This window comes from Odocoileus virginianus, chromosome 22 (genome assembly GCF_023699985.2).
Source record: "Odocoileus virginianus isolate 20LAN1187 ecotype Illinois chromosome 22, Ovbor_1.2, whole genome shotgun sequence".
NCBI classification, from domain to species: Eukaryota; Metazoa; Chordata; class Mammalia; order Artiodactyla; family Cervidae; genus Odocoileus; species Odocoileus virginianus.
This window is the reverse complement of record NC_069695.1, coordinates 2,267,659-2,552,603: the sequence shown is the minus strand read 5'-3', so window position 1 is coordinate 2,552,603 and position 284,945 is coordinate 2,267,659. Positions and strand designations below refer to the sequence as shown.

Genomic DNA, 284,945 nt, shown 5'->3' with positions numbered 1-284,945 from the left:
TTTCAAAAAGTGACAAGGAATTGGAGAAGCAGGTCCTTCGTCACAGTCAGGGTGACGTATCTTTTCTGATAGGGATGGCCAGCCACCCCATCTCTTCTTCTTTCTCACCATTAAAGAGTTCTGTTCTCAGAAAGGAAACAATATGTGCTCTTTGATGTGGCTCAGAAAAAAAGAGAGCAACACCACATTTTAAAATGCTTTGTAGAACAGCCTCCAGAAGCATTTCTTTAGAAGAAAGAGCCCGCAGACTGAGCTACGGCTCAAAGGAGAGAAGTCTTTCGAACACTTGGAGAATTTCTGACTCTGGAGGAATTCTCTCCCTTAAGAAAAGCACAAAAGCAAATAATGGAAAATGCAGACACGAGGGGAATAACTTTCCAGTGGAAGGGAGTCTTTACTTTGAGGATATGCCAGAAGCTGGAGATAGTAAATCAAGCGCTGAATCGAAACACCCTCTTGCTGTATGAAGGTTTGCATTCCCAGGAGCAAGGAGCAGACACCATTCTGGAAGTTTCCTCATTTTTTACACAGAGGGAGTTTCTGCTTCATAACTCTCATCCCTTCTGCTTCCTCTGTCCTGTTACGTTTTCCGCCTCCTCCTCTGAGAAAGACAGACAGACAGACGCAGAAAGAGATAGACATGGAGTTACAGAGGGAAACACAGACAGATTTTCTTTCTGTTATGACAGGTTTAGAAAATAGCTCTCAAGACCTGCTGAGAGAAATGGACCATAATGAGAAGAGGTCATTTTCCTCTTGAATGAGTTTTATGGTATTCGTATATTTCTCGAAGAAATACAAGCATCAGTCTTTGAATAGCTTATCACTTGAGAGAAAGCAATAGAAATTGACTCGAGATCTCATAAGGCAAAAAGGACTGGGTTATTTGAATGATAGGGCTTCCCCCATGGTTCAGTGGGTGAAGAATCTGCCTGCAATGCAGGAGACACCAGAGATGTGGGTTCTACCCCTGGATCAGGGAGATCCCCCTGGAGAAGGAACTGGCAACCCACTCCAGTATTCTGTCCTGGAGAATCCCATGGACAGAGGAAACAGGCGGGCTACAGTCCAAAGGGTTGCAAAGAGTTGGACATGGATGACTGAGCAAGTAAGCATGAATGATGCTGGGCAGTTCACAGAAGAAGAAACTGGAACCAGGGCTGGTCTGGAAGTGCAGCGGCGGGGACTCCTAATAGCTTCTGCTGGAGATCTTGTTGTCAGGTGACTTTTTCAAACTCGGAGGAAGAATAACCTGACTGGTTTGCTTCACCACCCGCCCCCCTTCCTGTGGTCTCTACAGCTGGCTCCGACAAGAGAAAGGGGTGTGGGAAGTTGGGAAATCTGCTGGGAACACTGTAAGAGCTCCCCCCAAAACCCAGTGATTGAGGCCCATGAATATTTGATCTAGGGTAAACAGAAATGCTACATTGAGATGCCATCACAGCTTATGACTTTGCTCTTCATGAAAATAGATAGAAGTCTGATTAGGATTAGGAAGGGACAAAAGGTTTTCAAAAAAGTCCCTTGTTAGACTGAGGGGATATTGGACTTGTTTCAGTCTCCTGGACGATGCCTAGCATTTTCTTTTAAAGTAGGCATTTAAAAGCTGTGTGCCATATGTGTGCACCCATATTCACAGCTGCAGTATTCACAATAGCTAAAAATCCAGAAACAACCCAAGCATCCATCGATGGATAAATGGATAAACACAATGTGCTCTATGCATACAATGGACAAGCCTTTAAAAGAGAGAAAATTCTGACACATGGATGAACCGTGAGGGTATTACACTAGGTGAAATACGCCAGTCACAAAAGGACAAATATTGTACAATTCCACTTATATGAAGTACCTTAAGTAGTCAGATTCACAGAGACAGGAAGCGGAGAGACGGTTGCCAGGCACCAGGAGGAGGGGGAGCGAAGACTTGTTTAATGGGTACCGAGCTTCAGTTCTGCAAGACGGAAGGAGTTCTAGAGGTGCAGGTGGTGATGGTTCTACAACAGCGTGAATGCGCTTACTGCCACTGACTGTGTGCTTCAGAATTAAGATAGTCAGTGTTACGCTATGTATGTTGTTAGCTGCACCGGCATGTCTGACTCTGCGACCCCATGGGCTATAGCCTGCCAGGCTCCTCTGTCCTTGGGGTTTCCCAGCCAAGAAAACTGAAGTGGGTTGCCATCTCCTCAGGGGATCTTCCCAACCCAGGGATCTAACCCAGGTCTCCTACATTGCAGGCAGATTCTTTACAGTCTGACTCACCAGGGAAGCCCTATGTTATGCATAAGTGAAGACGCTCGGTCGTGTCCGACTCTTTGCGACCCCAATGACTATAGCCCACCGGGCTCCTCCATCCACGGAACTTTCCAGACACGAGTACTGGAGTAGGTTGCCATTTCCTTCTCCAGGGGATCTTCCCGACCCAGGGATTGAACCCGGGTCTCCCACACTGCAGGCAAACACTTTACCGTCTGAGCCACCAGGAAGTACCATGTTATTTATAGCTTACTACAATTGGAAGACAGAAAAAAGCAGTGTCTGAGAGTAGGGACGACAAAGCAGAGGTGAAAAGGGTTAAAAAAAGAAGGTGATATTACAGACCATGTCTAAACAGGCTCTCTTTTCCATGGCTTTCTGCAATGGGTCGGCTTGGCTGGTTCCAAGTGTTGTGCTTAATCTTTCTTTTAATTTAAAGAATAAAAAAATTCCTGAGCTCTAAAGACAAATTTCAAAACCAGTGAATAACTTCTCTTTTATATACGCTGCAAGTCTCGCTGCTAATCCGAACCTCCTGGGTGGACACAGGCTTTCTTTACTGGATTGTTCTGTAGAGCTCTGGGGAAAAAATTAGAACTTTATGACCAAGAGCACTATTTCATTTCCTTTCTAAACTCATCCCATGAAAGGCCACCCAGGCAGACTTGTGCAGACAGAGCAAGACAACTGCAAACTGAAGCAATCATATTTCTACCTCCTCATAGCTGAAAAAGCAAAACAAAACAAAACAAAAAAACGCCAAGCAAAAATGAATACACTTTAAATGCATAACAACGGCTGGTTTCCATCTTCATAATTTACAATGGGTGAACTGCTGAGATTATCAATAGCCTTTCATGTGGTCAGCTTCAAAATGTTATTTATTACCCTCTTCAGATCGTGGCTTTCTGGTTTCAGTTGACTTCCCCACTTACTTGGCCCTTCTGCACAGACCGCTCCCTGCCTCCATTTTGTAACCATCCACATCCATCAAGATCTTTTCTTGAAAGTCTTTCTTATAAAAAGCATTTTCAAAAATTCTTCCTGAACCTCTTCAGATCTCTTTCTCTAGTGAATTACTATGACACTATTACTTTTTTTTTTCATGGTGCATAGAACTTTGGGCTATCAAAGAACAATTTTCAAAAACTAAAAGCACCTGACTCGGACAATTATAAAATGAACACATGTCAATTACTTATGTAACTTATGAGAGTTCCAGGAGGGTGATAATACTGGTTCACAAGAGAAGTAAATGAATGGACAGTTATTTAGACAGACAGGAAAGGTAACCTAAGATCAATTTTCTAAGTTACAGACAAAACTAGTTAATATCCTATAAGGCAGTAAAACTATTACCTTTGGAGTTATCGTCACCAGTCTTGGAAATCTAAGAGGTAACACGTAAGTTCAGGGAATGTGGGTCTTAGTCACGAGTAAATAGAAAGAAAAATGAAAATACATCTCCTGGGGAATTAAAGATCCCTAGGAAGATCTTTGGGGGCTTCCCTGATAGCTCAGTTGGTAAAGAATCTGCCTGCAATGCAGGAAACCTCAGTTTGATTCCTGGGTCAGGAAGACCAGCTGGAGAAGGGATAGGCTACCCACTCCAGTATTCCTGGGTTTCCCTTGTGGTTCAACTAGTAAAGAATCCACCTGCAATGCAGGAGACCTGGGTTTGATCCCTGGGTTGGGAAGATCCCCTGGAGAAGGGAAAGGCTACCCACTCCAGTATTCTGGCCTAGAGAATTCCATGGACTGTATAGTCCACGGGGTCACAAAGAGTTGGACAAGACTGAGCAACTTTCAATCACTCACTCACTCAGGAGGATCTTTCGGTAGGCCTTGGGCTAGTAAATATGACTTTTCAAAATATTTATTTACTTGGCTGTGCTGAGTCTTAGCTGTGGCAGAAAGGATCTTGGATCTTTGCGGTGGCATGTGGAATCTTTAGTTGCAGCATGCAAACTCTTACTTGCACCATTCAAACTCTTTAGCTGCAGCATATGAGATCTAGTTCCCCAACCAGTGATCGAATCCTGGGGCCTCTTGCATTGGGAGTATGGAGTCTTAGTTGCTGGACCCCCAGGGAAGTTCCACTCCCATATTATTTTGAAAGGACATGCAGTCATCCTTTTGCTTTATATCAAAGTTTTTCAATAATTTTTCTTAACTAGGTCAACCACTTCTGCATTCCAGTCCCCTATAATGAAAAGGACATCTTTTATGGGTGTTAGTTCTAGAAGGTCTTTAGGTCTTCATAGAACCATTCAGCTTCTTCAGCATTACTTGTCAGGGCATAGACTTGGATTACAGAATGAATTTGGCCTTGGAATACAGAATGAAGCAGGGCAAAGGCTAATGGAGTTTTACCAAGAGAACGCACTGGTCATAGCAAACACCCTCTTCCAACAACACAAGACTCTACACATGGACATCACAGATGGTCAATACTGAAATCAGATTGATTATATTCTTTGCAGCCAAAGATGGAGAGGCTCTATACAGTCAGCAAAAACAAGACCGGGAGCTGACTGTGGCTCAGATCATGAACTCTTTATTGCCAAATTCAGACTTAAATTAAAGAAAGTAGGGAAACCACTAGATCATTAAGGTATGACCTAAATCAAATCCCTTACGATTATACAGTGGAAGTGAGAAATAGATTCAAGGAATTAGATCTGATAGACAGAGTGCCTGAAGAACCATGGATGAACGTTCGAGACATTGTACAGGAGGTGGTGATCAAGACCGTCCCCAAGAAAAAGAAATGTGCAAAAAAGCAAAATGATTGACTGAGGAGGCCTTACAAATAGCTGTGAAAAGAAGAGAAGTGAAAAGCAAAGGAGAAAAGGGAAGATATACCCATCTGAATGCAGAGTTTCAAAGAATAGCAAGGAGAGATAAGAAAGCCTTCCTCAGTGATCAGTACAAAGAAATCAAGGAAAACAATAGAATGGGAAAGACTAGAGATATCTTCAAGAAAATTAGAGATACCAAGGGAACTTCTCAAGCAAAGATGGGCTCAATAAAGGACAGAAATGGTATGGACCTAACAGAAGCCAAAGATATTAGGAAGAAGTGGCAAGAATACAAAGAAGAACTATACAAAAAAGATCTTCACGACCCAGATAATCACAATGGTGAGATCACTCACCTAGAGCCAGACATCCTGGAATACGAAGTCAAGTGGGCCTTAGGAAGCATCACTATGAGCAAAGTTAATGGAGGTGATATAATTCCACTTGAGCTATTTCAAATCCTAAAAGATGATACTGTGAAAGTGCTGCACTCTATATACCAGCAAATTTGGAAAACTCAGCAGTGGCCACAGGACTGGAAAAGGTCAGTTTTCTTTCCAATCCCAAAGAAAGGCAGGGCCAAAGAATGCTCAAGCTACTGCACAATTGCACTCATCTCACACACTAGCAAAGTAATGCTGAAAATTCTCCAAGCCAGACTTCAATGGTATGTGAACCATGAACCTCCAGATGTTCAAGCTGGTTTTAGAAAAGGCAGAGGAACCAGAGATCAAATTGCCAACATTCCCTGGATCATCAAAAAAGCAAGACAGTTCCAGAAAAACATCTACTTCTGCTTTATTGACTATGCCAAAGCCTTTGACTCTGTGGATCAAACAAACTGGAAAATTCTTAAAGAAATAGGAATACCAGACCACATTACCTGCCTCCTGAGAAATCTGTATGCAGATCAAGAAGCAATAGTTAGAACTGGACATGGAACAACAGACTGGTTCCAAATCGGGAAAGGAGTACATCAAGGCTATATATTGTCACCTTGCTTATTTAACTTATATGCAGAGTACATCATGAGAAACGCTGGGCTGGAGGAAGCACAAGCTGGAATCAAGATTGCTGGGAGAAATATCAATAAACTCAGATATGCAGATGATACCAGCCTTATGACAGACATCAAAGAACTAAAGAGCCTCTTGATTAAAGTGAAAGACGAGAATGAAAAAATTGGCTTAAGACTCAGCATTCAGAAAACTAAGATCATGACATCTGGTCCCATCACTTCATGGCAAATAGATGGGGAAACAGTGAGAGACTTTATTTTGGAGGGCTCCAAAATCACTGCAGATGATGACTGCAGCCATAAAATTAAAAGACGCTTGCTCCTTGGAAGAAAAACTATGACCAACCTAGACAGCATATTAAAAAGCAGAGACATTACTTTGCCAACAAAGGTCCATCTAATCAAAGCAGTGGTTTTTCCAGTCGTCATGTATGGATGTGAGAGTTGGACTTTAAAGAAAGCTGAGAGCCAAAGAATTGATGCTTTTGACCTGTGGTGTTGCAGAAGACTCTTGAGAGTCCCTTGGACTGCAAGGAGATCCAACCAGTCCATCCTAAAGGAGATCAGTCCTGGGTGTTCATTGGAAGGACTGATGCTGAAGCTGATGCTCCAATACTCTGGCCACCTGATGTGAAGAACTGACTCATTTGAAAAGACCGTGATGCTGGGAAAGATTGAAGGCAGGGGAAGGGGACGACAGAGGATGAGATGGTTAGATGGCATCACTGACTCGATGGACATGAGTTTGAGTATACTCTGGGAGCTGGTGATGGACAGGGAGGCCTGGTGTGCTGCAGTCCACGGGGTTGCAAAGCGTCAGACATGACTGAGTAACTGAATTTTACTGAGGTCAACCAGTCCATTTTATGATGAAAGATGAGTTTGGAAAAATTAACTAAATTGTCGATCACATAACTAGTAAGAAATCAAGCTGGAACTTGAAACTAAATCTACTTGGCTCAAGTAGAATATTCAGAGAATACAAATGCTTATTATGTATCAAAAAAGTCCATGATCCATCTAGACTACAGTTGGATACCACTGATGATATACAAACAACAGCTGAGAAGCATATAATAGTTAATCATAGATCTGATTTAGCAAAAGTGTTCTATGATTCTATTTTATTTCATCAGATTTTAACTTCTTTGAGAGCAAGTATTTACTCAATAAGTATTTGTTGAGTTCTATCTGTGACAGATTATATTTTCCAAAGACCTACATATTTATTTCATGTCACATTCTCTTTCTTTTTAAAAAAATGAGGCTGACTTTATTATTTTTTAACTTATTATTTTTGGTTGCCCTGGGTCTTTGTTGCTGCACGGGGACTTTGCTCGAGCTTTGGCGAGCAGGAGCTAGCTCCTTGTTGCAGGGCATGGGCCCTGGGCACACAGGCATCAGTGGTTGTCCTTTTTTTGGCAGGTGGATGCTTAATGCGTGGACTACCAGGGAAGTCGCACATGCTCTTTCTACAATGGGGCGGTCACTCCTTCCACCTGGAGGAAACAGGTTCCCCTGACATCTGGGTGGTAGCTGCCTTATAAATGGAGCAGAGCAGAAGTGATGTTATGTGACTTTAGAATCAAGGTTATTACCTCGAAAGTTACAGTATTCACCAAGGCACCTTCTCCCTCTCTCAAATTTGCCCTTGGAACCCAGCAATTTTGTGAGGAAGCCCAGGCTACACGGAGAAACCATGTGTAGATGTTCTGATCAACATCCCTTGGCCTCTAGCCAATGGCCAGCATCCTGGGAGTGAACTCCCAGACATGGGGGCAGACGAGCCAAAAAATGATTTCAACCCATAGACTTCCAAGCCTTCCAGCTGAGGCCTCGACACTGTGGCGCAGAGATCAGTTATCTCTGCCGTGCCCTGTGTGAATTCCTACCCACAGAAACCCAGGGAGCTCATAACTGACTTTGGTTTTGTTTTAAGCCACTACGTCTTGAGTCATTTCTTACACAGCAAAAGATGAGTGACATATCATGTCCTCAGCACTGTGCATGATTAACAGTGCCAGCTTTCCCACTGGTGGCTTCAATGTAAACGTCACGTGAGTGCTTAGTCACTAAGACACGTCTGACTCTCTGTGACCCCACGGACCGTAACCCACCAGGCTCTTCTCTCCAAGGGCTTCTCCCGGCAAGAACACCGGAGTGGATTGCCACGTTCTCCTCCAGGGGAGCTTCCTGGCCCAGGGCGAACAGGTGTCTCCTGCACTGGCTGGCCGGTTCTTTCCTGAGCCACCAGAGGATGGTTCTCCCCAACCTCACTGAGCCACAGATTTGAACCGTGCAGCCTGAGGTGGGTATGTGCATCCGTGGCTGGTAAAGGAGCCTCCCAGCACCTGCTCCTCAGTCAGTCTCAGCCGTTCCCACTTGTACAGATGCCACCACTCACGTGTGGAGATAAAACACTCATGACCCTAGGCAGAAAAAACAAACAAACAACAACAAAAAAAAACCAGCCAAGAGCTTGTCCTGCAAGTAAGGAGGAATTGGGGATGTTTAAGAAAGTAAGGATTCTGGGACTTCTCTGGTGGTCCAGTGATTAAGAACCAGTCTTGCCATGCAAGAGTTGTGGGTTCAATCCCTTATGCTACTGAGCAACTAAGCCTGCATGCCGCTACTAGAGGGTCCATGAGCCTCAATGAAGGAGCCTGCACCACACAAGGAAGAGCCTATGCATTGCAACTGAGATCCAACACAGCTAAATAAATAAATACTTTAAAAAGGAAAGAAAGAAAAGAAAGTAATGATTATTAGAGAAAAAAGGAGGGAGGGTTCAGTTCAGTTCAGTCGCTCAGTGGTGTCTGACGCTTTGTGACCCCATGGACTGCAGCACGCCAGGCCTCCCTGTCCATCACCAATTCCCAGAGTTTACTCATGTCCATCGAGTCAGTGATGCCATCCAACCATCTCATCCTCTGTCATCCCCTTCTCCTCCTGCCCTCAATCTTTCCCAGCATCAGGTCTTTTCTTTTCTGTTCTTTTTTTCATCAGGTCTTTTCAAATGAGTCAGTTCTTCCCATCAGGTGGCCAAAGTATTGGAGTTTCAGCTTCAACATCAGTCCTTCCAATGAACACCCAGGACTGATCTCCTTTAGGATGGACTGGTTGGATCTCCTTACAGTCCAAGGGATTCTCAAGAGTCTTCTCCAACACCACAGTTCAAAAGCATCAATTCTTCGGTGCTCAGCTTTCGTTATAGTCCAACTCTCACATCCATACTTGACTACTGGAAAAATCGTCACTTTGACTAGACAGACCTTTGTTGGCAAAGTAATCTCTCTGCTTTTTAATATGCTGTCTAGGTTGGTCATAACTTTTCTTCCAAGGAGTAAGTGTCTTTTAATTTCATGGCTGCAGTCACCATCTGCAGTGATTTTGGAGCCCCAAAAAATAAAGTCTGTCACTGTTTCCACTGTTTCCCCATCTATTTGCCATGAAGTGATGGGACCAGATGTCATGATCTGAGTTTTTTGAATGTTGAGTTTTAAGCCAACATTTTTACTCTCCTCTTTCACTTTCATCAAGAGGCTCTTTAGTTCTTCTTCACTTTCTGCCTTAAGTGTGGTGTCATCTGCATGTCTGAGGTTATTGATATTTCTCCTGGCAATCTTGATTCCAGCCTGTGCTTCCTCCAGCCCAGCGTTTCTCATGATGTACTCTGTATATAAGTTAAATAAGCAGGGTGACAATATACAGCCTTGACGTACTCTTTTCCATAAAGTAAAATTCAGGGGAAGAATCAGGGGATCTGGCCCTGTCAGCCATGTTGTTAAATGATGCACCATCCAATTCATAACTACCTTTCATGGGGAAATGTTCTGCTGGAGTGGGAGTGTGCATATCTGTAGCATTATGAAAGTCTCTGGACGGATTCTCCTTAGCTCTCAACGGTTAATTATGCTCCCTTATATTTGCCAGCTCCTAGCTTAGAAGTTCCCATCCCGTGAGGTATGAGATTTCCCAAGTCCTCTGCCAAAGAACCTCAGCTCAGGAGAAATATAAACTGAACAGACCTCTGATTAAACCAGTCATTAGCGTAGGCTGACTCGGGGCTTTTCACTTTAGGGACACAGAAGCTGATGAAGTAGCTTTCCCAGGAAGAGGCTCAGTGTAGATAAAGTATACTTTCAGGAATATTCTTTAAGAGAGAGAGCACACTAAATTACCGCAAAGACCTGCGCTTTAAAGATCCCTTGATTTATATGATTTTACTACCCTATCCAGCTAGAGGCTGTATTGTAAAATGATGGCAAAAAAAGACAACACACGCACGCACACACAGAGCAATAAAAGGCAGGCAGCACATCGCCACGAAGCCGTTAGCGTCTTGGTTCTGCCTTCCCTGGCATCATAATTTCTCTGCTTCCTCGTTTGCAAAATGGGGATGTGAAAACATGCCTCATGGGGTTGTTCTGAGAGTTAAACAGGATGATGCATGGAAGCACAGCGCCTGTCAGCCAGCAGGGAAATAAGAGCTCTGCCCATGACCACGCTCCTGTCTCCTGCCTGCATTTTACTCATCCCCCACTAGAACGTGAGCTCCAGGCCAGCAGGAACCTGTTTGGTCACTTAGCTGTTTCCGGGGTCTAGGACAGTGGCTCCCACAGAGCGGGCGCTGAGTAAATAAAGGACTTCTTTCTCATGGATGTCTAAATTATTGTGTAAACAAACTGTTGCTAATAACAGTATCAATAATAACAGCTGCTTAGTTAAATCAAAAGCCCATGTGGCTTTAAGGCCATGGCAGCCTGAGCCTGTCAGCGCTGCAAGGTTATGAAATTGGAACATAAGGCCGACCAGTCGCAAACAGCACACGTGGCTTTAAGCTGTAGCCAACCAATCGTTTCTTTGCTTTGCTTCCACATTTTCTCTATGGGGCTCCCCTGGTGGCTCAGACCCTAAAGAATCTGCCTGCTGTGCGGGAAAGCTGGGTTCAACCCTGGCTCAGGAAGATCCTCTGGAGAAGGGAATGGCCACCCACTCCAGTATTCTTGCTTGAAGAATTCCATGGACAGAGGAGCCTGGCGGGCTCCAGTCCATGGGGTCACAAAGAGTTGGACAGGACTGAGCAATTAACGTAATGCTTTCTCCATAAAGTCTCCCCAAGCACGTTGGTGGCGTCCTAATCACTTCCAATTCAGCACTGCCCCTATTTGAATAGATTCTTTTGCTCAAAAAAAAAAAAAAAAACTCTTAAAAATTGTAATATGCCTCAATGTCTCTTTTAACCCAGCTAATGAACATTGGCCACTTCTTATCAACCAGGTTCTGAGCTAAGACTTCACGCACATCACCTCCCTTAATCCTCACTGTGACTCTGTGTGGATATGACCCTTCGCAGTCAGTCCATAAGGAAGTTGAGCTTTAGAGACGGTAACTGCAAATTCTCTCAGTCACATGGGTACAAGCAGAACCAAACCCAGGCCTGATTCCAACACTAGCTCCTTCAGGTCAGACGATGCTGTCTCCCAACTAGCAGAGAGCTTGAGAATCACCGTGGTGGACAGTGCAGCCCCTGGGCGAAGCATTGTTCCCGGTGATGGAAATTCCATTTGTCCTAGCTCTGTGTTAACCCTGTTTTAATTTTCTGTGTCTTATGATGTTTTGGCATCTTGGAAAGGCCTTAGAGATTCAGGGAGAGACTGTCCTTGCCAGGGCAAGCTAAGTCCTAAAGATAACAGCAACCTGTCTGTGCATGTGTGTGCGTGGTCAGCTGCTCAGTCGTGTCCGACTCTTTCCACCCCCATGGACTATAGCCTGCCAGGTTCCCCTGTCTATGAGATTTTCCCAGCAAGAATACTGGAGCAGGTTGTCATTTCCTTTTCCAGGGGATCTCCCCAGTCCAGGGAATGAACCCCAGTTTCTGGCGTCTCCTGTACTGGCAGGTGGATTCTTTATCACTGCACCACCTGGGAAGCCCCGTCGACCTACCTGGGAGAGCACTTCTCAAGTGCAAACCAAACAATCCCAAGTTGATAGCCCCCATGACCTATTTATCTAACTCTCACGCATCAAGTCAATATTTCCCCTGCCCTAAATCATCCCAGGGCCAGGTACCAGCCCATTAGAAACCTCTTTACAGCCGAAAGCCCGTTGGAATTCTTCAGACTAGCCATTCCTCGGCTGTTTACTCTGCCCTGCTATGTCTTTTCCATAGAAAACACAATAAAGACACTGGCTTCAGCTTTCCTCTTATTCTGACCAAAGTCTGGTGCTTTCCCTGTGGCCCTTCATGGCAGGGCATGCCCTCATCCCTTGGGAAAGGTAAGCAATAAAGTTCTTCTTTCAATGGCATTGGCCTGTCTCTGTCTTCACTCAATTACCTCCATAAATTAAAGTTCTGCCGGCATGGATTTTATTTTATTTTATTTTTTCTGGCACGGATTTTAAAATACTGGCACCCTTTCCTGATTCAGGGAGGAATTGATTTAGGAGGTTCCCTGCAGAACTGAATTGATGTCTTCCAAAACTCCTTTTTGCATTATGTCATAGTACTATTTTCCTAGTTATATGCACAAGTCTACCTATTTCAGCTCACCTCTAAACTGTGGACCCTGACGCAAGATATTAAAATCAGTTTTTTAGTATGAAGCCACACCCATCAGAATGTTTCCTGCTTTATTTCCTGGTTCATTTAACAGCTTCTTTTTGATTGACTTATGTAACTGCTGAAATACAGAGGATTGGAGGAGCCCATTATAAGGCAGAGAGTTCTAGTTTTCTGCAATATCCGTTTTTCTCATCTCTCCTAGTAATAAAAAATGTATTAAAGGACATGACCACCACCACCCACATACACACACAGAAAAGTAAAGATTCCATTTGCTGACCTCCCTTGCAGCCAGGTGTGGCCATGTGATGAAGTTCTGGCCACTGAGGATGGACGGATGCTGGCTGCGTGGCTCACATCTTTTTCTCCTTTCTTCTTCGTCATCCCTTCTTGCATCCTGGCATTTGGGATGCTAGTGCCACCATGCTGGACCATAAGGGCTGGTCCCTGAAGACGTCCTGAAGCAGATTGCTTACTTCTTCAATTGGTCTCGCTTGTTAAGCAACTGTTATTGGGGATTTTCTGTCACAGATAGACAGCTAGGCCTAATCATTACTAATTCAGCGGCAAATGCAGTGAGGGAAGCACTGAGGGAGGTGGCGTTTAGTGATGAAACAGAACTGCGTAGCCGAGCTGAGTTTGCATCCTGTGGACCAGAAACGGAGGAATAATAATGGCTTGCTTTTTTTAGTGCTTTATAATTTCAAAGCTCTTTCAAATGTATTTTCTCTTTTGATCCTCATAATAAACTCCTGGGCCAGTGAAATAAAAGGACTTTGGTGGTAACCTCTGAGCAGAAAGTGGACCCCTCCTGGCCCCAAGCGCGCGGCTTTTTCTGTCACATCTCACCATCTGATCTGACTCCCTGATCCAACTAATGGCATGGCAGAGGAGATTTTACTTTTTAGTTTCCTATAGACTGTTCAAGTTGATTTCAATTCTCTTTACCACAATGATAAGGACAAAGTTCAGAGGGTCTGAATTGTTTCCCCCATAAATTCGTGTGTGGAAGCCTTAACTCTCAATATGATGTATTTAGAGACAGGAACTTCAAATAGGTAATTAAGGCTAAATAAGGTCATATGGGTGGGGCCCTTACCCGCTGTGACTGGTGTCCTTACTAGAAGAGTGGAGACACCAGAAATGCAAGCGCACAGAGGACAGGCCGCGTGCAGGCTCAGCGGGAAGGTGGACACTGCAGATTAAGGAGGAGGCCTCGGGCGTGCGGGCTAAGTCACTCAGTCGTGTCTGACGCTGCCTCCCCGGGGACTCCAGCCCACCAGGCCCCTCTGTCCATGGGGTTCTCCAGGCAAGAATACTGGAGTGGGTTGCCATGCCCTCCTCCAGGGAATCTTCCCTTCCCAGGGATCGAAACTGGGTCTCCTGCTTTGCAGGCTGTTTTTGTTTTTTACCATCTGAGCCGCTAGGCCTCAGGGGAAACCAGATGTACCAACGCCTTGATCTCAGACTTCCAACCTCCAGAACTGAGAAAAAATTCGTTTCTGTTGTTTAAGCCACCCCATCAGTGGTATTTTGGCAACCTTAGCAAGCAGGGGGTAAATAATTCTCTCAGTTGAGACAGAAGATTGATGCTCAAGCAAGTCAGCTTCTGGCGCAGAATATTTCCAGTTCAGCCAGTCCATGTCCTCAAAGTGTGTGCAATTCCCAGCTCCTAGTTTACCCCGAGAAGACAGACCTTCCACCTCCCCAAATTCATATCCTACCGTTGAGATGTTTGGTGGCTGATAGCACTGCTCTGACTAGACATGGGCCCAAGTAAATGCTCTGTTATTGACTCTTATTCATCCAGAAAAAAGAAAAAAAAAAAGGTTTTTACATAAATGATTGTGTTCAACATGTTATTAAAAGTCAGAAAAATGGCACCCTGAATGGAAAGTAAAAAAAGAAAAAAATGAGGGACACCTAGTGTGACATCACTTTATTTTATTTTTATTTTTCGTATTTATTTATTTGGCCATGCCAGGTGTTAGCTGCAGCACAGGAGGTCGTTAGTCTTCATTGCAGGTGCAGGATGTTTCGATCCCTAACCAGGGATGGGACCGGGGGCCCCTGTGTTGGGAGCACAGAGTCTTAACCACTGGACATCGGGGGAAGTCCCAAGACATCACTTTCTACCACTACGATAGCTGTAATTTTTTAATGGAAAATAAAAGTGTTGGTGATGAGGATATGAAGACACTGTGCCCTCACATTTTTCTGGGGGGGAATGTAAAACAATGCAGCCGTTGTGGGAAACACCGTGGCTGTTCCTTAAAAAGCTGAACATAGAATTTCCATACGACTCAGCAATTCCACTCCTCAAAAATACTCAAAACAATCGAAGAAAGAGACTCAATCAAATACTGGCATACGAAGGTTCATAGAGGCATTATTCACAGTAGCCTAAATGTCCAAATGACCTAAGGTCCCTCCACTGTTGATTGGATAAACAAATTCTGGTATACCCATACAATGGAATATAATTTGCCCATAAAAGGGAATGAAGTACTGACACATGTTACAGCGTGGATGAAACTTCAAGGTATACCCAGTGAAAGAAGCTGGACGTGAAACTTGTGTGTGACATGATTCCATTTATGTGTAGCGTCCAGGGTAGGTTAATCCGCAGAGAAAGAAAGCAGAGTGGTGGTTTTCAGGGGCCGGGGGGCATGGGGGATGGGGAGTAAATGCTTAATGGGTACAAGGTTTTCCTCTGTTGTGATAAACATGTCCTGAAACTCGAAAAATCTTGATAAATGTGGTGGTTGCACAATATCACAAATGCAATGAATGCCACTGAATTGTATGCTTTAAAATTTAATATTTTGGAGAAGGAAATGGCAACCCACTCCAGTATTCTTGCCTGGAGAATCCCAGGGACAGGGGAACCTGGCAAGCTGCAGTCCATGGGGTCCTAAATAGTCAGACACAACTGAGCTTCTAACATTTTCACTTTCACATGAATAAAGAAGAAAAAATTTAAGAAGTAAAATGTAATATTAATTTTATGTAAATGTGACCTCAGTTTTTTAAAATGCTAAGCAAAAACAAAAAAAGCATGGGAAAGAAGAGAGAAGATTTACTAAGAAGCTGTTGAAGCTTAAGCTTCAGCGCGTTTAATTGTCTGGACTCTTCCACAACCTGCACAGGACCCTAGTAACGCGTTCCCAAGGCTCTCTGTTCTTTTCTTAGAGAAGGTCTGCAAACAGCTTGAGCTCCGGGCCCCATGAAGCCTGACCCTGCCCCCAGGAGGGTCCCAATGGGCCTGAGCCGGAGCTGGAGACCAGTCGGCTTCAGCTGCTCCCCTCCGGGATCTCTCGGGAAGCTCAGGGAGGAGGGGAACTCAATTCTGAGCAAAGACTGACTGACCCTTGTGGCCAGAAGGCTCTAAAAATAAATTCCAGTACCAAGGAAACATCTTTCCTTGGGAAGAATGAACTGAGCTCGGCAGGAAGCCTCATAATTCCATTTGTCCCTGGATCTCTGAATCGAGCTGTCTTTGGCAGAAGCAACTCTCTGGAGTGCAGTGCCCAGGACGTGGACTTTTCAGCACTAAATGAGGGAACCCCTCAGGCAAACGAGGTGGGATGTTCGTTCACCTTCATTAAGGTGACAGAAACCTGAACACCATGAGAGTGGAGAGGGTTGTAGCTTCCGTCCAGTCACTCCAGTGGAGAGTTATTCAGGTTTTTTTTCTTAAGATTTTTTTTTTTTAATGTGGACCATTTTTACAGTCTTTATTGAATTTGTTACAACATTGCTTCTGTTTTATGTTTTGGTTTTTTGGCCCCAAGGCATGTGAGATCTGAGATCCCCTAAACAAGGATTGAACCTGCACCCCCTTGCATTGGAAGGCGAAGTCTTAACCACTGAACAGCCAGCAAAATCCCTACTGAGGGTTTTGTAAGTGCTCAGATGCTCTACTAAACACTGGTGCTTCAAAACTAGCTGAAAATCTGGTATGATCCCACTTAGACGAGGTTTCTAGAGTCAAATTCATAGAAACAGAAAGGGGAATGGTAGCTACGAGGGGCTGGGGAGAGAAGAGAGGAAGGGTAATTGCTATTTAATGAGAACAGGTTTCAGTTTTGCAAAAGAAAAAGCCTGAAGACCTACTTCACAGCAATGTGAATATACGTAACACAACTCAAGTGTACTCTTAAAAATGGTTATGATGGTAAAGTTTCTGTTATAGTTTTTTTTTTTTTTACCACAATTAAAAAAAAAGAATGCCCTTTAGATGGCCTCAATTTCTTGGGGGTGGATAAATGGCAAGTAACACAATGCTATTTACAAAGTACTTGCATATACACGATCACACTGGCTGCTCAGGATAACCTGTAAGATGGAGATGATCAAGCACATTTCGGAAACAAAGGAAGAAACAGGTTGAGATTCAGTCAGGTCCTCACCGCGCCACAACCCGCATTACGTCTCTGACGCTCTGTATAATCCACCAGGACTGTGACTTCCAGATACAGGCTCTTTATAGCTGTCTGCTCTGACGGCCTCTGATTCTGAAGAGGTAACCTGACTTCTGTGAGACTCTCAGTCTTGGGAGGACCCCCAGATTTGGCAGCAAGCTGGTACCCCAGGGTACAGCTCCCCTGTAGCTGGTGGTGTCCTTGATTTGGTTAACAGCTTCTAACAGCTTCTTCTCTCTCCGGTGGTCTCCGTGGCCCAGGGCCTGGCTTTGCTGTCTCCGTAGCGCCCTCCTCTCTGGCCCGGTGTGGGTGAGGACCCTGCAGACAGCTCTTCCTGGCATGAAGCAGTCAGCGGTGCTGGATGGCTTCCTAGGACTCAGATGTCCCCAGCAGCGATTCCTGCCAGCAAGAGCCAGCGAGAGAAGGGGCTCCCGGAGGCTGCGTTAAATAAAGATGCTAACTCTGCACTGAACGCTGCCTACGAAGCCTGCGGGCTGGACTCCAGTTTCTTCAATGTACAGCAGCGGTCTCCAGCCTCCAGGATCCAATGCCTGATGATCGAGGTGAAGTTGATGTGACAATAACAGAAATAAAGTGCACAGTAAGAGTCACGCGCTTGAATCATCCCCAAACCATCTCCCCTCTCAGCCCCTGTCCGTGGAAAACTCGTCTTTCATGAAATCGGTCCCTGGTGCGGAAAAGGTTGGAAACCGCTGATTTAGAGGGCCCTGGTTCTGAGTCCTTAACTGGGGGTGTCTGGGGGCTGCTCATGTAAACTGGCTCAGAGCTGAATGTCTACGTGCTGGGAGAAGCAGAGGCCTCAGCCGTGGACTACATGTCCTGGGTCTCCCGTTTCCCAGCTAGCCACCCCCCCCACACGCCCCCCACCCTCCCCCAAGCTGACAAAGGGACTCTCCCCTCAGCACTTACTGGAGGAATCCAGGCAGACCAGGCATTCAGGATACCTTGAGACGCAGTCCCCATCAGAACCACGAGGAGGAGGGGAGAGAGACCTTCCTCCAGGCTCATTCTCCACCCATCTGATCCTAAGAGAGACCCTACACTCCAGCCTCAGTAACCATAGTAAGGTTTCTTTTATCCAAGAGTCTAAACACAGAAGCATCCAAACAATAGACTTGTTCTTCAAAGTCAACTAAAATGATCATTGGGACTTCCCTGGTGGTCCAGTGGTTCAGTTCAGTTCATTTCAGTTCAATTGCTCTGTCGTGTCCGACTCTTTGTGACCCCATGGACTGCAGCACGCCAGGCCTCCCTGTCCATCACCAACTCCCAGAGTTTACTCAAACTCATGTCCATCGAGTCAGTGATGCCACCCAACCATCTCATCCTCTGTCGTCCCCTTCTCCTCCCGCTCTCAATCTTTCCCAACATCAGGGTCTTTTCAAATGAGTCAGCTCTTCGCATCAGGTACCCAAAGTATTGGAGTTTCAGCTTCAGCATCAGTCCTTCCAATGAACACCCAGGACTGAGCTCCTTTAGGATGGACTGGTTGGATCTCCTTGCAGTCCAAGGGACTCTCCAGAGTCTTCTCCAACACCACCGTTCAAAAGCACCAATTCTTCAGCGCTCAGCTTCCTTCATAGTCCAACTCTCACATCCATACCTGACTACTGGAAAAACCATAGCCTTGACTAGACAGACCTTTGTTGGCAAAGTAATCTCTCTGCTTTTTAATATGCTGTCTAGGTTGGTCATTACTTTTCTTCCAAGGAGTAAGCGTCTTTTAATTTCATGGCTGCAGTCACCATCTGCAGTGACTTTGGTTAGGACATTGCATTTCCACTGCAGGGGGCACAAATTCCATCCCTGGTCTAGGAACTGCAGGCTGCATGGTGCGACCAAAAATGAATTAATAAATAAAAAAGAATATAATGTTCTATTGAGAAAAAGGAAAAATCATTGTCTTAGTCAGCCTGAGATGCTGTAACAGACACCATAGACCAGGTGGCCTAACCAACAAACATCTACTCCTCACGGATCTGGAGTCTAGAAGCCCAAGATCAAGGTACCAGCAGACTGAGTGTCTGCTGAGTGCCCCGCCCCCCCACCCCCGGCTGGCAGACAGCCGCCTTCTCCGTGTCCTCACAAGGCAGACGGAATGATCATCTCTCCCGAGTCTCTTCTAAGGCACTAATCCCATCCAGGAGGGCTCCACTCTTCTGACCTAACCACCTTCCAAAGGCCCCACCTCCCGAGACCATCACACTAGGGGTTAGGCTTCAACAGATGAAGCTTTGAGGAACACAAACGTTCAGTCTACAGTCATCAGCATTGAAGAAAACCAGCAAACAAGACATTTGGAACATTTGCTACCTTGTATCCATCATGGGTCTTTCTGGAATGACCATCTGGACTGAAAATAGCTGGGCAGTGATATCAGGATAGCCCCACCTGAGCCACGGTGACGTCCCACGGCTGGTCACCTGTGGAGTGTGAGGCCTGTCCGTCATTTTAGGCCTGGGTGGGTGGCTCAGTGGTAAAGAACACGCCTGCCAATGCAGGAGACGCAGGAGACTCAAGTTAGATCCCTGGGTCAGGGAGATCCCCTGGAGGAGGACATGGCAACCCAGTCCAGTCTTCTTGCCCGGGAAACTCCCGTGGACAGAGGAGCCTGGTGAGATGCAGCACGTAGGGTCACAAAGAGCCGGACACAACTGATCACAGTGGTGTTTGAGAATGTCCATGTCATTGTGTAGACATGCAGACCACACATAGCCGCAAGACCCCTGCAGGCCACCCTGTGAGCGCTGCAGCCTGGGAATTCCCTGGCGGGCCGGTGGCTCGGACTCGGCGCCTCACTACCACGGGCCCAGGTTCAGCCCCTGGTTGGGGAACTAAATTCCTGCAAGCCCTGCGGTGCCGCCAAAACCAAAGAGACAGAGAGAGCCCAGGCGCCCTCTCAGGCGTCCAGGCCCTGCTGACCCGACGGCTGCAGCAGGGAGCCAGGCACAGCCAGCTGGACTCCACAGCTGACCCTCAGACCCAGAAGATGCACTAAATAGCTACTTAAAGCCATGAAATTTGGGGGTTGTTTCACAGAAGAGGTAACTGATATAAAATGTCTCTTCAAAAAATTTATCTAGATCACACTCACGTGTGAGCTGAAATCATAGAACAGAGTGGGTTGTGGTTCTGGGGGCGCGTGGGATGAGGGTACCCTCTGGGAGAGGCTGGTCGGAAGGGACCAACCTCAAACGATCAGATGGCGAGTGAAGACCTAGGAAGAGCTGGGTGACTGCAGCTAACCGTGCTGTGCCACACACTTGAAGGTAGCTCAGAAGTGAAGCTTAAATCTCACCGCCACCACAGCAAAATGGTAACTGTGTGAGGTGAAGGAAGTGTTGACCAACCATTTTGTGGTAATCACTGCAAAATATACGTGTATCAGATCATCACATTGTGCAACCTTAAGCTTACACAGTAGTGTGTATTAATTATGGGGCTTCCCCGGTGGCACTAGGTAAAGAATTCAGCTGCAATGCAGGATCTGCAGGTAATGTGGGTTCGATCCCTGCATCGGGAAGATCCCCTGAAGAAGGGCATGGCGACCCACTCCAGTGTTCTTGTCTGGAGGATCCCATGGACAGAGGAGCCTGGTGGGCTACAGTCCGTGGGGTTGCAAAGAGTCGGACACGACTGACCGACTAAGCGCAGCACACACATGTTAATTATATTCCAAACGAGAGGGAGGAAAAACTCATTCTGCTCTTTTTTGAGACTGTGTTTATAAACGTACAAATTCCAAACTGGGATACATAAATTCCAAAAATACTTTTGATTTGGAATAAGGCTGAACCAGATATGGTATGTAAATAATCTCCAAATTCCAGCTTCTGTAACAGCATTTTTCACATGGTATTGTCACTTCTTGTTTTTTCTTTAAAATTTGTTTTAATTAGGGAAAATATACCACACATACCAAACTACAAAGGATATTATATTGAACCCCATGTAGCCATCATCAGTCTCAAAAATTAACTCACAGCAGTTGTGTTTTCACTATACCTTCCACCAACGTCCCCCTTCTGCAGGATTACTTTAGAGCAAAGCCCAGATATCACATCATTCCATCTGCAAATATTTGAGCATGTACCTCTTAAAGATAAGGATAACTTTTATAACCGCCCGGTTACATCTCTCTGACCCCTCAGCTTATGAGCCTTATGAAAGCCAGCATTTACCCTCTTCCTTGTTGTCTGCCCAAAGCCCTAGCTCCACGAGCGTGTGAGCTGTGCTTGGGGTCCCAGCGCCCAGAGGGTCCCATGATTGGTTTAAGGCTCTGCAGTTGGCATCTTGGCATTCTTAATCCCCTTTGAACAAGGTTCTGCATTTTCATCTTGCTCTGTGCCCCCCAGATTACATAGCCACTCCTGGCTATTAGCTTAACCAAGCAGTAAACATTCAGTGACAGAAGAAGGGCAGAGTGTTGGGTTCTGCAAGCACTATAGCGCGTTCACAGTCTTTACCCTGGGCAGAAACTTCTTCAGCATTACCCCCTCAGTGGATGGCACCATTGTCCTTCCAACCTGGAAATCTAAAACTTAGAGATCATCTTTGCCTCCTCTTCCTCCCCCAATTTCCCATCCCTTCACTGTGCAAGCTTTTGCCAGATCTTAACATTGGCAACTCAAGAAATTCTATGTAGGATGAGAAGGTAAGGGAAAGCTAGTTTTGAGTTTTCTTTGCATGGGAAGCATTAAAGGAGTTCAGGTTCATATTTATTTGGGTGCCTTACAGAGACCAAACCAGGTTTGGCCCTGATCTACCCTCCAGCTCTATCAAGCACAAGGAAAACAACTTCCGATCCTCAGCTGTGTTGCTTTCTGCTCCATTAATATGCCGTGTTTCTTCCTGCCACCGTGCCTTTGCACTAACTGTTCCTTCTTCTGGAAATTTTCCTAAACCCCCAGCTTTCTCACCTATTGAACTCACGGAATGTCTCAGCTCAGTCATAATTTGTCAGGGAAGTTTTCCCTCAACTCTCTGGCTCAGGCAACCCTGTTAACACTTATCACAGTCATAACATCATAGTTATTTTGCATTTAATTGTTTCCCCCACGATGGTTCAATGTCCTTTTCTATCTCGTTTCCTGCCTTGGTTCCCTGACACTGGCCTCAGAGCCTACGTGGGGTACAGCAGTGCTCAGCCATGCTTGTGGCAAGAATCTGAAGATACACCCAGTCTAAAGGATATTTAAAAGGAATATACTGGGAGGCAAAATTTAACAAAATATTTATGATAAGCACAGATATATATCAGCACAAGTAAAGAGACATATCTTTAAGGATATGTATGATTTGAAAAGCTAGAGATAACCTAAAATTCTACAAACCTGTGAATGGCTAAAGAAACTCTTCTATGTTTCTGCTATGGATACACCACACTCTTTTTTTTTTTAACACCACACTCTTGACAGAGCAGAGAGAGAGGTCACTGACAGAATTAAAACAGAAAAGCAAATTGTAGAACACTGTGTAATGTGGTTAAAGAGTGCAGAATATTCCACTGTATATATGTTCCACTTCTTTAACCATTCGCATGTAGAGGACGAAGAGTGGACACTTCGGGGGAAGGAGAAGAAAGGATGAATGGAGAAAGTAGCATCGACATAGACGCTGCCGCGTGTCAAGCAGACAGCCAGTGGGAGGCCAGTGGGAAGCTGGGAGCTCGGCTGGTGCCCTGTGATGGCCCAGAGGGTGGGGTGGGAGGAGAGGGGAGGCGTGAGAGGGAGGGGAGGTACTTATAATTACGACTGATTTGCACTGTTGTACAGCAGAAACCAACAAAACATTGTAAAGCAATTATCCTCCAGTGAAAAAATGAAAAATTAAATAAAAAATAAGATGATAAAAAAAAGGATGCATGATGGGTAGGTGTGTGCCCACTGCTGTACTTACACTTGATTTGCATAGAAGCCACCTGGGAGATGATTCAAGAAACGGTGGTTATCTCTGGGTGTCATAGGAAGGATATCTGTACGCTTCTTTAATATGTGTGCACTTGACTTTCATTATAATTTGCTTAATGTTTGTGAGGTGGAACTTTAGGCATCCACATATGGAGATTCTTTTCGAATAGAGATTATTTCTCTGCCTAGGAAAAAGGCCTGCCTGTTGCGTTTACCACAAGGAAAACACCCTCATTTGTCAAAAACGTCCACAGGATCCAGTTATGAGGCCAGTACATGTGTACCCAATAATACGAAGGAAACACTGATGTTTCTAAATCCTTTGTCTTGTTGAAGACTTCAGGGATGTTCCAAGATTTCATTTCCTTTCATTAAAAAGCAAACTGGCAGTAAGTTTTCCAAGTTTTATTCATTCGCAAAGTAAGCACGGCCTTTGGCTCAAATACCCTACATTTAGAAGGGGCAAGAATGACACAGTGAACCTGCTTCAGGTTATAAAATATTCTAATGAAAAGTGAAGGGAAAGTCAAAGTCACTCATGGACTACAGCCTGCCAGCCTCCTCTGTCCATGGAATTCTCCAGACTAGAATACTAAAGTTGGGTAGCCATTCCCTTCTCCAGGGTATCTTCCCAACTCAAGGATCTAACCTAGGTCTCCAGCACTGCAGGCAGATTCTTTACTGTCTGAGCCACCAGGGAAGCCCAAGAATACTGGAGTGGGTAGCCTATCTCTTCTCCAACGGATCTTTCCGATCCAGGAATCAAATTGGGGTCTCCTGCACTGCAGGTAGATTCTTTACCAGCTGAGCTACCAGAGAAGCCCAAAATATTCCAATAGACTGTGTTAAAGCATTACTTTTCTGAACCCCAGTCACATTGCTAGATTCAATATCATTTAATTCATGTTTATTGAAAGTCAAAGTACCTATTACCTTACAAAGCACATGGAAAATCAGCATAGTAGCATTGGAGTTAAACCAACACAATGTGAATTTACAGTATGATCCCTGTAAATTGATAATTCTTTACCTTCAAAATGGGAATAGCATCTCATAGGCTTATTTTGAGTAATATATATATTTGTACAATAGGGAAATGCAAATCAAAACCATAATGAGATACCACTTCATACCTAATAGAATGACTATTATTAAAGAAAAACAAAATAGAAAATAACAAGTGTTGATAAGGATGTGGAGAAGCGGCATCCTTGTGCACTGCTGGTGGAAATAGAAAAAGGAAACTGGAGAACAGTACGGCAGTTCCTCAAAGAGTTAAACATAAAACTGCCTTGTGACCCAGCAATCCCACAGTTAGGTATATACCCAAAGTAATTGAAATCAGGAACTCAAACTGATACTGTATACCCATACTCATAACAGCATTATTTACAGTAGCCAAAAGGTGGTGGAAACAACTCATCTGTCCATCAACAGCTGAATGGATGAATAAAATGTGATATATAAATATATACACACACACACACACACACACACATATATATATATATACATATCATTCTGCCTTTAAAAGAAATGACATTCAGGGACTTCGCCGGCTATCCAGTGGTTAAGACTCCAAGCTTCCAAGCAAGGGGTGTGGGGTGTGATCCCTGGTAGAGAAATGAAGATCCCATATGCCATGCAGTGTAGCCAAAAAATAAAATAAAATAAATGACATTCTGATCAAAGCTGCAATATGGAGGAACCTAGAAAACATTATGCTAAGTGAGATTGTCACCGAGTCCAAGCTCGCTCTGCTCGCTACACGACAGACCAATGAATCCCAGAGACGAAGAGTTGAGGCAAGGAAGAGGCTTTAATCAGGGAGCCAGCAGCCCAAGAAGATGGCAGGCTAGCACCTCAAAATAACCACCTTACTGGGGGCTGAATGCCAGGTTCTTTTATAGAGCGGAGAGAAAGAGGCAATGAGGAACTAAAATCAAAAGGGAATAGAGAGGGAGGAGCAGTGAGGAAGTCGAGGGCAAGGTCTTCAGTCTGGCGAGACATGTCCACGGGAAAGGCCAGCCTTCAGAAGGGGGTGTTCATCGCTCCCATTCACAGGTAGGCAGGGACAAGCTGCCTCTCGTCCAGCTGAACAAAGGCACTTTAGTTTACAGGCAGACAGACGGGCAGGGTCCGAGAATGATTATAATAATAAAAGCAAGTCAAAGAAACAGTTTCCAACATGGAGTCAGAATTGGTTTCTTCCCTCCAACAAAATAAGCCACAAACCAGAGGACAATACAATGGATATCGTATGATTCCATGTATATAAGGCGCCTAGAATAGGCAAATTCATAGAGACAGAAAATAGAAGTTACCAGGGGCTGGGGGTGGGGGCAGTGGGGATGGGCAGTTATGATATAACAGGTACAGACTTTTGGTCTGGGTTGGTGATTGACTGCCCATTTTGAGAGCTAAAACAGCTCATCCGTGAGTGTACCCTTCCATTATAACCAACCATCCCAGAGCCTATACCCCAACTACCTCTTTGATTGGGTTCTCTGGCTCTGGCTCACTATGGACTTGCCCTAAGCAGCTCAGGGCAGGTAGCAGACAACCAAGGACACCCCCAACACCCCCGAACCTGTTGACTTATTCAACCCAGCCCGTCTCACGCCTGTGGGCCCTGCCTTGCTTATTCTTTCCCAGAGAAACCACCGTGACGGCTCCAGCCCCCACCCCCCACCGCTGTGTTCTGGCCCTCCACGGTCTTCCTTGCCTGTTCCCACAGCTTGGTGTGGAGTCGCCCCACCTCGTGGGTAAACAGTAAAAAAAAAAAACGATCTTTTCAAAGACAGTTGTTTCCTGATCTATTGGCCTTTACTAATACGAATACTTATTAATGCTATATTTTAAAACAATGGAAACACTGATTTTAAAAAAAGATTTGAATGGAAAGAACAATGATGTCTGTTGTAATATCTGTGAATCAGGACTGAACCATGCTGCTCCTTTCATTGGCTTTTTACATTCATCCTATATGAATGTCAGGCTTCCTCGGCGGCTCAGTGGTAAAGAGTCCACCTACAATACAGGAGACTCAGTGCAGGACACTGAGTTCGATCTCTGGATTGGGATGATCCCCTGGAGAAGGAAATGGCAACCCACTCCAGTATTCTTGCCTGGAGAATTCCACGGACAGATAAGCCTGGCGGGCTACAGTCCGTGGGGTTGCAGAGAGTCATACACGTCTGAATGCACTGACTAGGATAGGAATGTCATCGGTTTCTTTCTTCTATGATAAGGAACCTGAGGTCCAGAGAAGGCAGTTGCCCAAAGTTACCAGTCAGTGGCTTAGATGGAAAGTGAATTTGAGTTTTTAACTCGGAGAAGATAAGATTAGGGGAACAGGAGAAATAGAAACTCCTACAACAGAGAAGATTGAGACTCTGTGATGTCACAGAGGCTAAGAAGAGAGATTCAGTGATATCAGTAATCAAGTAGTATCAATAATTTTCCTTGCTCAGGAAGTAAAGAACAAGTTTTTGTTAGTGCCTACTGGTGATGGTTAAAAACTGAATAACAATTTTTGTCTTGCATTAGGTATGTGTTTTACTCGGGATCTGAAAAGAGAAGGATTTTGTCCAGTCACAAACCTGGGTAGAGGAGAAGGGTTGAGCCTCACAGTGGATACCACCGCAAGCTAATAAAACACCTGCTGGGACTGGGTTAACAGACCTGTAAGTAGCTGCAGCCTCTCACGACCAAGGTCATTCCCATCAGTTTGTACCAGTGACACACACACTGAGTGGTACCTTTGAAGTTTTCAGATCAATTGTTTCCACGGGCAACAGTGCAGACTTAGAGCTGATTGTTAATGGGGCTTCCTAAAGGTCAGCTCAAAATAGAAGAAACCCAAGGCATTTCGTTTCTGGGATATTACTGAATTCCTTGACTGATTAAATTCTGTTTTCAGCAATATGACTCATGATACCACTAGTACCTTCAAGCCCTGTTCCAGTTCCACTGGGTGGGACAGCTGTGGCAAGTCTGCAGCCATACACTTTTGGAATCACGTGTTTCGGGGTGTCTTTTTACTGACCAGCTAATACAGAAGTTCAGAGGAAGCAACTCACGTGAGTCACAAAAATGGACATATACCTGACAATACTAGTAGCATCTGACACCAGGTAACGTAGCCAATGATAGGTGTGACACGCCCTTAATGTACCTCTCAGCATCCAACCTTCCCTCTTTGCTAATGAGCCAAATGATGGGTGGAGGAAGCCTGACAGTGTACCCGCATAATTAATCGCTTTCCCAACTTTTTTGTGGGTACGGTAGGACTTGTTAACGCAGTCAGGGCAGTGACAGGTAAGGAGAAATCTGCTGGGAGGTTTCTGGGAAAGCTTTTCCTTTTCTGATGAAAGAAAGGCAGCAAATCCAGAGCTTCTCGCTCTGATGGTGACCCCATATCCATTCTCTTGGGGATATACATTTGTGCTGTGTCTAGGTTTTGACTGTTAATAAACAAAGCTGTTATGAACATTATTGGGAAAATCTTTGTAAATAGATGTTTCCCTTTCCCTTGGGGAGATAATTAGGAGCAGAATTGTTGGGTCACAGATTAGGTTTATGATCCATTTCCTCAATAATGTATGAGCATTCCAGTTGCTCCAGATCCTCACCGGTATTTAAGCTTGTAAACCTTTTAAGATTTAGCCATCTGGAAGGCAATGGTGTCTTATTGTGATTTAAATTTGCATTTCCCTGATGAGTCATGGTGATGAGCACTTTTTCATGAGTTTATTGGCCATTTGGTATCTTTTTTGTTGTTGTTGTGAAGATGGCAAAAACCACAAGATGGGAACAGCCAGAATTCTGTCGTCAGTGCTCAGAGAACCATCTGACCAGCACAGGCTGCAATGAGAGTGAGAAATAAACTTCAGTTTTGCTAATCTACTGCAATTCTGTTTCATATGTTTTGAAAGTTGAATTGTATATTAACATAAATTATACCTCAATAAACCTAATTAAAAAAAATAAAAAGAATGGTGGAGTAGAGGTGCATCCCAAGAAGACAGGAATGCTCAGCCAACCTGGAACTCCAAGCGTGGCTCCCACGTGGACAGGGCTTCTGGGTCCTGACCTGTGGGGATTTACTCCTACGCCCCACTTTTATTAACTAAATGGTGATTCTTGCTAGAATGTTCGACGTGCTAGAATGAATTTAGGTTTGTGAGGAGAAACTGAACTACAGACATGCAGATGGGCCGGAATGACATAACACCGTCAAAAACCCCAGCTCTCCTCTGTTAAACCAAGAGACTTGGTCTCAGACCTCAGAACCCTGCAGGGCACATTGCCCAGAAGGGCTGATTCTAGACTTGACCTGGCTGCCAGCAGAACTCAGTTGAGATCTTCGGGAAGTGGGCTAAGCAGAAGTATCTCAACCCTTCTGAACTGTCCTCAGCTGAACTTTCCTCCACTCCCCAAGGTCTGCTAAGCTCTATTTGAAGAGCTTTCAATTTAAAGAAGTGAAGAGTGTGGGAGGGGTAAGTTAGGAGTGTGGGATTAACAAATATACACTAAACAGATACACACAAAATAATCAACGACGATTTACCGTATAGCACAGGGAAGTATATTCAATATCCTTTAATAACCTATAATGGAAAAGAATGAAAAAAAGAGAAAAAATGTATACATGGAACAGAGTCACTGTGTTGTACACCTGAAACTCACACAATATCATAAATCAACTGAAATCCAATAAAAAATACTGCTTAAGGACGTAGAGAGGCAGCAAACACATGCAGCTGAAAAGGAAAAAACATCTTCTCCAGGGCTAAGCCAAGTCCTGGGGTTAGAACTTGTTAGTGGAGCCCACCTGCTAGCCTTTTAAATAGATAAAAGACTTTTCAGTCAGCCACCATGACAAACTACTCCATCCCCCTCCACCATTCTCCCTCACCCCGCTCCCCGCCTCACCCCCAAAACCCTCCCATTAAATAGGCCCCTTTCAATTCAAGCACAGTCATTAGGAAAACCCTGCCCTGTCTCTGTGGTTACTGACAACTCCCTTTGTGTAAATCTCATTAAATCAAACCAGGGACTCCCAGTTTTTTATGGCAAATCCTAGGAAGAGAAAGGGATGTTGATTTTAGAAATAATGTTGCAAATCTCAGGTGTGAGACCTTTTCGGATTGGAAAGTAATATTATTTATCTCCCTGAAACCACTAATAAATCATCCATGAAAAACTGATAATGGTTTTTGTCACCAAGCGTCCTTTTTCTACTGTGGTAGAGTTCTTTGTGTTTCTCCTTTCCACAACAGAAGGCGTTCTTTGACAAGCTATCTTATTTTCATGTCTTTATGAAGACAAATGAAATTACTAAAAGTATTGAAGACTATTTTCAATTCATTTTCATCCCATACATTTTTGGTACTTAGGAGCAATTTGCTTCTCATTTGAAAAGAAAAATGTTTCTTATTCAAAGCATAAGCAACAGTGGGTGTCCCTTATACTCTAAAAGGCTTGAAATGTAAAATGGTTCTCATATAAAACTGGAGACAACAGAAAGACTGCCCTATGACAGAGCAGTATACAATATAGAATACTTACACATTTAACAACTTCTGCGCCAAGAGGTTGTGTTACCTGCCATTATCCCCCCCCCCTTTAATTTTGTTATTTCTATTTTAGAATTTCCAAAGTCCTTAACTTTAAAAACAGTCTTCTTCTCACATGTCTTTTTCTGTCAAAGGATATGTCTAGCTTGAAGTGAAGTCACTCAGTCTTTGGGACCCCGTGGACTGTAGCCCACCAGGCTTCTCCGTCCATGGGATTCTCCAGGCAAGAATACTGGAGTGGATTGCCATTTGCTTCTCCAGGGGATCTTCCCGACCCAGGGATCGAACCCAGGTCTCCCTCATTGCAAGCAGAGGCTTTAACCTCTGAGCCGCCAGGGAAGCCCATATATGGCTTAGACATTTCCTTACCATCAAATGCACAAATAGTCCATACTGGGCCCTATCCTGGGTACCACCCGGAAAACGCTGTGATGAGACCCGCCCTGTGGGCTTTGGTTTGGATGTGCCTTTCTCTGCTGAAGGGAGGCTCTTCCCTGCCACTGCGCCAAGTTCTAGTGACAAGCTCCTTGGGGGCTTCACTGAAAGGATTAGCTTCCACCCACTCCTCAGTCTTAAAGACATCTTGCTCATGCTCCGCCTTGCTTGAATTCAGGGCAGATCTCCTGACTTTGACCCTGGTTGCTGCAATCAATGGCAGATGGTCAAGATAGGAGAGACTAACTGGGATGCGGATGAAAGTTCATGAGGCGCACTCTCCAGGCACAGAGCTGGGACACAGGCTCCGAAGGCCACACTCAGCCCCCAGCCGCCTCCTTTCATCTCCAGGCACCCCGGGTGCTGGCTGCCCGCCTCCCGCCCCAAGGTGGTGCTAGTTTTCCCCCTTGTACTTCTGTGCGCCTGTGTCATCCGGTCGGTTACTGTATAGCGTTGCTTCCTTTGTCTTTATCCTGCACCGACTGTAGCTCTTCTTCTTCTTAGTGGTCCTCCAGCCCCGACCCACCGCACTGCCCAGGATGTGCTTTCATAAACGTGACCAGAATCTCTTCTTTTTCATGACAGGTAGTATCAACGGAACATCCACACCTGAGAACTAGAGCTGTTGGAACTCAAGTCAGACATCCTCTATAACAAGAGGATAACCTGGTAGAATAATCTTCCAGACAGAGATAAATAAAGAGAGATCTCAATCAGAACTAAAAATATCTTTACCTAGAAGGAGAGAGTAAAGACCTAGGAAGGCCTTCTGGGGTTTAAGAGTGGAGGAAGGAATGTTAGACAAAAGGAGGGGGAGGGGAGGGCGGCGGGAAGAGGATTAGGGAGGCACACCCTCTGGTGAGATTACACCGTGATTAGCGCTGCCAGATGAATATTTATGAGGGCGGCGCTGATTGTATTACGAGGGCATCATTTGAATAATCATGAATATGTTTCCATGCATTTGGACCTAATGGGACGGTTTTCGGTCTTTAATAAGGCATTGGCGCGTGTTTGCAGAGGGGGCGGGGGTGGGCAGGGGAGGGGGGCCAGAGAGGGGGATGAACAATACAGGTCACGAGGCTTCTGCACGTGTATTTTTCCACTGTCCCGCTCTCTTCTCCCTATAGTCGTGTCCTTGTAGACCTGGGGGAACAACTAAAGTCTGTACCGGGTGCCTGTCGGAGCAGAGGTTAAAATGGTTTTGCTGGTTTTTTTCTAAACCTACTTTGAGCCTGAACCGGGCGGAGTGGAGGGGAGGAGCGTAGCTGTAGCTCACGCAGATTTGTGAAACTGAGTTTGTGGACGGTTGAGTGACTTTTCCCAGGCCACAAAGGTAGAGAAGGGCTGAGCCAAGACTTCTCATCACCTCCTGGGTCACTCCCAAGTGCATGTGAGGGTGACTCTGCCGCCCCTTCGCTGGGTAGGTGCTGGGTGTTTACTGGTATTGTCCTGCCATAATGGTTAATAGATTGGCCCCTTTCATAAGCAAAACATAACCGTCGGAATGTTAAACGGTTTGTTTTGTTAACCGGGTTCAGGAAAGCACCCATTTCTTTTACCTTTCCGACCCCAGCAGGATGCCCATAAATGACAGCGACTGTTTGGAAAGAAGAGCTCGCAGGAGGGCAGATGGCTGGAGGCAGGAAAGGCTTAGCGGGATGGAAGCGTGCGTTTGCTCCCGAGTGGTCGGATGGGCAGGGAGGAGCTGGGGCCGAGGAGGAGGGCTGCGACCACGTGGAGAAGGTTCCACCCAACCGAGATGGGCTCGCCTCTCGGAAAGACACAGGGAACCGGCCCCGTATAAAGCAGGGGCATCAACCAGAATGCCTACTCGGTTATTTTCTTCCGAGAGAAACCGAGCCCTCCCTCGGCCGGGCGTGCTCCTGCGGGCGGTAAGTGCGAGCGAGACGCAAGGGCTCTGGAGCTGAGCCCTGAGCTGAGCGAGGCTGTGTCCAAATCTCAGCTCTTCGGCCTGGCTGCATTCTGACCCGGGGCAGGCCCCTCGGCTCGGCTTTCTCGGCTGGTAGGCAGGCTGTGTGCAAGGCCCGAACGCGACGCAGACCCACACTTGGGAGCTATTATTAGCCTCTCCCTGCAGGCGGAAGCAGAACTGCACGCGGAGAGCCGGCTCGGCGGGAACCGGGGTGGGGGAGATAAGCGCGTGGTTCAGGGGTGCAGCCTCGCCTCCGCGGGCCCCTCCCGCCCGGGAAGGCCCTGGGCCGCGCGGCGTCAAAGCAACATTCCGACCCCGGCGGAGCACTCCCGGGTTCTGAGCGAACCAACCCCCTTCCTATGATGGACACATTCTTTCTTTAGATATGCTAATAGCTTGTCTGGCTTGGGTCAGCTTTGCCTCTTAAGGGGACTTCGCCTATCTCAGGTCTTTTCTATTGGACGTTTAACTAGTTTATCTCAGAGGAGTAGTTTTAACCTTATTTCCGAGTTCTTTCAGGGGGTACCCCGGCCTGGTGACCTCCTACCCTGGTCTGACCCCATTCACCCCAATACCTACCGGGACCTTGGGATTTTTTTTTTTTTTAACAGTAGAAAATAAATCTCACTTTCCTAATCTATAAACTGGGTTGTTCAATGAGTTGTTGAGAAGAAGAAGTGAAGTTGTCCTTGAAGAAGGATTAAATGAGAAAATTCTGAATACCATAGCCTACTGTGTATGGTGGTGCTGTGCTAAGTCGCTCAGTCGTGTCTGACTCTCTGCGACCCCATGGATTGTAGCCCGCCAGGCTCCTCTGTCCATGGAATTCTCCAGGCAAGAATCCTGGAGTGGGTTGCTATGCCCTTCTCCAGAATATCTTCCCAACCCAGGGATGGAACCCAGGTCTCGTGCATTGCAGGGAGATTCTTTTAACCATCTGAGCCACCAAGGAAGCCCATGGTGGATAGTAGGCAGTCAATAAATGTGTTGAATGAGTGAATGAATAGCTATTACCTTTGATTATTGGGACTTCCCTATGGTTCAAATGGTAAAAAGTCTTCCTGCAATGCAAGAGACCAGGCTTTGATCCCTGGGTCGGGAAGATCCCCTGGAGAAGAAAATGGCAACCCACTCCAGGATTCTTGCCTGGCGAATCCCATGGACAGAGGAGCCTGGCGGGCTACAGTCCGTGGGGTCACAGAGAGTCGGACATGACTGAGCATAGCACAGTAGACCATGTAAGGGAGTTGGATTTTATCATAGGTGCCATAACTGTTTAGGAGACACGGGTTAACAGTCTTGGTAAAGGTTACTCAGGGTTTTCAAGCTTGCCCTCCCTGGGGAGTAGGGGTCAATATGAGACAGGAAGGAAGAGGGCAGGGCAAAACCCTTGAGGAAAGACACAGCCCTTGAGAAAAAACTGATTAGAGCTAATTAGGCCTGTTGCAGGAAGGGGGACCCCTTCCAGAGCCCGAAACTGGGATCTTGTCTAACATTCAGAAATGAATTGTCCGAGGAGACACATGTGCTGACAAAGCAAGAGATTTTATTGGGAAAGGGCACCCGGGTGGAGAGCAGGAGGGTGAGGGGACCCAGGAGAACTGCTCTGTCACGTGGCTTGCAATCTCGGTATGCTTCCCGGATTAGCTTCCCGGTTGTCTTTAGCCGATCATTCTGACTCAGAGTCCTTCCTGGCGGTGCACGCCTTGTTCAGCCAAGATGGATGCCAGAGAGAAGGATTCTGGGAGGTCGTCAGACAGGTGGTGTCTCCTTTTGACCTTTCCCGAACGCTTCTGGTTGGTGGAGGGTTATTAGTTCCCTGTTCCTTACCAGGACCTCCTGTCGTAAAACAACTCATGCAAATAGTTACTATGGTGCCTGGCCCGGGTGGGCGTTTCAATCAGTGTGCTTCCCCTAACAGGTGATGGCAGAAAATTTGACTTCCAATAGATGTTGTTGTTCAGTTGATAAGTCATGTCTGATTCTTTGTGACCCCATGCACTGCTGGACACCAGACTTTCCTGTCCTTCACTGTCTCCTGGAGTTTGCTCAAACTCATGTCCATTGAGTTGGTAATGCGATCCAACCACCTCATCCTCTGTCACCCCCTTTTCCTTTTGTCTTCAATTTTCCTAGCATCAGGGTCTTTTCCAGTGAGTCTGCTCTTCTCATCAAGTGGCCAAAGTATTGGAGCTTCAGCACCAATCCTTCCAAAGAATGTTCGGGGTTGATTTCCTTGAGGATTGACTGGTTTGATCTCCTTAAATATATTAGCATATGCTAAATGACACAATCACAGGTACCATGATGGTTCTGAGGCTGACCATGAAAGGCAGGAACTAGGAAATCCCCACCTCTTCTTCCATAAATAGTTGGAATAATCCTCCCACTCTGTAGGCTATGAAATTACCCAGCCCATAAAAACTGACAATACCATATTTCAGGCTGAGCTCGCCTCTTGAGACAGGCCACGTTCTGTGGTGTTGGAGAAGACTCTTGAGAGTCCCTTGGACTGCAAGGAGATCCAACCAGTCCATCCTAAAGGAAGTCAGTCCTGAATATTCATTGGAAGGACTGATGCTGAAGCTGAAACTCCAATACTTTGGCCACCTGATGCGAACTGACTCACTGGAAAAGACCCTGATGCTGGGAAAGATTGAAGGCAGGAGAAGGGGATGACAGAGAATGAGATAGTTGGATGGCATCACCAACTCGATGGACATGAGTTTGAGAGTTGGTGATGGACAGGGAAGACTGGGGTGCTGCAGTCCATGGGGTCACACAGAGTCGGATGTGACTGAACAACTGAACTGAACCTGAACTGAACGTTCTATCTGTTCTATCTCTCTCAATAGACCTGCTTTCACGTCACCACGCTCTATCTTGAATTCTTTCCTGTGCGAAGCCAAGGACCCTCACTTGGTGGCCCATCCCAGGGACTCACCAAGACCAGACGGTCTTCGTGCCCTCCTGACTTTTCCTTTGATTATTAAAATTTAACTCACAGTTCTCCAGGCAGAACCCTCTTGCCCGCTGGCCTGTATTGTTCATAAGGGTCTTATATTAATAAATTTGCTTCTTACCTATCACTTTGCCTCTTGCTGACTTCCTTCTGTGCCAGGACATAAAGATGAGCTTCCCAGTTGGTTCAGTGGTAAAGCATCTGCCTGCCCATGCAGGAGACGTGGGTTCAATCCCTGGGTCAGGAAGATCCCCTGGAGGAGGAAATGGCAACCCACTCCAGTCTTCTTGCCTAGGAAATCCCAGACAGAGGAGCCTGGTAGACTACAGTCCATGCAGTCTTAGGAGTCGGACACGACTGAGCACGCCTGCACCAAACATAAAGTATGAGTTTCATTAAGTTGTGAAATGAGTTGTGTGGTTTTGGTTGGAAATTACTTCAGAGTTCAAGTCCCTTCTGAGGTGTGGCTTCAAATAGAACATGGAGCCTGACTACCTGGGATTGAACGCTGACTGCGTCACTCCAGGCTGCGAGCTGGAGAAAGTTCCCCAGACTCGTGTGAACTGAGATAATCACAGGTGTGTGTGAGAATGTGGGTTAAATGAGATAATACCGCACAGAGCAAGATACTTAGAACAATGCCTGGCCTGGAGTCAAGGCTGGGTAAGTGTTGGCTATTTTCCTTGCTTACTATGACTCACAGCGGAGAAGCCAGGGGTCTGAGGAATGTAGCAGGAGGGGGAAGTTTACAAACCGCCTGATGATGAAACCTCCAGGAGCTTGCAGCTCCTCCTCTTCGTTTAGTCACGGTTCTTACAGACTTGGTTACTTGGTTTCAGTAGCTGATTAGAAACCGAGGAGATGCTGGGAGTAGGTTCCCTAGGAAAGGCAGAAATAACTCCCGGTGGCTCAAGGAAAATCAAAGTACCATGAGGAACAGATGCAAGAACCACAAGAATTACAGCCGACTGGCAAACTGTGGGCCTTGAGGGTAGAGGGGAAAAGTCCTATACAACCGAAGCACACAAAACCTCCGCTGTATTCTAGTACAGTTATCGACAACATAAAGACCGTGTTCAGAATATGGCTCACCCATGAAGGTGGGAGTACGTTTTACGAACTTTAGAAGTAATGTTATGTTGGACAGAACACAGGAGATTCACAAGAGATCCAAGGCTAAACAACTCAGTGTACCGCATCTCATTCTATAAACCTTAGCTCCAAGCTGCCTGGCCGTTGAGATCTTGCACCTGTTTCGACCTTTTCTTTAATGGGGTTGTTTCTTGGATCTTTGAAATTTTCCTGGTGGGCTTTGAGTAGCAATCTATCCCAGTTAACCTCACTTTCTTCCTGAATGGTACCACTGTACTGGTGGTATTTGATCATTTACTTCAAGACATCCTGAGATATGCATGACTCATAATTACACTCTAGGGTGAAGATACAGTAAAGCTTAAAGGAACTAACAAGAAAAAAAATACATGGCAATTTATTTGTATAAAGGCAGATGTTTTCGTTTTTTTTTTTCCTCCATATGGTTGGGATGTGGGACAGGCATAAAAAAAGGAAAACTTGGTTTCCTTTTTGAGTGAAAACTCTTAAAATTCAAACCATGGCAAGAAATACTAATTTTCTTCTGCTGGATGGAAAAGGTGTGCTTTCTGAGTTTCTACCACCCTTTCTGGCTTTCTGCCTCTGGAAAAGACCCATAAGTGGAATGCCACGGGTCACAAGAGTTACTTAGCTGAGTAAATACACATGAGTGATTGGGGGAGAATTACAAAGTCTTCTCTAAGTAACCGAGTCAAAACTAACAATACTCAGTTGTCAGAACATCAAATGAAGCTGCCCAAGCTATCACCCTAGACACGGCCAAGTATTTTAAAGACTCACTGCTGAGGACAATATTGGATGGATGTAGTGTTGTTTTCTAGCTTATGGGAACAAGAGTGCCATGGCGGAGTAACAGAGGGAATGCACTTGGGGAAGGAAATCTGGTGATTGTAGAAGGGGAATACTTGGCAAGACAAGGAATGGACTGGGGTTTCAGTTTTGTTTTGTTTTTTAAAGGATTTGGTTTTTACTGCCAACTTTATAGCTCAATTCTGATTCGAATCAGTAGGCTTTGTAAGCTGTCCTTTGACTGGGGTTTGTCAGTTTGGTATGTACTGGTGGTCTTAATTCAGTGTCTGGACCAGAAAGCAAACGTTTTCATCTTGGGAATCCCCGTTACAATTGAAAATTTTCCAAGGAGACAGTGGGAGCCAGATGGGAATGCAGCACGCACCGCCCTGTTAGCCCCGAGTCTCTGGCTGGTGCGCTATTGCTTTGTGCTTTCTTCTTTCATTCTGGACACAGATGAGCGCCTACTGTGTGCCCTGCCTGATGAGACCCCAGAGCACTGGATACCGGGGATTTAAAGCAGGGGTTCCCACAAGCCACAGCTTTGCTTCAAGGAGCTCGCTTTCAAACGGGAGGGAAAGGCATGTAATAGAATTACGGCTGCCAAATTTAGCAAATAAAAACACCCAGTTAACCTTGAATTTCAGATGAACAATGAATTTTCAAGTATAAGTAGGTTCCACAGATGGCCTGTATTTTGTCTGGCAGCTTTCAGTGTAATGCCGGGGACAGATAAGTGCTGTGGGGCAAATAATTAGGAGAGCAAAGGGCTAGCTAGAGATGGAGGGGACACTTTTAGTTAGGGTGGGAAGGGAAGTTCCCTCTGACAAGGGGACGTGGAGCAGAGAGACACGGATGAAGTGAGGGAGGGGGCCAGGCTGGTAAACCATCCGTGGAAAGCCATCCAGGCGTACACAGCGCCGCAGAGGCCCCGAGGTTCATCGCCAGGATCGCCGCACACTGCGCCCTGCATCAGTGAGCACTTAAAGACTGAGTTCGCTGGTTCTATCAGCCACTCATGTTGTTGTTTAGTCGCTAAGTCGTGTCCGGCTCTTTCGCGACCCCGTGGCCTGTAGCCCGCCAGGCTTCTCTGTCCATGGGATTCTCCAGGCAAGATGACGAGTGGGTTGCCATTTCCTCCTCCAGGGGATCTTCCCATCCCAGGGATTGAACCCAAGTCTCCTGCATTGGCAGGCGGGTTCTTTACCACTGAGCCGCCAGAGAAGACCTCATATCACACCCTCATTCTACAATATGTGTATTACTGAAGTCCAAGGTGTTGGGGGGAGGGGGCGGAGGGAGGAAAGGGACAAAGAATGGGAAGGAAGTGGGGTAGTATGTGGAACGCTTGCACTTGGCACCGAGAATGGAATTCAGCCTCAGAGTCCCACACCCGGGCCGGGACAGGTCCTGGGGAATCTTACGCTACTACATTGCTCTATGCTAGAGAGCTCTGCTGGGCTCTCCAACAGCAGGCGCCGTTAGATGGAAGGGCTGCTTTAAATCCCATTCTGCAGGCAGAATAGTTTGGTATGAGGTGAACACCCCTATTATTTCTCCACTTGCAGGCCTGCTTCACGACTGTAGCATCGACTATCAGAAAGTGGCCAGGATAACAGATCAAGAGTGGTTTACCGAATGCTACCTAAAGAGCCAAAGCTCTAAAGCAAAGGGAAGCCCTCCTTGGCTTTATATTTGTTCAAGGCCTTTGGCTATTATATTCTGAGTGCTTATTCATATCTTGGGGCTTCCCCAGTGGTGCCCACGGTAAGGAATCCATCTGCCAATGCAGGAGACATAAGACACTTGAGTTTGCTCCCTGGGTCAGGAAGATCCCATGGAGGAATAAATGGCAACCCACTCTAGTGTTCTTGCCCGGAGAATCCCATGGACAGAGGAGCCTGGTGGGCTGCAGTCCATGGGGTCACACAGAGTTAACACTACTGAAATGACTTAGCACACACACATTCATCCCTTAGCTAGGATAGTAATCAAGAAGGGAAGTTGTTTCTTCTGTGACAAGCTTCCTAGCAGAAACAATATAAATACTTTAACACAAAATAAACAGCTTGAGAGAAGGAAAAGGGAAACACAGATCTTTTCTCAGATCCACCCTGTGTCCTGTGTGCCCGTCTGATCATGGAGGCGTCCTCGATGGTCCTGATTTGACAGATGGCAATGCTTTCCCCTGCTTTTGTCAAGATTCTTTGGATTTCATGACCCTATGGACTGACTGAAGCCCTCCAGGCTCCTCTGTCTATGGGATTCTCCAGGCAAGAATACTGGAGTGGGTTGCTGTTCCCTTCTCCAGGGGATCTTCCTGACCCAGGGATTGAACCCAGGTCTCCTGAACTGCAGGCGAATTATTATCCATCTGAGCTATCAGGGAAGCTCAAGGATAAAGGGATCAGACCTTTTTTTTTTTTTTTTAAATGGAGATTGTTTTTACTTACTCAAATACTTTATTATTTAGTAGGTGCCAGAGAGGAAGCTTTGGTCATATTTTTGTGTCTTTTTTTCTCTTTCCTCTCTAGTCCCCTGGTACTCCAGTCTCAGACAGGAGGGCTGAGATGGAAGATGAGGCTGGATTAGGGAAACCCTGGAGGGGCAAAATCAATGAGAACCAAAACGGACTGCTGCCCGCCCCAGCCTGGACTTTGAGAACCTACTCTGTACCTTAGCATCCACGGTTATGTGACTTTGCTGGTCTGTTAAGTAGCACTTCTTTATTCTTCCAGAGCTCTTCTGCCCCAGGAAATGGGTTGGTTGTTTCTTAGAGGAACTTCTCTAAAGACCCCTGGACTCTTGTTTTTGGCTGCACTGGGTCTTCGTTGCTGTTCGAGGGCTTTTCTCTCGTTGCGGCCCCAGGGGGCTGCTCTCTCGTTGCGGCCTCGGGGCTTCTCGTTGCGGTGGCCCCGTGTGTTGTGGGCTACAGACTCTATGTGCGTGGACTTCAGTGGTTGTGGGGCACGGGCCCAGCTGCTTCTTGGCATAGGGGAGCCCTCTGGAACCAGGGACGGAACTGGCATCCCCTGCATTGCCAGGCAGATTCGAAACTCCTGGACCACTAGGGAAGCCCAGTTTTTTCTGTTTAACAGTTTCGAAAATTTGCTTTATGATATAAATTAGATATCCGATAGTTGTTAAAGGTAATACTCATACATAATTTTCAGCACCAAATCACAAGTGATTGCCAAACATCTGTTTCTAAAATGCTCTCTCTGTATCAAGAGGTTCTTTCTAAAAGCAGTCACTTCTTGGTTAAAATATTATCCATTGTTTTCTTATTAGTAGTATTTTCATTTAAAGTGCAGCAAATGTATTTTCTTTTTTAAATTAATAATTGTTATTGGAATATAGTTAATTTACAATGTTCTGTTAGTTTAAGGTATACAGCAAACTGAATCAGATATATATATATATATATATATATATATATATACACACACTCTCTTTTTTTGATTCTATTCCCATACAGATCATTACAGAATATGGAGCAGAGTTCCCTGTGCTATACATTATATATCAATCACAAGCTCCCAATTTCTCTCTCTCCCTCCTGCTTAATAGTATTTTTAAAGGACTAGATTAAGCTTTTTTATTTTTATTTTTTCCAGCTGAGTCATGCAACTTGTAGGATCTTAGTTTCCTGACCAGGGGTTGAATCCAAACTCTGGCAGTGAAGATGCTGAGTCCTAACTACTGGACCACCAGGGAATTTCCATGCGTTTATTTTTATTCTATCTGCCAGATAGTGTGTTATGGACAGCATTTAATCACAAAAAACACAGCAGATTTAAACCCATTCTTTCAAAGAGGACAATGAGTAACCTATCTGTATGAAATTCTTTGCTGTAGCATATCCAGCAAAACACGGAGCGGGAGAAAGATTTCAGTTGTCATGCCTCACCTTTTAAAGCCTAGTATTGAGTCCCTTTGCAGGAAACTCCTCATACAACCCCCAGCCTTTAAAAATAAAATTAACCTCATGGTGATATCCTGTAACAATCTCTGAACTTTTGGCTTCGGTTTCTTGGCTGCAGTTGCTTATCTGTGAGTGATTCAGTGATGGATTTTGTGTGAAGGAATTTTTGTAATCTAATCCTAGAATTAAACATCCCTGGAGACTTAGCTGCTTCTTTAGTTGTTATTATTTAATAGGTTTTTTTTTTTTTAATCATATACTGGGACTTCTCTGATGATCCAGTGGTTAAGACTCCACGCTTCCAGTGCAGGGAGCATGGCTTTGATCACTGCTGGCTCAGATAGTAAAGAATCCACCTGCAACGAGGGAGACCCAGGTTTGATCCCTGGGCCGGGAAGATCCCCTGGAGGAGGAAATGGTGACCCACTCTAGTATTCTTGCCTGGAGACTCCCACAGACAGAGGAGCCTGGCAGGCTGGAAGGCATGGGGTCGCAAAGAGCTGGACATGACTGAGCACACGTACAGAACACACACGGGAACTAAGATTCCGTGCATGCCACACGGTAGGGCCTCCCCCCCAAAAATCATAGTGTTTCTTTCCTTTTTTTTTTTTTTTTCATTTTATTTTTTCATTTATTTTTATTAGTTGGAGGCTAATTATTTTACATCATTGCAGTGGTTTTTGTCATACATTGAAATGAATTAGCCATGGATTTACATGTACTCCCCATCCCGGTCCCCCCTCCCACCTCCCTCTCCACCCGATCCCTCTGGGTCTTCCCAGTGTACCAGGCCCGAGCACTTGTCTCATGCACCCAACCTGGGCTGGTGATCTGTTTCACCCTAGATAATATACATGTTTCGATGCTGTTCTCTTGAAACATCCCACCCTCGCCTTCTCCCAGAGTCCACAAGTCTGTTCTATACATCTGAGTCTCTTTTTCTGTTTTGCATATAGGGTTATCGTTACCATCTTTCTAAAGTCCATATATATGTGTTAGTATACTGTAATGGTCTTTATCTTTCTGGCTTACTTCGCTCTGTATAATGGGCTCCAGTTTCATCCATCTCATTAGAACTGATTCGAATGAATTCTTTTTAATGGCTGAGTAATATTCCATGGTGTATATGTACCACAGCTTCCTCATCCATTCGTCTGCTGATGGTTCATCTAGGTTGCTTCCATGTCCTGGCTATTATAAACAGTGCTGCGATGAACATTGGGGTGCACGTGTCTCTTTCAGATCTGAAATCATAGTGTTTCAGTTAAAGAACTCATTTATTATTGAGAATCTATCTTCTCCCCTAAACTTCTTGTTTAGTGGTTCATGGAAAAAAATCAGTTTTTATAGGTGTGACATCACTGGAACAGGATCAGGCATATAACCTCAGCTGTGGCATGTTAGAAATAGCTGCTCTTCTCTTTCAATGGTAGAGCAGGCTTCCCACACCGTGCAATTTATTCTAACACGTGTTCGCTGACATCTTCAGCAATATTTTCTTAAGCATTTTCCAACTGTTTGCTGACAAATGAATGTATTGTATCTTGCAGTTATATTTTCTAGTTATTATTTTCCTATTTTAACATTTGTTGGTTTACATTTGCATTTTCTACCTTTCTAGAAATAACCAATGTTTCCCCAGTGATGTGTGGCTTTGGGTCTTTTAACGTTAAATACACTTATCATCAAGTTTAGGAAAAATGATAAAGTATTTGATTGTCTTTTCTCTCTAAAAGTCATTGAGAAAGAAAAGCCCTTACAGGTGTTTAATCAATCTGGATGTTCTAAACACCTAATTTTTCGGTGTCTTTCTGTGTGTGATGTTGGCACTGGGGAGACGTCAGTAAGCCAAAGTGTCACTGTCCCTGACCTCACAGGTTTCTTTCTCATGGAGTGAGAGCCAGACAGAACCTCCAGCGTCAGGCATTCCCTGGCCATCCAGTGGTTAGGGCTTGGCGCTTTCCCTGCCAGGGACCGAACCTGGGCAAACCTGGGGAACTGAGATCTCACAAGTCATGTGGTGTGGCCAAAAAGAAAACAAAATAAAGCAACTCAAGTGTCGTGTGAAAAGGATAACTTAGGGACATGCCCGGGCCACCCATGCTGAGTTTGTATGTGTTGAGAGAGGTCGAGGAAGGCTTCTCCAGGTGAGTGACATAAATTTAGATCTAAAGATGCATGGAAGCTAGGTATACAAACGGGATTGGGAGTGGTGGTGAGCAGTGGTCCTCAACCTTTTCTGGCACCAGGGACTGGTTTCGTGGAAGATAATTTTTCCATGGACCGGGGTAGCAGGGATGGTTTGGGGATGATTCAAGTGCATGACATCTGTTGTTTAATCTTCTGCTGCCGCGGATCTGACAGGAGGTACTGGTCTGCGGCCAGGAGGTTAGGGACCCTTCGTGGAGACAGTCTTCCAGAAAGACGGGAACAACATGTGACAAGCTGATGGGGAGAGCCGTCAGGTTTCATTCCGAGAACAAAAGGTTCTGCCAGATTGGATCTTAGAATGTGGGGAGAGAGGGGCAAGGGATGTGGGCCGGCACGTGGGTTGAATCAGGGAGAACCTTCTGAGTCTGGATCTTGCTCTAAGGATGATGGAGAGATGCGGAAATGTTTGAGTAGATGGGTGACAAGATGGCATCGTTAGACACGTTCCTAGAGTTCTCAGTGTGGAGAATATTGGAAGTTGGTCAGGTTGGAGGCAAGAGGGTCAATTAGGGAGCAGTTCTGAACTGAGGGGCAGAGCGGGAGGGTGAGTCCAGGTGAATGGATGTGGATAGAAGGGACTGGAATCAACAGATCCTTGCAGGTGGAACACTCAGCAATAGGGATGGAGTAGATGAGGGAGTAAGTGCCATTAGATGATGGAATCAAGGGGGAGATGGATCTGGTTTGGTTGGTGTCTGGGGCTGAGTTTCTTAGAAACAGACTCTGGATAATCTCTGGAGATCCACTTGTGAGGGAGTGAGGAAGGCTGGATTAGGCAGAAGGAGCTGATCCATAAAGCTCTGGACACTGAGGCCTGAGCCATTTTACAGGGCGTTCTGGGGCTAGGATGGCCCTTTAGAAATGGCCCAAATTAAGGCAAGCCTTTGTTATCACTACATCAGCCAGATGGCTGCTCCGGGGGGAGGAGTGTGATCTTGGGTGAGACAGTTCACAGGACCTGGCACAAGATGGTAGCCAAGGCCTGGGACTCCATTGGGAGTGGTCAGATGTCAACGATCTCAGTAGCTAGGGGATGGAGGTTTATACTCTGAAGATGGTTTTAGGCAAAGCACTACAGTATCCACTACAGTGGCAAAAGATCTTATGTGTAGCTTGGGACATGCTTATTTCTAGGTACTTGTGGGTTTATTATCCATCCTTAGTTCACAAGTAACTAGTTAATTTCAAGTATGGGATGTACAAGGCATTGGGCTAGCTGGTGGGGGTGCTGGATGCAAAGATGAGGATTTGTATAGGGACCAATGGGATCCCTTCTCGGGTGGAAATGACCCCCACGTTAGCTTCTCCTCCCAAAAGGATTAAGTCTGATTGCCTTTCCTTGCCTCAGATGCTTTCTAGTTCTCCTCCTTCTCCCCCCTCCTCTTGGACTTCGTAGAAAACAAGCCCAAACACCAGTTCCTTTCAGAAGCCCAGACATAGTGTAAAAGTTGCAAAGGGTTAGGAAACCTTATGGGGTTCTCAACAGGTCTTGTCCATTGGCCCATAGTTTCTGAAGATGACTCTTGGCTGGTATCTCAAACCCACAATCTCTTGCGCTTTTTTGATTGTCTAGAGTTCATACAACAACCCTTTCCTCGACCTTATTATCCCTCTCTTTCCTTGGGCAAGGCTGATTTTTTTAGGCCTAAAGAGACAGCAGGAGATAAAGATTTGTGAATCCATCCAGGGGCCAGGAATTATGAGGTCATGGGCCTCTAAAATAATGCCCAACTTTGCATCATTAAATTCATTAAGTGACGAGTCCATTAAACTGAGGTGGCACCAATGCCCTGGCCACTTAGGTAAATAAATCAAAATCTAAGCCCAGAAATACTTCAAGGTTACGAAACCAAAACCGATAAGGATGACCAATCACAAACAGCCAACTATACGTTAAGCCGGAGCCAATCAAGTAATTTCCTCGCTGCACAGCCTCACCTCCTCTCTCCCCAGCATTGTGGATGGAGCCCTAGCACTTCTGGTTTGGCACTGCCCTCTTGGAATAGATTTTTGTTAAGATCAACTTAAAATTTTTCTAATGCATCTCACTTTATTTTTTCATACGAGACAGTCCCATCCCTTTCAGGTCTCCTAGTGAAGGCTTTGCAGGTATTTCCAAACGAGGTTCAGGGAAAGGGGATCTGTTTATGGAATCACTAACAGATAATAAGAGGAATCCTCTCTTAGACCTCCGTTCAGTCTATTTCTGGCAGGTTGATAATAATTTAAATCTGGTTATGATTTCTTTCAAGGGTATGTTTTTGGAAATTAAAAAAAAAATTCTGGTTCTATCTATTTTGTTCAACCCTTGAGGTGGATCAGCTACAGATCTTAGAATTATAATGCTCATGTTAAATAGTGTAATAATTCCTTTGAAAACAAGCCAACAGATTTAACATATGAAACTCTATAAACACTGAGGCCTAGCTTAGATTTGAGCTAAAAAATGTGTAGCTCTAGTTAGGGGACTGTCAGTTTAAGGTGTGGCTTGTCAGGCCTTTTGATGGTGAGATAAAGAAAAGGCTTTTCTTTTTGTTTTCCTTCTTCTCTCCCACAGGGAACACACCTTTTGTGTGCCCTGCCCAACAAAGGGTATAGAATTCATAGAATTCAGAGGGAAAGTACGATGTATGTAGATTGACTATCTATACGTGCCTGCAATGCCTCTTCAAACCACAAAAGGCTTTAAAAAAAGAAAAAGCTGTGATTTTGCAATTCACTGATTGGAGGAAAAACGAAGACATTACGAGTTAGCAATAAAAACAGCACCAACAAAATCCCAAAGGATTTGGAATTCCTTTAGTTTCTATTTGGCAGAAGAATAGTATGATTTCTTTGTTTTGCCCTTTCTTATCTACAGCAGTCAAATAATAGATTATTTTATTCTTTACTACTATTGTTGCCCAAAGCAGAGTGGTGTCCAAGATAGCACAATAATAGAATGAACCTTTGTATTGGTTTTTTGGAAGAGAGGTAGTGTTTTTATTTTATTTTTTAAAACTTACCCTAAAATTTGTTTTTTCTGTTGTGAAATTCAGTGATTTCATAGAATTAAGATGAATAGGTGCTTTGCTTTTCACTAATGGTCTACCTGGAGAAGGGATTTCTCTGAAATTCTCTTTGTAAAAATAGAACAAAGATAATTTACAAGAAATTATCTTTTACTTTTGGTTGGTTTAGGATTTTTTAAAAGATGCAGTGTTAACTGTTGCCGCTAGTGCAAATGATGAATTGTGCTTTCAAACAAATTTCCTCCAGCCGAGGCTTGACCAAAATGCTGGGCTTTGTAATAAAGCTCTGTTCAAAAAGTATTTGACATTATGAAGCCATGTGAGGCTGTTGTGCAAAAGAAGGCTCTTTACCATCCATAAGCAATCCAGATTTGAGTTTGGGGAGTACAGTTCTTGAAACCATTCAAACACTTTATACCGTGCTTTCAACTCTTAGACAGAGGGAATTGGGGGAGGGGCAAGAAAGTATTTTAAGTACAAAGATTCTAAATTTAAGAAAGCTAGGATTTACTACAGCAGGTAGGGACGTTATGAAATTCCATACATTGTAATTTGTGCAGTGTATAAAGATTTTATAAGCAAGGCCTTGTATCCATTTCAATGCATGTCATGTTTTCACATGCATATTAATAAAGGCCCACCTTTGAGAGTAGAAAAAAAGGCCTCCATTCAAATGAAATCAAGCCCAAGTAAAGTTGAAACTCAACCCACAGGGTACTGGCACTGTTTTCAGGCTAAAAGAAGATGAGTTTCAATTTCGTCGTCTTGTAACATTGATAAATGTGATCCAGTGGTTTGCAGAATTCGCAGATTACACAGGTCTTTCTAAACATGTGTAAATATGTATCCCAGTCTGTGTGCAACTCCAGATGACTTGCAGTTGGCAGTTAAAGACCAACAACTCGTCAGTGAGACAATCATTTGGTTCATTTACATGAAAAGTCTTAAATAGCAAAAATGCCCCTTCCAGTTTACATCAGACAGTGCCTGCATAACAGAGAACAATGGCTTCCTCGATGGCAGTTAATGCAGAGAGACACAGCGAGGTTTAGGAAACAAAGAAAACTTGTAGCACACTCTGCAAATACTAACCGATATTTAAAATAAAGCGCAGAAAAGCTTCCTGTGCTGCGAGTCTGCACGGCTCCTGGAGCACTACTAGTCTCTTCAGAATGCGATTAAACAGGAGTGAGTCTGTTTAAGAGGTTATGGTGCCATTGTTTTCAGATCCTTCCATTTTGTCCTATTTCCAGGGTAAGCACAGTGCACTTGATTTGGTGCTTCCTCGCCTTAAAAAAAAAACGACCAAAAAACCTTTCAACTCAGTGCGTGTCTGTGAACCATGTAAGAACCAGAACCCAGGGCTGGATAAACAGCATACCTGATCTGGTGGTAATATATTGTCTCCATCTCGGACGTGTTAAGGATTATACACCTCTGTGGTCTTTACGTGGGGTTTATGTATGTATCTTTTTGCGTTCTGGAGGCTGTGACCACCTGCTGTAGGTACACTATGTGCTTGTTACATTTGTACAGATCTCCCTTCTTGAATTTAAAGACCCAGCTATTACATCTTGTTTACTCAATATCATTCCCCCATTAAAAAAAAAAAAAAGACTACATGAACCGAACATGCCATGTTTCAATCTGGCCCCAGTGGCTTTTTCTCTGAAAAGCAAAACGTGTGTCTTTTACACCAGGGCTTTCTCCCCACCCCAGGGGGTGTCTTCCATCCTTTTGTGGCTCAGTTTAAGGCGAAAAGGGCTCCAAACCACTAACTACCTAGGAGAGAGCCCCCTTCTTCCACCTCCAGGGAGAATTTCAGATGTAATGCATCTGAAGATAGCGTGCTCTCTTCTGACTTCTTTGCCACCATTGCGAGGATCACAAAACACCAGCGCCTTGGCTTCAAGATCTTTTTGCAACCATCTTTGGCGAGGCCTTGCTTCCTTCCACTCGAGTAAGTTGCGGCTTGGGGCCGTGGAGAGGACCGGGCGAGAGGCTGCGATGTCGTTGCTGGCAGCCGCGGCCCTGCCTGCAGCCCCGCACCTCCAGCACCACGACCACCGGCCCTGCCTGCCCTCGGCCCCGGGCGAAGGAGCGGCGGCCGCAGACGGGCGGGTCGGCGGGGCTCGGCTTCCCTGCGCCGAGCCGGCACCGGCCGGGCGCCCGCGGGCTGCGGGGCTTCGCGTGTCGCCTCCTTCTCCCCGAGCCTCCCTGCCCCCCCCCACCGGCCGCCCCCTCCCCCTCGCCCGCGCTCCCTTTTGTTCGCTCTCCGCTCGGGCCGAGCCTCCGCCGCCGCCCCGCCGCCCGGGGCCCGCACCCCCGTCGTAGGCCCCGGCGTGGCCGCCCCGCCGCCGCCACCGCCGCCGCCGCCGCCGCCGCCGCGCGGCCTAGAGCGCGGCGCCCGGGGAGGCGCGCGGGGCCCGGGCCGGGCGCACGGCGAGGCCGCGGCGGCGGCGGCGGCGGCGGCGGCGGGGCGGCGGCACCGGCAGCATCGGCGGCGGCACCGGCGGGCGAGGCCGCCCCGCCGCTCACGCACAGCCCGGCCGCGGCGGCGGGGATGCGACGACACGCCCGTGGTATGGAAGCAGCAGCAGCAGCAACAGCCGGCGGCGGCGCCGCGCGGAACAAAGGTCATCCGAGCTGCGGCCCAGACGCCCGGGCTTGACCGCTGCGAGGGCCGACCCCGGGCCGGGGGTGGGTGTGCGCCGCGGGGCGCGCAGGGCCGCGGAGGAAGCGGGGCGCGCGCGGGCGGGCGGGCGGCTTCCCCCAGGGGGCGAGGCTGGGGCGCCGGCCCCTCGTGCCCGGGGCCTTGGCGATCGCCGGCCGGCGCGTGTGGCTCTGGTCCCTGGGCCTGATCGCCGCGGCCTGTCCCACGGCCGGCCTCGGGGACAGCCGGCCTTCGCGCCCTGCCGGCCTCCTTGGGGGGGTGGGGGGTAGGGGGGCACCCGAGGCCCCGCGGGTTTGGCTAGGCCCCGCCGGTTCCGAGAGGGGGGCCACGTGAGCGCCGCCTCCTCCCCGCTCCAGCGCCCGTGGTGCGCAGCGCATTTTTAAAAAGGCCTCTGTGCCCCCTCGGTCCCGGGTCTGCCCCCCGCACCCCCCACCCAGACATCCCTAGGCTTTTTGTTGTTTTTTTTTTTTTTGGCCCGAGGTGAAGGGGTTTGGGCTCCCCCCCACCCCAGGTGCTTGAAAGGAGAGAAGGTCGGAGGAGGAGGAGGAGGAGACTGGGGGGGCCCCGCTGGTGGTGCTGGTGGTGACAGGGAGGGCGAGGAGAGAGGGCCGGGAGGAGGGGGCTGGGGGGACAGGCGGAGAGGAGCCTGGTCAACCAGCCAGCAGCACCCTGCCAGGGGGCCCAGGCCGGCTCCCGCCGCCAGCGCGGGCAGGGGGAGCAGGCACACACGTAGGTGGCTCTTTCTTGGGGGGCTCGTGGTCAGCCACCAAGCCAGAGCGCACACACTTGACACCACACGTACACAAAGGTCTGAGCCAGGTTGTGGGAGGTAAGTGCGGGAAGGAGCCAGGCGCGGGCCGCAGGGCTCCGCCGTGGGCTCGGGGCGGAGGCGAGGGGTGGGTCCGAGGGGCTCTGGGGTGCTGGAGAGGTGCGCCTCTCCAAGGCTGTGCGCTCGTGTGGGGTGATGGGGACGGCGGGGGGGACACACGAGGACCCTCCCCTCCTCCCCAGGACCCGAAGGGGGGCAGCCAGCCCCAGCGAGATGCCCCCCTCTGCTGCTGATTTTCAGGGACTTGTTGGCAACTCAGCGAGGGTTGCCATAGCTTTTTTATGTAGGGTGACCAGAACCGGCTGAAACTGGTTTGAGGCAGATCAGCTCCTGAACACAATGCAGTCCCCGAGCTACTACCGTGGGATAGCAGCTTCCTCCCTTCATGGCAGCCAAAAGCCGAGGCGCTGGCAGGAAGGGACCGTCCCAACACACTATGTGAACGCACACTTAGACAGCACACAGCACGGGTACGTGACTAACGGAGCCCTAGAAGATTCTCTGTAGAGAAGATGGGGGAAAATGTGCAGGTTTGCCAGCTTGAGATGACTTGGGCTTTTCCTGCCTTTTTCTTTTGCTTAAGGGATGGACAAGGAGCTGAGATTTATGGCCCTTCCTAAAGACAAAAAATGTGCCTTGGTAGGGTGGGGACACTGGGTTTCTGCAGTTTTGTCTCTCTCTCTCTCTTGCTCTGCGTTTTTAACAAAACCAAACCCAAACGAACTGATGGGTTTGTAATGGTAGTTTGTTTGTTGCTGGAGAATGCTACTTTGCATGCTTTTCTTCTCTTGCAGGGTATGTTCCGTTTTGTGCTTTTTGTTTTAGAAGCTACTAAAGGGTGTTGGGGATACGTCTGGCTGTTATGAAGGCCAAAAGGTAACACTATTGTTCTAGGAAATGAGCATAAATGCATTCCAGTGATGCTGCAAGGCATACATGCTGTCTTTTTTTTCCTTGTAGGCCTGTTGACTGGGGCTGCCTTTAACCCTTTCATATTTGCAGAGAATGCAACCGTGTGACAGTAACTGAACACTGGTCCAAAGTCTTTCCAAAAGGTCAAGGTTCACAAGGTGAGATACGATATTCTGAGCATGAATTTAAGTATTTATTTGAAGCTCCGTTCAGACACAGACTGACGGTGGTCTGGGGCCCTGGAGATAATACTGGGCGGAGAGTGGAGAAGAAATACTCATAACTGTTAGCCAAGTTTAATGGGATTAGAGGGACTTTTATGAGGGTGTTGCTATCAGGGCGAAATCAGAATGACTTCATGAAATCGCTTGTGGCTGGTCTTTTAGAAGAGGCAGGCCTGAAAAGAAGCGAGTTGGAGAGAATGGTAGGCGTCAGGGCCTTGTGGAGAATGCACTGTTTTACATAAGACTGAAGCAGTACATGTGTAGCTTTTTCTCCCCGATGATCACAGAAAAAGGGAAGGAGTTTGCCAGAAATCCAGGCGTCCTGGTCACCTTTTAGGGATTTGAGGAGTCTGAAGGTAGATTTGCTTTTTGTTCATTCATCACCCTTCTCTCTACCTCGCTCTGTGTGTGAACCTGAAAGGCTTTTCACTCCGAGTGGAGTGGTGCAGTGGCTTTCATTGATCTGGGGGGCTGTGAATGGAGAGTTTGCCATCGGATTATTTGTGGCATACATTTTGATGTGGAATACTTAACGTGGTGCCAGGAGGAGACTGGGTAGTCTGGCTTCCTCTGTGCAAAGATGCTTGTTAACTCAAAGCTTTACCGCAGTGGATGGCAGACAATGTCCAGTGCCTTACAAGATGACAGTTTGATTTCAGCTGGTATTTTTATGCATCCTCCAAAACCAAGAGGCTTTTGAGGAGGAGAGTGAAGCAGGCAGTAATGCGTGGTGGCAAAGTAAGGAACAAAGGCGGTGAGAGCTTACAGGGGAACATGAAGCATTTTGCCTTGGGGTTCCTTGTGAAAAGGACTGCAACTTCCCCAGACAGGAAGCCAGCAGTACCAGAATCCAATCCAAGATGATCTCAGCTACGGATAGAGGCGTTCTGGCTTCTGGTTTGGTCAAAGTACAGTCAAGGGGAGCCCATGGAAGGCACAGTGGAAGACAACTGTCTCCCCTCCTTTGTAGAGGGTATTTTGTTCCTTTTTGCGTTCAGCAGAGTAATCTTTTCAGAAATGCTGAGGATCTTAGAGGTTTTGTGCTGGTGGTTGGTGGGCAGAGTCTCTGCAGTGAAGGGTGTCAAGTATGCGAGGGTTTTATTGTTGAATTTTTTTTTTCTCATGATTTCAGAGCATCCAGCGTGTGATGAGACGAGAAACAACAGGACATGGTTAGCTCAGAGTACTAGCTGTGGTATTTAATAGAGATAAATGTAATCTCGGACTGATAGACCAGTAAATAGCTTATGCGATGGAATAAAATTCTTTACAAATCGCTGTCTGAAAATTGGTTTTCAGTTCTACATTTTTGCCTGCCAGAGGTTCTGTGTCTGAATGTGGCCGAAATCTGCTTGCAAAGCAGATCCCAGTCCACGTTGCATGATACGCTGTTCCTGCTTTTCGGGTGCCAGTTAAAACTCAGATGGCTAATATGATAGACCTTAATTAGCTTAATACAATAAGCTGTTTTTTTAATAATTGAGTTCTTCACTCTTGTCTTTAGAAAGTCAGTGATTTTTATTTAACTCTGACAACTGACCCCCTGCTGCATCGGATCCTTGAAAAGGATGTTTTAAAAAGCCCTTTTCTAAGGCGTGGCATGTCCCAGAATATTCTGGTTTACTCTCTGTGGTTTTTAGCTTTGTTACCCCCCCCCCCCCCCAACCCCCGGCCCCTGCAAAGGCTCCTGGAAAACAGCCTGCGTTTTGTGCGAAGGCCTGTCTTCCCAGCTGCGGAGGGCCCTCGCGGGTCGGAGAGCTGGTTCTCCAGGGTTGCAAGCAGGAGCTCATCTTGGCCGGGTTTGTCTCAGGTGGCGATATCGGGCCGGGCTCTGAGCCTGTCACAGGCCCAGGACTCCCTGGAGGGGAACTGGAGTTTCCTGGGCTCAGGAATGTGAGCGAGGAGAAGCCAGAGCGTCCCCTTTCCCAGAAGGAGCCAGGCCGGGAGCAGGGAAGCACCCCTCCCCATCGCCACGCCGGCCGCACACCTGGGCCCTGGCCCGCCCAGCGGGGTTGCCTGCGGGAGTCTCCCAGGGCCCCGGGCGGCCCCTCCAGGGAGGAATGTGCGCCTCTGGCTGGGTGGGGCAGGTCCACTGGAAAGAAAGCGTCACTGGGTGGTGACCCTTGGCTTGTTCTTGTCGTCGGCCTGCTTGGAGTCACTTTTTCCACCGTGAAGAATGTGGGGTCCGGGGTTTCTAGAACTCTCGGCCTCCTGCTCTCAGAGAACTCGTGTTCTCCCTCGTTGTGCGTTTTTGCTCTCTCTTCTCGCAAGGAGATTCCCCTACTCCCTCCCGCCTTGGCTCCTTTTTAAAGGAAGGAGGAAGGCTACGGCTGACATGTGGATGGAAGTGTTTGCAGATACCTTCCAGGGGATGAGTTAGAACTGGAAGATTTGTTCGGGGAGACCCCGGCCTCCCCCCTGGTTTCTCCCCTTGAAATGTGTTCCCGGGCTCCGTGGTGGGGTACCGCAGTCTCCTGTTGCTTTTGAGTGACCTTTCCCGTATTCTTGGTGGGACTCCATTTAGCTGTTCACAGCTGGAGCCGAGGTTGCCAGCGCAGGGGCTGCAGGAAGATCTGGGGACGATTTGGGGTTGATTCCCCCCATTCCCTTAACAGCTCTTCCTCCTCAGTGCACTGCAGTAGCGACACAGTAGCACACACATCTGGTAAAGGGGAAGGAAATCTGCGGCCCCATAGACCTGCCAGCCTTGTCCGTCCATGGGGCTTCCCAGGCAAGAATGCTGGAGCGGGCTGCCATTCCCTCTCTCCGGGACCTTCCTGACCCAGGGATCGAACCCGCATCTCCTGTGCTGGCAGGCAAGTGCCTTACCACTCAGCTACCAGGGGAGCCTCAAGGAAATCCATACCTTTGTGTTAATTATACAGGCGTTACCCCAAGGGATGTTGTGGGTATGGGTTCCAGACCACTGCAATAAAGGGATCATGGCAATGAAGCAAGTCGCCAGAACTTTTTTTTGGTTTTTCAGTATACATAAAAGTTATGTTTCCACTGTAGTCTATTAAGTGTGCAATAGCATTCTCGAAGCACTATATCAAAAATACTTTATTGCTGAAGAAGAGGTTAGCTATCATCTGATAATGCACAGTTACCACAAAACTTCAGTTTTTTTAAAAACCTGGTATCTGTGAAGGGCAATAAAGCAAAGTGCAGTCAGAGGAGGTCTGCCTGTGTTTGGTGTATGATCTCTAAGTATGTCATGGTTAAGTGATTAGCCTTTTCTTTACATATGGTAAAGGTTACTCCGTGGTGTGCAGCCTTAGGGGTTTTGACAAGTGCGTAGCACCGTGTTTGCCCCACCATTGCCTACAGGGACTCGTTGAATCTCCTGAAACCTTCCCACCTGCTGACCCTTTGTGGTCAGACTCTCCTCTCCATTTCCACCTCCCCCACCCCCACCCCAGCAGCCAACGATTTGTTCTGACCTTATATTTGGTCTTTTCCAGAAGGCCATTGCAAATGGCTTCCTGTACTTACGAAGTGCATTTGAAGGGCAGTCCGCATTGTTTTGTGTATCCATACTTGGCTCTCCTTTTATTGCCGAGTTGTGTAGACCTCTGTATGGATGTACCATGGTTTGTTTCTCTGTTCTTCCATTGAAAGACATGAGGGTTGTTTCCAGTTTGTTTGTTTTTTTAAATTCTGTTCCCAGAATAAAGTGGCTACAAAACTTTGCATATGGGTTTTTGTCTGAACGTCAGTTTTTATGTCTGTCTGGTACAGACTGAGGAGTGGGGTGGCTGGGTCGTGGTAAGTAGGTAAGAATTCAAAGTTAGGATGAAAGTAAATTCAGCTGGTCGCAGCTCACAAAAAGATCTGGCATTGTCAGCTGCAGTTAAGACTTCTCAAGTACACTTTTCGTAGCAAATGCTATCCGAAGACACATGAGAGATGTTCATGATAATAGACCACTCGCTAACGGGATGACAGGCTTTATAACCCAGAACGAATCGGAATTAGCCAAAAGTGGAAACAAGAAACTCCAAGTGGTAAAATAGCCTTTATTTCCCTCGGCAGTTATTCCTGATCTCGTCAGAACCGTTTGGCAGTTTAATTTTTACATTGTCTTCAGGTTCCATAAAGCACCAGCGAGTAACAGAGTTGAAATTTTGGACAGGGGTACGAAATCTTAGCTGTGTCAAGAACTTACCGTTAATTAAAATTTGATTTCTTGACTATCAAAATATTGGTGTTATTTTTCAGCTTTTATGTCTTTTAAAGGGGTGAAAACGTGTAAGTAATCTCAAAGCTATAAAGTAGGGAGATTTTGGAAGCAGATTTTTTTTTTTTTTTAGCAGATAAAATAGTGTTCGAGATCAGGAAGAACAAGTGGACTGAGGTCCTAGTGATGAAGAACAAGGGAAGGGAGCCTGAGACTTGGGGATCAGCATTAATTTGGGGGTTATTTCATCCACAGAGCAGATGTGGTATGTCTCCTAAGCCCTGGACGTTGTGCTAGGCACTGCGAAGATCGAGGGCAAAGGCATCCAGAGAGGAAAAGCTAGTGGGAAGTAGCCCACGGATGCTATGATAGGAATGCGAATGGGCCCCCGGTGCCAAGTTTGCAGGGAGGAGCCCTGGACGAGGTGGCTTCTGAGCCGAGAAGGCCAGTGAGAATGTGTCAGGGAGGCAGCGACTTGGAGGGAGCAGGAGAGCCTGTGGACGCGTGTGGGAAGCCCTGGGGGTGTGGCAGGTGGGGCTGGGGGGCGGGCGGGCGGGGGGGCGCGGGCAATGGCCAGGCTTCTGAAAGCCGTTCTGTACCGTCCACTCCAGGGTGTGCTTCCTTGTGGAGGCAGCAGGGCCAGAGAAAAGACTGTTCATGACAGAGGACCCAGGGCAACCCCGTGAGCGTGGAATGGAGGCTCTTCGGGGTCCAGTGGGGGCCCCGCGGCAGCCGTCCAGTAGAGGGGAGGAGGGCTCCATCCAAGGCATTGCCATGGCGATGGAGTGGTAGGTGGTGACCGTGTCAGGGGCCTGTGTGTGCACGCGCACGTGTGTGTGTTGGGGGGGGGCAGGGAGGATGCTCTCTGAAGTTACTTGTCAGAGGTTACTTCTGGCTCTGAGATTCTGAATTCAGGAGGCAGGAAAGACTGTGGAGGTGGAGCTGCTGGTAGAATGAGTTCAGGTTCGGGGTGTGTTGCCCATGGGGTGTCCCTTGCCTTCTGGATCCATGTGAGCTGGGGGTCTAGATTGGGAGCAGTTAGCACAGGACAGAGCTGATAGAGGAAAGATACGAGAAGGTGTCAGTTTGGGTTGCTAGAAGATAATGGTTTATACAGTAAAAGGCAAAATACATAAACGAAGGGGAGGTAGGGACTGAAGAACTTAGAGACGCGTGCTTCAGAAAGTTGGAGGGCAGCGGGGCAGACCGTGATGTCCGCAGCCTAACACCTGCAGATAGCACCGTCTGTCGTGGTGGCCTGTGCGTAGATTTAAGACTGAGACAACGAGGCGAGCTGAACGCTGTCACCCCCCCCCACCCTGCCTTAGTGCAGGTCAGGAAACTCAGGCAAAGGTCCTGGCCAAGGTCCGCCTGCTCAGAAACAGCGTGCGGCCAGAACTAGAAGTCTGCTCCTCATCCCTGGGCCCTTCTGCCTTGTTGAGGGGGGACCAGGGGAAATCATGGAAGGTGCTTGGGGTTGGGAGGGTCTGTTGGAGACAGGGAAGGGGAGCTGGTGTCGTGAGAAGTCGGAGGCACAGTTCAGGGCCTTTGTCATTAGCCAGGTTTTCCTGACTTCGGTCATCACGGGGAGAAGTCTGTGTCTGCACTGGAGACGCGTGCTGCTAGAAATAGTGTGCTGGGAAGACCTCAGTGCTTCCTTTACTGGGCACTGGGGTGAGGGACAAATTGGGAGAAGGAACGAGGAGGTGTTTTTGTTTTATTTATTCTTCGAAAAGGATAAGAAAATCAGCATAAATTGAAAGTGGTGTTGAGAAAAATCTTTTGTCCTCACAAATAAACACGATTTAAGGAATCTGAATGCTCCTCTACAAACAGGAAGTTCTCAGTTCCGCCTGTTTGAGAATGAGGGGAAGAGCGAATTCTCCCTAATCTAAATCTGGAGACTGAAATAAGTAGTGTTTCTAGACGCACCCAGAGTGGCCTTCTTAGCCGTCCCGCGTATTCCCTGCCCTGCGTCCTCTAGTCGGTGGTCATGAGGGCCCCCAGATGCAGGTTTGCTGTCAGTCGGGTATTACTCCATCTATGCATAATTAGAGGTTCTGAGCATCTTGAAGGATTCATAGAGACCTAAAGGTGAAGACAAGGTGGTGTGGTTCCTGAGCATCTTCTCAAGGCAGCCTTGCCTTTCGGGGAACCACATTCCTGCTGGCTCATGCGGTCTAGTGACAGGTGGTGATTTTGGTCATTTTCTTCTGTGAGGAACAGATTCTTTCTAGGCATCTCAACAGTAAGAATTTTTAAAAAACTTCCAGGTTAGAAAATTCACAGCTCTGTGTTAAAAATAAACAACTACATAGCCGGAAATGCATTAAACATTTATAGTTAGCCTCATTTTCCGCAGTGATCCCAAACTGGGGTGGAGGTGAGGTTCAGCAGGTAGTTAATAGCACGTCCAAAACCAGAACCCACTGCCCTGCAGACTCCTGGCCCAAGGCTGTTGCCATCATTATTTCTTTCTGCAATCCAAAATTAATTGTCTGTGTTTTGATGGTATAGAAGCCACTTTTTATTTATAGTCCTTATATCATGTGAACCTGAAAGCCCGATTTACTGATATGAAGCCCTCACAGGTACCCATCGATAAGCTGGTCCTTCAGTTTTGCTGACACAAGAAGAGTTGGGGAGGTAGTTTGAGGTCTCTGGCTTGAAACTTGATCATGCCTGCATGTATGCTAAATCGTTTCAGTCGTGTCCAGCTGTTTGCCACTGCACGGACTGTAGCCCACCAGGCTCCTCTGTCCATGGGATTCTCCAGGCAGGAATACTGGAGTGAGTTGCCATGCCCTCTTCCAGGGGATCTTCCTGACTCAGGGATGGAGTCCGTGTCACTTAACATCTCTTGCACTGGCAGACGGGTTTGTTACCACTAGCGCCACCTGGGAAAGCCCCCTCAGCAAGTTAACTTAAACTTTGAAACCATACTTTCCTCGAGGGTTGTTTAGGAGATGAGATGCATATGAAGTGCCTAGCAGAGTGCCTGGTGCTCCGTGAGTCCTCCCTAAAGTCTTAGCTGTCCAGTATTCCTGAGCTTCCTGTTTCAGGGGGAGGACCTCATCCCTGACATCTCTTTTCTGTCTGGGTGGTGTTTCTCCTGTTCTGTCTTTTTCTTCCTTTATCGGTAGTGATTTCTGTTTTGAGGTGTGGGGCCTGAAGGCATACAGTGTTTCCTGCCTGGTCTATAGGTTTTGAGTTGCAACTGCCCTATCTGATGAAGAGCGAGGGACATCTCAGCAAGAGTCCCTGTTCTTACTTGGCCTCACGTAACATTTATAGCTGGAAAATCTTGAACGAATTTTGTAGTTACAGTCTTAACACTTCAACTTTGTTCCCACGTAAATTCAGCCCAGTCAGCAAGGGGCTAGCATCTGGGTTGTCTGTCCGTTGGTGTAATTTTCGTCAACCAGCGTTTAAGAACAAACAAAAGTTGGTCGTGAATCTGTGGACGGATGACTCAGACCTCTGTTCCGTCCGTCTCCCCAGCCCTTTGCTGCCCATGTTTGCTTGGCAGTGACCAGGCGGTTGTGTCTTGCACACTGGACCTTGGAGGCGATGGAAGGTGGAGGGGAGCAGGGCTCCTGGGACCTCGCTGTCCGGAGTGGTCCCGTCCCGTTGGCTGGCCCCCACCACTTATGGCTTCTGAGTGCTTGCAGTGTGACCAGTCCTGTTGTGGGGGCTTCCCTGGTGGCTGAGTTAGTACAGTATCTGCCTGCCGTGGAGGAGACCTGGCTTCAGTCCCTGGGTTGGAAAGATCCCCTGGAGAAGGAAATGGCAACCCTCTCCAGTATTCTTGCCTGGAAAATCCCATGAAGTGAGGAGGCTGGCAGGCTACAGTCCATGGGGTCGCAAGAGTCAGACATGACTTAAGTACTAAACCAGCTCCAGTCCTAATTGAGGTGGGCTGTAAGCATAACATATACACAGGGTTTTGAGAACTTAGATAACAAAGAGGAATGTAAAATGTCTCATTAATAGCTTTTTAATATAGACTGTATGTTGAAAGAATGTTTTGGTTGAATAAAACTTATTACTAAAACTTATTTCACACTATCACCCCCCCCAGCCCCAGTCCTTTTCTTGTAAAGATAGAGGGACTTTCCTGGCAGTTGAGTGGTTTAAGACTCAGGGTTTCCACTGCAGGGGGTGCGGGTTTGATCCCTCATGGGGGAGCTAGGATGCCGCATGCTGAGTGGCAAATAAATAAAAAAGTGCAAAAAAAAAAAATAGAAAACTTGCAACTATATATGTGGTTTTCATTCTGTTTCTATCTGATAGTTGGTCTGGGTTGTCGGATGGACAACTAAATAAGTTTAACAGTGCAACTTCCTTGGTGCCCCGCAGTGTTCATATTTACTGATGTTGATTCCTTTCGGTTGAAGAAGATAGGGTGAGAACTACAATAGGGTCTCCTTGCTAGAGAAACTCACTCTTCCCTGGTTTGGGCTCCCTTTCTCTCCCAGACATCCAGTTCATCTCCAGATTACGGGATTTAGACATCCATGCCACACTGCTGTTTGACGGTGGACAGGAAGGAAGCCCGCCGCAGGTTTGCCGTGTGCTGGATGCTTTATACTGACTGTCCCCCGAAAGGTGTAATTAACATCCCCGCTGAGACTTACAGACATTAGGAGACTGGCCGAAGAGGGCAGCGCTGGGTGGGAGACGGACCCCGGCCTTGGAGCAGGGCCCAGCTCGCTCTGCGTTTCTCCCCTGCCTCTCCCCACCTGCTGCTGCTGTCCTGTGCCCCACCCTGCCCCCAGACCCTTCCTGGGTGCCCTTATCATGCAGGTAGGACTAGTGGCATACAGATCACCCTGGGGACCTTGTTAAGATGCAGATAATGATTCCCGAGGGCTGGTGTGGGCCCAGGATCCTGCATTTCTGACCAGCTCCCAGGTGATGCTGGTCTGCTGGCCCGTGGACTGTGCTGAGTCGCAGGGGTCTGTAGTGCACCCCTTGGTTTCAGATCCGCCGTCTCTGCTTCCGAGTCATCTGATGCTCCAAGCCTTGCCCGACTGCGGGAACTCATCGTCACTTTGCATGTGATGCCAGTGAGGGCATTTGGGGTCAGCCCTCATTGTTGGGTCGTGGATGCCCAGCCTGGCATGAGCACTGGTTTCTGGGTACACAGGATTTGCCTGGATACCCAGTGTATTCTTGTTCTCACACAGCCTGCATTACTGAAGCTTCATTCCCTTGACCCCTTGACTGATGAGACAGAGGGAGCTTTACAGAGGGAGCTTTACTGTCAGGATGAGCTCCGGGAGATACATGGCAGGGGTCCCTGTTTGGAGTCACTGTGATGAACGGCGTCAGGTCTTAAGTCAAGATACAAGAGTAACCGCAGGGCTTCCCTGGGGGCTCAGTGCTAAAGAAGCCTCCTGTCCCAGTACAGGTTCCATCCCTGGGTCGGGAAGATCCCCTGGAGCAGGAAGTGGCAACCCACTGCAGTATTCCTGCCTGGGAAATTCCACGGACAGAGGAGCCTGGTGGACTACAGTCCACAGGGTCGCAGAGAGTTGGACGTGACCGAGTGACTAAGTAACAGCCACAGACAGGAATAACCATGCCACGTTTGGTTCAGAGCCCTGGGATCTGACAGGAGGTGGGGACTCAGAGCTGTTAGCAGCTGCTGTTTCTGCCTCCGTGCCTGACGGGGAGTTGGGTGGCTTGTGACTCTCCTTAGAGTGGGAGCCCTAACGAGCCGCCTCCCAGGGTGGTGATGGAGAGCGGCTAACCAGCACAGCTGCCCATCCAGTGCAACGAAGGCACACGCTCTGGAGGCCTTGGGGCCAGATGTCTTGGGGACGCTCACTCCCAGGCCTGAGCCAGAGGAGAGATTGCGTTCCAGTAAGGAGTTTGGTGAATTCCGTGTTTGAGCTGTTGGGACCACAGAACTGTAGCTGGTGTGTTTTAAAATTTGGAAATGGATTAAATTAGTTGTAAGGATGAAATGGTGTCTGTTACATGAGATTCTTGGGCATCCCTGATAGCTCAGTTGGTAAAGAAACCGCCTGCAATGCAGGAGACCCTGGTTTGATTCCTGGGTCGGGAAGATCCGCTGGAGAAGGGAAAGGCTACCCACTCCAGTGTTCTGTCCTGGAGAATTCCATGGACTGTATAGTCCATGGGGTCGCAGAGTCAGACACAGCTGAGCAACTTTCACTGTCACATGAGATACTTTGCCATCCTCATCTCTCTACAAGAAAGCCTCTCATTGCATACAAACTCTAGTTGAGTTTTAGATCTTACCGGACATTTGGAGTCTGAGAGTGCTACGATACGTGAATCCAGCACGTTGCATACGATCTATTACTTCTTGGTTAAATCTGCCAGCTCACGGTTTTGTGCTGAATCCCCGTCTGGGGTGGGGAGAGTGTGTGTCCTGGTATGGCAGCTGTGGCCTCACGTTACCGTGAGGGGAGCAGGGACAGGACTGGGCATTCGGGGCGGGCATGGCCGTGGGGCCCACGCTGGAGAAAAGGGTTGGAACCACGGATGTTGATCTGAGCTGGGGATGAGTTCAGGATGTAGTGGGGTGGTGAGTCAGAGGTCCTCCTGGAGCCTGCCAAGAGTCAGGGTCAAAGACTAGGTGGGCAGATGTGCAGAGAGCGTCAGAAGGCAAAGCGTAGACGACCAGCCCCCTGTGCGGTGAGCGGCCAGGCCCAGCGGAGCACGGCACACAGGCCGCCGGCTGTGAGACACATGAGGGACTCCCCGGGGTCCGGGGTTAAGCATCCGCCTCCAATGCAGAGGGCGCAGGTTTGGTCCCCATCAGGGAAGAACTCGAGTCCCACATACCTCTCGGGGCAGCCAAATAATTTTTTCAGAAAGTAGGAAAGTACAGGACTGCAGGAATTGGGAGACGTGTACGATCTCTGTGCTTGTAGGAGAGCCCTTTGGATGAGCTTTGCCGTGATTCACTGTCTTCAGAAAATAGCTTACCTGTAAGTGAACTGAATTTGTGTCCCTAAGTTTTTGACACTATTATTGTCTGATACACTCACTTGACTTCTAAAGGTAGAAACAGGAGGAAATAGGCAAATGAAGAAACGTCGTGTGGAAGTAGAGGTTCCAATAAAGATAAACTTTGGGTGAAATTCTGAAAAATACAGAGGGATGAAGTTTTGCAGAAAGGGAAAGAAGATCCAAGGTAGGAGACGATGAGAAGGCGTAGGACTTGGCTGGAGAAGGACGTCCATGCGGCGGACACCGGGAAGCATCTTCAGGCAGAGCCAGATTCTGAGGCAGGAAGTGACTCAACCTGGGCTGGGAGGGAGAGAGCTGGCGGGTGAGTCGGCCACTTTGGGGAAAGGGCGTCTCTCTGGAGCCACTCTGGATCTCCGAGTCGTTAGGACTCACAGCAACCCTGACAAGCCGGTGCCTTCACCCACGTCAGGCCTGAGGCACTTCTTGCGCCGAGAGGGAACAGCCACGCGAAGCCGTGTTCATACCTGGTCTTCTGGGCCGGACAGCTATAGCGTCACGTTCTTCAGCTTAGCGGCCGAGGTGTGTGAGCTCTTGAGTGTGGAGAGTCAATCTTTGTTTTCTCTTTACTCAAAAATCACAAAAACAGTACGTTTAGTTATCAGAATTTGCTCCATAAACACCCAGCACCTGCTGTGAGAAGACTGGCTGGAGGGCTGGAGGAGCTGTCCAAGCCTAATTTCAGGGTCTCGCCTGGGTGTGTCGCTGCGTGTCTGAGGGCGCTGCTAGTGTGTGTGTGTGTGTGTGTGAGTGTGTGAGTGTGTGTGTCTGAGGGCGCTCCTAGTGTGTGTGTGTGTGTGTGTGATGTGAGTGTGTATGTCTGAGGGCGCTCCTAGTGTGTGTGTGTTTGTGTGTGATGTGAGTGTGCGTGTCTGAGGGCGCTCCTAGTGTGTGTGTGTGTGTGAGTGCGTGTCTGAGGGTGCTCCTAGTGTGTGTGTGTCTGTGTGTGTGTGTGTGCGTGTCTGAGGGTGCTCCTAGTGTGTGTGTGTGTGTGTCTGTGTGTGTGTGTGTGCGTGTCTGAGGGTGCTCCTAGTGTGTGTGTGTGTGTGTGTCTGTGTGTGTGTGTGTGTGTGTCTGAGGGTGCTTCTAGGTAGGGGTGTGTGTGTGTGATGTGTGCGTGTGAGTGTGTCTGAGGGTGCTCCTAGTGTGTGTGTGTGTGTGTCTGTGTGTGTGTGTGTGCGTGTCTGAGGGTGCTCCTAGTGTGTGTGTGTGTGTGTGTCTGTGTGTGTGTGTGTGTGTGTCTGAGGGTGCTTCTAGGTAGGGGTGTGTGTGTGTGATGTGTGCGTGTGAGTGTGTCTGAGGGTGCTCCTAGTGTGTGTGTGTGTGTGAGTGTGTCTGAGGGCGCTCCTAGTGTGTTTGTGTGTGTGTGTGCACGCGTGCGTGTCTGAGGGCGCTCCTAGTGTGTGTGTGTGTGTGTGTGAGTGTGAGTGTGTCTGAGGGCGCTCCTAGTGTGTGTGTGTGTGTGAGTGTGAGTGTGTCTGAGGGCGCTCCTAGTGTGTGTGTGTGTGTGTGTGTGCGCACGCGTGTTCGTGTCTGAGGGCGCTCCTAGTGTGTGTGTGTGTGTGTGTGAGTGTGAGTGTGTCTGAGGGTGCTGCTAGTGTGCGTGAGTGTGAGTGTGTCTGAGGGCGCTCCTAGTGTGTGTGTGTGTGTTTGTGTGTGTGTGTGAGTGTGAGTGTGTCTGAGGGCACTCCTAGTGTGTGTGTGTGAGTGTGTGAGTGTGAGTGTGAGTGTGTCTGAGGGCGCTCCTAGTGTGTGTGTGTGTATGTGTGTGAGTGTGTCTGAGGGCGCTCCTAGTGTGTGTGTGTGTGTGTGTGTGTCTGAGGGCGCTCCTAGTGTGTGTGTGTGTGTCTGAGGGCGCTCCTAGTGTGTGTGTGTGAGTGTGAGTGTGTCTGGGGGCGCTCCTAGTGTGTGTGTGTGTGTGTGTGTGTGTGTGTGTGTGTCTGAGGGCGCTCCTAGTGTGTGTGTGTGTGTGTGTGTGTGTGAGTGAGTGTGTGTGTGTCTGAGGGCGCTCCTAGTGTGTGTGTGTGTGTGTGTGTGTGTGTGTGTGTGTGTGTGAGTGAGTGTGTGTGTGTGTGTGTGTGAGTGTGTCTGGGGGCGCTCCTAGTGTGTGTGTGTGTGTGTGTGTGTGAGTGAGTGTGTGTGTGTCTGAGGGCGCTCTTTGTGTGTGTGTGTGTGTGTGTCTGAGGGCGCTCCTAGTGTGTGTGTGTGTGAGTGTGTCTGAGGGCACTCCTAGTGTGTTTGTGTGTGTGTGTGCACGCATGCGTGTCTGAGGGCGCTCCTAGTGTGTGTGTGTGTGAGTGTGTGTCTGAGGGTGCTCCTAGTGTGTGTGTGAGTGTGAGTGTGTCTGAGGGCACTCCTAGTGTGTATGTGTGTGTGTGTGTGTGAGTGTGTCTGAGGGCGCTCCTAGTGTGTGTGTGAGTGTGAGTGTGTCTGAGGGCACTCCTAGGTAGGGGTGTGTGTGTGTGTGCGTGTCTGAGGGCGCTCCTAGTGTGTGTGTGTGTGTGTGTGTGCGTGCGTGTGTGTCTGAGGGCGCTCCTAGGTAGGGGTGTGTGTGTGCGCGTGTGAGTGTGTCTGAGGGCGCTCCTAGTGTGTGTGTGTGTGTGTGTGTGTGTGTGTCTGAGGGAGCTCCTAGGTAGGGGCGTGTGTGTGTGTGATGTGAGTGTGTGTGTTTCTGAGGGTGCTCCTAGGAAGGGGTGTGCGTGTGTGTGTGAGTGTGTCTGAGGGTTCTCCTAGGTAGGGGCGTGTGTGTGTGTGATGTGAGTGTGTGTGTGGTGCGTGTCTGAGGGTGCTCCTAGGAAGGGGTGTGTGTGAGTGTGAGTGTGTCTGAGGATGCTCCTAGGTAGGGGTGTGTGTGTGTGTGTGTGCGTGTCTGAGGGCGCTCCTAGTGTGTGTGTGTGTGAGTGTGTCTGAGGGCGCTCCTAGTGTGTGTGTGTGTGTATGTGTGTGTGTGAGTGTGTCTGAGGGCGCTCCTAGTGTGTGTGTGTGTGTGTGTCTGAGGGCGCTCCTAGTGTGTGTGTGTGTGTGTGTGCGTGTGAGTGTGTCTGAGGGCGCTCCTAGGTAGGGGTGTGTGTGTGTGTGCGTGTGTGCATGTCTGAAGGTGCTCCTAGGTAGGGGCGTGTGTGTGTCTGAGGGTGCTCCTAGGTAGGGGTGTGTGTGTGTGATGTGAGTGTGTGTGTGTCTGAGGGTGCTCCTAGGTAGGGGCGTGTGTGTGTCTGAGGGCGCTCCTAGGTAGGGGTGTGTGTGTGTGTGCGTGTGTGCATGTCTGAAGGTGCTCCTAGGTAGGGGCGTGTGTGTGTCTGAGGGTGCTCCTAGGTAGGGGTGTGTGTGTGTGATGTGAGTGTGTGTGTGTCTGAGGGTGCTCCTAGGTAGGGGCGTGTGTGTGTCTGAGGGTGCTCCTAGGTAGGGGTGTGTGTGTGTGTGATGTGAGTGTGTGTGTGTCTGAGGGTGCTCCTAGGTAGGGGTGTGTGTGTGTGCGTGTGTGTGATGGGAGTGTGTAAATGTTTCAGGTCCCTCATGCATGTCTGTCCATTTGGCAAAATGCAGTCTGGTTCGGCTGTCCAGCGTTAATTTGGGGAAAGCTGAGACACAGTTTAGCACTGGAGCAGTAATACTGATTAGGCTTGGCTGGTTTTGATTTAGATGACTCGCAGGTTTTTTTAAATTCTTTTCCTGCTAATCTTGGGCAGTAGGTTACGTTGCCCTCTGTTGGTGTTTCAGCTTTAGCTGTCCCTTCTTTGGTTACACACTGCCTTGGTTTCAGGTTGTTGAGGATGGGAAGTTTCTGTTCTGCCTCTGTTGTGCTGTCTAGACCTTGCTGGGCTGCTTTTCTGTAAGAAGGCAGTTAAGTGAAGGATGCTTATTATTAAGACATGTGTATGCGTGCCAAGTCGCTCAGTCATGTCTAACTCTGTGCGACCCCCATGGACTCTAACCAGCAGGCTTCGCTGTGCATGGGATTCTCCAGGCAAGAACACTGCAGTGGGTTGCCATTCCCTCCTCCAGGGGATCATGCCAATCTAGGGATTGAACCTATCATTTGATCCACCAGGAAAGCCCCAGAAGTATAACTGACCTCTTGTGACTGCAAAATTTGATTAAACTTTGTTTAAAAATGCCCCAGGGACGTCTCAGTCTGAAAACGTCCAGCATCCAATAAGCTTGGGCAATGCTTCCAGCTTGGACATTGGATCCCTGTGATGAAGTTTCACGCCAGAAATTCACATCAGCACTTAAAAGTTCAGAGAAGCCTTGGGAGAAGAAAGATATGTGTGTATATGTTTAATCCAGCACTTCCCAAATCCCTACACTGCAGAATCCCTGCTTTCCCCTATTTGGTGGAAAATTGTGTAACAGGAGCTCTCCTGCATGACCATTATTCTGATCTCTTGATTGTCTTTGGTGAAATTGGTGAAAAATGCAGGAGGACCTCATGAGAAATACAGAGAGCATCCTCCTCCTCTTCTATAACCTAGTGTTGGACAGCTTGATACCCTTCATTCTCCTTGGTGTGTGTTTTCTGTTTTCTCTCTACTCCAGAAAGAGAACTTTTAAGTGAGTTTGCTTTTAAACGTCAGTAGACATGCTGTGAACGATCACCTTGGGGGATGCTCTTAGTCATGTCTTACAGATGAAAGCCCTACTTTTCCTAAATCTAAAAATGCCTCAGGTGAGTTTGGTGTCCAGCGAGACAAGGTGGTGGCCTCATTTTGGAATTCTGGACCAGCTGTGATAAGCCCGTGGGCAGCCCTTGGTCTGCAGGCTTCCTCAGGTGGTGGGGGGGGGGAAGGGGCTGGGGGGGGACGCCTGAGGGAGCAAGTTTACGGTTTGATTTTTTATTTTTGTTTGTTCGGCTGTGCCAGGTGTTAGTGGGGGCACACGGATCTCCAGTCCTCACTGCATCGTGTGGGAGCTGCTTCCCTGACCAGGGATGGAACCCAGGCCCGCGCACTGCAGCACCGGGCCTTGGGCCTGGTACCACGGGGGAGTCCCGAGCCGGTTTATTGGGATCTCAGGAGGGCTCGGTCCCGGAGGGAGGGGAACACGTGGCAAGGGGAAAGCCGGTTCACGGAGGGCAGGGCTTCGCAGCCTCGGCCCTGGCGAGCCTGAGGGCCGTCCCATGCAGTATAGGATGTTCAGCGTCTGGCTGCTCACTCCCTTCCCCGCTGGATGCCAGGAGCACTCCTTACCCCACTTGAGGTTGTGCCAGCAAGAAATGTCTCTGGACATTGCTAAATTTCTGTAGCCGTGGAGGAGGAGCAAAATCACCCCCGTTGAGAACCAGCGACTCAGAACCTGGTCGCCTGGACCATTCTTTGAAACTTGGGTAGTGAAGATTCTGAAAGAAAGACTTGCAGTGCGAGTGGCTGGACTGTACCTTCCCGGAAAAGAGCGGGGTGCTGTCAGCTCCCCGAGCTCCCCTGCATGTCTTCTGAGGCCGCGAGTCTCAAAAATGTTTGCCAATAGTTTTAAGTTTAGTATTTGAAAAAGTTTCTGGTTAAACGAATACGAAACAGCAGAAAGCAAAGCGGCTGGTTTGACGGGAGCATTTCAGGGACAAACTTCTGTACTGGATGTAGGATTTTTGTACAAAAATCTAGAAGGATTATTCAGGTGACAAAGGAAAAGTGCTTTGAGGTTCTCCTGTGTGTAGTCGAAATATCACCTCTGATGTAGAAAATCTATACTTTGCTTCAAGCTGGAATTATAGAGATGTTACTGAGAAGTGTGGCATTTATAAAATGCCAAATGAATGCTTCGAACCCCTTCTGTGAGTTTTTCTCTTAAACGGGGATCCTTTGTTTTTAGACATGGGTGTGTACGTGATTTCTTAGTTTTGAAATACTGAAATCCACCAGACTCGAGTATTTTATATCCAACTAATAGCGAAGAAATTTAGACTCCCCCCCCCCTCCTTGCTTTCTCATCATTGAAACTCTTTGAATAACTCACTCCAAGGAGAGGCTGTAATGAGTTTTCCTGAAGTTTATTAAGGGTGACAGATTTAGCCCAGACCCTTTCAGTATTTTTATAAGCTCACTGACATGTTAGTGAACTGCTGGCCCAGGGGCCTTTGAGTTAAAAGAATGTGGTACATCCAGTGGGAAATAGAGCTCTTGCAAAAGGACCTTTGACAGAATTGCCAAGGTTGGTGATGCTGACTGCCCTTGAGTTCATAGGAAATTTAAACTTTCATCTACTTCCCCGTAGATAGGTGATCTTGAAAGTGCTTAGGTGGATGAACTTTGAGAAACATTGTGTCCCTACCTTCCATCCCCTGCCCTTTCTGGATTCAAGCGTCAGATGTTTAGTGTGACTCCTAAGCCTTTCTGTGAATTTTCTTTATCTATAAATTTTACATGTTTATGTATAAATGTATAAAATGCAGTATGCTGGTTTTACATATCATGTAAAATGCAATACTTATTTTTTTCTTTTTAGTTTTAATGTAGTTTATATATTGTTTTAGGACCCGATTTCCCCCTCCATTAAAAAGAGTGTGCTGTCAACAATGTGAATATACTTCAAACTATTTTTAAGAAAGTTTGATTTATTTATGGCTGCGTTGGGTCTTTATTCCTGCGCGTGGTCTTTCTCTAGCTGGGGAGAGCGCAGGCTTCTGGTTTCGTCGGCTTTTGTTGCAGAGTCCGGGCTCTGTGGTGAGGGAAGGGCTTCGTGACTGTGGCTTGCGGACTTGGTAGCCCTGTGACGTGTGGGATCTTCCCATACCAGGTGTTGAACCTGTGTCTCCTGCATTGCGAGATGAATTCTTAACCACTGGACCCCCAGAGAAAGCCCTACTTAACACTATTGGACTGTACATTTCAAAATGGCTGAGATGGCAGGCTTCACATTACGTGTATTTCACCACAATTAAAAAAAAAAGAGGTACCACAATTGACATGATCATCGTCCTGCTGATGGACATTTCTGGGCTTCCCAGTGTTTTGCTATATTTATGAATAACTCTGCCCCAGACATTTTCATGCAGATGCCCCTCACTTGGGATGATTTATTCCTTTGGTTTAAAACCTTGCTCCTGTGCCTTGAAATCAGTGACTTGTTTTCCAGGTTTAACAACTAGGATTCTTGCCCATTTTTTTCTTGGGAGTAACTAAGGAAAGAGCAGGTTTTTCCTCTGGAGTTTAAAAAATTTCTTGGTTGTGAGAGTGCTGTTGGAGAGTCTCATGGTGTGTAATCTTCTTAGCTGAAGGTTTTCTTTCATTCAATTTTGGGGGTGTCCAGGTAAGCACTTGCCCTGAGCGCCTGTTTACTTTGCACCAGATAGCTGCGGAGATGGTCAGCTCGGGAGATGACCTGGTGCCCAGAGGCATTCCTGGAGGAGAAATGAAGGCCAGGCCTCAGGAAGACCAGATGACCGACTTTTGATAAGTGGGTTTGGCCAGCCGGTTAGGCGGCTTACTCCTGCAATACCGTGGTCTGGGCAGACCTGAGCCGGCTCTTCTGAACCAGCGCTTGGTATCTGGTCAGCCCTGACTTCTGCTTCAGGTTTTTCCCCCCAGAGAGCCATCATTTTGAAATGCTAACCTGAAGCAGCCCTACCTTTTGAATTTACATTCTGCTTTCTAAAGAAAAACACAGGGGCAGGTATTTTTGGAAGCTTTGTATATTCAGTAAGTAGATATTCCCACCCTTTGAGAACCTTATTAGCACTCATGGCAAGTCAGCACAGTTCTATTTTTGACTCTCAAGCAAGGGAAAGAAAACATCGGTCATGTGGATTGACGGGAGTTGCTTAATTTGGGTACAGTCTGCGGCAGGTTCAGTCACGGGGCGAGCCAGCACCCTCCCCGACACAAAGTCTCCCTCGCCGTGTGTCCAGGAGGTGAGCTGGTGCCAAAGAGGGACGTGGACCGGTCCCCCGTCCCCTCCCACCCGGCGCTCGGCAAAACCCACAGGCCCTGCAGGGCCCCAGGCCCGGGCACGCAGGAGCCTCGGCCTTGGGGACGTGCCGGTCGTGGGGAGACTGTCCGTTCCCAGATCCCAGGACCACGCCGAGCCGGGGTGAGCGGTGGTTCCTCCCACTTCCTGAGGAAGTGACTGGGGCCCTGGAGAAGGCTGCTTTCTCCAGGACTCCCCCCGGGAGGAGGGACAGGACATGCAAATTGACCGTCCTCTGAGGGAACAGGGGCTTTGAAAGGAAAGGAGCCCGCCGTGGACGACCTTTCTGTCCGTTCCCTTTGGTCTTCTCACGCTTCGCTTTCAGAAATTGTTTCCTAACTGCTCTGCCCTCTGCCTGTCTTTCCGTGGATGTTCTGCCCCCGCTAAACAGAACGCGCAGAGGCGGACCCTGCCTTCCGCAGAGGGTTTTCAGGGCTGAGGCTCTGAGTGATGAGAACGCAAAGGCGTTTTAAAGGGGTGCAGTTGCTTGAATAATAAAACACCATCTTCACAGGCTATTTAATTTTCTGCCGGGATAAAATTCCTAGGGACTTGTCAATAAAGGAAGATGTGGAAAATGGGGGCCTTCTGGACCATTTTAGCAAACTGCGAATGCGGTCAAATATGAAACCAGTCGACTCCTCGTGAGAGGAAAGCGCCACTTGCAATGTATCCTGTCACGGCGTAACATCACTTACTTTACGATTTTGTGTATATGAAATAGAATATCTTCATCTGGAGTGTTTTTTTCTTTTCTCGATGGTTATCTGATTCAGGCTTTTCCCTTCTCTCTTCGTCTTTAGCCTATTGTGAACCATATTTGCTTTCCTTGATGTTTGCTTCCTTCTTCCCGAGCACTTAGACAACACTTAGAGCTGAAAGCTGAGCACTGAGGCGGAGGTGAATAAACTCCTGGCTCCCCGTGTCCAGGCGGGTGTCATGTAGAAAGAAGTGTGCCTGTCAGGGTGGGCCTTCATCCAGCGAGCTGTGTCTGTCTTTTGTCTTTTCTCCATGTTGCTTTTATTTTCATACCTGTTTTTTAATTTTTTCTATAAAATGCAGTGATTGAGAACAACGTCTCATAAACTTGTGCTTTCAACCTGAAAGGGCATCCCCCAGACTGGAGCAGGCGCTTCAGGAAATCAGCTCCCAGGTAAAATGTAGCACCCGACTCAATGCCCCACAGTTGTCACCAGAGCTTATCCAGACATTCCTGTGCCTCGGGCTTCCACATTCTTCCCTGCGATTTTCTTCACCAGAGGGGTGGTTATTACCTCTTTTTAATGACTTCTAGTTATTTATTTAATTTTGACCTTTAACCGCACCTGGTAATCTGCTTGCTAAAATCTCCGTGACTCTGAATTAACATAAAGGAATTCTGCTCCCCCTCTCCTTGTCTTTTTTGAGAACTGTAAGATGTCCTCTGTACTTTAAAATGTACATTGAACATCCCTGCCCACTCCCGTCCTGACTGAATGTTTTCGTGCTCACGTCCTGTCCCTCTCCGTCTGTCTCTCTGTTCAGCCCTTTTCTCTCATCCTCCCCTTCCCTCCTTTTTCCTGGGCCCTCTCCCTCCTCATAGGTAAAGCGCTCCTCCTTTCCTTTTTAGATGGACCTGGGACCTTGGTACTTAACGAATATTTTAAAAATCACCAGATAAAACGGGATTATGCTTTATAAGTGGGGTTTTAAAGTTCTCTACAATTTGATTTTGGTCTATGTTTTGCATACACCTTTAAAGACTTTTTACTTAAAATATGAATTTGTCTATACCAAGTCTGACCAGAGGCACCTTAGAAGGTTGACCAGCTGTCTCGTTCTGTCTTTCTGACCAGCCCTATTTATTGTCCACCATACCATTTTCTGCCTCATGCCGGCACGCTAGGATTCTGAGTGCCAGCCTGCGCCAGCTTGCCCTTCCTCCTGAGGCTCAGTGAACTCCTCGGTTCCTACTTTCCTGGTCTTGGGGAAAGGAGTTGACTGCTTGCAGATTTCCTTCAGGCCAAGATCCTTTAGGACAGTGAAAGTAAAAGATTACTAAAAAATCAGGCATATGGGTAAATATGGGTGCTTATCCCTGGGTCGGGAAGATCCCCTGGAGGAGGGCACGGCAACCCAGTCCAGTGTTCTTGCCTGGAGAATCCCATGGACAGAGGAGCCTGGCGGGATATGGTCTATGGGGTCGCAAAGAGTCGAACACGACTGATCTTAATGACTAAACTATCCGTAGGCAGGCCTAGGTTACTGTGAAGTCAAGGGTAGTCTCCTGATAGATGGATGACAGAAACTGTTCTTTGAGACATGGTGAACATAAGGATTATGGTTTTAGAGCATGTGTAGATTATTTTAATGTCTCCATCTCCCTTATCTTTTACTTTCTCACATGAGTTAAAAATGTTATCTTTAGAATTTTAAAGCAAATGGGTGAAACTCAGCACTGTACATCTTAAAGGTTATTTTTTGAAGTGTTCTTATTTTGGCAAGAATTCTTGAAGAAAGGTTTCTCTCGCACTTCCTTGCTTTGGCAAGATCTTCTTGGAATAGATCACAGTCTGTATTTAACAGGGTACCCCTGAACAGATGTATGTGTAGAATTAGCATGGACGTGTGTCTGTGACATGGTGGAAACATGTATTGACATGGGAAGATGTCTGATACGTTGTCAAACGTAAAAAAAAAGCCTATTTTGTTAAAATTATATATGTGTATTTATATATTTATGGTTATGTATGCATTTAGAAGTCTGTGTCTCAAATGTTATTAGTGATCCAGTGGGTCTCCTGGAGACTTTTACTTTCACTTGCTTATTCGTCTTCTTTTTTTTTTTTTTTTTAAGAGTATTGGCATATACTACTCTGATAAGAAAAATGTTTTAAAACCCCAGGAATGAAAGAGAGGCATTTTAAGTAAATGGCAGCCTGTTGTCTGAATAAAGCTCTTTCAAATATGCTACCTGAGCATTCGAGTTAAGAGTGATTCTAATGAAGCCGTAATGATGTTCACATAGAGATTGTGAACCTAAGAGGTTGTGTTGGCTGGAAGGTCCCTGAGTGGGGGGTAAAAGAGACAGGAAGTCGCATGCTATTTGCGTGTGTGTTAGTCTGTCAGTTGTGTCCGACTCTGTGACCCCACGGACTGTAGCCTGCCAGGCTCCTCTGTCCATGGGCTTCTCCAGGCCCCTCTGTCCATGGGATTCTCCAGGCTCCTCTGTCCATGGGCTTCTCCAGGCCCCTCTGTCCATGGGATTCTCCAGGCCCCTCTGTCCATGGGCTTCTCCAGGCTCCTCTGTCCATGGGCTTCTCCAGGCCCCTCCGTCCCTGGGCTTCTCCAGGCCCCTCTGTCCATGGGATTCTCCAGGCCCCTCCGTCCATGGGCTTCTCCAGGCCCCTCTGTCCATGGGATTCTCCAGGCCCCTCTGTCCATGGGCTTCTCCAGGCTCCTCTGTCCATGGGCTTCTCCAGGCCGGAATCCTGGAGTGGGTTCCTGTTTCCTCCTCCAGGGGATCTTCCCGACCCTGGGATTGAACCCAGGTCTGCACTGCAGGTAGGTTCTTCGCTGTTTGAGCCGCCCGGGAAGCCCTCAGACGCTGTTATTGCAGCAGAAATCACGCAGGGGGACTCAAGGCTCTGCTGGATGAAATGACGGGGTTCTTGCTGTATCGTTTCTGTAGTGTTCATTACACAGAAAGTCTTAAGGAATGCTTGTCAGTAAACTGAGAGCAAATGGGTTATTCTCTGCTGTCGAATCAGCAATTTCTAATTTTGTACTTCAAAGGAAAAAAAAAATTTAGAAATTTCTCATTACTGTTAGACATCAGTGCTTCTTTTCCCACTGTGGAGTAAGCTAACAACTTTCAGAGACCAAGTAATTAGGAAGCTGTATACATTTTTGGACCAAAGCACATATGACTTCATGTATTAGAACTGCTTGCAGACCTAGCTGACCTGTGAAATGGTTGGCTTCAGTCTTTTGTTTATGTTGCAAGGGCTTGGCCTGTGCATCTCCTGTGTGGAGGGAAGGCAGAGAGAGCGGTGATTGTGTGGGGCAGAATGATGGCACTGTTTCAGCCCGACCGTGGGTCAGCTGCAAAAGACTGCAGAACGCCCTCATCCTTCGGGAAAGCTATCAGAACGTTCACAGGATTTGTTGTGGCTTTGTCCTTGTCCTGTGTTCACGGCCGCGGTGGTGCGCTAGGAGACCCATTTCCTCTGGCTCCAAATACAGGCCGCCTGGAGGAGGAGGAGGTGGTCAGGGCCCCCCGCTGCCTTGCCTGTACCTTGTAATGGGTCCCCGTCCTTCTTGCTCTCTCTCCAGCATTTGTCTTCTCTGTCAGTGCTTCTTGTAAAGAAGCATAAATACATGATTTTTTTCATTGTGGAAAGCCTTCTGTCTAGGAAGCGCTTAAACAATAAAATAAATGAAAATAATATTCTCATTAATCAAATCCGATAAACTGTGGCTCGCACTGGGTATTAATTTGCGAGGCTCTAAGACTGTTGACCTCCTTACTCTTCCCAGCAGAGTTAATTACTCATTTGCCTTTCCCGCAGTTTGGATCTGCCCTTGACTCACTGCGTTGTCAGGCACTTCTTGACTCGTTACAATCAGAACTAGCCTATCACTATTTTTCTAGATATTCTGGAGGTTTTATACAGGTTAATGTTGTGGCCCCACCTGGAATATTTTAGACGTTAAGATACATTAAAGTTTGGGTGGGGGAAGTTTGGAATCAGAAGAGTGCACTGTAGGACTTGGAGAAGACAGCGTCCCACGAGAAAGGCCAGGAGAAGTGGTAACTGACTTTCTCCTTCTTGCCTAACATCCCCGTGGCTCAGGACCCAGTGAGCAGAGGCTCCGACTGGGCTCTTCTGCATAAATTGTCACTGGGTTCTGACCCAGGTTGGCTTGTCACTCCTGGATTGTCAGACAGGGTGTGCCCGTCACTGCTGGCATAGAGTCTACAGAGGGTAGGTGTCCTCTGGATGCCTGGCCGTCTCTGCTTTGTGTGTGTAGGGGAGGTCTGCTTGTTGCCTGCAAGCGAATAGACTCATTTCTTTAACCCGGTATTTCCCAGAAGGTGGGGCTCCCCTGGTGGCTCAGCCGGTAAAGAATCTGCCTGCAGTGCAGGGTTCCTGCGTTGCATCCCTGGATGGGGAAGGCCCCCTGGAGAAGGGAATGACAACCCACTCTGGTATTCTTGCCTGGAGAATTCCATGGGCAAAGGAACCTGGCAGGCTGCAGTCCATGGAGTTGCAAAGTGTCAGACATAACTGAATGATTAACACTTTAATTTAGTCTCAAAAGGCAAGGAGCACTGCTAAGATGTTCTTCAAAGAGAAAAGGGTCTGGAGGTCAGATGGGTTAGGTAAACATGTCATACACCAACCCTTTTTGGTCATTCAGAATGCACATCACTCTGTTAAAAGATCTCAAAGGGGGAAGAAAAAAGATTTCAAAGGAGATGGGAATAAAGATTCAGGGATGTTTTGTGGTAAAGAAGCCAGTTTAAGCTTCATTTAACCGTTGGACTCAAGACTGTCCCTTCCCTCCTAGCGTTTGTAAGGAGAACACATTTTGGGCATCAGTGATGTTGGGGCTGCCTCTGACTGGCTCAACAGCTTGTCAGGGGTACCTCTTCTCAACACCCGCCCCCTGCCCCCCACCAGGGATGTCATGTCAGTACCTGGAAGTGTACCATGGTCACAGAAACGGATAAATGCTAAAAATCAGGATTCCGCACATCTCAGACAGCTGGTTGTGAAAGGTTACAAGGGCTCTGCTGATATCAGCCAGTTTCCCCAAAGATGCTGCAAAAGAGCACCAGACATTAGAATTTTATTGTAACTTGTCCTCCCTGTTCAGTGCAGCGGGTTTTTTTTTTTTTAATTGTGGTGAAACATACATAACATGAAAAGAAGTGAAAGTGTTAGTCGCTCAGTCATGTCTGACTCTTTGTGACCCCATGGACTGTAGCCTGCCAGGCTCCTCTGTCTGTTGAATTCTCCAGATAAGAATACTGGAGTGAGTTGCCATTCCCTTCTCCAGGGGATCTTCCTGACCGAGAGATCGAACCTGGGTCTCCCACATTGCAGGCATATTCTTTACCATCTGAACCACCAGGGAAGCCCATGTATAACATAAGAGCTTGCATTTTAACCATTCATCAGCATGCAATTCAGTGGCATTAAATTAATACACCACCCTCAACAAAGTTTTCCATCGCCCCCACAAAAACTCTGAATCAGCTAAACAATAACCCTCCCTTTCTCTCTTTCTCCAGCCTCTAGTAACCTCTTTTCTGTTTTCTGCCTCTGAATCTATCTATTCTAGGCCCCTTAGATCTGTGGAAAGAAAGGATAGCAGGTTTTTTTTTTTTCCTGGCGCGTCTGCGGTAACCCAGTGGAGCCATTTCTGGTGTCTGGGTGGGAAGCCGAGTTGCAGCTCATGCCTGGGACATCCTTGGTCATATGCATCTTGATGTCCCCCCCCCTGCACAGTTGTTGTTCTTATGAATGAATCTCTTACTCTGCTGCTGCTGCTGAGTCACTTCAGTCGTGTCCGACAGCAGCCCACCAAGCTCCCCTGTTCCCTGAGATTTCTCCAGGCAAGAATACTGGAGTGGGTTGCCATTTCCTTCTTCAGTGCATGAAAGGGAAAGTGAAGTCGCTCAGTCGTGTCCGACTCTCAGCGACCCATGGACTGCAGCCCACCAGGCTCCCCCGTCCCTGGGATTTTCCAGGCGAGAGTACTGGAGTGGGGTGCCATCGCCTTCTCCATGTCTTACTCTAAACCACCTTAAATCCTTTGTTGTTGTTGTTCAGTCGCTAAGTCTGTGTCCAACTCTTTGCGACCCTGTGTACTGCAGCACGCCAAGCTTCCCTGTCCTTCACTATCCCCTGGAGTTTGCTCAAACTCACGTTTCAACAGTTGAGTTGGTGATGCCATTCAACTGTCTCAAATAAAACGGCACATGGTGTGCGTAAATGTTGAAGAGACCGATAAACTGGACGGATTGGAGTAGGTTGGGATCAGTCAGTCAGAGGTGTCTTCCTTCAGTAGGCTTTGAACAGAGTCAGCTGAGGAGGAATAGAGCATAGGAGGTGAACCAGCAAAAGAACAAGCTGGGAGGCAAGGTCTCAGCCCTGTGTGACCTTCCACTTTAAATGGGCAGCCTGGTTAGCTAGACACATAAAAGACTACACAGACCACATTCTTCAAAGGGCCATGGTTTTGCTCTGGGGTCAAGTCTTAGGTTGTAAGCCTTTTTCTTTTCTCTTTCTGTCATCCACGCCCCCCCCCCCCCAACCCCCACCCCAGGACTTGGACGGAAACACAAAAAATTCTCTGGGTTGGAATCTCTCTTTGATATTGATTCTGCTCTAAGGGGGAATTGTTACTTACATTTCATTATGTGTGCTCCTAGATTTGGTAAATTTGATGGAACACTTCAGCCATTTCTGAATTAAGCAATTTTGTAAATAGGTATTTTTTCAGTATGTAGATCATGTACAAGCAGTTGAATGCCGAAAGCTTTTCTTCTCTCCTTTCTTTTTCCTTCCCTTTATTTTCAGCTCTCACTGAGTAAGGGCCCTCTAAATTGAGGTTGGGAGAGAAAAATACATTAAAAATTATTTCTGAATATTCATGGCATCTAATTTTGCAATCAGAAATGCCTCTTTGGGGACTTCCCCGTCATTCCAGTGGTTAAGACTCCATGCCTCCAATGCAGGGTGCAAGTTGGATCCCTGGTCAGGGAACTAAGATCTCGCATGCCGAGTGGAGCAACCAAAAAGGAGAGAGGAAAAAAAGGAGACTATTTTGGGGTTTTCAGCTGTGTGACATTTTGGGACAAATAATAGGATTTGCTGTGTTTCACTGTAAACAGTGTTGAGACCACACTGAGCGCGGCAGCACCCTGAGGGTTACAGTCCGTGAACGGTTTTCGTGTTATGACAGATGGGCCTTCCATTTAGGCAAAACCTGGAGCACGTGGGATGCGTTTTTGCAGGAATGAGCCTTGGGGAGCAGAGTGATTTTTGAGTTGTTTACATTGAGGAAGGAGATGTGAAGTTAAAAGATGGTTAATGGTTCTCAACAATTTAAATTTTTTGTCAGAAGTAATACATGTACACACAGATTAAAAAAAGAAACAGTATTTTTCAGTCCTCATCCCTGTAGGCAGTTAATTTCAACTCTTTGATGTGTTCTTCTGTTGTTAACTGTCTCATTGCCGAATAATACACTTAGGCTGCTAAATTTGGAGTTCTTCATTTTAGAAATTACCTTCTGGCTGTCTGTTCTCGTAGGGATTGTGAGCCTGGGCTGTGGAGGCAGAAGGTCAGGGTTGTCGTCCACCCTCGACCTTTCTCTCCCCGTCTTGTTCTTGAGCAGCGTACTAAAACCTTCTCTGTCCCATAAGTGAAACAGGAATAATAATAATAATAATAATAATAATAATAATAATGCCCCGCAGGCCTGCCCTTAACGTTGCAGGGCCTGGGGCAGAGACCGCAAATGGAGCCCAGACGGCTAAATATTTAAAAGGCCTCATGAAATATTCAGGAGAGATATTTAAATATTTAAAAGGTATATACCATATGCCTAAATATTTAAAAGGTTTTAAGTCAGGCCGCAGCTTGGGCCTGGCCCCTGTTTCACCCCGGGCCTGGGAGCCCGTTCTGCCGGTCTCGCCCTCAAGACCGGGGGTCTGGAGGCATCCTGACCCTTGGATGGCCCCTTGAGCCGAGTGATGGCAGGAGGGCGAGGGCCCCCTCCTGGACACCGGCCCGGCCGCTCACCAGCTGTGGCTCTGCCTCCTCCCGGGGACCAGCCGGCCTGTGGGTGGACTCCCCCAACGGGGTCGTTGTTGGGAGCTTTTTTTTTAATTTGACTTAAGCCTTTCCAGGCAGTTGTGAGCTCCTCCCCAAAGCTGCACCTTCTGTGCTGGGGTGGGGGGCGTAGGGGGTGGCAGGGGCAGGCTCACCCGCCCCACACCCGCCCCATCTGTCTCCCTCCCGTAATTCCTGCTCCTCTCCGGCAGTTTGCAAAGTTAAAAAAAAAAAAAGCACCACAGAAAGAAAACTTTCCTATGAGACTGAAAAGGAAAAAGAGAAGCTCCCTGCGCTCAGACACACGCGTCTTGTAACACGCAGGTCCGCAGGCTCGGTGCCCGGCGCCCCACCGGCGGGCGTGGGGATTCAGGGGCCAAAGTGCCCACTACCACCCGGGGCCCAGGGACTCCCACGCTGTGGTTGGTCTTAAATTTGGAGCGTTCTGTCAGTTGGCTGGGGTGCGGGCGTTTTTTCCCTAGGAGGTGCTGGGTTGTCAGAGGGTAGAGGCTTGCCTGATTTAGCAAAAAAGAAGAAAAAAGCCCCGATAAACAATGGAACACACTTCTAGAAGAAGATTGGTCCTCATTTACTTGAAATCGAGATATATCTGGCAGCTCTGTGAGGACCTTCAGTCTGAGATTTGGCTCCTTCAATCTTGGGAGCTATTCCTATATTTTTTCTTCAATAATAGTGTCTCTGTGTTTTCTCTTTCTGAAACACTCTTATGAGATGCTGGATCAACTGGATTGAGCTTTGAATTTTAGTGCCTTTTCTCTCCTGTTGTCCAGATCTCTTTTCTAGTTCTGCTTTTTGGGAGACACCCTGATTTCTCCGACTCTTTTTTTTTTTAAACCTGTTTTGTCTTTTATTTCCGTTATTAATATTTCTTCTTTCTAAACATTTCTTCTTGTCCTTTGGGGGCTGCATCTCTGTGACTTCCTGTTTTTCTCGGAGGATGGCGTTTGTGTCCATAGATGGGATCTTCCATTCGCTGAGGCTTTTCTGTCGTCATCTTGCTCTTCTGTTTGTTCACTGTGGTCTTTCTCAGGGGGGAGGCTTTTGCACAGGTCTGCTGACGGTTGAGGACGGGGTGTGTGGCCAGCTGATTGGAGGCTGTGCCCGCACAGACCTGTCCTCGTCCTCCGCTTCTTTGTGTCAGTGCTGGAGCTGGACTCCACGGACCAGTCTCACAAGTGTCGTGTCCAACTCTTTGTGGCCCCATGGACTGCAGCCCACCAGGCTCCTCTTTTCATGGGATTCTCTAGGCAAGAGTACTGGAGAGGGTTGTCAGGCCCTCCTCCAGGGGATCTTCCTGACCCAGGGATGGAGCCGAGGACTCCTGCATCACAGGCGGATTCTTTACCGTCCACACCACCAGGGAAGCCTGCACCACGGTGGAGATGCTGAACCTTGAGCCCCTGTGGCTCTGGTTAACCCAGAGAGTGTTCCTCTTGTCTTCCTCAGCTGCCCCAGCTGGCAGAGCATTGGCTTCAGCAAGGGCACTGAGTGTGGACTTCACCCCCTGGCTTTTTCCAGCACTGCCCCTTCCTTCCATGGCTGGTGTCTCCTCTGCTGATTCCAGGCCTGAGCTTTGACGTTCCCTGGGGCTGACTGTCCGCCTTCTCCATGGCCCCGTCCTGCAAGGCCGTGGAGTATAACCTCCTGACCACTTCCCTTTTCCTTCTCTTGATCCTGCTTGTGTCTCTCGTGGATGTCCGCGCCGTTCTCATGGCCCTCTCCTTGGGTGTCTAATACATGTCTTTGGTAACAACCTGCTTGGGACACAGTTCACATGCTGTACAGTTCACCCATTAGTAGCATACCATTCGGTGGTTTTTGGTCTTTTCCCAAGAGCTGTGTAACCATCTCCACAGTCAGTTGTAGGACCTTTCCATCCCCTGAAAAAAGCCCTGTCTGTTGGTGGCAATGTAAATTGGTGCAGCTGCTATGGAAAACAGCATGGTGGTTCCTTAAAAAACTAAAAACAGAGTTACCATGTCATCCAACAGTCCCACTCCTGGGCATGTATCTGCAGAAAACTAATTCAAAAAGATACACCCACCGCAGTGTCTGTAGCAGCATTATTTATAATAGTGAGGGCATGGAAGCACCCTAAATGTCCACTGACAGATGAACAGATGAAGAAGATGACTATCACTCAGCCATGAAAAAGAATGAAACAGTGCCATTCGCAGCACCATGGATGGACCTAGGGCTGATCATACTGAGGGAAGCTAAGTCAGAGAGACAGATACCCTGTGATATCCCTTCCGTGTAGAACCTCAAGTACAACACAGATGAACTTATTTACCAGACAGAAACAGACTCACAGACATAGGAAACAAGCTTGTGGTTATCAAGAGAGAAGGCGGGGGAAGGAATAAATTAAGTGTTTGGGGTCAGCAGATGCAAACTGCTGTATAAGAAGAAACGAACAACAAGGTCAGTAACCTGTAATGAAAAAGAATACACATACACATATATATGTAGACTGAATCATTTTGCCGGAAAGCAGGAAGTAACACAGCGTTGTAGATGAACTAACAACTATTATTATACTATTAACTAACACAACTATTATTATACTAATAACACAACTGTTACAGCTGTTACCTAGCACAACATTTTAAATTAACTAAGTAAAATAAAATGGAGTAGGGAAAAAAGCGCCTTTTATCTGTCACTCCCTAGTTCTCCCAGGCCTAAGCCACCACAAATCTACTTTTTGTCTTCATACGTTTGCTATTTTTATCTTTTTAAAAATACTTTTAATGTCATCTTTGTAGGAGTTCAGGAGGCCAAGGGAAAGAAACCCATGAATTCAGTCAACATTCTTCCTTGGGAAGTTCTCGCCATGCATAAAACATTAGACTATAAAACATGCTGCCCGTTTCTCTGCTTCTGCGTTCTGAGGGCTGACTGAAGTACCGTCTGACAGGCGGGGGAAGTTCCTTCTATCTTCTGCCTTTCCCCCGCCCTTTTTGTTTTTAAACCCCCTCTGCTGACCAAACCTCGGGTCTCTCGGAAGCTGCCGCCGTCGGCAGGCCCGGAGGAGCGGCCTCCGCGCCCCTAGGCTCCTGGAGCCCTCCCGCCTCTGCAGAGCAGTTGTGGGGTCGTTACCTGCCGCTGGGAGGGCGGCCTCCGAGCCCAGGCCCCCGATGCCTAGAGGCGCTGAGCCCGTGGCGGTCCCCGAGCGGCGCTCACCCTCCTGCGCCCACTGTCCGCCAGCGCTCGCTCTTGGGCGGCTGTGGAGAGCGGACTTGGACGCAGCCTCTGAGGTGGAGAGCGGCCCGCCGACCTCCGGAAACGCTGACGGGTGTGAGGTCCCGGGCGCGCGCGCCTCCGGGGTGGGCCGCGGCGCCGCCGCCCGGGGCCCGTCCCCCCGTCTCCTGGACCCCCGAGGGGCCTTCGGAAGGCTCCGCGCCGCCCTCCCGCTTCGCCCGAAGAAGGGGAGCTCCGCGCTCTCGAGCACGAGGTGCCTGCGAGCGGCTGCCTCTGCCGCGTGCGGATGCGCGGTCACTCTCGCTTTGGCCGCTCTCCCAGCCCGGGCTCTCCCGCTGCTTCTCCCTCGCTTCCGTCGGGTCCCGGCTGGGGCTGTGGGTTTAGGGCTCGGCGCCTCCTCGAGGACGGGGGCTCCGGCGCGGGGCATGGTGCCGGCCTCCCGCGCGGCCCTCGTCCGCCCGGGTGGTGGGGCGGCTGCCCGCCCGGGCCCTCAGCCCTCCGCGGGCCTGGTCTGAGCCGGGGCCCTGCGGACTGCCAGTCGGCGTGTGAACGCTCCAGAGCCGTGGCTGGGCCGGGGTCCGGCCGGGAGCGCGTGAGGGTGCAGCTTGTCGCTGCTTAGTCACGCAGCCGTGTCCGACTCTCTGTGACCCCTCGGGCTGTAGCCCGCCAGGCTCCTCTGTCCATGGGATTCTCCAGGCAAGAGTGCTGGAGTGGGTTGCCATGCCCTTCTCCAGGGGATCTTCCTGACCCGGGGATCGAACCTGGGTCTCCTGCATTGCAGGTGGATTCCTTGCTGCTGAGCCACTGGAGATCGCAGCTAGTCCGTGGTTATTCTGACCAGGAGGCCAGAGCTTCAGAGTTACAGGAGTCAGAGGAGAGTCAGAGACATTGAGGTGTTTTGCTTTGTGAGCTGAAAGCTTGCTGCCCTTTAAGAGGAAACTGTGCATTCTTTGCGGTGTATGAACTCCAAGTGACCCACCAATGGCTGATCCCTAGAGCAGGACTTGAGGGCACATGTATTCCAGGAAAGGGGCCAACATTTTGAAATGAAGTGAGATGTAGTAAGTAGCCGGGGCCTTCGCTCTGAACGGTACCCAGGAATGTCCCCTTCCTCCTTTTCCTCCAAACCATCATCACCTCAGAACTGCTTTACTTTTTTGTCTGAAGAACATTTCTACATTTTTCCTTTTTTTTCCTCCTTACTTTGTTTTCTTATTCTAACAAATAGACAAAGAGAGGAAGAAAATACCATTAATGCCTGTGTGTTTGGTACTTTTTTCATACATATTGTTTACTATGGTAGTCTTATGATTTGGCAATTATTATTGGTTCTCATTTTAAAGATGAAATTGAGGCTCTTCTTTCAGAAGAATCTGAGGAATGGGTTCTTCATCTTTGGCTAATGGAGGGGTGTGTGTGTGTGTGTGTCTGTCTGTCTGTCTGTCTGTCTCCCCACCCCATACTTGCAGACCTGCCGGAGAAGAGTGGTTAGGCTTTAACTGGGTCGGGTCTTTGGTGTCAGACCAAGGAATTTGGACTTAATGTGGAAGGTGACGTGAGGATTTTTAATAGAGGGAAGCAATACATATGATTATGCGGGAGACTGGGGGTTTGATCCCTGGGTCAGGAAGGGATCCACCTGCATTGCAGGCAGATTCTTTACCAGCTGAGCCACCAGGGAATGTTGTTTGAGAAAGATTAATCTGGCAGTTCTGAACCAGAGCGTGGAAAGCAGCGTGTTGTTTTTTTCTGGGTATAAGATGGGGTGACCCAAAGAGAGGGGTGACAGATCATGACGGGGGTGTAACGTCGCTGAGGGGGAAGATGCAGGACTTGGTAAGAGAGAAGAATTTTCACATAAAGATGAAGCATGTATGTTTGAGAGGGTAAATTTTATGATACGTGTATTTTATCAGAATAAAAAAAATGAAGTGTGTACCTTGCTTTGTTTTCCTGTCTGTGGCTTGTTAATTACATTGGATTGGTGATATGTATAGATTTCAGTATTTGGTTAGGAAATTATACAGCATATAGCATTTAAAGGGAAAGAGTAGTTCCCATTTTAGCTGTTATCTTTTGGAATGGCAAAACACAGTTACATTGTTACTGCAGAAAGAAGGAAAGGCCAGCCTTATTAGAAGATACCTGAAGGATGGCAAGACAGGTAAGCGGTTCATTTCTTTCCGTGTGACTCTGTACAACCAAATCACTAGGAGGAACTTATTTCTGCAGAATTTCTTTTCTTTTTTTTTGGCTGTACCACAGGATACGCGGGATCTTAGTTCTCTGACCAGGGATCCAACTCACACGCGAAGTCTTGACCCCTGGATTGTGAGGGAATTCCCCATATAGGCTGCTGTTTTATGTGGTATCCTTTCAGTAATCTAGTGGTTCCGACACACACCTCGGACATAAACCAGATAAATCGCTGATTGTCTCCAGCCTCGTGCTGTCTGTGGTAGCAAATGATCATCTCCATGATTTGTGTGCAAGGAAGCATGGAGAATGCAAACTTGCGGAAATTCTAATAAACTCAGGTTTAAAAGTCACTAAGCCTCTTGATTACTCAGTGGCCGACCTTGAGGCAGCTTATCGGTAAGAGGATAAAACGGAAAACTAATCTCTGCATATGCAGAACTGTTATTTAAACACTTTAGGAATGATTTCTTGTTTGTAATGCCATTTGCCGGCATTCTTTTGGAAGTAAAAAGATAGAAGTACCATCTTCTCGTCTCAGCTCCCCTCTCTGCATTTTAATACTCCCCCACTCTTGCCACTATCTATTTATTATCTCTGTCTTTAAAAAAAAAAGCCCAAAAAACTCAAGTCCATGCTTTATTTAGATTTCCTCAGTTTTTACCCAGTGTCTCTTCTGTCCCAGGAGCCCATCCAGGGGATCACATTGCGTTTAGTCATCCTGTCTCCTTAGACGCCTTTTGGTGTGACTTCCCTTATGTTTTATGACCTTGACAGTTTGGAACGGAGCTGCCTAGGTATTTTCTAGAAGGTCCCTCAGATAGGATTTGTTGGATGCGTTTCCTGTAGTTAGGCTGGCGTCACGTGTTTCTGGGATAACCTGGGGTTCTGTCACATCAAAGGTACTTTTCCTTTTTTAAAAAAACTTTTGTATTGGGGTAAAGAATCTGCCTGCAATGCAGGAGACCTGGGTTCGATCTCTGGGTTGGGAAGATCCCCTGGAGAAGGGAAAGGCTACCCACTCCAGTGTTCTGGCCTGGAGAATTCCATGGACTGTATCGCCCATGGGGTTGCAAAGAGTTGGACACGACTGAGTGACTTTCCTTCATTCATTCATTCATAGCCAGTTAACCAGCAGTGTTGCCATAGTCTCAGGTGAACAAGAGACTCAGCCCTACACACACATGTATCTGTCCTCCCCCAGACCCCGCTCCCATCCAGGCTGCGAGGGGACGCGCTTTTCACACGACTTATCACTGTTGATAGTGACCTCAGTCACCTGGCCCAGAGTGTGTGTGAGGCTTTTGCACTGAGGAGTTCCTCTTTTTCTCTCCCCTTTGTATACTGTCCTTTCTGGAGGAGAGTTGTTGAATGACTGGGACACCTCCGTCAGGGGAGGTCATCTACATAAGTTAATTTCATTTCTTCTGCATAGGAGGTCTGTCTGCTTTTCTCCATTTATTCAATTATTCGCATCACTTATGCCACTGATCAGTGTATTTTGTATTTCAGGTTTTAATCCAGTATTGCTTCACTTGATGCTCAAATTGTACCAGCTTGGGCCATTGGGAGCTCTTTAGGTTCACCTCTGTTTCCCTTTAAAATAACCCTCTCAGTGCAGTTTATTTCCCTTCTTTCTGTCTCATTTGGAGCACTTCCTTAATTTCTGGCACTGCTGAATGCTCCAGGCCTATCTTGCGTGTTTCCTGCCCGACGCTGGAATCGGCACTTATCCCAGAAGCGCTGGTCCCTTCCAGCGGAGCCCAGCGTCAGGAACCCTGGTCTCGGGGCCGCCCGCCCTCACTCACCCTGGTCTCGGGGCCACCCGCCCTGACTTTGGTCTTCCCCAGGCATCCGCCCCAGTGCTGGATTCACTTCACAGGCCACATGTCTTCTTTTTCATCAAACCTTTCATACCCTTGCCCAGACCCGGTTTTTATAGCTGTCAGATTTTTAGACTGCATCAGGAGGAAATTGCTCCTTGGATGAGCAATCAAGCTGCTCTTATATATTTATTTTTTCAGTGTGTTTTCTTTTCTAGTATCAACACTGCATAGGAATCTGGCTACACATTTAGACTGAATTTGGTTGGTGATACACTTGGTCTGTGATTTGTGTCTTTTATTACAGTGTTTAAAAGGATTTTACAGATTCATGAACCTTAGGGAGACAGTTAAAAACCTATTAAAATTAAAATTTGAGCATTTGGTTTTATCAAGGCAAAATAAGCAGATGAAATAAAATGGACCTGGGAGCTTGAGGTTTGCATTTATCATTCCCAATTCAAGGTGCAGCTTAGAGGGTGGAGAATGCCAGGGGTAGCAGATAGTTAGTGAGAAGTTAATTAAACTGTAGGCAACTGGAACAATATAAAATTCATATCCTCCAGATAATGATTTCTTCTCTATATTTTTCCTTCGTGGGAAACTCTGTCCGGGAACCTGTCTGAGCCTATGTCTTTCTTTGAAGCGTGCAGGGACCAGACGCTGAAACAAAGACAACTCTTTACTCCTTGTCTCAAAACAGGTGGAGACAGACATTGTTTTCTGTTCCCCACATTGCATTAGTTGTTAATCACTATTTTATTTTGCTCTACTGACTTGAGACTCAGAACGTAGCTTGATAAAATGCTTGGGTCTCCTGTGGGGTGCCTTCCTCTCAAGGGTCCTGAGGGTCTGGAGAACGCAGGTGTCACACCAGCCCCGCATCCACCTTCCTCAGGGCACAGAGCCGTGGGTCATTTCAGGTGTGCCTGCCAGGCTTGCTGCTGCTTGGGGGGAGCTCCGCCTCCGGGGAGCGTTGGTCCAGAGCGTGGCTGAGGTTCTAGGGGAGCTCTGCCCCCGGGAGCATTGGTCCAGCGTGTGGCTGAGGTTCGGGGGGAGCTTCGTCCCTGGGGAGCGTTGGTCCAGAGCGTGGCTGAGGTTCGGGGGGGAGCTCCGCCTCCGGGGAGCGTTGGTCCAGAGCGTGGCTGAGGTTCGGGGGGAGCTCTGCCCCCTGGAGCGTTGGTCCAGAGTGTGGCTGAGGTTCGGGGGGAGCTCCGCCTCCGGGAAGTGTTGGTCCAGAGTGTGGCTGAGGTTTGGGGGGAGCTCCACCCCCCGGGGAGTGTTGGTCCAGAGCGTGGCTGAGGTTCGGGGGGAGCTTCGCCCCTGGGGAGCGTTGGTCCAGAGTGTGGCTGAGGTTCGGGGGCTGCAGAACTCAGGCGGGCTTGGGGGAGGGTGGTGCCCACCTGCTGCTCTGGGCATCTCTTCGCCCCCCTCTCTGGTTCTCAGCAGCTGGGCCATTGGTGCCTTGGCCTCTTACAATTGCAAACCCAGATGCGGCTCACACTTCAGCCCATGGGTTCCGTGCTGAATGTGTGATTTCTGACCCTGAGCCCCGTGGTACCAGTCCCCCTGCTGAGAGGGCTGCCCCCCACCCCTTCCTCTCCTGCTCAGACTAGGCGCTCTGTGGTGAGTCCGCCTCAGCCGCACAGGTCTCCTGGCTCTGCCTGCAGGTCTCTGGGCCAGTCGTGGGATGAAGAGGGGAGGAACGCTTGTTGCAAATCTCTGAGCCCCTGTCCCCTGTGTTTGAGTGTTACGCTTTTTGTGTGGTGTAAGATTGAAGGCAAAAGGAGAAGGGGGTGGCAGAGGATGAGATGATCAGATGGCCTCACCCGCTCAGTGGACGTGCGTTTGAGTAGACTCCAGGAGATGCTGAAGGACTGGGAAGCCTGCTGTGCTGCAGTCCATGGGGTCTCAGAGGGTCGGCCACGAGAGTGACACGGCAGCAACAACCACACATGGTCCTGGCAGGGCTCCCTCTAGACCCGGTAGCAGCCACCCCTCCCCACAGCCCTGAGGCGGCGGGGGTATGCTGTCATCTCCACTTCTGGTGGAAAACCTTCCAACCCAAAGACGCTGAGAGCATAGGGAATGTCGGTGCGGAGACATTCAAGCTCATTCTCTTCATGAGGGTATCTGTCCCCAGAAACCGATTTATTTTAGGGAACTGTATGGATGAGTTTTGTACGCTCCTGCTTATTAGTGACATGACAAGAATGTGGGTCAGTAAGTAGATCCCCTGGAGCTGCAGAGAGAAGTAAATAGGAAATTCATCATCCCCCTCCTTTGCATTCATTCATCACTCAGAGAACAACTTCTTTTATAGCCAGTAAGTAAGCTGTATGAGGAAAAGAACTTTCTAATAACGTAGACGTTGTATTAGAAGTCATCTTTTTTGTTGACTGGACATTAGCTCATAAATATTTATAAAGCTGGAGGAGGGCAGGGTGGGCTTTAACTCTAATGCATGATGGCAGTTACAGAATTGGTGGAGCCATTTGGGAAATCATTTAGGCGTTTGTGTTTGCGGACCAGAAAAAATGACCTGTGGCTAGATCAGAATTTGGGAGCTGTAACATCCCTCTTTTTGGAGAGTTACAGTATTTACTAGCAGAATGGAGGCTGTCCTGTAGAAAGAAATCTGTTCACCATAGAAAAATCCAGCTCTTTTAAACAGAATTCTTCCTGGAGGAGAGTTGCATTACGGTGTTATGTTCCTTTTTTTGCTGTGCAGCAAAGTGAGTGAGTTACACGTGTGTCAGAGTTGGTGTATTTCAGTGTTGCGTGTGTGAGAAAGCCTAAGGTCCTTCAGAGCCGGTGTCTGTTTCACAGCAAGTGAAGTGCGGCCCGTGAACCACCTGTAATATGGTTAGTTCTGTGTTACACTTGGTCTCCCTCTTTGGGGCCTCTCCTCGTTCCTGGTAACTTTAATTTTTATTTACACATGGTAAAATTCTCTGGGTTTGACAAAGGTGTAGACATGTATGTCCACCCCCACAGTTGAGATACAGAGCCGTTCCATCACGCCCCGGGTCTCCTCCTATAGCCTGGATTTTTAGCAGTGGTTTCAGGCGAGTGGAAAGGGTTGGGTAAGGAGCTGGGCGGAACTGGATCTTTCTAGCAACGGAGAATTTGGCTGTGAAGGCAGCGTCCCCGCGGCCAGGGCGTGAGGGTTGGGGTGCCAGATTGAGGTTGGGGGACGTTTATTCAGCTGGTGCTGTGTTAGTAGCTCAGTCGTGTTTGACTCTCTGTGACCCTGTGGACTGTAGCCGGCCAGGCTCCTCCGTCTGTGGGATTCTGCAGGCAGAAATGCTGGAGTGGGTCGCCCTTCCCTTCTCCAGGGCATCTTCCCCAACCAGGGATCGAACATGGGTCTCCCGCACTGCAGGCAGATTCTTTACCATCTGAGCCACCAGCTGGTAGGTAGAAGTAATAGAGGGCTTCTCTGGTGTTTTAGTGGTAAAGAATCCCCCTGCCAATGCAGGAGACACGGATTCCACCCCTGGCCTGGGAAGATCCCCAGGAGAAGGAAATGGCAACTCACTCCAGTATTCAACAGCAGCGGTAACAACAGCAGGGGTTAACATAAGTGGCCTAAAGTCCTGGAGCCGGGCAGAAAGCTGGTGGTGAGGGCCGGCTTGGAAAGGCCAGCGGTTTGGGAGAGGGCAGGACCTGAAGGCAGGCGGCCCTGGGGAGGGGTCCTGCCTGTTGTCTGTGAAGCTGACCGTGGAGGAAAGAAGGAGGCGTGGAGTATGCCCCCAGGGAAGGTTAGAAGTGGCCTGTGTCCCCTGGCAGGGTGGGAGTTAATGACGAGGGAAAGAGAGGGCTATGGAGTGACACCGAGGAGCACTCTGTGGGGAGAGCGGCAGGGATCTGCGGCAGTGCTCCCCGAGCGAGTGCAGTCCTCCTTGGAGTGAGCGCGGTCCTGCCCTGAGCGGGCACAGTCCTCCCCGGAGCCCGGTCCTCCCCGGAGCGGGCGAGGTCCTACCCTGAGTGGGCACGGTCCTCCCGGGAGCACGGTCCTCCCCGGAGCGGGCGAGGTCCTACCCCGAGTGAGCACGGTCGTCCTCCCCGGAGCGGGCGAGGTCCTACCCCGAGTGAGCACGGTCGTCCTCCCCGGAGCGGGCGAGGTCCTACCCTGAGTGGGCACGGTCCTCCCGGGAGCACGGTCCTCCCCAGAGCGGGCGAGGTCCTACCCCGAGCGGGCACGGTCCTCCCGGGAGCGGGTGCGATCCTCCCCGCCCAAGCAGGGACGGTCCTCCCCCCCAGCAGGCGCAGTCCTCCCCGGAGCGCAGTCCCCCGAGGTCCCCTATCAACTGCAGAACCAGGTGTGAACGCAGGGCGGCTTCTTCCTGCAGAGCCCCCGTTTGACCCGTGAGAGCTTGGCATTGGGGGGAGCAATGCCAGGAAGTAGGCCAAGAGTTGGCGAGAGGAGCTTCTGGAACAGGCTGAGGTTGGTGGGGACCGTTCGCCTCTGTTCCCGAGGGGCTGGAGAGGCAGGTGCTGGGAGGAGGGCAGGGGAGGGCCCGGTGGGCAGAGCCTGGAGGCGAAGTGAAGGACCACCTCGGGCCAGGGTGGGGTGGACTTACTCTTGTCTTTCCCAAAGTGTGGCAGGATGGAGTGACTCTGTTGGTATTTCCAGAAGCAGTTTGAACTTTCACATCGGTTGTTTTTCAAATCAGGAACATTAGGTACAGTGTTAAGAAGAAAAAACTGCCTCGGCCAGAGTATCCATATGTTATCATTGATCCCACATGGCTCAGTGGTAAAGAATCTGCCTGCAATGCATGAGATGCAGGTTGGAACCCTGGGTCGGGAAGATCCCCTGGGGAAGGAAGTAGCTACCCATGCCAGTGTCCTTGCCTGGGGAAATCCCGTGGACAGAGGCGCCTGGCAGCCTGCAGTCCTTGGGAGTCCCCAAAGCATCGCACATGACCTAGAGACTAGACAGCAACGTTGATAGCATCAGGGTTCAGTGAAGCAAGAAGATACCTCTTCTGGATAACTGCAGCCCTATGAAGTAATTTCCTATTAACTCGTACAGAAAAAAAATGTGTATCCTGTTCTTTTCACCACGTGTGTGAACTTTTGACACGTGTGTGAACTTTTGACACGTGGGGAGCTACCCTGGTGGAGGCTGTTTAGAAAGTGAAGTTCTCCTGGTCTCAGCGGTGGCGTGCCGGGGTTGAGGGTGGGACGCCCCCGCTGGAGGTGAGGGGGCTGGGTGCTCAGGGGTCTGGGGTTGTGCTTCCTCCCAGTGGCTGGAGAGAGGCCTTAGAGCTGCGTGGTGCCCTGACTAACTGTTCAGACCCACCCAGGGCCCGACGAGGGTGCAGTGACGGAGATAAAGGGAGCCCCTCCTGGACATTCTGGTGCTTGGGTGGGGCCTTCAAATGGCACGTACTTAAAAGATTCAGTAGCTCCATTTCTTGTTGCTTATGTGTTTCCTCCTCTAAGCTGTGCACACGTAGCCATTCGTGTGTGTGTCTGTGTGTGTCTTTAAGTCACTCCAGTCGTGTCCGACTCTTTGTGACCCCATGGACTGTAGTCCACCAGGCTCCTCTGTCCATGGGATTCTCCAGGCAAGAATACTGGGGTGGGTTGCCATGCCCTCCTCCAGGGGGTCTTCCTGATCCAGGCTGAAACCCGCATCTGTTGTCTCCTGCACTGGCAGGCGGGCGTTTTGCCACGAGTGCCACCTGGGGTGTGTGTGTGAAGCCCGTGTGTGTGTGTGTGTGTGTGTGTGTGTGTGTGAGAGAAGCCGCGTGTGTGTGTGTGTGCGCATGCGTGCGTGTGCGCCACCTGGGAAGCCTCTGTGTGTGTGTGTGAAGCCTGTGTATGTGTGTGAAGCACGTGTGTCTGTGAGAGAAGCTGTGTGTGCGTGTAGCCCGTGTGTGTGTGTGTGAAGCCCGTGTGTGTGTGTGAAGCCTGTCTGTGTGTGTGTGAGAAGCCGTGTGTGTGTGAAGCCCGTGTGTGTGAGAAGCCGTGTGTGAGAAGCCCGTGTGTGTGTGTGAGAAGTGTGTGTGTGAAGCCCGTGTGTGTGTGTGTGAAGCACGTGTGTGTGTGAGAGAAGCTGTGTGTGTGTGTAGCCCGTGTGTGTGTGTGTGTGTGTGAAGCCCGTGTGTGTGTGTGTGAGAAGCTGTGTGTGTGTGAAGCCCGTGTGTGTGTGTGTGTGAGAAGCCGTGTGTGTGTGAAGCCTGTGTGTGTGTGAGAAGCCGTGTGTGTGTGAAGCCTGTGTGTGTGTGTGAGAAGCCGTGTGTGAGAAGCCCGTGTGTGTGTGTGAGAAGTCGTGTGTGTGTGTGAAGCCCGTGTGTGTGTGTGAAGCACGTGTGTGTGTGAGAGAAGCTGTGTGTGTGTGTAGCCCGTGTGTGTGTGTGTGTGTGAAGCCCGTGTGTGTGTGTGTGAGAAGCCGTGTGTGTGTGAAGCCTGTGTGTGTGTGTGAGAAGCCGTGTGTGAGAAGCCCGTGTGTGTGTGTGAGAAGTGTGTGTGTGTGAAGCCCGTGTGTGTGTGTGTGAAGCACGTGTGTGTGTGAGAGAAGCTGTGTGTGTGTGTAGCCCGTGTGTGTGTGTGTGTGAAGCCCATGTGTGTGTGTGTGAGAAGCCGTGTGTGTGTGAAGCCTGTGTGTGTGTGTGAAGCTGTGTGTGTGTGAAGCCCGTGTGTGTGTGTGAGAAGCCGTGTGTGTGTGTGAAGCCCGTGTGTGTGTGTGAGAAGCTGTGTGTGTGTGAGAGAAGCCGTGTGTGTGTGAAGCCTGTGTGTGTGTGTGAGAAGCCGTGTGTGTGTGAAGCCTGTGTGTGTGTGTGAGAAGCCGTGTGTGAGAAGCCCGTGTGTGTGTGTGAGAAGTGTGTGTGTGTGAAGCCCGTGTGTGTGTGTGTGAAGCACGTGTGTGTGTGAGAGAAGCTGTGTGTGTGTGTAGCCCGTGTGTGTGTGTGTGTGAAGCCCATGTGTGTGTGTGTGAGAAGCCGTGTGTGTGTGAAGCCTGTGTGTGTGTGTGAAGCTGTGTGTGTGTGAAGCCCGTGTGTGTGTGTGAGAAGCCGTGTGTGTGTGTGAAGCCCGTGTGTGTGTGTGAGAAGCTGTGTGTGTGTGAGAGAAGCCGTGTGTGTGTGAAGCCTGTGTGTGTGTGTGAGAAGCCGTGTGTGTGTGAAGCCTGTGTGTGTGTGAGAAGCTGTGTGTGTGTGAAGCCCGTGTGTGTGTGTGAGAAGTCGTGTGTGTGTGTGAAGCCGTGTGTGTTTGTGTGAAGCCCGTGTGTGTGTGTGAGAGAAGCTGTGTGTGTAGCCCTTGTGTGTGTGTGTGAAGCCCATGTGTGTGTGTGTGAGAAGCCATGTGTGTGTGAAGCCCGTGTGTGTGTGTGTGTGTGTGAGAAGCCGTGTGTGTGTGAAGCCTGTGTGTGTGTGAGAAGCCATGTGTGTGTGAAGCCCGTGTGTGTGTGTGAGAAGCCGTGTGTGTGTGAAGCCTGTGTGTGTGTGTGAAGCCCTTGTGTGTGTGTGTGAGAGAGAAGCCGTGTGTGTGTGTGAGAGAGAGAAGCCATGTGTGTGTGAAGCCCGTGTGTGTGTGTGTGAGAGAGAGAAGCCGTGTGTGTGTGTGAGAGAGAGAGAGAGACGCTGTGTGTGCGTGTGAGAGAAGCCATGTGTGTGTGAGAGAAGCCGTGTGTGTGTGTGTGTCTGTGTAAAGCCCATGTGCGTGTGTGTGAGAAGCCCGTGTGTGTGTGTGAGAAGCCGTGTGTGTGTGTGTTAGAAGCCTGTGTGTGTGTGTTAGAAGCCTGTGTGTGTGTGAGAGAAGCCGTGTGTGTGTGAAGCCCGTGTGTGTGTGAGAGAAGCCATGTGTGTGTGAAGCCCGTGTGTGTGTGAGAGAGAGAGAGAAGCCGTGTGTGTGTGTGAGAAGAGAGAGAGAGACGCTGTGTGTGCGTGTGAGAGAAGCCATGTGTGTGTGAGAGAAGCCGTGTGTGTGTGTGTAAAGCCCGTGTGTGTGTGTGTGAGAAGCCCGTGCGTGTGTGTGAGAAGCCCGTGTGTGTGTGTGAGAAGCCGTGTGTGTGTGTGTGTGAGAAGCCGTGTGTGTGTGTGAGAAGCCGTGTGTGTGTGTGTTAGAAGCCCGTGTGTGTGTGAGAGAAGCCGTGTGTGTGTGAAGCCCGTGTGTGTGTGAGAGAAGCCATGTGTGTGTGAAGCCCGTGTGTGTGTGAGAGAGAGAGAGAAGCCGTGTGTGTGTGTGAGAAGAGAGAGAGAGAGAGACGCTGTGTGTGCGTGTGAGAGAAGCCATGTGTGTGTGAGAGAAGCCGTGTGTGTGTGTGTGTGTGTGTGTAAAGCCTGTGTGCGTGTGTGTGAGAAGCCATGTGTGTGTGTGAGAGATGCCGTGTGTGTGTGTGTGTGTGTGTTAGAAGCCCGTGTGTGTGTGAGAGAGAAGCCGTATGTGTGTGTGAGAGAAGCCGTCTGTGTGTGTGAAGCCCGTGTGTGTGTGTGTGAGAAGCCGTGTGTGTGTGTGAGAAGCCGTGTGTGTGTGAAACCCGTGTGTGTGTGTGAGATGCCGTGTGTGTGTGAAGCCTGTGTGTGTGTGAAGCCCGTGTGTGTGTGAGAGAAGCCGTGTGTGTGTGAAGCCCCTGTGTGTGAGAAGCTGTGTGTGTGTGAAGCCCCTGTGTGTGTGTGTGAGAGAAGCCGTGTGTGTGTGTGTGAGAAGCCCGTGTGTGTGTGTGAGAAGCCGTGTGTGTGTGTGTGAGAAGCCCGTGTGTGTGTGAAGCTGTGTGTGTGTGAAGCCCGTGTGTGTGTGAGAGAAGCCGTGTGTGTGTGTGTGTGTGAGAAGCCCGTGTGTGTGTGAGAGAGAAGCCGTGTGTGTGTGAAGCCCGTGTGTGTGTGTGTGAGAAGCCCATGTGTGTGTGAGAGAGAGAAGCCGTGTGTGTGTGTGTGTGAGAAGCCGTGTGTGTGTGTGTGAGAAGCCCGTGTGTGTGTGAGAGAGAAGCCGTGTGTGTGTGTGTGTGAGAGAGAAGCCGTGTGTGTGTGTGAGAGAGAAGCCGTGTGTGTGTGTGAAGCCCATGTGTGTGTGGGTGAGACAGGAGCCGTGTGTGTGTGTGAGAGAGAGAGAAGCCGTGTGTGTGTGTGTGAGAGAGAAGCCGTGTGTGTGTGAGAGAGAGAGAGGAGTGTCTGCCAGGTTTTGGGGTCCAGTCTCCCTGTCCGTCCCTCACCCTTTCCTCAAGAGAAGTACTGAGGCAGAGATGTAGCCGGTTGGGTGTTTTTTTGTTGTTTGTTTTCAATTCCACAAACTGGCGTCTGTTTCCAGCTGGTCTAGGAAAAGTGAGTGAAAAAACATGAGGCAGATTTGTGTAACTGAACCTGCTTGATGTTTGGGGTGGAACTGCAATGAGAAAATATTTTTCCCCTGATAAGCAGTTCAGATTGAAGTGAGATACAAGGAAAATGGTCCCTTGGGGGACAAGAAATGTGATTTCTTTTTTTTCTCGTTTGTGGTTGAAGAGTTATCGTGATGGAGAGCCTTGAAAATGCTGAAGATGGACAAGGGCTTGGGGATGGAGGAGGAGCCCACGGCGTGCTAGTGTGAGGGGAGGCAGCAGGGGTGGGGGGCAGAAGGCCGGGAGAAGGCAACCCCCGCTCATTTCTTTGAAAACACAGTAAATCTGCCTAGATCCCGTCCCACGAAGCACAGATTAGACATTGCGCGTTGTATAATGTGCAGAGAGCTTCGTACATTTGAAGGAAAGGTCAGAAGGTTAGAAACGAAAGTCAGATCCATTAATCTGTTGAATTATTTCTTTGAAAAGCTCTTCGATGGCCCAAGAAATGCCAGGAAATAGTGACAAGCAGAGTCCCCCAAGAGGATAGCAATCTTGTATTATTACAGTTGTTCTTTGAAAAGTGTTTGGAATATGGTTGAGGCGGTCTGCAGACTTTGGTTTTCTTTAGGATTATTATGACTTAGCATTTTATTGATTTTCATGAAAGAAGCTTAGTTTCTGCATTTACACGGGGAAGCTGACGTGCTCTCCACCAGATTGACTTCTGCACATTCACTTTGCAGGTGTGTCTCTCGGGATTCTTTGAAGTTGGGTTCAGTGGTTACATGACGCCTGAGCCTTCTAAGCCTTCACCCTCTAGTTGGAAACTGGCAAGTGGCTCCATGAATTTTTTTATTGCAAAGCATAAGAGGTATGGTTAAGGGGTGAATAGGTTTTTCTTTAAGTTCTTCTTTTGATTTGGTAAACTTTTGACTTTCGCCACAAAGATAAAATAGCTTACTATAATTTTAAGCGACTTCGGTAGGAAAGGAAGTGTGTTGTCTGTGTCATAGGAGAAATAGAGTGACCACGTGACAGACTTTGGCTCTTTCATTTTCCTTTTTTAGAAACAGGCCTAGCATCTTTCCACCAGACATTTTCAAGGTGAAAGGACATTCTCCATTAAGCACAAATGCAGTTAGTGAATTCTACGTTATTTATGTGGGGTTTAGTTCTAAATTAAAAGACAGTTAGTGCCTTTGAAGGAAGCTATATTTCACAGGGTATAAATGAAATGAAAGACTTTGTTGCAATAACTGAACTTAATTCTGTTTGAAAGTCAAGCTGTTGAGGGGTTGGGAAGAGCAAATGAGATCTTTTTATCTTTTAAAGAAGAAGACTGAGATTAATTTTTGTAAATGTTTTTAAAGCAAAAGAATCTATTTTTAAAACAGTACTTAGGAATTGCAGGAAGGAAACTTCAAACATAAACATCTCTTTGTACTTGATAGAACTGAGAAATGAGACAGGAGTTAAAGCCTTCTTCCCCGCCCCCTGCCCTGGTGGGAAATTGGCTCTTGCCTTCCAGACTGTGGGATGGGAGAGGGTAATAGGGCAGCGTGATTGTGGGCATGAACAGCGTTTCTATAAACCAAAAGAGCCGTGTGAAGTTACAGAGAGCGGTGTTCCTGACAGTGATGGTACAGCCCGAGGGCGCTCAGCTCACCGCCACCGAGGGCTCAGGTTTCAGAAGTGACAGTGTGCTTCCAGCGTCCGCTGGGCATTCACCTTACAGCCTGGATTCTTTCCGGGGACCCAGGAGGGCTGACTTGTACGGTTTTAAACTGCTGCTAATTCACTCTTACCTCTCCAGTGTCCCAGTACTTCATCCCCAAAGAGTTCCATCCCCAAAGGTTCATCTTCCTTAGAGAGAACGTATGTACACCTTAGATGTTCAGAAGAATGGGGAGGAGGGCAGGTGTGGCTAGATGTCCACAGAGAAAGTTAGTTGCTCCAGCTTTGGGAATGTCTCCTGGACCCCTTGGGGCATTTGCAGACCCCCGATTCCTCTCTGGGGTTTTCCAGATCTTCACTCTTTTCAGTCAGTTCAGTCACTCAGTCATGTCAACTCTTCGAGACTGCATGTACTGCAGCACGCCAGGCCTCCCTGTCCATCATCAACTCCCGAAGTTTACTCAAACTCATGTCCATCGAGTCAGTGAGGCCATCCAGCCAGCTTATCCTCTGTCATCCCCTTCTCCTCCTGCCCCCAGTCCCTCCAAGCATCAGGGTCTTTTCCAATGAGTCAACTCTTTGCATCAGGTGGCCAGAGTATTGGAGTTTCAGCTTCAACATCAGTCCTTCTAATGAACACCCAGGACTGATCTCCTTTAGGATGGACTGGTAGGATCTCCTTGCAGTCAAAAGGACTCTCAAGAGTCTTCTCCAACACCACAGTTCAAAAGCATCAATTCTTTGGTGCTCAGCTTTCTTTATAGTCCAACTCTCACCATACATGACCCCTGGAAAAACCATAGCCTTGACTAGACGGGCCTTCGTTGGCAAAGCAATGTCTCTGCTTTTGTAATGTCTCACTCCTTTAGTGGCACAGATAGGGAAAGATGGCAGGCCGTGCGGTGGGCGATCCTGCCGTCAGCGGTGAGATCTGCTGGTGCGGCCGCCGCGTGTGCGCCCGTGTGTCCGTGCACCAGGTGGGCGTCTGCCGTGTGACCAGGAGGAGCCGCGTGCCCAGGGGCCTGCTGCAGGCCTGCCAGCTGCGCTGCTGCTGTGAGCTGCCCGTCACCTGGCACGTTTTGTTTCACGTGGTGACCTTTTTTAAAATTTCTTGTGGTGTGTGTTCTGGGCCACCCACCCACTGAGTATTTGTCCTTTTGTTCTTTATTCCTGAACCGACTGCCCTCTGGGATGAACAGTGTGAAACCGGATGACGTCTTTGACTCACCAAAACCATAAAGAGAAGGCAAATGACGTAAATCCCGTGTAGCTGTAAAGAAAGGTTGGAGGGACTTGGGTGGAGCCCAGCCACCACCGGGGACTCCCAGAGCCTGGATCCCAGCTCTGGATAAATGGTGGCATGGAAAGCCACCTTTTAGGCCCATTCAGCTCCAGTCGGGACCTGGGGGTGGTTCGTGAGCCTGTGTCTTGAATTCTTTCGAAACTGATGTGTAAACGTGGATCATCATGGCTGGTGAAGTCAGATCACAGGGATGCTTCGCTAATGGTGGTCTCATTGTGATTGTTAAATTTATAAAGGCAAATTGATGCTTAAAAATACAAGTGCTGACACTCAGGGATTATTCCTAAGTGGGTGGATTCTTAAGTGGATTTATTGTCTGACAGATGGACTTTTCACTCCCCATATTTTGCAGTTCATTTGAAAAAGAAAATCATAATATCAGACGTCCCTGTTAGCGCTGATGTCTTGTACATGTTTTCATGTCATCGTCGGCCTGGAAGTGTTGCACTCTGATCGGGGGGTGGGGTTCTTTGTTCCCCGTCTGTTTCTCCAGGCGCCCATCTGTCCATCTGTGGGAGAAGAGGCTCAGAGTGTTCTCTCTGGGCTGAGCAAGACCATCTAGAGAAAAGGATGTGCGGCTTCTGAGACATAAGTGAGCAGAAAGAGATTTATTCTTCAGCTCCTATTGAACCCTAAGTGTTTATTTCATGTTCAGTAGTAGTTTTTCCCAGCAAAATTCTTTGTGAAGTGTTTGGATGGGTCCCAGAGTGAGTGAATATTGCTGAGGGTGTCTTAGCACCTGGTGATGGATTTATGGTTAATGTGAATTTTCACGGGTATGTGTATTGTTGCCTGAGTAGAGATTCTACTGTGATCCTTGTATAGTTGTTTTTTATTAGGAATGCATGGCTGTTTTTTTTTTTTTCAGATTATATGAGAAAAAAAATCATTAAATACTTCATAAAAAATGAAAGACAGCGTCTCACTGATATAAAGCAAATATAAAAGAGGAACAACATAATAAATATTGACAGGGAAATAGCCATTCTTTTTCTTGTTTTTTCTTTAACATCCTTCATCTGTTCTCACTCACGGGTTCCTCTCTCTCTTTCTGTTTTGCTGTGCTAAGTCACTCAGTCATGTCCGACTCTTTGCGACCCTGTGGATGGCAGCCCACCAGGCCCCTCTGTCCATGGGATTCTCCAGGCATGAGCGCTGGAGTGTGTTGCCATGCCCTCCTCCAGGGAATCTTCCTGACCCAGGGATTCAACCTGCGTCTCTTGCATCTCCTGTATCTGCAGGCGGATTCTTTATGACTAGCTCCACCTAGGGAGCCTCAGGAGAGTCTGCTGCTGCTGCTAAGTTGCTTCAGTCATGTCCGACTCTGCGCGACCCCATAGACAGCAGCCCACCAGGCTCCACTGTCCCTGGGATTCTCCAGGCAAGAACACTGGAGTGGGTTGCCATTTCCTTCTCCAATGCATGAAAGTGAAAAGTGAAAGTGAAGTCGCTCAGTCGTGTCCAACTCTTAGTGACCCCATGGACTGTATAGCCTACCAGGCTCCTCCGTCCATGGGATTCTCCAGGCAAGAGTACTGGAGTGGGCTGCCATTGCTTTCTCCAGCAGGGGAGTCTGCTGCTGCTAAGTCACTTCAGTCGTGTCTGACTCTGTGCGACCCCATAGACAGCAGCCCACCAGGCTCTGCTGTCCCTGGGATTCTCCAGGCAAGAATACTGGAGTGGGTTGCCATTTCCTTCTCCAATGCATGAAAGTGAAAAGTGAAAGTGAAGTTGCTCAGTCGCGTCTGACTCTTCAAGACCCTATGGACGTCTAGGTGTCTACAAATGGCTGAGGCTGATTCTTATGTTGAAAGTTGCCTGAAGGTCTTCCCTGGTGGTCCTTTCAATGCAGGGGTACAGGTTCGATCCCTGGTCCAGGTGCTAAGATCCCACATGCCTCCTGGCCAAAAAATAAAACAGAGACAATATTGTAGTGAAGTTAATAAAAACTTAAAAAATGGTCCACATCAGAAAAATCTTGAAAAAAAAAAAGTTGCCTACAGCCAGCCCTAACCCTCGTCTCTTCTGACGCTGATTGTGACGAGTCCGCTTCCTCCTCCTCTTTCCCGTTTCTCTCTCTCCTTCTGTCTTCTGTTTCTCATTCTCCGCCCTGTTCCCTCTTTCCCTGGCCTTCCTGGCGGCTGACCTCCCCTCCACCGACGGGAGGAGCGGCCTCAGGGAGGCGCCCTCGCTGCCCGAGGGTCACCGTGCTGGGGTGGAGGGCTGTTCCTGTTGTACCTCGTATGTCCCGGTCCCCGACCCATGTGTCCTCTTGGCTATTTGGCGTTTATGGCACCTAGGCGAGTGAGACTGCCCGTCCCTAGGCAGCTGTCAGGCTAGTGGGTAAGGAGACCAATACCCACGCGGAGTAGTGCGTACAGAAAATAGCGCCTCGGAAGATGGGGTGCTCCGGGGTTCACGGAGGAGGAGGAGCAGGCTCCCGATAGTATAAGGGCTCCTTGTCAAGACCCCAAGCGGTCTGTGTGTTTAACATCCTTCCTCTGCAGTCGGGGGCTTCCCGGGTGGCACCAGTGGTAAGGAACCTGCCTGCTGATATACGAGATAGAAGAGATTCGGGTTCGATCCCTGGGTTGGGAAGATGCCCCTGGAGGAGGGCATGGCAACCCACCCCAGTATACTAGCCTGGGAAGTCCCGTAGACAGGAGCCTGGCGGGCCACAGTCCACGGGGTTGTGGAGAGTTGGACGCAACCGAGCACACACGCGCCTCTTTTAGTTACAGCTGTGACTGTTCATTTCCCTGAAGCCCTGCACCCTTCCATCACCCAGGGCTCTGTGGGATTAACGGAAGCACTTTTCACCCTGTTGGCCATGCTGACCTAGCCTGGCTGCGGAAGAGAGGGCCTCCCTCCCCGGGCTCTGCCTGGCCCTTGGGTCCATGTTGCCCCATGCTGGGAGTGAGTCCACGGAGGACCTTCAGCTTCCACAGCCACTTGCATGACCGTGTTGACTGAGTGGTTATTAGGAGGCAGATGTGCATTCCCTTAACCAGCAAAACTGCCAGAGTAGGGAGTTAGGTGGAAGGGACAATATAGTTTTCTGGTGGGAGTGTATTCTTTCTCCCCTACCATTATCGGGGAGAATTAGGGTTAAATAAAAACTGATAGAATGAGCTCCTTGGGGATTTTTAAAAATCTCAGATGGAACTTGATTAGCAGTAGAAGGCTTATGCTGGCGTGGGATGCTCACTTCCATGGATGAATTGAAATCTGTAATTGGTTTTTTTGGCCTGTCTTTCTTTAAATGTGATACCCCAGATCTGACAGTGACTATATTAGGGATAACTTTGCCTGTAGAATGAAATGCTGTCAAGGTGAAAGTATGTTTGGAAGTAGCTTTTTGTGAAAACAAGGAGACAAATCCAGAGATGAACAGTATTTTCTGGTGGTTACCCCGGAACCTGTTCTTTGGGCTTTAATAGTTTTGATCTGCTTGTTAGAGCGGCTCCGTACTGGCTGTGCTGACAGCATCTTGGAGGAATTGCTTCAAAGTTGGAATCATCAGCTTATGCTCGTTCTCGGAATGTTCGTCCCCTTTGGCTCAGTGTGCCGACTTGATGATAAAGGCACATGGGGACTTGCTGTTTCACTGGTAACCATCCCCGTGTCGGTGTGAATCCTGCAGGGACGTCTGTCTGAGCGGGGCGTTGCTGATGGAATTGTTTTTCTGTTCATTTCACAGAACATCTGATCCAATTCATGACCATGGGGGATATGAAGACGCCCGACTTTGACGACCTGCTGGCAGCGTTCGACATCCCCGACATGGTCGACCCGAAAGCAGCCATTGAGTCTGCCCACGACGACCAGGAGAGCCACATCAAGCAGGGCGCCCCAGCGGACGACGACGCGCACGCGCCATCCTCCTCGGACGTGGGCGTCAGTGTCATCGTGAAGAACGTCCGCAGCATCGACTCCTCGGACGGCGCCGAGAAGGACGGCCACAACCCCCCCGGCAACGGCCTGCACAACGGCTTCCTGACGGCCTCCTCTCTCGACACGTACGGCAAGGAAGGGTCGAAGTCCCTGAAGGGAGACGTGCCTACCTCAGAGGTGACCTTAAAGGACTCGGCCTTCAGCCAGTTCAGCCCCATCTCCAGCGCGGAGGAGTTTGATGACGACGAGAAGATAGAGGTGGACGACCCCCCGGACAAGGAGGACCCGCGCGCAGGCTTCAGAGCGAACGTGCTGGCGGGCTCGGGCCCCCAGCAGGACTACGACAAGCTGAAGGCACTCGGGGGAGAGGGTGTGAGCAAGGCTGGCGTCCCGGTGCCGGGTGGCCTTGAGAAAAGCAAAGTTGTCAAGAGGGAGACGGAGACAAATTCTCTAAACCTGAGCGTTTACGAACCTTTTAAAGTCAGAAAGATGGAGGATAAGCTGAAGGAGAGCTCTGAAAAGGTGCTGGAGAACAGGGTCCACGAGGGGAAGCTGGGCTCCGAGAAGAACGATGCTGGCCTTGGTGGCACAGCGCCGTCGTCGGGGCCAAGCCGTCCTCCAAGCTCTCTTCCTGCATCGCCGCGATCGCGGCGCTCAGTGCAAAAAAAGCCGCCTCCGACTCCTCTAAAGAGCCGGCGACCAACTCCCGGGAGTCCTCTCCGTTACCGAAGGACGTCAATGACAGCCCTCGAGCCACCGAGAAGTCTCCCGAACCCCAGAGCCTCATCGACGGGACGAAGAAAGCGTCCCTTAAGCAGCCGGACAGTCCCCGGAGCGTTTCCAGCGAAAACAGTAGCAAGGGGTCGCCAGCCTCCCCCGCGGGGTCAACACCAGCAATCCCCAAAGTTCGCATCAAGACCATCAAGACGTCTTCCGGGGAGATCAAGAGGACGGTGACGCGGGTGCTGCCCGAGGTGGAGCTCGAGGGGGTCAGGAAGCCCTCGGAGCAGGCGGGGCCCGTGGTGGCCTCGATGACCTCGCTCCTGTCGTCCCCTGCCCCGGCTGCCGTGCTCGCCTCCCCGCCCCGGGCGCCCCTGCAGTCCGCTGTGGTCGCCAACGCCGTGGCGCCTGCCGAGCTGACCCCCAAGCAGGTCACCATCAAGCCCGTGGCGACTGCCTTCCTCCCGGTGTCGGCCGTGAAGACGGCCGGCTCCCAAGTCATCAACCTGAAGCTGGCCAACAACACAACGGTCAAGGCCACGGTCATCTCCGCCGCCTCCGTGCAGAGCGCCAGCAGCGCCATCATCAAAGCCGCCAACGCCATCCAGCAGCAGACCGTGGTGGTGCCGGCCTCCAGCCTGGCCAACGCCAAACTCGTGCCAAAGACTGTGCACCTCGCCAACCTTAACCTCCTGCCTCAGGGCGCCCAGGCCACCTCCGAGCTCCGCCAGGTGCTGACGAAACCGCAGCAGCAGATCAAGCAGGCGATAATCAGTGCCGCAGCCTCGCAGCCGCCCAAGAAGGTGTCGAGGGTGCAGGTGGTGTCGTCCCTGCAGAGCTCCGTGGTGGAGGCTTTCAACAAGGTGCTGAGCAGCGTCAACCCAGTCCCAGTTTACGTCCCCAACCTCAGCCCCCCCGCCAGCGCGGGCATCACCCTGCCGACCCGCGGCTACAAGTGCTTGGAGTGCGGGGACTCCTTCGCCCTGGAGAAGAGCCTGAGCCAGCACTATGACAGGCGCAGCGTGCGCATCGAAGTCACCTGCAACCACTGCACCAAGAACCTGGTGTTTTACAACAAGTGCAGCCTGCTGTCGCACGCCCGCGGGCACAAGGAGAAGGGCGTGGTGATGCAGTGCTCGCACCTCATCTTGAAGCCGGTGCCGGCGGATCAGATGATTGTTTCCCCGTCAAGCAATACCCCCGCCGCGGCGTCCAGCCTCCCCAGCTCCGCGGGAGCCGGCGCGCACACGGTCACCAAAATCCAGCCTGGCATCACCGGGACGGTCATCTCGGCCCCCTCCAGCACGCCCATCAGCCCCGCCATGCCCCTGGACGAAGACCCCTCCAGGCTCTGCAGGCATAGCCTCAAGTGCTTGGAGTGTAACGAGGTCTTCCAGGACGAGACGTCGCTGGCCACCCATTTCCAGCAGGCTGCAGATACGAGCGGACAAGTAGAGTATCATTTACCTTTCGGTGTTTCGGTGATGAATTTGTCGTAGAAGTGAGCGCTCTATCCGACGCCCCTGATTTCGGGGTGGGAGCTCAGCTAGACGGGGGTCTGGCTGTGAGTGTCCGTGTATACGTGTACACACGCGCGTGAGAGAGCGAGGAGTGTTTTCACGGAGCAGTGTTCAAATGTGACTCTTCCGTAGAAGTCAGTTTGGGGAGCCGAGGATTCTTTTAGACAGATAGAAACTACCTGTGTACTAGTTGAGCTATGGCATCTTAGATTTAGGGCAGGTAGAGGCGGCCTTAATTGTTGGGTCACTGGCATTTATGTCAGAAGTCTGAGCTCTGACAAGTGATAGTGTTGTGACATTGTATTGAGTGTTGCAGTCAGGCCGATCCCCAGTGACGCCTTTATTAGCGACCATCTGGGGATTTAAAAAATTCCTGTCATCGTTTATAATTACTGTCTTTTATAGTTAAACACACCCGGTCGGTACCCACTTTTAAGGCATTTCTGCTTAATGTTGGTCTAGTATGTTTAGTAACATTCTCCACTGCAGTGAATTTAAGCTACAAATGGAAAATGCATCTCCGTTTAAATAGAATACCTCTGTGTTTGTGGCATTTTTCTTTTTGTTTTTGTGGTGACATGTAGGTCGGTGTTGGCGAGATGCATTTCACAGTGGGCATTGGCTAGCGATTTTCCCTCTGTTTGCTTCTGTCCATGACGCAGCTTCTGGGCAGTCATTAAATGTGTTTTACTCTAAATATATGATACCTGCCATCTGGAAGTCACCGGGCCTGTTGCATGGAATTCACTCACGCTAAAGAGAGAGAGCGCGGGATTCATTGTCCAAACCGGAAACTTGTAAATTTGGGAGGAGCCCCAGTTTGAGCTGATACACTCTTGCTTTTGAAGCCCCAGTGGAAAACTGACCTTTTCCTCTGTTTGTCTCCACTATCTCATTTACGAGGTTTATACTGTGGTTCAGACTTCCGGTCCTGTCAACCACGATCAGTTCCGAGGTCAACGACTGAGCTAAGTTCTTTTTTTTTTTTTTTTCCCATTTATTTTTATTAGCTGGAGGCTAATTACTTTACATCATTACAGTAGTTTTTGTCATACATTGAAATGAATTAGCCATGTATTTACATGTATTCCCCATCCCGGTCCCCCCTCCCACCTCCCTCTCCACCAGATCCCTCTGGGTCTTCCCAGTGCACCAGGCCCGAGCACTTGTCTCATGCACCCAACCTGGGCTGGTGATCTGTTTCACCCTAGATAATATACATGTTTCAATGCTGTTCTCTTGAAACATATTAATAGGATTTGAGTTTGGGGAACAAAAGATGAAGCATGCCTCAGTGATTCCCCCCCTCCCCCGGACGTTCAGCTGAGTGGAAGTGGAGATGATAAAGCATTTCAGGAGCACTCTCGCAGGGAGGACGCTGGATGCTGTGTGTTTGGTTGTCTCTGACAGTGACCTACTCAGAGAGCGACACTGGTTCAGGAAGGAGTGATGGCTGGCAGGACCCCCAGTGCATCCTGGAGACAGGGCCTAGGTCCCATCTGGGTCCCTCTTCTCTTTTCACCATTTCATCAAAGAGGCCGTCTTCTCTCTGCATCTTAAGAGGATGCAGTTTAAAAACAGAGCGGTTTCCGCGGCTCCGTGTGTTGTGGATGGTGGAGTACGCCCTGATTCCGGTGCAGGGCACAGTCGGCTGGCGGGGCTGGCTCAGGGCGGTCCACTCCCTTCCGAGGCGGGAGGAGGCCGCAGGCAGCTCGGGATTTTCCTTCTTCCCTGGCTTCCCCTCGTTTCTGGTTTCTGTGTAACCACATAGGCTCAGGAACCAGCCCGGGTCGGGGAAGCCCTCCCTCGGGGAGGGGGCGGGCGGGGTCGCCCGGCCGGGTGTGTGCGTCAGGGGGCGGGATGTGGCAAGGTGCCCGGCTGCCCCCCGGGCCCTGAGCAGGGCTCAGGGCAGGACCTGCCTCAGCTCCTGAGCCAGGCCACCCCATCCTGGCTCCTTCCTCGGACTCTGCCAAGCCAGGGTCCCCTCCGCCCACCGCCCCTTCCCCGAGCAGAGCGTCCTGTTGAGGGAACTCCGACCGCCTGCAGATGCACCTCACCCCCTTCACCACGGCCCGGGGTCTGCACACCCAGAGGCAGCCTGGTCTCTTAAGCGGCCTCGCTAGCCTGGGCCCTGGGGTGTGCAGCAGCTCCCCTTCGTGAGCTCCATCAGCTGCCCCCCAAGGCCCCCAGCATCCTCCCCGCAACCCGGGAGGTCCAGGCAGCCCCGCGGCTCCTGCTCAACCAGCCTCAGCGCAGCGGTGGGAGGCAGGGCTGAAGACAGCTAGAACAAGAGAGGAAGGAGAAAAGTTCCTCATTTCATCTTCAGTTTGCTGTTCCCACGACCACTGGCCGTGGTTTACAGTTGGTGAACTTAAATTTGAGCAAGGGCAGAAGTCCACCTGGATAAATTGTTGCCTGCAGGAGAAGGGCACCCACAACTCTTGGTTCAACTTCTGAATTTTGGAAGAAGATCCAAAGGAGAAGCTCAAGTCCAGTCTTTCCTGAGTGCTTCTGTCCACGCCCCCTCCTGTCTCTCCATCGGCCTCCCCATTTCTTGGTAACTCATGGGTGAACGGAGCCAGAGGTGGCCGCATCCCTCCCCCAGGGCGGGACCTGTGCAGGGTGGACTCCCTAGGTCTGCAGAGGGATCTCAGAATTACTATGTCACAGGGCTCCCCAGCCTCTGCAATCTCATGCCCGATGATCTGAGGTGGGCCTGATGTAAGAGCAATAGAAAGAAAGTGCACCGTAAACATGATACACTCGAATCATCCTGAAACCATCGCTCTGGCCCGTGAAACACTTATTTTCCACGAAACTGGTCCCTTGTGCCAAAACGATCGGGGACCGCTGCATCCTCCAGCAGACTCCTACACTGACCCCAGTTCGCCTGGACTCAGGAGGTTAAAGGGCGTGACCTCAGGGCCCTGGGCTCCTGTCTATGCGTGCAGTCAGCAGACCTGGAGAGAGGTGTGTTGGGTCCCTGGCGCCGGGTATTCCTTCCCCGCCTGCCTCCTGTACTCGCTTTCTCCTGCCCACCGCCTACTTACAGTTGCCACGGTAACTGAAACAGCTTAGCTGTTAATGCTGACCGTCCCTGTGCTCCTGCCTTGAGTCTTCTCCAGTCATTTTGTTTTTGAATTAAACTTCATTTCGAGATGATTGTGGATTCACAGGAGAGAGTACAGAGGGATCCTGTGTACCCTTCGCCCGTTTTCCCCAGGGGCAGCCTCTTGCAGAGTAACTATTAAGCAGTGTGAGTCTGGGCTGTTGACTCGCATGGTGTCAACACGGAGAACCTTGCCGTGACCACAGGGATCGTTCACACTGCCTTTTTATTTATCGTGATTACTGTCTTTTTGTTTGGCTGTGCTGGGTGTGTGTCACAGCGTGAGGGCTTCAGAGTGCTTGGGCTCAGGAGTCTGGCACCTGGCTTTTGTTGCCCTGTGGCATTTGGGATCTTAGTTCCCTACCCGGGGATCGAACAGGTGTTTCCTGCATTGGAAGGCAGATTCTTAGCCCCTGAGTTGCCAGGGAAGTTCCATACTGGCTTTTTAGAGCCACAGCCACCTTCCTCCCACCCCTACCTCATTCTTAACCCTTAGGAACCACTGGTTTCTTCTCCATTTCTATAATTTTGTCATTTCAGGGATGTTATAAAAATGGAGCCCTACCACATGTAGCCTTTGAGATTGACTTTTTTCACTCGGCATCATTCCTTGGAGATCCATCCAAGTGGCTGGATGCATCATTGGTTTGTTCCTTTCTGTTGCTGGGTGTTATTCATCGTATGTTCGTGCCCAAGGTGCTTACCCCATCCAGTCACTGAAGGAGGTCTTCATTGCTCCCAGTTTGGGGCTGTTATGAATAAAGCTGCCACAGACACTTGTCTGCGGGCTTTTGTGTGAACATCAGTTGTCACCTCTCAGGGAGGAGACTCCTTTGTGTGCTGGGCTGTGGGTGGTTGCATATTTGTGTTATTAACAAATTCTTCTCCACCGTGGCTCAAGAGCAGCATATGAATGACCTGGTTTCTCCACCCTCGGCAGCATTTGGTGGCAGCGTCATTCATCTTCACCATCTGGACAAGTGCGCAGTGATCTCCTGGGGTTTTCACAGTCCCAGTAGCTGTGTAGTTGTGATGTCCTGGGGTTTTCACCATCTCGATAGGTGTGTAGTGATGTCTTGTGGTTTTAGTTTGTGTTTTCTCCATAGCAAATGATGTCGAACATCTTTTTAAGTTTATTTGCCGTCTGTATATCCTGTTTGGTGAAACGTCTCTTCCTGTCTTTTGCCCATTTTCTGATTTGTTTTCATTGTTGCGTGTTACGAGTTCTTGGTCTGTTTTAGGCATCGGTCCTTTGTTATGTGGTTGCCAGCCTTTTCTCCCGGTCTGGGACTTGACTCTTCATCTCATTAGGTCTTTGACAGAGTAAATGTTTTTAATTTTGACAAAGTCCCATTTATCAGTTTTCTCTTTTATGTCTTGCGCTTTTGGCATCATGGGTAAGAACTCTTTGCTCTAGATTCTGAAAACCTTTTTTTTTTTCCTGAAAACCTTCTTTTATGTTTTTTTCTGAAGATGTTTTTATGATTTGTATTTAAGTCTGTGATCCATTTGGGTTACTTTTTGTATAATTTGTGAGACTTACGTTGAGATTTCTTTTCCCCACACATGTCCTTTTTCTCTGGTACGGTGGTGCTAGTAATAAAGAATCCGCCTGCTGATGCGGTAGACTGGAGACGCGGGTGCCATCCCTGGGTCAGGACGATCCCCTGGAGGAGGGCATGGCAACCCACTCCAGTGTTCCTGCCTGGAGAATCCCACGGACAGAGGTTAGTCACTAAGTTGTGTCCGACTCTCGCGACCCCATGGACTGTATGTAGCCTGTCCGGCTCTCCTGTCCATGGGATTCTCCAGGCAAGGATGCTGGAGCGGGTGCCTGGTGGGCTGCCCTCATAGGGTTACACAGAGTTTGGACACAACCGAAGCGCCTTGGCACATGTTTGCCCGAAAGGCTGTTTCTCCTCCATTGAGTTGCCGTTTTTGTGCTTTGTCAGATGTCATTCAGGCCTGTTTGTGGGTGCTTGTTGGAACCCAGTCAAGTATCTCTCTTTCTGTCCGTGTGACACTCCCTCTCACCCTGCACGTTACACGCTCTGGCTCTGGAGGCTTGGCCTGCGTGTCGTGGGGTAAAGGAAGGCTTGATGGCATTCGCTGAAACCTGCCTTGCCAGTTGCTCCTCCTCTTGCGCATGCTGTGTGGGCGGTCTCTCCACAGCAGTGATGGCCTTGAGTGCTGCCTCACCGTTAACCCGCCCTGTGCTCCACGAACCCCCGGCAGGCCTCTGCCAAGAGATGGGTGGGCATCTGTGGTTTAGCTCCAGACCCTCTTCACTCTGTGTCCCGCTGCCCCCAGTCTGGATCCCAGCCAGGACCCCAGGGCACGTCAGGCCCTGCCTGCATCTGTTGGCCCTTCCGAGGAGGGCAAGCCCCCAGGCCGGGGTGTGAGATGGAGAATCTAGGTGGACCATCCCCTTCCCAGTCACCCTGAACCTTGTGGTGCAATAGAAAGGGGGCACCCGGCACTTTGAACACTGGTGCAGCTGCCCCGGGGGCGGGCCTGGTCGCTCTGTCGTGTCCGACTCTGGACCCCATGGACTGCAGCCCGCCAGGCTCCTCTGTCCATGGGATTCTCCAGGCAAGAAGCTGGAGCGGGTTGTCATTTCCTGCTCGAGCGATCTTCCCGACTCAGGGATATAACCTGCCTCAGGGCAGGAGGACAGAAGGAGTGAGAGGGGGTTGGAGAAGCTTCCCTCTGCTCCGTGAAGTAGTGAAGAGCCCACAACCGTAGTTTTAATAATGGAAAACTACGTGCCCTGGAATGTCATTGCTTCTCCTCTCGGTAAAACAGCAGTTAAATTTAGCCGAGTACAGACTGGAAGCACATATCATAGCCTCTGAATCGGTGACATCAGTCTTCTGCCTGCAGACTCTGCATCACCAGTAGAGTCAGAGGGCGTTGTGTCCTTCCCCTTTTATTTTACAGTTGAGGAAACAAATGCCCAGTTAGTGGCCGACTCAGGACTCAGGGCAGGGTTTCTTCCTGCTAGTTGTTCTCTGGTTTCTCACGCTGACACAGAAGCAGAGAGCTTTATAGTCGCACCGTAGGAGCCTCGTGAGAATAAACTCCCGGGTTTATATCCACGCTGAGGGCTTCCCTGGCGGCTTGGTGGTAAAGCATCTGCCTGCAGTGCAGGAGACCCGGCTTCAGTCCCTGGGTCGGGAAGATCCCCCGGAGAAGGGAATGGCCACCCACTCCAGGGTTCTTGCCTGGAGAATCCCATGGGCAGAGGAGCCTGGCGAGCTACAGTCCATAGTGTCCCAGAGAGTCAGATGCGACTGAGCGACTCACAATGTCACATCCACACTGGGGCTTCCCGAGTGGCTCAGGAGTAGAAAGCATCCCCCTGCCAGTGCAGGAGCCGCAGGAGCTGATGGTTCAACCCCTGGGCTGGGCAGATCCCCTGGAGGGAGAAATGGCAGCCCAGTCCAGCCTTCCTGCCTGGGAAATCCCATGGGCAGAGGAAGCTGGTGGGCTATGGCCCATGGGGTTGCAAAGGGTTGGACTCGACTGGACACAGGCAGAATTAGATCTTGGCTCTCACCTGCCACGTATCCACGATAGCTTCAAGAATGCAGATGAAGGTGACTTACCTGCAGTGGTCCTTATTTTTAGGGGTTGCTGATTCAGTTTAGGTTAAGGGACATTATGGGCGTCGTACAACCTGGTGCAATGTACCAGGTACAATGTGCCTGGTGTATTAAATGATCTACAGCAGCCCCCACCAGTTCGTTTGTAGTGGTATCTGCTCAAGCAGCTTCTTCAGGAAACCACGGAGCCCACCTCAGTTCCCTCGCCCACCCACAACATCACTATTAGCTTGGTTTTGGGTCCTGCTCTCCTAAATGTTAAGGCAGTGGCAACCCACTCCAGTACTCTCGCCTGGAAAATCCCATGGACGGAGGAGCCTGGTGGGCTGCAGTCTATGGGGTCGCTAAGAGTCGGACACAACTGAGCGACTTCACTTTCACTTTTCACTTTCATGCATTGGAGAAGGAAATGGCAACCCACTCCAGTGTTCTTGCCTGGAGAATCCCAGGGACGGGCGGAGCCTGGTGGGCTGCTGTCTATGGGGTCGCACAGAGTCAGACACGACTGAAGCGACTTAGCAGCAGCAGCAGCAGCTCCTAAATGTTTAATTTTAATTTTGGTCAGGGTAGTCCTGACCCAGTTTCTATTTTAAGGTCATCAACTGTTAATTTATCTGTCTTTGTGAGTGACTGTCATCCGAGTAGATTATATAAGTTGACCATACTGCTCTCTGAAAATGGCTCATTTCACTCTCAGCTCTTATTGGGCCTTTGAATGCAGGGTGGTTTGGGGACAGGAGCACCCCTGGCCGCTGGCCTTGTGCACAGAGGCGTATACAGCTGTCTCTGCCGTGATGCTCACCCTGTGCTCCTTCCGTCTAAGTGGGGTCGGAAATGAAACGCTTTGTCCGTGCTCCCATCGTGAGAGTGGGGGGGAGTGACAGGCGGAAAGCCTGCTGGTGTACCTTTATTATTGTTGTTATTGCTGTTTGGTGATTATATTGTAGATGGACTGGTGCACCTTTATTATTGTTGTTATTGCTGCTTGGTGATTATATTGTAGATGGAAGACTATGAAACTGCTGTTAATGAGGCAGAAGCAGTGTCCTTAGCGTCTGGGCTGACTGTGAAGGTGACACTGTTCTGCCCTGGGGCTCACGCTGTCACAGGTGTTTGGTCTCCTTGAAGCGGAAGCTTCAGGAGCTGCTGAGATCACTCACATTTCCTTGGCCTTCCTCATCTCCCCCCTTCTACATTTCCCAGGCTGCCTTTCTTCCCCTAAAATATGAACTGAAACACATAGAATTATGTCCCTCAAATAATTTTGCGGGACTTGTTGTGCTCAGTATACTTTTACTCAAAGATTTTACTTTAAATATTTTTAACAATCTGCTCAAATAATTCCTCATGATGCAAAGAGGATGTCAAGCCCTAAGGCTGTCTGCATCCTCACCAGGCCTCCCCGTGCGTCCTCTTTCCCCTGCATCAGCCATTGATTTCTGGGCCAGGCTTGGGCACAGGAGGTGCAATACTGGTAGTCATCACATATGATTGCGATTACCTTTCAGCTTTTAATTTCTCCTGTTAGCTGACTGCTGAAAAGTAGTATTTCACTTTCTAAAGGTAGCAGTTCTCTGAGCAAACGAATCTGCCCCAGACTGAAAATCAGCTGCATATTACCTGAGTATCGCAAATGTTTTTCATGTTCCAGATGACATCAGTAAACTGTCAGAGACACCTGAAAATGTGTAATGCTTTCTCTTCGGCTGTTTTCTGTTCCAGAGACAGACACTGTCACGTTAACCTGCTTTATCCTCTAGTGAGTGTTCTCAGCTTGTATAGAAGAGTTAGAGTTTTGAGAGACATTTTTGTTTTCTTTGGTTTAAACCAACAAAACAAGAACAGTCAGATCGTCACAGACCACAAAGAGATCCTGGCCCGGCCCGACGCCCGCACGCTTCCCCCAGTCCAGAGAGAGTGTCATTGCAGAGTCCCCGGGAGCCCAGAGAAGCGAATGGCGTTCGCTCTGCTTCGTCTGCGCTGTGAAAATCCAGCAGCTCCGTTTCAGGAGGCAGAGGGGACCTGTTGCCTAAAACAAGGACAGCGGATGAACCTGGAGGGAGGAGCTTCCCTGGCGACTCAGTGGGCAAGATCCGCCCGCCGGTGCAGGAGGCGGGGGTTCGATGCCCGATCCGGGAGGGTCCCACCTGCTGCTGAGCAGCTCCGCCCATGTGCTGCGGCCGCGGACCTGGGCTTGAGAGGCCACCGCAGTGAGAGCAGCGCCCGCGCAGCCCAACATAAATCAATCAATATTTTAAAAATCGGAGGGGAACGGTTGGGCAGACGGTGTCACGTGAGTTTAAGACTGTGGCTCTCACCCAGGTGTCCAGGAGAGAAGGTCTGCAGCCCAGGCGGCTGGCTGCTTCTGCACACGGAGTGGGTGGAGCGGGAGCCGGGAAGCAGAGAGCCGCGGGAGTCCGCTGGGGGCCCTCCCTCCCTTCCAGGAGCTGGATTCCTCCACTGCAGGGGTCGGCCCGCGGCTCCCCCGCTTGCTTGTCTGCCCAGAGTTGGTGAGGAGCCTCAGCCAGTGGGAACACCCGAGGGCAGGTTCCTGTGGCTGGTCAGTGGCCGGCGGGGCAGGGACCACCACCTGGCCCTGCGGAGCCCCGGGGACCACGGTGCAGTGTGAAGGGGACACTTCCTCCCTTCACTGATCGTGAGACAGGTCGCTATCGAAATGTGGGTGTGTAGGTGACCTCCTCACTCTAAAACGTTTTCCCTCGTCTCTGCAGCCAGAGATTTCGGTCATAAAGAGCACCTTAATTCATAAAGCCTCGTCTCGAATAATGCTGATACTTATTTTAGTTCGTCTTGCTAGCAGGAAAGCCCTTTCACCCACAGTGCCTGACTATATAGTTACACACACTGTGATAGCTACAAGCATCTGATAGGGGAGCGTGTTAAAGTAACTCGTGAATTTTATGTGTACTGTTAAGGGTACCTGGTAACATCTTGATGGGGGATACATGAAAATTCGTTTTGGCTTTAAGGGAATACATGCTCTGTCTCCTTTTAAGATATTCTCTTATTTTTGTTGCTGTCTTTCCCTATAATAAAACCGTGTCACTGTGGATGGAAGACCTGCTGTGGACTGGGGTGGGGGGTTGCCTGTGATCGCGGCCACGGCCGTCTGTCAGCCTTGCAATGGGTCAGAGCCCAGTTCAGACCCTGGTTCCTCCACCTGAGAGCTCTGGGCCCCTGGCAAGTTTCTTAACTCCACCACACCTCCTCTCCTCACCTGTGAAGTGGAGATAATGCCATCTACTTCATAGATTTTTATGAGAATCAAATGAGATGATGTATGTAAGTCGTCTATTTAAAGGATCCAGTTGACCACTTGGTTCACAGTGGAATGGGCTCAATGCATAGGGTAAAAATAAAATGCTTTGACTTGAGTGTAGAAAACACTTATTTTATTCCCAGTAAGTGCAGGACATTCTGAGATGCCTGTGGAAAGGCAGAGGTTACAATTCACTGCCTGGGATTAATAACCGTGTGGTAAAGTAAATAGAAACCTTTAATTCAAAGAAACAGTTGATTACCTGTGATAAAGTAGAGGTCACCAGGATTTGTTACTTAATGCATCTGTGGATTGGTTTTCATTGGCTGTGGCTTGTTTTAATCTTTGGAATATGTATTATTAGAAAAGGAATGCTATTTTAAAGTGATGCTTAACCTCGTCAAAGCTGCCTGTAATGTTCTTATTGTGTGACTGCAATAAACATTTTATGGGATCAAATTTGTACTTTAGTCCTTTCAGGAGAGAACCAAGAAAGAATTTTCAAGTGAGTTTCTGATTTTCCTTAGTTTTCCTTAGAAGCTGAGACCTTAATTTGCTTGATTTAGAAGCTAAAAGAATAAAAAGTCTGTTTTAAAATGTCTTAATTCTGTTGTCAGTATAAAAGATTGGTTCACTTTTAACTACAGTATATATATATATATTTTTCAAACTGAGACTTTTCTTTTGAGACTTTTCTTTAACTGACTTTAATAAAAATTATACATTTTAGAAGATAGTAGATACTTGTTTCATGAATGTCCAAATAGTATCAAACACATTCTAACTTTGGAATGATATTAAGTCCTCCGTCTATACTTACAGTAAGTTTTTTTGTGTTTTAAAAACCTGCCATGTTTAGTGCTTATATCTAAAGGGATGAACAACATGTAACCTGTTTCAGTTTTTCCTTGTTAGTTAATGGTGTAGAGGCCTTCCCAAGGAGGATTTTGGTCTCCGTTTTAGTTTGTATGTGATTAGATTTTAAGGTCTGGAGGTCCCGATTTAATATCTGAATTTATGTATCCGAACGTGATCTGTTGGTTTTAATCATAAATCGTATAATGGTCAGCTCATCCATTTAAAGACCAGATCATGTGCAAAAAAGAAGAGCCGACTGCTGTGGCCATTCTTTTGTATTCGTGTATTTCATGTCGCAAATACTGATAACTGAAGTGGCCAAAACAGAAAACTGGGTTAGCCACTAATTAATTTTTATTATTTTGAAGAAAGTTACTGAGTTCTGGGAACTCTGACTACTGTCAAGATAGATGCCCATAAATTTGCACTTTAATTACTCATTAGATTTGTTAACTTACTTTATAAGAATACCTCTTCTTTGCACTAAAAAAAAAATGTGTGAAAGTAACAAAATTGGAACTCTACCAGAAGCTAACCTTCCCTTTACACCACACTTTGGGGATGAGCCTGACTTTATCAAACATATTATTTATGTTTAACGGGGTAAGGCGTTTTATCTCGACCATTTAACTTTTTTAAGTTTGCCTTTTCTTTGGGCTTATAATTAATGATTGCAGTGTTTGCAATGACTGATGTATACTTACTTTGAGGTCTAACCAAGCTTCTCTGCATATTAGAAAGTACTTCGTAGGACCAATCGTATCTCCCCCTCTGGTTTGTTTAGAAGACTTGCACTGTCTGCCAGATGCTGCTCCCCAACCAGTGCAGTTACGCCTCCCACCAGCGGATCCATCAGCACAAGTCTCCCTACACCTGCCCCGAGTGCGGCGCCATCTGCAGGTCCGTGCACTTCCAGACCCACGTCACCAAGAACTGCCTGCACTACACGCGCAGAGTGGGTTTCCGGTCAGTATGTCCTTCATTTCCGGGCGCGTGAAGCCTGTGCAGGGTTCTGAGTGGTCCGTGCTCAGCATTTTCATTTTCTTACAGGTGATACCTTGATCAACAGATCCTCTGGGAACCTCGCTCATTCGTACGGGGGGGTGTCTCTGTTTGAATCCTTTCATGTGGGGTTGACGCTGGTCCACGCCAAGCCCAGGGTAAAGGGGGCCCCTCCTGCCAGGCAAAAGTGGGCATGTGGCAAAGCTTGGCTTTGATCGACTGTCGGGAGCCTCTGTCCTTTCTGCCCCCTTTTTAGCAGACTTTCGTTGTCATGCTGCCTACATTTTAACCCCTGTAAGAATACGGTGCATTTCTGCACCTCTGAGTACTTTTCTCATTAAAACAGAAAGGGTGACTTTTCTCTTGTGTTGAAGGCCGGGTCGTATCAACACATCCTTTCTTACAGTCGCTCCCTGTGGAGGAGCCCCCCACCCAGGTCGTCTTCTTGATTCCTCCTTCTCTGTCTTTGGACGCAGGCTCCTCCCGCGTCTCTGCTCATCTTCACTGTGACCCTGTCCCTGCCCCCTTAGATCTTCAGATGTGTCTTTTACAACATCCAACAAATCCAAATGTTAGCCTAATAATGCGTGGTGGTGCATTTGAACTTGATCCTCCACTTTGTGACCTTCTGCATTCTGATTAAGTGGAGGTCCACCAAGAAAGCATGTCACTGATACACGGTGTCTTTGTTAATAGAAGTGTTACTGTATTGTGGGCTTATTTTGAGACTTTAGTTACCAGGTACTGTTAATGTTAGACTGCTAATACACAATTTTTTTTTTAAAGTTGTAACACAGTTCTGATGTTTTATCAAAATGAAGGCTAGTTGGTGTTGATTTAACAGTTTTACTTCAGTTAAATTTAGTTCATGGTGTCATCAGTTACTTGGTGGTTCTGTCCATTTCTCTAACAATGAGACTTACTTCACGTTTTTATCTCATCCCTCCAAACCTGTGATGTGCAGGCGTTTCATAGATTGAGACACACCTAATAGACAGCCTTTGGTTTGGAAATTTTAAAAAACAGAGGTTTTTTTTGTGCCAGTTCTGCTGTTCATTGTGTGGTAATGCATGTGTTCTCTGTGCCTTGGTGCCCTGTCTATTAAAGTGGTGTGATGTTTTTTTACCTCCTTCCCCGTGGGTATGTTACAGAGTAAGATTAGAGGGTGATCCAGAAGCATGCACATTGCTTAAGAGGGATGCATCACATTGATGCTGCAGAATTCACAACACAATGACACTTTCGTTCTTATCCCGTATTTGGAAACTTTTATTACTGAATTCTTTGTTTAATATAGAAGGCAGTTCTGCACTCTTTATGAGTGCAGTTCCTTCAATGGATGCCAATTTCCTCAGACATTTAGAGTTGGTTTTTCTGATATAATGAAAGTAAACTTAAATTGGAATGAATAAAAGAAGTGAGACTCCCATAATTCTAGCTATTCCTGGTATCTTTCCTAAATTAAAACAAAAGCTCTGTCGGCAGGCTCACAGTAATTAACACAGTTGGAAAAGCCCATCCCTTACTTTTTTCTCCCCCCTTGTTCACGGCATTGCCTAAATTTGGCACTTTGAATTTTTACTAAAATTTCTATTTAGCATAGTTTTTTTCCCTTGCACTTGAGGGTTACAAGAGCTATAAAAACACTATGTGTGTCTGTCCTGAAATTTTGTTCATGTTTATACCTCTTTAGGTAATAGAACAAAATCTGACCTTAGTTGTTTTCCTGTCGTTTCAAGTAACGGCTCACCTTAGTTGTTTTTCTGTTGTTTCAAGTAACAGCTCGGTCTACTATTTGGCTGGGATTTAGCAGCCCCCTTGACCTTGTACGTTTTCTTCTTCTCCTTTCCTTTTTGGCTTTTTAGTTTCCCCATTTTTTTTTTTTTTTTAATTTATTTTCAGCCAGAGGAGTGTCTCCAGCGCAGCTCCAGCCTGAGTGTGTCTCTTCCACGTGCTCTCTCCCTGATCATACCGCCGTCTCCCAGTTATCACAGGGTCACCTCTAGCTTCTGGTCGATTTGGTAAAAGTCAAGTATAGTATTTCTCTGAATTTTCCCTCTTCTCGATCCACCGAATCTGCATCTGGAAGAGGGAATTATAGGATTGTATACTGTAAGCATTTTATTATGTTTTTAATTTTAAAAATGAAGAAAAACTTGACTGGCATCTAGAACACAAAGGGCTTCAGCTACGTTAAACATTTATTAGTAGGCTAGATTTTTAGTAGTGTTAGGGTGCTGTAGGAACCTTTCCAATTCTCCTTCTATTTTTCAACCTTATTTACATTCCTCTTTGGCCCCTGTTGCCCATGAATCTTTTTTTCCACTTGCAGACAGATATTTTACAACTTTCTCTGAAGTTCTTTTAAATTTTTTAACTTTCTTTCCTCATATTAAGGAGGGCTTTCCCTTGGTTTCCATGAAGCCCTTTGGACCAGGCTTTAGCCACTTCCTTCATCAGCTGTCGATTCTCTAGCCTTTTGTTGGCTTTCTTAGGGGATGAATCTTCCTCTCACTCCAGGAGACTTCAGAGAATTAGCCCTTCCTTGGTGTTTTGCCCTTCGCCTATCACCTTTGTACTCTTGCTAGGAAAAAAATTTTGTTTATGATTCCTGATGTAGCATGTGCTTCTGTTTAATAGTTAGCAACCCATCTGTTTTTGTTTTAGGTGATCTTCTTTCATAAGAATTACGAGCTTCTAGGTTTGGGAAGCACTAAATTATCTAGTCCAGCTCTTCTCATTTAACAAGAGAGAAACCGGCCCAGAGAGGATCGGTAACCTGTTCCAGACAGGCCAAGTTCATGTTCGCTCAAGATCGCTTCAGTGTGGCTGGGTGGCTTTTTTGCCTGAAATTGCAGTTCAGGTGGATAAGACCGAGGGGCTTTCCTTATTCTCCTAGTGTTATTTAATGCTGTGTATATATATGTGTGTAACATATACGTATTTGTTTATTATATATACTGCTGAACAGGATGCTTCCAGTCACTTGAAATGCTATGGCATTAATTAGGATTTTTATGAAACGCTCACATAGCTTACCTAACAAGGCACACTCGATAGAACATGCGTAATTCAGAGCGTGCCGCTCGGAGTGACTTGGATAGCCGCTCCCTGAACTCGGAGGGAACTTCTCGGACAGAAGCACCTTAGGTTCAGTCCCGTCTGCAGCCCTCCTCCTCCAGGTCAGCCTCTCACCTTCACGCCCAGGACACAGCTGCCAGGGGTACGAAAGGCCTGTCCTTGCAGACCCTTGTGGGTCAGCAAGGAGACCACCCTCGAATAATCTTCAGGGGTGAGCCGACAAAGACGCCTGAGTGATAAATGGGTGGACTCTGAGTGGTCCTGGGAGTCCCTCCATGAGAAGGATGTGGCTGGGGAAAGTGTCTCTATTCTTCTTGTGAAGTTTGTTTCTGGAGGACTAGATTTGAGTGAGGAGTGGGCTAACCATCAAATTATCATTCAAGAAGAGGTGAGCTCGAGAGGCCATTTACAGGGGGAGGCTTGTCTTTTCGCAGTTTATCATTCACGTCATTTCTTAAACAAATGTCGTGTGCTTAAATGGCATTTCCAGGAGACAAATGCACTAGGCGATCGGCCTTCTCTACAGTAGCCCCCAGGTACGTTCACCACCTTGGGGTGAATAGGACGCTGGTTGTGGCTTCGGGCTGGTACTCATTTGTCCCTCTGGGTCCCTCTCTCGCTGGCATGTAGTATCAGGTGGCGAAGAATTCTTCCAGCGGATCTTGGGGATGGGTGAGAACCTCAGAATCTAGCACGTGGTCATCCACTCAAAGTTGGAAGTCGTAGGGTCTTGCCATGCTCCTGGCCTTAACATGGCCTCATGCTCCATCGGTCCCACCGCAGTTCTGGAGTCTGGATGTTTGTGCCTAGAAACTTTATAAAAGATGCTCAAAAAAATAGTCCCTCGGAGTTTCATTTTTCTTTTTCCTGATCTTCCTTCTCAAATATATGAAGATAAATTGATCTCTTGTACATGGAAGAAACCCCACACGTTTAAAAAAAATACAAAAAACCTAGAAGGGCTATTTCCAATATGTCCATGTGACCCAGTTTTGCAGTTAAGTCACACAGGTCTGACGGGCTCGTGCTGACGCCCGTGTGTTTGTTTCTGACAGGTGTGTGCACTGCAATGTCGTGTACTCTGACGTGGCCGCACTGAAGTCTCACATTCAAGGCTCTCACTGTGAAGTCTTCTACAAGTGTCCTATCTGCCCAATGGCGTTCAAGTCTGCCCCAAGTACACACTCCCATGCCTACACGCAGCATCCTGGCATCAAGATAGGAGAACCAAAGTAAGTCATGCTGGCTCTCGACGTTTACTCCCCTCCTTTCTCAGGAATGTAGCGGAGGTGGGAGTTCGGTGGGGTAACACTTTAAGACGTGAAAGATGACGCCGCTGTGCAAGTCTGATGCTCTGTCAAGGACAGCTTATAACTCCCTACAGCTTTCATCGCTGTCCAGGGTGAGGTCTCTGTCCAAAAATGTCGCTGACTGTTCATGCTCTTGTTACCAGTTTTTGCTAAACATGTGAACATTGACCGATTTTGTTCTTTTAAGATGATTTTTCCTAGGTTCTCAGAAGCCTTAAAAAAACTGTCAGCTTTTCGGTTTTCATAGTTTCTTTTTTCATCTGATACACTTTTCACAGTACCCTTTTTTTAGAAGATGAAGTCGACTGAAGACCCTGGTTCCTGAACTTAATTTCATGGCCAATATAAGTCTTGGATTAGTAAAAGTAAATTTCATTTTTTGCCTTAATTTCCATCTTCCTTGTGTCAGGGTTTACCTCGTGGAGTCTTTAATCCTGCAGTGGATTAGTTGTAGCTGGTGGCCTGCCGTGGCGGCAGCCTGGCAGAGAGGACAGAGTGGGGGCCCTGGGGTCAGAATCCTGCTGCCCCCTGCCAGCGGGGTGACCGTGACCGCACCCCAACCCCAGCAAAGTGAGGGTCACACGTCCGTCCCAGGGTTTACCGGAGATGAAGTGGAGTGATGCGTTTAGAATGCCTACACGAGGCCCCTCTGCCCAGCGCGTGGGGGGCCCCCAGCCTCCGCTCCCCTGCCGCCTTGCTTACCCGGCCCCGGGTCCGATGGCCAGGCTGACGGCAGTGTCTTCCTGTGTGGTTCGTGGCCATGCATAATTCGATAATTATGTGTGGCTAGAGCTGCTGCCTCAAACCTATTGCTGTGTTTTTGTCTGAACCTATAATCAGGGGAGTATTAGGGGAGATGTGAGTACATGCCATATTGTATATGTTTGGTTTTTCACATGGCATTTAGTTTGGGGGAAGTGTTCGTGGCTCAACATGATAGAAATGACACTGTTCACTAAAAAACTATGAGAAAACGGAGCTTTATTCTAGTCGGACCTTCAGCTGTAATCTTTGTAGGTCTTCAGAATGAACACGTTACGAATTAGGGGATCCACACACAACTTGGTGTCTTGACTGTGAAGACAGACATTAGTGATTTTTAGTTAAACAGCCTTCAGTCACGGTCACGGTCACGGTCGTGAGGCTTTTGGGCACTAGCATAGTCTCCCTCCACCCCCCACTCCATAAATACAGTTTCTGACTTGGTTTTTTAATTCAAACAAATAAAACTTTATTCACTGGAATGGGTGTGAAGCCTGGGAACAATCACTGTTACCTGGGAATACAGCACAGCACATGATTAAAATAAGCTAAAATAATACTCCTCAAATTTGCGTAATGTGTAGGGAAAAAGTTATTCCAATATTTTCTTAGAAAAAAAATTTTCTAAGTCTTTAACAAGTGCAAGTCCAAATATAGGCTTTAACAACTGAGTTTTTTTTTTTTAAAACTGAGTTTTAAACTATAGAACAAGTTCACAAGTGAAGAACGGCAGAACTCGCAGATCAGCGGGTCAGTGAGCCTGGCCGGCACCCTGGGCTCCGGGGCCTGTGGTCCGTCACCCGCCCCCCCAAGGCCGAGAGCCCCCCTTCACTACACTGCCCTGCCGGAAGCTGGTTGGCCCGCGTTTGACCAGGAAGCTTTCTTTCAACATTAGATCCCTGTTCTGTTCAATTTGTTGTCAGTCACTCAGTCGTGTCCGACTCTGTGTGACCCCGTGGACTGTAGCCTGCCAGGCTCCTCCGTCCATGGGATTCTCCAGGCAAGAATACTGGCGTGGGTAGCCATTTCCTCCTCTAGAGGATCTTCCCGACCCAGGGGTCAAACCCGGGTCTCCTGCACTGCAGGTGGATTCTTTACCACTGAGTCACTGTTTTAAGTTAGCCCCACATTAAGTGAGTAGAACCTCATGTGTGAAACCTCCCAGTGGTATTTGGCTAACAGATGGTTTTATGCAAATAGCCAATATTATGCAAATAGCTTATGTTAATTTTTGAAGATCAATATAAAAATCCCCACCCCACGTTTTCTTTAGAGACTATATGCAAGTCTGAGAATGAACCTGTGAAGACCTGCACCTCAGCTTGAAAAGCGCGGCATAGGATTTTTATTTCAAGTGTTTGAGTAGTGCCCATTACGTGCAGGTAGCATCCCAGTGCTTCATTTCTTGTTTACCTGTGTGTGGTCAGGCACTTTTCCCTGCCATGTCAAAGGGAACTTTGAACACCCTTTCATCTTTTCTGGATAATCTTGAGATCATTGTGAATGTCCGCTGCTAAACTTTTACCGTGATACATTCAGTGACTTTTTTTTAATATCTTCCTCCATGGCCGAATAACCAGCAGTTTTTGGGCCGCAGAGTCCTTCTCTTTGCCGCTTCTAACTGCATGCAAGTCGAGAAACGAGAACTTCAGAGTGAAGAGCTGGGTGAGAGACAGAGCTTGGAAACAGGTTGCCAGGACATAAAGCCACGCACACTGTCATCACGGCATGGTGGAGGGCTTTGGTTCAGATGAAGGCAGATCTGGAGAACCGGCCTGGGGTTTACGAGGCAGCACGCAGATTCCCTGGCCTCTGAGCCATATGTGAGGGCCGTGGTGCAGCCCCCCGGGACAGGCGTGGGCACATACCGTGCTTTGTACCTGGCTGGACCCCTCGTGGCCGTGGAGGCTCTTGGCCGGGGTTTTGCGCTTGGAACCCTTTCAGTATTCCCATGCTTTTAGGTGCTGCGCTCTGTCCTGACCTGAGGGTGGGTGTTTAGACTTACTCTTTCTTTCTTTCCCTCCTCCTCCTCTCCTCTCCGCTCCCGCTGTTCTAGTCCAGTTCTCCTGCTGTTCACTCAGGCTCACGTTTGGGGCCAAGTCACACTTGCGCAGGTTCCGCTTTCAGAGTCCCGCCCCTGCCAGCCGCATGCCCCGGGGCCGTGCCCGTGTAGGCGCCGCGTCTGTGCGGACCGCTCTCCGGCCCTGAGCGCCCTCCCTGCTCCCTGCCCGCAGGTCTCCCCGTGGTTCCTCCCTGTCTGTCCTTGGCCAGTCGTCTGTGTTCACGGTCCAGCTGTGTGTCTGTGAGGCTCGTGGCACCCTTATTTGGGCTTTTCTGATATTAGCACCTGTTCATTAATTTTGTGATCATCTCTCTCCTACAGAAAAGTTGGAAGAGCACTGTGGAGAACGCAGGTGTCCCCTCACCCACGTCCCCCAGCTGTTAGCGTGTCCAACACTTGGTTCATTCTTTCATCTTTTCTCTCTGTATCTCTCCCTCTCTTCCTCCCACTTAGGAGCAGTGGGGCCTCATGGCATAAATGTTTGGGTGTGTTCTGATGCTTCTCCCAAGAAGGACACTCGTGTACTTTACCACCATCTAGTCTCCCAGCATGGGTTTACATTTTACCATCCAGTTCATAGATCCATGAAAATTTCTCCAACTGTGAGATGGTATCTTTTTTTCTCCCGTTTCTTTCTTCCCGGTACAGAACCTCGTCCGGGAGCTCACTCTGCACTCAGTTGTCCGGCGCCCCTCCATCTGGAGCAGTTGCTCAGGCTTTTCTGCTCACATCCTGCAGGGGATTTCAGCCTCGTGTTCTTTCTTTTCTTCTACCTTTTGGCCACGCAGTGTGGCATGTGGGGTCTTAGTTCCCTGACCAGGGACTGAACCCAAGCCCCCTGCATTGGAAGCATGGAGTCTGAACCCCTGGACGGCCAGGGAAGCCCCGGCCCCGTGTCCCAAAGATGACCGTCCTTCCCGCTCCGTCCCGCGCTCTCATGGACTTAGGGTGCATCCTCTGGCAGGAATCTTCTCTTCACACCTTCGGGGCTGCTCCCTGCACGCCCGTCCCTCTGGGGATGCTCGTCTCCATCCTCTGGTCTACCTGGCGGTGCCCACATGCCTGCCTGTGGGGTCACTGTTGCCCCTGGATATTTGTTAGTGGCTTATGAGGTGCATTCCAGCAACCTGTTCCTCAGAAGAATAGATTATGTCCGAGGTGAATAGATTATGTCCTGTTTTCTACTTTCTTTGCAGTTCAGTGAAGGCAACAAAGCAAAACAAAACTGGGAAGGCATGCAGCACAGATAAAAGCAAGCCATGCCATTTTTCATGAAGCAGTTATTGCTGAAAATGTAGCAAGAGTCCTGAGAAAAATTTTTAGCCTAGCTAGTAAATCTTAGTTCTTTTCTTGAGACTATTCTTTTTTTTCATTTTGCTAGGTGCTAATTTAAGAAAGATCAGGAAGTATAAGCAGGCAAAACAGTTATAAGAATAGGTTAAATAAATAAATAGGGGTATTAGCATCCAGCTGATATGATGACAGTTGCATGCTGATTCTTTCCTGTGCCCCTTTTTAAAGATGTGAGCCTGTCCTCCATGCTGTCGTCTTACCTGTTTTCTTTAAAATTTGCGTGAAGATCATTCCATGTCATTGGTATATGTCTGCATCATAATTTTTTTTTTTTTTAAAATTCATACATTATTGCTCTTGTTTATCTGCTTATACTGGATGTTGGGGTTCTTTCCAGCTGTCCGCTATTTCAGACAGTGGGGAAATGCTCATAACTGACAGATATTAATGTGTCACTCTTGCGCTGATGATGAAGTCCTGTAAACCACGTCTGATGTTAAAAAAGTACCCCCTTCTCCAAGTCAGGGATGCTCGTGCTCTGCCAGGGTAGCTGACGTGTCAGGATCTTCTAAAATCACATGCCACTCACACCCATTACATTTATAAATCTCACGTGGAAAAAGAGGGAAAAAAATCTGTAGTTTTTGGGCAGAGAAATACAGAGTGTGGTCCAAAGGTGCATGAGAAGCGCTCTCTCGCAAAGACCCTGTGAGGACAGACAGGTGGTTTCCAGGGGAAGGGCATCCCTTCTGTTACCTGTCCTGCAGAAATAGCAAGGAAACCTCACATATTCCTTTCTCGTCGGATTCACGGCTCGGGCCAGGGTTTCTCTGCTGTTTCCTCCGCTGCCCTTTGGAGTTCTCTGTGCAAGTGCTCCTGGCTCTTCAGAGGAGGCACCGGCATCCCCAGGGCCCCTTCTCAGGGCCAGGACAGCCGTGTTGGAAAATGGGGACCCCCTGAGTGTCCCAGAGAACTCCCGGAGCTGAAGGCTGGAAGTGAGGCATCTGGGTCCTTGCATTCTCCCAGACCCCGCCTTCCCACCCGCTCAGAGGCCAGCGGAAAGTATGGATGGACGAAGGGACTGTCCAGAAGGTTCAGAGCCACTGAACTCACATAAGGAGGCTCCTTAGTAGTCACATACTAGGTAGGGAAATGGTTTGTAGCAGACAGTGATTATTTTAAGCCATGTAGAGACAGTAGGTATTCAAGTATTGAAGCAATATTTGATTTGTGGGTTTTCTTTTATGGGTCTATATTTTCATGTATAATTGTTTCCTGGTGCAGGGCTTTCAGTGGTAAGGAAAGGCACAGAAATAGTGAGATTCAAATGTAAAACTGCTGCAGACTCTGAAGAAAACCTGCAACAAGTCACAGCGTGTTCAGGCATCCTGAGATGTGCGGGCCTGCTTCGTTCATCAGTTTCTCTTTCAGGCTAGGGTACCACCATCTCCTTGTCTGATCTTTAAAACTGTTTCAAAAAAAAGCAGAAGGATGCTTCTGCGCTTGTTAAAGTAGTTCACGAGTAAAGATGTGCTGGAGTGTCTCTGACCTGAAATGTTAAGGTTGAGCGGCACTGGGTGATGCCAGTTGCTCTGGAAACTTGTCTCAAAGCTCAGCCGTCCTGTCCTCCTCACTGTGTGTGTGTGTGGCCGCCTCCTGAGTTCTTGGATGTGAGGTGGCAGCTCCTTTGGCCTGAGAGATGAGGGCTGACTGACGTTCCCCTGCACCTCCTTCTTCTGTTTCAGAATAATATATAAGTGTTCCATGTGCGACACCGTATTTACCCTGCAAACCCTGCTTTATCGCCACTTTGACCAACACATCGAAAACCAGAAGGTGTCCGTCTTCAAGTGTCCAGACTGTTCTCTCTTATATGCACAGAAGCAGCTCATGATGGACCACATCAAGGTGTGTGTGCCTGTCCTCTGTCCGTCCGTCCATCGGTCGTAAGTCAAGGCTGAGCCGCAGGTGACGGTAAAGCCCGCACGATGCTGTTGAGGGAAGCGATGGACGCTGCTCATTGGTAGTGAGCGGTTTACAGCATGCTGTCACCAGCGAGTTCTCTTGACTGAGAGATGCTTTTTGTTCCCGAGTCCTGGTCTGCATACCACAAAAAATCAAAGCCAAGTAACAAATTCATGTCCCGACTGTATAAAAATAATACAGTTTTAGGTGTTTTTTTCCCCCCTCTTCTATGTGAAAATTATGGCTGTGAAGTTTACTTTTTTGAGAACTTGGTGTCAGGTGGGATTTAGAAATAGACAGGGACTCTGATGAGTTATGTTAAATCATATAAATATTGATGTGTTTGGAAAAATAAAGATTTTTCCCTTGAAGTTACTTAAGCAGTTCTGTTTGCATTATAATTAATGCCCGTGAATCTCATAGTCTTTTTTTTTTTTTAATAAAGTTTCCATGTAAACTGACAGTGAAATGTGCAGGATACGGCACAGTATTTGGTGCCTGATGGGTGCTCAATGAAGTGAATAAGTGTCCAGTTTGGACAACCCACTCTTCCAACTTCCCAAAGGGGCACCCAAATCTCTCTTAGCCTTTTAAGCTCACTAAGGACAGAGCTTAGTGCCAGCCTCTTAGCTGTTCACTGTGGGAAGGTTAAGCAATTTTATTCCTGTGTCATTAGGAGATAATATCCATCAGCTCTCAGAGATTAAAGTGACATCCTTTTTAAAAAGAGAAACAACAGACTCAATATTACCATGACGTCAGTCTCTTAGTTTTTCTCTTAAATGTATTGTACAGAAAAGGTCAGCTGAAAGAGCAAATCAAGTCTCTTAAATTGTTCTAACCTCGGGTTAGTTAAATGAAGGCACCATTAATCCTTGAAAGTTCCTGTGTTGAATGGATGTGAGCTCATGGAGCGTAACTGCCTATTAAAATGGACTTAAAACCTCCGAGAGGCCACTCGCTAGAAGCCAGGTGCAGGGAGTGATGGCGTGGTATTACCAGGGAGGATAAAATGCGCGGGAGAAGTGTTTCGTCATTCTCACTTTAAGTACAGTAAAATCCTCGTAAGAGGTTTTAAAGGTTTTTCCTAAAATTACAAAATCACCTTGACAATAAATACTTAACGAATGATCGGGAAAAACTACAAACTGCTTAAATAAAAACACAGGGACTTGGGAATTAGACTGAAATATTTTAAATGTTTGATAGGAGGGGTGGGTGGGGTGCAAAGAAAAGAAAGAAAAGGTGCTTCTTAAGAGGCTTTTACCTGCTTCCTGGAGCTTATCTTTATGTCTGCAAGCAGCATGGTTAGGGGTCTTCCTGTGTTAATAGCAAATCTGGAGGAATGCAGGGCTGCAGGCGACAAGAGGCTGAAGAAGAGGGGTTAAACCTTGCCCACCAGGAGGAAAGTGGTTTCTCGGCGTTTCACCCTTTACGAGACTCCGTGATACAAAAGCAGTGGGATGCTCACTTATGTTCTTAAATCAAGTATGTTCTGTGCATTCTAAAGTACTGTCCTGCCTTTATGTGTTTAGGGATGGGTCACAACAAAGCTTTAGGGGCACCCTGTTTTTATGTTTATATATCTAAGCTTGTGAATTTATTTGCATTGTCTGATGTCTGTGCTGGTCAGTGTTTCATATGGAAGGAATTAAGAGAAAAACAGTGTTTTTCTACAGACATATTTATTTAGAGGTGGATTTCCACTGGCCCAGTTTAATTCAATTTGTATCATTTCTTTGTTCCGCCACAGTGGATTTATTCACTCTGTGGGACCCCTGTGCTCCATGTGGGCATCTACCTTCAAAGTAAACTTTCAAATTACAGGCATTTAGGATATTTATTGTTACAGGAGCTAAGGAATCATCATTTCCAGGAGAATTAAGTTGTATTTCCTTTATTAAAAAAAAGACATTTGTCTTTAATAAATAATCTTATTGTTACTTAAAATGTGAAAATGAGCAAATCAGAAATTCTCATTTTTGCACACGTTCCATTGCTGTGTGGTCACAGCAGAACCCTTTGCCACTTTTTTGGTGTTTCTATAAGCAAAATGAGGCTCCTTTAGAATACTCTGTTACTGTACTCTCTCTTCTGCTTTTTAGTTAGTGGAAATGTATTTGCCTAGAAAGTTACAAAAGGTTTATCAGAAGATTTAGGGGGTTGCTTTCTTTGTGTTTTATATGGCTGAAAATAGAAACACTCTGCTTCTGTTTTGCAGAGGGCCGTTTAAACACAGGGGCCTCTGTGTGGCATGGTGGCAAAGAGGCCAGTGCATGGTTTTTGGTATAAAGAGATGATGTCACTCCCTGGATTTTCTCTCTGCAAACGCACATGAGTCATCCAGCCCAGGCCCTTTTTACAGCCCAGTTTAACAATCATCTGGGGATCCCTGTGTATATAATTAGGAGGACCCCCCCCCTTTTCCCTCTGGGGTGAGACAGTTTTGAAGAAGGGGCTGATTATGACTCAGCTTAGAGAAGAGCCTCCCTTGACGCAGTATATGCAAGTTCGCCAGAGGACTCAGGGCCTGTCACCTGCCCGCCGAGGACTGGGGCGCTGCGGCCTGTGGGGTCCGAGTCTCTGGGACCCAGGGCACTGGCCGGGCTCGTCCTGGTGTCCTGAAGATTCGAGAGCTCAGAGGCTACTGATGAGAAGCCCCATCCAAAGATAAACTGTACACTGAGGCACAGGCTCGTTTGCTGCCTTTATTTTTGTGGACTCTGGGCTTCGAGAACACAAAACGAAAACCTAATGAGCAAGCTGATCTTCAGGATCACCTTGCACTGGTTTCACCCCCGAGGATTTTGAAACCCTGAGAGTTTATGTTGAGGCTGTTGAGGCTCCTGTGTCAATGACCACAGATGAGCGGTTTGGACAGGCTTTTTGAGCAGCTGCTTTGGATCGTTCACAAGTCTGGGTGCTGGGCCCTGTTGGTAAGAAGGGATGGATTGGGATGAGAGCGAGATTAAAAGTACCAAAACTCTCCCCAGCAGAAACCCAGACTGTTAAGAAGTGTTTCAAGAATGTGGGAGGCGTTCAGGGGAGGGGGAAGGTTTTCTGTTAACAGGCCAGGCTCAGGCCTCTGTTCTGGTCGGCCAGTGGAGGGGCTTGTGCTCCTCCCAGGACAGCCGCCTGAAATGTGTCCGGGCAGGTGTGGAAGGAAAACGCTCTTCCTCAGAAGTGGTCTCGAGTAGAGAGGACTCACTCTGGTACACTGGGGTCGACACTGTGCCGGGAACGATTTGGTCTCAGCACCGAAGGCTTGCTTCTCGAATTTTAACATGGCACAAGCAAACGAGCCTTTAAAAATTATTTGAGACTAGAAACACATTAATTAGTTAACAGCAACCGTAAAAGGTAAATACTCCTTTATTTCTCTTCAAGTGTGTGTTTTGCTTTGGTTTTCTTCTTGCTGTATTAAGAATGATCTCTGAATGAATGTGGAATCATACTGAAACATCTGTATGTAGTAAGATGGCCTATGTGTGCTGTCTTTTAGTGGTGTGGCTTGTGAAAGATCTTTCTTCTCTTTTTATAACCTAGTCTATGCATGGAACGTTGAAAAGCATCGAAGGGCCTCCCAACTTGGGTATAAACTTGCCTTTGAGCATTAAGCCTACGACCCAAAATTCCGCTAACCAAAACAAAGAGGACACCCGATCCCTGAATGGGAAAGAGAAGTTGGAAAAGAAATCCCCATCGCCCGTGAAAAAGTCACTGGAACCCAAGAAAGTGGCCAGTCCCGGGTGGACTTGTTGGGAGTGTGACCGGTTGTTCACACAGAGAGATGTTTACATTTCCCACGTGAGGAAGGAGCACGGGAAGGTAAGTGACCCCTGAAAACCTCCCCGTGGGTGGAAGAAAGATATTCCAAGCTGCGGGTGCTTGCTTGGTTCTGCTGGGAATTAGGAGAGTAGCCTCGAAAATCACTCAGTGGTCTCTGAGCCTCAGTTTCTTAGTCTACAAAATGGGCTTTCCCAGTCCTTCCAATCTCCTTCTGTGATTTTGCTGAGGACCCCAAGGCCAGCAGGGAGTTATCTACGGCACTTGTGTTTATAGCTCCAGAAACTGAGAACCGTGATGAACCAAACTGACAAAAGCATTTGCATTTCCTGGTGAGTTCTGCAGCAGATAAAGGAAGAAGGAGAGAAAGAACGTGGGTGTTTTGAAAATGATCAGTAACATTTGTGTGACTTTTGTGATTCTCTCCTGAATTTGGTGGTGGAAGAGAGACCTCATCTTTAAACCATCTAGGAGAAGCTCTGGTAACTCAAAAATCTCCAAAAAATCTCAGTGTGTGTATTTTTTTCTTTTTAAAATAGTTAAGTTCTCATCTCTTCACTGATAAGGATTTTTTAAATGCCCATTACTAGACTTCATATAAGCAACCAAGATTTTTCTTGTCTGGTTATCTCAAAGTTGTTTGTTCCAGTTAGGATCTAGAGAGTCGGCTTGGCGTTCGGTTGTTGCGTTACTTAAACCTCTGTTACTCTCTCTCAATCCTCCTTCCATTGTATTTTATTGTTTAATGTTGATTTGTTGGGAAAATAGGGTTATGTGTCTTGTAGATTGTCCCCCCGCATTTCTGGATTCAGGTAGTTGCTTCCTTTTGACATTGTTTAATTTGTTTCTTTTTATCCTGTAATTCCTAGAAGTTGGATTAGATTCAGGGTGAATTTTTCAGATGGGAATACGTCATAGGTACTGTATTTTTGTTTCACATCCTGAGGCACCTAATGCCTGCTCGTCCCACTTTCAGTTCAGATACACTGTACTTTTAAAGCAACCATCTTTTGCTTTAATTTAAGCCGATAAAGCCGCAGTTATATTAAAAAGAAACACATAGTTATTCTTGGGGAACCTCTGTAAAAAGTGCATAAGAATTGTAATTAGTATATACCAGATCCTTCAAGTTTGTTTGTATAGCATTTACAAATTACAAAGTTAAAAGCATTACCTTGTAATCTCATCTATGCTATTTGAGGTGCTCATGAAGCTGGCACATTTGAACCTGAATTCACATTCACATAAACGTGCCCTTGAGCACTGATCACAGCAATCACAAATGGCAAAAAGATGTTTTGGTTTATTTGGTTTGACTACACTTGATGCAGTATCTCCTCATATAAAAACTGGTTACTTGACGAAATATAAATGGCTTTGGTATCACATGGCTTATTTGTCTCAACCTTAGATACCCCTAATGGGCCATAGCATCTTAGAATATTCCTGGTATTTACCTGGGTAGTTCTTATGGAGCAGTACTTGATAAAGCAATTATGTAAATGCACAAACAGTAGCTCTTTCAGAGCCTGATGTGGTGAAAAGTATAAGAAAAGTCTTCTTGGCACCCGAGCTGGGTTTAATAAACATTAAAACAAGAGCAGACTGTAATTATCCAGTAGTCCAAACCCTTCATTTCTTACACGTTGGGGGTTTCTGTACACAACTTGGAACATTTCAGAATTCTTTTTTTCCTAAACTATCTTCACATGTGACAGTTACTCTGTCTAGAATGTAAGATGAAGAGAAGGCTCGGAGAAAGCTGTTGGGATGAGGAGGTAGCTTGGGAGCCTTCGCTGTGGGACCACCGCCCCTCGCAGAGGGGATGTTTGGCTTCGCAAGGTTTCAGGGTTCGCTTTGAAGATGCGGGGACCCCACCTTTTGTCCACACCCCACCTGCAGGCTTCCTTGCGAATGTTCCCAGTCTTTCCTCTCCCCACCGCCCCCCAACTTCAAGTCTCCCGCACCCCCTGTCTCCCTCCTGCCTTCAGAGAGCCCCGTAGGTGCCCGCCCTCCACACGCCCTTGCTCTCAGCTGGGTCCCCCAGACCCGCCTCACTGGGGCTCCCACTGGAGCAGGTGTTCACCCCTCCGTCTTCACCTCCCCGAGCCACGCCGGTATCTGTCGAGATCAGCGCTTCTTCCTGGAAAGCACTCTCTGCCCTAAGCGTGCAGCGAGACGCTCGCCTCAGTGTTCTGGCAAGCAGGGGAAAACATTTCTCTCCTGGATTTCTGTCCTGGACACATTTAACTCTCTCTGGGAAGTTTCAGTTACCCTCACAGCTTCACTTTATACATACATATATATGTATGTGTTGTGTGTGTGTGTAACTTCCAAATTTCTGTCCACAGCTGCGGTTTCTGCCCTGCATTCCAGTCCCCCCGAAATTTAGCCGCTTGTCAAGTCTTTCACCTTCTTGTATAACTTACAGGAGCTTTAAGCCTGTTCAACAAGGAGCTTTAACTGTTCTCAAATAAAAAAAATCAGAAAGATGAGCTTGTGTCAGTATTATTCATCCAGCAGTCTTGTTCAAGGGGTGAGCCTTCTCCCAGATAAATGTACAAATACACAGAGTTTTATATACAGTTTGGGGGCTCATGTACCACCAGACATGCTTTCTTGGTTGCTCTAGGAGTGGTCCCAGGGACCTCAAATTAGTATCCCCTCAGTGAGATAGTATCTGAGGTCATTCTCACAGATCTCATGAATCTAGAATTTCAGGAACCTGATGGTAAATAAAAAAGTGAACGTTGTCTGCTTGTTCAGATCTGAGAATTGCTCTGTGATCATTGTAGCCATTTTCTCATGTGCTGCCCGGTGCCCCAGCCCATCAGGGATCATTGCTGAGCTTTCACTTGGAAAGGGGCCTAAGGCAGAGTTGCATTCACTGACCTGTGGAACTTAGATGCTGTCACAGCGGACCTTGTGAGACTTCCTGGGGCACACTGGGGTTCTCGGGGGGTGTAGATGGTCCAGTTTTATGTCTAGAAATTAGGAGCATGGGGTTTCGGGGGCTGGCACGCTTGAGTGTGACTCCTTTCTCTGGCTTTTCTGAGCCTGGCCATTTCAGAGAACAGAGTTGAATAGCTTGGTTCTGAACCCCAGGAATGAGAACGTGATGGCTCCTAACAGCAGGTGGCCCTAGGTAAATCTTAATTTTCTTTTGTTTGCAGGGTACTTGGTGGTAGGTGGCTAGGTAACAGCACAGATGGAGACTCTCTCCGCCTCCATCCCAGGACTGTTCTATATAGGGTCGTGCAGAAGGGTCGAGATGGGACGTTGAATTTATCTCTGACTCAGGGTTTCATTTCTCTCTGGAGAGAAAGCTGCCATTTCAGATCAGATTTTACCCAGCATTTCTACCAGTGACTTTTGACTGTAGGGAAAGAAGCTGGGAGGGAGTTTACAAGATAAAGCTTAATGAGTAAGCACGGACTTTTCATCTAGGGTTTTAAAAAATCAAACACGTGGATGTGATGTGGGGCAGAGAGGGTTCAGTTACCTTACATGAAAAACACTCTAGCTTTGTCGCCTGTCTTAAGCCCACCTGTCCTTTATGGCCGCAGAGACAGTGTTCACATCAGGGAGGTGAACGCCCTTTGATGCGGCATTGTAATGGGGCTACTGGCTCTCAAAACTTGATTGTGCATCTGAATCCCCCTGGGGGAGGGCCTGTTAAAATACTCAGTTCTGGGCCCCAGGATCTCCCCAGTTTCTGATGCAGTAGGTCTGGGATGGAGTCCGATAAAATTTGCAATTCTCATAAGTCTACACTTTGAGAACCAATGGTGTGCCCTAGGTAGCAGTAAAAGTCCCTGGAGCCCATTGATTTATACAAAAGTAAAAGTGTATTTCTTGCCCAGTGTGAACAGTTCTCCGGGGCGTCTGTCCCTCAGTGACTCAGTGATCAAAACAGTTTCTTTCATCCCCATCATCTCAGCATAGGCGCCCCTGCAGGAGGGGAGGGGAAGAAAAACACAAAACTGGAGAATCACATGCCCTTGTATTCTGGATGTGACATCCAACACATACCGTTGGCCAGAACAAGTCAGGTGGCCAGACCCTCGGGCAGCGTAGTCGTCACTGTGCCCGGGTGGGGAGTGGGGGACGGGTCCTGTTAACCACCCGGTGCCGTCTCTGCGGCATCACAGGTGGTGCACCGGATTCCCACGGCACTGACTGGAGGCGGTGAGTGATGCAGCATCACTCAGGAAGGCACCCGGAAGGGTGAGGGTCTGGAAACAGTCTCAGGAGGAAAAGAGAAGTTGGAGTCTGAGGGAGCCTTAATAGCTGTTTTTAGATACCTGTATCCTCCATAGGCGAATGATGAATTACAGGGGAGCTGGGGCCCTGCAGGTGAAATATGGATGCAGGTGACCACCCATAAGGGGATGGGAAGGATCCCCCTAGGACTCAGTCTGGGCCCAAGGGAAAGCGCCCGTGGTGATAAATGCAGTGGTGCCATAGCTCCCAGGAGGCAGGCGTGCATATGCCGTCACGTCTAAAAATTTCTCAAACCAGCCATCCGCCTGCAAAAAGCGTGTCTTCTCACCACTGACCCAGTTTGTAGGTTGAAACAGAACGTGCAGGGTCCTTGTGACCTCCAGTGGCGCCCAGTTTCTGGCAGAGCGGCCGCATGTTGGAATCGGCTGGAGAGTGAAAATCAGCACACATGTATCCGCAGGCCAGCTTTCCTGGACGCGACGCTGCGGATGGACCCAGCCCACAGAGGCTCCAGGAGCTGTGGCGCACGGGCGTGGCTGCCCTGCAGTACGTGGAACCTTCCCAGACCAGTTATCGAGCCCGTGTCCCCTTCACTGGCAGGCAGAGTCCTGGCCACTGCGCCGCTGGGGAGGCCCAGGGATGTCTTATGTTTCTGTTTCCAGCGAGTTGGTCAATCCGTTAGGAAAAGCCCCCAGATCTTCTGCCTCCTTTTTTGGCCTCAGTGGCGGGTTCCCTGGAATACTTGGTAGCATCTTGTCTTTCCTGTTGTGAAATACGCTTCCGGCCTACTCTGAGATGTAGGTGGAGAGAAAGTGGCGGGAAAGGAAAAGGGGCACATGGAAGGATGGGGATGCCTGGAAGCTGAGCGGGGCTCTTGATGAGAGTGTGTGGTCAGGTGCCTTTTTAAATCATGGTGAGTTTCCTGGTGTTTGTGTGTGTGCGTGTTTTATTTTATTTATTTATTTATTTATTTTTTAAAGTTAAAAATTCCTTAATTTTTTATTCCTGGTACCACTACCACAATTTACAGGGCAATATACCTGATGTAATGAAAAGAAAAAGAAAAAGACAAAGCTACAACAGATAAAAGACCTCAGGAATGTACATCTAATTGACACTACATTGCATTAATCAATAGCTGCACTTTTTGCAAACTGTGGCTATGACAGTCCTGAACAAGAAGAATTTCCTGTTTAAGCTGCAGTAACTTTTCTGACTATGGATCATCGTTCCTCCTGTGGCAGATTTTTACAGTTCCTCTAACGCATTTGGGACGACTGTCTCAAAGTAACCTGCAGCTTTCCTGACAACTCCTCGCTCCCTCTCCTGCTAAGAACTGTAGCCCTTTTCTTCTGAGTTTTTAGAACCTTCTGCTACCATATCCACCACTTCCACCACCAGATCCATAACCACCACCATAGGGACTGCCCGAGCTTCTTCACCAAAACTATCCCCTTTCATGGGTCCATAATTTGATTGCTGTTGTCCACTATAATTTCCAAAATCATTATAGTTTCCACCACCACCATAGTTACCTCCAAAATTTCCTCCTTCATTGTAACCATCATATCCTCCACCACCGCCACCATATCCACCACCTTGGTTTCCAGATCCTGGTCCACCACCACCGTAACCTCTACTACTAGAACCAGGACCACCGCCATAGTTGCCACCATCACCTCCAAATCCATTGTATCCACCATCACCTCCTCCGTAACTCCCTCGGCTGCCACCACCTCCACCACCATAGCCTCCTCTTCCACCAAAGTTTCCACCACGGCCAAAGTTACCTCCACCACCTCCAAAGTTTCCTCCACGACCCATAAAGTTGCCAGATCCACCTCCACGACCTCTTTGTGATCCAGCAGATTGCATCTCTTGTTTAGAAAGGGCCTTTTTCACTTCACAATTATGCCCATTAATAGTGTGGTATTTCTGAACAACAATTTTATCAACTGTATCATGATCATCAAAAGTTACAAAAGCAAATCCCCTCTTTTTCCCACTCTGCCTGTCTTCCATAACTTCTATGGTTTCAATCTTGCCATACTTTTCAAAGTAGTCTCTCAAATTATATTCTTCTGTATCTTCTTTAATACCACCAACGAAAATTTTCTTCACTGTTAGATGGGCACCAGGCTTTACAGAATCCTCTCTAGAAACAGCTCTCTTTGGCTCCACTACACGCCCATCAACCTTGTGTGGTCGTGCACACATTGCTGCTTCCACTTCTTCAACACAAGAGTAAGTCACAAAGCCAAAGCCCCTGGAACGTTTTGTTTGGGGGTCTCTCATCACCACATAATCTGTAAGCGTGCCCCATTTCTCAAAATGTTCTCTTAAGCTATCATCTGTAGTTTCAAAGCTCAGACCACCGATAAACAGCTTTCTCAACTGCTCTGGTTCCTTGGGATCATGACCCTCCTCCCCCGGCGGCGGCGGCGACGGCCGGAGTCGGGCTGGGGGCGACCGGGCGGTGGTTTTACCTCCATTTTGAGACCGGACTCGCCTCTTCCAACTCGAGTTCAATATGGGACCCTGTGTGCGTGTTTTAAAAGCACCCATCCAACCTGGATCCTAGTGACGCTTCTAATATATGTGTTAGGGCATAATTTTTTCCCTTTATCTTTCTGAAACATGTTTTGAATTATGAAGTGTTACCTCTGCTTTTTCTTTGTCATCCTATTTTATTGTGGTATAAACTACTAGTTAAGAAAATGAAAATACTGTTTGCAGTTAACTTTTGGAGTTAGTTGTCATACAGTTTAACTTTTATTCTTTTAGCCTTACATAGAGTTATTCCTGTTGCTATTAGACTTGCATTACTGAGGGAAACGAAAAGGCCTTTTATTTAATTAATCTGACTCTAAGAAGAGGAATAGATTTTTATCCTGAAACTCATCTTTCAGCTATAGTGAGGTTAATTCTCTGCCAAAACTAGACTATCCTAACAAGAGGCGAAAAAAATCAGTTTCTCCTATTCTTTGGCCTAGAACTTACTTGTGGTTGCCCAGGGTCTCAGAAGAAATGTATTTAAGTCAGTCGTATATTCTGTACTCCTCCTGGTCACTTGGAGAAGGATGGTTTTGCACTTAAGTGTGAACCAGGAGTTGAAGATCACATAAGTTAGAGTTTCTGTATTAATGCTTTGGGCAAATGTACATCATTGCTACTTTTAGGAGACTTACCTGTAATTTTGGGCTTCTCTGATGGCTCAGCGGTAAAGAATCTGTCTGCAAAATGCAGGAGATGCAGGTTGATCCCTGGGTCAGGAAGATGCCCTGGAGAATGGAATGGCAACCCACTCCAGTATTCTTGCCTGGAGAATCCCACGGACAGAGGAGCCTGGTGGGCTACAGTCTGTCACATCACAAAGAGTTGGACACAACTGAACACATACACATACACATCTGTGATTTTGGCTACTGAAGTTGATATTTTATTAATATATTTAGTCTTTTATTATAATTTTAATATGTTTAAAAATTTAGGATGTATTTTAGTATTTGCATGTTTTATTATATTTATGATTGAAATGATACATTTATAATTTTACTTTGTTTCATTAGCTTATTAGTATAGTTTACTATATATGGTTTTATATGTCTTCTTCGTGATTCAGTGAAAAGCTTTTAATATAAAAGTATCAAACATTTTGGTTCAAAGCATATTAAAATACACGTCTGTTGATGATGATGTTGGTGACTTGTGCTGATTTGGAAGGTGGGGTGATGAGACGACGGGTGAGGGCTTGCTACCCGCGTGGCGTGCACCATTTTAATAAACAGTGCACTTATCCTTGAATCAGGCCCTGAGAAAGATGTTGTTACTAACGCCATTTTACTGACGAGGAAAGGAACCATAGGGAAGGCTGATTTATTACCCCAGGCTCTACAGCTTGTAAGTGGCAGAAGTAGGATTCCAATCTTGGCTCCTCAATACAGTGCTAATAAACAGCTACTCTTTGCAGAGCAGAGAAGCTTGATATTTCAAAAAGGGCTCAATTTTCATCTCATTGGCTCTTTCAGTGTTAATATGGAACAGCTGCCAAGTATGTCATTTTCATCTGCTGTCAGTTTAATTTAGGCGCTTGGCCTTGGCTAAAGTTGGTAATGGCATCATTAAACGAGTGTGTGTCTGTGGTTTGGGGAAAACGTTGAGTGTCACAGTTTCAGATTCCTTAGCTGGGACTGAGGACTTCCTTGGAATGACTGCCATGGTGGGGGCAGGGCTGAGTCACTGGAAAAGAGCCTGATGCTGGGAAAGATTGAAGGCGGGAGGAGAAGGGGACGACAGAGGATGAGATGGTTGGGTGGCATCACCGACTCAATGGACATGAGTTTGAGCAAGCTCCGGGAGTTGGTGTTGGACAGGGAGGCCTGGCGTGCTGCAGTCCATGGGGTCACAAAGAGTCGGACACGACTGAGCGACTGAACTGAACTGACTGCATTCAAAGAAGATGAAAGGACAAGTGGGTGACCAGTTTCCCTTCTGAAATTTACTGACTGTTTCATGAGGGACGGGAAATGAAAAATAAAACCTTCAAGAAAGAGTCATAAGTTCTTTTGAAAATGTGACTTAAATAAGATTGTAAAATATTATTCCCAATTTTGTTTATAGCCGGAAGGGATTTTTTTTTTTTTCCAGATGCTTCAGAAAATTTGCTCTTAGATGTAAAATATTTATGTCTGCTCAGATGTCCATTTGGAGAAGGAAACTGCAACCCACTCCAGTGTTCTTGCCTGGAGAATCCCAGGGACGGAGGAGCCTGGTGGGCTGCCGTCTATGGGGTCGCACGGAGTCGGACACAACTGAAGCAACTTAGCAGCAGCAGCAGCAGATGTCCATTGCAGCTATTTTAGGAGACAGTTTTCTGGAAACTCACCAGAGGTTTCTGCAAACAAAGTTGAAGGGCTTTAAATATATTTTTATATATGCCCAGTTATATGGTCTAAAGGGAAAGACGTGGCCTCTATGAACTCCTTTAGTGCACATTTTCTGATTTCACTGAAATCAGACAGGGCATATCAGTGTACATTCCACTGGATGTTAAGTATAAAATCCTCAAATTTAGGGATGTGCGTTTGTGCATGCCAAGTTGCTTCAGTAGTGTCCAACTCTCTGCAACTCCATGGACTGAAGCCCACCAGGCTCCTCAGTCCATGGGATTCTCCAGGCAAGAACACTGGAGTGGGTTGCCATGCCCTCCTTCAGGAGGCCTTCCTGACCCAGGGATTGAACCTGGGTCTCCTGCGTTGCAGGCGGATTCTTTACTGTGTGAGCCTCGGGAAGCCCAATTTTAAGGACGTACAATAATCTGATAACACAAAGTGGTAGGCAGATGTGTTCAGTCCCAGTTAGCAGGTCAGTAGACGTGTCTCTGAAAGTCTTGTAGGATTTTAGGGGCTGGTGGAGCCAGAGCGGGAGCGGCCAGTGGTCCCCATGGAGGGTCTGCGATAGAACCAGTCGACCTCCGATCAGAACTCGGGAGATCAGGCCCAGCGGCAGGTGACAGGTGTGTGATAGGTCCCCGAAAAACTGCCAGAGCGTCTGTTGGGACTGCTGTCTGTCTGTCCCTGGTGGACCAGCCCTCACGGGTGTGTTTGTGGTGGGAGTCCTGAGCCCTTGGCAGCTCACTCGGGCCTTCCCACAGCCTCCCCGCCAGGCCCTTTCCTGCTTCCGGCCCTGCACGCACAGCACGCCTCTTCCTTGTCTTTGCTGCCTGCATTTCCCTTTGCCTGGAAACCCCTGTGTTTGCCCCCCATACCCGGGTTCTCCCCGGGGAGTTCAGCTAGTCCTGGTCAGCAGCCGTCCCCGAGGGGCCCCTGTGTTCGTCTGCATGCCCGTGACCGCCTCGATCGCGACAGGGCGTCCTCTCTTTATCCTTTCTGTCTTCATCAGCAGCAGGGCGAGCCTGGCGAGTGGAAGGAGGGGCCCGGTTGACCCCGGGGAGCGGGTCAGGGCCCCGGGGAGCCAGGCTGTCCCGGCCCGTGGTGTGGCCAGGCCCGGCCTGCGGCTGGTTGCTCTGACTGCTTTGGTAAGCGTGGATGGCACCTGGAGTTTTGCCTTTCCGCCTGGCAGGTGCAAGCCGTCTGGCCAGAAGCGGGTGGCTCCGCGCGGGCTCCCTGAGCAGGTGTTAGCGGGTCACTTAAAGCGCCGCTCAGCCCCAGAATCCTTGCACTTGGAGCGCAGCCGGGTGGTCTTCTGCCCCAGGCCGTGCGGCAGCCCCCCACCCCCACAGCCCTGCGGCGGGCTGCCCCCACCCCCGCAGGGACCCGGCAGGGTGCTGTGATCGGAGACCGGGGGAGACGCTGCTTCCCCGGGCGCCTCCTGTTTATCGCTCGGGGTTCAGGGGTTGTGGAGGCTCCCCGGATGCCAGGCTGGTCCTGCAGCCAGGCAGGAGAAATACATGTCCGTCTGTTCTGGATGAAGGTGCTGGGACTTGCTGGCTTCAGAACGTTTCTTACTGAAACCACCACCCGCAGCCAGGGACTGCCTTTCCTCACCGTCACCCACGAGCGGGTCTCCTCTCGGGTCTCCTCTCTCCGCTGCCCCGGACCGGTGCCCCGCCCCTCCCCCGCGGCCCTGGGTTCTCGCAAACCTCCGTCCCTTCCTGTGTCCCCGGGCTCCCTCCCTGCCCCTGGCGCCCCCCGCAGGCAGATGGAGGTATAGGCCCAGTGGGCCGTGGACTGGGGGTGGAGAGGAGCTTCCTTTATGACCTAAAATGCTCACATTTGCTCCGGGAGTTTTGTTTGTGTCTGTGTCCAACTCCTTACAACCCCTTGCAGCACACCAGGCTTTCTCCTCCCTTAGAGGAGCCGTCTCCTGGAGCTTGCTCAGACTCACGTCCATCGAGTCGGTGATGCCATCCAACCATCTCATCCTCTGTCGTCCCCTTCTCCTCCTCCCTTCAATCTTTCCCAGCATCAGGGTCTTTTTCAATGAGTCAGCTCTTCGCATCAGGTGGCCAAAGTATTGGAGCTTCAGCTTCACCATAAGTCCTTCCAATGAATACTCAGGGTTGATTTCCTTTAGGGTTGGCAGGTTTGATCTCCTTGCAGCCCAAGGGACTCTCAAGAGTCTTCTCCAACACCACAGTTCAAAAGCATCTATTCAGCGCTCAGCCTTCTTTATGGTCCAGCTCTCACATCTGTACATGACTACTGGAAAAACCATAGCGTTGACTAGATGGACCTTGGTCAGCAAAGTGACATGACTGTGGAATTAGTTTTCTTCATTGAACCAGAGCAGAAGATGGTGGTGAGGCTTCAGAATATTGGTTCTGTGTTGCTGTACGGATGTGAGAACACTTACATGTGCTTCTCCAGGAATGTAACAAACATCCATTTGTTACCTCCTTAGGAAAATGTGTTTCTAAGTCCAGCTGGCAGGCCAGATTTTTAAGTTTTAAGAATTTAGCACCCTCTTCTGTAAGCTGATACTATATTGAAGCCCCAAACAACCAGAAAATAATTTTGCATTCCAAAGTGGGGGCGTCAAAGGAAATAGCAAGGCCACCCTGACTTCAGCTGTCTTGGCAAGAATCAAAAATAGATGGCTCTGGGAGGTGGCTCAGAGGTCACAGGGGGTTCAGTTTATAGCTGAAGACTTCAGACCCACAAGGCTGCCTAAAGACCTGGGACCCCTCCCCTCCGCCTCAAGGTTGGATGTTGCTTTGAAGCAGTGCCCCCGCGTGGTGAGAACAAACTCCCGGTTCGGGGCAGGAGATGAGCTGGAGCTCCGGGGCAGGGCTGGAGCAGAGGGAGGTCCTGGGCCACGTCCGTGTCCGCCCGGGGCTCCCCACGAGCTGCCGGTGGAGTTGGAAGGGTTTGTCGGCGGAAGAAGGTGGGACTCCACAAAGTCACTGCTTTGTGTCCACACACACCAGAGTCAGCACAAACCTGGGGTCACCGCCAGCAGGACGCACCCAGGTCAGCCTGCAGCAGTGGACGGTTTGCCCCCAGCCCGCGTGGGCCGCACCACGGCTCGTGTGCTCTCCTGCCTTCCGGTTTGGGAGCTGAGAACACCTGCCTGCTTGCCCCTTTAATGTGGTTTGTTAAGAGGGCTGCAGAAATTAAGACAGACGTAGGACTGGGATTAAGGAGAAAGCCACCATCATCGACTTTAATGTCCATGGTTTTGATATCTGGGCTTGTTTACTTTCTAAAATTACTTTCAAAGTTCTGACAGATCATCTGATGAAAACAGTGATCATCTTTAAAAGGGATAGCTAGTTTCTTTTCTCTTGATTTGTGGAAATAAATATTTATTTAGAAAGATTGTACTTAGGCCTTCAGGGAGTGTGTTTTAATTACTTTAATTTTTTATTCTATAGTAATATTTGTTTCTTTCATAAAACAGTGATTGTCAGGGGGGAAAAAAAAACTTTTCACAATGACCTCTTTTCTATTTAGATTGCTTTTGAACTTAAAAGGGCAAAAAGGCAGTTTTAAAAATTACATTAGGGAATTTCCCGGTGGTACAGTGGGTGAGAACCTGCCTGCCCGGGCAGGGCACACGGGTTCGATCCCTAATCCGGGAAGATCGCACGTGCCGTGGAGCGGCTGAGTCCATGTACATGAGCCGTGCTCGAAAGCTGGGGACGCGCAGCAACCTCGCCCTCGCGGCAACTGCTGAAGCCCGAGCATCCCGGGCCGTGTGCCCTGCAGCCAGAGACGGCCGCAGTGAGAAGTCCGCGCAGCGCAGCGCAGAGGAGCCCCGACTCGCTGCAGCTAAAGCCCGGGCACCGCGTCAAAGGCCCAGCACGGCCAGACACGCATTTAGAAAGGGAAACACTCCGTGTTTCCTTCCCCGTGGCCCCCTCCTTAAAGACTGGGTTCTCTGAGAACAAAAGTCATAGAGGAATAATTGTGTCCCCCACCCAGGGGCGTGCATTTCAAGGGTCGGGGAGGCTCAGAAGACGAAGGACAAACCCTTAGAAAAAGAAGGATGGGAGGGAAACCGAACCAGACTCGGAGGAAATGGGCAGCGCAGAATGCTCTGCTGTGATCTTTGATCCCCGAATGTCTTAGCGAAATACAGCCGTGCCCAGCCCCTGGCCTGTCACTTCTGGTTTTCTCTTTGTGAAAATGCGAAGGAGAGAGAAACGTGATGGATCCGGAGTTGCTGGGCAGGGCCTCTGGTGGAGTTCACGCAGGAGGATGGAGGCCTGGGGCGTGTCAGGGTCTGTGACCCTCACGGTGCCCGGCAGGCGTCTCTGAGTTTTGTGCTGTGATTCTCGCACCTCTGTCAGGACAGCAGTCCTTCTCTCGGCACTTCTGTTCTTCCGAACGTGGGCCCTCGTATCTGCTGTGATTCTGAGCACAGACGCGGCGGTGGGATGCATTTGTTTCCCATCTGCGCTGCGTTTGGCCTTTCATTGTTCTATGTTTATCACAGCTCCCCGTCTCACTTTTTAAATTGTACCGTGTCATCAGCAAACTAGCTTGCCTCAACAGCCAGATAGGAGTCTTAGTTTGTGTGTTGTTTTAAACAGGCGTAGCAGCAAGCCGAAGCGCCTGCCTGTGACCGCGCTTCATTTCTGAGCTGTCGCTTCAATGATCTAGATCCTGGTGGCCCGCAGGACGTGTTCTGAGCACTTCCTATGAACAGAAACTGTTCTCTTCACTTTGTAGTCTTGACTTTCTTTTTTTTTTCCATTGATTTTTATTAGTTGGAGGCTAATTAGTTTACAATATTATGAGTCTTGACTTTCTTTTTTAAACCTGGATTGATTAGTTATCTCTGTTAAATAGATCTGGTTCTGAATGATTGAGACTTGCTCTGTTCTCTATGGAACACAAGACGGGGTCTGAATCGGGCTTAGCAAACTGATTTCACAGGCCAGCCACCTGTTTTTGTAAATAATTTATTGAAATGGACACGCCCATTCATTTGTGTGTCCTTGTCTGTGGCTGCTTTTCAACCACGAGGCAGGGCTGAGTAGCTACAGAGACTTTACGGTCTGCAAAGCCTGAAATATTTATATCTGGCCCTTTATGGAAAAGGTTTGCCAGTCTCTGGTCTAAGTTTATACTCTGTGTGTATTTCCACCAAACCACTCAATCTGAATTTGTAGAAACTTGGATGGTTTAGTACTCAAAGATTATTTTTCTTAATGCTTTCACATGTATGAAATTTGAGTTTCCTGTGCTGTGTTCATCTAAATACCTATTAACTACCCACAGTATTCCACATTAGAGAGGTAGGCTACTTGTGTGCGTACAAGACTGTTTTCTAAAAGAGCATGGGTGGTAGGGGTAAGCAGGTTTACTTCTTTATGTCTTATCTATTCATAGATCAGTGAATTAAAGAAGCATTGATTTTTATTTATCCTGGTGAAGAGTTTCAAGAACCTCACAATGCAAATTATACCTTTTATTTATTTAATAATATGCTAGTGATGTTACACATTTCTTTAGTGAATTTCTTTTTTAATAATCAACTTACTGAGTTATAATTTATATGGAATTTGTGTGTGTGTGCATGCACGCACGCGCTTAGTTGTTCTGTCGTGTCCGACTCTCTGTGACCCCATGGACCATAGCCCGCCAGGCTCCTCTGTCCATGGAATTTTCCACACAAGAAATTCTGGAGCGGATTGCCATTTCCTTCTCCAGGGGAATCTTCCTGACCCAGGGACCAATTCAAACCCTCGCCTCCTGCATCTCCTGCGTTGTCAGGCAGGTTCTTTACCTCTAGTATCACCTGGAAAGCCCATGTGTAACCTAGTACATTTTAATCCTGTAGCAGAGCTATTTTATAAAAGAGGCATATGAGGCTAGATTTTCAACCTGCTCCGGTTATCAGTCTATACTATTTCTTTCTTATAGTCTTTGGTTCCTCTGCATACTTGCATATTACAGGAATTATGTGCAATTCTGAAACTATTTAGAAGAGGCCACTCATTCATTCCTACTTTGGGAATGTTTAGCTTTATGCTGTGTTTGTACTTCCATCCATATCTTTCTTTTATACTATAAATATTTATTGAATTGCATAGCATTTGCTACGAGGGAGCGCAGACACAGTGTGAAATATAAATCTTGCCCAGCAGATGCTTACAACTGGGTAGAAAAAGAAAGGATAAATATTTTTGAAGATAAAACTAGTTTAACTTGGGTGTGAAACAGGAGTCTTAGGAGCATCACAATGTGGTATATAATCAAATGCTAACGTGAAAGATGTTTTCAGTTCAGGTTTCCGCTCGGTACCCGCTGAGGCTCTGTGAGTACAGTGAGCAATAAAATACAGACCAGCCTTACAAGAAGTCCGAGGAGGGTAGAGTGAAATTAAAAATTAAAATTGGGTGTGATACATAGAAGAGGACAATTAGATTTACATCTAAGGTACAAGGAAGAAGATTTGAGCATCACTGTTTGGTAGGGAATCAGCAGGAGTTGGGAGAGGCCAGGGAAGGCTGAAGATAAGAAACCTTATCTCAGCTATCCAGAGAGGTGTTTCTCTCAGCTATCCAAAGAGGTGTTTGGAGGATGTACACGAGGAATTTGCCCTGTGTACAGAGGAGCAGGCAGAGAATGGATGTGGTACAAAGCGGCTGGCACGCTCAGGGCCTGCCAGCAAGTAGTTCTGGACTGTGACATCCCGGGAAGGGAGTGGCGGGAGGCTGGGACGGTGGGGGGCGGGGGGGTGGGCAGGTGGGCCGGCTTCATCCTCGGAAGCCACAGGAAATGCCAGGTGGGCGTGGGGAGAGAAGGGGCACGTGGAGATGCGCGTTTCCGGCAGTTTGCTTGTAGCTGGGGGGCCGTGGGCGAGAGGAGAGGCAGCTGGCTGGAGAGATGGGGAGGCCGTCCGGGGAAGCTGAGAGCTGGGCCGGCTGGAGGGGGCGGGTCCCCTGGGTACCCGGGGGCAGGAAGGCCATCTCAGCGGGGCGGGGAGGAAGGGGTCCTGGTCCGGAAGGTGTGGGTTTGAGAGGCTCTGAACAGAAGGTTTACAAAGTCCCAGGAGATGTAGCTAGAATGACAGGTTGAGGGATAGATCGTGGGCCATCTAGAAAGCCCAGAAGCTTGGGTTTTGCCTTTCAGGTAAGGAGATGGTGTAGTGAAAAGGCCCTTTTGTATCTGATGTGGAATACACTGCCATCTCCCGTCACAGAGGGTGACTCTGTGGGTTCCCAGCCCCGGTAAGGATAGCCTGTCTCTGTGACCACTCCACCCAGCCTCACTGACCAGACTCACCTCTCCAGACTCCATCACTCACTCCATCCAGACTCAGGGTGAGTCGTTGCACTTGTCCATTATCGCCTGCATTTTTCTCAGCGTCGTAAAGCCTGCCCTGGTCCCCTTATCCTAACGAAGCAGCTTTCCTCACCACCACCACCCCCACTTCCTACTCTCTGCCTTCCTTTGCAATAAATCTGCCTGGAATCATTTCATATTTTTCTCTTCCCTGGTTCCTTCTCCCATACAGACTTTAAACCCACCGCTCTGCCAGAGCCACTTTTTATTTATTTTTTTTTTAATGCACCGGGCAGCCTGTGGGGTCTTAGTTCCCTGACGAGGGATCGAACCCGCTCCCCCTGCACTGGAAGCCGGGACCCTCAGCCACTAGACTCGCTGGGGAGGGCCCCACCAGTAGAGCCGCCTCTGCCAGTCTCTCCAGCGCTGCTGCGTCGCCGAGCCCGGGCGCCAGGCCTGGCCTTCCTGGCCGGCGTCCTCGCTGACCTGGTGAGGCTCTCGTCCGTGTGGTCCCCGATAAAGCGCTGGTTCTGCCAGGCCTCTCTCGGTTCTCATTGGCCTTATCAGCCGCTCTCCCCGGTCTCCCTCGTCTCGTGAACGGGCTGGGTCCTTTGACCCTCAGACGGGTCTCATTCAGGCCCAAGACTTCAGGTGACGTCTGTGTCCTCCTGACTCACAGGTCTGTTTAAATCTCTGGCCTGACCTCTTCCCTGTGTTCCAGACGTGCCTCCAACCACCTCTTGAGCCTCTCTGCTTAGATGGCCAGCGGGCTTCTCACACTTAATATAGCCAGAGTGTGACTTAACCATTTTGCTTCCTGTCCTTCCCTGAGCCCGCTCCTCCCCATTTTTCCCAATGGGGAGCTGGTAACTCTGCCCCGACCAGGTGCCCAGGCATCAGAGCTCCTGGGTGATGCTTGATCCCTCTTTTTCTGTCCTCTGTCGCCTGCATTCAGCCCATCCTCATATCTACCTGGCAGCGACCCACCAAATCCAGCCACTCAGTGTCACTCCCAAGCCCAGGGCACGCCATCTCTCCCCCGAAGCGCCTGCCTGGCTTGCTGCTTCCACGCCTGACCCATCTGAACTCTGCCAGTCGTGTTGGTCCTCCGCTCACACCTGTGGCCGGCCCAGAGCCCATGGCATGCTGCCGGAGACCCTGGAGTCTGTGCCCGCGCGCCCCGCCGCCCCCCAGAAAGGGCGTGATGGGGCAGCCCCCGGGGGAGCAGGGAGGCTCAGGAGCGTGTGCGTAGGCGCCCAGCCTCAGTGGGCTCTGAGGAGAAGCAAGTGCCGTAGCGTGTTTGCCCACCGCCCCGGCAGGGTTGGTGCGCGTGTCCCGATGTTGAGCACTCCTGATGAAGGGACACCGATGTAGATCGGTGGTGTCCTCTCTGAGGACAGTCGGGCAAGAAGGGTCAAAGAGCCTGAACATTTTTACAACTTCTCAACTAGACAGTCTTGTCTCTTCAGAACTCTATCCAAAGGAGTAATTTGTTGACGGCAGAAAATTGTATCTGTAAATGTTGAAAAGTGGAAACAATGGAAGCAACCCAGATGCCCATCAGCAGACGAATGGATGAGGAAGCTGTGGTACATATACACCATGGAATATTACTCAGCCATTAAAAAGAATTCATTTGAATCAGTTCTAATGAGATGGATGAAACTGGAGCCCATTATACAGAGCGAAGTAAGCCAGAAAGATAAAGACCATTACAGTATACTAACACATATATATGGACTTTAGAAAGATGGTAACGATAACCCTATATGCAAAACAGAAAAAGAGACTCAGATGTATGGAACAGACTTGTGAACTCTGGGAGAAGGCGAGGGTGGGATGTTTCAGGAGAACAGCATTGAAACATGTATATTATCTAGGGTGAAACAGATCACCAGCCTAGGTTGGGTGCATGAGACAAGTGCTCGGGCCTGGTGCACTGGGAAGACCCAGAGGGATCGGGTGGAGAGGGAGGTGGGAGGGGGGACTGGGATGGGGAGTACATGTAAATCCATGGCTAATTCATATCAATGTATAACAAAAACTACTGTAATGATGTAAAGTAATTAGCCTCCAACTAATAAAAAGAAAAAAAAAAATAACCTTAATGGAAGAGAATGCAGGAAAAAGAATATATATATATATATATATATATATAACATGTATATACAACTGAATCACTTTGCTATACACCTGAAACTAACACAACACTGTAAATCAACTATATTTCAATAAATTTTTTTTTAAAAGAAAAAAAAAAGAAAAGTGGAAACAACCTAAATCATTAACAGAGGATAGCTCAATGAATTATGGTCCACATAACAGCAGAATACTATGGAATCATCAAAGTGTGTGTAGCTGTGTTTGCCTTATAATTGAGAAAACCAGGTTACAAGTCAATGTGCATAGTATAGACTCGTTCATATGAAAACACATGAACATGCATATCCAGAAAAGACGTGGGCAGGATATACAGGTAGAAATTGATAACGGTTACTCCAGTGGCTGGGCTTCCCAGGTGGCTCAGTGGCTAGAGAACCTGCCTGCTGACACAGGAGACGTAAGAGACGTGGGTTCGATTCCTGGGTCAGAAAGACCCCCTGGAGGAGGGCATGGCAGCCCACTCCAGTGTCCTTGCCTGGAGAACCCCATGGACAGAGGATCCTGGTGGGCAGCAGCCCAGGGAGTCACGGAGAGTCAGACACGCGCACACACAACACGCCTCAACTGGTGAGGTTAGAAGCAGTCTTACTCTCTTTCGCAGTGAAGTGAAGTGAAGTCGCTCAGTCGTGTCCGGCTCTTTGCAACCCCATAGATTGTAGCCCGCCAGACTCCTCCGTCCATCCCTAACCTGTTTTGCAGTAGGCCTTTGTTATTTTTGTAATCTGCGACAGTAAGGGAAAGAGTGCAGGCTGTGGCATCTGGAGGCGTGGCCTTTGCTGTGATGTGGCAGCTTCCAGGCAGGCGTTCCTGCAGTTTCCGTCCCCTCCTCACCCCTGCCCCCGCTGTGTGCGCGGCACACCTGTTCTGCACCTGATTCCGGGCTCCCCGTCCGCAGCCACACAGGAGGACAGGCTCCTCCTCCGCTGTGAGGGGGGTCCCTCCCACCTGCCCGCCTCCGCCCGGCGTCTTTCGGAGGCTCTTACGAGATTCAGACCTGCCCGTGTCTCACCCATCTTCTGGAAACAACCAGTGCTTCCTCTCTGTCCAGTGTTTTATCCTGCATTTGTTATTCTGTGATCGCTTTGTAGAACATGCTCTTATTTTTCCAGTAGAAAGTTGTGTATTCAGTTTTTTTTAATTCATTTACTCAGTGAATATTTCCTGACTGTTTGCATAAGCTGAGTGCAGGGATGTGAAGATGAATGAGTCACAGCTTCTGTTTTCAAGGAGCTTACAGGAAAATGTGATTCCTCCTGAAACAAAAATTCAAAAACCAAAACCTTTTTTTTTTTTGAGACAGAGGCACACCATATAAAAAGGTGTTTTAATCTTTGAACTGAAAATTTTTTACCTTAACCCCATTCGTCATTAGAGAGGAATGCAAATTAAACCGCGATGAAATGCCGCTAGCCGCCCTTTGTGATGGCTGTAGTAAAGTAAAACGGCAACATCCAGTGCTGGAAAGGCTGCTGAGCCATCGGAGCGCTCACCCGTTGCTGGGAAAACAAGAAGAGTGCCGCCATCTGGAAAACACCCTGAGAGTTTCTTACGTGATTTACCATGTGATCCAGTAATCCCACTCCTCGGTATTCACCCAAGAGAAATAAGATCATATTTCCTGTCCACGCGTGTTTACAGTTTAAGTATTTATACTGTATACTTTAGTAATTTCCCCAAACGGGAAACAACCAAGAAGCCCTTCGCCTGACAAATGATAAACAAGCAGCGGTCTGTTTGTGCAGTGGAGCATTCCTCCCCAGCAAGCAGCAGGGGATACACTGGGGCGGCCCACTCGTGTCGTGCCGGGTGACGGTGGCAGCCAGGCTCATAAAGACGCGCACATTACACTCCATGGTCCACTCACACGACAAACGGGAAAAGGAAAGCTAGGACGGAAGACAGACCCGTGGTTTTCAAGAGCTGGGTATGGGAGGGAGGGGTTGATTCTAAAGGGGCATGCAGGGAATTTTGGGGGTGATGGACATGTTCTGTGTGTGTGTGTGTGTGTGTGTGTGTGTGTGTATATTTATTCTTTTTTTTTTTCTGCTGCACTGTACAACATGTGAGATCTTGGTTCCCTGACCAGGAATCAGACCTGCGCCCACTGCATTGGAAGGGCAGAGTCCTAACCACTGTCCCTCCAGAGAAGCCCCTAAATCTGCTCTGTCTCTTGTTCATAGTGTCAGTCACTCAATTGTATCCATTTCTCAAAACTCATTAAAAAGGGAGTTTTACATTTTGTAAATTAATACCTCAGTGAATCTGATGTAAAATTTTGAGGCAGCAGAAAAAAAAATTTAAGAGTTATATTCACATGGTTCAAAAATCCAAATAATATGAAGGAATACAGTTAAAATCCTCTTTCCTACCCTTGCCAACCCTTGAAGTTTCTCTGCGCCTGTCTCATCCTCTATGCATCCGTGTTCTCCTTGTTACCTCTTTCTAGAACACAGCTTTCTTTCACAGAACACAGCTTATTAATATAATTTTGTGTCCTGGTTCTGTCTCCACATCATTTATGTTACAGTTCTTTTCATATCAGCACTTTGACGGCTTCCCTTCTTTCTATAGCTTCATGACGAGTATCATTAAGTGTCTATCATTTATTTAACCAGTCCTCCTTGGATGGACCCAGATTTTTTTTTTTCCATCTTTTCACATTAGACACAGTGCTGCAGGGAAAAGTCTTTCTATATACAAAGCAGTTCTGCTATTGAATATGAGGTCTGTGTTGAAAACACAGATTTGTTCCAGTCCAGTTGATACTACATCAGGGAACAGTTGAAGCAGAAGGTGAATTCTCAGTTTGCTCGTGTGTGATTCCATCCCTGAGAAACGCGAGTTCCAGAAAACTGTGCAATGGAGTTGTGCAGGAACGCACGCGACACCCTTGTGCACGCACCAGCGACCTCGTTTCCCAGTGGGGGGTCACACAGGTCCACGGGAAGGGGTCACAGCTGCCCTCTGTTTCCAGACAAGCCTGCTGGCGCCCACTTCCACAGGCAAACCGCGGGCCTCTTCCAAGCTGAAGTGCCATGCTTTCTGCAGCACCTGTGTGTTTCTTAGCCATGTGCTAAGAAATGTGTTAGGAAATGTTTCTTAACGTGTGCCAGTGCATGCTGCTCTTTGTAGTGAGTGAGTCACTGGCAGTCTTTGAGCGTCAGGCCCCTGATTCATGTGGCTGGAGCCCCCGTGGGTGCCGTTGCGGGATTCTGCCTAGCTTGGTGATCTGGAACCTGTGTCCCATGTACGTTGTGTTACAGCAGCACCGACCACCGTGTGCGGGTTTATGTGCAGGATCAGTTCCCAAGCGAAAGGGTTCAGAGTTCCAGGAGTTAAATTCTGAGAGGCTGCTGTTGTGATAGGCTTAAAATTATGTAAGCGGTTTGGCTTTTCCGTTTTCATGAAAAGTGCTGTGATCGAGGTGGAGGGCGCGTGTCAGTGTGGTTTGGGAAGATGTCCAGTGCCCCCCTCATCTCAGATCCCTGTCTGGACGTGTGACGGTCGTCAGGGGGGCTCTTTGCATGAGGCTGTGAGTCCGACGCCTCTGGGAGAAGGGCGCTCGGAAGACCTGGGAGGAGGGGAGCTCAGGCCAGGTGGGCATGTGGGGTCTCGCCTTTTCTCCAGCGTCTCCACCGTCCCCCAGACCCGAAAGAGGCCTTCCAGCCAAGTCACGAGAAGGGACTGGTTATCAGAATGCCCACCGAGTGCCATCCGGGAAGAAGGGCTTTGCTCAGACCTGAGCCCAAGGCCAGGGCGTTCAGAGCAGAGGAATTAGTGAGGACGCTTTCTTTCCTCCAGGATGTGAAGATGAGAGTCAGCAATTGGAGATGAGGGAGAAAATCTAGCAAGTGCACCCAAGTGGTTGTTCGATATTCTACTCTAAAGTCATCAAAATTTTCACACCTGCCACGTATTTCCTTCAAAAGTTCTATTTAAAGACAAGATAATTTGCAATTTACAATTTGTTCTCTGATTTAAGTTAAGTATACAGTTCCCACTTAAGGGCCTGGTTCTGTTAATATCAGCTTTATGCGGCCTTAGCAGCCGGAAGAAGTAAAGGACCTTAAAAATTCTTGAAAATAGAATGATGATAGACGTTTATACTTTTCTTAATGCTATTTTTTCCCACTTTTGTTTGATCAAGAATTGCTTTTGGTGTCACAAAGTAACAGTAGGAACTATTGGAATATTGAAGATACAAATTATGAAAATAAATTAGGCAAAGCACCTTCAAACAAGTTAGTATTTAAAATTTAACAAAGAAGAAAGTCATTTGTTTTGTTAGGTAATCTGAACCTGGCAGGTTTGATCTGGAAACTGGGGTTTAAACTTGTAATTTTCTTGTCACCAGTCATTTAGGAAACCTTGCCCCATTGTTTTTGGATTGCACAGTTCATTTCTGCGTGGTTTTTTTTTTCCATGAAGATGTTGAAAAAATACTTCATACATTGTCAACTTTTTTTGAAAATAGTAATTATTGATTCAGCTGAGCTGTTCTTCATTTATCATCTACTGAGGCTTTCTTTATTGATATTTCTCTATTACAATTTTGATTTTGTGTTAATATAAATATGCCAAAACAAGAAGTAGCATATTAAAATCTTCACCATAATAGAGATCCAGGCTGCGTGTGTCTGAGGCCTCCGCCCTGTTGTTTGCCTAGAAGGGATCACTTCAGTTGTCTCCCTTCTTTGTGATTATTTGCTGCGCTGTCTTGCTTTTATTTTTTTAATTCTGTTTGGTTGTGCCGGGCTCTTGGCTGCTGCGAGGACCTTTCTCTGGTTGCGGGGAGCGGGGTTCCCCTTCATGGTGATGCCCAGGCTTCTCCCTGCAGTGGCCTCTCTCGCTGCAGGGCCGGCTCCGGGGCTCAGTCCTTGCGGCTCCCGGCTCTGCAGACCGGGCTCGGCCCTTGCGGCTCCCGGCTCTGGAGCCCGGGCTCGGCCCTTGCGGCTCCCGGCTCTGGATCTCGGGCTCGGCCCTTGCGGCTCCCGGCTCTGGATCTCGGGCTCTGTCCTTGCGGCTCCCGGCTCTGGATCTCGGGCTCGGTCCTTGCGGCTCCCGGCTCTGGATCTCGGGCTCGGTCCTTGCGGCTCCCGGCTCTGGATCTCAGGCTCAGTCGTTGTGGGGCACGGGCTTAGCTGCTCTGCAGTGCGTGGGATCTTCCCCGACCAGGGGTCGAACCTGTGTCTCCTGCATTGGCAGCATGATTCTTTGCTATTGAGCCACCAGGAAAGCCCCTGTCTTGCTTTTGGAAAGATGTCTTGTGTTCTGACTCTCCCAGGTGATCTTAACATTGTCCATCTTACATGTACAAAAATACAACAGAAATTAGATTTTTAAAAAACCTTTATTGAAACATAGAATTATTCATGACCGACTGTTCCTGGTTTTATTCTAAAGGAAGCCTTTTCCTTCTCTGGTTCCATGTGCTAGTGCAGGAGACTAGAGATGGTCTATTTAATGTGATCAGAATTTTTATGACGTTGAAGGGGCAGGGTGTCTCAGGTGCTGTTTGGTTACTTGCTTTGTTCCCTCTGTCTCTCTTTCCCCAGAGATCATTCTTGCGTCCTGGGAGGTGAGGTATAGATGCATGTAACCCTGGGATATGCTTAGGAAAACAACATAAAGTATGTAAGTGGGTGTGCTCAGTCAGGTCCAACTCTTTGTGGCCCTGTGGACTGTAGCCTGCCAGACTCCTCTGTCCATGGAGTTTTCCAGGCCTTGAATACCAGAGCAGGTTGCCATTTCCTTCTCCAGGGGATCTTCCCGACCCAGGGGTGGAACCCACATGCCCTGTGTCTCCCGCTCTGGCAGGCAGGTTCTTCACCACGGGGACCACCTCAGGAAGCTATGGTACAGCCTTCCTCTTTAACTTGGAGAAGGAGCTTCCTCCTCGGCCTTTGTCTGGGTTCGAGACCTTTTTCGTGTCCATCACGGTGCCTTGCTTTTTTCTGGCTACGTCTCGAGTCTTGACAGATGTTATTTCCGCACCCAGGTATTGAACACTCAGGCCCTCGGCAGTGGAAACGTGGAGTCCTAAGCACTTCTACCACCAGGGAATGTGCTTTTAAATAATAAAAGACGCTTTTTAAAAATGAAACCTGGATGTGTAGCTTTCCTGTTGTTAATAAAATTGCGCATGTTGAGAATCTCTCTGCATCCCAGGCACTGTGCTGGCCCTTCAAACCTCCCCCCGCCCCAGCACCCTCTCTTAGGACGTCACCGCTGTGACCCCCTGACTGCTGCAGGGCGGGTGTTCGTGAGGTCGGGAAATGCCCCGTCACGTGGTTCATGACTGGTGGGCAGAGGTGCCAGCCCACCTGGGCCTCCAGAGCCGACTCTCAGCTGCCTCGAGTTCATTTCCTCACCAGCTGGAGTGAGGACATGTTTGCCAACTGATTAACGTAAAAATATTTTTTTAAAAACAGATCATTTCTTTATCAAATAGGTCGTAACTGCTTGCTTATCTCTTCTGATGGCCAAAGATAGTAACAGTTTCTTGTTATTCCTACTTCATCCTTAGTTTTAACAAGGGCTGAGCCAAATTTTGTTCCATGCACGAGGCCAACAGTTCTTTCTTGATTTCATTTCCTTGTGATGTGACGTTGGTTCCAGACTGCAGTGCATATCATGCCCAAAGAATGTGTTTTTAAAGATAAGTCACTGATTTTACTTCAAAGGTTCCACATGGGAATCTGTTGAATTAACACAATTATGTCTTAGCCGAAGTGGGAAACTTTTCACTTTGATGTTGAGATGTCGGTGGATAACTCCGTCTTGCCTTTCCGCGTGCCCCCAGCCCCCAGTACACAAATGCACGCGCGTACACAGACTCAGGCCACAGACACCCTTAGGCACGCTCCCCAGAGTGGGCTCACCTTGTGTTCTTGAGATAATCAAACGGTATCATTTAAAAATTTTTCTTGGAAAACTCTTTCCTTATATACGGAATAATGAGTTATTAGGGGGGAAAGCTAAAAGTGTTTAAAATTGAGCCAGAGATTTTAAATGGCACATTGGAGAAGGAAACAGGCTCTTTCTGGATATCGTAATTGAGATAATGGCTGTATTTGGTATCTACTAAAGAATTGTGTTTTTCTAGGTTATCTGCCTTCTAAAAATAACATCTCTTACTCAGAGAAAATCAATGTCATGTTTTCATTTCAGCTATCTGGGTGTTTGTGTTCAATCAAAATCATGTTCGTTTTTTTCCCCCCATCACAAGTGTTTTTGAGGGGAAAAAAAAATACCTTATGATAAAGTGTGTCCTGTTCTCTAGAAATGAGAGATTTAGTGTAGACGGGGTACTCATTTTCTGAGTTCGGTAAAGTATCACTTTAGCTTGTGTTTCTAAGCGGCTATAACCGAATTCCCCCGTTTACCCCGGCCCTGGCGGCCCCTTCTGCCACGTCTTTAAGAGTCATACGGCGGACTCACTTCGCCAAACGGCAGAACCTCATACAACATCGTAAAGCAACTATCCCTCAATAAAAAATCTGAAAAAACCCTTTTAGTCTTTGTTACCGCATCGCTAAACGCTCGGGGCGCCCAGACGGCTGCAGAAGAGCTTTTAACTCGTCGGGGGGCCCCGTTTTCTCTCGGGTGACACTCTCCCTCTTTTCTCCCGATGAAGCAAATGAAGAAACACCCGTGCCGCCAGTGCGAAAAGTCCTTCAGCTCGTCCCACAGTCTCTGCCGCCACAACCGGATCAAGCACAAAGGCATCAGGAAAGTGTACACCTGCTCGTAAGTCGTGGCTCTGCCGTGGGCCGCCCCGCGCCCACGGGCGTCTCCCCGCTTCCCTGTTGGCTTCCCGTCTCCCCGCCCTCCGCTCCCCGGGGGTGGGTCGCCTTTGTTTATATTTTGTTTTGGCAGGCCGCTCTTGCCTGGCTTGTGGCGCTTTAGCAATATGAAAATGCCCACCCTTTGTATGTTCTTATCTGTTCCCTATGCTTTTCTTTCTTTTTGCCGAGCGGCTTGCGGCCAGGGTCTTGGCTCCCCGAGCAGGGACTGAACCTGGGCCGTGTCCGGAAAAGCGCGGAGTCCCAGCCCCTGGCCCGCCAGGGAAGTCCCACCTGTGTTCCTCTCTGTTAAGCGCAGGTTTGTGGTTTCATCACTGAGAATTCTGGCGAACTGACTCGCAGGAAGGTAGGGACACAGCCGAAGGAGAGACCCTGCGGTCCCCTACACACAGCTGAGCTGCCGGTTGGGCTGGTCCGTGTACTTGGGTTCAGACGCGGCTGGTCGTGGGGTCAGCCCCGGGCGGGACGTCTGCCCCTGGGTACAGCGCGGCGTCCTTCGCGCCCACACATACTGTTGGTGAAGGACCAGCGGAGCCGAGGGGGCCCGCCCACCCAGGGGACCGCCGTGGCGCCCCTCTGGGTATATAAAGGCAGAAGTTGTTAGGTTGTTATTAGTAAGAAAGCTCTTCCACCCACTCAGTCAGTGCAGGCCTGAAGTGAGGTGGTGTGACAGGGTTACTTACTTTAAGGCACTTTTCATAAAAGAACACGAAGCGGCATGGAAGCCGTGTGGCAAGCATGTGGCCGGGATGGACGCAGGGGTCCGTGTCTGTGTGGCTTGGGGGACTTGGGGAGGTTGGCTGCCAGATCGCTGCGCTTCGCAGTGTTGTGGTGAGTCAGGGAAAGTCTCTGGGGTAGGAAAACAGGGCCCCTCCTTCGGTGAACCTGAAGCCGGGAGTGATTTTGGTGCGATGAGAACATTCTCCGAGTACAGTCTGTGCTGACTCTGCTTTGATGGAGTCATTGAATTTAGGAGGGGAACCCTGCTGAGAGAATGGGAAGGAAGGCTGCTGTGGATGGCAGAGTCCTTCCTCTGAGAGGTTGGTTCGTGTCCCCGTGGAGCCCTGGAAGGCAGTAAAATGCTGGGATCGCCCAGCTCGTTCCGTTTGTTCTCTGGTATGGGTGCTGGCTCCTGGTGCTGTCCTGTGGAGGATCTCTAATGTGAAATCATCAGAGCTGGGAGCCAGTCTTTCTTGTAAGATTTTCAGAAGCTTTTCTGAAGACAGCGAACTTGGTTCTACGTAAGTTGTGAGGATCTTTCTATCTCCCTTCACTGCAGTGCTTATTCATAATGTGTGGCTGAAGAGTGACCATATTGCCATGGTCATTAATTTCTGTTTCCCTGGTTTTGGTCTGTTTAAGAAAATGATAAATTCATATCTTCCCAAAGAAAAGCTGTAATCGTAATTTATAGTGGGAAATTGCACAAGCTGAAATGAAAACTGAAATCATTGACCTATTTTGGATATTTGTTCAGTTTTCTACCTTTTAATCGACTGATTGAACACATGTATTTGTGCACTGTGGTCCTAACCATGCATATTATTGCATTTGTGCTTTGATGAGAAAGTTGACAGGGGAGACAAGTCTGTCTTGTCTGCGTCGTGGCAGAGTGAGCGGGAATCTTGTTAACACTGGCGCGAAGAAGTCAGGCAGGGACTTGCTTCCTGTTAAAGCATCTCATGACGGAAATTCCGAGGGAACTCTGAGTCACTGGAAAGAAAACTCTTGAGATTTAGTGTTCTCCATGTTAAAATCACAGCCATCTAGATTTACAAATTAAGTCATACTTTAACCAAACTCAGAAAATAAATGCCCTGTCTGATCCAAATTGGGCTGGGGCTATAAGAACACAAGAACTGATAGAAAAAAAACCTTTTCCTTGTTTTTTTTTTTTTAACACCAAAACCAATTTGTATATGGGTATAACCGATTAACTGTGTTACGGTAGTTTCAGGTGAGCAGCACAGGGACTCAGCCACCCATCCACGTGTCCATTCTCCCCCAAACCCCGCTCCCATCCAGGCTGCCATCCGGCATTGTGCAGTGTTCCTGGGCTGTACAGTGCATCCTTGTTGGTTATCCATTTTAAATACAGCAGTGTGTACATAACCTTCCCCAGGCCCCTAACTGTCCCTTTCCACCCACCCCTTCCCCGCAACCACAAGTTCATTTATGATAGAAAATTTTTAACAAAAGCTGCAGCACTTTTTAAAATTTTTTTTTTTTTTCATTCACACTGGAGATGATCATAGCAACACCACTCTTTCGCTTTGGACCATTGGTATCTGCAAGACCACCCTGGCCTCTCTGGCCGACTGAGGGCTTCGGTAGTCAGCACGTTCCTCACTGAGCCCTTTCATGGCAAGTAGGTTATTTCCTTGTCTTTCCTCCACAGGCACTGTCCAGACTCCAGGCGTACCTTCACAAAACGGTTGATGCTGGAGAAACATATACAGCTCATGCACGGCATTAAGGATCCTGACTTGAAAGAAATGACAGAAGCCACCAATGAGGAGGAGACAGAAATAAAAGAAGACACCAAGGTTAAACATTGCAGGTGTTCTCTTTACAGTGACATTGTGTTGACTTGCTTTCTCCTTTTTTTGTGTGTGTGTGTGTAAAAATTTTCTGTGGTTATACGATTTAAAAAATTCAGCCTGTGCACAAAGCTGTCAAGTAACAGGAACATTCTCTCTGCACTCAGCCTGAGTTTTCATCTTGCTCTTAAAAGTAACTTTTTTTTGGGGTAAGGTAACTTGATGACACTAGTGATAAAGAACCCATCTGCCGACGCAGGAGACCCAGGAGATGTGGATTCGATCCCTGGGTCGGGAAGATCCCCTGGAGGAGGGCATGGCAACACACTCCAGCATTCTTGCTTAGAGAATCCCACGGACAGAGGAGCCTGGTGGGCTACTGTCCATAGGGTCACAAAGAGTTGGACATGACTGAAGTGACTTCACACACAACCTTTATTAAATTTCTTCTATATCCTTCCAGATACAGCTTTAGGGATCAATCTGAAAGTGAAAAGTGAAAGTGAAAATCACTCAGTTGTGTCTGACTCTTTGTGACCCCATGGACTATACAGTTCATGGAATTCTCCAGGCCAGAATACTGGAATGGGTAACCTTTCCCTTCTCCAGGGGATCGTCCCAACCCAGGGATTGAACCCAGTCTCCCTCATTGCAGGTGGATTCTTTACCAGCTGAGCCACCAGGAAAGCCCAAGAATACTGGAGTGGGCAGCCTATCCCTTCTCCAGTGGATTTTTCCGACCCAGGAATCGAACCAGGGTCTCCTGCATTGCAGGCGTATTCTTTACCAGCTACCGGGGAAGTTCGGGATCAGTCTACTTACATAATAAAAATTAAAGTTTTATGTTGACGCATGGAAGTTGTCTTAGCCAGGGAATTATTTGAATCTAGATTCCTTTGCATTGCTGATGTATTGGTTGTAGGAGGTACCTAATCAAAATTGATTCCATTTAGCTTCTGTTTGTAATGATGAAGGGCTAAGATAAAAAGTTCATGCTGTATCAGTGGACAGTGAACTTGAAGCGGGCAACAGCACAGGTGTTAGCCTGTGTGTAAAGCGCCTGTGCCAAGTGCTATTGGAGTATGGCAGTGGCTCAGCAGACATTTCAGAGACCCATGCTGTCTTTGGCACTGTGCTGCGTCTGGAATGTTCCCTGGGGAAAAGCCCGTGTGTGTGCTTTCAAGGAGTTAGTCATTGAAATCAGAGTACAAGTCAGACTAGTGTCGCATTAAATTGTAATCCTTCCCTTCAAGTGATGGGGTGGGGGTGGAATTAAGAATGTACATGCAGGGGGCAGCTTTAGGTCAAGGTGGAAACCGGATAGTCATGGAGAAGGTGTCCATTGGCTTGGGATTCTGGAGAGCTGGCTTGGGATTCTGGAGAGCTGGAAGGGAGGGATTTGAGGGCTCCAGGGGAGGAGGAGGCTGAGTGGGCAGGAAAGGGCCCTCACTGTCCCCAGTGAAGCGCAGGTGGCCCTTCCTCTGACCTTCAGTAAGGGTGCAGGTCTGGACACTCTCTCTGCCAGGAGATGCTCAGCCCGCCTGCCCCCGCCTCTCCCTGGCCGCATCCACGCCTTCCCCCGGCCCCAGCCGCAGCCGCATTGCCTCCCTCCCATCCCCAGCTACAGCGGCCGGCTCCCAGCGGGACCCGTTTCCTGGTGTGACCTCCCAGCTCGGGCTGTCGAGTGAAGCTCGGCTGGCTCCCTCATCGCTGTTTGTCGCTGCATCCCCCGAGGGCGGGGGCCTGTTTGTCCTGCTCAGCCCCTGCAGGCCGCCCGTTCAGCCTGGCGCTGAGCCCGCCTTGTGGGGGCAGAGGGAAAGGGCGACCCTCCGGCGGGGCGGGGGCCACATGGCCGTAAGGAGCCCACACCCCCGTAAGGAGCCCACACCCCCAGCTCCCGGCGCCCACCAGCGGCTGTCCGTGCATCACCGGTCTGTCTTCCTCTCCCAGGCTCCCAGTCCCAAGCGGAAGCTGGAGGAGCCCGTGTTAGAGTTCCGCCCTCCCCGAGGGGCCATCACGCAGCCCCTGAAGAAGCTGAAGATCAACGTGTTCAAGGTGCACAAGTGCGCCGTGTGCGGCTTCACCACCGAGAACCTGCTGCAGTTCCACGAGCACATCCCGCAGCACAAGTCGGACGGCTCCTCCCAGCAGTGCCGCGAGTGTGGCCTCTGCTACACGTCGCACGTGTCGCTGTCGCGGCACCTCTTCATCGTCCACAAGCTGAAGGAGCCGCAGCCGGCGGCCAAGCAGAACGGGGCGGGCGAGGAGAGCCGGCCGGAGAGCCAGCCCGGGCCCGAGGACGCGCCGGCCGACGGCCCCGTGCCGGACCGAACGTGCAGAGTGTGCGCAAAGACGTTCGAGACGGAAGCTGCCTTAAACGCTCACATGCGGACCCACGGCATGGCCTTCATCAAATCCAAAAGAGTGAGCTCGGCGGAGAAGTAGCCGCCCCACCTGCACCCCCCTACGCCGGTCCACGTTGGAAGCAGAGAGACGTTTTTGTTCCGCCGCGGCATCACAGTTGACAGTACTGTCCAGGCTATTGCAATATATCTCCCTCCTCCCCTTCTCCCCGCCTCCTGGCTGTCCTCCTCCCTTCCTCCTCCATAAGTATTAAAAACAGTATTTGAGTTGAAAAGAGTTTGTATATATTTAAACGAATAACATTTTATACTCTTTGTTACATGTTTGTATCAGTATTTAGTGGACAATGTTTTGAAGATTTTTGTTTGTTTCGTTCTTGGGTTGTCTTTTTTTTTTAAATATATATATATATATATATTTGTTTTTTATTTGGGTTAGTTTTTCTTTTTTGTACCGTTTCTTTAAAACAGAGTTCTTAGCAACAGGGGCAGTTCCTGAATTCCAATAAACCATTTTGTACGTCACGGTTTTGAATGGGTTAACTAATTACAGGCTCCGACAGGGCCTTTTTTAGTGTTTTTAATTTTTAGAATTCACTACATAAATCGTAGGTGACTGTAGGTCTCAAAAACACTAGGGACTTTTAAGTGTCTTAGCACTCTTATCCTCAACGTGCCTGCTCCGCTAGGGCCGCGCTCGCCCGTGGCCTCTCCTCCCGGCCCGGCGTGTTGGAAGCCGCCTTGCAGGGCGCTTCCGTCCCAGCGAGGGGGTGGCAGCGGGGGCCAGACATCCAGGAAGGAAAGACGTGGATGGATTCCATCTCAGAGTGGGGAAGAAAGCTCTCTCTCCTAAAGGGGAAGAGCAAGCGGGAAGCTTCCTGGGCCGATTTTCAAGGCTGGCTTCTAACAGAGCACAAGGAGCTGAAGTGGAGAAAGGGCTGGAGACTGTAAAAGTTACAAACACGTTAGACCAGTAGGTTTATATAGTCAACGTTTTTGTCGTGTAATTTATTAACTATTAATGACACAACTACAAATATCAAGTATTTCTCTGGCTCTTGACAGGAAAAGGAAAAAAAAAAAATCACAGTCGACTTAACCCTTTGCTGTCTAAAGAGTTGGCGTTTCCTGTTCTGGGTGCTACTGCCAAAGGTCCCGGCACTTAGGCCTGGGATGCACAATTTCCACCTTCCCGATGCGGCAGCCGGCGCGTGGCCATCGGCCGTCCCCTCCGCACTGAGCCACCTGAGTTGAGTTCAGCCATTTCAATAAGTACCTTTACTATTGGGTAGTCCAGCTTTCTTAATGCAGCCAAGGTACTCCTCTGTCCCTTCCAAATGTTTATAGTTCTCTGGGAGAGTTATATTTTTTTGGTTTTGTGTTTTCGTGTTTTCTTTTGCATTTTATATCTTGTATTTATCCCTAAACATGTTTTGTACTTTTTTTTAAAAAAGAAAGATTATTCTGTGTATATAGAGATACTTGCATGATACGCTGTAGTCAGTGTTGGTTCCTCGAGGTCTCGCTGCTGTCAGATGTCACGCACTGACCGCACCCATCCTAACTGTATTAAACATGTTTCACGTATGTAAATAAACCTGGGACGTTTGGTCCTCGTGCTTTCGTGAGAGCGTTCTTGATGGTGGGTCTCTGACATCTCCGTGGAGTTTAGGGAGTGATTCACTGCAGGGATGGGCTGCGGGGGTACTGCAGCATTCTTGCCGCTAGTAAGGGCAGCATACTCATTCTCAGTGGCAATCAGCTGTCTCTGTCCCTTTTGTACCGACTCCCATCAGTGTGTGGGCACACTCAAGGGTGTGGTTCGGTGCTCCTGAGCTTGAAACTCACTGCTGTTACTTGTTATGTTTATCCTTGTATCGCTCTTACATTGTGTTCATAGCACTTTGTGTTTACTTCTGTATTTGAACCTTGCAATAAGCCTGTGTGGTGGGCTGCACAGGTCCTAATAGCCTAGTTTTACAGTCGAGGAAGCTGAGCTCAGATTTAAGTTCTTGGCCTGAGCCCTCGTAGCTGGCAAGTGGCTTTGCATATTAGAACCCAGATATTCTTGCTCTAAATCTAGTGCTCGCTCTCTCTGTTTATGTACATATCGACAGATACTCCTTTATTCAACAAATAAAAAGTATTTGCAAAACACAATACTAGAATTTTTGTTTGTGGCGCTATGGCTTTTATAACCTGGGAGTCTTAGCTACTCAAGTACCCAAACATGCTTGGTAATACAAAATTGGCATCTACTAAAGGCCTAGTTGAGCATTGAAGAAAGCTTTTTTTTAAAATGCCCGGAGGTCCCACAATGAAGAAACTGAAATCCAGAGTAGAAAAGCAACACCCGGGGTCTCCCCGGTGGCTCCGTGGTCAACAGCACCTGCCAGGGTGGGGGACATGGGTTCAACCCCTGGTCGGGGAGACCCCACGTGCCGTGGGGCGTCTGAGCCCGTGTGCCACACCCCCCTGGTCCGGGAGACCCGGCGTGCCGTGGGGCGTCTGAGCCCGTGAGCCACACCCCCCTGGTCCGGGAGACCCCGCGTGCCGTGGGGCGTCTGAGCCCGTGAGCCACACCCCCCTGGTCCGGGAGACCCCGCGTGCCGTGGGGCGTCTGAGCCCGTGTGCCACACCCCCCTGGTCGGGGAGACCCCGTTTGCCGTGGGGCGTCTGAGCCCGTGAGCCACACCCCCCTGGTCGGGGAGACCCCCCGTGCCGTGGGGCGTCTGAGCCCGTGTGCCACACCCCCCTGGTCGGGGAGACCCCGCGTGCCGTGGGGCGTCTGAGCCCGTGAGCCACACCCCCCTGGTCGGGGAGACCCCGCGTGCCGTGGGGCGTCTGAGCCCGTGAGCCACACCCCCCTGGTCGGGGAGACCCCGCGTGCCGTGGGGCGTCTGAGCCCGTGAGCCACACCCCCCTGGTCGGGGAGACCCCGCATGCCGTGGGGCGTCTGAGCCCGTGAGCCACACCCCCCTGGTCGGGGAGACCCCGCGTGCCGTGGGGCGTCTGAGCCCGTGAGCCACACCCCCCTGGTCCGGGAGACCCCGCGTGCCGTGGGGCATCTGAGCCCGTGAGCCTCCTGAGCCTCTGTGCCGCAGCTGCGAAGCCCAGTGCCCTAGAGCCCATGCTCTGCACCAAGAGAAGCCCTCACACTGCAACTGAAGAAAAGCCTGTGCCACAATGAAGACAGCCAAAGATAAAATTATTTAAAAAAAAAAGAAAAACAGCACCCAATGCCCTAGCCCTGGGAGGAAGCCTGGATGGTTCGACTGAAGAGGGAATTGATGACATGGAAGATAGATTGTGAAGAAACCCCCGAGAGCGCAGCACAGAGGTAAGGAGATGAAATAGGTGGAAGAGGCAGCAGTCCGGAAAGATGACAGAAGCAAGTTTAATGGGCTTCCCTGGTGGCTCAGCAGCAAAGAATCTCGCTGCTAGTGCAGGAGACGTGGGTTCCATCCCTGGGTTGAGAAGATCTCCTGGAGGAGTTAATAGCAACCCACTCCACTATTCTTGCCTGGGAAATCCCATGGACAGAAGAGCCTAGTGGGCTACAGTCCATGGGGTCACAAAAAGTCAGAGATGACATGATCGACTAAACAACAATGAGTTTAATAGTTCCAGAAAGGGGGAATAGAGTTGGGGAGAGCCAGCACGGAAAATTCTTGTTTACTTGCTAAGTTGTGCCCGACTCTTTTGTGACCCCATGGACTAATAGCCTGCCAGGCTCTGTCTACAGAATTCTCCAGGCAACAATACTGGAGTGGTTTGCCATTTCCATATCCAATGGAAAATTTCTAGCTATTAGTGAAAGACACGAATATTTGGATTAACAGGATGGATGCTGAGCAAAAAAATCCTCACTGGGGTTTGTGAATTCTGCCCACTTTTTATTAGTTGTAGGTGCTGGCTGTGGTGATGAGCGTGAGCATTTGAGAAATGACATAGACCAAGGGGCAGAAAACTGGGGCATATTTCACGAATTTTTAGGAATCCCACTTCCTTGTTGGTGGGGAAAGGAGGTGAGGCTGACAGAGTGGGCTGGGTTCCAAGTTGTAAAAAGCCTTGAATGACGATCCAGGGCGTTTGTACTCTGATTGAATGAGTTATTGGACAGGGGAGTGATCACCACTGGTGGCAGTGCCTAGGATGGATTGTGGGAGAATGTATCAAGCAGTATTAAGTTAGGGTGTGCTGTGGTCATAACCTTTCATCTTAATGACTTACAATAAGACATTTCTTGCCCAGATGTTGCTCCAAGGCTCCACTTGGAAAAAAAGCTGCTAGGTGTTGTGGCATAAGGTGAGTGCAGTTGGATGCTCAGGCCCAGAATAACAGATGCCTGTCTCCACAACTCACCGACCAAAGCCAGTCACACCGTCCCGCCTCACTAACTTCAAGGAGGCAGAAAAATGCGGTTCCACCTCGTGCCCAGAAGGAAGACTGAAAATATTGGCACAGCCTCAGTGACCATCCCGGGAATAGAGTTTAAATTGATGTAGCTACGGTGCTAACACAGTGGATCTGGGGACTCAGCTCAGGGTAGAGGAAGGAGGCTGCAGTCGTAGGTAGCATTTCAGAAGGAGGACAAAGATAAATTCCATGCTGCTGGTTACAGAGGAGAGATGTCTGAAAGTTCAGACCTAAGGGATTTTTTTAATGAACAGAAAAGAAACAGATTTATTTCAAGGTGTGAACTACTTAAATAGAAAGATAGACGTCAAAATGAAGAGCTGTTTATAGGGAAGGGTACTTGAACATTAGATAACCATTAAAGGTTAGTTTTTGTTTGAATGAATGTGTGTGTTTGAGTGAGTTTTATCAATAATTGAGTAACAGTAATACATAAAGAAGAATGCCAGCAAGGTGGTAAAACATAAAATGAAGCAAAGGATGATGTAGGTTTAGCATCCATGGCATAGACAACTGCTTCCTGCTAAACACATTTTCTTCAAATTCCTGAGTCCTGCTGCAGTACAGATTCCAAAGTACAACTGGTCTACCCCAAAGCTGATGGGTGCCTCTCTGCCGTCAGTGGGCTAGTGAGTTCCATCCCAGGATCTTTGACCAGTGAAATTTCCTATTGAAAACTTTGGCTGAAAAAGTTTATATATTTCATAACCATCATGCCATGAGCACTTTTTTTTTTTAATGCCTTCTTGGAAGGTGAAAAATGTGTTTAAAGAACTTCATAAAATAAAATATGCCTTAAAGGAACCTATTTATCACAAAGAATGGTCTGGAAAATAAAGAGGGGTGTACCAAATGTGGGTGTTATTTATGCCATTTAGTTAAACACACACACATACACACAGACACACAGCCAATGAGATGCTGTAAGGATACCAGATTATAGCTCTTCCTTTTTTTTTTTAATTTATTTTATTTTATTTTTTTTTTAGCTTTTCCTTTTTAAGCATACATCTTCTAAATAAGGAACCTGGAGTGATTTAGCTTAAAATCTTGGCTTCTGCCGGTGCACAGTTCAGTCTTTGCTTAAATAGAGTTTTTTTTTAAGAATCATTACAGAATTACTATTTTTTAAAATTTACTTATTTTTTTTTGGTTGCAGCGCATGGACTTACCGCGGGAGCTTCTCTCGTGGCGAGCCCAGGCTCTAGGCGCACGGGCTTCAGCAGTTGCAGCTGCGCTCAGTCGCTTCAGCTCGGGACGCTAGAGCGAGGACTCGGTGGCTCAAGAGCGAGGACCGAGTAGCTCTGTGAGCACTCCGTGGTTTTGTGGTGCAAGGGCTTTGATTGTTTGGCGGCGTGCAGAATCTTCCTGGACCAGGGATAAGACCCATGTCCCCCGCATTGGCAGGCGCGTTTTTATCCACTATACCACCAAGGAAGTCCTTAAATGGATTCTTGAAACTTCTTGTTTGAGTTTCTTTCTGCCGTGAGGAACCTCATACTCCTACACAGTTAATCTTAAACCTTCGGGATATGAAATGTGAGCTTATTTCTCTGCAAAGAGCCTCTCTTCCTGGTGCTAGAAGCTTCTGGACTAGCTGGTGTTAATTCTGTAGTCAGCATGAGTCCCAAAGCACTGATTCTGAACAGCCTGGCCTCGATCCACATGGTCTGTGTGTAAGGTCGAATTTGAGACTTGGCTACTGTCAGTCTTTGCTGTAACAGCATTCTCTTTTGACATCCATTTCCCCTCCCTACAGTCCCTGTAGCTTTGGGTGAACATTTTAGTAAAGACTCAACACACTGGGTGATAAAATTTTCATCACCTTGGCCTATGTTTTGCTGGAAGTCTGTTCATTTATGTTTGCTGCCTTTGTTAGGAGGGGAGACCCGGGGGTGTCTAGCATTGGGGTCCTGTATGAATTAGGGTCCTAGCAGGACACAAATGATACACTAGAAAAGGTTTAATTTTGTTGTAATTAAGGAAGAGACTATATACTGGGCTGGAACAAAGGATGTCAAGGGTTACAGAGAGCTAGAGCCATAGTCAGAGCCAAGCAAGAGCGGCGGGAGAGAAATTCCAGAGAAGCTTCCTCTCACACTCAACAATTTCTGGCCTGCCCCTCCCACTGGTGAAAACCGAATAAAAGCCAGAAAACAAGAAAACCCGGTCGTGTGCTGCGGCGTCAGTGAGCTGGGCACAGACCGGGACCAGAAGGACGCTTGCCAGATGGGCGCTGGGGTGGGGACAAGGTCAGGATCACAGGTCAGGAGAGCGTGCTCGGCACCACGCACGGTTTACCCTCCGTGGGTAAGCTGTCAGCTGGAACTGGGCACTGTGGACATCTACCTTTTGGTACCAGTTTTCTCACCAGGTTTACCCTGGAATTATACCCTTGCCCTAGTGGTTATTTTCACTTCAGGAAACAGAAGAGCATTTCCCAGAAAACATGTTTCCAAATTAAACTTATGAGGTTAGTTTTGACTCCAAAAGCAACGCTGTCTGTTTCATGGTATTTAAAGGAACTGATTATTTAATTTGCTTTTCTATTTGATTGTAAGCTGCTATCCTTGGGCTTTTCTTAGTTATAATTGTAAATTACACTCCCATGGCAAGTTTGTTTCTAAACACTGTCCTTTGCAAGATGATATTTTTACCTAGGGGAGCTCTAAAATTAGAGTCCACCCTATCACACTTACAACTAGGTTCCAGAAAGGGAGGATTTAGCCCAAGAGTAATTGTCTGATCTTCAAGTCAAGTTTAATTGGGTTTGCTATTTCTGGAGAAGAAACATTATCTTTTTTTTTTTTTTTTTAAGAACAAGGAAGGCATAGAGCCCCTGATTGGAGAGGATGGTGTGAAGTTGACATGTGTCAGGAGAAAGCAGAGTTGCCTGTGTCAGAGGAAACGACCCCATCTGAAAAGGGTAGAAGAGAGATCTCTAAGCAGGGGTAATGGACATTTATCTTGATTCCATCAGTTCAGTGTCTGATTCCTTTTTGGGAATCTACCATTGTGTGAATCTCTGAGAGATGGATCTTGCCTCCTACTCCCGAAACCAGAAGGTCATCCTCCCTGACCCCCAGAAGCCTAACCTCAGGCATGGGACGGTCAGCACTTGGTCAAAATGGTGCTCTTGCCTTGACTCTGGAGTCGGTGATACAACAAACGGGGACAGTTTAAATGCACGCACTGTGCTGGAGCGCTGGCAATAGTCGTGGTCGCAGACGGAGAGTCGCACGGAGCACTGCATTCGCTGGTCAGGAAGAGGGGAGAACCAAGATCTGGGAGACAAGAACCTGGACGTTGCTCGGCATCTCTGCCCAGCTGGGAACCAGTCTGCCTTCCAGGAACCACTGATAATCTTGGCCCCAAGGGTCTGCTCATGGTGGCACATGTTGAAGCTCAAGCTTTTCCTTCCCTCTTAGTAAGGCACTATCCCAGCAACACGACAATGTCAGTTATTTTCTTTTAATATCCTACAGAAGTCTAGTTGATTTGGCCTTCCTGGAGGATGTAGGAGACACAGATTCAATCCCTGAGTCAGGAAGATCCCCTGGAGAAGGGAATGCATGTCAACTCCAGTATTCAGTTCAGTTCAGTTCAGTCACTCAGTCATGTCCAACTCTTTGTAACCCCATGAATCACAGCATGCCAGCCTCCCTGTCCATCACCAACTCCCGGAGTCCACCCAAACTCATGTCCATTGAGTCAGCTTCTTGAATCCAATGGCAGCGCCGTTAATAACAGCACCAGCCAGTGAGAGCTGCCGCCTTGGGAAATGACAGAGGCGTGCTTTCAGGAAGGGAAGGCGTTCTTTATTTTCGTGTCCTGTTTTTACGCCTAGCATGGTGCCTTGTGGAAAACAGGTGCTTAAAACGTCTTCAAAGAACAGCTGAGTCTCCTTGAAGCTTTTAGTCAAAATTTTATTTCTTAAGAGTTGGGAAAAACATTATAAAGGTCTTGAAAAGTGAGATTCTCTTTTTTTATTTATGTGGAATTTAAAAAGATTATTTAGGTGGTTTTTATTACTGATTAAAATGTGGGTATGTATTCTGCTCATTAGATTTTCCCCTCTATTGACAAAAGATGGAACACTTTACACTGAATTCTAAAAGGTAATTTCATATTTTCAAGGACTATACAATGTCAACAACTGATGTGGAAATAAATCCAGGCTTGAGAGATTTTTCTGCTTAATCATTCTTAAATATTCAAATTACCTAAACCTCCAGTATTTTCAACCCTCCCCTTCTTTGCCTTTTATTTATTTTTTAACATTGAAAGTGTTGAGCACAGGAGACACACATGGAATTGATAGCTTTAACACTAATGTTTATTGCTTGAGAGCTCTGATGTAATACTAGGAAACAGCTGAAGTAGGCTGATTATATGCTTTTATGCGTTTACAGATGGGGAAAGGGAACAGCTTAAACTCTGGTTTTGGTGCCAAATTAGGTCCATTTTTCAGTCCAAGTTGTTGCTTCCTCTGTGTAGTTCCAGATTGGATGTTCTCCTTCCTGTTTAGCACTGACATTTCAGCTTCTACTTCAGTTTAAGAACAGTCTCTCTGGTGCATAGTAACAATCAATGTATTCACAGCAGAAAATAATTTTGAAGGTAGACTCAGAGGGTTTCAAGGTCAGAGAAGACCTTAAAGGGGATTTTTAAAAAGACCATTTGATGACTGAATCTCATTGATAACACCCTCATCTAGTGCTCAGTCAATATTTGGATACCTCCAAGGGCAGAGACCTCTCTACCGTTGGAAAGAGCCCAGTTCATCTTTGGGTGGTTTTGACTAGAAGACTCTTCACTATATCAAAACTGTCCTTTTGGAGCTAATGATCTATTTTTTTCAAGGAACTATTCACCCTGTATCACTTTAACTGCTTCTGCTCCTGAATCTTTTTTCTTTAGGTCAATAACCATAACAGAATAATAATAAATCACCACAATAGCCACTGTTTATTAAGTGTCTACTATAGGTCAGACGGGCTTCCCAGGTGGCGCTAGTGGTAAAGAGCCTGTCTGACAATGCAGGAGACTTGAGACACAGGTTCGATCCCTGGGTTGGGAAGATCACCTGGAGAAGGGAATTCCTACCAACTCTAGTATTCTTGCCTGGAGGATCCCATGGACAGAGGAGCCTGGTGGGCTTCAGGCCAGGGGGTCACCAAGAGCTGGACATGGCTGACTGACTTTCACTTTGAGAGATTATTATTTAAGGACAGGCTTCCTAGAAAGAAAATATCTATACCATGAGAAATCTATATCCACACATTTCATGTGTTTTTAAGGTAGATGAACGCAGTCACCATGGTCTTTTCCCAGCATCGTTTGTGCCATCATTTGCGCATCCTTAGCCCCCCGGGATGAAGTGGGTGTTTATTTGTCCTACTGCAATACCTGGTGTTTCCGTGGGGAGGTTCATCACTCCCACTTGTGGCTTTCAAATCCGGCAAACCTATTAACGGATGCAGAAAATGTCCAGATGATGACGCAGAAGCCCTTCTTTGCTTAGCATTTCCTGAACGTTCTACAGATCGGATTCACAATCATTCTTGGATAAAAACCCAACCCGGCCACCTCACACCCTCCGTATGTTTGTCTGTTAAACCCAGAGATGCACACAAGGCATCTAACGCGAGGCAGTCTGGTCTGGTCCCTGTTACCTGGGAACGTTAATCTGCGTAACTAGAGGAAGCCAACTGGCCCGCGGCCCCGCATCCACAGCGCGGTTTGACTCAACAGTAACAAGCCGTGCACAAATCGGTTTCCACGGTGTGTGCGACGCGGCCGCTTTGCAGGTGGCGGAGGAGACACAGCTTGTCTCTGCACGTTAAGGGGCGAGAATGTCACATTTCCCCCCAACACATTGTAGCCTGGTGTTTCATAAATGCAAGGTTTTGTCTAAGGGAAATTTTATCCTGACAGGTTAAGGTCTTCACCAAAGATGGCCCTGACTTTACTGCTTTGTCTGCTTTCTTTTCAATTGCCTTTTGGTTTTCCTGCAAGAAATATTTCTCTCAAGTGCATGCAGGACGTTGAAGAATTCCTTTCTGATTTGAATTCAGTGGAGCCCAAAGAATACGCTCTAAGAAGTAAGTAGGTTTTTTTCCTGGCCCGTTGGGTAGCTGAACACGGGGCAGACAGGTTTGGGCTTGGGATGTTCTAGAAAAACTCTTGAGAATTAAAAACCCAGGACCAAATAGGAAAGAGAAGAGATACTCAATTTATAATTTGCACCAGGAACCAAGAAGAGAGGTGGAATTTTAACTGCAGAAGGCACTAGAGAGTGTGGTATTAATTCCAGCCAGAAGGAATCTCATGAGGACGTTTCTTAATGAGGTGAAGATTATTTGTAAATTGTATGATGCTGTTTACTATTTTTGAAGTTGATAACATTTCACTGCTGTATGAGATGGCTTGGTTTATTCTTTAACTAGACATTTAGTCTGCTTTTGATGAAGAATTGCTTCACTGTTTAGGAAACAGGTCTGCCCATTATATGTTTGATGGTAAATTCTGAGGAGTATTTTGGTGAATGTATTGGCTCAAATTGTATAAAATAAGTTTGATTGTGGCCAGACTTCTTTGCATGCAATATGGATGGATGGCAGGCTGCAGTAATTTTATTTTTTGTTAGTTTTCCAGAATGATTTTCACAGCTAAAGAGACATATACATCCCTGCCAGAAGGGGTCAAGAAATCAGATTCATTTTCAGTGGGATGACCCCTCCAGAAGAATGATTCATTTTCAGTGGGATGACCCCTCCAGAAGAATGATTCATTTTCAGTGGGATGACCCCTCCAGAAGAATGATTCATTTTTGATGCTGATGTAAACTGCTAAGGAGGAAAAATGTAAAAGCTCACTTTTTCCAAAGCCAGAAACACTCTCACAGCAATTTTCATTTCCATGTAGCACATGAATAATTTACTTTGTATTGGGAAATCCCTTAGGAACATAATATACATTGTAAAGATAAACAGAAGTTTGATCTAATATTGAGTAATTCAAAACAGCACATGACTTCAAGCAATTACTTCAAATTATATGGTCTCGTCATTAATGAAATGATAGGGTAATATGAATCCAACAGATTCAATAACCATCTTCAAGTCTTATTTTGGAATTGATTATGTTCTGCTGTAATACTTGGTGATGTTGACAGGGAACATTCTGACGAACATAGGCCAGATAAGCTGGCCAAGAAAACCCAGCAGGGTGCAATGAGTCCTGGAGACGTGGTGGTGGGGATTGTCGTCATCAGTCACGGCCTTGTTGGTGCTTTATTGTCTTGTAAGTTACTCTAGTCAGGCACCTACGATGCTCCATCTGTAGGCACGTGGAAATTACAAGCATATTATTATTTTTTTTTAGTTATAGAATTGTCCCAAAGTTGAACGGTCCAAGAAAGAACTGACTGATGTATATAAAAGGGGGTAGATGACCATTAGTTAACTCAATAGATCAATGCTACTGTCTGGTGTTGTAACTGAGTTTCGTTCTAATGCATCCCCCAAGCCCTTGACGTCGTTGCTTTGATGTGTTGTCTGAGATTTTTGAGCACAGAACGCGGTTCTGACCTTTGTTCTCAGCGTGGTTTTCCGGACAGTCATGTGAATGGCAAACTAATGAAAGTCAGTATTTAGAGAGTATGTTTGCATGGCGGGTGCTGCTCCCAGCCCAGTACAAGAGTTGTCTCTCGTTTAGTCCTAATGCCCTTCCCCACCCATGGGGAGGGCATTATTTTCACCTCTGTTTTATAAGTGAACCACAAAGATGCAAAGCATCTTGCCAAAATAAGTGATGCAGATAGGATTTGAAACCAGGTCACATGATTCCCAAGCCTGCATTTTCAATTACTGCCCAAGATAAACAGCAACCAGAGAAACAAGACCAAAATAGTCATCAGCAAAAAAAAAAAAAAAAAAAAGAACGAAACAGAAACACAGGTATCAATATGAAGGGAATATGCAGAAGTAACATCAAGGAAAAAAGCTGTGGAAGAATATATATATATATATAGTAGGTAAAGTTTCAAAAATGCAAGTTAAGGTGCTCTATTGCTTTGGGGGGCATACGTACCTAGTACAAATGGAAAGAAATGCACAAGAATGATAACCTCCAAATGCGGTCAAAGGTTGCCTTGCAGGGGGATGGTGAGCTTAGCGATGTGCGTTGGGGATCCATCAGGGCCAAGTTGTGCTTTTTAAGCTGGGCGACTGCAACACAGGTGTTCTTTTTTTTTCTCTGTGCCTTTTTAAGATATTAAATGTTGCATAGTAATGTTTTAAAACGCCATCCCCAATCCAAAACACAGAGAGGACAGCAGCAGAACCTCTGATAATGGGTGGGCTCTGAGGAATTAAGTGGAGGGAGAGGGTGCGTGATATTCAGGCAGACGTGGTTGTTTTTGCAGAAGGGAATCGGTGTCGTTGCTGCTCTGGAACAGGAGAGAGCTTGGTATCACAGCCTGAGACAGGCACTTGGTCTGGCAGAGGAGGCTGGATTAGAGGGTGTGGAGCTTATGGGAAGGAAGTGCCCAGGAGGACGACTCTAAAACGCGGTTTCCCGCGCGTCCTTCCCACCATCCTTCTCCACTAAAGGGAACAGAGCCCACCCATCACTCTTCGAAGGCTTCCCTTTGGCAGCCCTCTGGGCCCCTGTCTGCTGAAGTCCTCAGGCCGGCATGCTGGCCCCTCCGCTCCTGATTTTTTGTGTATTTATTTGTCTGTCTATTTCTGGCCGCCCTGGGTTTTTGTCGCTGTCTTCGGGCTTTCTCTGGTTTCCTCTCACCATGGGGCTCCTTCTGTCGTGGGGCGTGGCCCCAGGCCGCAGGCTGCAGCAGTTTCGGTGGCAGGCTCATTAGCTGCAGCTTTAGAGAGCTGGCTTAGTAGCTGCGGCTCCCAGGGTTAGCTGATCCGAGGCAATGCGGGGTCCTCCCAGGCCAGAGACTGAACCGGTGTCTCTTGCATTTCAAGGTGGATTCTTGACCACTGGACCACCAGGGAAGCTCTTGTTTTACTTTTATACTCCACAATCCACAGTAATCTACATTCAATCACTTACATGAAAATTGCGGCCTCAAAGATCTCTAGCATCTTTTCTACTGACTAGTCATTTCTTTCTCCATTTTCTTTCCCCTTGACCACGGTGGTGTCAACTATCTTCCTTCTTAAAACCTGCCTGTAACTCAAGGATCGTCCTTCCTTACAGGGATCTGCCTTCTCCCTCCTCACCTTTCTCTCTCCACCTCTCTCTGCCCGCACCTTCCCACCCTCTCCTCTCCTCGCTGTCCTGTCCTTGTAAACAGAACCCCATTTTAGAAACAAGCTTCGATCCACAGACACTGCTGGGCGGGCAGGCCTGGCACCTGGGCGCTTGTCCTAAAGGCCAAGAACCAGCCGTGTGCTTGGCCCAGCCAAGCCGTGGCACTTGGCTAAACGAGTTTTCTCACCCATGAAGTGGAGAGCTTGTGCTTCTCAAAGTGTGAGGATCTGCAGCAGCTTAAAAATGTTCTGATTTCTCCACTCAGGAGTCTGCTCCGGCTGAGGTCAAGTGTTTAAGCTGAATGTCCAGCACAGGGGACTTTTAAGGGTTAAATCACATAAATTAACAATTGGGTAGAGAATGTTAGAATGGTAGAGAGGGAAATGGCAACCCACTGCAACGTTCTTGCCTGGAGAATCCAGGGACGGGGGAGCCTGGTGGGCTGCCGTCTATGGGGTTGCACAGAGTCGGACACGACTGAAGCGACTTAGCAGCAGCAGCGGAGTATGTTAAGAACAAAAGGAGTGAATACTCAAAATTCATCACTTCCTAATGGTCCTACTGCATTTGGCCATCATCTGTACTCTTAAAAAGTTTTTTTATTTTTAATTTATGTTGTTTATTTGGCTGCGCCAGGTCTCAGCTGCAGCATGCGGGATCTTCACTCATTCATTGAGGCACACGGGACCTTTAGTTGCGGCTTGTGGGATTTTGTTTCCTGACCAGGGATCAAGCCCAGGCCTCCTGCACTGGGAGTGGGGAGTCTTAGCCCCTGGACCCCCAGGGAAGTCCCCGTCATCTGTACTCCGGAACGAGTCTGTGTGGTGGAAATGTACGGCTGTGTGGCTGCCCATCTGCCTCTGAGCTCAAGCTCCGGGGCGGCAGGCTGGGGGCTTGAAGTCAGCGGTGGAAGTATATTTACCGCCCAAGTCAGCAGTCCCTGCGGGTCAGGACATGTGTTGCTGACTGTCTAGACTTCAGAAGTCAATGGAGAACATGTTACAAATGAAAACTTAAACTGTGTGTTATGTCTATAGCCTTCGAATTGTAAATAGCACCCAAAACTCATTCAGCAGAAACATGGCTCACATCCTGGACAAACGGGTGAAGTTCTGGTGTATCTTCCTGGCTTCACATTCGTATTACTCATGAAGATGGACAAAAATATCACCCACCGTTTATGTGGGGATGACACTCGTTGGTGTCATAGGCAAAATCATAGGTTGGCAACAGAAAACGAGAATTTGGCAAAAATTACTGAAACATTCTGTGAGCATCCATTGGCTATGTGTGGAATTTATAACAAGGAGTATTATTATTTTTTAAATGATATTTACGTTTTTAATGAGACACACTTTATTTTATTTTTAATATTTATTTGGCTGTGCCAGATCTTAGCTGTGGCCTATGGGATTTGGTTCCCTGACCAGGGATCAAACGTGGTTCTGCGGCATTGGGAGCTCAGAGTCTCAGCCACTGGACCACATTTCTTCCTGTTTTTCCTTCCCTTTTGTTCTATCACCACTTTTGGTTCTCCACCCCCACACCTACTTGTTTTCCTTGCTGTGTTTCTAAAATTAGATTTTAATACAAAATGGTGAATTTGTTTAGTCTCTAAGCCATGTTTGACTCTTTTGTGACTGCATAGACTGTAGTCCACCAGGCTCCTCTGTCCATGGGATCTCCCAGGCAAGAAAACTGGAGTGGGTTGCCATTTCTTCTCCAGGGGATCTTCCTGACACAGCGATCAAACACTGCTTCTCCTGCATTGGCAGGCGGATTCTTTACCACTGAGCCACCTAGGAAGCCCTTAGTGAATATGTGATCCTTATAAAATATATATGGAGATAGAGTTATATCTATATGTCCATATACCCTTTTCAATCATTCTAATCTGGGAACTTCCTGCCTTAGGCTTTATTATATATGTTCTAGAATAATGATTTGACGTCTCCTGTCTGAATATCTTAGCCTCTTCCATCTTTCCTCTCTTCACCTGGAAACTAAGAAGGGTTTATGCTCTTCTGTGTTGGCACTTGGTATAAATGTTTTAGTAAATAATTTAAAGAGCAGATAACGAGCAGATGGCCAGAACACACAATAGAAACACCGTTGAAAGGACACTCTGAAGCATGTTATGTGTCTTTGGTCCTACCAGGCACCCGATCAGTTATTCCTGCAGGTCTTTCCATGGCTCATAGTGTTCTCCAATTTCCACCCCCCTGGGATCCCATCTCTCTGTAATCTTGTTGTACTTTCCCCGAGCCCACTTTCCAGGCCCGTAGCTTCCGCTACCACGTCTCACAAGCTACTTGGTAGTACCCTTGGCTTGGATTAGAATCCCCACTTGGAGAGTGTTGCACGTTGAATTGTATCCTCCAAAAAGATATGTTGAAACCCCAAGTCCTGGCACTGTGGTCTATGATCCTATTTGGAAACAGGTTCTTTACGGATGTGATCAAGTTATGATGGGGTTGTGCTGGATTATTGTTCCGTCACCCAGTTGAAGCCGACTCCTTGCGACCCCATGGACTGCAGCACGCCAGGCTTCTCTGTCCTTCACCATCTCCTGGAGTTTGCTCAAACTCATGTCCTATTGAGTCAATGACGCCATCCAACCGTCTCATCCTGTCACTCCCTTCTCCTCCTGCCCTCAATCTTTCCCAGCATCAGGGTCTTTTCCAATGAGTCGGCTCTTCACATTAGGGAGGGTCCAAATCCAATGACTCATGTCCTTATAAGAGGGAAATACAGGAATTCCCTGGTGGTCTAGCACTTAGGGTTCCATGCTTCCATTGCATGGAAGCACAGATTTGACCCCTGGTTGGGGAGCTAAGATCCCACATGTCGTGTGGTGTGGCCAAAAAATAAAGTGAAACATACACACAGACACAGACACCCAGGGAGAAATGCTGCCTAACGACTAAGGCAGAGAAGGAAGGGGTGTGTTTAAAAGCCAAGGGTCTCTAAGGACTGCTGCTGGCAGCTTCTCCTCTGGAGGCTCTAGAAGGAACAAACCCTCCTGACCCCTTGATTTCGGACTTCTAGTCTCCAGAACCACAGGACAAAAAGCTTCTCCTGGGTCAGGCCACCCGGTTAGTGGTATTTGTTAACACAGCTGTAGGAAACAAATACGGAGAGTTATGGCCTCTCAAAACCAACCACCCTCCAGAATAAAAAACTGTGTGTTTATTATCTGAGATGAAAATAAAAAAGGAAAGCAAGCAGTCTCAGGTAGGTCCTGGAACTCATTTTCCTTGCGATGTCCCAGGCCACCCACGGCCACTCCATGGAGCCCAAGCAGACCCATTTGCAGCCCTCTCTGCAGGGGAGGCCTTTCAGGGGGAGCCGATTTATATGGAATTAAAACTGCTCAGCATATCGAGGCCCCGATGTTTTCACATAACGTCTGCATTTCCCTGCACTTTGTTCCTCTGGGAAACAAGGAGCCGGACGGAGGCAGGCTTCTGGTTCCTGGGCAGCCGGCAGGGTTTTTCATTTCCTGTTTTCTCCAACCTCCTCACATCCTCGAAATCTTCCCCAAGCAGCTACTTTTGCTATAAAACTCTCTTAACCCTTCAAGTCCCTTCTCCCCAGTCCTCAGTCCTCAGCCCACTCTGATGGTTGTGTTGCTGAACTTCCTACTCTGACTGATCACCCACTCCCTTTGGCTTCATCATTTATCTCTTGGAGTGATTATTTCCTGTCTGTGTGTCTCATCCTCTCCTTAAAATCGAGGCCTGTCCACGGAGGGCGGTCCACAGGTGGCACTCACTTGGTTAGCCAGTTATGGCCCCAGCCTTGCATTTGATCTCTGGTCCTCAGTGGAAGACTGACCATCTACTCGATTTAAATTCTCAGAACACTGCCTCTTTTCCCATATGGCTGTCAGTCTGGAGTGCATTTTATTCAAGGCCACCCCCTCCACCGGTGCTGAAGCTAGGGTCAGAAAAGATGCTGAAACCAAGAAAAGCTCATAATATATAAAGGGCGACAGAGTGGGCTTCACTGACATTTCTGGGTTAACTGGATTTTCCACATCCGTGTTGTGGTAGGCTGAGACCTAGATCGCCAAAGACCTCTCATTCTAACCCCTGGGACCTGTGAATATTCCCTTCTGTGGAAACACGTTGCTGGGGCTCAGTGGCTCAGTCGTGTCCAACTCTTTGTGACCCCATGGACTGCAGCACGCCAGACTTCCCTGTCCTTCACCATCTCCCGGAGCTTGCTCAAACTCATATTCATTGAGTTGGTGATGCCATCCCACCATCTCATCCTCTGTCGTCCCCTTCTCCTCCTGCCTTCAGTTTTTCCCAGCATCAGGGTCTTTTCCCAGTGAGTCAGTTCTTTGCATCAGGTGGTCAAAGTATTGGAGCTTCAGCTTCACCATCAGTCCTTCCAATGAATACTCAGGGTTGATTTCCTTTAGGATGGACTGGTTGGATCTCCTTGCTGTCCAAGGGATCTGCAGATATGTTTATGTCAAAGACTTTGAGATGAGAAGGTTACCCTGGCTTATGCAGGTGGACCCTAAATGCAATCACAAGGATCCTTAGAAGAGGGAGGAAGAAGAGGAGGGAGATCGGACGTGGAGGAGACGATGTGACCACAGAGGCAGAGATTGCAGTGACGTGACCGCAAGCCAAGGGAGGCTGGCAGCCACCGGAGGCTGGAAGAGGCAAAGGCTGATGGATTCTCCCCTGAGGCGTCCAGAAGGCGCACAGCCCTACTGACACGGTGATTTGGGCTCAGTGATACTGATTTTGGACCTCTGGCCTCCAAAGATGTGAGAGAATAAATTTCTGTGTCTTTTAAAAAGTATTCACTTATGTATTTATTATTCATTTGGCTGTGTTGGGTCTTAGTTGGGGCACACAGGATCTCTGTTGCATCATGCAAGCTGTTTCGTTACAGGGCAGGGACGCTCTAGTTGTGGCCCTGGGGCTCAGCAGCTGCCGTGTGCGGGCTTAGTTGCTCCTGAGAATGTGGGATCTTAATTCCCTGGCTAGGGATCAAACCCGCACCCCCTACTTTGCAAGTGAGAAGTGTTAGTGGCTCAGTCGTGTCTGACTGTTCTCGACCTCACAGACTGTAGCCCACCAGGCTCCTCTGCCCATGGAACACTCCAGGCAAGAATACTGGAGTGGGCAGCCATTCCCTTCTCCAGGGGGAGCTTCCCAAATCAGGGATCAAACCCAGTTCTCCTGCATTGCACCAGGCAGATTCTTAACCACTAGACCACCAGGGAAGACCCAGTTTCTGTGGTTTTAAGCCACCAAGTTTGTGATAATTTGTAACAGCAGTCACAGGAAACTAATATACATACTATTCTCATTGTTGAAGTCCGAGTTTAATAGTTGCTCAGACACAAGGTGGACTGCCAGGAGACTTTTGCAAAGAGCCTGATTCAGAAACTTGGATATCAAATTGATAGCACACTCATATCTATTATCCGCAAGGAGATCCCTGACCACTGACGCTTAGCATTTTATGTGCATCAGTCACAGAGCAAGGACTATTCAGTTCTAGTTTTAAAAATCTCCAGTGTAACACAGTCATCTAGTAGGTGCTTAATAAATATTTTCTGTAAATGCTGAAGATGAGTCATGCTTTCAGGATTTGTGTGTGACTAAGCATTCTAGAAGCTTCTGCTGCCTTCACCTTCCTCATATATATAGGTGCATTTGTATTTTAAAATGTAAGATCATTGACCAAGTTCTTTCTTTCCTCCATTTAAAGCCACAAATTGATCAATTCTGCATTTTAATATCCACATATCACCAAGAAAGAAAACGTGTCTGCCAATTAGCTCAGCAGAATTGTTTTTAATCTTTTGGAAATGAAAACTTGGAACAACCGCCATGTGATCTGAAGTAGCAGGTGGAATTAATCATTAGTTTATTCTATCCCTCCCTCCCATGAAAATCACAGTGTATTGAGATCTGGATGGGGGCTCCTGGCCTGGCCTCTCAAGATCTTGACAGAAACTAATCAAGGGTAAGGCAGGAAAAGGAAAAGCTGTCCATTCGAATTCATAATCAGAAAGGAAGTAAATCTAATGGGAAATGTCCACAGCATGCAAAATAACCTCAGCGAGAAAACCATAAATCCACTCCATTTACGAAACAAAACACCAATTGGAAAGAAAAGTAGAGTTTAATCTGCTCAAATGAAGAATTGGGTATCTCTCTCTCTCTCTCTGTCCTTCAGGGACTCATCCAAGGGTCAAGACAGGCTCTTAAGCTCCAGATCCTTGAGCTTTAGGCTACCGGGTTTGGGATACTTAGTGATGAAGAAGGGAATTTGGAAACTATGCAGTCTATTTCTAATAAGGGTCTTCCCAGATGGCTTAAGTGGTAAGGAATCCACCTGCAAGGCAGGAGACACAGGAGATGCAGGTTTAATCGCTGGGTCAGGGAGATCCCCTGGAGAAGTAAATGACAACCCACTCCAGTGTTTTTCCTTGGAAAACCCCATGGACAGAGGAGCCTGGTGGGCTATAGTCCATGGGGTTGCAGAGCCCGACATGACTGAGCACGCACACTTGCATTTCTAATAAGTACATCCAGTTTTATTCTTGACACAGAGAAGAACTTACATTTGTGGAGCTGGATTTGGGGCATTTGAACTTATGTTTTTCAAAATTTAAGGCAATTAATCCAGTGAATGTTATTGACCTCTTGGTCTGAAACATCCACGGAAGAAGGCACGGCCCCTCTGTCACAGGGGAGACAGCCAGCGGTGACAGGCCTTCTAGCGTGATGGACTAAGCAAGAGTCTGGGCCGCTTCCTGGAGCGGACCATCCCCCAGCCCAGACTCACAGGATGATTCAGCGTTTGAGGGGCAGACAGGAAGGAGGGACATTCCAGGCAGAAAGACAGACAAGTGCGGGCCTGGTGCCTCCTGTATAATGTAGCAGAGGAAACAGGCGTGGGTGTGGGACAATGAGCCTGGAGAAGCAGGTCTGGTCACGAAAGGCCTTTTAAACTGAGCTCAAGTCTGGAACTGATCTAAAGAGCATCGCAATCAGGCCTGACTGCACAGAGCATCTCCTGGGAGCTTTTTTTTTTTTTAGGTCTGTTATGACTTTTATTTACCAACAGTGACCCGGCTAATGCAACATAATTTGCAAATACAATTGCCCTCCAGTAATTGTATTTTGTCCTGTACTTCTCGATATTGTACAATTACAATCATTGATAATTAAAAAAACAAAAAAAAGGGAAAAAAGCTATTAACTAAATGGAGCAATGTCAAATAAGATGCAAAAAAAATTATATCCTGGGACCTTTTGAAAATACAATTAATGCCCACGCCTCTCCCCTGACTGATTAAGTCACTCTTTCTGAGGATGAAGCCTGGGCCTTAGCATATTTTAAAAAGTTGCTCCAGGTGATTCTAATGTCTGCCCGGGATTGAGAATCCTGGCTCTGGATAAGAGATGTGCCAGGTTTTTCTCTAAAGAAGCAGATGGTAAATATTTTGGCTCTGTGGGCCATCCAGTCTCTGTTGCAACTATTCAATTTTGTCTGCATTAACAAAGCAGCGTTGATAGTACATAAACAGACGAGATGGCTGTATTGCAATAAAATCACGTATAAAAATAGGCAGGGCCATAGTTTACCAACTCCTGCTCAAGATTATGAAATACGTGTGAAGAGTTTTTTAAGGTACTGATTTTAAAATTTCTGGTCATATTTTATTGTTTATACACTCCATTGGTTAAATAATATGCGATACTCATAATCATCGGTCACTTGGATTTCCTTCTCCGAGAGTTGCCTGTTCATTTCCTTAGCAGATTTTCAATCAGTCACTTTTACTTTTAAAAAATCACCGATTTCTAAGGTTCCTATATGATCTGAATACAATTCTTTTCTAAATCTATAATTTTATTTATTAGTTTTGGCTGAGCGGGGTGGTCTCTGTTACTGCGAGCTGGCTTTCTCCAGCTGCGGTGCAAGGCCTTCCCTTGCAGCTGCTTCTCTTGTCGGGGAGCCCGGCTCTAAGGCGTGTGGGCTCAGTGGTGACACATGGGCTTAGCTGCTCCTTGCCACGTGCAGTCTTCTCGAACCAGGGGTTGAACCTGTGTCCCCTGCATTGACATGCGGATTTTTCGCCCACTGGACCACCATGGAGGTCCTGAATACAAATTTTTTTTTCTGAATACAATTCTTTATCCACGTTATTAATACAGTAGATACATCCTCTCCCTTGACAGTTACCTTTTAGCTTTTGTTCAAGGTGCCTTGGAGGTGTTGTAAGGAGGGGAGGGACATGGTCAGTCTTGTGATTCGGGCACTTTAGCTTAAAAGATGATCACTGGCTGTAAGTGACTGTGGGCACCGGCTCTAAGGTGCTGAGTGTGGTCAGAGGTCAGGAGAGTCATGCCCACAGGAGGGAAAAGGGAAGAGTCAGTTATACTCATTCCAGCGATAACCCAGAACCACAAAAGGGAGGCCAGCGACACCAGACACCCACGGCTGAGCCCCAGCGGCCCGCGCAGCAGGACCTGTCTGGAGGGGTCACGGGGACGGTCAGGTTGCCTTCGTCAGCTCAGCAGGGACCACCTTCCCAGTTATGGCCAGCAGGTCTTCAAAACAACACACTGCTTTCTTAAAAAGCACTCACGTGAGCACAATGCAGTTCCTTCAGCATGATTTCTGCATTAAATCTCAGGAGCCCAGTTATTAGCAGAAACAGAGACAGAAATGCCAGAGGAGCTGTGTAATTTGCCCAACGGTATTTGGGGTTTTCTCCCCACTCATTCTAAGGAAGATCAGTATCTTTAGTTACAGATAAGAACCGACAACCAAAACAGGGTCTTTTTGTGTATTTTAGAGGGCAAAAAGGCATAGGTTAAGATTAAAATGAATTTGAACACACAGCTGTAATTCTTTTTCGCTAGTTTGAATACTCAGCTCTGATTCTTGCTAGCAATTAAAAAGAAGTAGATTTGTATTGCAGTCTATACTACTTACCATCTCTGCGCTTCAGATTTCTCACTGTCCTGTCACTTCATGATGTGACTCTGGGCAAGTGACTTGACCTCCCTGTGCCTCAGAAGTTGACATTGGTACAATGTGTATGTATAGTTCTGTGTCATTTTAGCACATGTGTAGGTTTGTGTAACTCATACCACAATCAAGACACAGAGCTATTCATCACCACAAGGATCTACCTCTTGTTACCACTTTGTAGACATATGCAGCCCCCTCCCTCCACCATCACTAACTCCCCTCCGCCACCATCATAACCCTTAGCAACCAGTTATAATTATGTGTGGTGTGTCAAGTCGATTCGGTAGTGTCTGACTCTTTCTGACCTTAGGGGCTGTAGCCCACCAGGCTTCTCTGTCCATGGGATTCTCCAGGCGAGAAACTGGAGTGGGGTGCCATGCCCTCCTCCAGGGGATCTTCCCCACCCAGGGACTGAACCCACGTCTCTTACGTCTCCTGCATTGGCAGGCGGGTTCTTTACCACTAGCGCCACCTGGGAAGTGATAGTTCTTCCAGAAAATAAAAAGTGTGAAAGCTGCCCAACTCTCTTTATAAATTTGACTATAACTTTGATTCCCGAACTAGAAAAGAGGGGGAAAAAGTGGTCCAACGATTAGAGAGAAAGAAATAAGGCCATAGAACTATTGAGAAAGTTCAACAAAATCTCCAGGTACCAGAACAAATTACAAACAAAAATCGATAGCATTTTTCCACACAAGCAACAATCAGTTGGAAACTATAATTGAAATTAAAACACCAAGGAAAACAGAGCAAACTATACACTATCTAGGAATGTTTATGTAAACTGTTTTTTTTTTTTGGCCGTGCAGCTCGGCCTGTGGGATCTTAGTTCCCCTACCAGGGACTGAACCCATGGCCCCTGCAGTGAAAGCGTGGAGCCTTAACCACTGGACCACCAGGGAGAGTCCCTGTAATCTGTTTTAAGGTTATCATGGAAAAATATAAAATTATAAATAAGGACACAAAAGATGATTTCAGTAAATTGCATGACGTCCAGTGATAGCTTGATACAAAAATGATGTCAGTTTCCCCCATATAACCTATAAATCTGAAGCAATTTCAATCCATATTCTAGTTGGATGTTTTGAAGAACTCAATTTTTTCCTGAAATTTTTAAATTAAAAAAAATTTAATTTTAATTTAATTTTAATTTTTTAAATTTAATTTTTTTAATTTTTAAATTTTAAAAATTTCTAAAAATTTTCTGAATTTTTCTGAACATGAATTTTCTGAAATTTGTATGAATGACTAGCAGTTCATAAACATTAACTGGCTCAACTTTGCAAAGATGACTAAAGGCTTAATACTCAATAAACTTCAAATCCGAAATAATAAAAACCATATGGTTCTGGTATTAGAAACAGGACTGGCTTCGTAGACGTGAGACCTTTGCAGTCACACAGGACCCACATTTAAAGGCCCCATGCTTTCTTTCATGTGCTTTTCTGTCACCATCTTGAAATGCTAATTAATTTTTAAACAAGAGGCCCTATATTTTCATTTTGTATTAGCCCTGCAAATTATGTCATCAGTCTTGGCTAGAACAAAGGCTGTTCAAGACTAGAACAAAAATTACGGTCTCAAAAGCATGGATTTCTGTCAAATAAAGGACATTATAGATTAAAAAAACTCCCAGATAACTGAGGGTATTTTTGATGACACAGGTAGACAAGGACCAATATACAGAATAATTAGGAGCTCTTACAAATCAAAAAAAAGAAAATTCATTAAGAAATGGGCAAAGGATATAAACAGGTACTTTACAGAAGAGAAAACTGAAATGGCTTAGATATTTTGAATAAAAATATCCTGACTTATTTGTAATTCAGTTCAGTTCAGTTGCTCAGTCATGTCCGACTCTTTGTGACCCTGTGGACTGCAGCACGCCAGGCCTCCCTGTGCATCACCAACTCCCGGAGTTTACTCAAACGCATGTCCATCGAGTCGGTGATGCCATCCAGCCATCTCATCCTCTGTCGTCCCCTTCTCCTCCTGCCCCAAATCCCTCCCAGCATCAGGGTCTTTGAGAAACAAAAATCTAAGCAATTGGGTATCATTTTATATCTATCAACCACCAAACATGGGAAAGTTGGACTCAGCATTCCTGAGGATGTAGTCTGGGGCAGTCACTCTGGAACACAGCCTGGTGGGATTTTACACGGCATTTGTGTACCTTGTGATCTGGCAAGCTCCCTCAAAAGGGTATGTGTGCTAAGTCACTTCAGTTATGTCCAACTCACTGTGACCCAATGGACTGTAGCCCACCAGGCTCCTCTGTCCATGGGGATTCTCCAGGCAAGAGTACTGGAGTGGGTTGCCATGCCCTCCTCCAGGGCATCTTCCCCACCCAGGGAGGGAACACGAATCTCTTACGCCTCCTGGTCTCCTGCGTTGGCACGTGGGTCCTTTACTACTAGCAACACCTGGGAAGCCCCCACAGGGTGTAAATCTGAACTAAAGCCTCATGTAAGTTTATATGGGGACACGTGTGAGGACTTTGTTCCCGTGTTTCTGTGGGTTACAGACCATCTATGTGTCCACCAATCAGAGAACAGCAGTCTAAGATGGTGATAACTCAGAAGCTCTGGAGTGGATATGCACAGTAACACCATAAATAGTACCAAACTGTGGAAACAGGAGGTCTGAAGCACAAAGTCTTTTACGTAAATTACAAAGAGACTTATGGAAAACAAGAAAACCTACAAATGAGATGACAGATATCAAACATAAAGGTTGGAGGAATTGGGGGAATGAAGAGAAAGGGAAAGCTGAAGAAAGAGGAAAGTAAATGAATTATTTAAAATGAAGGGGGAAAGGAAATATACGAGCACAAACAAACCAAGTAAGAATTTTATAGGACCAGGGCTAAGAGAGCCATGAACTGTGGGACTTGATCACTGCACTTTTTTGCTCCCAAGATTAAAAACGGAGCAAACAAACAAAAACCTCTCTCCAAAATAAGGTCCTACGAAATTGTATACAAAAATTTTTTTAAAAGTATTTTCTCCTGGTTGTATAGAGGAGAAAGGAAAGCTATCAATTTTAGTTACATCTTTCTTATTCCCCCAGAGCATCTATTTTTATAAAAGAATGCAAACTCTTCATCTTTCTAGCAACAAATCACGCATGACAACATACATCGTGGTTCTCTGCCGTGAACACAGGGGCTACCGACGGAGAACGCAGGCTTGAGAGTGTTACCGAAATACATTCTCGCTTCTTTTCTTGGATCCTTTAAGTTTTAGAGCTTTGGAAGGGGGAGCTGAGCGCTGATGAATTCATTTGAAAGTGACACAAGGACACTAATGTTGCCCACTTCTTTTGCTTGAAATGCAGTGTACGACTCGGTCGGGAAGGTGGGCAGCGACGTTCTTGACGGAAACGTGGACAGGCTGGGTTCTTACAGTGAGTGTCTCTCCACCCGCGCCCCGGCTGGCCGCTTCCGGGGCCGCTACTGCAAGCTTCACTTCGCACAGGTGAGCGGGTGTCTGCGCGTGCGCCCTTCCAGGACGGCGGACACGAGGCGCGTGATGGGAACCTGGTGCATGCCACTGGGGTGTGTGTGTGTGTGTGTGTGTGTGTGTGTGTGTGTGTGTGTGTCTGAGTGTGTGTGCGTGCGTGTGTGTGTGTGTGGGGGGGGTGTATGTATGTGGGGGTGTGTGTGTCTGAGTGTGTGTGTGTGGGGGGTGTGTATGTGTGTGTGTGTGTGTGTGTGGTGCATGCCACTGGTGTGTGTGTGTGTGTGTGTGGTGCATGCCACTGGTGTGTGTGTGTGTGCGTGCATGCGTGCGTGTGTGCGCGCGTGCGTGTGTGTGTGAGCTCAGTCCGTGTCCGACCCTTTCCGACCCCATGGACTGATTGCTTATCTTCATTCTGAAAAAAAGCTATTAAGGTGTTTTGCAAAAAGTTAAAATTAAATTTTAAACGGTTGGCAGAAACTTTCTTGCATGTCCTGAGTGTGGAGGAGATAGTTGTCTGCAGGCCAAACAGGGCTTCACATGTTCCTCCCACCACATTGTGGGGACAAGACCCCTGCATGATCTTTGTGGGGAACCCAAGGTCAAGTCTCAGCTGATGTTCCCGAGCGTTAACTGCTTACTCACAGGCAGTGTTTGGAATACCAAAGGGAAGTGGACTCCCCATTACCCACAGCTCTTTCCCAGAAACAGAGCTCCAAAATATGAATCTGAAGTTGTCAAAGCAAATGTGTTGGGTCCTTTATGAATGCATCACTAAGTAGGGTCACAGGGCTGACTGTCTTCAAATGATGTTAATTCTTTTACTTCTGGGGGGAGAAAAAGCTAGGAACAGCACAACCTCTTATTAAATACAAAGATATACTTCATGCATGCCATACACACTAAAAGAAAATGCATTACTGTTTGGCTAATGACAATAGTATAAAATAATGACATGAAATCCAAGCTCTCTGATGTTAATGCTGTAAAATGGTCTTACAACGGTTAACCTTTGGAGACACGAAGGATAGCACCCAGCTCCACTGGTCACACTGAGAATTTGACAATGATGACTTGAGGGTTTAATCAGTGAGTACAAAAGTCATATCCTATTTTCAAAGCAGATTAATGGCTTTGGTATCAGAACAAAAGGTCAGACTATACAATCCTGTAAGTTACGTGCTTAGAAGAAGCGTCCCAGCAATTTTTATTTATAATTTGATCTTTGCTTTATTGGGACTGGCATTCTAATTATTGGCTTGATGTATTACTACAATCTTTACTTGATCCATGGTGTCTTGCTACAAAGAAATGGCAAGTTGGTAAGTTTGTTGGAAATTGTACGAATTAACTCAATGACCTGTAATACAGGAGAGAGAGGCACTGGGGCAGACTATCCCACCCTGGAGGCTGCTTTTTAAATAATCGGCTGCATTAACCCTTAGAGCCACGACGGAGCTGACTACAGCGTGGGGGTGTGTGTGCCCGATTCTTGCACTGAAGAAGACGTGAGTGCCATGACTCAGATGGGTAAGTGCCAGAGAACACCTGGACAAACTGCTGTCTCAGCAGCAGATTTGAAGACCCCCTGCCTCTTGGAGCCTCTTGGTCATTCTCTTGGGATTGAACCAAGCTCTCATCCTGATAAATTCAATAAACCGAGACTAATGGAGTTAGGGACCTTGGGAGTGGCGGTGGAGGATAGGAAGGGAATGGACAAGAAGGAGAAAGACATTAAAGAGACAGTAGGAGCTGAATCTTTATGTATTGATAATAACATTTTAAGCTTAATCTTCCCTCAGCTGCCAGGTTAGGTCTGAAGAAAGGCACTGGGTGGTATCTGGTTTCCACACTGCGTGTTCTTTGCTGTGGCCCAAATGCAGAAGTAGGTCAGGAGCCAAGGCTGGCAGGCCATTCTGAACTGGGATTGTGTGAGGCCCACGTGTTGTGATGGATTAGCGTTAAGAGGCCGGCATCTGGTCCTGGTTGTCACCTCCCAGCTGTGTGATCCTGGGCAAATCACTTCATCTCCCCCGGCTCCAGTCCCTTCCTCTGTGCAGAGAGGGGTGGGCCCTGGCGTTGAGTCTGGCCCTGACTCTCTGCAGCCTTACAACCCCTTCTGCCCTCAGCCTGAATGAAAACATTTTAGTCCACATGGAATCCAGCTTGGCTTCCTTGAACTCTTTCAAAATTTTCAAAGGAAAAGCTTTAAAACCTACATTTTTTTTTACTGCCAGTGACTTTTGCACTTAATCTGGTTATCTGAATAAGGACTAACATGACACATGGAAGGAGAACACGGTTTCTCTACGCCCAGAAACTTCTAGCACCAAATGTGTGGGCTCCCTCGTCACACTATGCAGTTGTGACACAGAGTATCTGACGGTGGTGCTGACCCCACAGATTAAGGGCTCAGTTCCGCAGGACGGTCACCCGCTTCAGATGCCAGTTGTAAGCAGTGGGTCCCGAGGTCCCCCATTACTTCTGCCCAACGCCCAACTTGCCTGCAAATCAGGGGACCCCAGGGCTGTGATTTGTTCCCCACATCCTCTCTGGGGCTTCACAGGTGGTGCTAGTAGTAAAACACTCACCTGCCAGTGCAGAAGACATAAGAAATGCAGGTTCGATCCCTGCGTCGGGAAGATCCCCTGGAGGAGGGCATGGCAACCCTCTCCAGTGTTCTTGCCTGGAGAATCCCATGGACAGAGGGCTACAGTCCTTAGGGTCACAAAGAGTCGGACACAACCAAAGCAGCTTAGCATGCACACTTCCTCTCTGGGGCGGTTCCTCTGATTCATTCCCAGTCAAACCCTCCCCACATTTGATCATTTGCTCTAACGGCTCACAGAACTCAGGGGAACACATGACTTATTATCACTGACTTATTGTAAAGCACGGGACCCTGTTCCCCATTAGGAGCCAGGCCACACAGCAAGCGGGGAGCAGAGAGCGAGGGGGTGAAGCCTCGCCTGCTTCGTCCCATCGCTCCCCACCTGAACCCGTCCCGCCCACTCCAGGGAAAAACTGTCCACCAGGAAACCGGTTTCTGGTGACAGAAAGGTTGGTGACCACTATTATAATGGACGAAACCCAGGAAGACCCAAATGGGAGAGATGCAGAGGGTGAGGTGCGGGGGAAGGGGCATAGAAACGAGACACCTCTCAGGGTGCCCACCCTGCCAGGCCCTCGGGCAGTTATCAGCCTGGGAGCTCTCTGACCCCCTCTGTTTGTGCGGAGGGTCCACCATGGAGGCATGATGGACTCCATCCCTGGCCGCTGGTGATGACTGGTCCCCAGCTCCACTCTCTCCTCCCTGGAGGATGGGGACGGGGCTGGAACCCCAACCCCAGCTCACGCTTGTTCTGACAACCGGCTCCTCTCCTCCCGCAGTCACTGTAGTAGCCTGAACTCAAGTGTGGTTGAAAGGAGCTGATGATGAATAACAACAGGTGCTCTTCCTGCCCACCACTCAGGAAATTCCCTGGGCTTTAGGAGCTCCCTCGCAGGAACAGGGGGTGAAGACCGAGTATGTATCTCTTATCATGTTACAATGTCACACACATTATTAAAAGCCTTTTTTAAAAAAAATTTATTCGGCTGTGCCAGTTCTTAGTGGAGGCATGCGGGATCACCGATTCTCGCACCATTTGAGCTCTTAGCTGCAGTATGTGGGATCCGGTTCCCTGACCAGGGACTGGACCTGAGCCCGCTGCCCTGGGAGCTCAGGGTCTTAGTCACTGGAGCCTGGGGAAGTCCCCCAAAAAGGAGTCCTCTTTATTTATTTATTTATTTATTAGTATGGTCAAAACCTTTATGTCAAAAATTTATAATAAATGTTTGGTATTAGTCCACATACAGTTAACTTTTTGGTGTAAAGTTATTTGGCTTCAAGAAAGAACATTTGGTTTACTTCACTAATAGGAATCTCTCTTAGTGCCTCTAAGGCACTAGAGGGATAGCCTCTTCTTGGTCTTTCTTGTGCTGTTGAGTTTTGGCATAGTCATCTGTGATATGACGAATGGAGTCGAGTGGAGAGGTACTCATCATGTTTATTCCAAATAAGAGGACGTAACCGATGACTATGGTAATGAGAAGATACACAGGCAGAGCAACGGCCCAATACTTTTGAGGCCAATCAGTTAAGCCTAAGGAATTTAGCCAAGACTCAGGAATAAAAGCCCACACAAGATACAGTATGAAACCAAATTGGGAGCTTAAGAAAAGAACAAAGCCATAAATCGCTCTTTCTGGCAATGGCGACGGTGAATTTTCCACCATTTTCCCCGTGGCTTTAGATATTCTTGGGTCCTCCAAGCGCCGACTCCCCCCGCGGCACGTTCGGCCACCTCAGGAGTCCTCTTTAAAAAAAAAAAAAAAAATTAATCTGTATTTGTGGTTGCACCGAGTCTCCGTTACTTTGCACGGGCTTCCTCCAGCTGTGGCGAGCAGGGGCCGCCCCTTTCCCCAGCGCAGCGGCTCCTCCGGTTGCGGCGCTTGGGCTCCAGGCCCGCGGGCTTCCGCAGTTGCAATGCTCCGGCTGGGGAGCTGTGACGCACGGGCTTCGCTGCTCCAAGGCGTGTGGAATCTCCCCAGACCAGGGACTGAACCTGCGTCCCCCGCCTTCGCAGGCGGGTTCTTATCCACTGCGCCACCAGGAAGTTCCTAAAGGCCCTCTTTTAAGTGTTGATATTGCAGTCAGCTTTTAAGAATTTTAAACTGTCCTCTGAATTTGCGATTATCCCAACAACTTCAGGTATGTTACCTCTCTATCCAAACCAAATATTTCAGGTGGTATTAAAAAGAAAACCATTATCCCTGTATGGTTCCTTGTGCATTACAGTAGAACCTTGTTGCTTATCCATTGTATTTGTGATAGTTTGCATCTGCTGCGATTGAGTTCTTAGGTTCGTTTTTTATTTGATCATTGCTAGTGTATAGAAATACAAGTGATTTTTGTGTTTTGGTCCCATGCCCATAACTTTGCTGAATTCACTTATTATTTCTAGAGGGTTTTTAGTGTATTCCTTAAGATTTGTTATGTACAAGGTCATGTTATCTGCAAAAAGACATACTAAAATATTATTTACTTAAAAAAAAAAGAAAACTAGTTGTTATATATCAAACTTAAATTTCAATTCTTGTTGGATAAGCTGTAAATATCCTAGAGGCCAAGATAGATTTTCAAGGTTGTTATTGTATTAGCATATCTAGTGAATACTCTCTAATGAGTTAATGATCATTATTATTCAGAAATTCATCAATTAGTCTAGTTTTCTGCCTAAAGTTAAGCTTTTTAGCCAGAGGTGATATAAGAATAGAATGGAAGGTTAGAAATTGTTATCAATACAAAGATGTCTTAATGATTCTCTTTGAAGAACTAGAGAAAGGAAGGGCCCTGCTTAGGGTGAGCACAGCTGACTTGGGTGAACGTATTAGTGGAACTCTCTGCCAGGCTGTTTATCCAGCTTCTGCACAGAGGCAGCAGGTAGAAATGGGAGCATCTGAGCCCAGGGGAAAAGGTCCCCATCTGGAAAGGATTTACCGGCTGTTCCTGAAAGCTTCTTGATGGAGTTGCCAATGTTTCTGCTACAGACATGGAAGAAACCAGCTCAGCAGTGGCTGGCTATGCAGATTTTATTCATCTAGAGCAGGAGGGCAGGGAGTCAACCCAAGGGAAGACCCTGGCAGACAAACAAGAGGAAATGAACCTGTAGTACAGCGGAGAAAGGGGAAATATTCTGGGCAGATGAGAACGTATCGTTTTTAGGCAAAAAACTGCATAGTGTGGCCGCCGTTTGTTGATTTTCAGTCGCTGAGTCGTGTCGAGCTCTTTGCAGCTGCAGCATGCCAGGCTCCTCTGTCCTTCACCATGTCCCGGAGTTTGCTCAGTGTCTATTGAGTCAGTGATGCCATCCAACCATCTCTTCTTCTGTTGCCCCTTTCTCCTGCCCTCAGTCTTTCCCAGCCTCAATGTCTTTTGCAATGAGTCTGTTCTTCGCATCAGGTGGCCAAAGTATTGGAGCTTCAGCATCAGTCCTTCTAATGGATTTTCAGGGTTGATTTCCTTTAGGATGGACTGGTTTGACCTCCTTGCTGTCTAAGGGACTCTCAAGATGTTACAAAAATTTTAACCAACAGACTTCATGTGAGTTTCTGAGAATGAAAACATGGAGCACCAGAAAGTGTAGATAAAATCTAGGTGTGATCATCACAAGCCTAGATTTAGGCTAGTTCCCTAACTGTTCACTATTGTGTGTTTCAGCAGCACTTACTGTGTTCTGTTTCCAAGGGCACAGGTAGCAAGGTACCACCCATGGGTGGCTTACAAGGTGTCACCTACCTCCGTCATCATGTACTGTTCTTCCCTGGGCACCTCTCTGTGTCTGAATGTCCTTCCTTGTATAAACACCAGAGACACTTGATTTAGAGCTTACTCTAACCTAGGAGGTGTGCATGCTGAGTCGCTTCAGTCGTGTCCAGCTCTTTTCGAACCCCATGGACTGTAGCTTGCCAGGCTCCTCTACCCATGGGATTCTTCAGGTAAGAATACTGGAGTGGGTTGCTCTCCTCCAGGGGATCTTTCTGACCCAGGGATCGAAACTGTGTCTGTCTCCTGCATCGGCAGGTGGGTTCTTTACCACTAGCACCACCTGGGAAGCCCAACCTAGGGTGACCTCATCTTAAGATGATTTCCTCTGCAAAGACTCTGTTTCCAAATAAGGTCATGTTCACAGTGTTACCAAACTCAACAGTTCCTGGGGTGGAGGGAGGGGTATTAGGGTTTGAACCTTTTTGGAGTGGACACAGTTTAATCCAGAACACTACCTAATACCTAGTTCCTCAGTAAGCTTGCTAATCTGCCCATAAGGCAGTTAGTGGTACAGGGCAGGGCATGGGAGGAGAAAGGGGTGCGGCTGAAGCTGGGGGGCTGGGATCCTGCAGAAGCCCCTGTATACTCTTAACTCAGGCCCCAGTTAGAAGGGGTGGGCTGGTGTCTGGTGGCCTGAGCTGATGACGCCTCCAGTGTAACCAAACTCAGGCCTTGCTGAGATCTCCCCCAGCATGCACACGCACGCACACACAGGCACACTTCCAACACTGTTTGGGTTTTGAGGTTGGGCCTGAGCTATTTAAGTCTTCCCTGGTGGCCCAGACGGTAAAGGATCTGCCCACAATGCAGGAGACTCGGGTTCAATCCCTGGGTCAGGAAGATCCTCTGGAGAAGGGAATGGCAACCCACTCCAGTGGCCTGGAGAATCCCATGGAGAGAGAAGCCTGGCGGCTAAAGTTCATGCGGTCACAAAGAGTCGGACACAGCTGAGTGACTAACACACACAGTGCTATTTAGAGGTCAAAAACTCACTGCTGAGCTGCCAAGTGGTATGGTGATGGAGCAGAGCTGGTCATCGTTAGTAGCAGCCGAGGCTTGGAATGTGTTGGCGTTGAGGGTGGGGGCCAGTGGTCACCTTGTGGACGAAGAAGCTATCATCTTGTAGGTCTGACTGCTCAGCAGTGAGGACCTAGGTCTCCCGTGTCCTTCAGACTCTGGACTCTGCTGCCCAGCGCTTCAGGTTTCATCCACAGATGAACTGCTGACCTCTGGTTCGGGGTTCCCCCGGGGCCGCTGAGGTGACGTCTGTTGCACCTTCTCTTTGATTTAGACGCAGGAGGACTGTCATTTGGGACAGCTGGGGCACATGTTCCAGCTGCCGCTAAGCCTGTGCTTCTTGGGAAGGGAGGAGTCAGAGCTAGCGAAAGGAGGCTTCTAAAAACAACGGGAGGTGAGGCAAATGTAGTCTGGAAGCCCAGAGGAAGAGTTTAGCTCATCCTGTGGAAGCCCAGGGAGGGCCCTAAGTTAAAGTAAAAAAAAAATTCTTTTTCAAGGGTGTAGATAACTGCCTCCAGCATGTGCTGTGCAGTTCAAGGCTGCAGGAAGATTCTAGCTGCTCTGGTCCCGCAAGGTGCCCACAGGTCAACACGGGGAGGAGCTGCGCTCTGTGAGTTGAGGAAGTTGGTTTTCTCAGTTCACCCGGGGTCATCAGGCTGAGATCCTAATCCACACCGGCCAGAGGCTCTTGACTGGTTGATTCAACAACACGAACAAAACCAAAAAAACCCCAGTTAATTCTTTTAAAGTTAGAAGAGGGCTTCCCTGGTGGCTCCGTGGTAAAGAATCCACCTGCCAATGCAGGAGACGAAGGATGCAGGTTTGATCTCTGACCTGGGAATATTCCACCAGCCTCAGAACAACTGAGCCCGTGCTCCATGACTATCAAGCTTGTGCTCGAGAGCCCGGGAGCTGTGACTCCTGAAGCCTGTGCTCCCTAGAGCCGTGCTCCATGCTCCCCAGCAAGAGAGCCCAGGATGGCAGCTGGCGAGGGGCCCCTGCTCACCCCACCTGCAGAAAAGCCGGGGCAGCAGCAAAGACCCAGCGCAGCCAAAAATAAATACTGAAGTTAGAGTAGGACTTCCGAGGGGAATAGCTGTGTCAGCAGGTCAGTACGCTTTTTTTCAGTGTCAGGGTTTATTGGGGAAACAGAAGTACCACCAGGAAGTCGCTTGGGAGCACCTGGGTTCGGGTGATGAGGAGCCCTGGCCCCTGGGGACCTCTGACCGAGTGCTTGGCGGGTGCTGAGCACGCACAGGCAGCTCTTGCTTCCCATCTCCACCCCAACAGGTGACGTGGAGACTCATGAGGACTCACATGTTATTAACCTTTAAGCGGCTTGTTTGGACATTCCAGAAACCCTCTGGTCACTCTCTCGGGAACAGTGGATCCGGGAGGTGGAAGGCACACGAGAGTCCATTCTGTTCAACCCATGTGTCCTCATTACACACGTGAGAGAGACCCAGAGAGGTGAAGGGACTCGCCCAGAGTCACACAGCAAGGTGGCATGAACCGCACACTTTTGAATGCAAGTCTGGTAGTGTGGTGGGCTGAGGTGGTCTGAGGGGATGAGAAGATCACATCCTCCAAGTTCCCACAGACCTGGGGCGAGTTCTGGCCCTGCCCCTCAACGGCAAGGGTAATCAAGACGACCAGCATTTACTGAGCTCTGACTCAGTGCCAGGCACTCTCTAAGAAAGTGAAGTCACTCGGTCATGTCCGACTTTTTGCGACCCCATGGACTGTAGCCCACCAGGCTCCTCCGTCCATGGGGATTTCCAGGCAAGAATACTGGAGTGGGTTGCCATTTCCTTCTCCAGGGAATCTTCCTGACCCAGGGATCGAACCTGGGTCTCCCACATTGCGGGCAGACACTTTACCATCTGAGCCAATTTGGGCTACATCTAATCTTCACAACAACTGTGTGAAGTCGGTACTGTTACCTCCATTTTGCCAAGAGGGAAACTGAGACACAGAGAGATTCAGCTAACTCGCCCAAGGTCAGATAGTCAGGGGTGGATGCAGACTCACACTGCAGACCCTGTGTTCTTAACCACTACGCTCAAGCTCGTTAACTCATTTAAGGGGAATCTTCCTTGTCTGTAAAATAAGGTAAACAATGGCTCCTTCTAGGGATGTGGACAGATTAGAAACAATGACCAAGGCGTGTCTCAGAGCGAGTGGGCACTTAGCGGCAGTGTTTCTCTTCTTATTTATAATACTATTGCTATTTTATTTATTTATATTTGTTTAAAAATGTTTTTACTTAGTTGGCTGCCTTGGGTCTTAGTTGTGGCATACAGGATGTTCATTGCATCGTGTGAGATCTCTCTATGTGGCATGGGGGGCTTAGTTGCTCTGCATCACGTGGGATCTTAGTTCCCCGACCAGGGATTGAACCTGCGTGCCCTGCACAGCAAGGCAGATGCTTAACCCTTGGACCACCAGAGAAGTCCTTCGTGCGGCTCTCTTATTGGACCACACTGTGTCCTCCGTCCTTTGCTGCGATTTTGCAAGTCCCCCGGCCTGATGTTCTCAAACCGCTGTGCTTACTCGCTCAGTCGTGTCCGACTCTTTGCAACCTACTGGAGTGGGTTGCCATGTCCTCCTCCAGGGGATCTTCCCAACCCGGGGTTCTGAAGGTATGCATTCCAGTTAGCAGCAGGAGCTCCTGGGAGCTTGTTAGAAATGTGAATTCTTACGCGGTGAGGGGAGGCAGGGAGCGCTCTGTTTACTGGGCCCTCCAGGTAATTCTGAGGCATGCTGACATTTGAGGCCTCTGTTCCGCGGCGTCACCGGTAATATTTTGACAATATTTGACAATATTTCCCGTGGTGACTGATTTCGTGCTCACACACAGTCACTCAGTGTCTGACTCTTTGTGACCCCACGGACTGTAGCCCGCCAGGCTCCTCTGTCCACGGGATTCTCCAGGTGAGAACACTGGAGTGGGTTGCCATTTCCTACTCCAGGGGATCTTCCCGAGCCAGAGATCAAGCCTGAGTCTCCTGCACTGTAGGGAGATTCTTTCCCTCTGAGCCATTGGTGATCGGTTAGCGTGTCCTCAGCTGGTGCCTCTTAGCTTCAGACTCAGACAGCACCTTTCCCTAGCTCGTAGCATCCTATTTTTCCCTCTTGTGTTGCATTTTTCTCTCTTGTGGGGACCGGCTCACAGAAGGATTTGAGCCAGCATTGGGGTCTCTGTGGACTGTCTTTTCCCCTGTGCCGGGGGCTGGGAAAAGATGCAGAGCCTGGGCAGGCTGAGGATGCAGAGGACCCACGGTCCACCTCCAGCTCAGCTTACAGTACCTATCTCTCTGAGTTTTGGCAAAGTTTTCAGAAAGTGAAACAAAGTGAAGTCGCTCAGTCGTGTCCAACTCTTTGCAACCCCATGGATCATAGCCTACCAGGCTCCTCCATCCATGGGATTTTCCAGGCAAGAGTACTGGAGTGGGATGCTATTTCCTTCTCCAGGGGATCTTCCGGACCCAGGGATCAAACCTAGGTCTCTTGCATTGCAGGCAGCCGCTTTACTGTCTGAGACACCAGGGAATCCAGCATCTTTGAGCTCTAATTTCCCCACCTGTGAATCAGATATATTAAAGCCAGATGCTCTTTCTAATGTCAAGATTTGATTTTGAAGTGATACATATGAAAGTTCTTGGAAAAGTGTCAAGTTTTTATTGCAAAGTAAAGTATTACTAACTCAATCTTATTTTTTTTTCTCCTTTCTCTTGGTAGATATTTTAAGGTTCAGAAAGGCTTCGTTCTGGGCTCCTCCGCTCCCTCTCTTTGCAATGAACACTTCCTCCTCGTCTGGTGGGGGTGTGGCCCGGTGCGCTACTGGATTGTTCCCCCTGGACACGTTTGCGGCCCTGAGTCTGTGAGTACAGACCGCCCAGGCCCCGGGCTGCCAAGTGTGTGCTGGGCTGTTTCATCGCTGCTGCTCACCAGCTGCACTCGGCCACTTCATTTTCATTCATTGAATGACGTCTGTCCGCTGCTCTCTGCTACCTTAACAGGAAAATCCGAATGTGTTCCAGAGGAGGCCAGCCACACCCAAGTGTGACGGGCTTTGGGGATCACTGAGAAGCGTGTCCGGTCCCCAGTTATTCCTGTTTCCATCATGTGGCCCTGAAGATGAATTTCTTATGTGTGTGTGTATATATATATAGTTGGCTGTGCTGTGTCTTTGTTGCTGCGAGGGCTTTTCTCTAGTTTCAGCAAGCGGGGCTGCTCTCTGGTTGCAGAGCTCAGGCTTCTTGTGGCCGTGACTCATCTTGGTGCAGAACACACGCTCTGGGGCGCTCGGGCCGGTAGTTGCGGCTCCCGGACTTTAGAGCACAGGCTCGGTAGCTGAGGTACATGGGTCTAGTTGCTCCCCAGCAGGTGGGACCCTCCCAGGTCAGGGATCGAAGTCGTGTCTCCTGCATTGGTGGGCAGATTCATTAACACCAAGCCACCAGAGATGCCCCTGAATTTCTTTTCTTCGAGGCATTGCTTCTCATCCAGATACCTCCGCAAACTTGCCTGTGAAGTCCTAGTTGCACCTGACATGGTTCCTTAGGACAGACTAGGAGCAGTGGACTTGTTGGCCCAGAGCTAAATCTGGCCACCCACGCTCCCTTTATAAAAACTGGTGCCAATTTGATAGATACATAAATGGACCTAATTTACACTAAAAAGTTGGTAATAAGGGCTTTTCTTTCTCAGTTTCTCTGCTATTCATTCTCTTCATCCCCCTTTCTATGTCTGTGTGAGCTGAATTCTTATTAATTTTTAAAGTTCACTCTATGGATGAAGGATAGTCAGCTGCAAATATATCTTGGTTGCTTTGTTTGTTATGGTGTTTTTTATTTTATTTTCTTACAATTATCATAAGGAGTTTAGTGAAATCCATTCATCTTTGACTCTGTAATGTCTTTTGTTATTTTTTCTTAGGAAGCCACTCCTAATCCTTAAAGTGTTACCACTTGCCTACATTTAGGAGCGGTTGGAGGGGATTTTCTCCCCTGTGCTCTTTTCTCTGCATCTCAGCGCGGTGCCAGCGTGCTCCAGGCGTGCTCACACCTGTGTCATCTCCCTGCAGGGTCCTCACCTTCCTGGGCCTCACTCTCCCTCTGGCGGGAACCGTCTACGTGGCCGCCACCGGGAGGGGGTCGGACCGCCAGGCGTCACCGGTACCCGAGGAGCCTCTGGCCACTTACGGGAGCCTGCCTCTGAGAGCGCCAGTGGGGAGCGGGCCAGGAAGCAGAGTCCAGCCGATGGGCTGTCTGCCCCTCTCACCGTCAGGAACCCCGAGGGGAGGAAAAAGTAGGCATTTTAACAAACTCATGAGAGGTGACTTAGATCACCAGAGTGATCACATTTCATCAGAGTGAAATGTCACATTCCTGAATGTTTGGAAATAATTGAGATGGAGAGGTTCAACATTTTTTTTTTCCCCTCCACTTTTACACTCTCTAGGAAGTGAAGTCAGCATAACACTGTCTTTGATCTTCCTTGCAGCAGTGGAATCTCTTAGGTGTGGGATGCAGACTCTTGGGTTGGCATGTGGGATTTAGTTCCCTGACCAGGGATTGAACACAGGCCCCCCGCATCGGGAGTGCTGAGCCCTAGCTACTGGACTGCCCGGGAGGCCCCTGTTCTTCACTATTTAGATGAGAAGGATATGCATGGATATTTGAGGACATCTTCCTGAAGTTAATGGCTATGGACTCAGTCCGGGGGCTCTTCCCCTATGATCTGTTACTAAAAGTAGAAAGAAAGAGTTAGTCACTCAGTCGTGTCTGACTCTTTGGGACCCCACGGGCTGTAGCCCGCTAGGCTTCTCTGTCCATGGAATTCTCCAGGCAAGAATAGCCATTTCCTTCTTCAGGAGATTTTCCCGACCCAAGAATCGAATCTAGGCCTCCTGCATTGTAGGTGGATTTTCTTTACTGTCTGAGCTTCCAGGGAAGTCCTGGTAGTTGGCTTGTAGTAGTACTGGGCTCACAGTTACTGAGAGTGGGCTCATAGTGATAATCACTGGGAAAATCCAGAAATTCAAAGCACTGTCACACCTGCGGTCCTTCAACTTTGGTAAGCAGCAGAATCACCCAGAGGGCTTGTCACAGCCAATTTCCCGGGCCCAGCCATCTAGGATTCTGATTCAGTCGGTCTAGGGTGGAGCTGGACTGTGCCTTTCTGACTGGTTCCCAGGTGATGCTGAAGCTACTGGTCCAGGGACTCCCACTGAGGTAACTGCATGCATTATTTAACCTGATCCTCCCTCTGCTCCTGTGGTTTAAGATACTTTTCATTTACAAACAAGCGAAATGGGGCTCAGAGAGGCTGCCTTCTCTCTGGACCAGTTATTTTCAGACAGTTTGGTAGCTACTGACTAAGTTCACTCGAAGTGGAATTTAGATGAGAAAAAAAAATGATAGCAAAATGTATTCTATACTTGCTTGCCAAGTTAGGCCTGGGGCCAGATATTTGACAAATATTGCTCTTGAAACCTCACAATGGCCCTGCCAAAAAGGGCGCTCGGTTTGAAAGTAGAAGAAAGGGCTTCCCTGATGGCTCAGTGGTAAAGAACCTGCCTGCCAATGTGAGAGACACGGGTTCGATCCCTGGTTCAGGAAGATCCCACATGCCGACAAGAGCTGGGTCTGTGTGCCACGATTACTGACCCTGTGCTCTGGAGCACAGAGGCCACAGCTCCTCCGAAACTGCTGAAGCCGGGAGCCCCAGAGCCTCGGCAACAAGGGAAGCTCCAGGACTGAGAAGCCGGGGGCAGCGCAGCGGAGAGCGGCCCCCACTCACTGCAGCTAGAGAAACGCACGCCATGCAACGCAGACCCAGCACAGCCAGAAAACTGTAAAAACGCTGATTAAAAAAGAAAAAAGTGAGGAAGCCCGTTCAGAGAGGTAGAAGAGCTGGCAGGGCTGGACAAAGCCCAGCTCTCGTGACGCTCCTTTAGAGCGCGTGGCCGCTCCGGGAACCCAGAGGAGCCAGGACATGAGGTGTAGGCCTGCGCCCGCTCCTGCGGAGCGAACACCCCTCTAAGCGGAAAGGTGAGCTTCCCGCCTCCAGGCAGGCACCTCTGAGAACGACCCCAGCGGAAAAACTCCTCCTCACCCCGGGAACCTCAAAATGCTAATTACGCACTTCCATTTTAAAAGTTGATTTGAATTGCCAGAGCTTGTTTATAAGCCCCATCTCGATTGTGAATAAGTTTCCGTTCTGCGAGGACTTCTTGTGCCCACGTTTGAGGCACCCAGCGACATCCTGGAGAAAACAAGGAACCTGTCAGAGCCAGCTTGAGTTTCCGAGGCTCCTGTTTCCCAATTCCAGACACTTAATGGACTCTCAGGATGAGCCAAATTTAATTTGTTTTAAATGAAAGGGAATAAATTAAGTAGAAAGCATGCACCATTCTTAAAGTAATGGAGTTTCAACTGGTGAGCAGTAGCAGGTTGTGACACTGTCTCTTTTGTTTTCCGTGATCAGCCCACAATTCTAAGACCGACTTTGATTCCCATTCTGCAGGTGTGGAAATTTGGGCACAGAGAAGTTAATTCACTTGCCAGAGGTCCCAGGGCTAATACACGGCAGATTCAGAGCCAGGAGTGTCCGACTGACTGTAAGGCTGGCACCCTTCACTGCTGCTGCCCCTGCCGCTCTGCGTTCTTAGGGATGTTGTTGTAAGCGATTCATTCTTGGGCGAGCCCCAGGGATGCCATTTCAAGCCCCACGCTGGCTTTAGGGAGTGTGTGACTTCTCAACAACGTCTAAGTTTCCTTTCGCCTGACCCTTCGTGAAACACGAAGGAGGCGGACAGGCATTGGCATTCCTGGGGCCTGAGACCGGAAGCCTATTCTGTTATGAGACGGCATGGGCACCAACCTCAGATCCAGACTGTTAGGGAAAGTCGAGGTTCCTAGAGGAGGAAGACCAGGTCCAGAGATCCAGATCAAGAGGGGACAAGGAGAACTGGGCTGAGCTTTTCACGGTCAAAGGGAGGCAGTGTCCGGGGGGCAGCCAGGATCAGTGGCTTGCAGGTTTTGCCTTTTGTTTGGGGGGCAGCGTGTGGTCTAGTCTGGCTTTCAGGGTGCACAGTAATGCCTTTGCTCCTGCCTAGGTTATCTAGCCGCCGTGGACCGAGTTCTGAAGTGCTTTTCCTGGCAGAAGAATGTGCCGGCCCTCTGGACCACAAAGACGCCGGGAAGCACGTGCTCCGCCTTGAACGGCCTCCGAGTGTTGAGCCTCCTCTGGATCGTGTCTGGGCACACGAGTCAGATGACTGCGTGGATGTCTCTGGGTGTGGAAAACCGAGGGATCTCTGGGGTAGTCAAGGAAGGGAGGGGCTTTCATGTGGGGGGCCACGTCGGGCCCTAGGAGGGAGCCTGCAGCCTTTTCGAGTGGCCTTCCTTCTCTTCTCGAGACATGGCCGTGGCCTCCGTAAACGAGTGTTCCGGGCCAGTGTCGAAGGGTTGCTTTACTTCCCTTTGGGTGTAAACCAGGCACCTCATTCCCTGGTGAATGGGGAAAGCTGAGCATTTTATTTCTAACTTCCGAACAGCTGGGTTCCCTCTTGTCATGATTAATGAATCCAGAAATGTCTTTTTTCCCCTCTCCTGGAAAAATAGGCAAATATAGATAAGTATTGTGCACTAGTATAAAATCAGTGTTTGTGGATCTTCTTTCTGTTGGTACAGTCCAGAAGAGCTCCTGTCGACCGAGTGGAACTCTCCAAGTGGGACCTAAACACACATGTCAGAATTGAGGGGAGGGGCCAGCCCAGGGCAATTTGAGGACCCCCCAGGGGATCTGAACAGGCGAAGCTGCTGCAGCTCCAAGGGGGCTGCGGGCCCTGCAGAGGGGCCAGGAGAGAACCCAGGCTGCAGGCAGCTACCGAGCCACCCTCTCCTATTCCCGTTCCACGTTCTCCTCTTAAGTGAATTACAAGGATCCACAAAACCCTCTCAATACAGCTGAAAGTTAAAGGTGTGTTTTTGAAGAGATAAATCACAAGATTTTCTTCCGTCCAATCAAAAGACACTGTCTTACGTTTTTACAGATAATGTGCTTGAATGGAAAGCCAGGGTGCTTAGAAACCCACTGTACCTTTATTCTCGGAGTGGCCCCTTCTATCTCGGAGTGGACACATTTTTCCTGATCAGGTAACATGGTGCTCTCCCTGCTGGAGTTGTGCTCGTGGCTGTTGGTTGGGGAGGCGTGGATGTGGCTGTTCCCCGTTTAGAGAGAAAAACAGACAGGCTCACGCGGACTCCGCTTGGCCGCGGCCTCCGTGCATCCCTGGAGAGTACTGAGGTCGCCAGTTCCTCTCTTTTATGTCTTCAGTTTATTAAATGATTCCGGATGGCTCTCTAAAACAGGCCTTTTACAGAAGGTGATTTTATTGCTCAAACTTGTTTATTTCAGCGCTTCTCAAATTCTGGCTCCTGGTATGGTGCCAATCCATGATCAAGTTGCCAGTTCTCACCACAGTGAAATGTGGGAAAAAAATAAGAGAATGGTGTGAGGTTACATAAAGTGGTGTTTATTTAAATGAACTAATAAGAGGTAAATTTTCTTAAATGTTTGATAAATGTCGGGCACTGCATGAAGTCCTTGGCAGCATTATATCATGCAATCCTCATGGTGTTCCTATACAGTAGGGACAACTGTTAAAATCCTCAGTTTTCTGGTTCTGTTCTTTGGGGGTTGGGGTGAAATTCGCATCACGTAAAATTAACCACTCAGAGTGAGTGATTCAATGGCCCTTACTGCATTCACTTTCTTGCACAACCACCTCTTCTATCTGGTTCCAAAGCATTTTCATCACCCTCAGGGAAACCTCACACTCATGAAGCTGTTTTCCCCAGTCCCCGCTACCTCCAGTTCTTAGAAACCTGCTTTCTCTAGTGTGGATTTACCTGCTCTAGACATTTCATACACGCGGCTCACGCAGCGTGCTTTTGTGCCTGGCTTCTTTCAGCTAGCATGACATTTATGAAGCTCATCGATGTTGAAGCACTTATCAGTACATTGTTTCTTTCTATGGCTGAATATTATTTCTTGCATGGCAGACTACCGAAATCTCCACTTTAAAGATAAGGGAGCTGAGTGTGAAGGGCCTGGTCCTGGTGGGCCTGTCGTCTAAACCCAGGCAGTCTGGTCCCAGAGTCTGAGCTCCAGCCTCTGTGCTGGCCTGTCTCTGCCTCTCTGGAGTTACGTATCCCTTCCTTCGGAGGGAGATGGTGATGGTAGATGGCATCATTAAGTGCTAAGCATTCATCCATCTGGGGGATTCCTGATGGCTCTGCAGGTAGAGAACCCACCTGCCAATGCAAGAGACACAGGAAACTTGGGTTCGATCCCTGGGTCGGGAAGATCCCCTGGAGGAGGAAATGGCAACCCACTCCAGTATTCTTGTCTGGGAAATCCCACGGACAGAGGAGCCTGGTGGGCTACAGTCCAGGGGGTCGCAGAGAGTCGCACAGGACTTAGTGGCTGAGCATGCACGCCCGTTCATCCATCCAACCATGCTCCGTCCAATACAGAGTTGCCCAGACAGGCGAGGGACAGCATCCACCATCTGCAGTGAACAAGACCACGGTATCGGGGCTACTGGGCACCAGACGTTCCGAGAGAGCTGGGTCTAGCCAGGCAGTCGAAATCCAAGTGCAGGGTGGGAGCCTCCGGAGGGCAGGGAGGTCCACCCAGGGGACAGCAGTTCAAAGACCAGAGCTCTGTTTCCTGCAAGGAAATCAGTGAGAACACGGCAACAGGAGTTGCCATATGCTGGTGGGGGCTGGTCGGCAGGGCTCCAAGCCCGGGAGGGGATCTGGCAAGGACAGACCAGGATGGCTGGAACCAAAGCAGACTCAAGCTGGAGACCTGCCACCAGGAGGGAAGCATGAAGGGCACAGAAGGCCGCTGGTCACCCCGGGCCATCGGTGGGAATGAGAGACAGCGAAGAGCCTCTGGGTCAGCCCCGAGAGGTCCACAACACAGGCCAACGCTCCTGAGACTCCAGGTGGCCCCAAAACTTGCCTGGTGGCTCAGACGATAAAGAATCTGCCTGCAGTGCAGGAGACCCGGCTTTGATCTCTGGGCGGGGAATATTGCCCTGGAGAAGGGAATGGCTTACACACTCCAGTATTCTTGCCTGGAGAATCCCATGGACAGAGGAGGCTGGCGGGCTACAGCCCATGGGGTCGCAAAGAGTCGGAGGGGACTGAGCGACTATCACTTTCACGTATCATGAAGACAGCATACCTGACTCTGGGCTTGGTCTGGGACCCAGGGAGCGCTGTGCCTTCCCCAGTCCTTCTCAGAATATAGTCTGAGCATTGCCTGGAAGCTTGGGAGAAATGCAGATTCTCGGGCCCCGCCCAGGTGCTCTGAGCGTAACAAGCCCTCCAGGCGATGCTGCCATCGGCTCCTGTCTGAGAAGCCCTGTGCCAGCCCCAGCATGCAGGGTGAGGACGGCAGAGGGAGACCCAGTAGGTCCTGCCACGATTCAGGGAACCAAGACCCACGTGTCCTTTCTCTTCACTCCTATTTGCTTGTTTCTCCCGGCCCGTCTCACTGGCTGTTGTCGTTTTCTCTTCCCTTTCCAATTTTCATTTATCACTTTAGGAAGTGCACGTGGTCTGTTCACTTTCTTTCCAACATCAGAAACAGTAATAATAGTGAAACACGTCGCTGCCGCTGTGCTCAGAAACACTTTGATCCCATACAGTTCTCATGATCAGCCTCTATCAGGCCCATTTTCATAGCCAAGAAGGTTGATGTTGGAGACGAAATAACCTCAGCCCCCCAACCCCTCCTCAGCTAGAGTATATTTCAGTACAATCAGAACTGAAATATAATGTCTGTTTTATGCCAAAACCACGTGTTAACACCTGTGTCACTAACATATTTAACACGTGTGAGTGTGTGCCCAGTCACTCATTTGTCTCCGACTCTTGAGACCCCATGGGCTGTGGCCCGCCAGGCTCCCCTGTCCATGGGATTCTCCAGGCAAGAGCACTGGGGCGGGTTGCCGTTGCCTTCTCCAGGGGCTCTTCCCGACCCAGGGATCGAACCTGCCTGCAGCCCCCACATCGGCAGGCCGATTCTTGCCCGCAGAGCCACCTGGAAAGCAATATATTACATAGTAAGACCAAAGACTTCTGTCACTGCTGATGGTTTTGGAATCCTTCTTCTAGCTCTCGGGCTGGGCTGATTTCATATATCTCTCCTGCAGGATTTTATTCTTTCCCAGTCTGTTTAGGTTTCCTGGGTCTTCTTAGCCTCTTGGAACCTCTTGTCTTGCCCGGAGCCTGTTTTCCTGCCAGCCTTTCTCTTTTCCTGTCTTTGTGAACTTGAGACGGCGCTGGCCCACACACAGAGGGAGACCCTGATTCATTCTTTCTGGAAACTGCGAGGCAGCCGGAATCCGACTGGCCACGCTACTTCCTCAACTTAGTGCTCTCTTTCAGTTGTCTCTACAAATTTTGTTCCTATTATGGTGAATCCAACTTGCTGCATTTCAAAAGAAACTCTTGCTGGCAGAGAGCAAAGACAGTCTCCAACCTTCACTGATCCCTTCTAAGTCCCCCCCCCCCCCACACACACCCCACATATACACACAGCCTTCTTTTGCAATAGGAAACACACTTGTTCTTTAGCAAAACACCCACAAGGGTCATGGGTTATTGTTGCTACTAAGTTGTAGGTTGTTATATGTTGTTACATTTCCGGTGCCACGAGGGTAGACCAGCTGCTCCTTGATCAATTCAGAAGCAGGCTTTGTGACCATGGTCTTGCGGTGCTCAACTGAAATGCCAAACATTACTTATGCTTGGAAAGAACCTAAAGAGCCGCTGGGTGAGGATATTGATTCCAAAGTGAAGGGAATGGTCTTTCTCGAAGGAAAGCCTGGTATTTGCTTTGACATCCCTACTGCATCAGTAACAGAATACAGAAGCGTGGCATGATTCACAGTGCTGGCAGCTCTCTGTGACCACGGAGCAACCAGAGTGAGAAGGTCCACGGGAAGGAAATTGCAACTTCCGAGGACAGCGGGAAGGCAGTCGAGGCTTCAGGGGATGGCACGAGGGCCACCGAGCTGTCATGGGACAGCGGGAAAGAAGTAGGAGCTTCAGAGGACAGCGATCAGGAGGCAGCAGCAAAAGTAACAGATTCCAAAACAAAGGCCAGAAGTGGAGTTTTAATAAGGCTCTTGGAGAGTAATTTGAAGTAGAGGATTTATTTGGCAAAAACAGAGCTATGTTCAGCAACGTGGAACTGAACATTATTTTTCATGCAATGTTAAGAGCACATTGTATTTCCTTCCTGACCACTTGCCCAGTCCCCATCTCTTGGAGAGAGAAAAGCTTCATCTAAATTACTTCATCTGGTTGATGACTGTCATTTATAATTTTATTGCTACTTCTGTCTTGGGTATTCCTTTGGAAAAGGTGTTTGGATTCATTACATATTCTAATGTATTGTCTATAGATTATAAGATAAAGTCAAGCATGTATCTGCTGATACTTTTTAAGTTGACCTGTCTTTATACTTAGAAATGTCTCTTAATGGCAGGCTTCCCCGCTGGCTCAGATGGTAGACTCTCCTGCAATGCAGGATCCCTGGGTCGGGAAGATCCCCTGGAGAAGGAAATGGCAACCCACTCCAGTAATCTTGCCTGGAGAACTCCGTGGACAGAGGAGACTGGCGGGCTACAGTCCATGGGGTTGCAAAGAGTCAGGCATGACTGAGCAACTATCACTCACATGTTGTTACTAAGTCATTTCTGACTCTTTTCCACCCCATGGACTGCAGCACACCAGGCCTCCCTGTCCTTCAACATCTCCCAGAGCTTGCTCAAGTTCATGTCCATTGAGTCGGTGATGCCGTCCAACCATCTCATCCTCTGTCGTCCCCTTCTCCTTCTGCCTTCAATCTTTCCCAGCATCAGGGTCTTTTCCAGTGAGTTGGCTCTTCACCAAAGTATTGAAGCTTCAGCTTCAGCATCAATCCTTCCAAAGAATATTCAGGGTTGATTTTCTTGGTGTTGGAGAAGACTCCTGAGAGTTCCTTGGACTGCATGGAGATTAAACCAGTCAATCCTGAAAGAAACCTAGAGGGTCATCACTGTAAATGTTAAAAGGTAGAAATTCCCTGGTGGTTCAGTGGTTAGGACTCTGCACCTTCACTGCTGAGAGCCTGGGTTCAATCCCTGGCCTGGGAATTCAGGTTCTGTGCACATCCAAAACAAAAAGAAAGAAAAGAAACAGAATAAACGTCAAAAGCAAGGGAAACTCAAAAGGTACAAACTTCAAGTTATAAAACAAGTATGTACAAGGAATGAGATGTATCACATGATAAATATAATGCTGATGTTTGTTAGATAAGAAAGTGGTTAAGAGAGTAAATCCTAAGAGTTCTCGTCATAGGCTGCTCTGTTGGCCTGGCTCCCGTAGTGAGGAAGATGCTGAGCTCAAGGTGACTGGCTGTGGACACGTACCACGAGCAAGGAGAAAGCTATTACTGTTTTTAGTCTTAAGGATGTTTTGTCACTGCAGCGTCACTTCGTGTGTCCTGATAGAAACAACCGAACTAATCAACCCACGGATCGCATCACTGATCGGTCATCCCTGTGATCTGTTCTCTTTCTCTCAGTGGCTGGCTAAGTGCAAGATCATTTTTAAAGATGGGCCAGGATTCAGACAAAGGAATAACCCCTAGCGTCATACTCAGATACTTTTTCAGTCGCCTTATAAGGTAGGTTATTCATATAATCTTTCCATTCTTTATTGCTGTGTAATCACTTATTATATTTAGTCTTTTAACCCTCCTTTGAAAGAATTTTCAAAGAAAAGTAAACAGAGAAAAGTAGTTTTGTTTCATTTAAACCGTGTTTAAATGTAGCTGCTCTTTCTGGTTTAATGGCTTTTGCAGTGGAAGATACCAGTACTCATGGTATTTTTCCTAATAAACCTTGAACTGTATTAAACGAACAAAAACCTCCTTATTTCTAAAGCTAATGGACAGCAGGCTTCAATGAACATACCGTCAGATTCCCATGAAATTTATGCTCAACAGAATTTGTGTAGCTCCTGTAAATTAGTAGTACTTGGCTCCTGTGTTAAGGACAAATGATAATAATAAAAATAGAATAAGACACAATCAGGAGAGGGGTTGGTGGAAGCTTGAGATGATGGTCGTTCTGATAAGAAGGCAGAAAGGGTGGTAGTATTCTTTACAAATGCCTGGTTGGTTGGATCAGAATAGAATACAATATTGGGACAGAATATAGAACCAGTGGGATAGCTAGTGGCAGTGATGCAATGAGACGGTAGAAGTGTAGGGAGAAAAAGAAACGTCTACCTGTGTAACCCACCATTTAAAAATTCATACACGTTTAAAATCATGGATTGTGGCTAAGCTGGAGCCCAGTTCTTGTTACTTAGGGTCCATGGCTCTCTTGCTACACTGCACCATCACAAAACAGCAAGGGGAGTGTTGGAACAATCTTCTGGGCCCGTCAAATGGACTGTGTAAGGTCTGCCTCCAGTCTGCCTGGGCGTGCATTCTGGTTCAGTCATTTCCCAGCTGTGTGACCTTGAGTAAGTGTCTCAATCTTCCTATGCTTGAGGTTCCTCATCTTAAAAATGAGCAGAGTGATGGCTCTCACTTCGCTGGACTCTTGAGAGAATCAAAACAGATAACGTGTGCAAAGAATTTACAAAAATGTGACAGGTCGTATGCCCTCAGTAAATATAAGCTATCATTGTTACTGTTGTTATTTTTACTTAACTTCTCTGGTTAATAGTTTAAGAATGAGTCTAAGCTGAGAAATAGAACTTTATTGCCTTCGTGGTTTCTTCCAAGCCCCATTAAATCTAGTCCTTGTCCTGAATGCTTGACAGAATACTTTTTCTTGTATTATTTTTTGGGGACGAGCAGTGTGTTGAGTAGCCAGTCTTGCCCTGTGTTCTTCTGGAGGAGAAGGGCTGGCCTTCAGGCCCAGCGTTCTCAGTGATAAATGCTCAGGCGGGTTGTTAGGGGCTGGGGTGTGGGATCCAGTGGCCTGGTGGGTGCTGCCTGGGAATCCTTCAGAAGAACAACCCCAGAGCTGGGGGCGAAGAGTCAGACATATTTTCCTGGGCAGATAAAGTGGTCATTGGGGCCAAGAGCCCAGAGTGGAGGAGGGTGCGGGGGTGAGACCTCACGGGGCAAGATGCTGGTGAGGGTCCCGGGGGTGATGTGTTGTGGGATGTGCGCTGGCCGTGGGCAGTGGGGATATGGAGAGGGTGCCACCCACGGATACTCAGACTTTCCAGCTCAAGTGATGTGGAGGATGGGGAGGACGTTCTTGAGATGGGGCGCTCTGGGAGAGTGCCAGCTGGGCACCAGGAAGAGAGTGAATGAGTCCAAGCTGGGACAGAACGTCGTTGGGGTATGGGGGAAGCCTTACCAACCTGCAGACTGGACTCACCCTCTTTAAGGTCAACTCAGTGAGGAGGCAGCCATGTTCCTAGCTATTTTGATGTTCTCATTCATCAAGACTTGCTGTTCTTCCTCAAATATGATTTATTCCCTGCCCTTTTAACTTCAAGAAGAGTAGATGCAAGATCATTTGCTCACTTGCTCTTTCTGTATTTTACTGAGGGCCCACTATGTACCGGGCACTGTCCCAGGCTGAGGATTCAGCAGTTGATAAACCATGCAGGGAACCCTGGTAACCCAGCTGGTAGAGAATCTGCCTGCAATGCAGGAGACCTGGGTTTGATCCCTGGGTTGGGAAGATCCCCAGAGAAGGGAAAGGCTACCCACTCCAGTATTCTGGCCTGGAGAATTCCATGGACTGTACAGCCCATGGGGTTGCAAAGAGTCGGACATGACTGAGCGACTAAGCACGCAGAAGCACACAAACCATGCAGATGCCTTCTGGCAAGCGGGTTATGTTCTAGTGATTAGAGATGGACTGTAAACAAATAAATATGCAGCCCTAAGTTGTGATATGCAAATCCTCTTATTCCAGGTCAGTGATGATAAGGCTACAAGTAATAATTTAGAGAAGGAAGCAAGACAGCATCTTCCTCTGGAAGGGTGGTCAGGGAAGATGCCTTTGTCGAAAATCCTGAAGGAAGGAAAGGAATGTTCTAAGCAAAGAAAATTCCCTGAAGGAAGAAGGGTCCATACTGCAGAACCGACAGCAAGGGTCGTGAGGAGAGAGCCGCGGTTGATGCATCTGCAGAATCTCAAAGAGCCCACAGGTGCCGGAGCAGAGTGAGCCTGGAGAGAGCTGGAGGGAGGCGGGCAGAGAGGTGAGAGTGGGGCAGGGCCCCTCAAGCCTCGAGAGCCGGGGGCAGCCTTAAGGACTGCCCGTTGTCCTCCCAGAGGAGAAGCCGTCTGGGGGTCCCTGTAGGGGAGTGGCATGGCCAGGTTTACATTTTGCAAAAATCACTCTGGCTGCAGGGCAGAGAGCAGACTGGGGTGAGGGCAGGAGAGGCAGACCAAGCGGGGGCTTCTGCAAGTTCCAGAAAATGTGAAAGCCCAGCTTCCAGGGGGAAAACCGTACAGACACCTCACAGGAGATAAGGAGGGTAGAGGCTCTAGACCCCTGAAACTGTGGGATTATTCCAAGTAGGAGCCACAGCTTAAAATTTAGTTTCCTAGTAGGACTTGCCTGGTGGTCCAGTGGTTAAGAATGCACCTTCGAAATGCAGGGGGCCCGGGTTCGACCCTTGATCGAGGAACTAAGACCCCACAAGCCTTGGGGCTACTGGGTCCACTCTCTCTAGAGCCTGCGTGGCACAATGAAGATTCAACTCAGCCAAATAAATAAATACGTATTAAAAAAAAGAAATGATACTTTTTCTAAAAATTAGTTTGTGTATGTGTGCACTCTGTCATGTCCAGGTCTTTGAGACCCCATGAACTGTAGCCCACCAAGCTCCTCTTTCCATTGACTGGAGTGGGTTGCCATCTCCTCCTCCAGGGGATCTTCCCGACCCAGGGTTGCACCCAAGTCTCCTGCATCTCCTGCATTGGCAAGCGAACTCTTTACCTCTGCACCACCTGGGAAGCCCCCACCCATTAGTTTAAGTTAAAAGAATTGTTGATAATCATGTCTAGCTATGGCTAAGGTTCTATACTAAAAATAAAGGCGCCCCTTCCAGTCTCACCTCCCACAGGGCAGCTTTGGTAATAGCTTCTTATGAATTAATTCTTGCAGGGACTTTCCAAGTATTTATATATTCTTTACCCCACCCATGAAGAGAACTATACTTAACGCTGCATTATTTTGCACGTAGCTTTTTTAACTTAATGATTTGGCATCGTTCTCTAACTGCATGGAAGGACTCACCTCACTGATTTTAAGGTTGCCGGGATGGCGCCGTGTGGGTGGACCATCCATCATGTATTTAACTGCTCTCCATGAATGGGCATGAAGGTGGTTTCCAAGTTTTTCGCAGTCTTATTAGACAGTGACACGAAGTCTGTACATTTTTGTGCAACTGTCTGGGCACGTTTGCAGGGTAAATTCCTACGAGTGGAAATGATGGTTTGGTGCATTGAATGTATCGATGGACATTGTCCAAATGACCTTACCACCCGGCCAGGTATGAGAAGGCTGCTTCTCACACCCCCATGGCACTAGCTAGTACCACAGGTTTTAATTTTTGCAAGCCTACTTTGACTTTAAATCTCCAAGCTTGGACAAACACTTGAAGGGCATGCATATTTATAAGACACGTGCCACGTTTCAACAGTTGGTTTGGTTTTTAACTTTCTACTTTGTATTGGGGTGTGGCTGATTAACGATGTTGTGACAGTTTCCGGTGGACAGCAAAGGGACTCGGCCACGCGTATCCACGTGTCCTTTCTCCCCGGACTCCCTCCCAGCCAGGCTGCCACGTGACAGGGAGTGGAGCTCCTCGTGGTCTGCAGTGGGTCCTTGTGGCTTGTCCGTTTTAAGATATATATAGATACATATTTTTTGATATTTATTTATTTGGCTGCATCCAGTCTTAATCCCACAGTGAGGTCCACGGGCTTAGATGTTCTGAGGCACGTGGGATCTTCCCGGACCAGGGATCAAGCCCACATCCCCTGCACCGGAAGGTGGATTCCTTACCTCTGGGCCACCAGGGCAGTCCCAGTTATCCCTTTTAAATATAGAAAAATAAATAAATAAATGAATAAATATAGCCTTGTGTACCTGTCCTTCCCAAACTCCCGACTCTCCCTTCCCCCGGCAACCATAACTCCATCCTCCAAGACTTCAGTTTTCTTAGTGATCTGATTCTCAGAAAATCCTAGGAGGCGGGAGTCCTCCTCCTCCTTAGAGGAAGCTAAGGAACCATCAGTACACTTTACCGCAGGAGAGGGAAGGGAGGAGTGATTCGATTTTCTCAGTGTGAAAACTTTAGACAAATCTAGAAACCGCTTCTCGTGTTCTTTCCCCTGTAACTCCCCGGGCATGGCCCCTCCGGCAGCCTCTGCTCCCCCCGCCGCCCGGGCCGCAAGCCTCTACGCGGGTCCCTCCGGAGGACGTCTGACCCGGACTCCAGTTCAGAGGGGAGCAGGGGCTGACTGGTTCTCCCGGGGAGATGGAGGCAACAGATGGTGGGGGGGAGGCTGTGGGGCGAGCCCAGGCTCCAGGGAGCATCCGCACAGCAGCGCGCTCAGACGGCTGACTGGCAGTACCCGGGACCCAGCGCGGGCTCTGCGGCTGCAGCCGAGCTGGTCCAGGAAGTTGCATCCCGGCAGAGTCGGTGCCCTTGCCCTCAGACTCTGATCAGCAGCCGCATCCCTGCTCCCAGGTACCCACCACCCTCCTGCCCTCCTGGTGCTCTCTAGGAAGGAGGTCACCTCTGTGGGGTGCTGACCCGAGGCGGGGTGCGGACCCACACCTCTGCTGGGGCTGCTCCCCCATCTGTCACCCCCCACCCCAGGCCCTGAAGCCCCCCTCCGAGATGGTTAGAGATGCTTCTGGGCCAAGGGCTCTCTGCCCTTGTACTGCCCTGGGTTTTCAAATATATTCTTTAAAAAAAGAGGGCTCTGCTGGGGGCCACCCAGAAGCCACACCCCCATTGCATGCGCCTTCTGAGTTGTCCATAGGCTCCCTCCACCCAGAGAAGGGTAGACCAGTGAGACAGGCTGCAAATATCCAATATACACAGACTGCTAAAACTCGGTGAAAGAAAAGAGTGCAAAATAGTTCAATAGTTTTTCATATTGGCTATCTGTTGAAATGACAATATTTTGAATGTATTGACCAAATGAAGTGTATTATTAAAACTAATTATACTGTTGACTTTTTAAAATGCGGCCGCTGGAATGTGCTATCTGAACAGCCCATGTGGCTGGAATTATTACATTCTATTGAACAGCCCCAGTCTAGACACCTATTGCCTCCTTCATCAGCTACCACAGATCTTGCTTGGAAGGAGGTGGTGTGTGAGGGAAGGAAGGAGGAAATGAAGTGAGGCAGGAAAGGAGGATAAGAGGGAGTATGGAAAGCTGTTTTCATCTAGGGAGGCCCTGTGGAAAGAACATCCAGCAGCGTCAGATCTCAGTACTGACATGTGGTTGGACCGTCTTGGGTAAGTGACTCAAACTTCTCTGAGCGCTCATTGCTCATCAGCAAAATTGACACCGTAGTTACTGGGCAGGTTTAGAAAGTTCCTAGCAGAGTGGCTTACACATACGACTTGCTCGATGCAGAACAGTGTTTTTGCATCAGTAGCACCTACACCGCTGTGAACCCACGAATGAAAGGAAGGTGTGAGGGGTGAGTGAGGAGGTGGTCGCTCCCCCAGCACAACCTATCTTTGAGCATCTTATCCGCATTGGCTATGTGACCCCCCAGCCCAGGGGACCGAGTGGGGCCCCGCGGAGACTCACTCTCTCCCGGCTCTCTCCCGCCAGGCTGCAGCCTCTTCACCTGTTCTCACTCTCCTTGCTGGTGGCACTGTTCTCCCTTGTGCCCTGGGGGCCCGTCTGGGAGGTGCCCAAGCTCCACCTGGAGAACTGCCGGCGGGCCTGGTGGACGAACTTGCTGCTGCTAAATAACTTCCTGTCGGTCCAGGATGCGGTGCGTTCAGGGCGTCCGCGAAGGGGCGGAGGGGCGCGATGCGGCGCGCGTTCCCGGGTCAGCCCGAGTCTGATCCCCTTTCTTCTGGCATCTTCTCGGGAGTGATCGTGATGCTGTAGGAAAGTGGGCTGTGGGAGGGAGGCTCACCTCGGGTGTGAGGTGGGGGTTGCTGCACCCGTCCTGGCGGGGTGGGCGCTGGGAAAGCAGAGAGGGAGCGGGGCGAGGGGCCCGGGGGCGGGCCAGCGCGGTCCGTGTCCTGGACGCAGGTGTCCCCGCCCCATCGCTGTGCTGTGGGCCCCGCCACCCCATCGGGAGGAACACCCTCTTCACCTCCACCCAGAGAACCGAGACTGGGATGGAACGAGGCACCACACTCTACCCGTAATGAACTCTACCCCACACCCAGCCAGATCTCACAACTTCTGTGTATATTGGGTCATGGCTTCCCCGAAGCCCTAGCTTCCTCCTGATGAGATCGGAGCAAATGGAAGTGAAATAGCTGTAATTAAACCGCGTCAATGATTTTGCACCTGCCTGGAAAGCACTGCAGAGAAGGAAATGGCAACCCACTCCAGCATTCTTGCCTAGAGAATCCCGTGGACAGAGGAACCTGGTGGGCTGCTGTCCATAGGGTCGCACAGAGTTGGACACGACTGAAGTGGCTTAGCATGCGTGCATGCGTTGGAGAAGGAAATGGCACCCCACTGCAGTATTCTTGCCTGGAGAATCCCGGGGACAGAGGAGCCTGGTGGGCTGCCGTCTATGGGGTCTCACAGAGTCTGACACGACTGAAGCGACTTAGGGGCTGCAGCAGAAAGCACTGCCGAAAGGAGAATCACTAGAGTGTGACCGCGTGGCCGCTGGCCAACCAGACAGCTGCCTTTGGTTCACAAGGGCCTGGCAGCTTCGACAGGGCGCCCGTCACCGTCTAACTGCCTTCAGGCGGACCCCCCATCACCCTTTGTGACGGGGTCCCCCGGAGCAGACGCCAGGCCGCCTTCCCCAGGGCAGACCGGCTTGGGTCACAGGTGGGACCAGCGAAGCTGTAACTTCTGATAAGCCTGGTCTCCTCAGGAGCCACGGGGTGGGAGGGGAGATGGAGGCGCCTCTCATCACTGAAGCCCCGGAGAGACTTGCTGCCAGGCGTCCTCTCACCCTGAATTAGAGACAGGGGGCGCCCCACAGGCACAGACAGCCCGGACCAGGGCGCTCTGGCCAGCTGCTCTCACGTCAGTCACGCGTGGGAACTCTGGGGGTTTCCCGCAAACGCTCCTCCGAAGCCAGACCTCCGTTCTCAACCAGCACAGTCTATCGAATTAAAAACAGAATAAAATAAATGAACACATTCTCTCCACCTGGAGTTGGGGGGAGGGCAAGGAAGAGAGAAGCGCGCCGTGAGGGTAATTACTCCTCACATCCGTGACACATGGTGGAACTCAGTTCCCACCACTGCCCTGGGAGATTAGCTGTGATTGTTGTTTTAAACAAGAGAGAAAGCATGTCTGAATTTCCAGTGTGTAAAGTGGTCATAATAACACCTACTCCCCTGGGATTGTTAGGAGGGTGAGTTGAGATGCTGCTGCTGCTGAGTCGCTTCAGTCGTGCCCGACTCTGCGACCCCACAGACGGCAGCCCAGCGGGCTCCTCTGTCCCCGGGATTCTCCAGGCAAGAACACTGGAGTGGGTTGCCGTTTCCTTCTCCAATGCACGCATGCATGCTAAGTCGCTTCAGTCGTGCCCGACTCTGTGCGACCCCATAGACGGCAGCCCAGCGGGCTCCTCTGTCCCCGGGATTCTCCAGGCAAGAACACTGGAGTGGGTTGCCGTTTCCTTCTCCAATGCACGCATGCATGCTAAGTCGCTTCAGTTGTGCCCGACTCTGTGCGACCCCATAGACGGCAGCCCAGCGGGCTCCTCTGTCCCCGGGATTCTCCAGGCAAGAACACTGGAGTGGGTTGCCGTTTCCTTCTGCAGAGTTGAGATGAGGTTTGTGGAGTATCTTTAACTCAAGTCCTTTCTCTTCCCGTGGAAACCGCCTCACCGGCCCCGAGTCCCCCTCCTGGTTCCGGGAGGTGAGCCACTGGTTACGTGGACGCAGCAGTGACCTGTGTCGGTCTCTTTCCAGTGCAGCGGCTGGACGTGGTACCTTGCCAATGACTTTCAATTCCATCTCACAACCCCGGTGATCGTCTTCATCCACGGAAAGTGAGTCTAATTGAAACAAGTGTTTCTGCTCACCTGGCCTCTTTCTTCAAACTCTTAGAGAGCCCCCGGTTCTGGGCAAAGCAGCTCTTACAATTTAGAATTTAGAAACTCATGTTTCAGAAGCATGTGGACCCTGACTCCAGCACTGTTTACTTCTTCTGAGTTCTCCTCTAATCTTTGTGTTTCTTTCCACTTCACTGTTCTTATAAACATTTCCGCATATGGATGTGACCTGCTGGCTTGTCAGGTTTAGAATTTATGTACCATCTTTTGTGGTGGGCACTTAGATTGTTTCCAGTGTTTCATGATTATAAATGGCTCCTCAGCACATGTCTTTGAACATGCCACTTTCTCCTCTTCTGTATTTATTTCCTTGGGGACCTGTTTCCTGGTGGAATTATTAGGTCAAAAGGGAAGAACAATTTTGCAGTGCTTATTACATATCGTGAAATTACTCTTGAGAAAGAGTGAAATAATTTATAGCACCCCAAGTAACACATCAGTGTACCTGCTTCTCCACCTTGGATATTTATTACCTTAATTTTTGTTAGTTTTAGGAAAGCTCCAAGGCCTCAATAATTCACAGGAAAACTTAAAAGTTGTGGATTATCCATGCCATATTTTAAAAGATTTATTATTCTTTTTTGTTCAAATATATGTTCAATTTAAGAAACACTGGAAAACATTACGCTAAAGAAACGGTAAAAAAACAATCACCCTAGGCCTGTTTCCTCACTTAAGGAGAGTGATTTCACTGTCGATATTTTGATGTTTATTCTTCACTTGTTTTATTCTGCACAGTTTTTTATACATGAAAGAATTCTGCGTATATACTTTAGACATTTGTTTTAATAGTTTAATGATGTAATCGTTTTCCTATATTTTATTGTTCAAGTGAATGTACTTTAAAAATTATTTTTGTTTATTTTTGGCTGATCTGGGTCTTTGTTGCTTCATGGGCTTTCTCTAGTTGCAGAGCTCGGGCTTCTCATTTTGGTGACTTATCTTGTCTCAGAGCAAGGGCTCTAGGCACAAACATCAGTAACTGCACACACAGGCCAAGCAGTTGTGACTGGCAGACTTAGCTATCCCGAGGCATATAGGATCTTCTCGGACCAAGGATCGAACCCATGTCCCCTGCATTGGCAGGCGGATTCTTAACCACTGGACCACCAGGAAAGTCCCTTAAGTAAACAGATTTTCAATGTCTGTATAATATCTCATATTTGTGAATGCACTATAGTTTACCTATACCTTCTTCTAGTGTTAATAGATTATTTCCAGTTTTGTGCTTTTATCAATAACGGTCTCAGAAACATCTCTGTAGTTTCCATTTGTCTCCGACTCAGATATTTCTAGAATGCAGATTCTTAAGAAGAGTTTCATGACAAATTGCTTGCCTTAAAAGTTGTAGCAATATTCAGTCCTCTGGTCATCTAATTATACCATTGCCAATATGGACTATTAACAAGATCTATATCTTGCTTTTTAAAAATTATTATTTTAAGACATATAAGAAAACATTCATTTTTCACATCTAATTTGTAAGTCTTTGATTACTGGGCATGGGGCTGAATTCCAAATATGTGTTGACTAGCTCTGTTTTGTGGTTACCTGTTAATGCTCTTTGCAAGGAGACATTTAAATCACAGGCTGACCTGTGATGTTGCCCACTCCAGTGCTATGCAAACAGTCAAGCATCTTGGGCAAGGAAAATGCATCCTAATTTTAATTTAATCTAAGAATTGAACAATTTTTTAAAAGGCAGATTTTTTTACATGCATATCTGAAGCACATGAAGTTTTCTAACTGCAAATGTAAGAGATTTTGGTTGACTGCTTTAAAGAAAAAAATGTTCCACACTTCCACTAGGCACAGAGGTAGATTGCTGGTATAGAGTTTGAGTCAGAAGATGTGAATTCAAAGCTGGGGGACTCAGCAGAAATCGCTGGACTCTTGTCATTTTTCACATCTTTGAGATGGAGATGACGCACTTCACCGCAGGGCTGGAGGAGACAGCGAGGTCGTACCCATGGAGACCAGCTCATGCCCTCTGTGATGGGCTGTGGCTGCTGCAAGGGCTGCTGCAGGCACCTGGGGGGCAGGTGCGTGGCTCGGCCAACCCTGGAGCCTTGGCCAAGGAGGCCGGGCAAGCCTCTAACGGCTCCGTCGGAGGCGGCCTGGGCAGGATGCCGTGACTGCTGGCATTTAGGGTATTTAGTGAAGGAAGCGCTGGCTTCTCCCAAGGCCTCTCTCCTTGACTTGTAGACAGCCGTGCCTCCTTGTGTGTTCTTCCCTCGGGGCTCTCTGTGTCCTAATCTCCTCTTCTTATAAAGACACAAGTCCCACTGGATTAAGATGCACCCCGACGACCGACCTCATTTCGCCTTAATTATCTCTCTAATGACTCCATCTCCAAATGGAGCCACACTCTGAGGTTGTGGAGGTTAGAATTTGCAGGTCTGGGGGACATGATCCAGCCCACAACAGTCTGTCCTAGGAAACTTTTAGTCTTTGCAGCTGTGATAGCCAGCGGAGATGTGTCTGACTCCTAAGTAGAGGTGCCACGGTGTGGGCTCCAGTTCCCCAGGGAGTTAGACAAATATTTACTCGAGTGGATGTGGGTTTTTATTGGATGGCCTGACCGGATGGGTTACCACACACCCATCCACCAAGGACAATGCGTTCTCAGTACCTCTGCACTCTAGACCCGGTGGGAACCTGCGTGAGTGTCCCTGTGACCCAGACAGCCTGGCCCCAGAGTCAGCATCTTTCTGAGGGGCTGTCGTGGGAGGCGGGTCTCGGTTCCTTGCCTGGAAACCAGCGCCGCCCAAGCCTGTGACCGTGGCGCCAGCGGGGCCTCTAGATGGAACAAGGCATAACAGGTAGGGCTTTTCCCCTCCAAGAACATACTCGTGTAGAATTCCAGTAATTCTAAAGGAGGCTGGAACTGGAGGGTCTGCAAAAGGCACGGTGAGTTGGGACTTCCTGGTGGCCAGTGGTTAAGAACCCGCCCTTTCACTGCAGGTAGTGTGGGTTCGATCCCCAATCAGGTAACTAAGATCCTGCATGCTTCCTGGGGGTGGTGGTGGTGGTTTAGTCACTGAATCATGTCCTTTGGCGACCGCATAGACTGTATCCTCAGCAGGCTTCTCAGTCCATGGGATTTCCCAGGCAAGAACACTGCTGTGGGTTGCCATTTACTCCTCCAGGGGATCTTCCCTACTCAGGGATCGAACTCACATCTCCTACATTGGCAGATGGGTTCTTTACCACCGAGCCGTGGCTTGGCAAAAAAAAAAAAAAAAAAAAAGGCATGGTAAATATACAGCATGGTTACGATCCCTCCCCGGCCCACGCTCATTCATGGCAGACATTACTAGTCAATTACTGCACCACTGAGCTAAGACACCTCCTGCACTCCCAGCACTAGTCCTGAGCTAGCACTGGCGCTCTAGATGATGACTTACTCCCTAAGTCACTGTGGTGGGAAGCGAATGGCATCTCATCTCTTCCTCACGAAGGACCATGCCAACTTCTGCAGTGGACTAGGATTGCCAAGGCAGGGTTGTGCCTGCTTGGTCTGGACATCTCTTCCACTGCAGACCCTCCTGGTCCTAACCCTCTTGATTCCCAGGAGATAACAACCACTCTGAGCCTCTGTCCTGACACCTCATTTCCTGCCTCAGCACCGAACCCTCTGGCCTACTTACGGAGTCCCAAATTTTGGAGGAATTAATTTTTGTGGGGCTACCTTTGACCCAAGGGGGAATAGAAGATGGTAGGAAAATGCTGCTTTCTTTCACCCCTTAGGACAGTTTTGAGGTGCATTTCAGAAGGCTCCACAGAACATTCTAGAAGAACTGAGCATTGACCACCGTGATAGTGCCTTGCATTGGCCTTCCTTGTTCCCCTGTTCCACACCCCTGCCCTCATTCTTACCTCCACATGAACCATCTGAACCCTGACACTTGCCAGATTTGCATCTGGGTTGGGGGAGGCTCCCCGGGTCCCCCTGTTACGCTGGCCCCTCCCTGTGTCTCACCTGTGCCTGCCAGTCATCTCTCTCCTGAATCAATCACCACTTCTTAATTTTTATTATTACTTTTTAAATTTTTCTTTTCGTCACACTCGCGGCATGTGGGATCTTAGTTGCCTGAGCAGGGATGGAACCCGTGCCCGCTGCAGGAAGTACGGAGTCTTAGCCAGTGGACCCCCAGGGAAGTCCGTCCACTTCAGTCCGTTGAGTGCCTCGTGGGTGGCAAGGGGCTTTCCCCAGCTCGGTCTCGTCACGGTAAATTTCAGCGGGAAGATTAAGCTATTCGAAGGCAAGGATTTCACTGCCCGGGATTGGGCTGCTAATAAATGCTCAAGACTGAAGTCTAACTCAGGCTTTTTAACTCCAGCCCAGCTCTGGACACACTTGGCCCCAGGCCAGCCTTTCTCAAAGGCAGGCTGGCAGGAAGCACCTCTGGTTGCCAAGTCTGCCAGCCTCCGGTAGCCCCAGTGTGAGAAGGAACGTGAACGTGCTCTCTTCTTTGCAGAAGTCAGCGTGCCCTCGTCCTGCTCGGGGCCACGCTGCTCCTGGCGTCGTGCGCCGCCTCCGCTCTGCTCACGCTGGCTCACAACCTTCCGGTGGCAGCTCCGTCAGAAGCCAGGTAACCGCCGCGGTTCCCAGCCCGCCGGCTCTGCCCCTCGCCGGCCCTCAGGATGGCCAGGACCTCCCAGGCAGGGCTGCTGAACGGATGCCAGGCTCTCAGCCCTGCGCACGTCGGCTCCTGCCAAACCTGGGCGGGAGCTGTTCGGCCTGATGGGAAAGTTCATTGCGTGTTGGTTTCCAAGCCTCTGACTCTTTCCGCGGGCGCTGGGGATCTGCTCTGAGCCCGGGGAGCTCCCTCTTGCCCACTGAAACGCTTCCGGGAGGGAAGGGGCGCCCCCACGTGGCTGCATGGCGTCTCTCCTCCGGGGTGAACTGCTGCTGGGAAGCTCTATGGTGGGATGGAGAGACAGAAATGTAAGGAGGTTGGGGTTGCCCCTTCGAGGTCACACGCCTAGTAAGTGGCGCAGGTGTCAGCTGAACCTAGGACCTTGTCCACTTCGCCGCTTTGCCTTTCCGATGGGGCACGTGTAGCAGTTACTCCTCGGAACCGCCCTGAGTCTAATACAGGAAAAGCCGGCGAGATCTCCTGCTCATCTGTTCTCAGCGCAGCAGTCAGGCTGATGCAGATGGAAACCGGATGCTGTCAGTCATCTGCCCAATCCTTCCACTGTTCTCAGGGCAGAATCCCTGTCTGGCGGCGTCTGTCTCTCCCCCACCCGCTGACTCTGGACAGGTCTCAGCAGCCTCCTTCCCTCCACACACCCAACAGGCTCCCTTCGCAGGGTCCTCGAACTTGCTGTTCCCTCACAGGAGAACACTGTTCCTCTAGAATCCAGATCTGGGCAAGGCAAGCTTCTTCACTCCCTACAGGCGTCTGTGCGCGTGCCCCCTTCTCAGAGCAGCCGTCACTGACCTCCCAGGGTGAAACAGCCCAGAACTGTGCACGGCACAGACGTGCGCAAGGGGCTTCCCTGGCAGTCCAGTGGTTGGGACTCCATGCTTCCATTGCAGGGGGCACGGGTTTGATCCCTGGTCAGGGAACTCGGATCCCACATGCCACACAGCATGACCAAAAAGGAAAAAAAAAGTGCCCAAAAGGCATTGCGAGTGGAACAGATGAATGGATGAACGACTGAGCACACCCCAGACTTTTAGACCAGAGAGGCACCACACCCTTCCCATCACGCCATCAGCTTCCATGTGAGCAAGTGGGTGGCCAAGAAGGCAGCTTGCTCCTGCTCTGCCCCGTGGTTCTCAACCCCAGATGCAAATGAGAGTCACCTGTTAGTGGGTGGGGACTGACATCTCACCGATGCTTCCAGCAAGCACCACCCTGGACCAACTGAATGTGAATCTCCAGGGCTGGGGCCCAAGCCACCCAATTTTGTGAGAGCTTCCACGAAGAGGTTCACATCGTTCAGAAGAGGTTCACTTCTGGGAACCACATTTTTAGAGCTATCCTGACATGCCAGCCACTGGAAACAGCTATTTAAAAAGAACGCAGTCATCATATTTCCTTGGGTCCCAGGTTGGCAGGGCCCAAGGGACTTTGGAATTTTAGAAGCCAGCCGTGGCCCAAGGCAGGGTCGTGAGGGCACTGTTGGCGGATCATCACTGAAGAAAGGAACTCATGTACTCCCAGTGTTTTTGGGTTTAGCTGATTGTCCCAGTGAACGTCTGAGAGATGCTTTTATCCAAGTCCAGATCAGATGTAACCTCTGGCCTTTTGTCCTTGTGTTTTTCAGTGAAGAGGCAGCCAGACTGTATTTCCTGGAGTATTATACAAAGCCCTACTGTCGATACGGGCCTTTCCTCGTGGGCCTCTTACTGAGCATTTTCATGCACCATCACCAGGCAGACATTCTGAGAACCAAGGTACATGGCTCCCCCATGCCTCGCTGTAGGAACCAGCTTCATTTGGGTCAGACTGCCCTTGGCCAGGCTCTTCCAGAGCCCTGGGCAGCAGGCAGACTTCCGGGTACTTGACTGTGCTGTGGTGTGTCCACAACGGCTTTTGATGCCAGAGAATAAGAGGAACCTTGTCTTCTTCCCTGATTCTCTGCTGTCCTCACTGAGCTCCCCTTAGAAAGCTCCGGATCCAGCACCCAGCCGGGTGCCACCCATTGGAGCCCTGGTACAGACCCAGAGAAACCTCTGATGTGGGAAAACACACCTGCTGAGATGGCAAGGGCAAGCCCCTCTTCTGGAAGGTCATGGTGACGTGGGCTGGATTTTCTTTAATAGCAAAAGCTGTTTGGCTTCCAGAAATAAGATTCTTGGTCAGATTTGATGGTTCCGTCTGGGAATCAGGTTGTGAGGTGTTTAGAAAGCTGTCGCTTTGCCTTCCAGATGGGGTTTCTTCCCTGTGGGTAATCATTCTGGTTCACCATCCAAGGCCATAGGTCAAGCCAGAAACCTGGGTTCACCTTGGATGCCTCCTGCCTGTCGCCCACCCTTCCCCATCCGGTCATCCACCCAGCCCCCCGGACTGTTTCTCCTACTGACCTCTCGTGGCTGTTCCACCTCACGTTGTTCAAGCCCACCTCTTCTCTTACCTGGAATCTTCACTAGTTTTCTTGCCTCCAGTCTGATCTCAAATCCACCCTCAGGACAATCTGTCTAAAGCACTACCTTAGCCTCAGTTCAGTTCAGTCACTCAGTCGTGTCTGACTCTGCGACCCCATGGACTGCAGCACGCCAGGCCTCCCTGTCCATCACCAACTCCCGGAGTTTACTCAAACTCATGTCCATCAAGTTGGTGATGCCATTCAACCATCTCATCCTCTGTCACCCCCTTCTCCTCCTGCCCTCAATCTTTCCCAGCATCAGGGTCTTTTCCAATGAGTCAGTTCTTCTTCTTCAGTCAGGTGGCCAGAGTATTGGAGTTTCAGCTTCAACATCAGTCCTTCCAGTGAATATTCAGGACTGATTTCCTTTAGGATGAACTGGTTGGATCTCCGTACAGTCCAAGGGACTCTTAAGAGTCTTCTCCAACACCACAGTTCAAAAGCATCAATTCTTTGGTGCTCAGCTTTCTTTAGAGTCCAACTCTCACATCCATATGTGACTACTGGAAAAACCATAGCTTTGGCTAGACAGACCTTTGTTGGCAAAGTAATGTCTCTGCTTTTTAATATACTATCTAGGTTGGTCATAACTTTTCTTCCAAGGAGCAAGTGTCTTTTAATTCCATGGATGCAGTCACCATCTGCAGTGATTTTGGAGCCCAGAAAAATAGCCTGTCACTGTTTCCACTCTATTTGCCATGAAGTGATGGGACCAGAGGCCATGATCTTAGTTTTCTGAATGTTGAGCTTTAAGCCAACTTTTTTACTCTCCTCTTTCACTTTCATCAAGAGGCTCTTTAGTTCCTCTTCACTTTCTGCCATAAGTGTGGTGTCATCTACATATCTGAGGTTATTGATATTTCTCCCGGCAATCTTGATTCCAGCTTGTGCTTCATCCAGCCCAGCATCTCTCATGATGTACTCTGCATATAAGTTAAATAAGCAGGGTGACAATATACAACCTTGACGTACTCTTTCCTATTTGGAACCAGTCTGTTGTTCCACATCCAGTTCTAACTGTTGCTTCCTGACCTGCATACAGGTTTCTCAAGAGTCAGGTCAGGTGGTCTGGTATTCCCATCTCTTTCAGAATTTTCCACAGTTTGTAGTGATCCACACAGTCAAAGGTTTTGGCATAGTCAATAAAGCAGAAGTAGATATTTTTCTGGAACTCTCTTGCTTTTTGGATGATCCAATGGATGTTGGCAATTTGATCTCTGATTCCTCTGCCTTTTCTAAAAGCAGCTTGAACATCTGGAAGTTCACAGTTCACGTATTGTTGAAGCCTGGCTTGGAAAATTTTGAGCATTACTTTACTAGCGTGTGAGATGAGTGCAGTTGTGCAGTAGTTTGAGCATTCTTTGGCATTGCCTCGTGCAAAACCTATTTGTATGACTTTTGTTGATCCACAAGACCTTGAGGGCAGAAAATGTTCCTACACACCTCTGAATTTCTAGCATCTGGTTCTGCAATCACTCAATAAATGCTTGGAGGGTAATTTGCTTCTCAGTGAAAGAAGGGTCAAGAATCCCTTTGCACTATTCAGGGGCCATGCTGACCCCAGACTCCCTCAGCTAGGCTCTCCTTTGGTGTGTTGAGGTCTTGTGGGCGCCTCATCTAAATGTTCTAGAGACAAGGCCCTGGGCCTGGGAAAGCCTTGTGTTGCTCGTAGCAGGAACAGGAGCTGGGGCGTCACGGGAAGCGATGGATCCACAGGGCTACAGGACTTTTCCTGTAGGCTGGAGTGACGATGCTTCCTTGAAAATGCACAGTCAGGTTGTACATTCTAACAGAAGGCCATTCAGAGGTGCTTTGGGACTTCTCTGTGGTCTGGTGGTTAAGGATCCACCTTGCAATGCAGGGCACATGGGTTCGATCCCTGGCGCGGGAAGATTCCATATGTCTCAGAGCAACTAAGCCCCGGCACCAAAACTGCTGAAGCCGGTGTGCTGCGAGCCTGGGCTCCGCAGAAGTCCCCGCAAGAAGGCCACACACAGGAGCCGCTCCTGCTCACCGCAACCAGAGAAAGCCCTTGTGCAAGAACGAAAATCCAACACATACACACACACACACACACACACATGCGCGCGCGCGCACACATACACACGAGGTGCTTTAGTGTAGTCCAGGTTCATAATGCCCAAGGAGAAAATGGGTGTGGACAGAGGGGAAAGCTTACGATGAGACGGGGCATTTGGGAGCCACTTCAAGGACCAGGTCAGGATCAGGGAGTATAGAGTTAGAACACAAGTCAGGCGCAGCTGGAGGAATGACTTAGAAGAATGAGTAGGCCAGGGGCAAACTCTAAGCCAGAAAAGAACAGAGTCCCCGCCCGAGGCCAATGAGGCCTACATGTTCCGTGTAGTAGGGGTGAGATAAGGCAGCATGCATTCTAAGAGCGAAACGGACCCTAGGCTCAAAGAAGAGGCTCGCGGAGAGCTCTCGAGGAAGTAACTTCGTTCCCTGCCGCCAGAACCTGAGGCAGGAGCCTGAGACCCGAGGGAGAGCTTCTCTTTAGAGATAAGACAGTAGAATAAGAAGAAGCTAGTTCAGGTCAATGTAGATGTCATCGTAGCACCCAGAGAACTGGAACAGAGAAGCAAGAGAGACCCTTGGAAGATGGGTCTGGGTCTAAAAAGATCAGTCAGTTCAGTTCCGTCACTCAGTCGTGTCTGACTCTTTGCGACCCCATGGACTGCAGTGCGCCAGGCCTCCCTGTCCATCACCAACTCCTGGAGCTTACTCAAACTCCTGATGCCATCCAACCATCTCATCCTCTGTAATCCCCTTCTCCTCCTGCCTTCAATCTTTCCCAGCATCAGGGTCTTTTCTAATGAATCAGTTCTTGGAATCAAGTGGCCAAAGTACTGGAGTTTCAGCTTCAACATCAGTCCTTCCAATGAATATTCAGGACTGATTTCCTTTAGGATGGACTGGTTGGATCTCCTTGCTGTCTAAAGGACTCTCAAGAATCTTAAACCCCTGAAAAGGTCAGATAAGGTGAAATCTAAGATCTTGAACTGAGCCCAGTAATACTGATTGAATTTAACTCACAGGGCTATTCTGTGAGCTGGAAACGTCTCCATTCTCCCGTTCCTTCATGCTGTGTCCCCAGTGACGGGCGTGGCCCAGGTATGGGCTGTGTGCTGGGGGCTGTCACATTTAGGGTGGGGGCAGAACCAATCGAGGAGCCCTATTTGTTTGGAACAGAGTGGGAGGTTCGGAGTGGTGGGGGGCACGACTAGAGCATTACCTTTCCTTCTTTCTTTTAACTGTAAAAATGACTCAAATTTCACCATAAGTTGCAAAAGTAGTATAGATCTTGTGAATCCTCAACCCTTGTTTCTCCACCAGTAAGATGTTCTGTTGACTATGGGATGTGATCCCAACTGAGACACTGAAGCTGACACAATCCATCCGCCTTAGAGCCACCAGTTTCACGTGTACACGTTTGTGCGTGTGTACAGTTTTGTGCAGTTTTATCATGTCTGTAGGTTTGTGTAACCACTGCCCCCATCAAGGTGCAGAGCTCCCCTGCCACCACGAAGGTCACCCTCGTGGACGTGGTCACACACCCTTCTGGCCCCCACCCCGCCCCCACCCTGACCCTTCGTAGCCTCTAAGCTGAGCTTTCTGTTCCAGTCCAGTCTGGGCTGATTGAGGTTTACCAGTAGGCCCTGAAAGTGACTGACAACACACCAAATGTCAGTGTTACAGGGATGACATGCCCGGTGGCCAGGATGGGCTGTGAGCAGAGCCTCTCCTCTCCCCCAGGGGCAGGCTCTGCTGGGCTGGGGGTGCTCCCTGTCGACCCTCCTGTTAGTGGTCGCCCTGGCCTACACGGTGGATGACGTCTCCCCCACCTGCTCTGTCGCCGCTGCTGTCTACCAAGGCCTCCACCGGACCGTGTGGGCAGCGGCCGTGGGCTGGGTCCTGTTCGCGTGTCAGGAAGGCTATGGAGGTAGGATGCAGCGTTGGGCTTGCGCGGGGCTCACACGCTGGTCTGTTAAGAGTGACAATGTGAGAACACGTGTACATGGACTAGTATTGACCGATGAATGACAGACAGAGACTCAAAAACACCCTTTGTTTACATATTTGGGGAAACCCACACGTATATTCTGGAGAAGGAGGTGGCAACCCACTCCAGTATCTTTGCCTGGAAAATCCCATGGACAGAGGAGCCTGGTGGGCTGCAGTCCATGGGGTCGCAAAGAGTTGGACATGACTGAGCGACTAACACTTACTTACTTACCCATATATTCTGTTTGAGATGTTTATACCGGTTTATATACACATGCAGGTTCTAAAAGAAAAATCGGCAGCCTCTCCAATGAAGCTAGTTTAGAAATTAAAATAGAGACTTCCTGGTGATCCTGTGGCTAAGACTCCACACTCCCAATGCAGGGAGCCCGGGTTTGATCCCTGGTTAGGGAACTAGATCCCACGTGCTGAAACTATGAGCTCATATGCCACAACCGAAAGATCCTGAGTCCTGCAAGTAAGACTTAGTGCAGAAAATCAAATAAATAAATAAGTTTTTTTTTAAAAAAAAAAAAGAAAGAAAATTCTTTTTTAAAAAAAAGAAAAAGAAATTGGAAGTGAGCAGGTAAGGTAATGTCATGAGGAAGAAAATCGCAGTGCTGGGACCCACTCCCACCGTCATCTCCCCCTCTGACCATGTGAACTAAAGAGTTAGCAACACTCCCTCAGCCCTTTGATAATGGGGACACTCTGTTGAGCCAGCCTTTCGGAGTGGAACAGATAAAGAGCTTAAATGGAAAGAAAGGATCTTCTCTAGATTAGAAATGTCTGTTCCGATCACCTGACGTTTCCCTCCTTTCCTCTCTATTGGCCACAAGGTACCTGCTCGTGTGCTACTGTGAGTCGCTCAACCGTGTCCGACTCTTTGTGACCCCGTGGACTGCAGCCCGCCAGCCTCCTCTGTCCGTGGAATTCTCCAGGCTCCTCTGTCCATGGGATTCTCCAGGCTCCTCTGTCCATGGGCTTCTCCAGGCCCCTCTGTCCATGGGCTTCTCCAGGCTCCTCTGTCCATGGGATTCTCCAGGCTCCTCTGTCCATGGGATTCTCCAGGCTCCTCTGTCCATGGGATTCTCCAGCCTCCTCTGTCTGTGGGATTCTCCAGGCAAGAGCGCTGGAGTGGGTTGCTGTTCCCTTCTCCAGGGGATCTTCCCGACCCTGGATCAAACCCGTGTCTGTCACATTGCAGGCAGATTCTTTACTGTCTCAGCCACCAGAGAATCCCACGAGGTGCTTGACGTATCAGCAGATGACCAAGAAAGGCTGGCAGGAATCTCCCAAGTGGAGACACCACACATTTGCACCCCTCCCCTCCCCGGGAAATAATCGGGGTGAGTTTAAAACTTGGCCTGTGAACCCAAACCCATTAGCCTCAGCAAAGGTGGCTGGAAAAACCTGGTGAAGTGAACATAACGAGTGCTGCTTACTGAATGCAACCTCGGGTCAGGCCCTGCGGAGAACTTCACCCGCCACCTCAGGTAGCAATGGCCACATGGCTACAGGTAGGGCTATAAACAGCTCTGTTCCCAGCGAGGAAAATGGGGCCTGGAGATGAAGCCCGCTGGGAAGGTCACACAGCTGGAAAGCGAGTCTGGGCCTCAGGACGCAGCCTGAAGCCCCTCTTCATTTCTGCATGCCAGCCCCTCTCCCCACTCAAGGTGTGTGTTCAGATTGTTCATGCACTTTTATGCATGCAGAACGTTGAGAGATCTGTTCTTTATATTTCAGTGTTAAAAGCTTTCCCTTCTATGGAGAGCGATGTTGCAGGGGAATCAGGCTGGGTTCTGACTGATGTATTTGCATTTACGGGTTTGGATCCCATGAACTCCATTGATGACAATGACTGTGAACTGTTGACAGTCTCAGAACATAAACAGCTACTCTCCCTGGCCTGGCACAGGCCAGCTCTGATGTGCTGGCAAGCATCCCAGGATTCCTGTCTAATGCGACAGCCCTGTGGGTCAAGAATAATTGGTTAGATTTCTCAGGTGGCTCGTTGGTAAAGAAGAATCCACCTGCCAATGAAGAGGATGTAAGAGATGCAGGTTCAATCCCTGGGTCAGGAAGATCCCCGGGAGAAGGAAATTCACTCCAGTATTCTTGCCTGGGAAATCCCATGGACTGAGTGAGCCTGGCAGGCTACAGTGCAAGGGGTCACAAATAGTTGGGAATGACTTAGCGACTAAACAACAAATGTTTTGTTGTATATATACATATATGTATATATATACACATATAAGCTACATCCTCTTATCCATTCATCTATTTTTGTTTGCTTGCAAGGTCTTAGTTCCCTGCCCAGGGGTCAGACCTACACCTTCATCACAGAGTCCTAACCATTGGGACCACCAGGGAATTCCCTCCATTTATCTGTTGATAGGCACTGAGGTTACTTTCATATCTTAGCATGGATTTTTACTGACTTAATTCTACAACTATTTTGTTTGTTTCACAGGAATAGCTTGGTTCATCATTTGAGATTCACATGGGGGCAAAGGCACCTTTTGACTATGAGTTATATTTATTCACTTGATTGCATAAAATACTTAATTGAAAGGTGGCTCTATGCCAAGCACTGCTCTAGATGCTGAGGATATCACAATAAATAAGAAAAATCCCTCTCTGTAGGAGATTGCTATGGGGTAGGGGAAGTGAGAGCCCAGGAGACTCTAGCAGCCTGAATAATGGTCTCCATTATTAGGTCCTAATTCCTTGGCAACTTGCAGCTGTGGTCAAGGATCTTGAGAAGGGGAGATTATTTTGGATTATTTGGGTGGGTCCTGAAAGCAATCACAGGTTTCCCTATAGAGGAGGCAGAGGGAGGTTTCACACACACACAGAGGCGCTGGTGACGTGAAGATTTGGCAGAGAGAGACTTTGAAAACGCTGGTGTTGATTGGACTGCTGTGACTGCAAGCCACGGAATGTCAAGGCACCAGAGCTGGAAGAGATGAGGCATGGATTGTCCTGCAGACCCTCCAAGAGAATGTGATCCTATCCACACCTTGATCTTGGCCTGTGATGTTGATTTTGGGCCTCTGGTCCCCAGAATGATGAGAGAGCAAATTTCTGTTGTTTTAAGCCACCATGTTTGTGTAGGTTGTTAACAGCAGCCATAGGAAATGAACCCAGAGCCACATGAAGTAAATATATTTTTAATATAATTTCAGATGCAGATAAATATAGTGAGTAAAAACAAGCCAGGGGAATTTCCTGGCCACCCAGTGGTTAGGACTCCATGCTTTCACTGCCAAGGATACAGGTTCAATCCCTGGTCAGGGAACTAAGATCCTGCAAGCCTTGCATCAAGACCAAAAATTAAAATTCAGGGGTGGGAGGGTAACTGGATTGGGGTGCATTTGCAAATACGTGGTTCAAAAGCACTCCAGGCAGATGGAATCCTAAGTCAGAGTTCTCCAGTCTGAAACATGCTGAGTGGGTGAGGAGACCAGCAAGAAAACCAGTGAGTCAGGGGTCAAGGATCCAGGCAGGAGAGAGATGGGAGTGAGGACAGAGAAGAGGGCAGGGCTCGGATCGTGCCAAGCCATCAGGGCCTCGGGAGGAACTTGGATTTTATTCTAAATGCCATGATCTGGTTTGTGATTTTAAAAGATGAGTCTAGATGTTTTCTTTTGTGTGTGTGTGTGTGTGTGTGTGTGTGGCTTGAAATAACAGAAATTGATTTTCTGGTTTTGGAGATGGCTTAGCAGGTAAAAAAATCTGCCTGCGATGCATGAGACGCAGGAGACTCGGGTTCTATCCTGGGTCGGGAAACTCCCCTGGAGGAGGGCATGGCAACCCACTCCCGTATTCTTGTCTTGAGAATCCCCATGGACAGAGGAGCCTGGCGGGCTGCAGTCCATGGGGTCGCAAAGAGTCGGACATGACTGAGCGACTGAGCTTGAGCACTCAGTTCTGGAGGCTAGAAATTCCAGATCAAGGCGTGGGCAAGGTCCTTCCGGGAGCTCTGCGGGGACTCCGTCCCGCCCTCTCCGGGGTCCTGGACAGCCTCGGCACGTCACTGCAGTCTCTGTCCCCGTCTCCACGTGGTCATCTCCCTGCGTCTCTCCTCTGCGTCTGTGTCTCCTGTCTGTTTCAAGGACATTTTGGATTCAGGGCCCACCCTAATGTAAGATGACCAGACCTCTCATTCTTTACCTTAATTACATCATTCCCTTCTCCAGGGCATCTTCCCAACCCAGGGAACAAACCCAGGTCTCCTGCATTGCTGGCAGATCCTTTACCGTCTGAGCCACCAAGGAAGCCCATATGACATCTGCCAAGACCCTTATTTCCAATTCTGAGGTTCCAGGTGGACACAGCTTTGGGGGAATACCACCATTTACCCCACTGCAGAGAGCCGTTGGTTTTATTCAGCAAGGGAATGGCTCATTGTTCTTATTTTAATTCCTTTAAATTCAATAGCCACAAGTGGCTCACAGCTATCCTGGGGGACAGCCCCGTTGCAGAAGACTCACCAGTTACAGAAGGTGAAGGCCCTGGGGCCACAGGGTGTTCCCGCCCTCGTCCTGAGGTCCAGCAGCTTGCGCGCTGCGCCTGGAATCAGAACCCAGGCCGGCCAAGGGACTGTGCACCTTGTTCTATATGTGGAATGTTTTGTGCTCAGAGGTTGAAACCACACTAAGGAAATAAACTGGTTGTAAACTCAATATGAGCATCTCTTATTATTATTATATGTCTACAATGGGGAGTTGAAGTTTGTTTTGTTTTTGGCTTTGGCTTATCTGTTTTAGTTCATTCTCCAGGTGGCGATAGTGGTAAAGAACCCGATTGCCACTGCAGGAGATGTGAGTTTGATCCCTGGATTGGGACGATCCCCTGGAGAAGCAAATGGCAACCCACTCCAGTGTTCTTGCCTGGAGAATCTCCATGGACAGAGGAGCCTGGTGGGCTAGTCCATGGAGTTGCAAAGAGTCGGACACGACCGAAGCAACTTAGCACACAATTAAAAAGAACATGGACTTCCTTGGTGGTCTGAGGGTTAAGACTCAGCCCTTCCAATGCAGGCGGTGAGAGTTTGATACCCTGTCAAGCAACTGGGATCCCATAGGCTGCACGGCATGGCCAAAACAAACCCAGAAAATATATAATGAATAAAGACCTTCTTAGAAGAAGGTGCACAGACTCAGGGGCAGGACCCAGAGGGATTGCGGTGAGCCCCCGTATCCCCAGGCGCAGGAGGGGCTCACCGGGAATCGGTGCCTGTCCCCCCAGGCCTGGTGACTCGGCTACTCTCCTGCGGAGTCTGGACTTCCCTGGCCAGCGTCAGCTACGCTTGTTACCTGGTGCACCCCACCCTCATCATCCTCTACAACGGGTTTCAGGAGACGCTGATTCACTACACAGACGTCAACATGGTAAGGTGGCCCCCGCCCCCGGCTGGATGCGGCATCACCCTTTGTTCTCTCCTGGAACAGTACAAGCTATTGGCTTCACGAGAAGCTTCTTCTCTGTTTATTTCTCAAAAGCCTATTGTCCTTTGTTTTATTGGAGGGGGGACTTCAGTACAGGGTAGTATCGTTCTTTCCTTCTCTTTATTTTTAATGTTTGTGGCTGTTTGTCTTACAGATCTATTTCATACAGCCAGGATGGGGCCCTTGAGGGCCCAACCGGAATCTCGTAGTAAGACTGTGTCCACCCTGTCCCCCCCTCTCTCTAGTTCTATCTCTTCTTGGGACACTGCTTGCTGACCTTCATCGCTGGGCTGGTCCTGACACTGTGCATTGAGAAGCCATGTCAGGAACTGAAGTGGTGCCTGCTGAAATCAGTGCCCGCGGGGCCAAGAGCTTCCAGAAGAACCCTGGAGAGTGGATGACCCTTTGTGGGAGGAGACAAGCAACGCCAAGGGTGGCTTCGTTTATGTCACAAACGCTTGTGTTTCTTAAACAGGGTGTGGATCAGATTTTGTGAATATCTAAGGTAGAGAAGTTCTCTGTGTTTATTATAGAAAAGCGTTCTGTGATCGTCTGTTTAGTATTTGCAGCATGATAACTGGCCCCAACGCAAATTTTTGCAAAAAAAAAAAAAAAAAAAAAAATCTAGATTTTTTGGGGTCTTTTGGGTCTACATGTATTTTCTTTATCACTGGTCATTAAAAAGCATCAAAGGTAGTGAATTTAATATACCTTGAGGTTAAAATATTCGCTTTTCTTGGTAAAATCATAGTACATCCTTTGCACATCGCAATTGTTTTTGTGTTACTATGATGCCTTCATAGACTCATACGTTTATCCTGCATGGTATGATCCTCCATGTACACAGTTCATGGGTTTGTCATTATAGGCATTTCAAGCATGATTCATTTTATAAGAGGGCATATGCTATGAGTTGAATTGTGGCCCCCGGAAAAGATAAAGGAAGTGCTAAACCCCCAGTGCCTTAGCAAGTGACCTTACTTGCAGATCTGGTAACTGAGTTTAAGTGAGATCATGAGAGGGACTTCCCCAGTGGTCCAGTGGGTAAGACTCCACCTTCCAATGCAGGGGGTGTGGGTCCCATCCCTGGTTGGGAACAACGGTCCCACATGCTGCAGGGTATGGCCAAAAATTAAAAAATAATAATAATAATAATAAAACAAAATTAACTACCTTAAGTATGAGGCTTCCCAGGTGGCACTTCCCAGCTGGCTCCAGTGTTAAAGAATCCACCTGCCAATGCAGGAGACACGGGTTTGATCGCTGGGTCGGAAGATGCCCTGGAGGACGGCATGGCGAGACCCACTCTAGTATTCATGCCTGGAGAACCCCTTGTACAGTGGAGCCTGGGGGGCTACACTCCATAGGTTTGCAAAGAACTGGACACGACTGAAGCAACTCAGCATGCACACATGCATCTTAAATACATCATTTTAAAACTGAGATCACGGGGGTCGGGGAGTGGCTGGCCCTCGTCCAGTGTGACCGGAGTCCTCATGCAAAGGGGAGGTCTGGGCACAGAGACAGTCGATGTGGAGACACAAGGGGGCGATGGCCGTTGGCCAGCCCTGGGACACCTGGGGCTGCCGGCCACGCAGAGACTGGGCGAGGCGGGAAGGCGTCTCCCTGGCGCCGCAGAGGGAGCGGGGCCCCGCCCACACCTTGGTTCCGGACTTCCGGCCTCCAGGACCACGGGATGATGCCTGTCTGTTCCGAACCGAGGCGGCGGGGATAGAAGCCACATACGGGGTCTCCTCATTCTCTGCTAGAGGCTGTGTTGCGGACGATGTCTGTGTGCTAGGGCTCCTGTAGCTGAGAGCCACGAGCTGCACACGTCCCTTGGACACAGGAGCCTGGCGGGCTGCAGGCCATGGGGCGGCAAAGGGTCCGGCAGACCGGGGGGCGGACACTTTTCTCACTTTCATCCCGACTTCATGTGTCTCACATTACTTGTAATAGCGCCTCCTGTGTATGTAACAATCGAAGGGTTCATTAACGCCCACGGGGTGACCAGGCGCTTCTTGGCACGGCATGCCCTTACCTGTCCTTCAAGCGAGTCTGCCAAGAGCACTGCGGCGTGGGGCGGGCTGCAAACCCGGCGTCCTGTGACAGCCGACGGCAGGCCTTGTCCGTCCCCAGCCGGCCCTCCCGGCCCCGGCTCCGGAGGTCTGCTCGGCTGGCGGGATCTGACCCGCGTGAGGAGCCTGACCCACCCGGGTCTGTTGGGTCTGGCCTGAAACCGGCCCCCAGGTGGCTTCCCGGGCGTCTGCGAAGTTCATCGAGTTCCTCGGGGGCCCCCTGGTGGCCGGCTCGGCACCTGCGCCCCTGACTTAATTGGGCCTCGCAGGAGATCCTGCGGGGGGCGACCGGTAAAGATAAGGAACACGGCCGACCCCCGCGGACCCCAGTGCGGACGACTCGCCAGCCAACACTGCTCTGATCGCCAAGTGGTTCTTTATGAGGCCGGACACCTGGGGCCCTTGGAAACAGCTTTCCAATTACCAACAGAGACTTTGAATTTTTTTTTATAAGAAAAAAATACTCCCCCTACAATTGCAATTTCAAGCAACATAAAGTAGGAATAAAGAAGTCCAGTTCTGTTCTGGCTATTGTTCCAACCCAGAATTCCCTAAAATTTTATGATTTACGGAATGCGTGGACATTATTTGGGTTCTGTCCTTTATGTCCTTGGGAGGGCGACTGAACAACAAAACAAATTGTAGAAAAGCATGCAACGTTTACGAGACCATCAGAAACGCAAGCCCTGTCTGGGTATTTGATGATATCGAGGACTTTTTAATTTTTTAATCTGATAATGGTATAGTGGTTATGCATTTTTAGAGTTCTTATCTGTTAGACTCGTACTGAAACATTTATGGACAAAATGATATAAAGTGTAGTATTTATCTCAAAATAATATCTCGAGGAAGTGGGAAAGGTGAAACAAGATTGGCCATTTAGTGACAGTTTTTGAAGCTGGTGACAGGTACGTGGGACCTCATTATACTATTTATTTTTGTGTATGTCTGAAGTGTGTGTAATAACAAACACATTTACAGAGGCAGAAGGATCAGGATAGAGTAAGTGTTGATTGATAGGCGTCTCCTCCAGTTCCTGGAATCCGTGTTTCATCCCCACATACCTGCCTGCAGAAAAAAACAGTTCACATCATGTACACGCTGCCACATCAAAAATGGGTGAGCACCAAGGACCTACTCTAGAGCATAGGAACTCTGCTCCATGTTCTGTAACAACCTACCTGGGGAAAGAATTGGAAAAAGAATAGATACATGTATAACCGAGCCACTTTGCTGTGCATCTGAAGCTAACACACATTGTTAATCAACTATTCCGTCGCTAAGTCGTGTCTTTGCGACCCCACGGACTGCAGCACACTGGGCTCCTCTGCCCTCCACTCTCTTCCGAAGTTTGCTCAGATTCACGTCCACTGAGTCGTGATGCCATCCAACCATCTCATCCTCCCCCGCCCCCTTCTCCTTTAGCCTTTGGTCTTTCCCAGCTTCAGGGTCTTTTCTAATGAGTCGACTCTTCGCATCAGGTGGCCAAAGTACTGGAGCTTCAGCTTCAGCATCAGTCCTTCCAATGAATATTCAGGGTTGATTAATCAGCTATACTCCAATATAACATAAAAAGTAAAAAAAAAAACCTCCCAAATTATTCCTGAAGATGCCACAGTCAAAACATTTCTATTCCTGAAAATGCTTGTATGGGTTATGTTTTAGTTTCTCCTTACATCTGTTGTGCTGTATCATTGATAATCTCTAAGCTGTATGCAACCAAGAAGAAAGCCATGTAGGCAAGGAATAAATAAGAATGCTTAGTAAAATCACAAAAGCATTCATCTTTTAAAAAAAATAGGTCACATAAGCAATATAGGGTCACTGCCAATGAATCTACAGGAATCCTGCTCTAAGTGCCTCCCGGCTGGCTTCAGGGGAGTCCAGGGGCGTCTGGAGACTAACGAGCTGGCTCTCCTGTGCCCCCGCCCCCCGCCGTGGCCCGTGCGGCTGAGGGCTGCTGCCGGGGCCTGGCCTCCCGGGTGCCTGGGTGCCCACGCCTCCGCCCCCAGCAGGCCGCCTTGCCCGTGGCTCAGCTGCACAGGGTGCGCGCGGGGTGGGCTCGGCGCTCCGGCCGCTGGGTCAATTCGGAGCACGGACGGTACCCCCGACCCAGTCACTCCAGCTCGTGCTTTCTCCCTCCACTGCCCACGCCGGGCGCTCGTCCTGCGCTCATGGAAACCTCTCTTGCGGGTTTTCCTCTTTCTAAGAGAAGTCTGTCTCCCGTGGATGCCCTTAGTCCAGGGGCGCTGGTGTGGGGCACCCCGCGTGGCAGCGCTTCCTCTCTCCATCTGTCCTGTTCACCCGTGCGTCTCTCCTCACCACCGTGACCGCCACACAGTTGGTGGTAAATAAATGTCAGCTGACACGCTGATATAATCAACCCTTTCTTGTTTAGGTGAGGTGGTTTCCTGTTTCCCAGGAGGCTCCTGGTACAGATCGGCAGGCTTTGTCAGCTAGGTTTCACATATGTTGAATTTTCTAAGAATCCTCCCCTCAAATGACCCAACCAGACCCCTTACAGTGAAGCTCAAAGTTGAGAAGCCCCAGGGCATCTGAAGCGTCCTAAAGCTTTAATCCCTCAACCCCAAGTGGAATTTAAATCAACCCTGTGTTGATATAGGCTGAGAAGCACCCACTTTTGCGAAACCACCCAACATTCGTGTCTCTTCCTCTCTTGCTAAACAAACACTGAGTTTTTCCAGTATCAATGTGCACAGACAGAGGGAAAGACGTATATTTAGTATAAACAGTTTCATCCACCTGTGTGCTGATGCTTGGTCCAAAGTATAATTTTACCCTTTAAACGTACTCCACCCAGCTAGCTCATTCATTTTCAGTGCTAATCCTGTTCCTTCCTATGCATCTGTGCCTTATATGTTTCTCCATTTGCCAGTTGGTAGGTAGGTATTTGGTTTGTTTTCAGCTTTCTGTTGTGGCAAACATGGTTGTAACCAACTCCTTCTATGTGCTTCCTCATGGAAATACATTCTGTGTCCAGAGTATATAGTCAGGAGAGGCATTGCAGGGTTAGAGGATGGATGTATATTCAACCTGGGCTTCCCTGGTGGCTCATGTGGTAAAGAATCCGCCTGCAATGCAGGAGACATGGGTTCAGTCGCTGGGTTGGGAAGATCCCCTGGAGAAGGAAACGGCAACCCACTCCAGTGTTCTTGCCTAGAGAATCTCCATGGACAGAGGAGGCTGGCGGGCTACAGTCTACGGGGTTGCAAAGAATCAGACAGGACTGAGCGAGTAACACTTTCACTTTAATATTCAACCTCGATATTGACACACAGTTTCCTAAAGTGATTTTCCAAATGTACCCCTCCACTAGTGGTAACAGGGGATAGATACTATTACTCCCGATCCTTCCCTTGGTACTATTGACTTGTTATTAACCATTTACTATTAAATCCTGGACAAGAGTATGGTGAATTCTCACCACTTCACTTTGCATACCCCTGTCTAGCAATGGGAGTGAGTATTCTCAGTGTGGGTTTTGTCCATTAAGAGTTTCTCTTTTCTGGGCTGCTTGCCTGTCATTTGCTCCTTCTATTGGACGTGTATCTTTTTATTATTGATTCTAAGATGTCCTTTATGTAATCTGAAGACTAATCCTTTGTTGATTGTGTTGCAAATATGTTCTCCCTTGCTAAGTCGCTTCAGTTGCGCCCAGCTCTTTGCAACCCCGTAGCCCACCAGGCTCCTCTGTCCATGGGGTTCTCCAGGCAAGAATACTGGTGTGGGTTGTTGTGTCCTGCTCCAGGCTGTGGAAACTTCGTCTATGATATGAATGTTTTACTTTTTAACACAGACAACATTATCAGTCCTTTCCTTTTGCCTTGCACTTTTCAGATCTTGTTCATAAAATCCATAGCAAGGTTCTTTTGCATTTTCCCCATGGGGGAGAAAGTGTAAGTTCCTGATGTCATGCTGTGAATCCTTTGAGTTCTTTGTAAGTTGCGTTTGGAAGGTTAGAGCAGTTCCCGCTAGGGGAGGGGGTGATTTTGCCTCTCCGGGAAAAGATTTGGTAACGTCTGTAGCCATTTTTGTTGTTTTTCAGTGGGCAGAAGGCATGCAGTGCTGCCAAGCGGAGGGCTGGGGGAAGGGCTGATTGGGAGCTTGGGATTAGCAGATGCAAACTTTTATATTTATATATATGATGGTTAAACAACAAGGTCCTACTGTGTAGCACAAGGAACCATATTCAACATCCTGCGATACACCATAAAGGAAAATAATTTTAAAAGAATGTATATAAATATATAACTGAATCACTTTGCTGTACACAGAAACTAACACAACCTTGTAAATCAACTCTTGTTGTTCAGTGGCTGAGTCCTGTCCGACCCTGCGATCCCATGGACTGCCGAGCGCCAGGCATCCCCGTCCTTCACTACCTCCCGGAGTTTGCTCAGACTCGTGTGCATTGAGTGGGTGCATCCAACCATCTCACCCTCTGTCATGATGCTGACTCCTGGGATGGCAAAGAGAAGGCCTTAGGGCTCAACCCACGCTGTTCTTGGGTGGGATTATTTCCCACCGGCAGGTCGGGGCTGTGCTAACCTGGCAGATGGGTCTCTGGAGGCGAAAAGCTCTACCTTTGTTTCTGGAGGGCTTCTGCTCCTCAGGAGCGATTTATTCCTGGGGCTAGGTACTAGGGAAGAGGAAGTCCTAAGACTGGAGAATCAAACGAAGAGGTGAGAGTATAGTTGAGAGAGACCTTGAATACTCTGCCGTGTTCAAGGCTGTATCGTCACAAAGTTTAGTGAAGGTAGGAGTTACCCGGGCGTTGTGATAAAAATCAGGTTCCTGATTCCTGCCTGTTCACAACAGAAGCAGGTGATTCCGATGACCACACTTGAAGAAACACAGATACTGACACGGAGGGGGAGGATGTTCCAAAAAACGCTGCCAGGAGTTCAGGACCTTGGAGGCATGCCCACCACAGGGAGAGGGATGAGGAGGAGGCTGCCGCCCACGGCTGCCTCTGCCCGTGGTGCCCGTTACCATAGCAACAGGAGCCAAAGCTGAGGCCTGGCTTCTACTTCTTCCTCCATAAATGCAGTGCAGGCGCGTAGCGAGGTCACCAGCAAGGTGCCCACTGGCTGTGGAGGGGGAGACGGCTGACGGAGCGTCAGTGCCAGCCGTCTTGCTCACCCGGTTACTAGGGGCCTCGTACACAGTGGTGGTCTTTGGTGACAGTCACATGGGGTACATTTATTGTCACGCTTGGGGCTCCCCTCGAAAGGATTTTACATGTAACCTTGCCCCAGACCGCATCAACTCCTCCGGCGGTCTCGCTCCTTCCAAGTGTTCCATCATCCTGCCAAGTGGTTAGTTGCTGCGAGGGAATTACCGAGGAGCCCAGTCCTGAGGGCCTCTCCTTTCAGGAATGCGGAGTTCTGCTCACTGCAAGGGTTTCTCTGTCCTGCGTGGGGCCGTCACACCGAATCGGTCCTCCGCGTCCTGCGTGGGGCCGTCACACCTAATCGGTCCTCTGCGTCCTGCGTGGGGCCGTCACACCGAATCGGTCCTCCGCGTCCTGCGTGGGGCCATCGTACTGAATCGGTCCTCTGCGTCCTGCGTGGGGCCGTCACACCGAATCGGTCCTCCGCGTCCTGCGTGGGGCCATCGTACTGAATCGGTCCTCCGCGTCCTGCGTGGGGCCGTCACACCGAATCGGTCCTCCGCGTCCTGCGTGGGGCCATCGTACTGAATCGGTCCTCTGCGTCCTGCGTGGGGCCGTCACACCGAATCAGTCCTCTGCATCCTGCGTGGGGCCGTCACACCGAATCGGTCCTCTGAGTCCTGCGTGGGGCCGTCACACCGAATCGGTCCTCTGCGTCCTGCATGGGGCCGTCGTACCATATCAGCCCTCTGCCTGGTTTCAGGATCAGCCTGTCCTTAGTCCTCTGGTCCCAGGGCAGCACCTGTGAACAGCCACGGCCGGGGAGATGCCCTGGAGAGCCAAGCAGGTCCACGAGATTTCCCAGCGCACACAAGAGGAGCAGTGGGATTTTAAAGAGGCGTTAATGTGTTTGGCGTGCTGGCTCTTAGTGGCGGCACGTGCGAGCTTCGGTCTTTGCCGTGGGCCCCGGTTCCCTGCCCAGAACCCGGAACCCAGGCCGCCTGCACTGGGAGTGCGGAATCCCAGCCCCCAACCACCAGGGAAGCCTCCCAGCAGAATGTCTGTGTTTGTCTCACCTCTGCCTTCCAATATCTCTCCTCGAATATCAAATCAGTGCCCAGGACACATGTCTACACTGAGCTTCGAGAATAACCCCGCAGTCCCACGGCTCCTCCGTATCAGTGATGCTTAAACTTTTGATCTCATGATCTCTTAACACCTTCAGAATTATTTGGGACCCATGGAGCCTTTGTTTATTGTGAGGGTTACACCTACTGAGACTGAAATGAAATAGTATTGATTTAATACAGCAATAAATTTATTGCAGGCTAACATGTCTTTATGAAAAGGTACCTATATTTTCAAGACCAGACTTAATGAGAATGCCGCTGTGTCACAGTTTTACAAATCTCTGTAATTTCCAGTTTAACAGAAGATACATCTGCTTCTTATGTTATCTGCTTCTACTGCGTTCAGTTGCAATATCACACACAGTGTAGATTCTGGAAAATTCCAGTGTATACTCATGAGGGAACGGGGGGATAAAAAAGGAAACAATGAACTAGCATTATTATGCAAAAAGTTTTGACTTTGTGGATCCCCTGGAAGGCTATTAGGGACTCCAGGTTGTGGGGGGCAGGTGGGCACACCAAGATCGTATTTTGAGAATCACTGCTCCAAAATAATATGCAAATTAAAGCCAAAAACAACTCTGGTCATAAATGTGCTTAGTCACTCAGTCATGTCCTACTCTCTGTGACCCCATGGACCGTAGCCCACCAGGCTCCTCTGTCCATGGGATTCTCCAGGCAAGAATACTGGAGTGGGTTGCCATGCCCTTCTCCAGGGGATCGTCCCAACCCAGAGACTGAACCCAGGTCTCCCACATAGAAGGAGGATTCTTTACTATCGAGACAAATATATCCTGCCTAACAGAGGATCTCTGTGATAAAGCCTAACACAACCCTACCAAGCAGGAATTCATAATTTGCAAAAATGAAGGACATGGTAAGACACATGTGTATAATCACATACATACAGCAGTATACATATACAATCATATATGTATATACATGATACAACAGATATATATATTCATATATGTAAACATGTTTTCTCTCTTTCCAAATTTTCTCTTAAGTCCAGAAAGATTGCTGTTACCTGCCTTGATGATTTCTCTTACTTCCTCTGCTCACAAAACATTATGAACAACCGCCAGAGCAGCAGCTTCAGCCCTGTGGACCCATGTCATGGCAGACTTTCATCATCTTTCCTCTTGGGGGGAAAAGTCCACTCCCGGGCTCCGGCGGCCTCCTTTGATTTAAAGAAATAGTTGTGCAGAATTCAGAGCAAGTTTTAGTTGCAAGTATTCAGGCGGCCACAAGAGGGCAGCACCTGAGAGAACAGGGCAGGGCCCCCTTGTTTTTTATTTTTAACCTTCTGTGGCACAATTTATTTTTAATTGGGGGATAATTGCTTTACAATATTGCAGTTGGTTTCTGCCATACATCAGCATGAGTCAGAATAAGTAAATATATGTCCCCCTCCTTCTGGAACCTCCCTTCCACCTCCCACCCCATCCCACCCTGCCAGGATGTCAAGGGCGCCGGGTTTGAGCTTTTGGGTCCCATGCACCAAACTCCCAGGGCTGGTTTACACGAGTGATGTGCACGTCCCACTGCTCCTGTCTCAAACCGTCCCACCCTCTGCTTCCCCTGTGTCCACAGATCTGTTGTCTACGTCTGCGTCTCTGCAAATGGCTGCCCTGCAAATACGTTCATCACTACCATCTTTCTAGATCCCGTATATGTGTGTTAATATACAACATCTGTTTTTCTCTTCCTGACTTACTTCACTCTGTATGATAGGCTCTAGGTTCATCCACCTCATTAGGACTGACTCAAATGCACTCCTTTCTATAGCCGAGTAATACTGGAACTCATCAGAAGCTTCCTAGGAAAACTGAAGATGTGAATCGTGAATTAGAAGCTCAGAGTATTCATGGTTTCCAGCCTACTAGGAAATTTAGATTGTCATGAGGACCAAATTAAAGTTTCCACTTAATCCTTTGGGAGATACATCTATTATTTCTAATCTAATATAGCTCATATTTTCCAACTGTAAGCAACTGATTTCCACTGCCTTCTTCCTGAGAAAGTTGAAATGAAGCTAATGTTTCCCTTTTATTCGGTCGTTGATATGAGCACTGCCTGTCAGGTTTGTCCTCACTGTCCTTGCACCTTTTAACACTAATTGCATCAGAAATGCCCAGATGGGCCCTCCTCCCTGCTTCCCCCATCACTCAAGCCGAGGGAAGATGCTGGACCTCCGTCCTCGGTGATGGAGACCTCGTGGAGGGCGCTGGTGTTCCTGGTTCGAGGAGGGCTGGGGGAACTGCTCAGCTCCAGGCTCATGTGGGAGCTCTAGGACCTCTGATCAAAGCTGACTGTGGGGACCAGCCCAGGGAGATCACAAACCCAAGGAAACATGAAACCCGCACCCACTTAGGGGAAGGAGAAAAGGTTCAAGTGCCTCTGGGACTTGGGATCAGACACTCAAGCCTTGGTGCCCTCTGGCACAGACCAGCCCTCAGACTGACTCCCACAGTCCCTCTTGAAAGCTTCACTGGTGCCTCTTTGGGTCTTGAATGGAGTCCTGTAAACTTGATGATGAAGTTGTCCTTGGTACCACAGGGAGACAAAAGTGCAGCGTGATCTAGGGGCACTGGCTAAGGCAGAGCCTTGTCCGAGCAGGTCCTTCCGTCCAGCCTGGTCCCTGCAGCAGCACCACCGCCCAGGAACGTGTTAGAAATGTAAATTCTCAGTTTCCACCCCAGACCACCTGCGGCAGAAACTCTGGGGCTGGAGCCCAGCAATCAGTGTTTGCACAGCCCCTCTGCATAATTCTCACGCACGCTCAGTTTAAGCCCTAGCAAAGGGATATTTATGTGGGAGTGTTTGTGGTTGCAAAGCCAGATGAGGCTGGAAGGAAATGACAGAGAAAATGACAGTGAGGATATAAAAAAAAGAGTAAAAACAGAGAAGAGAAAAAAAATGTCAAGCGAGTATAGAGCTTCCTCTCTCCTGCCGGGGCGTGTGTGAGAAATGATAAATTGCACCTGCTCCAGAGTATTAGACAACTGAATATCCATCTGGGCTTCCCAGGTGGCGCTAGTGGTAAAGAACCTGCCTGCCAATGCAGGCGACCCAGGAGATGTGGGTTTGATCCCTGGGTCAGGAAGATCCCCTGGAGGAGGGCATGGCAACCCACTCTAGTATTCTTGCCTGGAGACTCCCATGGACAGAGGAGCCTGGTGGGCTACAGTCCATAGGGCTGCAAAGAATCGGACGTGATTGAAGTGACTTAGCACGCATGCGTGGCAAATTTATCTGGCTGCAAACAACTCCTGGGGTAGTGACCTTTCCTTCAGCTAATATCACTCCTCTCGTGGCCTCCAAAGCACATAGAGAAATTGGAGAAGGGATGAAAGTCTTTCAAGTCTACCAAACAGCAAAGACTTCCCAACACTGTGTATTTTTCCGAGTGAGTTTCTCCTTATTGGGATTTCAGATTACGGAAAGGTTAGCTGCCTCCTGCTCCCGGGGGAATTAAAACAAGGAAAGGGGAGAGCACTGCTGCGCGGCGTGCTCCCTCCGTCCGCGGGCTACGCCCCTGACCGCCGCTGCGGAGCCAAGGGGACGGTTCCGAAGGCCTTCCCCAAAAGACCGCCCGGAGCCCCGGAAGCTGACTCTGACGCAGACAGCTGGTCAGCGGCTCCCGGGAAACGAGAGCGTTCCCGGGGCGACGTGCGATCCCCGCTTCCAGGTGTCTGGAGCTCCGGCGGCCGGAGCGCGTGTGGCTGTCTCGGGCCTCAGTTTCTCTTTCTGGAAAGTGGTGACTGAAGGCGTTCGTACTTCGGACAGTCGCTGTGCCCCCCTCTGTTCGTTTCTATTCCGTCTCGCCTCTCATTACTCTGCTGGCTCTTTCCTGTTCAACAGTGCTCTCTGCTCCCCGAATTTCTCTCTCAGATCCACACATCCGGTGCTGTAATCTTAATTTTCATTTCATCCAGGGAGCCACTTCCCTGTCTTGTTTGAGCCCCAGAGAAAGTTGGCCTTGAGGATGAGAATGGGAAGCTGGAAGAGCTGGTTGTGGACTGACCCCCCTGTTAGCCTCAGTGTCCCCATCGGTAAAGCTTGCATGTACCAGACAGTCCTTCCAAACAGGTACTGAGCAACATTCGAAGTGGATGCTGTGAAGGTCCCCAGTGTATACGGAGAGAGGTGAAGTCCAGAGGGGTTGAGTGAGTTCCCCAAGATCACAGAGCTGGTCAGTGCGGAGCTGGGAGTCGGGCCAGTCCCCTACCCCCAGGGGCTACGCCCTCAACACCGCGCCTCTTGGTACTTGAAGTCAAGCTGCAAGAAGGAAATGAAACAGCATGCGTGAGGCGCTTGAAAAAGTCAAACCACCGAAAGAAGGGAGGGAAGTGCGCGGACTTCTTCCAGCCAGGAGGACCCCCGCCCCCGCCCTTCACCACTCTGCTAGTTACTGTTTCTGCCGCAGTGGTCCGGTCAGATCAGAGGGGTCAGGAGGAGGACGCCGTTTAGAGGCTGAAGCTCAGACTCAGAAGCTGCCTGACGAACCTGCATGCAGGCAGGTTCAGCCAGAGCGATGAAAGAGGCCCTCTTTCCCCGCTGCAGTCCCAGACCACCCGGCCCCTGCGCCCCAAAAAACAGCAGAGCTGGGCTGTGAGGCTGCAGGGACTGGGGGGACCCAGCCCCAGGCTTCCCCTTGGAAAGCGGGGCTTTGACTTCCACTTGAAACTTCCTCTTCTTCCCCCTTCCCGTTTCTCTAATTCCTGCCTCCCTCTTCTCATCCTTTCCCTCTGTGAGAGAGCCTGCTATTGATCCACCAACATCCATGTTCTCTTTTGTTCATAATAACAGATGCATAATAGCACATACTTCATATCAAGGTGGGGATGTTAGTAATGGGGGAGGCTATGCTTGTGTGGGGGCAGAGAATATACGGGGAATCCATGTATCTTGGCTCAATATTGCTGTGAATCTAAAACTCCTCCCAAAGTCCTTAAGAAGAAGGAACACACCTTCTCAATTTAGAAAACTTGGAAAGATTGACGAAACCAAAGGAAATAAAATCACACAGTTCTATTCCCCAAAGTGGTGGAGAGATGACTTTAACATTTTGGTGTGTGTACTTCTAGGACTTTTTTCTGTATAGACATTTATTTCACCCCTAAACAAATTTAAATGTGTTTAAATTTGCTTCCAGAACAATTTCATCACTTCATGTCTTATACTCATGTTTTAGTTGTTGATCTTGACACTGCAAAACAAACGATAACTCTGAAAGCATATGGTAGGAAAATTCTTCTCTTTGGTATTTAAAAGAAAGTGGCTGTGGGTTCACAAAAGAGAAAAAAACATCCCTCAATAATAGCAGGCATATAAGAAAATTAAAGTTGGTATCTAAAAAGCTCTTTAACAGACTTGAAGTTGCCAACCAGGAGGAGGTGGTGGGGAAGGGATGGATTGGGAGTTTGAGGGTTGTCGTCGTTCAGTTGTTCAGTTGTGTTTGACTCTTTGCGACCCCATGGACTGCAGCATGCCAGGCCTCCCAGTCCATCACTGTCTCCCAGAGTTCACCCAAACTCATGTCCACTGAGCTGGTGATGCCACCCAGCCATCTCACTCTCTGTTGTCCCCTTCTCCTCCTGCCCCCAATCCCTCCCAGCATCAGGGTCTTTTCCAATGAGTCAGCTGTTCGCATGAGGTGGCCAAAGTATTGGAGCTTCAGCTTCAGCATCAGTCTTTCTAATGAATATTCAGGGTTGATTTCCTTTAGGATGGACTGGTTGGATCCCCTTGCTGTCCGGGGGACTCTCAAGAGTCTTCTCCAGGGCTTCCCTGGTGGCTCAGTGGTAAAGAACCTGCCTGTCAATGGAGGAGACATGGGTTCGATCCCCGATCTGGGAAGATCCCACACGCTGCATAGCAACTAAGCCCGTGCCCCGTGACTGTTGAGCCTGTGTGCTAGAGCCCAGGAGCCGCAGCTGGTGAGCCCACGTGCCATGGAAAGCCCGTGCGCCCTAGATCTTGGGCTCTGCAACGAGAGAAGGCACGGCCACGAGAAGCCACATACCGCGAGTAGAGAGAAGCCCCCACTCGCCAAAGAGGAAAGACCACACCCGGCGAAAAATCAATATACATCAGTTTTGAGGGAAGTGGATGCAAACTCTTGTATAGGGAATAGATAAACAGCAGGGTCCTACTGGTACCACAGGGAGCTATATTCAATATCCTGTGATAAATCCATAATGGGAAAGAATATGAAAAAGAATGTATATACGTATAACTGAATCACTTTGCTGCACAATAGATATTAGCACATTGTAAATCAACTATACTTCAATAATTTTTTAAAATCCTTTAATGTAGCTTACCAAAAATCCACGTGTATTTCTTTAACGCACGTGCCAACAGAAGTACTGAGCACTTCCTGACTCAACAATTAGAGACAGACATTTTGCTCCATATAATCCAGGCAGTCTGCCTGACGGCTGGCCGTGTAGGCAGAGATACGCCGGCTGTTTATGAATTCAGCAACACCCATTTCATCTGCTCTTAGTTACCTGCTCCTCTTGAATTCAGATGCAGACCAGCTCTGAAAGAATGCAATTCCCAGTGTTTCTTTGGTCAAACAGCTTACTTGCATCACAGTGTTTCTCTGCCGTGTCCTGTTAAAGCATTAAAAAGACACAGAAGAACAAGTCGATTAATTCTCTGACTGGTGGGTGGGCAGGGAGCTGCTGCGGTACCTGAGATGGGGGGATAGGGCAGCACAGTCTCCTTTCATCCACCAACAGAAATGAGTCTCACCAACATCTCACGATCAGTGTCTAATGCGTCCACGGCCACAGGGAGAGAGAACTTTCACTCGTTGCTGGGAGCAACAGAGGGGGCGTGGCCTGAGCAAGATGAGAGCTGCTTTCCAGAGGGAAGCGGAGGAGGGTGCTGTCTTTATCAGGCATGGAGGTGAGCCCATCAGGGCGGTCACATGGATGGAAGGCCCACCGTCCACCTGAAGACGTGCTAATCCCTTTAAGATGGACTCTTTGATTTAAAACCCAACCCAAAGTCACTGCTATAATTTCCGTAATTCCGATGAAGAGACAGAGACTAAGAGAGTGGAAGTAACTTGCTCAAGATTACACAGTTAGTAACTGACAGAGATGGGTTTGAACCAGGGCTAGCTGACTCCTGGGGCCTTTGCTCCTAATCTGAACTCAGAGAATAGAAGGCAGTCCTTAGCCCGGCAGACTCCAGGCCCTGAGAACAAGCTGGTCATATGCAGGCGGAGGCTGTGGCCCATTAGAAAGCCACATTCCCCCTAATTCCTGGCCCCTTGGCCACAGGGACACCCCCTCACCGGGACTAGGGCCTCATTCAGAATAAGGCTAGTGGCTCACTTGGGCACATGGGACTGCCCCCAACACCCCGTGCGTGGCCTGGCTGAGGGCCAAGGAAGGGATGGGACCAAGTGGAGACGTGTCCATATGCTGCCTTCATCCCTGACTTTGCCCTTTGTCCATGTCCAGGCGGCTGCCTCTCCCCACCGCCCCCTCCATAGCCCTGACGCTTCCTTGAGGATGAGTTCTTCTTCTTTGCTCTGTCGGTTCTTAGTTGCAGCACGGGGATCTTTGCTGTGGCTCACGGACTTTCTCTCTGGTCACAGCTCGCAGGCTTCGCTGTTCTAAGGCGCGTGGTGTCTTGGTTCCCTGACTAGGGATCGAACCCTCAGCCCTGCATTGGAAGCTGGATTCTTAGCCACTGGACCATCAGGGAAGTCCGCACAAAGAGTTCTTGAAAAGTTCCTCGATGGGCTACAGGTTTGCTTTAGGGTCACGACCTTCTTGTTTTTCTCTTCCGGGGTCTTTTGTCTGTTCCACAGCAGCGCCCCCGATGTGGTGCTGGGACAGCGGCCAGACTTGTCCTGGGTTCCTGACCTGGCTCTCCCGGGGCCTCCTGCGTGGCCGGGATTCCTGTTGTCCTTCAGCCCCTGACTGTCCTGCCTTCCTCCTCGAAGTCCTTGCTCTTCTCAGGGCTCTGTCTTAACTTTCTGCCTTGCTTGCTTCAACCCCCTTCTTTCTCATGGGTTCCTGGATGTTAGTCTGATTTCCAGCATCCCATTGCTCGGGAAAGAGTCTTTCTAGAATCTGTAGACTGAACAGGGGTATCGAAACCAGGGACTGGCACCCTTGCTGGGGTCAGATGTATAGAGGGGTTGAAGGAGAGTCAAGCTTGGGTGTGGAATGTCCTTGGTCAGGACGGAAATGTCAAGAGTCAATGCTGAAACCTGTGCTAAAAAAAGCCCAGCAAAATCCCCAGACAGGAGCCAGCTGGGGCTGGCATGGATGGAAGTGAGAAGGCACGTGTGTTGGATCTGGATAAAATCAGGCGGGACATCTGCAGAGGCTGGGTGGACTCCGAAGGCCTAAGGTGGTATTTAAAGCCCAGCTTCTTGGGGCCTCCCTGGAGGCCCAGTGACTAAGGATCCATGCTCCCAGCGTGGGGGGCCCGGGTTCCATCCCTGGTCAGGGAATGAGACCCCTGATGTCGCAAGTGAGAGTTCGCATGCAGCAACGAAGATCGAAGATGCCTTGTGTTGCAACTAAGACGCGGCACAGACGGGAAAAAAAGGCTTCTGGTCAGCCTGCTGATCTCGTGTACAAACAAGTGTCTCTCATTCCAGACCATTCAGTGAGCACCTAAAGACTGATCTGCCTCAGCTTCTTTCTCCCAAGGCTCTCGCAGGTCCTAACTCACTTTGGTCCTCACTGCATGCTAAATTACTTCATCATGTCCAGCTCTTTGCAGCCCCATGGACCATAGCCCGCCAGGCTCCTCTGTCTGTGGGATTCTCCAGGCAAGAATGAACACTGTAGTGGGCTGCCATGCCCTCCTCCAGGGGATCATCCCGACCCAGGCATCGAACCCTCAGCTCTTAAGTCTCCTGTTAGGTTCCTTACCCCTAGCCCCTCCTGGGAAGCCCTTGGTGCATCAGCCCTAGAAAATGAATACCCCTGGCCTGGGACAGAGCAAGGGCGGCAAATCCAGGCTCTGGCCTGGTGTCCGGTGTCCATCTGACCTCCGGTGTCCCTGCTGCAGACTGTGAGGCAAGGCAGCTGGCTGGGCGGGAAAGACAAGAGTCCGGAACGACACGTTAAACAATACAGTTCTCCAACAGAAGAACCGCTGGGGACGCAGAGAGGCAGCACTGGCTGGATTGGCCCTCGAGACTCTGTTTTCTGTACCTCCTGTGTTCCTGGCACGGGGCATGAGAAGAGGCAGGGCGAAAACCAGCCGCTGCCAATTTCAGTGATCGGTGCCAGGAAGTGCAGCAGGCTTCGGGGGGTGTATTTCAGGCGAAAGGCTCCCCAGACACGGCCACCTGGTTCCCAGACAAACAGGTGATCGAAAACACGGTTTCGTCCCCCAGTTTTACCACCTGGACCTTGTTTGCTGTTTGCAGAGGTTGGTCTTTCTTAACCTCCATGCTTCAATTCAGGAGCACGCTTCAGGCTAATAGCACTTCAGCAGGATTCATGGAGACAAACAAGCCTAGAATATTGTTGATTTCTCTGTCAGCTAAATAACCGGAATCCTGTATTAGTAGGAAGGCCTCAAACCAGCAAGGCAAACAAAGTGATGGGAAATACATTGTTTTGCAAATTGAAAGTTCAACTGATCGGAGGAGCTGAGGAAGGTCAGCTCACCAAACACCAGGAGCACGTGTGGCTATAGATGCTTATTCCAAGTGTGCGCTAAGTTGCTTCGGTCATGTCTGATTCTGTGTGACCCTATGGACTGTAGCCCGCCAGGCTCCTCTGTCTATGGGGTTTCTCCAGGCAAGAATACTGGAGTGGGTTGCCATGTCCTCCACCAGGGGATCTTCCGGACCCAGGGATCGAACCCGTATCTCTGATGTCTCCTGCATTGGCAGGTGGGTTCTTTACCACTAGCGCCTTGGAATGGGAAGCCCATTCCAAGGGCAGATCATCTTTAATCATTCAGAGGAAGATGCCCTAAGACAGTCAGAAGATGCAGGGAAGAGTCTCAGGCCAGGTTACTGTGTTAGGAGACAAGGAAAGAGTTTCCTAATGACTTCTGCCCCATCCCTGTCAATGGGAGGATGCACAACTTAAGATGCTTTCCAGGTGGTGCTAGTGGTAAAGAACCCGCCTGCCAATGCTCGAAATGTTAAGAGACAGGGGTTCAATCCCTGGGTCGGGAAGATCCCCTTGGAGGAGGAAATGGCAACCTACTCCAGTATTCTTGCCTGGAGAATCCTATGGACAGAGGAGCCTGGTGGGTTACAGTCCATAGCATTGCAAAGAGTCAGACAGGACCAAAGCAACTTAGCATAGGAATGTCATATTTGAGAATCAATCTCTTTTCACAAACCCAACAGTGAAAGGGCCTGATTTCATTGTCATTTTAGGGACCTGTCTGACAAGCTTCCCAAAGATTGTCTGATGCTCTAGACAGGAGAATGCAACTTTGTCCCTGTTACTCTTTTCTATTGATCAGGGCCCAGAACCTTCAATCTGTAAAGTTAGATGTTGGGAGGCTCAAAAGGGAGGGTTACATGTGCACTCGGAGCTGATTCATGCTGTTGTAGAGCAGAAGCCAGCATAATGCTGAAAAACGATTATACTCCAATTTAAAAAATTAAAAAAGAAAAGAGGAAAGTTAGATGTTAGTCTGTAGAAAATAATTGCTGATGAGATGCAAATGAGTTTTGTTGGTAAAGGACATAAATCCAAAAGTTATGAGTTTTTTTTGTGCCCTATAGGATATTAAGCCATTTAAAAAATATAATTTAGGGACTTCCCTGGTGGTCCAGTGGTTAAGAATCTGCCTTCCAATAAACGCAGGGGCCCCGGGATTGATCCCTGGTCAGAGAGCTAAGGTCCTACAGACAACTAAGCCCTTGTACCACAACCAGAGAGAGGCCTGCCCGCTGCAGCGAAAAATCTCTCATGCCCCAGCAAAGAGGAGATCTGGCACGTCGCCCCACATGACCGTAAATAAAAAAATGTTTAAAAATACATACAAATTAGAAATCATAACCCAACATTCTTTCTATTATCTATCTATCCATTTACTTACGCGAATTTCTTGTATCTTAAAGTGGCTTTGTCAGTCTGCTGGTTCTGTTGTTAACGAGTTACAGAAAACTTTGACATGCACTTACTATGCATTTGAATGAGACTGTATTTTTTAAATAATTTGGAAAATATACTTGGATATTCCTATATTCGGTGCATGTGATCCATTAACATCCAAGCCCTCGGCCACCAGATCAAAATATATCAGCAGTAGTGATGCTGGTCCTCTGAGTTCAAGCTTTATTATCATTTCTGCTCTCCGAGGGATTCCTTTACTTTCCTGACAGTTCAACTGTGCATTAAATCTCAAAAAAAAAAAAGTTCAGTGTGCTGTGTGGAAAGAGGTCTCTCTGAATATCTAGTCTGCCATATTGATCAAAATGGAAGTCTGTCCAGTTGACTATTTAAGCAGTGAGATGTTCATTATATTTTTGCTAATTGGACCTTCCCGTAGGAGGAAAGCACCTCTGTGGGTTTTCCATCATCCACACTGATAGCTTACCTAGGGCCCCAGAGGATGGGAGTGGGGCTGGGGCAGGGAGGAGAAGAGTTTGGGCAGCCACAGGGCAGCCCAGAGGCTGAATTCTAAGACTCGCGGGTGGGGGCGGACACCAAGGAAGCACGGAGGAGCCGCAGGAGGCAGGGTCTTCATACCCACACCGAGATCTGCCCTGTGGTGGTGGGTGTGCGGGCTGGAGAAGAATTTCCAGACACAAGGCAGAATGACAGAACAGAGTTTATTAGAGTGGGAGACGCTGTTAGAACAGCGGGCAGGCTCTAGGAGAGCCCACCCCTTTCATGGGCTAGTAGCCAATTTATTTGGCCTCAAGACAGAGAAAATTCCCACGAGAAGGGTGGCATTAGGTGATTGGTTGGGGTGCTATAGGGTGGGTATTGCATCTAATACAGAGTCAGGAAGCTGGCCGGTTTAAGTCGGGGAGGCTCATAGCAACAGTTGCTATGGAGCTCAGTCGGTTCCAGGGATGACCGTGTATAGGACTCCATATCTGTGGCCTTGGTACAAGGCTTTACACCTGTGACCTTGGAACGGGGCTCCACCTCCCCAGAGTGACACTTGGAACTTCAATGGGGCTGAAGCCGTTCAAGGGTAAAGAACGGCATCGGCAGTAAAACGGCTGCCTGCCCGTGCCTGCCCCTGGCTGGAGGACCCCTCCCTGGATGCTTTCTCCTTCAAGGCTGTGTCTGCACTGCGTTCCCTCTCAGAGTCCTGCTTGTTCCTGCCTGGGGACCGACGGTGATGAACGGACTGGAAGGGAACAGCTCTAGGACTGAGCCTGTGGTCCTGACTGTGCTACCGCGAAGCTCTGGGCCTGGAGTGTGCCCCGTGCAAAGGCTAGCAAACAGGATAAGAAATTCGGATTAAAGAGAAAATCAGAAACCTTCCAGGTTGTGAAACTGTTGGAGCGCCCACCATATGGGAAGTGCTATTTGGGGTGTTGTTGGTTTTTAAAGGAAAAGTTCTAGACTTTCCAATTCAGTTCTGGTTTCAAGTATTCTGCCCCAGTCTCAGACTAGCTGTCAAAATTTTGTCTCCATGTTTGGAATGGAAACGACGTAATTGCACCCAGAAAATGTCAGTTCTTTCTAGTTGGAATCTGCTATTGACTGGTTAAATAAGCCCAGACAAGTCACTCTTTCTCTCAGCCTCTGTCTCCTCTTCTGCAAAATGCAGAGGCCCCTCCAGAGTGGGTGTCTGTTCCCTGGTCCTGTCTGGAAGCCCCTCAATCTCACGGGAACAATATGCTCGTTTGGGGAAGGGTCCCAGTCATGATTTCCTGCTACCCCTGACCACAGGAGTGGCACAGATCTCAAACCAGTTAGAATCCTCCATCATGTTCCCTCTGGGATTAAATGTTTCATTTCCCTTCAACCCCTGAAGGCGGGCACATGGAGAAAGTCAGTCTGAGAGAATGAACCTCATGTGGTTAGAAGATGGAAAGAAGGCAGAAAAGGAGTGGGGAGGGCCAGGGAGAGGGGGGAGGGGAGAGAAAGAGGTAGAGGGGAGAAGAGGAAAGCGGGGGAGACGGGGAGGAAAGACCCTGAGTCCTGAGGCCCAATCGCCCAGCTCCTTCCCTGGAAAGACGTAAAACCAATAAAAGCCACTTTGTGAATAATCAACTTTGAGTTGGACTCTGTCAGTTGCAACCCAGACAATTCTGACAACTCTTGACCACAAAGATCATTTCTAGACTCCATACGATTATGTAACTTTGTTAAGCCAAAAGTATCTTGTTAATAGAGGCTTCTCCAATGGCTCGGGATAAAGAATCCGCCTGCAATGGGTTTGACCCCTGACTTGGGAAGATCCCCTGCAGAAGAGAATCACAACCCACTCCAGCATTCTCGCCTGGGAAATCCCATGGACAGAGGAGCCTGGCAGGCTACAGTCATGGGGTCGCCGAGAGTCGGACATGACTGAAGCGACTTAGCACGCATGCACGCACCTGTTAATAGATGACAAAATCGCCACTCTTAAGTGACTTCTGCACTCAGGGGCAAGGCAGGGATCGGGACTCTTCTTTGGAACATGTAGTTCTGGTGTTTGAAAACATACTCATAAACACAGCAATCCAGAAGAGGACCGAAGTCCCCCTGGGGGGCACGCTGGCCGGTGAAGGAGGCCTCGAGAAGATCCTTGAACTCGTCAGGACGCAGCTCCTCCGGGTGAGTGAAGCTGGTGATGGAGACAGAGTTCTGCCTCAAATGCATTTTCCACATCGCTGAGAGGTTCCTTTTGGCAAATTTAAACCCATTATTATACACAACAAAGTTTCCTGAAGAAGTGAAATTGCTTCAAAGAAGAGCCCTTAGAAGTTAACTCAAGCCTCATGGAATGAGTATTGGTTTCTGCTACATGTTTAAGGGGACAGAGTGGTGGCTTCAGTACCATTGAAAGTGTTGAGAGGAAGGAAATACAGGATCATCAGAGAACTGAATAAAAAGCAAGTAAAAATGTGCCTCTCTCTTCCCCGCCCCCCCCCCACCCCGGGGAGGGGTGGGGAGGAAGCAGCCTGGGGCCTGGAAGGTGGGGGTGCTGGGGAGGCTTACTGAGCCTGAGGGGTGGCCGACCCGGCCGGGGTGGGGTGGGCAGGGAGCGCTGGCTTTGTGGGACCCCCGTGTTTCCTTCCTGCTGCGGGAACCGGGGGACCATCTGCCGGGTGGCTGCGACCCCCTCCGGGGCTCCCTGGGATCTCGATCAGTTTTAACAAGCAACCCTGATGTGGGCACTTCTGGCAAAAACATATTTTGGCAAATGCAAAATCGCTAATGAAATTAAGTAACACTCCGGGTGCCATCTGTTCCCTGACCAGTGTAGCAGCTTGTGTGTAGATCGGCTCTTGAGAGGCAGCAGACTGCGGCGCTTCTCCTCAGGGGGGCTGCAGAGAGAGACCCTGGGGCTGGAGGGCTGGGAGAGACCCTGGAGGAGGTGGGGTCAGTAGATAGGAAAGGAAGAAAGCTCCCTATGGAAGCCAGCGCCTCCTTTCCAGCCTGGTCTTGCATCCAAGTCTACCTGTACAATTTGACAAGTTCTCTATTAAGACTACGGTTGATTAAGCCAGCGACAGAAACCTAGCTTTATCCTTTCTCTGCACGCTCAGTCGTGTCCAACTCTTTGGGACCGCATGGACTGTAGCCCACCAGGCTGCTCTCTCCATGGGATTTCCCAGGCAAGAAGACTGGAGTGGGTTGCCATTTCCTTCTCTAGGGGATCTTCCTGATCCAGGGATTGAACCAGAGTCTCTGGCATTGGCAGGCGGGTTTTTGTTTTTGCTTTTTTTCACCATGGAGCCACCTTCTAGGACGTTTTATCCAGTTGAAACTGAAAAGAACCCCAAAGGGGACTTTATTATAAAGATACCAGGGGTCTCAGGGAACCCAGGACAGAAACGAGCCACGCCTGGAACTTCTGGAAGACGGAGCTCAAACCGGGTCAGGGCTCCCGCTCCGTCCCTCACCTCTGTCCGCCCTGTGCATCACCTCAGGCTCTCCTCCCCTCCTTCTAGAAACACAAGGTCTCTTCTTTACTGGCTTCTGGAAGAGACATGGCTGCAGCCGCCGCACGCATTGAGGGAAGGACGCCCAAAGCTGAAAGTGCGGGCGGAAACTCACTGCGGGAGCTCTGTCGGGGTCCGCCCCTGGCCCGGGATGGATGCTCACGGGGCGGCCACTTTCAGCGGGTAGCGGCACGGGGCCCTGGAACTGCCGTCGGGGTCCCACCGGAACCTGGAGGCTGCCCCTGTGATGGCCAGCCGGCCGGCCTGGCTCTGCCCCGCTCTCCCGCCCGGTCCGTCCCCGGTCCCGCGTGTCCCCGGCCTGAGGGCTGACACGTGACCGTGATCTCTCCCGCCATGCGGGGCACGAGGCCACGTGGACACTGCCCCTCCTGTCTCCCAGGTCCTGCCGCGAGCCCTTAAGACCCCAGGGCTCTCTTGCCCCAGAAGGCTGCCATGAACTCAGATTGCAAACGTGCCCAAGATTTAGATGGGCATAAATACATGCATTTTAACGAGGTTCTTTAAGAGCAACAAATCGTTAAATTTAAACCGAGATGTCATCCTTGGAAAGTCAAGTCACAGAACTGTCCTAAGTACTGTGAGTAGCTTTGCTCTCCCCTCCGTGTCCTGCTTTTTCATCTCCTCCTTTGTTCCCCAAGGTTACTTGTCACATCATAGATGGTCAAGATTGAATCCCCACTTTGAGGGATAAGAGGTCATTTTAATACGTGAGATTGAGGTGGTGAGTTCTTGACTCCTAAGATCAAAGTTACCACTTACCATACAAAACCAAAAAGTTGTGAAGGACTCATCTCTTTCCTGGCCTCCTCTTCAGAGTTCTAATGAGGGGACGGGAGGACAGTGCAGAGCGGCATCAGGAGGGATCACCAAGGGCCCTCCGCCCTTGCAGGAGAGTCCTGGAGGCGGAGCAAGTGAGAGGCAGGCTCCTCCAAGCTGGAGCGTTCCGAAGCAGGAGTGCGCGGCCTGGACCGCCGAGGGCGTGCCGGCGTCCCCGAGCGTAGGTGGAGGGATAACGCGCAGAGACAGGGGCCTCTAGGCCCACACGACACTGAGCGACGGCGACACCAGACCCATGTGGGAGTCAGGAGCGCCCGGGAAGCTGGGCAGGAAAGACCGAGAGACAGCGCGCTGGTGGCCCCAAAGCCCCAGCGTCTGGGGCCCGGGGCGATGCACGCTGCATCTGAAGACCCGAGGCCGTGATGGGTCCGCGGGCACTGCAGTGAGGGCGGGGCGGACAAACCAACGACTCCGCAGTGGAAGAGGCCGCGTCTAAGGACGAGATGAGACAGACGGCGATCCCGAAGATGCTAGAACGGGTGTGAGACGGATCAGGAGAGAGAGGCAGAGGCAGACAGCAGCCCCTGAAACTCAGGGTGCACCGCCCGAACCTCAGCTGCCATCTGGAGAGGAAAGGGAGGGGCGCGAGAGTTTCTCAAAAATATAAAAAGTTGACCCAGTCTTAAAACTGAAAGTCACTACATTCAGTTTCTGCAAACCAGGCAGGAAGGGGCTTTAATATAACTTTTCTAAGTTATGGGAAAGTAGATTTTTGCTTTTGTTCCCTGGTGGCCATGATTCTGAGGGTTATACTTGCCACAGGACCTCAGAGGTCACATCGATGTTTGTATAGATGAGGATACTGCGTCCCAAGGAGAAAGATGGGCGGTTCCTGGTGACAGTGCTAAGTGTGGTACAGCCGGGAGGGCAGCCCAGAAGTCCCGAGTCTTATTCCAGGGCCCCCAGCATCACAGAGGCTTGCTTCCCATGTCTACCAAACTCTTGCAGAAGGTATTGAGTTTCACAGCATTTTTTTTTTAGTACAACATATATTTAAACTTGGGCTTCCCAAGTGGGTCAGTGGGTAAAGAATCTGCCTGCAATGCAGGAGAGGCAGAAGGCACAGGTTTGATCCCTGGGTCGGGAAGATCCCCTGGAGGAGGGCATGGCAACCCACTCCAGTATTCCTGCCTGGAGAACCCCATGGGCAGAGGGGCCTGGTGGGCTACAGTCCATAGAGCTGCAGAGTTGGACGCGACTGAAGTGACTGAGCACACATACACATACATAAACTTAGAAGCCAAACTGCTCTTTCTCACAACAGTCAAATGACAGGGGACACAAACTGAAACAGCACCTTTGGTTCCTGAATGTCGTTTTCCTCCCGCCTGCCTCCTTCCTTTTTCCTCCCTCTTTCTCTCTCTCCTCCTCCTCCCCCTCCTCTCCTTACTATTCCTGACACTTTCTTAGCACACGTTCCTCAGGGCTGGTTGTAACAACTGGAGGCATTCAGGAGAGCGAGCTCAGAGAGAAGAGGACGTGGCTTATTTTGACAAACGCGATTAGGCATCAGAGTGGGAGAGAGATTGAGGAGGACGGAGAGGCAGCCCAAATTCCCACCTTCTGATGATGACACGCCTGGATCACAGTGCAGTCCTGCTGACACACATCCTTCCACAGGTGAGGAAGCCGGCGAAGGCAGGGAACGGCTCGGAAAGCTGATGACCTGGCTGACTCAGGTCTGAGACAGCGGGACTCATTCCTACCCTGCCAGCCCCCAGCGTTCCTGCCCAGACTGAGCAGATTCCAAGGCTGCCTGTTTGTGCTCATTTAAGCGTCAGTCCTCTCTCTCTCTCTCCACGAAGCCCAAGGGAAGAAGGGATGATGTTGGTTTGCAACACCATCAGTCTGTAGGAGGCAACTTGAGCTTAGAAACTGAGAATTGAAACTCCCACCTGGAACCGGGTCTGCTCCTGCAGTCCTGGGTAGGGGGCGAGGGGAGGCAGAGGGCAGAAAGAGCAGAGAGGCTGCGCCACCCAGGGCATGTGCTTGGATTTGGCAAACTTAGAGGATTTAGGGGGCTTCCCAGGTGACTTCGCAGTAAAGAATGCACCTGCGGTGCAGGAGAGGCAGGAGACAAGCGTTCAGTCCCCGGGTGGGGAAGATCCACTAGAGGAGGAAATGGCAACCCGCTCCAGTATCCTTGCCTGGAGAACTCCACGGACAAAGGAGCCTGGTGGGCTACAGTCTATGGGGTCGCACAGAGTCAGACACGACTGACGGACGGAGCACAGTGTTTCACTAGAGGCTTGACGGTTGTCCAGCATTTCAGAGGGGCTGCCTGCTGTGGGTTGAAAGTTGACCCAGATGGATTCTCAGTCCCTTTCAAGTATTAGAGGTTGTGATTCTAAATGGAGCAACTGGTCAATAGCTGGTGATTCAGGCTCTGAAATCACCCAGACCTGAAGTGCACAGAATATTTTACTTGAAAGGCAGAACTGTGGCAACAGTGTCTGTGAATTTAAAGTTTAAGGATTCATACTTTTTTGGCTCAGTAATTGATTTCTTGGCATTTTATCTTATAGAACTACCAAGACACACATACACACACACACACACACACTCATTGCAGCATAAATTGGAAACAAATTAGCAAAAGAGAAGAGACTGGGGGAAGACCACACACCAAGCTCAGGGCAGGAAAACATCTCTGGTCTTGTTAGTTTCCATTCCTCCAGAGGATTTATTGTGCCTGTCCATACCTGTCTTTGTAGCCAGGTGGGTCCTAAAATGCCCGGTACCTGATGGAAAATTTGGGCTGCATGGTTGACAGATGTACCACAGTTGGGCTTTAAGAAGGCCCAATACAGAAGTTGTTTCTCAAAAGGAGAGTAGGTATCTATAGGAGATCCCTGGCAGCCCATCAGTTAGGACTTGGCACTTTTACCGTGGAGGCATGGCTTCAAGCCCTGGTTGGAGAACATGCCAGCCACATGGCATGGCAAAAAGAAAAAAAAGGAGAGTAGGTATCTGCAGAGGAGGCTATCCATTAACTCTGAAAGCCTGAAAACCTGCTCTGTGATGCTCTTTTGGTGCTTGCTAGAGTTTGCAAAAGCATTCTTATTTGCTGTCAACACTCTGATGTTGTATTATTCCACCTTACTATTGTATCTGAAGGCTCACACGATCTAAGTGGTAAAGCAGCTTACACTGGATCTGGATTGGCTGCGGAATCTTCCCCTGTTATGGTTCCCTTTAAAACTGGCAGGCTTACGGTCACTTTGTAAGTGGGCTGGTGTAACCACTCAAAGTGGCCTCCAAATTCTGAAAGTACTTCAGTGTTCTCTTTATTTAAGAGACTTTCTTGTTCTCTCTATTCTTTATTGTTGTTCTCTTTATTCCCAGTGTTGTTCTCTTTATTCAAGATGGTTGTTTAGAGGTGCCACAACTGGTCTTTCACCTTGAAAGGGGTCGCTCCACACAATCCAGACTACTGAACTTCCAGAAACACGACTAAGATGGCAAAAGTGAAATTTTTACTTTTTTCTCACTCCCTCCAGTTTGTATGTTTCTGACTGAAGCATCAAAACTACTTGCTACTTCCTGGGAGTCCCCTGGTGGCCTAGGGGTTAGGATTCTGGGCTTTCACTGCAGTGACCTGGGGCCCAGGTTCAATCCCTGGTCAGGGAACTGTGTTCCCATAAGCTGTGTGGTTCGGTCAAAAAAAAGAAAAAAAAAGAAAGTATTTACTACTACATATTCATCAGCTCCAGCCAGTGTAATTTTATCAATGTAGGAACAATGTGATATTTTTTCAGAGTGTCCTAATGATCAAGATCTCTGGAAACAACATTATGGCAGTAGGATGTATGTACGGGGGAGTCGCTCAGTTGTGTCTGACTCTTCTTGACCCCATGGACTGTAGCCCACCAGGCTCCTCTGCCCATGGTATTCTCCAGGCAAGAATACTGGAGAATACTGGAGCCTTTCCCTTCTCCAGGGGATCTTCCCAACCCGGGGACTGAATCCAGGTCTCCAGCATTGCAGGCAGATTCTTTACTGTGTCAGCCACCAGGGAAGCTCCCAAACTGACATAATTCCAAGGCAAGACTGTGAGGGTATACTGATGGCTTTTCCAGATAAAAGCAAGTTGCTTCTGGTGGTCCTTACAAATTGGTACGGAAAAAAGACTCATTTCAGTCAATAGCTACGTGCCAAGTGCCAGGGTCTCTGTTGATTTGCTCAGGTAAAGATCTGGAATAGCAGCTACAGTTGGAGTCACCACCTGATTAAGTTTACATTAGTCCGTGAGAGTTGGACTACAAAGAAAGCTGAGCGCCAAAGAATTGATGCTTTTGAACTGTGGTGTTGGAGAAGACTCTTGAGAGTCCCCTGGACTGCAAGGAGATCGAACCAGTCCAACCTAAAGGAAATCAGTCCTGAATATTCATTGCAAGGACGGATGCTGAAGCTCCAATACTTTGGCCACCTGATGCGAAGAACTTGACTCATTTGAAAAGACCCTGATGCTGCGAAAGATTGAAGGTGGGAGGAGAAGGGGATGACAGAGGATGAAATGGTTAGATGGCATCACCGACTTAATAGACATGAGTTTGGGTAAACTCTGGGAGTTGGTGATGGACAGGGAGGCCTGGCGTGCTGCAGTCCATAGGGTCGCAAAGAGTCGGACACAACTGAGCGACTGAACTCAACAGAACAAGTCCTGCAGAGGGCTGGACTGGGAGCTTCAAAAGGCCCGCCTCTCCCAGGCCCCGCCCCCGATAGGCCCCGCCCCCGTCCTGCCCGCCGCGCGGTGAAAGCCCCGCCTTCCGTGGTCGCTGTCATCCAATGGCCTACATACACGGCTCGGTGAATGCCCAGGCTTTAGGTGTCCGCCTGGCGCCTGACCAGAGTCTTGTGGAACTCAGTTGCTCTTAAGCAGTCCCGTCCCCGAGCTGCCCGAGCGACACGCAAGCTCCCCCCGCAGTTCCCTCGCAAGGGGCGGACGAGGCCTCTGAGACCGCTCGCCCCCCGCCCGCGGAGCGCCGTGTCGACCCCAGACGCGGCTCTCGCCGCGCGGAACTCTGGGAGTAGTAGTTCTCTTCCTGCTGGCTCCCTCTGGCTGTATCGGCGACTGAGACTCGCTGGACTACAACTCCCAGACGCCCAAGGGCGCCTCCGCTCGGGGGGCCGGCGAGGCCGGTGGGCGGGGCCGGGCCGGCGCTCCTCAGCTGTCAGCGACTCTTGTAGCCGGCCGGCTGCCTAGGTGTGCCCCCCCGACCCTACCGGAGACACCAGCATGGTGCGCGCCAGCACCGTGGGGGCGCATCTCCCCGCGTCCGGCTTGGACATCTTCGGGGACCTGAGGAAGATGAACAAGCGCCAGGTGAGTGCGGGTCGCGTGGCTGTCGCGCCGCCGAGCCGGGATCCCGGAGGCCCAGGGTTCGAATCCTCACAGAGCCGCGGGCGAGCGCGCTCTCGCCCTGACGGGGGTGCGGTTAGCGGAGCCGGGGGTGGCCGGGAGGGGAGCGAAGGGGACCCCGACCTGCGCGGTCTCGCCCTGACGGGGGCGCGGTTAGCGGAGCCGGGTTTGGCCGGGAGGGGAGCGAAGGGGGACCCCGTCCTGCGCGGTCTCGCCCTGACGGGGGCGCGGTTAGCGGAGCCGGGGGCCCGGAGGGGAGGGAAGGGGAACCCCGTCCTGTGGGCGTCAGGTGTGGTTGAGGAAGCGGGGCGGGGAGAGCTGGCTCTCCCGCGAGGGACCCCGAGGGGCCGCCCGGTGGTCCCGGGGCCGGGCGTCTCTGCGGGGCTCTCGAGGCCGGGCGTGAGGTAGGCTGCCCGCGGGTGGAAGCGGCAGGCGCGGGGGGAGAGCTTCCGAGAGAGGGGAGCTGTCCCCTGATTTCCCCCGCAGCGCAGCGTCTTCCCTTCCCGGGGACTCAGGACCAAATGAGGCGCCTCGTGCGGGAGAGCGCGCCGCTCCTTCTCCGTCACTGTGGACCGAACCCGTGTTCCGGAAGGGCTTCCAGGGGTCCTCCCTAGCCTCTTTCTCAGACTCCCTGCTCTGGCAGCGCCTTGAAGGTCGGAGACGGCTCTCTGCGGGGTCTTAGGGCACCTGGGCTTCATCTCTCACCCCTCCTGAGAGGACCTCCGAGGAAGACTTCCTGCTTGCCCTCCCCTTAGCCAGCCTCCGTCCCCCTCTCTCTTTTTCTTTCTTCCAAGTAGAATTTCAGACGAGTGCAGTAGTGTTGGGGGTTCGGGGACTTGCATCTGGTGAACGGGGTTGAGAAACCTGGTTGTCTCTAGGGATGCGTGTCAGATGAGCTCCTGGAAGCCTGTGTGATGAAGATGGATTGAGGCAAGAGATTATCACTAGATTGAAAAGCCAACAGCTAATGCCCTGAGTGTTGATGCTGTTGCAAGAAAATCCTCCAGGAAGCAGTTATTGAGTCACTCAGTCATGTCCAGCTCTTTGGGACCCCGTGGACTGCCTGCCGCCCCCCAGGCTCCATGGAACTGCCCCAGCAAGAATACCGCAGTGGGTTGCCAATTTCTTCTCCGGGGAATCTTCCCGACCGAGGGATCGAACCTGCATCTCCTGCACTGGCAGGTGGATTCTTTACCCCTGAGCCGCTAGGGAAGCCAGCTCACCTCCCCACCAACCCGGACCCCAAGCAGAGACTTAATTAAAAATCTAAACTTAATTGGGTAGGTCTTTAAAATGTCTCTAAAACTGGTACCAATTACCAACTGCACACTGTCAGTGGAGGTCTTCTGAGGAGTGTGTCAAACCCTAAGTCGGTTTGCCTTTGAAAAGTTCTGTGTATCCCCACTCTCAGTGATGAGCCCCATTAGTAGCTGTTTCAGTTGCCTACATTTGCTAATGTTTTAATTAAAATTCAGAAGCTCAAATTTGATACCTCCTTGTACTTTTTTTTTCCTTTTAGTTTTGTCTTTTTTTTTTCCCTCCTAAATAGCATCCTATGACACCATTTCAGGCATGCTCGCTCCACCAGTCTTCGAAGCAGGACCTCCTTTTTCTGCTGTCCTTGCTTACTGTTCATTAAGGAGAGAGCCACATGCAAAAACAAGGACTCTTTGTTTCTGCAGTGAGGAAGAGAGGAAGAAAAACAGCCACTGGCATTTCTGCTGCCCTGCCAGTCACAATCTCTGGTCTGAAATGTTTGTTTAAAATGCTGAGATGTTGGTTATTTCATATTTGCTTGCCAAAGACTGAGTGTGGGCTTGCTTCTAAACTCTGCTGGGGTGATTAAGTGCCAAACATACAGAATTGGTAGGCAAAGATGAACAAGAAAAGGCACCAGTGTAATGTGGGGTGTGTATTTCCAATCAGCTTGTCAGTTCCATCAAAATGACTGTTTCTAGATGCCAGGGTTTCAATCCTAGACTTAGATAGTAGATCACTTAAAGGTGGATTGTTAGAAGGGTGATCTGTGGTTTTGAAATTAACTTGATTAGATTAGTTAGTTTGTTAGACTTCTACATAATTGACTATCTTTAGCAAATAGATATCTTGCTCAAAGGAAATTTTTTTTTTTTTTTGAGGAATTGGTTTTACTTCCCCTCAATGAATTTTTCAAGCATAGAAATCATACTGGAAAATATATTCTTAGTACATAGTCTTTATTAGGTAAGTGGCAAGATTGTATAATTTGTTTGATTAGAGTGGAATCCAGTGGTTTGAAAACCTGTATAAAATTGGACATCTCTGTAGAAAACCATAACTTGGGCCTTTCCTAATCAGAGCGGCAATTCATAATGAAACAGTGGTTGTTTATTAAATCAGGTAAGTCAAACGGAGCAGGTGGCCAAGTTTTTGAATGTGAGCTCCAGTGAATAACTTCTGCTTTAGACTGATGTGACTCAAAAAGTTGATTTTACTTGAGAAGCAACGGTTTAATATCTTATAGCCCAACACTTAATATCCATTCAGCACTCCAGTTTCCTTTTTTGTTCACCTGGGAATTTAGTTTCATAATTTGCTATTGACACTTTTGCCAAAGAGTTTTAAAAAATGGTATGTAACTTTAATTTTATTTTCCTGTTTTCACTGACTACATCAAAATATGTTAGTTATTTTAATTCATCTTTTGTCCCCACTTCTGTAACCTTCACAATTACCTCAAAGTACATGCTTTCACACAGTTGCAATTTTAGCAATAGACTTTGCTTTTCCTTCTTTCCTGTCGTATCAGAATATGTCTTCATGTTTTGTCACAGTCTTCAAAATGATTATTTTAATGCACTAGTAAATAATACAATAATTATTTTAGTGTACTTTAATGTCAAATTGCCCTTCCTTTAAATACGTCCCATCCCTCTCAGATTTTGAAATTAATATACACTCATGATAAGAATTTTAAAGAATCAAGAGTAAAGTAGCTTAAAGAAGACAATCCAATCACTCATGATTCCACCATGCTAAGATAGCCTCTCTTAGCATCTCAGAGGATCTCCTTGTGTTTGCTTTAGAAACTGTTCTGTGGTTTGTGGAGATCCTACTTCAGCCTGCATTTTTCACTCTGTGTGACTTCGCGTATTTGGTCCTGCCATTAAAATTCTTTCTTTGTTCTGCAGGCCCCAGTCAGGAGCCGTCCTGGAGGACGGTGGGGGTGTGCCGCGCTGTGGACCTGGGCCCCCTGGTCTCAGCTGGAGTGAGGGCATCTAGTTAGAGCCAGGCGCTGACTCGGGTGGCCTTCCCACTGTGTCCCTTTTTTTTTAACTTACTGATTTCTAATTGAAGGATAATCGCTTTGCCGCATTGTACTGGTTTCTGCTGTATACCAGCATGCATCAGCCATAAGTATACCAAGGTCCCCTCCTTGAACCGCCCTCTCACCTCCCCCCACTCCCCGTGTTCTTAAGGGAATATTTGATGCTCATCATTTAGAATATTTGCGAAAACTCTATAAACAGGCATTTACAGTTTCTATTGACTGTTACGTTGTAATTCCCAAGGCAGAATGACCTTGTGTAGAACAGAGTGCTGTAGGACTAGGACTTTGCACCCTCATTTGGGGCCCAGGTGAAGCGTGCCACGTGGACCAGGCTCTCGGGTGAGACCTCTGCCCTCTGTGCTGGGATGGGAGGCAGAGCCCTAGCACTTGAGAGGTGGGGCCCCTCAGGGTTGGAGGCTATGGGGGATTCTGAAGAGGTCAGGAAAGTTGTACCCAGGTGTTAACAAAGCAGGTCCCACAGGTGACTCTGGCTCCCTCCCTCTCCTTTTCTTTTATTGAAGGAGAAAAGATGTGTGGGCATTCCATGGTCAGAGGGGCTTCCCTGGTGGCTCAGATGGTAAAGAACCTGCCTGCAGTCCAGGAGACCCGGGTTCGACCCCTGGGTCAGGAAGATCCCCTGGAGAAGAGCCTGGCAACCCACTCCAGTATTCTTACCTGGAGAACTCCATGAACAGGGAAGCCTGGCGGGCTACAGTCCATGGGGTCACAAAGAGTCAGATGCGGCTAACACTTTCACTTTCCATGGTCAAAAATTGAAATTCTACCTAATCTTGTAGTTTGTGTATATGAGTTTCAATTCCTAAAGTCACTTTAGGCAAAAAAAAAAAAAAAAGTCCTAAAGCTTTTTAAAACAAAAAACAAAAAACAAGCGCATCTGCGATGTGGAGCGAGTGGATGCTCTGCCACGGTCCTCACCTCTGGTTCGCCCTGTTTTCTTCCAGCTCTACTACCAGGTCTTAAACTTCGCCATGATCGTGTCCTCTGCGCTCATGATCTGGAAAGGCCTGATTGTCCTCACCGGCAGTGAGAGCCCCATCGTAGTGGTGCTGAGGTGGGTCCTGCTGGCCGTCCAGCTGCTGTCGGGCGCCCAGGAGCTGCGTGGGCACCCCAAACTCAGTGTCTCAGTTGGATAAGCTTTAGAGTGTTCTTTGTTGATACTTGTTTTGAAAAGGTTTCATTTTTTTTTTCTGGCTTTTGTTGAAAAATGTTTTTCAGTAGACAGTTGAGGCATTTCATCATGTTGATCTCACGCTCCAAGGTAATATGCTTTGCTTCCATCTTTTAATGTTTTGTGCTTCCCTGCTGGCTCAGAGGGTAAAGAATCTGCCTGCCATGCAGGAGACCCAAGTTCGATCCCTGGGTCGGAAAGAAGCCTAGGAGAAAGGAATGACAAACCCACTCCAGTATTCTTGCCTGGAGAATTCCATGGACAGAGGAGCCTGGCGGGCTATAGCCCATGGACTTGTAAAAAGTCAGACATGGCTGAGCAACTATCACCTTCACTTTCAAGTGCTTGAAGATGCTAATATGCCTCAGATAGTTGAGTCTCCCTAAGGTGGGCCTGGAGCCCCTTTGCTCTCCAGGGGGAGAGGGAGGCTGTGGCAGTGCTGTGGGCAAGGTCAGAGCTGACCAGGGCAGGAGAAGCAGCAGGGCTCCTGGCTCCCTGTCCCTCTGGGCCCTGCACCACGTGATGGGGGCAGCTCCGGCCCTGGCTTCACCAGGCCGCCCTTCGTGACTGGCCAAGGGACCCACTTGTAGAGATCCAGCGTTCTCGTAAACTTAGGAGCCTGAGGATGGCGTAAGTCACAGACAGAGCTGAGGGGGCTCTGACTCACTGGTGTGCACACCCTGCTCCAGGAGCGCCTGAAGGGCCAGGCGATGAGTTAGGAGAGGAGGGGGCCAAGCTCATGGGCCCCTGAGCCTGGCTTCAGTTGTGACAGCTCCGCTTTTACGCATTTTATGTGATTATACTTTACCTGGTAAGATTTCCTTTGAAAGAAGGATTTTAAGGCTTTGGGGGAAAAAAAAGAAGAAATTGAACCCCTCAAATTCAGATGGGCCCTTGTCATTCATCAGATAAGATAGCTGAGGTATAGTGAGGCCACGTTGCTTCCATCTCACAGTTACTTCTGCAGAGCCAGAACTCCATCCGGGGTGCTCGGGCTCTTCTTCAGTCCACAGGCACACTTGCACGCAGAGATTATTGTGAAGTTGCAGCACCTGGGGACTTTTTCTTCTTTTAAAGCATTCTTTACAATTCTAGATTCCTGGTGGCTCAGAGGTTAAAGTGTCTGCCTGCAATGCAGGAGACCTGGGTTCGATCACTGGGTTGGGAAGATCCCCTGGAGAAGGAAATGGCAACCCACTCCAGTATTCTTGCCTGGAGAATCCCATGGACGGAGGAGCCTGGTGGGCTACATTAGTCCATGGGGTCGCCGCAAAGAGTCGGACATGACTGAGCGACTTCACTTTCACTTTACAATTCTAAAGCAGTTTGGTTGGTCAGCATAAGCTGTTGACGTCACAAGGGATGTGTGACTTTGGGGAACTCCCTGGCCCGTTAAGGAAGGCAAGTGTAAGTTGTTATTAGTTGTTTAAATGTAATTTAAACATTTCAGAGAACTGCTATGCTAATGGGGCATGATAATGACTCTATGCCAAAGTGCAGTGCGCACTTTCTACCTCTAAGACTTGTTCAGGGAGTTGTTTTTAAACAAACAAAACAACGAGGTCCTTGTTATCACAGACTGAGATGGTTCTCTTCCCCCTGCATGTCTTCAGGAATTTTGTTGAAGTAAAGATGAAGCAGTAGATTAAGCAATTATCCTAAGCATTTTAACTGTCATTCTTTAAAAGAAAATGAACCCCTGAAGCAATTATGTTGTATTCTCAGATGATGACAAAATGAATTTCTGTGTTGGGGGGACAAATAACTTTGTGTTGTCAGTCAGGCTGTCAGCTCAGTCGCTCAGTTGTGTCCGACTCTCTGCAACCCCATGGACTGCAGCATGCCGGGCCTCCCCAGCACTAACTCCCGGAGCTTGCTCAAACTCATGCCCATCAAGTGTTCTACGCTGGAGGAAGAACAAATTTGTTTTTACTTAGATATCTTCTCTTTCTTTTCCTCTTAGTCATTTATATTTCTAGCTGTTTCTACCTTTTAAATTCACATTTTCTATTTTTGATTGCTGAATCTATTACCAGACTTAGTGGGAAAGGTTTCACTTAAAAATAAACCTCTTGGCAATTCCCTGGCAGTTCAGTGGTTAGGACTTCAAGCTTTCATTGTCAAGGGCACAGGTTCAGTCCCTGATCAGGGAACTAAAATCCCACAAGCCTCATGGCAAGGCAATAAAACACACCTCTCGGTAGCTGCAGGCCAGGCTTGGCCACTTGCCCCCTGGCTCCCCTCCTCCTGTGCTGACAAACTGAAGGTCAGCAGCCCTGGAGGAACAGGAGGACCAACATTTGGAATGGTCCTGTTGTGAACCCACATCTTCCTGTAAAGCTCCCCATCTCTTCATTAGACAGGTTGTTTCTCCCCCTTCCTGCCCTTGACAGACTAACTCATCGTTGGTTGTCAGAGCCCTGTATTTAGGTCTTATTTATTTTCTCATGGATTAAAACAAAGCAGGAGCACATATGAAATGAATTCTGTTTCGATGATTTCAGCTTCCACTAAATTACATACATACAACAGAGTGCAAGAATTACCCTAGAGTATTAACCAGCTTTCAGAGTCGTAGTTCTGAATGAAAAGTAGTATTTGTATTGATAGATGTAAAACCCTTATAAGGCTAAAAATGGATTTTTACTTCAAGGAGTCCAGCTTATTCTTGGTTCTTTTTCCACCTAATACAAATCATCGAGCGGCCACTAGTGCCTTTTCATGCTCAAATCCAAGAAGAAATCACTCTCTTTCTCACCGTTGTTCCCTTGAGCAGGTAGATGGGAATCTCTAGCTTGTTTTATTGCTCATAGATCTGCTTGACGGTAGACAAAAGCTGACATTCCAAGTGGTATGTTTGTTAATATCCTTTGTGATTTGAAACGTTTGCCTGGTGAGCCCAGGGCACTTCTGACGTGACTTTGTGCTTCTTTCCAGCGGCAGCATGGAGCCAGCCTTTCACAGGGGCGACCTTCTGTTCCTAACGAATTTCCGGGAAGACCCCATTAGAGCTGGAGAAATCGTTGTTTTCAAAGTCGAAGGACGAGACATCCCAATAGTTCACAGAGTAATCAAAGTTCACGAAAAGTAAAGAGCCTTTACTTCTCTCTGATTTTATTTTGTAGACAAGACTGTGGACAGCTTTAATGGTGGATTAGAAAGTAGCAAAAGCACTGGATTACATTCCTAGGTTTGCCATTTAGTGATTGGGGTGACTTTGGACCTGTGGCTTAACTCAGGCGGTGATATGTGAATGTCAGTACTTTACCCACAGTAACCCCCAGGGCGAGTGTGAGGATGAAATGAACTGATGTTTACTAAAGCACTTGACAGACTTGCTGTACAAGGTAAGGTGGAATGTATTCTTGCGTAATATTAATTATTTGAAGGAGTCTCAAAAGAAAATCAAATCTCATGGTAGCTGAGGATCATTTTGGTGAGAGAATTATCTCCTGAAATGCAGAAAGCTACCTGTTTCTCTTTGTCACTATGGACCAGCTGGCATTCTCAGCAGTAATATTAGCCTTGGATGAATAAAAATTCCTTTCCCCAGCCCATCCCATGATTTGATTGCTGCATATCCAGCATTAATCCCACCCCCACTCCCCCCCACAAACAGCTTTGCCTTTCCCTTAAACATCATTGATGACTTGGTAATCACTTGGTAATACACTACTTGGGGACCAGAAGCAATTGTTTCTAGCTCAAATATATTGTTTCCCTGAGAGAGTACAGTCAAGTGATTAGTGAAAATGGTACGTTTTATTTATTTGGCTATTCATTTACCTTTATGCATCTTAGTTCAGCCTTTTACTTGCATGAGTTGTAGAATTAAAATTAGGTATGTGTATTTGTATTTTTTAAATAATGGAGCATTGCTCTGTTATTGCGTGTGTGTGTGTGTGAATCTATTTCTGATAAGAGATTCTCATTCCATTCAGTATTTCCAGGTGTTCCCCAAAGATGTTTGATACTTAAAATATCCACTTTATTTGACTCTAAATATTAGCATGACCCTGTTTCAGTTTGTGTTAATACACTGGGACTACAACTAGCATTACCTTATTCATAGTGCTTGATAACTTACAGATGAAGAAATACGCTCTGTCACGACTGTGATAGAACTCGTACCTGATTTTAAAACAATATCCAAAGATGAGAAATTGCTCAAAACTGGGAAATAATGATACTTTTCTGTAACTTACATGAATTGTGAGTGACAGTCCAGATTTTTTCCCTCTTAATTTCTTGTATAACCATGGCTGCAGATCAGCTAACTCCCTTTGGTACAGTTTCAAATCTTTGTGGACTTTTAATATTTTATCAAATTATTTAACACATTTTGTCATTTGTCTTACTGAAAAATAGACCCTCTTAATAGTTCTATAAGGCTGTAGTATTGTGTTTCTGGTGTCAGGGCTGTGTAAGCCCCAGTTTACAATGTTTAAAACAGTTCCCACCTGTCTCTAACACAGCAGTTTCATGCCATTCATAATTCCTGTTTGTTTGCAAACTGGATGGTATGCCACTTGGCTCAGTGGTGAAGGAAATAAGGCATTCACACATCCCACGTTTGGTAAGGAAAAGAAAGTTTGAGAAGAGCTAAGAGAACACTTGTGTTTGAATTACCTTATGTTCAGATCTGTGTAATCTAGTACTCAGTTCACGTCTAGAGTCAAGAGGAATATAATCCGTGTTAACCTGTTGGTCCATGAGGACAGAGAATGGATGGAAATAGATGCTGGAGCTAGTCGTGGCCTTCCTGGTACCCTGCGCTATGCCATGCTTTTTGGTCAACAGGGGAACATCAGTATTTTTGAATTTAAGTCTACAAAATTGTCACTAGATCTGTGCTTGAGTTGAATGGTTGTCTGCCAGCAGGCGTCTTAAGGCAAAAAAGATCAAGTCACGTTTGACTGCTTTTCTCAATGCCCACCCTTGTCTGTAAAGTGTAGGCCAAACTGACACTTTTCTAACGATGCTGCACTGAAAATTATCTTTGAAAGGACCTTGTTTTGCTTTCCAGAGACAATGGAGATATCAAATTTCTGACTAAAGGAGATAATAATGAAGTTGATGATAGAGGCTTGTACAAAGAAGGCCAGAACTGGCTCGAGAAGAAGGACGTGGTGGGGCGCGCCCGTGGGTGAGTTTTCTTTAAGTTCCATAGAATATGCAGAAACCAGAAAAATATCAGAAACAAAGAAGTCAAGTGTAGAGGGTAATGGAATCGTTCATTCCGGAGATGATATGTCAGGAGAGTTGTAAGCAGTTCTTCCTTACCTTGTGAGGAGTAAATGAAGCTCAGAACTGCCCAAGGACCTGAAATCTAAAGCCGAATGCCAGTATTCTATCTATATCATGGATTCAATTCTATTTTGGAAATAAATCCTCACCTGGAGATTGGTTATTTATAAATTTTAAATAATTAGAAATAATCCTTTCAGAAATAACTACTGTTTAACACTGTGGTGAATATTCTAGATATTCCTTGTGCCTATATAGATGTGTGTGTGCATACATAGTATATAATTTTATGTAAAGGAGTTTTATTTTTTTCACCCAGCAGGAAGTTGGAAGTAACTTTCTATGCCAAATCTATAGCTATATCCTTTTAAACAGCTGCATGCTGTTCCTCTGACAATTGTAACATCTCACTAGTCCTCTTTTGATGGATATTTAGATTGTTTCCTGGTTTTTCACTACTAAGAAAAGTTCTGTGATCATTTTTTTTTCATACCCGTCTTTGCATCATTGTTCCAGCCATGAGTTCTGCTTCTGATTGACACAGCAGAGCCTCTCCTCTTATTAAATACCAAAAAAGGTGATTCTTCCCCTCTCTCGGTGTCCCTTTTTCTGATTAACCCTTGCTAGAGATGTCCCCTTTCATCGAAATCCCACTGGCTGTATAAGGCTGGAGAACATGGGTGACTGTTTTCCCAGATACAGCTTTACTCATCAGCTTACAGTTGGAGGCCTCTTCCTGCCCCTGCTCTCCCTCTGCTCACGTTTTAATCGCTTTCACTCTATTGCGTTTCCTCCTGAATATCTGCAGGAAGGTGAGGGAGACCTGCGGCTGCTCAGTCCTGTGTTTTTAGACACTTTGGTGAGAGGCTTTGTAGAAGTGAGAGGTTGGAGCTGTTGCATTTAAAGCAGACTGGAGGGTACCGAGGAGATGTTCCCTTGTTTATCATCAGTGACATGATGGAGTCTTGGGTCAGACTGATTCTGTGTTGAAATTAATTTTGTCAGCGACATCATTCATTGGCTGGTTTCTGCTGGCTTATTATCTCTGGGATCATAATCATGTTTGGGTATAAATGATGCTTTCCACATTTGCATTCACTGCCCAACCAACGTCTTTGTTGCATCTGAAAAGTGCTGTGCAGTGAAAATGATGCGACTTCCCTGGTGGCTCAGATGGTAAAGAAACTGCCTGCAGTGTGGGAGACCTGGGTTCGATCCCTGGGTTGGGAAGATCCCCTGGAGAAGGGAGAGGCTACCCACTCCAGTATTCTGTCCTGGAGAATCCCCAAGGACAGAGGAGCCTGGCAGGCTACAGTCCATGGGGTCGCAGAGTTGGACACAACTGAGCGAGTAAGCACACACAATGAAAATGATGAGGATTCCTTCAGTTACAAACCAGTTATTCTTACGCTTTCAAAAGTCTCTCTCACAGCAGTTTACATATAGGTTGTCTGAATCTTACTTCTCTACTAAGAAAAATTAAGAACTCGCTTTGTGAAAGTTGCCGACTCCATTGTAAAAGGGGCTCACCTATTTTCATGCTGTTACAGCAGAATGCCACAAGAGAAGACAACTAGCGTCTCCAGCTCCTGATTTGCCTTCTTAAAAAATCGTCCTGGCTGTTGGCTCTGCTTCTTGTTACTGATAAAGCCTTTTGAGACAGCAGCATTATGTTGTTTTTGTGGCCCCAGTCAGTGGTATTCCCAAGGAAGGCTTTGCCCTAATGCTGATTTATAGTGTTTTTAAGTATTACTATTCTATTACAAACACTTTTTACATTTCTGGCTGTTTATCCCACAATTTAGGTTTTTACCATATGTCGGTATGGTCACCATAATAATGAACGACTATCCAAAATTTAAGGTAGGAATTTATTTGTATGTCTGTATTTTTAAAGAAAAATATTGGCGCTTTTACATGTGCAACTGTAGAGAGGCAGTCTGTTTAAAATGTTTTGCTGTTTTTGGCTAATTCTTCTGCAGAGTATGTGCTGTTAACTACAAATTAACCATTTAAATTGTGAATTTTAAATTACTGAAAGTGGCTACTTCTGCCTTTTATGTTTATATGGTGTTTTCCAGAATGGTACCTATATATTTTTTTGCTTCTTATTATGCACATCTTTAAACATAGGGAAAAAGTAGTTCAGTAAGCCTAGTAATGCTTATTTCCCAACTTCAACAAGAATAATATCCATACATATTTTTTTTAATCTCTTGAAGCACAATAGGAAGCCTCCGCAGGAATGAGCAGTGCATTAGCTGTGTTTGTTGGGCGTGTGACCCTTGGTCCATCAGTGTGTGAGCGGTTTGAATTGTCATGTGTTACTGACAGCTCACTTGGAGGCAGAGCACAGGAAAGAGGTCGTCCTTTGATTCTGTCCTGGTCCAGCACTGACCAGCCTGTATCTGAATACATCCACAGACCAAATGCATCCGTAGACCTGTGTTTACGCATTTTCCTCTGTGTTTTCCTTACAGTATGCTCTTTTGGCTGTAATGGGTGCATATGTGTTGTTGAAACGTGAATCCTGAAGTGCAAAGCAGTTCCTGGGACCAGATTGAAAGAAATTTTGTTGAAGAGAAAAGTTAATATATTTGAAATGTTCGACTTTCTGTATAAAAGGAAACAATGTGGAGACGTTTTGTCTTGTTCGAATAAATGATTCATCAGTAAAGATTGCTTTCTCTGGTGGACTCTGATTTGCATGTGTTCCATCCCTCTTCCGCTCACGATAATCGGGCTGAGCCGAGCTTGAGGCCCTGCAGCACTTCAGGAAGCAGGCAGGCCGCCTCTGGGCCTGGCTGGCTGGGAGGACAGCGCGTAGTCCAGACGTGGCATAGTCGTCACATCTGGGTTTTACAAATACAATTCTCTACTGTAGTGTCCTCAGCGGGAGAGAAACCCAAAAGGGAGGGGATGTATGTGCGTGTATAGCTGATTCATTTTGTTTTACACTAGAAGCTAACACAACATTGTAAAGCAATTATACTGCAATAAAAATCATTTTTAAAAAAAATAAAATTCTTCAATTACTTTTTCTGGGGAGAACAAACAGGCCCTCAAAAGGAAATGATTTCTTATTTATAGAAGTGTAGTCTGATAAATGAATAAAGCCTATGAAATCTTTTTGGAAGGAAAAGTGTAATCTGCTTTGTTCTTGTGGTTTGGTGTATCTTGAGATAGTTGGATGAATTATTTAATAAGAGTTTGCAACAATGTGTCCTCCTCTGATTAACTGCAGAAAGCACAGAAGGGTAGAAGGGCCGGGTCCCTCTTCCCTTCAGCCTCTCTTTTCTGTTTCCCAGGGTTATAGTTTAGTCCTGCGGGTAAAATAGTCCCTCATTAAAATGTTGATCAGACCCTAGTATCCCGGCCGCCGCCTCAGGTCCTGGGGCTGCTCAGTCCCGGCTTGGAAGAAGGTTACAATCCAGCAGGAGGAATGGGTGGTAAACAGGCTTCAGGAGGGCCAGCTTCTGTGGGAAGGTGAAGCGGGGGTGTGGGTGGATGGTGATTTCCACACGGTCAGGGAAGACCTCCGAGCAGGGGATGGTGAGCAGAGTTTAAAGAACTGCGAGGCAGTGAGGCACGGACGTCTTGGGGAGAGCCGTCCAGCAAGTGCAGAGCCCTGGCCCCCGGTAGACGAGGATTCCAATTCGGGAGGTCCGGGGGAAGGGGGCCTGAGACAGCACTCGCAGGGCACACGGGCGTTGCTGGTGCCTGGACCACACTGCCAAGCGTCAGGGGACTGGAAGGGACGAGGACGCCAGTGCGGTTTCCAGGCACTCTTCAGTTTTGCCAAAATACTCCCATTTTGCCGAACGATCTGATGTTTACATCCTATGCAGTCAGCACTTACAAATCTGCCTCATTCTTTTAGGTTTGTCCAGTTCGGATCTAAGGATTTGGAATCCCTACAGGTCACTTAATGGAGATGGAAATGGCAACCTGCTTCAGTATTCTTGCCTGGACATTGCATGGACAGAGGAGCCTGGCAGGCAACAGTCCATGGAGTTGCAATTAACCCCCCACCCTCACCGGGTCACTTAAGCACCTGTGGGCTTGTGCACACCCTTCCTCAGCACCCTGCGTGTCCCCAGAAATCGGTAGATGACTTCTTAGCCTGATGCTACCCGAGTATCCGTTTGCATTCAGTAAACGTCACCCACGGTCACCTGTGTTTTCCTCTTTGGTGTAACCTGTGCCTTGACTGAGCTCTGAGTTGGTGACGACCAGCAGGAGTGATCTGTCGGGGGGCGGGGGCAGCCTGCCCTTTAGTCTTTTATCTCTGCTGAAATAGGTTATTGCAACAATAATGGGCTCTTCCAGTTGACATCGGCAAAGTGAAAGAAAAAAAAAATTTACAGGATACTTCCTAAAAACATTTTTGTCTTGTGCCCTTTTAATAAACTCAGTTTTTAAAGAAAAATAGATTTGTTTTCCCCCTGAACTAAAAGTAGAATTTTTAAATGTTGAGTCAAACTTTATTACTTTAGCATCTTCCGGTGTTTCTATGGTTGGTTAATATAAACTTTAAGGAGCTCTTCAGGAACTTCCCTGGTGGTCCAGTGGCTAAGGCTCCCCGCTCCCCGTTCGATCCCTGGTCAGGGAATTAGATCCCACGTGCTGCAACTCAGACCCGCTGCAGCCAAATAAATACTTTTAAAAACAAAAAGCTCCTTAATGTGGCTAAGCTTTTTGGCAATCCTGAACATGGTGATCTGAAATAAACTTCGCAAAGACATCTAAGACTCGAATGTGGCTCAGCCAGTGCTAAATAGCGCTGTTGTGGCTCATTAGAAAACCTGATCTTGTTTGGCCTTTTTGAGGCGATTGTATTGTGTGCTCAGTCATGTCTGACTCTTGGCAGCCCCATGGAATGTAGCCCACCAGGCTCCTCTGTCCATGGGATTCTCCAGACGAATACTGGGGTGGGTTGCCATTTCCACCTCCAGGGGATCTGCCCGACCCAGAGGCTGAAGCCGCATCTCCTGCATGGCAGGCAGATTCCTTCCGGCTGAGCCAGTGGGGAAGCCCTCCCTACTCAGAGAAGTGCCCCGGGTCAGTGCTTCTCAGACCCCGACTCTGCACAGGACTCACTGGGGGATTTTGTTAGAATGCAGATTCTGACACAGAAGACCGCGGTGGGCTCTGAACTTCTCTCTCTAATAAGCTCCTCGGAGCTGCTGATGCTGCCAGGCGGTGGGCCCGCTTGGCTGAGGGCTGCTGCTTCCCTCCATCCCTTGCTTGAAGTTTGGGGGTTTACATTTGGACCAGCTGGGTTAGATGGCTTCATAGGTTGGGAGAATAGGAATGAGGGGGGTGCCTGGAATCCTCCTTCGGGGGAGAACGAGGCAAGAATGATTTGGCTCAGACTTGCGGGCTTGAGGCTCCTCTAGAGCCTGTGTGAGGTGTTTCCTCTCCTGGACAGGTGACAGAGCTGTGCCCTCGTCCACTGAAAATCAACCTTGACCTCAAGGTAACACAGAAGGATAGCAAGCCCACCCACACATGCCCTCTGTGACTGTCCCTTTAGGGCTGTGCTCACGCTGACCTGACTTTACAGGAATCGTAGCTCTCATCATCTGCCCCTGCTCCTCACCCCATCTCTCCACGTGCCAGTTCCAACCCCGCCTGTTTCCTTACAGTCTCCAGGAGAGATCATGGGAAGTCGTGAACATAAAAGTCTCCAGCCGAGAGTGGGTGCTCAATAAATACATTCGTTGGGTGAACGTGAATAAAAATTAACTGCTTGAATATTCTGTGCAATATTTCCAAAGCAGCAGCATCTGAAGGCACTGGAGTCATTTAACCAGAAACATTCAGTAGGGCCCCACGCCACAAACATCTTGCTGATAGCTGCCACTAGAAGGGCTGCTGTGAGCTCATTTCTTCCCCAAACGCTGCCATTCTTAGCTGCTGCTGGGCGCTCAGCCTCTCTGCGTCTCCCAGCGGATCTTCCCTCGGCCCTTTCCCCAGCAGAGGGGTGAGGTAGGACCTGGCCACCCTCTGAGGAAGGCTGACGCTATCTGTGCCTCTAGCCACAAGGAAATGACTGCTGACAGTTCCAAGTAATGCAGAAACATTAAGAATGATGAGTGAAGTTCCTGTACCAGGAGAAAAATGGAACATTAATAAAAAAAAGTATTAAAAGCCAGAGTACAGCGATAAATTGTAGATTTTGCAAAACCCTATTTAAAGTCCATATGAAAGCTGTTTGCCTTTGTCCCTTGGAATTTGCAAAAGTGCGCTAGGTTCTGATTGGCTGGTTCAGAATTCTTTGACTATAATAGATCACTATATTACACTTCTAATTTCCTTATATTATTTTCCCCCAGAAACACAGGCTCCATCACCACTTAAAAATTCTGTGAAAAACAAGTAGGTTGCACATTTAAGAACTGATTATCCAGTCTGTAACTGGTCCAGACATTTGAATTTTCCTGCTGCCTGCTTCTGGTTGATACATGCAAATGAAGAAAAATGAAGGGAGATGAAATGCAAGTCAATGTATTTTGTACTTATTAAAAGTTCTGGTGGGAAAAATGTGGGTGGCAAAGAACACTGACGTTCCTGTCTGTTGCTTGCCAGCTCAAGGCATCCAGGTTATGTATGGTGGACGCGAGCCTTCTCCTGCACCCATGATTGGGTGATGTCTGTGACCTGCAAACTTGATGTGAATATGTTATAGCTAAAGACATCACAGAGCACAACAGTAATAAATATTATGTTTTGGGTTTTTTTGGCACTTTTATTGAAATTGGAGTTGCTATACAATATTATATAAGTTAAAGGTATATAATATAGTGATTCACAATTTTAATTTTTTAGAAAATTTTTATTTGATTATAGTTGATTTACAATGTTGTGATACTTTTCAGTCCCAAAGCAAACCAGTTATATGTATTTGTTGCTGTTCAGTCAGTCAGTTGTGTCCGACTCTTTCTGATTCCATGGACTGCAGCACGCCAGTCTTCCCTGTCCTTCACCATCTCCCCAAGTTAGCTCAAACTCATGTCCATTGAGTTGGTGACGCCATCCAACCATCTCATCCTCTGTCCTCCTGCCTTCAATCTTTCCCAGCATCAGGGTCTTTTCTGATGAGTCAGATCTTCACATCAGGTGGCCAAACTATTGGAGCTTCAGTTTCAGCATCAGTCCTTCCATTGAATATTCAGGATTGACTTCCATTAGGATCGACTGATTTGACTAGTGATTAACAATCTTTAAAAGTTATGAATTCCATTTATAGTTACTGTACAGTATTGGCTATATTCCCCAAGTTGTACAATATATCTCTGTAGTTCATTTTATACCAAATAGTTTGTACTTCTTAATCCCATACCCCTGTATTTCCCCTCCTCTCCTCTTTCTCCCCACTTGCAAACTCTAGTTTGTTCTCTGTAAGTCAGTTTCTTTTTCATTATATTCACTAGTTTGTTGTATTAAAAAAGATACACACACCTCAATGTTCAGAGCAACATTATCTGCAGATGTCAAAATATGGTAGCAGCCTAAGTATCTATCAATAGATGAATTGAAAAGAAGATGTCGTATGTATATAAGGGAATACTACTCAGCCATAAAGAAGAATAAAATTTTGCCATCTGCAGCAACATGGATGGACTTGGAGGGCATTATGCTATGTGAAATAAGTCAGACAGAGAAAGAAAAACAAATACTGTATGATATCATTTACATGTGGAATCCATTAGTATTTTAAATTAGTGTCAAGTACAAAGAACTGATGCTGAAACTGAAGCTCCAATACTTTGGCCACCTGGTGCGAAGAGACAACTCACTGGAAAAGACCCTGATGCTGGCAGAGATTGAGGGCAGGAGGAGAAGAGAAGGGGGCGACAGAGGATGAGATGGTTGGATGGCATCGCTGACATCATGGACCTGAGTTTGAGCAAGCTCCAGGAGATGGTGAAGGACAGAGAAGCCTGGCATGCTGCAGTCATGCAGTCCACGGGGTTGCAAAGAGTTGAACATGACTTGGCGTCTGAACAATAACAACAAATATGGTAGGGAGACAGAAATGGGATCTCCACCTAAAAGCAGAGCTCGAGTGGGGCTTCCCCTTGAAAAAAACAAAAGCATGGGAAAGCTGCCACAACAGTTGACAAGGTTTCTGTTTTTTCATAGCTGATGTCCCGAGAGGAAGGTGGGAAGACCCAGACACACCTGTGGAGATGACCTGAACTCAGCTGCTGCCTGATTCTGAGATATCCTCGGGGTTTCTGTCGGATCTGGCTCTGCATTGCTTGTGATGGGGATGTGGAGGCTGGAAGCTGAAGGAAACAGTAGCAGAACTACTAGAGGGAGAGAGAAACTGCCCACAGAACAGGAGCCCGGGAAACAAAATTAGGAACTTGAACTCTAAGTGGAAAAATCAATACCAGGAAGATCAATTTCATTCATTCATTCGATTAGAAATTAAAACAATATAACTAAATAAAAAGGATTTTTAAACTCATTATGCTTAGGCTCTTTAAAGGCCAATGAAGAAAATCATTCATGGGCATTAACAAAATATGATAAAACAATAACTAAACATCAGTGTATAAAGAACAGGAGTATATGAAAAATAAGCAGTAGGAAATCTGAAAAATAAAAAAATGTATGGTGATTATAATTTAAAGACCCAGTGAACAGGATAAAATCTAGACTAGAAAGAGGCAAAGAGGGATTTCCCTGGTGGTCCAGTGGCTCAGGCTCCATGCTTCTAGGGCAGGGGGCCCAGGTGTGACTCCTGATCGGGGAACTAGATCCCACACGCCGCAACTAAGACCCAGCACAGCTAAAAAAGCAGCAGCAGGCCAAGAGTAAGCGAAGGTAATACCATAAAGGAGGACAGAGAAACAGAGACTAAGATAGACAGAGACAGAAGCTGGGTGGAGAGACTCGAACCAACGCGCACCAGTGGAGACCCGAGAGTGTGACGGAGGAGAAACCCCAGAGAAGCCCCAGAGTGGAATGAAGCCGTGGTCTCGGGCTTCCCTGACAGCTCAGATGGCGAAGAGTCCGCCTGCAATGCAGGAGAACCTGGCTCGATTCCTGGGCTGGGAAGATCCCCTGGAGAAGGGATAGGCTGCCCACTCCAGTATTCTGGCCTGGAGACTACATAGACCATGGTGTCTCAAAGAGTCGGACATAACTAAGCAAATTTCACCATGTATTAAAGATATTCTCTATGTACCGAGAAAAATACAATTCAGTCCACACATAGACATATCTTTGCGAAACTGAGGAACATCAAAGATAAACAAAATCTTTAGCCATGAAAAATAAGATGAAGGCTAAAAGAACAGAAATACCATCAAGAGGGGCTGCCCTGGTGGCTGAGTGGTCAAGACTCTGCCTGCCACTGCAGGAGACGTGTGCTCTCCGATCCCTGGTGCAGGAAGATCCCACACGCCTCGGAGCAACTCCTCCCATGCGACACAACTCCTGAGCCTGTTCTAGAGGACCTGCAGCTACTGAAGCCCACGAGACACAGCTGCTGAAGCCCCCGCACCCTGGGAACCCGGCTCCGCAACGAGAAGCCGCTGCAGTGAGAAGCCTGTGCTCCACAACCAGAGGGTAGCTCCCTCTTGCCACAGCTAGAGAAAAAACCTCCACGGCAACAAAGACCCAGCACAGCCCAAAATAGATAAATAAAAGTATACATATAGAAAAGAAACGCCATCAAGAGAATCAGGAAAAAAGAGGAGAAAATGGAAAACTGTATTAGCTCAACAGAAGGCAGAGAAGAAGAAAGAAAAGTAAAAGCTGATGAAGAGAAACCAGAAAGTGGAAATGAGTTTTAAATGTAATAGCAGTCATCACAATAAATATAAATTGAATCAACCTGCCTATTAAAGGACAGAGACCATCCAATTGGATTAAACCACATGAACAACAAACCAAATCCAGAAATTTTTCTAGTACATTGAAAGGTTATAAAGAAAAGTCTAGGAAATGATATTCAAGGCATATAGTAATCAAATGAAGCTTTATAGTATTAATGACAAATAGATTTTTTTAAAAGTTACTCAGGATAAAGAAAGATATTGCATCATGCTAAAAAATAACTCACAAGGTACAGTAAGCATAATCTTTTATGCACTTAACATAAAACCCTAAACTACATAAAGTAAAAGCTCAAAGAATCAGAAAGTATCTAAAACACAGTGAGGAAGGTTTTTTAACACACCTTTATTAGAAAGTGCCAGATCAAGTAAGTGATGATTAGATAATCCACGAAAGATTTGTTCAACATGATAAAAAAAAATTTAATGTAAGAAACACAGATACAGAGGTCTGCTTCCAGTAAAAATAGATAGCATGTATCCTTTAAAGAGGATCCCTGGTGGTTCAGTGGTAAAGAAACTGCCTGCAATGCAGGACACCTGTGTTCGATCCCTGGGTTGGGCAGATCCCCTGGATGAGGGCATGGCGACCCACTCTAGTACTCTTGCCTGGAGAATCCCATGGACAGAGGAGCCTGGTGGGCCACAGTCCATGGCGTTGCAAA

At 48.4% G+C, this 284,945-nt stretch overlaps 4 protein-coding genes, 2 long non-coding RNA genes and 2 pseudogenes across 6 annotated transcripts; 4 read left to right on the top strand and 4 right to left on the bottom strand.

Moving 5' to 3' along the window:
• The first annotated feature begins 43,917 nt into the window (after nucleotides 1-43,917).
• LOC139030329 (atherin-like) lies at nucleotides 43,918-51,887 on the top strand. The gene is made up of 5 exons (XM_070452417.1): nucleotides 43,918-43,951; nucleotides 47,926-48,596; nucleotides 50,258-50,339; nucleotides 50,424-50,533; nucleotides 51,732-51,887. The coding sequence occupies exons 1-3, from the start codon at nucleotides 43,918-43,920 to the stop codon at nucleotides 50,327-50,329; spliced, it is 777 nt and encodes a 258-aa protein (XP_070308518.1). The 3' UTR covers nucleotides 50,330-50,339; nucleotides 50,424-50,533; nucleotides 51,732-51,887.
• ZNF532 (zinc finger protein 532) lies at nucleotides 48,579-163,702 on the top strand. The gene is given in 10 exon segments (XM_070452448.1): nucleotides 48,579-48,660; nucleotides 101,704-102,500; nucleotides 102,503-104,068; nucleotides 115,774-115,955; nucleotides 120,128-120,304; nucleotides 126,245-126,407; nucleotides 130,011-130,292; nucleotides 156,471-156,583; nucleotides 159,038-159,185; nucleotides 161,130-163,702. Coding segments are annotated over 9 exon segments (3,906 nt in total). The 5' UTR covers nucleotides 48,579-48,660; nucleotides 101,704-101,720; the 3' UTR covers nucleotides 161,625-163,702.
• Nucleotides 135,455-136,966, bottom strand: LOC139030346 (heterogeneous nuclear ribonucleoprotein A3-like; annotated as a pseudogene).
• Nucleotides 163,703-189,738: 26,036 nt separating the features above from the next.
• On the bottom strand, nucleotides 189,739-192,043 carry LOC139030328 (phosphatidylinositol N-acetylglucosaminyltransferase subunit P pseudogene; annotated as a pseudogene).
• A 3,064-nt stretch (nucleotides 192,044-195,107) lies between these two features.
• On the top strand, nucleotides 195,108-235,814 carry LOC110147352 (O-acyltransferase like protein-like). Its single transcript, XM_070452415.1, has 12 exons — nucleotides 195,108-195,211; nucleotides 200,196-200,419; nucleotides 203,232-203,411; nucleotides 204,171-204,273; nucleotides 209,768-209,869; nucleotides 216,029-216,194; nucleotides 218,320-218,399; nucleotides 222,944-223,057; nucleotides 224,745-224,874; nucleotides 229,341-229,527; nucleotides 234,843-234,985; nucleotides 235,288-235,814. Exons 1-12 carry the CDS (start codon nucleotides 195,108-195,110, stop codon nucleotides 235,441-235,443), a joined length of 1,689 nt encoding a protein of 562 aa, XP_070308516.1. The 3' UTR covers nucleotides 235,444-235,814.
• A 2,219-nt stretch (nucleotides 235,815-238,033) lies between these two features.
• Nucleotides 238,034-244,856, bottom strand: LOC139030345 (uncharacterized). Its single transcript, XR_011482626.1, has 2 exons — nucleotides 244,415-244,856; nucleotides 238,034-238,188 (listed from the first exon to the last, which is right to left on the bottom strand). It is a non-coding gene; the product is annotated as an uncharacterized lncRNA (long non-coding RNA).
• Nucleotides 244,857-248,630: 3,774 nt separating this feature from the next.
• Nucleotides 248,631-259,990, bottom strand: LOC139030344 (uncharacterized). Its single transcript, XR_011482625.1, has 3 exons — nucleotides 259,241-259,990; nucleotides 249,906-250,010; nucleotides 248,631-249,207 (listed from the first exon to the last, which is right to left on the bottom strand). It is a non-coding gene; the product is annotated as an uncharacterized lncRNA (long non-coding RNA).
• Nucleotides 259,991-264,462: 4,472 nt separating this feature from the next.
• On the top strand, nucleotides 264,463-277,122 carry SEC11C (SEC11 homolog C, signal peptidase complex subunit). Its single transcript, XM_070452447.1, has 6 exons — nucleotides 264,463-264,644; nucleotides 268,953-269,062; nucleotides 272,117-272,266; nucleotides 274,206-274,325; nucleotides 276,232-276,289; nucleotides 276,907-277,122. The coding sequence occupies exons 1-6, from the start codon at nucleotides 264,558-264,560 to the stop codon at nucleotides 276,958-276,960; spliced, it is 579 nt and encodes a 192-aa protein (XP_070308548.1). The 5' UTR covers nucleotides 264,463-264,557; the 3' UTR covers nucleotides 276,961-277,122.
• Nucleotides 277,123-284,945: the final 7,823 nt, after the last annotated feature.

Coding starts and splice junctions, on each gene's coding strand:
- LOC139030329 (XM_070452417.1), top strand. CDS start 43,918: ATGGTAGCCAAGGCCTGGGACTCCATTGGGAGTG. Junction 43,952..47,925: donor CTGGGACTCCATTGGGAGTG/GTCAGATGTCAA, acceptor CACTCGAGTAAG/TTGCGGCTTGGGGCCGTGGA. Junction 48,597..50,257: donor CGGCGCCGCGCGGAACAAAG/GTCATCCGAGCT, acceptor CTTCTCTTGCAG/GGTATGTTCCGTTTTGTGCT.
- LOC110147352 (XM_070452415.1), top strand. CDS start 195,108: ATGGAGCAGAGCTGGTCATCGTTAGTAGCAGCCGAGGCTTGGAATGTG. Junction 200,420..203,231: donor AACCCCGAGGGGAGGAAAAA/GTAGGCATTTTA, acceptor GCTCCTGCCTAG/GTTATCTAGCCGCCGTGGAC. Junction 224,875..229,340: donor CAGACATTCTGAGAACCAAG/GTACATGGCTCC, acceptor CCTCTCCCCCAG/GGGCAGGCTCTGCTGGGCTG.
- SEC11C (XM_070452447.1), top strand. CDS start 264,558: ATGGTGCGCGCCAGCACCGTGGGGGCGCATCTCCCCGCGTCCGGCTTG. Junction 264,645..268,952: donor GGAAGATGAACAAGCGCCAG/GTGAGTGCGGGT, acceptor GTTTTCTTCCAG/CTCTACTACCAGGTCTTAAA. Junction 276,290..276,906: donor ACGACTATCCAAAATTTAAG/GTAGGAATTTAT, acceptor TTTTCCTTACAG/TATGCTCTTTTGGCTGTAAT.